General features: G+C 41.5%; 5 protein-coding genes across 29 annotated transcripts; 4 read left to right on the forward strand and 1 right to left on the reverse strand.

Moving 5' to 3' along the window:
• Window positions 1-7,723: 7,723 nt before the first annotated feature.
• Window positions 7,724-80,276, forward strand: SCYL3 (SCY1 like pseudokinase 3). Of its 8 annotated transcripts, none has more exons than XM_064282957.1 (14): window positions 7,725-7,961; window positions 14,453-14,667; window positions 52,138-52,323; window positions 55,104-55,217; window positions 57,052-57,108; window positions 59,134-59,236; window positions 60,394-60,505; window positions 62,368-62,445; window positions 64,490-64,629; window positions 66,589-66,776; window positions 67,623-67,794; window positions 69,939-70,100; window positions 71,410-72,098; window positions 72,285-80,276. In XM_064282957.1, the coding sequence occupies exons 2-14, from the start codon at window positions 14,503-14,505 to the stop codon at window positions 72,354-72,356; spliced, it is 2,238 nt and encodes a 745-aa protein (XP_064139027.1). In that variant the 5' UTR covers window positions 7,725-7,961; window positions 14,453-14,502; the 3' UTR covers window positions 72,357-80,276. The 8 variants fall into 8 exon arrangements, with proteins under 8 accessions (XP_064139032.1, XP_064139031.1, XP_064139027.1 ...); XM_064282956.1 differs by having other exon boundaries at window positions 7,725-7,931; XM_064282959.1 differs by having other exon boundaries at window positions 7,725-7,931; window positions 66,592-66,776.
• On the reverse strand, window positions 72,381-131,291 carry FIRRM (FIGNL1 interacting regulator of recombination and mitosis). 13 transcript variants are annotated; one of them, XM_064282945.1, is made up of 24 exons: window positions 130,868-131,291; window positions 128,019-128,058; window positions 126,955-127,043; window positions 125,135-125,239; window positions 124,492-124,632; window positions 123,558-123,723; window positions 121,616-121,700; window positions 118,857-118,995; window positions 112,373-112,453; window positions 111,735-111,799; window positions 98,907-99,055; window positions 98,501-98,630; window positions 97,133-97,319; window positions 96,193-96,275; window positions 95,787-95,838; window positions 94,363-94,452; window positions 87,895-88,080; window positions 86,480-86,602; window positions 83,438-83,533; window positions 81,138-81,251; window positions 76,649-76,753; window positions 75,805-75,885; window positions 74,699-74,782; window positions 72,381-73,769 (listed from the first exon to the last, which is right to left on the reverse strand). In XM_064282945.1, the coding sequence occupies exons 1-24, from the start codon at window positions 130,961-130,963 to the stop codon at window positions 73,581-73,583; spliced, it is 2,676 nt and encodes an 891-aa protein (XP_064139015.1). In that variant the 5' UTR covers window positions 130,964-131,291; the 3' UTR covers window positions 72,381-73,580. The 13 variants fall into 13 exon arrangements, with proteins under 13 accessions (XP_064139015.1, XP_064139014.1, XP_064139013.1 ...); XM_064282944.1 differs by having other exon boundaries at window positions 74,663-74,782; XM_064282943.1 differs by having other exon boundaries at window positions 72,381-73,814; window positions 74,663-74,782.
• A 10-nt stretch (window positions 131,292-131,301) lies between these two features.
• Window positions 131,302-136,432, forward strand: METTL18 (methyltransferase 18, RPL3 N3(tau)-histidine). Of its 3 annotated transcripts, none has more exons than XM_003415056.4 (2): window positions 131,302-131,408; window positions 132,577-136,432. In XM_003415056.4, exon 2 carries the CDS (start codon window positions 132,780-132,782, stop codon window positions 133,896-133,898), a length of 1,119 nt encoding a protein of 372 aa, XP_003415104.1. In that variant the 5' UTR covers window positions 131,302-131,408; window positions 132,577-132,779; the 3' UTR covers window positions 133,899-136,432. The 3 variants fall into 3 exon arrangements, with proteins under 3 accessions (XP_003415104.1, XP_010593278.1, XP_010593276.1); XM_010594976.3 differs by having other exon boundaries at window positions 131,312-131,404; XM_010594974.3 differs by having other exon boundaries at window positions 131,314-131,426.
• Window positions 136,433-211,648: 75,216 nt separating this feature from the next.
• On the forward strand, window positions 211,649-223,804 carry SELE (selectin E). The gene is made up of 14 exons (XM_064282964.1): window positions 211,649-211,736; window positions 212,076-212,159; window positions 212,938-213,321; window positions 214,050-214,157; window positions 214,541-214,726; window positions 215,505-215,690; window positions 215,780-215,968; window positions 216,903-217,091; window positions 217,214-217,402; window positions 217,624-217,800; window positions 218,376-218,486; window positions 219,389-219,410; window positions 219,515-219,581; window positions 221,772-223,804. Exons 2-13 carry the CDS (start codon window positions 212,123-212,125, stop codon window positions 219,564-219,566), a joined length of 1,830 nt encoding a protein of 609 aa, XP_064139034.1. The 5' UTR covers window positions 211,649-211,736; window positions 212,076-212,122; the 3' UTR covers window positions 219,567-219,581; window positions 221,772-223,804.
• A 4,523-nt stretch (window positions 223,805-228,327) lies between these two features.
• Window positions 228,328-250,358, forward strand: SELL (selectin L). 4 transcript variants are annotated; one of them, XM_010594977.3, is made up of 9 exons: window positions 228,330-228,463; window positions 229,299-229,380; window positions 231,300-231,686; window positions 232,746-232,853; window positions 237,138-237,323; window positions 238,490-238,675; window positions 240,898-241,026; window positions 245,442-245,460; window positions 250,048-250,358. In XM_010594977.3, exons 1-9 carry the CDS (start codon window positions 228,461-228,463, stop codon window positions 250,064-250,066), a joined length of 1,119 nt encoding a protein of 372 aa, XP_010593279.3. In that variant the 5' UTR covers window positions 228,330-228,460; the 3' UTR covers window positions 250,067-250,358. The 4 variants fall into 4 exon arrangements, with proteins under 4 accessions (XP_023410036.2, XP_064139036.1, XP_064139035.1 ...); XM_023554268.2 differs by lacking the exon at window positions 240,898-241,026 and having other exon boundaries at window positions 228,328-228,463; XM_064282965.1 differs by lacking the exon at window positions 245,442-245,460 and having other exon boundaries at window positions 228,329-228,463.
• The last annotated feature ends 29,629 nt before the right edge of the window (window positions 250,359-279,987 follow it).

Below are 279,987 nucleotides of genomic sequence, written 5' to 3' on the forward strand. Positions count from 1 at the left end.
CCTCCTGACTGTTGTTAATGAAACCTGTAAACCCCAGTGCCATTGAGTTGATTCCGACTCATAGCGAATGAAAACTGTACCAACGATTATTAAGAAAGAGATTCAAAATGCAGAATCAGGGAGATTTGGCAGTTTTTAGCCAATCTGTGAAAAGGTGAAACTTTCAATGATTTTGCCGGTTTGTAATAATACATACTAATGATTCTGTAATGTTCGTTGGACTCGGACAGACATGGCTGTGGCAGCATGCCTATCCGTTTTCCCACTTTTGTCTGTTCTGTAATATTACCTGGGACTCGGGCAAACATGGCTCTGGCAGCAGTCTTGTCCGTTTCTCACTTTTGTCTTTTTGAATATATGTCAAATAAAACTTTTCTGATTGATCAGTGGGGCCAAGCAGTTCAGCTAATCATTTATGAGGCAAAGACAGGGAATGTGGAGGCTAAGACAGGGAATGTGGAGGCTTTGTCTGGCCTTGTCCTAGGTAAACATGGTGCATCTGTGAGCCTTACCTAAATCCTATGGGAAGGCAGTTATTTGCAGGAAGCTGTTTTGGGAAACAAAAGGGGTGGGTGTTTCTTTAACCATTGCTGTTTTCCAGGATCACAGAGTTCAGGTAGAATTCAACGTTGCCAATCCATTTGTTTAATACTTACTGAGTACCGACCTGTTCTAGGCCTTTTGTTATGTGCTGGGAATATGGAAGGAAGGGAGGGAGGTAGGGTAGGAAAGGGAAAAGGAGGAAAGGAAGGAAGAAAAGAAATTCCTGTTCTTAGGAAGTTGACATTCTAGTTGTAGGGCAGATGCTATGCTGAACAAGCAAATAGATAAATATGTGAATTGATGATAATTGTTAAGAAGCAAAATAAGGCAGAGTCACCAGAGAGTGACAAGATACTGTCATCAGAGAAGCTGTCTCTACTAAATTGTGTTGATGCAGAATTTTCATAAAATAATCATGACTCTCAGGCAAATATGAAATTAATACAGTATTTAATGATAAAACAAAAAATGTGTTAAGCTGGTTCAAAGAACATTTGAGAAACTAGGTATTCATAGGCACTTTATTAAAGGAATATTAGGATATTATTACTGGATGAGACTTCTTTAAATGAGTAATGTCCTATAGTGTGATAATGATAACCTTTGGGATTATCTTTCCTACTGGACAGAATTGTTTGCATCCCTCTCAGACAAAAATCTACAAATTAGTTTGTGACTTTAATATGTCTGTATTCTTTAATCGACAGTCTCAGCCGTTGACCCCTGTTCGGAGACCTGAACGGGGGGAGGAACAAATAAGTGAACACAGGAATAGCAGGGAGGGTGTGTGCTAAGTGTGTAACTCCCTCCCAGTCCTCTCCCCCTGAATCAGCAGCTAGCTCTTCTTCGCTCTTCAGCATCTGGAGGAGTGGGCTTCTCGTGAGGTGATGAAAAGAACCGCAAGTCCTGGTTATGGGGTCTTTCTTCTACTCCCAGGAAAAGAAACACAGAAAGCGTGATTATGAACTCTGCAGGGACCGTGTGAAATACATTCGGAGTATCCCAGCCCGTTTGTCTTTCAGCTCCACAGCCTCAGCAGCTGGCTGGTCCTCTAAGGGTGGCGATAGGGCTGCTGCTGTTTCAGACAACACTCATTTCTTTTGTCGGGAACGCAAAAGCTTTCCTTAATGCAGTGCCCATCCCATCCTCAGCTTCGTTGGCCAGAGCCAGGCATGTGACTGCCCTGGCAGGCCCTTTAGCTTCTATGGTGAAGGTGAGCGAGGAAGAGGGGAGAGGAGTGGCAATGGGCGTTGGAGCCAGTAAAGCTATGGTGTATGCCATTGGTGTGAACAAATGCCCATATATTTTTGTAGGCGATGGGAGAAAGTTGAGGCAGTTTGTGTCTAAATGTGTTCACTTTCCTCACAAAATAGGAAAACATCAGTAGCCGGAAGCTATGAGAGATAATGGGGTCTGGTATTAGCTGACTGCCCACAGTGAGCTCAGTGGGAAACGAGGACAGGGACCGTGTGCTGGCAGGGTGCGGCCCACGTGGCTGGAGACAGGGTCTGTGGCCATGCCAGTGTGGGGCTGCAGGACTTCCTTCACTAATGGCAGAAAGAGCAGGTGATGGCTTGATCCAGGCTTCGGACGCCTGATGCAGTGGGAGGCCAAGGGTCAGGAGTGAAAGGGGTGAGTCCCTGATGAAAGGAACTGTGTGCCCTGGGACCTGACTGGACAGCAATAGCAGCACATACCATGCACTGGGTGCCTGATCTTACTAACACTCACAAAACCCCAGGAGGCAGGTATTACTGTAATCCCCATTTTGCAGCTGAGAAAACAGAGGTTGAGCAAAGTGAATTTACACAAGGATCCAAAAACCCTACTGCCATCGAGTCAATTAAACCCACAGTGACCCTATAGGACAGAGTAGAACTGCCCCATAGGGTTTCCAAGAAGCAGCAGGTGGATTCAAATTGCCAACCTTTTGGTTAGCAGGCAAACGTTTAACTACTGCACCACCAGGTCTCCTGTCCAAGGATAGTGAGCAGCAAAAGTGGGCTCTAAACCCAGGTCTGCTGACATCAGAGCCCACCTTATTGGAAGAAGATAGGCGAAGAGGTTGAAGACAGTTTTACTGGTGGTAAAGGAGGGAATTAGTCCCTGAGTGGCACAAACAGTTAAGTGCTCAACTACTGACTGAAAGGTTGGTGGTTCGAACCCACCCAGAGGTGCCTTGGAAGACAGACTTGGCCATTTGCTTCTGAAAGGCCTCAGCCTTGAAAACCCTACAGAGTAGTTCTAGCTGTGAGTCGGAATCAACTCCATGGGTACTGTAAACAACAAAGTCAGGAAAGAGCTGGAGGGGCTCTCACCAGAGTGGTGCTGTGGTTTTGAAGAAGTTGCATAATTAAGACTGTAGGGTTTCATCTGAGGAATGCTGGTATACCCCCCAGGCAAGTCTCTAAAGGCTGGCCCAAAGAGCTGCGTGTACTATATTCCAGTCCTCAGCTTTGCTGGATTAGAATTGAGGGTGTGGACACCAGCTATGATCAAGATCTAGGAGAAACAAATACACAAACAAACAAACTTGAAAAAGCAAAGTATAACAGTTTATTGATTCTAGGAGTGAATGAGGGAGGCCTGAGGAGAGTCAAGGTAATGTAGAATCATCTAGTTCATACCCAGCACCACAAACAGTCGCTTGAAACTTCTGTGTTGGTGGCTGGGCATGGTCATTTCAAAACTAAAATAAAATTCCTAGTACTAAGATACTCACACACCCTTAATCACTTAAAAAAATTTAAAGCCACATTTGAGCCCCTCAAAGAATCCAGTATTCTGCATTGATTATGTCTTCTTTCTCCTTCTGTTCTTGGTGGGCAGCACAGTGCCTGGCATAAAACGTGTGCATTAAATACCTGTGGAATAAACACTGTCTCCAACACGAGACTGTAAGTTAGTTAGCATTTCTATAGCGTTTCGAAGCTTATAAAGCAGGCCAGTATTTCTTACGACAACGTGGGGGTCATGATATCTGTGACTGTCTTTAAATTACTTCTGCAATAGAGCGTGACTTCCTGTGTGCATTAATTGGCTAAAATTTATGTCCTGGGAACAGGTGGCATTCTAGTAATGAGAAAGTCAGCTAGCTTCACACCAGAAAGCCTGTTTCTGAGATGGATCTATAAATACTCAGCCAACCTGAGTTCTGATTATACCAGATGTGTTGCTAATTATCATGGCGAGTGACAGAAATGGATTTTTACTGGCAGAAGTAACAGCTTATTATCATGACAAAAGTTAGAAATGGGTGCTCAAGTAAAAGAATTCATAATAGGTATATTGGCTAGAACATTTTAGAGAATGCTGTCTACTCTTGAATAAACAGAGTCTAAGAATTCAAAAGAGGCCTCGGTCTTTCCTTGCAGCTGTCACCCGAACCGAGGTCTGCAAGTGGTCTGAGGATTTGGGTTGCCTTATGTTGACGTGGACTATGATAGGAACAGAATCGTCACCCTGCAGCACTGTGAGCTCTGCTTCTGAACCTCCTGATGCAAGGAGGTGGGCAGGCCACCTAGAACTGCACTTTCCAATACGGTACTCACTAGGCACATGTGGCTATGAGCATTCTAATGTGGCTAGTCCAAACTATAAAAAATATATACTGAATTTTGAAGACAGTGCAAAAAAAAAAAAAAAACGCTGTGTGTGTGTAAAACATTTCATTAATAACTTTTTATCTTGATTGCTTGTTCAAAGGATAATCTTTTGGGTAAAATATAAATTAACATCAACTTCGTCTGTTTTTAAAGTGGCTACCAAAGGATCTGTAGTTGGAAAATATGGCCTTGGCGATGGAAACAATGCCAGAGAGCGAATGATAGAATTTTGCAAGACCAACAACTTCTTCATTGCAAATACCTTCTTTCACCAACATAAATGGTGACTATAAACATGGACCTCGCCAGATGGAACACACAGAAATCAAATTGACTGTATCTGTGGAAAGAGATGATGAAAAAGCTCAATATCATCAGTCAGAACAAGGCCAGGGGCCGACTGTGTAACAGACTATCAATTGCTCATATGCAAGTTCACGCTGAAACTGAAGAAAATCAGAGGAAGTCCATGAGAGTCAAAATATGACCTTGAGTATAAACCCACCTGAATTTAGACACCATCTCAAGAATAGATTTGACGCACTGAACTTTAGTGACTGAAGACCAGATGAGTTGTGCAAGGACATCATATATGAAAAAAGCAAGAGGTCATTGAAAAGACAGGAAAGAAAGAAAAGACCAAGATGGATGTCAGAGAAGAATCTGAAACTTGCTCATGAACGTCGAGCAGCTGAAGCAAAAGGAAGAAATGATGAAGTAAAAGAACTGAACAGCAGATATCAAAGGGCAGCTTGGGAAGACAAATTAAAGAATTATAGTGACCTGTGCAAAGACCTGGAGATAGAAAACCAAAAGGGAAGAATACACTCAGCGTTTCTCAAGCTGAAAGAACTGAAGAAAAAATTCAAACCTTGAGTTGCAATAGTGAAGGATTCTATGCGGAAAATATTAAACAACGCAGAAGCATCAAAAGAAGATGGAAGGAATACACAGAGTCATTACACCAAAAAGAATTAGTCAATGTTCAACCATTTCAAGAGGTATCATATGATCAGGAATTGATGGTACTGAAGGAAGAAGTACAAGCTGCTCTGAAGGCATTGGGGAAAAACACGGCTCCAGGAATTGATGGAATATCAATTGAGATGTTTCAAGAAATGGGTGCAACGCTTAAGGTGCTAACTCATCTATGCCAAGAAATATGGAAGACAGCTTCCTGGCCAACTGGCTGGAAGAGATCACTATTTATGCCTATTCCCAAGAGAGGTGATCCAACCGAATGCGGAAATTATTGAGAAACATCAATATCACATGCAAGCAAAATTTTGCTGAAGATCATTCAAAAACGGCTGCAGCAGTATATCGACAGGGAACTGCCAGAAATTCAGGCCAGTTTCAGAAGAGGACGTGGAACCAGGGATATCATTGCTGATGTCAGATGGATCCTGGTTGAAAGCAGAGAATACCAGAAGGATGTTTACCTGTGTTTTATTGACTATGCAAAGGCATTCAACTGTGTGAATCATAACAAATTATGGATAACATCGCAAAGAATGGGAATTCCAGAACACTTAATTGTGCTCATGAGGAACCTTTACATAGATCAAGAGGCAGTTGTTCGGACAGATCAAGGGGATGCTGATTGGTTTAAAGTCAGGGAAGGTGTGTGCCAGGGTTCTATCCTTTCACCATACTTATTCAATCTGTATGCTGAGAAAATAATCTGAGAAGCTGGACTATACAAAGAAGAATGGGCATCAGGATTGGAGGAAGACTCATGAACAACCTGTGTTACGCAGATGACACAACCTTGCTTGCTGAAAGTGAAGATGGCTTGAACCACTTACTGATGAAGATCAAAGACCACAGCCTTCAGTATGGATTACACCTCAACATAAAGAAAACAAAAATCCTCACAACTGGACCAACAATGAGCAACATCATGATAAACGGAGAAAAGATTGAAGTTGTCAAGGATTTCATTTTACTTGGATGCACAATCAACAGCCACGGAAGCAGCAGTCAGGTAATCAAATGACACATTGCATTGGGCAAATCTGTTCAAAGGACCTCCTTAAAGCATTGAAGAGCAAAGATGTCATCTTGAAGACTAACGTGTGCCTGACCCAAGCCAATCGCATCATATGCATATGAAAGCTGGACAATGAATAAGGAAGACCAAAGAATTTATGCCTTTGAATTGTGGTTTTGGCAAAGAATATTGAACATACCATGGACTGCTAAAAGAATGAACAAATCTGCCTTGAAGAAGTACAACCAGGATGCTCCTTAGAAGCAAGGATGGCGAGACTTTGGACATGTCAGGAGGGATCAGTCCCTGGAGAAAGACATCATGCTTGGCAAAGTACAGGGTCAGTGGAAAGGAGGAAGACCCTCAAACAAGGTGGATTGACACAGTGGCTCCAACAATGAGCTGAAGCATAACAACGATTGTAAGGATGGCTCAGGACAGTGTTTTGTTCGGTTGCACATAGGGTCGCTATGAGTCGGAAGCGACTCAATGGCACCTAACAACAATAATTAGAAAACTTAAAATGACATATGTGGCTCCCCTTCTATTTCAATAGGACCGTGCTGAGGTAGGACAGAAGCTGACTTCATCAAGTTTATAGGACCGGTAAAATTAATCACTGTGCCTGTCTCCTAATCAATATTTGTTTAGTACATTCCTGAATAAGGGGGAAAATTTGGCCCGATTCTTGCTTCCATTTATCCTGGTGACAAAATTGTGGAGTCCTCTCTCTCTTGAACTTTTTCTGCTACTGTCACAGACTGGAAAGGACCAAAAAGTTGCACATGGCCAAACGATTTATGTCAGTTTTCAACGGTAAGGGAGCAGTAAAAAAAAGATTACTACTAAGATCATGACCATGACAATAAACATACATAGAGTTCTTACGTGCCATGGAGCCCTGGTTGCACAGTGGTTAAGCGCTTGGCTGCTAAGCCAAAATCCGCAGTTGGAATACACCGGGCACTCCTTGGAAATGCTATGGGGCAGTTCTAATCTGTCCTTTAGGATCGTTGTGACTCGAAATTAACTCCAGGGCAACGGATTTGGTTTTTATGTGCCATATATAGTATAGTTTTAGACCCATTACGTATTTCTCACCCAGTGAAACAGTCACTATTAATATTAGCAACAGGTACTATTAATATTCTCAATTTTACTTCTTTGCTGAATTAAGTGTAATTTTCAGACTCTCCGCCCCAAACGCTTAAGCGGGACTCAGCCAGTTTCAGCCGTCTTTCCCAGGACTTTGACCGACGCTGCGGAGCCAATCAGGGCTGCGGGACTGCACAACGCCGCCAGTTTTCAGATTGGACTCCTTTTTGCGTCTCGGCCCCTATTTGCTAGGGCGATGGTTGGCCATTTTCGATTCGGGCGGAAATAAAATTAAAGCTGAGAGGCTAAAGACCTAAAAAGCAAAATCAACACAAAACTTATGTCTTCAACTGGAATGCTTAGGGAAGGAACACCTGCGCAGGCCAACTCGGCTGCTAGGAGCAGTGAATAAAATGGGCTCGAGGCCGGTGCCCACACTCAAGATGGCACCCTCCTGAGAATCACCTGTGTGGCCGCTCTAGCCAGAATCTGGGCTCATTTGCCTCAGTGTTGGTGTCGGAAAGGCGAAGGCTAGCACTCTGTCCCATTTCCGGCCCAACTCTATGGTGTCGGAGAGCCGAGAATCCGGAAGACTGTGTGTGTAGGAGACCTACCTCACGGGGGAGGCGAGGTGTTCGGTGTTAACTGGGGGCGAAGAGGGGACCGGAGCAGCTGCCCTCCGCCGCCCCCCGCAGGTAACGGGGCTTCCGCTGCGGCCTCCGACGGTGAGGCCTGGGCCGGGGCTGGGGGCCGGGGCGGGAGAGGAGGCGGGGGCGCGCCCGACTCGCGGGCCCCCGCCGGTTGAGCTCGGCAGTCCGTTCCCCGCACCCTCTCCTCAGTGCGGGCCCCGCCAGTTGAGCTCGGCGGTCTGTCCTCCGCACCGTCCCCTCAGTGCGGCCCCCGCCGGTTGAGCTGGGCTGCGGTCCCCGGCACTCTCCCCTCAGTGCGGCTCCGGCTTCGGTCCCCGGCACCCTCCCCTTAGTGCGGCCGCGACAGGTTGAGCTCCGGCTTCGGCCCCCGGAGGTTGAGCTCGGCCGTCGGTCCCCGGCACCCTCGCCTCAGAGTGGCTCCGGCTTATGCCCCCGGCACCCTCCCCTCGGTGCGGTCCCCGCAGGTTGAGCTCGGCGGTCGTCCCTGGCACACTCCCCTCAGAGCGGCCCCCGCAGGTTGAGCTCGGCCGTCGGTCGCCGGCACCCTCCCCTCAGAGTGGCTCCGGCTTCGGTCCCCGGCACCCTCCCCTCAGAGTGGCTCCGGCTTCGGTCCCCGGCACCCTCCCCTCAGTGTGGCTCCAGCTTCGGTCCCCGGCACCCTCCCGTCGGCGCGGCCCCCGCAGGTTGAGCTCGGCCGTCGGTCCCCGGCACCCTCCCCTCAGTGTGGCTCCAGCTTAGGTCCCCGGCACCCTCCCCTCAGAGCGGCCCCCGCAGGTTGAGCTCGGCAGTCGGTCCCCGGCACCCTCCCCTCAGAGTGGCTCCGGCTTCGGTCCCCGGCACCCTCCCCTCAGTGTGGCTCCAGCTTAGGTCCCCGGCACCCTCCCCTCAGAGCGGCCCCCGCAGGTTGAGCTCGGCCGTCGGTCCCCGGCACCATCCCCTCAGAGTGGCTCCGGCTTCGGTCCCCGGCACCCTCCCCTCAGTGTGGCTCCAGCTTCGGTCCCCGGCACCCTCCCGTCGGCGCGGCCCCCGCAGGTGGAGCTCGGCCGTCGGTCCCCGGCACCCTCCCCTCAGTGTGGCTCCCGCAGGTTGAGCTCGGCAATTGGTCCCTGGCACCCTCCCCTCAGAGTGGCTCCGGCTTCGGTCCCCGGCACCCTCCCCTCAGAGCGGCCCCGGCAGGTTGAGCTCGGCCGTCGGTCCCCGGCACCCTCCCCTCAGAGTGGCTCCGGCTTCGGTCCCCGGCACCCTCCCCTGGTCCCCGGCACCCTCCCCTCAGTGTGGCTCCAGCTTCAGTCCCCGGCACCCTCCCGTCGGCGCGGCCCCCGCAGGTTGAGCTCGGCCGTCGGTCCCCGGCACCCTCCCCTCAGAGTGGCTCCGGCTTCGGTCCCCGGCACCCTCCCCTCAGTGTGGCTCCAGCTTCGGTCCCCGGCACCCTCCCGTCGGCGCGGCCCCCGCAGGTTGAGCTCGGCCGTCGGTCCCCGGCACCCTCCCCTCAGTGTGGCTCCCGCAGGTTGAGCTCGGCAATTGGTCCCTGGCACCCTCCCCTCAGAGTGGCTCCGGCTTCGGTCCCCGGCACCATCCCCTCAGAGCGGCCCCGGCAGGTTGAGCTCGGCCGTCGGTCCCCGGCACCCTCACCTCAGTGTGGCTCCAGTTTCGGTCCCCAGCACCCTCCCCTCGGTGCGGCCCCCGCAGGTTGAGCTCAGCCGTCGGTCCCCGGCACCCTCCCCTCAGAGTGGCTCCGGCTTCGGTCCCTGGCACCCTCCCCTCAGTGTGGCTCCAGCTTATGCCCCCGGCACCCTCCCCTCGGTGCGGTCCCCGCAGGTTGAGCTCGGCCGTCCTCCCGGCACTCAGTGCGGGGCTTCTCCTCATCAGGGCTTCGTGGGCCCCCGCCGAGCGGCACTGGTGGCTGGAGCTGGCGGCCAAGCCGCGGGATCGGGCCTCGCGGGGAGGTGTGGAAGGTGAGGGGCCAGCCAAGCGAGTGCGCCCCCCACCCCCAAAGGCCTCGGGGTCGCGGCTGGACCCTCGGGCTCCGCTCCGGGCGGGCGGGCGGTCCGGGAGTTTGCTCGGTGGGCTGGACACTCCCCGGAAGGGGCATCGCAGGAGGAGCCTTGGGGGCTTGGGCCGCTTCATTCTTGGTCCAAGACCAGGGCCAGGTCCCTAGAGGCCCAGCTGGTTCTTGACTGCTTTAAGCTTTCTATTTGGAATAAAGATGAAATACATTTCTCGGAAGAGGAAATCACGTGAATACTCACAGTCCCGTCCTGAGCGATTTTGGAATCGTTATTACTGTTGCCGGTGTGCATATCCACGTAAAATCCTGTCTCTTAGCTAGCACACTTGTTTTGATCCTTAAAGGCTTCGTTATGTATTGTTTGCACCTAGCAAGGCTGCACTGAGTTAAATACAGGGAGTATGAAACGGATGAAACCAGAGGGCTCACTGGCTAACAAAGCATCACTCAGTGCAGGGTGATCTTAGAGTCTGGAATGCAAGCCAGTATTTTTGGAGTTCCCTGGCTATGCCAGCTAGGATCGAGATAATCACAGTTAACTGCTGGGAAAAGAGCAGAGATACCCAGAGGTTTCTTAGTTGAACATAGGAGTTGCACTGCGACCTAGACGTGGGCTTTCCAAATGCACAGGTGGTCTGGAAACTGTGCTGCCCAAGGAAGGATGGAGGAAACTAGGTGAACACATTTCATAGAGAAGACTGATGCATATTCAAGTCAGAGACTGCCGACTAAGCATTTTATATATCTGTTTACCTATCTCTATCTATCTGTGCATGCCCTGGCATTGGAATATATTTTTCTACTTTCCTGTGAATTTTATTCCAAAGCTACCAAGCAAGATTTTGTATTTTTTCCCTTACTCCTCCAAGCAACAAGAGAGCATTTTGCAAGTCCAAGTGCTAATTTATTAGTTTTATGTTTCAGTAATTCATTTTAGCTGAATTACCATTTTTGAAGCAGTGTTTATGTCAACAGTATTTGTGCCTCTTTAGATACAGAGTGTGTGAAATACAGAATTAGGAATTAATGCTTTTAAGATGTTCTCAAATTTTAATCATCAACAATCTTTTTATTTGTTCCTAATAAAAGGCAGAGTTTACGCTGGACATAGAATATAAGCCTATAGTGTCTTTGGGGCCCCGCTGGCGTAGTGATTAAGAACTGTATCTGCTAACTAAAAGGTCAGTGGTTCAAATCTACGTGCCGCTCCTTGGAAACCCTACAGGGCAGCTCTATTCTGTCCTATAGGGTCTCTATGAGTCGGAACGGACTTGACGGCCACGGGTTTTTGGTTTTGGTACTCTACTGTAGACATCTGTCAACATTAACCATACTTCCAGAACAATAAGATTCCACCTTTCCTTTTGATTTTTTTAAAGAAACTGAGTCATCCCTTTTTAATTTTTAAGTGGTATTCTTCAGGGTCTTAGACCAAAAAAAAAAAAAAAAAATCAATATACATCCCTGGGTGGCCCACATGGTTAAGTGCTGGGCTGCTAACCGAAAGGCTGGATGGTGCCTTGGAAGAAAGGCTTGGTGATCTATTTCTGAAAAATCAGCCATTGAAAACCCTTTGGAGCACAGTTCTCCTCTGACACACGTGGGGTCACTGTGAGCTGGAATTGACTGGGTAGAGCAAAAATACACTGGTAAGAAAAATTACCAGTTTTAATGTCTCCCAGAAGCTTTCATACGCTGTTAATTAACATGTTGCGATATTTATAATATTAAATCCAAGGTTAACACATGTAAGGCATAATGTTCCCACAAGGAAGTATTTTGCTATTTAGAAATGGTGAAGTAAGTTAAATGCCTGTGGTTGTCACCTCTCCTGACTGCCAGCCATCTAGCCAGAGCATTGCTCCTGAATCCTGGTCACCACTTTATCTCCTTTGGGGATTAATACGGATTATAACTAAATAAACAGTGCCGTTTTCTGCCAAGATTTTCGTTTATTTGCAGTTCCTTGTTCTCAGTTTTTCCCTTGGCTAAGAGAAAGAAGGAAGTTAGACTTAGTTTCAGGTGTACATTTTTTATAGTAGCAGTGCTGTAACTGATTCCTCCAGCCTGACAGGTTTTTCAGGCAAGAGGAGCTAAAGAGTGATTTTTCTGTTAATGAAATGGCAGTTGGTTTCAAAGAGCATAGACCCATTCAAGCTACCTCAGGTAAAGGGAGCTGATTGTAAAGGTGTCAGTGAGGCAGTGAGGAAGTGGTTTTGAAGCTGGGCTTCCTATAGCCTCCAGATGGAGCATGGTAATGTGCCCCTGTAAATGTGACTGAATGGTTTGCAGTCCACTACTAACCCAGAGGTTACTGATTTGAACCCCTTCAGTGGTGCTGTGGAAGAAAGACCACGCAATCTGCTTCTGTAAAGATTACAGCCAAGAAAACTCTGTGGATCAGTTCTACTCTGTAAAACATGGTGTCACCATGAGTTGTAATCAACTCCACGACAAGTGATTTGGCTTTTGCTTTAAGCTGTGGCCTTAGGCTGGATTCTTTAGAGGAGCAAAACCGGTGAAGAATATATATATAAATATATAGAGAGATTTATTTCAAAGAAATGGCTCACACAGTTGTGGAGGCTGCAAGTCCGAAATCCATGGGTCAGATGTCAGGCTGGAGGCTTCTCCTGACTCGTGGTAGCAGGGGCTAACGAACCCAAAATGGCAGGTCAGGTGGCAAGTTGGAGCTGGCGATTCCAAAATCTGCAGTTTAGGTGGCAAGCTGTTGGCTCACATCCCAAGAACTGGAGGTCAGATGATGATGAGTCAGATGCAGGATCGGGAGAGAGAAAAAGCTGTGGATGCAGGCCATACCCTCAAGGTAACTCCACTTAGGTCAGATCACAAAACGGAGGATAACTGCATAATACTGAGAATCATGGCCTAGCCAAGTTAACTCATAACGTTAACCATCACAGTCTATCCTTTGTTGACTTGGTGCCTGTACACATCCCCTTAAACCATACGTAATCTCTAAATAAAGACATATTTGCACCTAACGTGATGTAACTAACATGAACAACCGAAAACGCACTAGCCCCGGTTATATCTTATATTTTAGAATTATTGGGATAAGGGAGGGAAGAAAACAAAAATATTTGCTATTCACACACAGACACATACACGTACATATAAGAGAAGGAAGAAATACTCATAAAAATTACAGTCCTTGTTTCTGCAACTGGTCACATGGCCGAAGCGTATTTAGAACTACATTCTTCCACCACCCATTCTGTATTCCTTTTGCCCTCAGTAAGCACCTTAGCTGTTGTAATTCTTTGCCTGATGGGGTCACCCAGACTTTCACTCCTGAGGGGTCTGGGCCACTAGTAGTCACCTCAGAATTGGGTTTCTGTAGTTTTCCATTGTCTTTAATCACAGGGCATGGTAGTACCAAGAAACATCATAAGGGATCTTCTGCATTCCAGACATAGTCTTCTTTACCTCCATTATGTAATATCAATCCAATTTCCTCTTGGTAATCAGGATCAATCACACCAGCCAGCATGGTAGCTCCGTTCTTTGCCTGTTGATCCGGAGGCGTAAGGAGCCCAAAGTGGCCCGGTGGCATTCTTAGCTTCCAGTTCAATGGAATCAGTGATGTGTCTCCAGGTGGGGGCATTCCTCCCTCTGGAACTAAGACCTATAGACCTGAAGAGCATAGGGTCATGGAGACAGGAAGCAAAAAAAAAAAAATTTTTTTTAAGTCACTTTAGAGGTAATAGTGGAACCCTGGTGGCGCAGTGGTTAAGAGCTTGGCTGCTAACCAAAAAGTTGGCAGATTGAATCCACCAGCCGCTCCTTGGAAACCCTCTGGGGCAGTTCTACTTTGTCCTGTGGGGGTAATAGTGAAGCCACTCCTATTTACATTCCTTAATTCCTGAACCCGTACCAAATTCCATCTTAGTTATCTCGTGCTGCCGTAACAGAAATGCTGCAAGTGGATGGCTTTAACAAACAGATTTATTTTCTTACAGTTTAGAAGGCTAGAAGTCAGAATTCAGAGTGCCAGCTGTAGAGGAAGGCTTTCTTTGCCAGCACTGAAGAAAGGTCCTTGTTTCTTCAGCTTCTGCTTCCTGTTTCCTTGGAGATCTCCATGTGTCTTGGCATATATGTTACCCACTCGGTACTAAATGCCTTAGGCTGGGTTCTCTAGGGGAGCAAAACCAGTGAAGCATGTATATATATATATGTAAATATATATAGAGAGAGATTTGTTTCAAGGAAGTGGCTCACACAGTTGTGGAGGCTGCAAGTCCCAAATCCCTGGGGCTTCTCCTGACTCATCTGGTTGCAGGGGCTGATGAACTCAAAATCTGCAGGTCAGACTGCAGGCTGCTATGTCAGGTTCCAAGAACCAGAAGTCAGATGATGACGAGTCGGATACAGGATTGAGAGACAGCTTTGCCAGAATATCCCCATATATTGGATGCAGGCCACACCCGCAAGGAAACTCCCCTTACATCTGGTTATGCCTGGCTGCATCTTGGCTATCTCTTGTTCTTGTTGAAGGTAGATTTAATGTTTACACATTATTTATATTTTCTTTTAGATCTTCTTGGCTTTGAGGAAGAGCTGCAGTACAGCCACACTGCATAAGGGATGGGATCAGAGAACAGTGCTTTAAAAAGCTATACACTGAAAGAGCCACGATTCACCTTACCTTCTGGACTTGCTATTTATCCAGCTGTACTGCAAGATGGCAAATTTGCTTCAGTGTTTGTGTATAAGAGAGAAAACGAAGACAAGGTTAATAAAGCTGCCAAGGTACAGTAATAGCTGACTACTGGATAGTTAGTACCTTTCCCTATCTTCTTTTCTATTAAAAAAAGTGCAGTCAGTAAAGATCTAAGTAGGTGAGGCTGTAAGGAATGCTGTTCTTACCCATTACTTTAAAAACACAGGTGTCTTTCATGGGACTGTCTCCAACTTGCATGACGTGGTCAATTACCAAAGCTGTAGCCAAAATGTGTCATAAAACTCAGTGTGATGGCTTTTATCATCATTCTGTATTTAAAAAATTTTTTAAAAATTATGTTATTGTCGTTGAGAATATACGCAGCAAAGCAAACCAATTGAACTGTTTCTGCATGTACAATTCAGTGACATTGATTACATTCCTTGAGTTGTGCAACCATTCTCACCTTTCTTTTCTGAGTTGTTCCTCCCCATTAACATAAACTCATTGTCCCTAAGGTTTCTATCTAATCTTTCAAGTTGGTATCATCACTTTGATCAAACATAAAAACCAAAAAAAGCTGTTGCCATCGAGTCGATTCTGACTCTTAGCGATCCGATAGGACAGAGTAGAACTGCCCCATAGAGTTTCCAAGGAGCTCCTGGTAGATTCAAACTGCCAACTTTTTGGTTAACAGCCATAGCACTTAACCACTACGCCCCCGGGGATCAAATGTAGATAGTTCTTAAAAGAGCATAATGCTCAGGACAGAGGTTCTTTACTAGTTAAGCTAATCTATAGTTTGGTTTTAAGAAGACTTGAGGGGATATTTTTCGTTTAAGGCTTAAAGATTCTCTCAGGGCAATAATCGTTTCAGGGATTCGTACAGTCTCCATGGCTCCAGAAAGTCCGGAGTCAGTGAGAATTTGCAATTCTGTGTTTTTTGCCTTTAAATTTTTATTTTTTAGTGAGGAAGTTAGGAAGACTGATTTTACATGGCGGGTAGCACAGTGGTTAAAGCGATTGGCTGCTAACACAAAGGTCAGTTATTAGAACCCACCAGCTGCTACGCAAGAGAAAGATGTGGGTATCTGCTTCCGTAAAGATTTACAGCCTTAGAAACCCTAGGGGCAGTTCTCTGTCCTATAGGGTCCTTTTGAGTCAGAATCAAGTCGGCAGAAGGTTTGGTTTTTTTGGTAAGATAAGATAAAGGGTTGATATAGCATAACAAAAGTGATTTAAGTATTGACAGCCTTCTAAGTAGTATGTTGATGAGGGGCATGGAATAAAAATAATATACCTTAGGAAATTCAACTACTATTTTTTCCTTTCCTGAGACATTATTTTGCCCTAGAAAGAACACTGGACTGGGAACCAAGGGATCTGAGCTGTAGTTCTTGTTGAAGAACCTGTGCTCTGGTTCCTTTGAAGGACCTGTACTCTAGTTTCTATTGAGGGAAATGGGCTCTGATTCTTGTTGAGGGACCTGTACTTTAGTTCTTGTTGTAGGAACTGGGTTCTAGTTCATGTTGAGAGACACGAGCTCTGGTACTTGTTGAGGGACCATACTCTAGTTCTTGTTGAAGGAACTGGGCTCTGGCTCTTGTTGAAGGACCTATACCCTAGTTCTTGTTGAAGGAACTGGACTCTAGTTTTTGTTGAGGGACGTGGGGTCTGGTTCTTGTTGAAGGACCCAGGCTCTGGTTCTTGTTGAGGGACCTGTACTCTAGTTCTTGTTGTAGGACCCAAAAGAACGGGGTTCTAGTTCTTGTTGAGGGAAAGGGGCTCTGGTTCTTGACGAGGGACCTGTACTCTAGTTCTTGTTGCAGAACCCATACTCTGGTTCTCGTTGAAGGAACTGGGTTCTAGTTCTTGTTGAGGGAAATGGGCTCTGGTTCTTATTGGGGGACCTGTACTCTAGTTCTTGTTGAAGGAACTGGGTTCTAGTTCATGTTGAGGGACACGGGCTCTGGTTTTTGTTGAGGGAACTGTGCTCTAGTTTTTGTTGAGGGACCTGTGCTCTAGTTCTTGTTGAAGGACCCGTACTCCAATTCTTGTTGAAGGAACTGGGCTCTGGTTATTGTTGAAGAACCTGGGCTGTAGTTCCTGTCAAGGGACCTGGACTCTGGTTTTTATTGAAGGACCTGGACTTTAGTTCTTGTTGAACGTCCTGGGTTTTGATTCTTGTTGAAGAATCTGGATTTTGGTTCTTGTTGAAGGACCTGGGTTTTGGTTCTTGTTGAAGGACCTGTACTGTAGTTCTTGTTGAAGGACCTGGGCTGTGGATCTTGTTGAGGGACTTGGACTCTGGTTCTTATTCAGGACCCAGGTTCTAGTTCTTGTGAGGAACCTGGGCTCTGGTTCTTTTTTTTTTTTAACGTTGTGCTTTAGTCGAAAGTTTACAGAGCATATTAGTTTCTCATTAAACAATACACAAATGGTTTTGTGACACTGGTTGCCAACCCTGTGTGTGTCAGTATTCTCCCCTTCTTCACCCTGCATTTCTTGTTTCCATTTGTCCAGTTTTCCTGACCATTCTTGCCATCTTTGCGTTTGTGCTGGTGTTCCTATTTGGTCTCATATACGTGATCGAACTACGAAGCCGGTTCTGCACGTATGCTATTGTTTGTTTTATGGACCTGTTAAATCTTTAGCTGAAAAGTGAACTTCAGGAGTGACTTCAGTACTGAGTTAAAAGGGTGTCCAGAAGCCATGCTCTCAGGGTTTCTACAGTTTTCATCAGACCAGTAAGTCTGATTTTTATCTTGTGAATTTGAATTTTGTTCTAAATTTTCTTCTGCTCTGTCTGGGCCTCTATTGTGATCCCTGTCAGAGCAGTTGGTGGTGGTAGCCAGGCAGCATTTAGTTGTTCTGGGCTCAGTCTGGTGGAGGCTGTGGTTTTTGTGGTCCATTATTCCTTTGGCCTAATCTTTCTCTTCTGTCTTTGGTTTTCTAAATTCTCCTTTGCTCCAGACAGGATGGGTTCACTAGGTGTATCTTAGATGGTTGCTTGCAGGCTTTTAAGACCCCAGACGCTGCTCATTACAGTGGGATGTAGAATATATTCTTTGTGAACTATGTTATGCCAGCTGAGCTAGATATCCCCTGAAGGCATGGTCCCCAAGCCTCAGCCCAGTAATCTGGTCCCTCAGAGAGTTTGGATGTATCTGTGAAGCTTCTGTGACTGCCTTGGTCAAGTTGTGCCGACTTCTCCAGTATTGTGTACTGTCTTACCCTTTGCTAAAGTTACCGCTTATCTACTACTTAGTTAGTGTTTTTCCCTCCCACTCCTCCCCTCCCTTGTAATGATCAAAGATTTTTTTCTTTCTTTGTTGTCTTAGTCATCTAGTGCTACTATAACAGAAATATCACAAGTGGATGGCTTTAACAAACAAGTTTATTCTCTCACAGTCTCATAAGGAGACTAGAAGTCTGGATTCAGTACGCCAGCTCCAGGGGAAGACTTTCTCTCTTTTGGTTCTGGGGGAAGGGCCTTGTCATCACTCTTCTCTGATCAAGGAAATTCTCAGTGCAGGACCCTGGGCCCAAAGAACGTTCTGTTCTCCTGGCTCTTGTTTCTTGGTGGCATGAGGTCCCCCTGTCTCTCTGCTTTCTTCTCTCGTATATATCTCAAAAGAGATTGACTTAATCTCTTGAAGTTGTAAATTGAGTCCTGCCTCATCAACATTACTGCCTGTAATCCCACTTCATTAACATCATAGATGTAGGATTTACAACACACAGGCAAATCACATCAGATGGCAGAAATGGTGGACAGTCACACAATACTGGGAATCATGGACTAGCCAAGTTGACACACATTTTGAGGGACACAGTTCAATCCATAACATGTATGTAAACCTTTTCTTGAATTTTTAGTGATCTCATACAGTATTTGGCCTTTTGTGATTGACTTATTTCACTCAGCGTAATGCTCTCCAGATCCGTCCATGTTGTGAGATGCTTTCCAGATTCGTCATTGTTTTTTATTGTTGCATAGTTTTCCATTGTGTGTGTGTACCATAGTTCATTTATATTTTCATCTGTTGATGGGGACTTAGGTTGTTTCGATCTTTTTGCTATTGTGAATAATGTTGCAGTGAACGTGGGTGGGTGTATGTCTCTTGGTGTCACATCTCTTATTTCTCTAGGATATATCCTAGGAGTGGGATTGCTGGATCATGAGGTATTTCTGTTTCTAGCTTTTTAAGGAAGTACCGTGTTGTGGTTGTACCATTTTACCTTCCCGCCATCAGTGCATAAGAGTTCAAATCTCCCTGCAGCCTTTCCAATATTTATTTGTTTTTTTGATTAGTGCCAGTAATGTTGGGGTGAGATGGTATCTTATTGTAGTTTCGATTTGCATTTCTCTCTTGGCTAGTGTAACCTATCTCTTTGGCCCATACAGGGATCGGACCACGACTTTGGCGTTATTAGCACCATGCCCTAACCAGCTGAGCCAACCGGTGACATGGTGGTTAAGAGCTACAGCTGCTAACCAAAAGGTCAGCAGTTTGAATCCACCAGGCGCTCTTTGGAGAACATATGGGGCAGTTCTGCTGTGTCCTGTAGGGTCTCCACGGGTCGGAATCAACTTGATGGCAACGGGTTTGGTTTTTCTTTTTATTGGCTAGTGATCGAGAGCGTTTCCTCGTGTGTCTGTTAGCTGCTTGAATGTCTTTGGTGAAGTGTCTGTTCGTTCCTTTGTCCATTTTTTAATTGGATTATATGTCTTTTTGTTCTAGAGGTGTTGGATTTTCTTAGAGATTTTAGAAATTAGACCTTTGTCAGATATGTCATTGGCCAAAATTTTCTCCCAGTCTGTATGTTCTGTTTTTACTCTTTTGGTGAAGTCTTTTGATGAGCATAAGTGTTTAATTTTTAGTTACCTAGTTATTTAGTTTATCTTCTGGTGTTTGTATGTTGTTAGTTTTGATTTGTATCCTATTTATGCCATATATTAGGGCCCCTAGCGTTGACCCCATTTTTTCTTCGCTAATCTTCATAGTTTTTGGTTTTATATTTAGATAATTTGATCCATTTTGAATTAGTTTTGTGTATGGTATGAGATATGGATTCTGTTTCTTTTTTTGTAGATGGACGTCGAGTTTTGCCAGAAATATTTGTTAAAAGACTTTTTTCCCCATTTAATGGACTTTGCGCCTTTGTCAAAGATACATCTGGTATCTCACTTCTGTTCCCTTGTCAGTGTATCTGTCATGGTACTAGTACCAGGCTGATTTGACTATGGTAGCTGTATAGTAGGTTGGGCTCTAGTTCTTGTTGCTGACCTGGGGTCTGGTTCTTGTTGATGGACCTGGGTTCTAGTTCTTGTTGATGGACCTGGGCTCTGGTTCTTGTTGCTGGACCTGGGCTCTGGTTCTTGTTGCTGGACCTGGGCTCTGGTTCTTGTTGCTGGACCTGGGCTCTGGTTCTTGTTGCTGGACCTGGGCTCTGGTTCTTGTTGAGGGACCTGGGCACTGGTTCTTGCTGAGGGACCTGAGCACTGGTTCTTGTTGAGGGACCTGGGCACTGGTTCTTGTTGAGGTTCCTGGGCTCTTTTTTGTTGAGCCATCTGGGCTCTGATTCTTACTGAGGGACCTGGGTGCTGGTTTTTGTTGAAGGTCCTGGGCTCTGGTTCTTGTTAAAGGACCTGGGCTCTGGTTCTTCTTGAAGGACCTGGGCTCTGGTTCTTTTTGAAGGACCTGGGCTCTGTTTATTGTTGAAGGACCTGTACTCAAGTTCTTGTTGAAGGGCCTGGCCTCTAGTTCTTGTTAAAGGACCTGGGGCCTAGTTCTTGTTGAAGGACCTGGGCTCTGGTTGTTGTTGAGGGCCCTGTACTCTAGTTCTTGTTGAAGGAGCTGGCCTCTGGTTTTGTTCAGGGACCTGGGCCTGTAGTTCTTGTTGAAGGACCTGGGCTCTGGCTCTTGTTATGGTTTTTTTGAGGGATCTGGGCTCTAGTTTTTTTTTTCAAATCGAGAAGAAAGATTTTATTCCAGTAGGCAGAAGTGGGAAATGGACAAACATGCTGTTGGAGCCGTGTCTGCCTGAGTCCAAGGAATGTTACAGAATAGAGTAAAAAGGTGGACAGACAACATGCTGCCAGAGACCAAGGGATGTTACAGAATAGGCAAAAGTGGGTAATGGACAAGCATGCTGCCATAGCTGTGTGTGCCCGAATCAGAGAAATGTTAAAGAATCATCTGCATATATTGACATTACAAGTGGGGAAAATCATTTAAAGTCTCAATGTTTTGCACATTGGCTGAAAACTACTAAAACATTGCTATTGCATGCTTTGAATCGTCATTCTTAATAATTACTGGTACAGGTTTCAGTAAGGACAGTCAGGAGGGTCTTCATTGGTCCAACAAATCTTACTATTTACTAAATGTTAATAGGAAAAGATAAGAGTGGAAAATATATGAGTCTTTTGTGTCTGTCCAAGTATTGTTTATGTGAAAGGTTCCCTAAAAGATGTCTTCCAGGATTGTCCTAGCTATCGTTTTTATACTTTAGGGCCCAGTTCATGTGTCTTTGTGAGTCCAGCTCCAGCTGGGTCACATTCTTTATACTCAAGGACAGGGAATAGTGGCTCCAATTTTAAACTCCTAAGTCACTCCTTCCTTTTGATTGGTGAATGGAGATAACACATCTACGATCAGAACCTCTACTTAATCGGGCTTCAAGCTGTTGGCCATGGTGGGGCCTTTAAACTCACGCTGCTGGTTTTCCATTGGATACATCTGATTCTTCACCAGGATCTTAAGTAAGAGTGACATTCTCATCAGTCGGATTGCAGAAATGAGCAGAGTCAGTGTACATCAACATTTTAGCCAAAGCCTTTGTTTTGCCTTTTAAGTGTATAAGACAATAGAAGATAAGTTGTATTATGCTTAGTACTGTGAGGATACAGACTAAGAATATTACTGTTTCTTGCAGTAGTGATCTAGCTCATGTACTTTTTCCTGATGGTAACCAACCAAATAAATCTGGTGTAATAGGCTGTTATAGTGTGTGAACAAATAGCTTGCTATCCAATTTTGTGTATATTTTGTTCTACTTCTCCTGTGTTATTTATCCAACTGGCAGTAAGAAGCATTTACTGCAGCACAGACTCCACCTTCTTGGGCTAGTAAAAAATCTAAGGCTATTCTGTTATTTAATGCCGCTGTGGCAAATGAGGTCAGAGATTGCGGTTGTGTTTCTGTACCATTAGCGACTTTGTCTGCTGTTTGTCCCATAGTGATTGATAAATTTTTTTAACCTCAAAACCCTCTGCCAACGAGTTGATTCTGACTTAGCGACCCCGTAGGGTTTCGAAGGCTGTAAAACTCTGTGGAAGCAGATTTCCACGTCTTTCTCCCGTGGAACTGCTGGTAGTTTAAAACCGCCGATCTTTCAGTTAACAATCGCTTTAACCACTGTGCCACCGGGGCTCCTTCAATTTCTTAAAGGTTCTCCAGTTCAACTATACCATAGTAGGAATTTAACCTCTTAGAAATGACCAATTCTACCCTGAGTGTTTGACCAGTGGGTTTTCTTCTGACTCATTTTACAATGTAACAATTTACTGTGTAACAATTTACAGTATTTACTATGAATATCTGAAGGTAATCCTAAAGTTGCCGAGGTGCATTTCTCACGCGTTCACCAGGAACCTAAGCAAGAGATTGCCTAAGTAAATTCAGTGTCAGAGGAAAAAGGATCATCTAAATGAGTACAGTTAGATTCAGCACACAAAAACATTTTTCCACAAGGAGCATACAAAGTTTGTCTAGAGGAAACAGAAAGTATAGAAGAATTTACATGTGTACATGATTAGTAAGATAATACATGATGGACCTCTCTGTTGAAGGCCTCTGGTTAATCTGTTTAAAACATAACTAAGCTGCCCCTCCCTGGTTTGCCTACCAACAGTCATGGGTCACTTTCTCGGAAGCAGAAGTGGAGCCCAAGACTGAATGGAGTCTAAGCCATGAGGTTGATCTCTTCTGAGAACCTGGTTTCTTTATGATACGTAGTTTTCTGCATAGCAAGGGGGTGACAGTTTGATTACAAGCATTAGACAGGCATTTCATACATTACCTTGATGACTAATTAAAATAATTACTGCTTTACTATAAACATAGCTCCCGGTCTGATTTTAGAGTCAGTTGAAAACCCTGGTAGCATAATGGTTAGGAGCTACAGCTGCTAACCAAAAGGTCAGCAGTTAGAATCCATCAGGCGCTCCTTGGAAACCGTATGGGGCAGTTCTACTCTGTCTTATAGGGTCGATATGAGTCAGAATCAACTCGACGGCAACGGGTTTGGTTTTTTTTCCCCCCAAAACAGATTGAATTCTTAAAAAAAGAAACAAACAAACAAAAACCTTGCAACACCCGAAGGCAATGGCTCGTGTAGGTTGCTCCAGCCTCCCTGAAAGCCAGAAACCTGATATTCAGGAGAATTACAACTCTTTCATCAATCCCTCCTTTGGTTTATGATCCTGCTATAGAATCTTTGATCAGAAATGTTCACTAATGGTAGTTGGACACTGTCTAGTTTTTAAGATCCCAGGTACCATGTGGTGAACTAGGAGGTAGAACAGAAACACTAACAATAATATTAGGCCAATTGTCTGAAATAACCAATGAGACCGTGACCCTAAGGTCTTTGAACTGAGGAAACAATCTCACGAGGTGTTTGTGTGTACATGAGCAACATCAGTAGTTGCTTTCCATGTGCCTCAGCAGCATCTCCGTACTGTAAAACCTCCAATCGCATGTTAATATAGACACAGCCACGTTGATCTGTTAGGCGCAAACTGTGCCTTGGGAGGCCAGCAGGCAATCTAATGCCATGCTGTGTTGTAAAATCATAGCTCAAACTTCGGGCACTTCTCTGGTTATGATATTTACAGCTTTGGTAAGTTTACCAACAGGAACTTCTAATTCAAGAGTTAAAATATCTAAACCAATTAGATAATTTAGGAGAAAGGAGGAAAATGATTTCTTATATCCACAAAGTAGGACCCTAAAACATCAGCAGTATTCCCACATAAAACCCGTAGTAATCCTTTAGTTAAAAAAAAAAAAAATACTCAGTCTTAATTTCTGTTCCACGTGATCCTGGATCAGCCACAGTCTGTGAACCTATCAGCTTCTACATAAAAGTCCTGGGAATCTTGATGCAGTCTAGTCACAGTCCTTTTCACAAGTCCATCTTTTTGTTGAGATATTTTGGTCAAACGTTGTCATCAAGTCAGCAAAGTAAAAACTTACGTGCAGATGACAAAATTTGTCTGTGTTGAAGGGACGTGGAGTGTGAATGCACGGCGTCCAGAACATAGGACCCGTTTGCCAGCTTCTGCTCTGCCAGAGTTCAGGTCTCCTCGAGGTTGACTGGATTCATTGCTACACAAAACCCTGCTGGCTATGCCATTCATTGTCCTAGGATGAGATCACCAAAAAATTATAGTAAAGCAAGAAGGTAGATTTTATTCAGCATATTTCCAAGAGGAAAAAGTGGGAAACGGACAAGCATGCTGCCAGAGCCATGTCTGCCCAAGTCAAAGGAACGTTACAGAATAGACAAAAGTGGGAAATGAGCAAGCATGCTCCAGAGCTGTGGCTGCGTGAGTCCCTTTGAATTAGAAAGGAGTTGTTGGTTGATGCTTTGCGTCTTGGATATTTGGCTGCTTGAGTCATCTTCAGAAGGTTTTTAAAAAGGCTGGTATAATTGTATTAGTTCTGCAGTGTGTTACAATGTCAAGCACACTAGTACTAGGTTGAATTTGATATCTTTAGTTTGTTAAAGTTAGGATCTATGTTACCCTGAGTCCCTCTGTATTGTCAACAAGTATGAAATACGATAATTGATATTGTTTTCATAGGTTTCTTTAATTTTTACTCTTTTACAAATGATATAAAGTTTACACTAGTAATATAGTTCAGTCACACCAATTCATTATTTGATGTGTCTTTGGTCAGGCATGAAATTAACAGTCATATGATGGTTCCTAAGCGGGGGGGAAAGTCTGTAACAATCCGTTCAGAATGTGTTTTCTGGTAATGCATTGTGGTAAAAACTGTAGTTGCCTGTTTTATTGTTTTTTCAGGTCTCACAAGTTTTCTGCCTTTGACAGGATGCAGTTTTAGCAGTTTTCTGTTGCTCATTTTAGTGAAAAATATTTGAGTTTTCCTTCTCTGACAGGTTTCCACCTTACACAGGTTCCAGCTTTCAAAGGTTTTACTGTACTTTTTATTGTGATTTTGCGGAAGTTATAATGCCTTCCTTCACTGTCTTGTCTTTATGTGCAGTTAATGTCTGGCATACTTCGTGTTGTTTTCATTAATGAAGATTGCATGTATTTTTTGTAATAATTTAGAGTGAATATTACTAATGGGGTACTAGAAAATTATAATCTTTCTTAGTCTTAAGACTATAAGACTTTTTAAAAATTTGTATTGCTCTTTATGATATATATACCAAGAAAGTTGAACAACCCAGATCATAAAGCCTTTAAAGAAAATAAAGATCCACGCACAATGTTTGAGGACTTCTTGTGCTGTAGGAATTACAAACCTTGAGGGGGAAGAGTTTCCCCTCAGGTACCTATAGATACCCTTGTACCTTTGCAAAAAGTTTAAACTGGTCTCTTTATGTCCTTCAGGCCATCCTGTGGCTTTGAAAGCCTCAGGACATGTGTCTGGGAAATCCGAAATGATAATAAGATGATAGGGAGTTTAGATTATCAGAATGTTTCAGAGCTAGCTCTCACAGTACTTGAGAACTGTCTGGCATTTGGTGCATCAGGTTTTAGGGACCTGATCTCCTGCGTGTCTGAAATACTGAGGTGGCTGTAGTTAGCTCCTGCGGCTCTCTTCCTCTGGAGTTTGGGTTCCTGGTCCTACTTTCGATTAGTTTTAAATGACCATTCCAAGCAGACATATGGTGTTTTGCTTGTCAGATATCGCTGGGTAGCAGTCACACTTGTTCCCTACTGCTCTAAATTTAAAAATAAGTAAAAACCATCCTAGTGCACTGTTAATATAAAACCCAGGGCCCTTGAGTCGATTCCGACTCATAGCGACCCTATAGGACGGAGTAGAACTGCCCCATAGAGTTTCCAAGGAGCACCTGGCGGATTCGAACTGCCGACCCTTTGGTTAGCAGCCACAGCACTTAACCACTACACCACCAGGGTAATGCAGGTATGAGGTCTGACCACAACGCAGTATCAGAAATACTTCAGATCCACCAGACCTTCTCATTGTACCTGAAATCTGCCAACTGTAATTATTAGTATAATTTGTGTAGTGGTTATGATGACTCATTTCTAACCAGTAATTTATTAGGAATGATAAATCCTAAGTTAGGATTTGGTTGCTGTGGTTTACTGTAATCCAAGTGCTCAGGTAGGGTTTCGTGGTAAGTAGAAACCTGTAAAAACAATTCCTTAGTGTCTTTATACCAGGCAGCTGCCTATGACTCTAGGAACAGATATGTCGATGCTACGTAGCTGCCCTGCTAATGTCCTGAGAGACATTGTGCTCTTCTCCATTAGGATTCAGGCTGCTGTGTAGAAGAGTTGATCAGCATGTTTGGGAGCCTACATTGTGTGGGCATGCCAAAAAAATAGAAGAAGTGCTTGCTGTGCTCAAAGGGGTTTGCCTTCTAGTTGTATGGTTGTTCCTCGTGTTGACATTTTCTTTTTGCACTTCTCCCTCTCAACAATGGCTCAAGCATAACAATGGTTGTGAGGATGGCAGAGGACCAGGTAGAGTTTTGTTCCATTGTACATAGGGTCGCTATGAGTCGGAACCAACTGGGTGGCACCTAACAACAACAACATACTATTTACAACACTTACTCTGTTGTAAATCAACTTTCTTAAACATTCTCAGCTTTTTTAGGAATTATTTTTTTCATCTAATGATCAAAATCAAGTGTTTTTACAAAGTTCCGAGTGTTATCCACTCAGGAGAACTTCAGAATATCCCCCACCCCTCAGGTATGATGGGGCCACCAGATAGAACTGGCCATCTCCCAGCTCCCCGATATAGTGTTCAGACTTCACTGTTCCACCCTTTCTCCTTTAATGCTCTCAAACGTCCAGCCATGTCACCTCCTACCCAAATGAAATACCTGTGGAAGCCTGTTTTTGGAGCTCCAGGTCTATATTTCCACCTGTCTATTGAATACTGCTGCCTGGATTTTCCACCAGCAGCTTAAGGCCAGGCTCTCCAAAATGGAATTTTTTTTTTTTTAATTGTTGTGAAAACATACACACCAAAACATGTGCCAGCACAACTTCCATGTGTACAACTCAGTGACACTGATGACATTATTCACTTTGTGCCACCATTATCACAAACCTCGTCCAAAACATTCCACCCCAATTAACATCAACTCAGTGCCTCGGAAACAGAAACTTGCCCTTTCCCCCTCCCATCCCTGGTAACCATTGGTAATCTTTGGTTTCTATGTATTTGCCTATTTCATGTAAGTGAGATCAAACACTAATTGTTCCTTTGCAAGTGGCTTTCTTCTGCTCAGCATGATGTTTCCAAGGTTCATCCATGTTGTGGCATCCATCTGAACTTCATTTCTTTTTATGGCTGCGTAATACTCCAATGTATATGTGTGTACTATGTTTTGGGTATTCATTCTGTTGATGAACATTTTGGTTGTTTCCACCTTTTGCCTATTGTAAAAAATGCTGCAGTGAACATGGTGTGCAGGATTCTGTTTGCGTTCCTGCCTTCACTTCTCCTGGGTATATACCTAGGATCAGGATTCCAGGATCATATGTTAATTCTGTGTTCAACCTTTTCAGAAATCACCAAACTGTTTTCCACAGTGGCCATACCATTTTACACTCCCATCAGAAATGGATGAGGATTCCGGTTTCTCCACAATCTCGTCAACACTTGTTTTTCATTTTTGTTTTTTTGATGATTGCCATTCTGATGGAGGTGAGGTGATGCCTCATTGTGGTTTTGATTTGTGTATCCCTAATGGCTAATGATGTTGAGCATCTTTTCCTGATTTGTTGGCCATTTTAATATCCTCTTTGGTGAACTGTCTGTTCAAATCCTTTGCCCATTTTTTGATGTGGTTTTTTGTCTTTTTGTTGTTAAATTGTCAGTTTTATATGTATTTTAGGTATTAGGCCTTTATCTAATACATGATTCCGAAAAAAATGTCTCCCAGTCTGTAGGTTGTCTTTTCACTTTATTGCTAACAAAATGGAATTCTTCACCCCTTCTTCATTTTGTCTTTTGTTCTTAGTTTATGATCCAACATCCTATTGTACTTTTATCTGTGTCTCGATTTGCATTTTAGGGGAAGAAGGAAGAATATTTCTGCCTGATCTCTTGTTCTCTAGCTGAGGTGCTTTGGTTATTTTGTTATATTGATTTAACAGAGTGAAATTTATGACTTTCTTCGTTGTTGTCTAAAAGCTCGTAAGTGGATTTGAGCTGTAGATAAGAATACTGAGCCAGTTCCCTTTGTGTAATTCTCAAATCCAAGTAGTAAATCATGTAGAACAACAATGAAAAGTTAAGCTTTTAAGGCTTGAACTAATTCTGTAGATAGCTGAGTCGTAACTGATTCCTGAAAAGTGGGAATAGTTTATAATCAGGGCTAAAATCTCACACTTAGGATCTCTGTGTGGGCATAGGTAAGTATAAATATTGACGTATTATATAGTACTGTTCCTTTTTAACAGTAATTGCCCTTACTCAGAATCCTCTTTCAAAGACCAGCACCTAATCCAGTGAATGGTATGTAATAGGTATGAGGAACTTTGGGGCCAACAGCTTCAAGGCATTCCCATTCAGCAGCAGTCACCTTTCTCCATCAGAACGAGAGATACTTATTTGTTCACCTGATGCTCATTGGGAAAATATCCTAGTGACTCTCAGCACGTGCATTTTGCTACGTAGCGGAAGCCTGAATCAAGAAATGTTTCTACTTGATTCTTAACTGCTAGCTTTTCTGGTGACTCTATACATAATTTATATATAATATTGATTGTGCCAAAGGGGAGTGACAAATAAGATTCTTGCCAAGTGCCTTGTTCAGAATCATCCAATGAGGCATTCCTTCTTCCCTTTCTTCATTTAACAAATAAGAATTGAGCCTGTAGGTTAAAAAAATGAGCAGAATAAAAAAATAAGTTTAATATTTAAATTTAAATGAACATTTTTAATTCTGTATTTCCATGCACTAAATGAGATTGCTTTCCTTCTGATTTACTAGTCTGTCCTGGTACTAGAAGGAGAATGAAAGAAGATACGTAAATCAAAGGCAAATAATATGAACTCAAAGATGTAAATGCTGAATGAAGACTTTTTCCTGAGCAGGCCAAAGTGAAATCTTTTCAAGCTTGGTTTGAAAATAATCTTTTTTTTTTTTTTAATTGTGCTTTCGGTGAAGGTTTACAGAGCAAATTAGTTTGCCATTCAATAGTTGACACACAGATCATTCCATGACATAGGTTGTACTCCCTGCAGTGTGTCAGCACTCTCCCCATTACCACCGAGTTCCCCATTTCCATTCATCTGGTTTTCCTGCCACTTCTTGCCTTCTTGTCTTTGCCCTAGGGCGTATGTTGTCCTTTTGGTCTCATGTAGATGATTGTTCACAGGAGTAAATTCTTCACAAGTGTTATTATTTATTTATAGGCCTGTCTGTCATTTGGCAGAAAGGTGATCTCTGGAAAGTGGCTTCAGTTTCAAGTTAGAAGGATGTCTAAGGGCTTTAGTCTTGGAGGTTCCTGTGGCCTCTCTCAGACCAGTAAATCTGGTCTTTTTTATGAATTTGTATTTTGTTCTACTTTTGTTTTTCCCCCCACTCTAACCAGGACCTTCTCTTATGATCCTGTTCAGATCTGTCAGTTGTGGTAGCCAGACACCATCTAATTCTTCTGGTCTCAGGCTGGTGGAGGCTGTGGTTCCTGTGGACCATCAGTCCTTTGGACTAATTGTTTCCTTGAGTCTTTGGTTTTTTCCACTCTCCTTTGCTCCTGATGGAAAGAGACCAATGGTTGTGTCTTGGATGGCCACTCGCAAGCTTTTAAGACCTCAGATGCTACTCACTGGAGTAGGATGTGAAACGTTTTCTTTATGAACTGTATTAGCCAATTGACCTAGACATCCTCCAGGACTCTATGGTCCTTAGCCTTCAAGCCCAGTAACTCAGTCCCATGGAGGTGTTTGGTTATGTCAAGGTTCTTTCTATGACTCTGCCCCCTGTGTGCTCTATTATGTATATGAATATACATACAACACATATGAATATGTAGAAGTATGCACGTGGGTGTACTCCCATATATGCCCTCCCACACCTAGTCAGTATACATATCTACCTGTGTATCCACTCATAAATTATTGTTTGTTATTACTGTTGCAGAATTGTGTATGTTAAAGTACTTACCACACCCAAAAAATCCAGTGCCGTCAACTTACCATAGCTGCCTTTTATTCTTGTGTACCTCTCAGTGTCTTCCCTTGGCTTGGTTATGTTGTGCTGATTTCCTCCATATTGTGTACTGCCTTTTCCTTCACCAAAGTTAACACGTCTATTCTCTAGTTAGTGATTTTCCCTCCCTCCCCTTCCCATCCCTGGTTAACATCAAAATGTTTCTTTCTGTGTGTAAATCTTTTCTTGACTATTTATAATAGTGGTCTCATACAATATTTGTCCTTTTGTGATTGACTTACTTCACTTAGCATACTGCCCTCCAAATTCATCCATGTTGTGAGATGTTTCTCAGATTCATCATTGTTCTTTGTTGTTGCATGGTGTTCCATTGTGTATATGTACCACATTTTGCTTATCCATTCATCTGTTGATGGGCACTTAGGTTGTTTCAACCTTTTTGCTATTGCGAATAATGCTGCAGTGAACATGGGTATGCATATGCCCATTCTTGTCACAGCTCTTAAAATTTCTCTAGGATATATTCCTATAAGTGGGATTGCTTGGATTGTATGGTATTTCTATTTCTAGATTTTAAGGAAGTGAAGTACATTTTCCATAGTGATTGTACCATTTTACATTCCAACCAGCAATGTATAAGAGTTCCAGTCTTCCCACAACCTTGCCAGCATTTGTTGTTTTCTGTTTTTTTGCCATTATTGGCGGTGTGAGATGGCACCTCATTATAGTTTTGATTGGCATTTCTCTAACGGCTAATGATTGCAAGCATCTCTTCATGTGTTTGTTAGCCACCTGGACTTCTTCTTTGGTAAAGTGTCTGTTCATGTTCTTTGCCCGTTTTTTAACTGGATTGTCTTTTTGTTGTGGAGGTGTTGAAGTTTTCTATAAATTTTAAGAGATTAGACCCTTGTTAGGTATGTCATAGCCAAAATTTTTTTCCCGGTCTGTAGGTTCTTCTTTTACTCTCTTAGTGAAATCTTTTGATAAATATAAGTGTTTAATTTTTAGGAGTTCTCAGTTATGTAGTTTATCTTCTGCTCTTACATTCTTAGTTATTTTAGTATTTTATTTATGCCATATATTAGGGCCCTTGTTAAAAAGTAAAGATGTTACTTTGAAGACTAAGGTGTGCCTGACCCAAGCCATGGTGTTTTCAGTTGCCTCATATGCACGCAAAAGCTGGACAGTGAATAAGGAATACTGAAGAAGAATTGATGCCTTTGAATTGTGGTGTTCATGACGAATATTGAATATACCATGGACTGCCAGAAGAACGAACAAATCTGTCTTGGAAGAAGCACAGCCAGAATGTTCCTTAGAAGCAAGGATGGTGAGACTTTGTCTCACATACTTTGGACGTGTTATCAGCAGGGACCGACCAGTCCCTGGAGAAGGATATCATACTTGGTAAAGTAGAGGGTCTGTGAATAAGAGGAAGACCCTCAATGAAATGGATTGACACAGTGGCTACAACAATGGGCTCAAGCATAACAACGATTGTGAGAGTGGTGCAGGACTGGGCAACGTTTTGTTCTGTTGTTGCCATGAGTCGGAATTGACTTGATGGCACCTAACAACAACAACAACAGTTTTGTTCCTGTTTTTTCTTCCATTACCATTATAGTTTTAGGTTTTACATTTAGGTCTTTGATCCATTTTGAGTTAGTTTTTGTGTATGGTGTGAGGTAAGGATCTTGTTTCCTTTTTCTGCAAAAGGATACTCGGTTTTGCTAGCACCGTTTGTTGAAGAGACTATCTCTTCCCCATTTAATGGACTTTGATCCTTTTTCGAAGATTAGTTGTCCTAAGTGGATGGATTTACTTCTGGGTTCTCAGTTCTGTTCCATTGATCTATATGTCTGTTAGTGTACCAGTATCAGGCTGTTTTGACTACTGTGGTTGTAAGATAAGTTTTGAGGTTGAGGAATGTGACGTCGTCTACTTTGTTGTTGTTCCTAATAATGCTTTGCTTATCCAGGGCCTCTTTTCTTTCCATATAAAATTTTTCTATCTTATTAAAAAATAATGTTGGAATTTGGATTGGGATTGCATTATATTTGTAGTTTGCTTTGGGTAGTCTTGACATTTTCACAACGTTAAGTCTTCCTGTCCGTGAGCATGTTATGTTTTTCCATTTACATAGGTCTCTTTTGGTTTCTTGGAGTAGCGTTCTGTAGTTTTCTTTGAATAAGTCTCTTATGTCTCTAGTTAGATTTGTTCCTATTTATTTTATCTTTTTGAGAGCTATCTATTGTAAGTGGTATATTTTCCTGATTTCCTTTTCAGAGTTCTTTTTGTTGATGTAGAGGGATCCAGCTGATTTTTATATGTTAATCTTGTATACAGCCACTTTGCTGAAGTATTCTATTAGTTTCAGCAGCTTTCCTGTAGAATTTTTGGGATTTTCCATGTATGTGATCATATTATCTGCGAATAGGGATAGTTTTACTTCTTCCTTACCAATTTGGATGTGCTTTATTTCCCTTTCTTATTGCTCTAGCTAGGACTTCCAGTACAGTATCGGTAAAAGTGGTGGTAAAAAGGCATTCTGTTTGGTTCCTCTTCTCTAGGGGAATGCTTTCAGTCTGTGTCCATTGAGAATAATATTAGCTGTTGGTTTTGTATATGTGCCCTTCATTATGTTGAAGAAGTTCTCTTCCATTCCTATTTTGCTGAGTGTTTTTATCAAGAATTGGTATTACACTTGATCCAATGCCTTTTCTGCATTGAGATGATCATGTGATTTTTGTTTTATTTATGTGGTGCGTTACATTGATTGATATTTTAGTGTTGAACCATCCTTGTATACCTGGTATAAATCCCACTTGGTCATGACGTAATGTTTTTCTGATATGCTGTTGTATTTTTTTGGCTGGAATTTTGTTGATAATCTTTGTGTCTATATTCACGGAGGAGTTTCCTTTTCTAGTGGTGTCTTTGCCTGGTTTTGGTATCAGGGTTATGCTGGCTTCATAGAATGAATTTGGGAGTATTCCTTCCTTTTTTATGTGCTGGTATAGTTTGAATAGTATCGGAGTCATCTCTTCTCTGAGTGTTTAGCAGAATTCTCCAGTGAAGCTGTCTGGGCCAGGGTTTTTTTTGTTGTTGTTGTTGGGAGATTTTTTATGACCTGTTCAGTTTCTTCTGTTGTTATGAGTCTGTTCAGATTTTCTACCTCAGTTTGTGTTAGTTGGGATAGGTAGCGTGTTTCTACAAACTTGTCCATTTCTTTTAGGTTTTCAAATTTGCTAAAGAGTATAATTTTTCATAATATTCTATTATAATCCTTTTCATTTCAGTTGGTTCTGTTGTAATGTCACCCATCTCCTTTCTTATTTGGGTTATTTGCATCTTCTTTTCATTTGTCAATGTGGCCAGTGCTTCATCGATTTTATTAATCTTTTTCAAGAACCAACTTCCAGTCTTGTTGATAGTTTCTGTTGTCTGATTCATTTATTTCTACTCTAATCTTTATTGTTTCCTTCTTTTGGTACCTGAGGACTTCCTTTGCTGTTCTTTTTCTATTTATTTGAGTTACAGGGTTAAGGTATTGATTTTGGCCCTTCTATTTTGATGCGTGTGTTTATTGCTATAAATTGACCTCTGAGCATTGCTTTTGCTGTGTCTCAAAGATTTGGGTATTTTTTTCATTCTCATTTGAGTGTAAGAATTTTTTAAATTTCATTTTCAATTTCTTCTCTTACTTAGTTGTTTTTAAGCAGGGTGTTAATTCAGTTTCCATGTACTTGTTTTTTTTTTCCCTTTATTCTTCCTGTTACTGATTTCTAATTTTATAGCATTTTGATCTGAGGAGATACTTTGTATTATTTCGATGTTTTGGATTTTGTGGCTTCCAGGCTTGCTTTGTGGCCTAAAATGTGGTCTATTCTGGAGAATGAACCATGTGCTTTGGGGAAGAATGTGTACCGTGCTGCTGCTGGGTAGAGTGTTCTGTATATGTCTATCAGGTCAAGTTGCTTGATTGTGATGTGTAAATGTTCTGTATCTTTGTTGAGCTTCTTTCTAGTTCTGTCCTTCCTTGAAAGTGTGTGTTAAAGTCTCCTACTATTATTTTGGAATTGTCTGTTTCTCTTTTCAATATTGTTAGAGTTTGTTTTATGCATTTTGGTATTCTCTTGTTGGGCACGTAAATACCATGGTCATGTCTTCTTGGTGGCTTGATCTTTTAATCGTTGTACAGTGCCCTTCCTTGTCTCTTATGTTAGATTTTGCTTTAAAATCTATTTTTATCTGAAATTGATATTGCCGCTCCTATTCTTTTTTGGTTACTGTTTGCTTGTACTTTTTTTTTTTCAAACCATTGATTTTTAGTGTATTTTTGTCTTTGTGTCTAAGTTGTGTCTCTTGTAGGCAACATATTGATGGGTCATATTTTTTTTAATCCATTCTGCCACTCTCTGTCTCTTGACTGGTACATTTAACCCATTTATATTCAGTGTGATTATTGATAGGCATGAATTTGCTGCTGTCATTTTGTTGTGCTTTTTTTTTTTTGTGGTAGTGACGGTGTCTTCATTCCGTTTACTTTTCTGTACTGAGTTCTTTTTGTTTATGGATTTTCTTTTCATTTCTTTTGTTGCTGATTTTGTGTTCATTTGAAAATAATTTGAAATGATTTTTAAAATGAAAAACTGAAGGAGATTGCCTAATTTTACACAGAAACTGTATCTCAATATGTACTTGTAAGAAGTACTTCTCAATTAACCAAACTCATTTAACCAACCTGCCAGTACAGTTCTTGCTTCATCTGGGTCTGTGCTGTATTTATATGCACTTACATACATATGTACATATGTGTACTTGTTAGTTGCCATCATGTTGGCTCTGATTCGTGGCAGCCTTATGAATAATAGAATGAAATGTTGCTTGGTTTTGTGCTGTCTTCCAGCCCTGTATTGGACAATATGCTGTTGTGATCTATAACATTTTTATTTGCTAATTTTTGGAATTAGATTGTCAGGCCTTTCTTCCTAATCTCTGTTAGTCTGGAAGCTCTGGTGATACCTGTCCATCATGGGTGACCTTGCTGGTATTTGAAATACCAGTGGCATAGCTTCCAGTGTCACAGTAACATGCCAGTCACCACAGTATGACAGACTGCCAGATAGGTGGTGGATGTGTGTGTGTGTGTGTACCTATATACTTTTTTTCTTTGGAGCACTGGTGGTGCAGTGGTGAAGAGCTCAGGCTGCTAACCAAAAGGTCAGGAATTTGAATCCACCAGCCGCTCCTTAGAAACCCTGTGGGGCAGTTCTACTCTGTCCTGTAGGGTTGCTGTGAGTTGGAATCGACTTGACAGCAATAGGTTTGGCTGGTTTTGGTTTTCATATATATTTCTTAAATATGCAGATTCATAGTTCATAAATTTTTATTCAACCTCCTAACATTTTCTTAATTATTATTTATTGGAGTAATCCACTGCAGGGGAACAGTTTCCACTCTTAAGAATAACAAAGTACTATATCGCAGCTATTCCCAGAGTTAGCAAAATTTGTGATTAATGTAAGAAAACCAGAGAAGTTGGAGAAACCAATGCACTCAGAAGACCTACCTATTTGCCTGCCTGGCAGGAATTAGTAGACTAGTGTGAGGTGGACTGATACAAAAACTGCACCAAGTGTGGGTTATGAACACTGACACTCTCCCACACTCTTCAGGCAGGTGCGTTGGAAGGTTCAGCAGTGACTGCCTGCTTGTGGAAGCGAAACCTAGTGTTATACTCAGGCTTGTTCCCTGAATGAACCCTTCATCAGCCTCCTCCCAGTCTGATGATCAGCTCACTAGACTTGTCCAGTGTCCAGTGGACTGTGCAGGGATTTATGGCCCTGTAATTTCTTTCAGAAAGCCTGGCTGATTTAGGAAAAATACCGTTCTAGTCGTTTAAGTTTTTCTGTAAATAAATGATGAAATATCACTATCTGTGGTAGGAATTTTGAACCGCAGATCTTTTTATTTTATTTATTTTATTGTGCTTTAAGTGAAAGTTTACAAATCAAGTCAGTCTCTCATGCAGAAATTGTATACACATTGCTCTGTACTCTTAGTTCCTCTTCCCTTGATGAGACAGCACACTCCTCCTCTCCACCCTGTATTCCCCATGTCCATTCAGCCAGCTCCTGTCCCCATCTGCCTCCTCATCTCCCCTCCAGACAGGAGCTGTGCAATAGTCTCACGTGTCTACTTGAGCCAAGAAACTCCTCACCAGTATCATTTTCTGTCTTATAATCCAGTCCAATCCCTGTCGGAAGTGTTGGCTTTGGAAATGGTTCCAGTCTTGGGCTAACAGAAGGTCCCGGGACCATGACCTCCGGGGTCTCTCCAGTCTCAGTCAGACCATTAAGTCTGGGCTTTTTATGAGAATTTGAGGTCTGTATCCCACTGTTCCCCTGCTCCATCAGGGATTCTCTTGTTGTGTTCCCTGTCAGGGCAGTCGTCAGTTGTAGCTGGGCACCATCTAGTTCTTCTGGTCTCAGGCTGATGTAGCCTCTGGTTTATGTGTCCGTTTTCGTCTCTTGGGCTCATAATTACCTTGTGTCTTTGGTGTTCTTCATTCTCCTTTGCTCCAGGTGGGTTGAGATCAATTGATGCATCTTAGATGGTTACTTCATAGCACTTAAGACCACAGATGCCACTCACTAAAGTGGGATGCATTATGTTTTCTTAATGAGATGTTTCACGGATTCATCGTTGTTCTTTATTTTTGTGTAGTATTCTGTTGTGTGAATATACCATAATTTGTTTATCCATTCATCTGTTGATGGCACCTTGGTTGTTCCCATCTTTTTGCTGTTGTAAACTGTGCTGCAGTGAACTTGGGTGTGCATATATCTATTCGTGTGAGGACTCATTTCTCTACGATATATTTCAGGAGTGGGATTGCTGAATCGTATGGTACTTCTATTTCTAAGGAGGTGCCAAATCAATTTCCAAAGTGGTTTTACCATTTTATATTCCCACCAGCAGTGTATAAGTGTTCCAGTCTCCACACCTCTCTTATTATTTGGTGTTTTTTGGATTAATGCCAGCCTTGTTGGAGTGAAATGGTATCCCATTGTAGTTTTGATTTGCATTTCTCTACTGGCTAATGATCGAGAATATTTCCTCACGTATCTGTTAGCTGCCTGAATGTCTTTGCAGAAGTGTCTGTTCATACCTTTGCCCATTTTTTAATTGGGTTATTTGTCTTTTTGTTGTTGAGTTTTTGCAGTATCATATAGATTTTTTGGAAATCAGACGCTGAATAGAATTGTAGCTAAAAATTTTTTCCCAGTCTGTACGTAGTCTTTTTACTCTTTCGGTAATGTCTTCGTGTTTGATTTTTAGGAGCTCCCAGTTATCTAGTTTATCTTCTGGTGTTTGTGCATTGTTAGTAATGTTTTATACACTGTTTATGCCATGTATTAGGGCTCCTAGTGTTGTCCCTATTTTTTCTTCCATGATCTTTATTATTTTAGATTTTATATTTAGGTCTTTGATCCATTTTCGGTTAGTTTTTGTGCATGATGTGAGGTATGGCTCTTGTTTCAGTTTTTTTGCAGATGGATATCCAGTTATGCCAGGACCGTTTGTTAAAGAGACTGTCTTTTCTCCATTTAATAGACTTCGGGCCTTTGTCAAGTGTCAGCTGCTCATATGTGGATGAATTTGTGTTTGGATTCTCAATGCTGTTCCATTGGTCCATGTATCTGTTATTGTACCAGTACCAGGCTTTTGTGACTATGGTGGTGGTATAATATGTTCTAAAATCAGGTAGTGAGAGACCTCCCATTTTGTTGTTCTTTTTCAGTAATGCTTTACTTATCCAGGGCCTCTTTCCCTTCTATATGAAGTTGGTGATTTGTTTCTCCATCTTATTAAAAAATGTCATTGGAATTTGGATCGGAATTGCATTATATCTGTAGATTGTTTTGAGTAGAATAGACATTTTTACAATGTTGAGTCTTCCTATCCATGAGCAAGGTATGTTCTTCCACTTATGTAGATCTTTTTTGGTTTCTTGCAATAGCGTCTTGTAGTTTTCTTTGTATAGGTCTTCTACGTCTCTGGTTAGATTTATTCCTAAGTATTTATCTTCTTGGGGGCTATAGGAAATGGTATTGATTTGGTGATTTCCTCTTCAATGTTCTCTTTGTTGGTGTAGAGAAATCCAACTGATTTTCGTGTGCTTATCTTGTATCCTGATACTCTGCTGAACCCTTCTATTAGTTTCAGTAGTTTTCTTTGGGGTTTTGAGGATTCTTAGGGTTTTCTGTGTATACGATCATGTCATCTGCAAATAGAGATACTTTTACTTCTTCCTTACCAATTTGGATGCCCTTTATTCCTTTATTTAGCCTAATTGCTCTGGCCAGGACCTCCATCACAATGTTGAATAACAACGGTGATAAAGGGCATCCTTGTCTGGTTCATGTTCTCAAGGGAAATTCTTTCAGACTCTCTCTTTTAGGAGGATGTTGGCTGTTGGCTTTGTATAAATGCCCTTTATTATGTTGAGGAATATTGCTTCTATTTCTATTTTGCTGAGAGTTTTTATCATGAATGGGTGTTGGACTTTGTCACATGTGTTTTCTGTATCAATTGACAAGATCATGTGGTTCTTGTCTTTTATTTGTATGATGGATTACATTGATTGTTTTTCTAATGTTGAGCCATCCCTGCATAAAACCAAAACCCAAACCCACTGCCGTCCAGTTGATTCCGACTCATAGTGACCCTAGAGGACAGAGTAGAACTGCCCCATAGGGTTTCCAAGTAGCGCCTGGCGGATTTGAACTGCTGACCTCTTGGTAAGCAGCCGTAGTACTTAACCACTACGCCACCAGGGTTTCCCATCCTTGCATACCTGGTATGAATCTCACTTGGTCAGGGTGAATTATTTTTTTTTTTGATATGTTGTTGAATTCTACTGGCTAGAATTTTCTTGAGGATTTTTGTGTCTAATTTCATGAGGGATATAGGTCTGTAATTTTCTTTGTTTATGGTGTCTTTACCTGGTTTTGGTATCAGGGATTTGCTGGCTTCATAGAATGAGTTTGGGAGTATTTTCTAAGCTCTGAAATACCTTTAGTAGTAGCGGTGTTAACTCTTCTCTGAAAGTTTGGTAGAATTCTCCAGTGAAGCTGTCAGAGCTGGGGCTTTTTTTGATTGGGAATTTTTAAAATACCTTTTCAATCTCTTCTTTTGTTACAGGCTTATTTAGTTGTTCTATCTCTGTTCATGTCAGTTTATGTAGGTAGTGTGTTTCTAGAAATTCATCCATTTCATCTAGCTTTTCAAATTTTTTAGAGTGCAGTTTTTTGCAGTAATATGATACGATTCTTTTAATTTCAGTTGGGTCTGTTGTGATAATTGTCTATCTCATTTCTTGTCTGGGTTATTTGCTTCCTTTCCTGTTTTTCTTTTGTCAGTTTGGCCTATGGTTTATTGATAATTTTTTCAAAGTACCAGCTTTTGGTGTTGTTAACTCTTTCAGTTGTTTTTTTTTAGTAACTTCTATTGTGCTTTTAGTGAAAGTTTACAAATCAAGTCAGTCTCTCACATATAAGCTTATATACACCTTACTCCCACTTACTCGCCCCCTAATGAGTCACCCCGCTCCCTCCTTCCAGTCTCTCCTTTCGTGATGATTTTGCCAGTTTCTAACCCTCTCTACCCTCCTATCTCCCCTCCAGACAGGAGATGCCAACACAGTCTCAAGTGTCCACCTGATACAAGTAGCTCGCTCTTCGTCAGCATCTCTCTCCAACCCATTGTCCAGTCCTTTCCATGTCTGATGAGTTGTCTTTGGGAATGGTTCCTGTCCTGGGCCAACAGAAGGTTTGGGGACCATGACCACCAGGATTCTTCTAGTCTCAGTCAGACCATTAAGTCTGGTCTTTTTATGAGAATTTGGGGTCTGCATCCCACTGATCTCCCGCTCCCTCAGGGGTTCTCTGTTGTGCTCCCTGTCAGGGCAGTCATCGGTTGTGGCTGGGCACCAACTAGTTCTTCTGGTCTCAGGATGATGTAAGTCTCTGGTTCATGTGGCCCTTTCTGTCTCCTGGGCTCATAGTTATCGTGTGACCTTGGTGTTCTTCATTCTCCTTTGATCCAGGTGGGTTGAGACCAATTGATGGATCTTAGATGGCTGCTTGTTAGCATTTAAGACCCCAGGTGCCACATTTCAAAGTGGGATGTAGAATGTTTTCATAATAGAATTATTTTGCCGGTTGACTTAGAAGTCCTCTTAAGCCATAGAGCCCAAACCCCCGCCCTTGCTCCGCTGAAGCATTCACTTTATCGGGGAAACTTTTGCTTTTGGTCCAGTCCAGTTGAGCTGACCTTCCGTGTATTGAGTATTGTCCTTCCCTTCACCTAAAGTAGTTCTTATCTACTAACTAATCAGTAAATAACCCTCTCCTACCCTCCCCCCCTCGTAACCACAAAAGTATGTGTTCTTCTCAGTTTATACTGTTTCTCAAGATCTTATAATAGTGGTCATATTACAATATTTGTCCTTTTGCCTCTGACAAATTTCGCTCAGCGTAATGACTTCCAGGTTCCTCCATGTTATGAAATGTTTCACAGATTCGTCACTGTTCTTTTATTGATACGTAGTATTCCATTGTGTGAATATACCATAATTTATTTAACCATTCATCTGTTGATGGACACCTTGGTTGCTTCCAGCCTTTTGCTGTTGTAAACAGAGCTGCAGTAAACATGGGTGTGCATATATCTGTTCGTGTAAAGGCTCTTATTTCTCTAGGGTATATTCCGAGGAGTGGGATTCCTGGGTTGTATGGTAGTTCTATTTCTAACTTTTTAAGAAAAGACCAGATAGATTTCCAAAGTGGTTGTACCATTTTACATTCCCACCAGCAGTGTATAAGAGTTCCATTCTCTCCGCAGCCTCTCCAGCATTTATTATTTTGTGTTTTTTTGGATTAATGCCAGCCTTGTTGGAGTGAGATGGAATCTCATTGTAGTTTTGATTTGCGTGTCTCTAATGGCTAATGATCGAGAGCATTTCCTCATGTATCTGTTAGCTGCCTGAATATCTTCTTTAGTGAAGCGCGTGTTCATATCCTTTGCCCACTTTTTGATTGGGTTGTTTGTCTTTTTGTGGTCAAGTTTTAACAGAATCATGTAGATTTTAGAGATCAGGCGCTGGTCAGAGATGTCATAGCTGAAAATTTTCTCCCAATGTGTAGGTGGTCTTTTTACTCTTTTGGTGGAGTCTTTAGATGAGCATAGGTGTTTGATTTTCAGGAGATCCCAGTTATCTGGTTTCTCTTCGTCATTTTTGGTAATGTTTTGTGTTCTGTTTATGCCTTGTATTAGGGCTCCTAACGTTGTCCCTATTTTTTCTTCCATGATCTTTATCGTTTTAGTCTTTATGTTTAGGTCTTTGATCCACTTGGAGTTAGTTTTTGTGCATGGTGTGAGGTATGGGTCCTGTTTCATTTTTTTTGCAAATGGATATCCAGTTATGCCGGCACCATTTGTTAAAAAGACTGTCTTTTCCCCAGTTAACTGACACTGGGCCTTTGTCAAATATCAGCTGCTCATATGTGGATGGATTTCTATCTGGGTTCTCAATTCTGTTCCATTGGTCTGTGTGCCTGTTGTTGTACCAGTACCAGGCTGTTTTGACTACTGCGGTTGTATAATATGTTCTAAAATCAGGTAGAGTGAGGCCTCCCACTTTGTTCTTCTTTTCCAGTAATGCTTTACTTGTCCGGGGCTTCTTTACCTTCTGTATGAAGTTGGTGATTTGTTTCTCCATCACATTAAAAAATGTCATTGGAATTTTTGGATCGGAAGTGCATTGTACGTATAGATGGCTTTTGGTAGAATAGACATTTTTCCTATGTTAAGTCTTCCTATCCATGAGCAAGGTATGTTTTTCCACTTATGTAGGTCCTTTTTAGTTTCTTGCACTAGTACTTTGTAGTTTTCTTTGTATAGGTCTTTTACATCTTTGGTAAGATTTATTCCTAAGTATTTTATCTTCTTGGGGGCTACTGTGAATGGTATTGATTTGGTGATTTCCTCTTCGGTGTTCTTTTTGTTGATGTAGAGGAATCCAAGTGATCTTTGTATGTTTATCTTATAACCTGAGACTCTGCCAAACTCCTCTATTAGTTTCAGTAGTTTTCTGGAGGATTCCTTAGGGTTTTCTGTGTATAAGATCATGTCATCTGCAAATAGAGGTAATTTTAATTCCTCCTTGCCAATCCGGATGCCCTTTATTTCTTTGTCTAGCCTAATTGCTCTGGCTAGGACCTCTAGCACAATGTTGAATAAGAGCGGTGATAAAGGGCATCCTTGTCTGGTTCCCGTTCTCAAGGGAAATGCTTTCAGGCTGTCTCCATTTAGAGTGATGTTGGCTGTTGGCTTTGTATAGATGCCCTTTATTATGTTGAGGAATTTTCCTTCAATTCCTATTTTGCTGAGAGTTTTTATCAGGAATGGGTGTTGGACTTTGTCAAATGCCTTTTCTGCATCAATTGATAAGATCATGTGGTTTTTGTCTTTTGTTTTATTTATATGGTGGATTACATTAATGGTTTTTCTAACATTAAACCAGCCTTGCATACCTGGTATAAATCCCACTTGGTTGTGGTGGATTATTTTTTTGATATGGTGTTGAATTCTATTGGCTAGAATTTCGTTGAGGATTTTTGCATCTATGTTCCTGAGGGATATAGGTCTGTAATTTTCTTTTTTTGTGGTGTCTTTACCTGGTTTTGGTATCAGGGATATGGTGGCTTCATAGAATGAGTTAGGTAGTATGCCATCATTTTCTATGCTTTGAAATACCTTTAGGAGTAGTGGTGTAACTCTTCTCTGAAAATTTGGTAGAACTCTGCAGTGAAGCTGTCTGGGCCAGGGCTTTTTTTTGTTGGGATTTTTTTGATTACCATTTCAATCTCTTTTTTTGTTATGGGTCTATTTAGTTATTCTACTTCTGATTGTGTTAGTTTGGGTAGGTAGTGTTTTTCTAGGAATTCATCCATTTCTTCTAGGTTTGCAAATTTGTTAGAGTACAGTTTTTCATACTAATCTGATATGATTCTTTTAATTTCAAGTTGGGTCTGTGGTGGCTCATCTCGTTTCTTATTCGGGTTGTTTGTTTCCTTTCCTGTATTTCTTTAGTCGGTCTGGCCAATGGTTTATCAATTTTGTTAATTTTTTCAAAGAACCAGCTTTTGGCTTTGTTAATTCTTTCAATTGTTTTTCTGTTCTCTAATTCATTTAGTTCAGCTCTAATTTTTATTATTTGTTTTCTTCTGGTGCCTGATGGATTCTTTTGTTGCTCACTTTCTATTTGTTCAAGTTGTCGGGACAGTTCTCTGATTTTGGCTCTTTCTTCTTTATGTATGTGTGCATTTATGGATATAAATTGACCTCAGAGCAGTGCTTTTGCTGTGTCCCAGAGGTTTTGATAGGAAATGTTTTCATTCTTGCTGCATTCTATGAATTTTCTTTATTCCCTCCTTAATGTCTTCTATAACCCAGTCTTTTTTTCAGGAGAGTATTGTTCAGTTTCCAAGTATTTGATTTCTTTTCCCTAATTTTTCCATTATTGATTTCTACTTTTATGGCCTTATGGTTTGAGAAGATGCTTTGTAATATTTCGATGTTTTGGATTCTGCAAAGGTTTGTTTTATGACCTAATATGTGGTCTATTCTAGAGAATGTTCCATGTGGGCTAGAAAAAAAAAGTATACTTTGCAGCCGTTGGGTAGAGTGTTCTGTATAAGTCTATGAGGTCAAGTTGGTTGATTGTAGCAATTAGGTCTTCTGTGTCTCTGTTGAGCTTCTTTCTGGAAGTCCTGTCTTTCTCCGAAAGTGGTGTGTTGAAGTCTCCTAGTATAATTGTGGAGGTGTCTATCTCACTTTTCAGTTCTGTTAAAGTTTGTTTTATGTATCTTGCAGCCCTGTCATTGGGTGCATAAATATTTAATATGGTTATATCTTCCTGGTCTCTTGTCCCTTTAATCATTATATAGTGTCCTTCTTTATCCTTTGTGGTGGATTTAACTTTAAAGTCTATTTTGTCAGAAATTAATATTGCCACTCCTGCTCTTTTTTGCTTGTTTGCTTGATATATTTTTTTCCATCCTTTGAGTTTTAGTTTGTTTGTGTCTCTAAGTCTAAGGTGTGTCTCTTGTAGGCAGCAAATAGACGGATCGTGTTTCTTTATCCAGCCTGAGACTCTCTGTCTCTTTATTGATGCATTTAGTCCGTTTCAATTCAGCGTAATTATAGATAAGTATGTGTTTAGTGCTGTCATTTTGATGCCTTTTTGTGTGTGTGTTGTTGACAATTTCATTTTTCTAGTTACTTTTTTGTGCTGAAATGTTTTTCATTGTAAATGTGTGTTCCTCATTTTCATAGTAGTTGAATTTATGTTTGCTGAGTCATTATGTTTTTCTTGGTTTTTATTTTGAGTTATGGAGTTGTTATACCTCTATGTGGTTACCTTAATAGTTACTCCTATTTTTCTAAGTAAAAACCTAACTTGCATTGTCCTATATCGCCTTGTTTTCCTCTCCATATGGCAGTTCTATGCCTCCTGTATTTAGTCCCTCTTTTTGATTATTGTGAACTTTTACATATTGACTTCAGTGATTGCCTGTTTTGAGCATTTTTTTCTTTTTAAAATTAATCTTAATTTGTTTTTGTGATTTCCCTATTTGAGTTCATATCAGGATGTTCTCTTCTGTGACCTTGTGTTGTGCTGGTATCTGATATTATTGATTTTCTGACCAAACAATTTCCTTTAGTATTTCTTGTAGCTTTGGTTTGGTTTTTGCAAATTCTCTAAGTTTGTGTTTATCTGTAAATGTTTTAATTTCACCCATATTTGAGAGAGAGTTTTGCTGGATATATGATCCTTGGTGGCAGTTTTTCTCCTTCAGTGCTTTATATATGTCATCCCATTGCCTTCTTGACTGCATGGTTTCTGCTGCGTAGTCTGAACTTACTCTAATTGATTCTCCTTTGTAGGAGACCTTTCTTTTATCCCTGGCTGCTTTTAAAATTTTCTCTTTGTCTTTGGTTTTGGCAAGTTTGATGATAATATGTCTTGGTGATTTTCTTTTTGGATCAATCTTATATGGGGTTCGATGAGCATCTAGGTTAGATATCCTCTCGTCTTTCATGATGTCAGGGAAGTTTTCTGCCAACAGATCTTCAACTATTCTCTCTGTGTTTTCTGTTATCCCTCCCTGTTGTGGAGCTCCAATTACATGCAAGTTATTCTTCTTGATAGAGTCCCACATGATTCTTAGGGTTTCTTCATTTTTTTTAATTCTTTTATCTGATTTTTCTTTAACTATATTGATGTAAATTGTCTTATCCTCCATCTCCCTCAGTCTGCAATTCCAGTTCCTCAATTCTGCTCCTCTGACTTCCTATTGAGTTGTCTAATCCTGTAATTTTACTGTTAATCTTTTGGATTTCTGAATGCTGTCTCTCTATGGATTCTTGCAGCTTATTAATTTTTCTACTATGTTCTTGAATAACCTTTTTGATTTCTTCCACTGCTTTATCAGTGTGTTCCTTGGCTTTTTCTGTAGATTGCCTTATTTCATTTTTGAGGTCATCCCTGATGTCTTGAAGCATTCTGTAAATTAGTTTTTTATATTCTGCATCTGGCAATTCCAGGATTGTATCTTCATTTGGGAAAGATTTTGATCCTTTAGTTTGGGGAGTTGTAGAAGCAATCCTGGTCTGCATCTTTATGTGGTTTGATATTGACTGCTGTCTCCGAGCCATCTATAAGATATTTAGTGATTTATTTTATATTTGCTCACTGAGTCTTATCTTTTTTTTTTTTTCAATATACGTAGATGGGCTACTAGATTGCACTGCCTTGATTGTTGTAGCCCTTGACTCACTTATGTCCTATTAGTACCTGGTTTGGGCTGTTACCAGATATATAAGCCTAAGAGTCCATTCACTATTCTTGAGTAATGTCTGATTTTGGGTCATCAAGTGTGTGGTGTGGACTGTCACCTATCCACCTAGAGGAGTAGTGGTGATAGTTGTGTGCACCAGATTGTAGTAGCAGCAGGGGGTCACACTCCGGGGGGGGGCAGGATGCTGACAGGCTTCCCCCAAGTGCCAGTGAGGTAGGTGTGTCTCTATTGCTAAAGCACTTTGGTGGGTGGGCTCTGCAGCTGTACCTTAGGCACCCAATGCAAGTACCTCTACAGATTGGTAGGTGTCACCATCCTTAGGCCCCTAAGGCAGGAGGAGACTAGGTGGTCTGGGGTGAGCCTTAGCCCTCAGTTCTCTCTTGTGGGTCGGTGAGGACTCTGTTGAATAGGCAGAGATATCAGACCTGGGAAACTTGTCTTTCCAGTAATCTGCTAAAACGATTACAGTCAGAGCTCTATAAGAATTGCTTTTGCATTATAATAGCCACCTTGTTCCCTGTAGGGATGAAAGCCCAAGAGTGTGGATCTCATATGCTTGGCTGGAGCTGGTTCTGTATTTTTAGTCCAATTAGGGAAGGATTTTTGGTCCCTGGGTTTTTTGTAGCTGATCCTCTCAGGCCAGGAGAATGGGTTAGGAAAAGACCAAAAAAGAAAGAAAAACCACAGAGCACTTCACTCTCTGGCTCAGGAAATTCCAATGTTAATGAAGCTGCCTGGGAAGGGGAGGAGAGGAATCAGATAAATAGGAGAGAGTAGCACCCCAGAATATAGACAAAGTTGCTTATCTTGTTTGGTGATGACTGTTTTATCTGAGATTCCCGAGGGGTGTGTAGCCTGTGTGCGTTGGCTGGGTCAAGATTGCCCCCAAGAGTCAGGCTCACGTCCTGTGCTTGTGCTGTCTCAGAAGCCATGGTGAGTTCCTCTGCTCTCAGTCCAATGCCCAGCACCAAGGTTCCCTGGCTGGGATGCCGCACTCCGGGCTCCACAATCAGTCGCTGCCTCCTGGTGATTTCTCCTCCTGTCAGCCGCGTTGCCGCGCTGCCTGCGTGCACTGGATGGGCTTCCCCCGAGGTTACTTCTGGGGGCTAGGGCTGCCTCCCGTGTTTGCGCCGTCTTAGTATGCCATGCTCAGCTCCCCTGCACCCAGTCCAAAGCCTGGTGCCAAGGTTTTCTGACTGGGACGCTGTCTCCAGGCTCTGAAAGCAGTCCTTTCTTCCCCGTGGTTGTTCGTTCTCAGTCTCTGTCACTCAGATCAACTCTTTAGATCTGCGTTTGATGGTCAGGGTTCGTAGATTGTCATGTATGTGATTGATTCACTTGTTTTTCCGAGTCTTTGTTGCAAGAGGGATCCAAGGTAGCTTCTGCCTAGTCAGCCATCTTGGCCCTGCCTCCTCTCAATTGTTTTTCTATTCTCTATTTCTTTTAATTCTGCTCTAATGTTTATTTTTTATTTTCTTCTGGTACCTGATGGCATCTTTTGTTGTTATCTTTCTATTGGTTTAAGTTGTAAGGATAATTTTTTGATTTTGGCCCTTCTTTTTGGATGTGTGCATTTATTGCTATAAATTGACCTCTGAGCACTGCTTTAGCTGTGTCCCAAAGGTTCTGATAGGAAGTGTTTTCATTCTCACTGGAGTCTATGAATTTCTTTGTCCTGTCCTTAATTTCTTCTATAATCCAGTCATTTTTGAGTAAGGTGTTGTTCAGTTTCCAAGTGTTTGATTTCTTTTCCCTGCTTTTTCTGTTATTGATTTCTGCCTTTATGGCTTTATGGTCAGAGAAGATGCTTTGTAATATTTTGATATTTTGGATCCTGTTAAGACTTTGGACTGCGGATCTTTTAAATTACTCAGGTCAATGTTATCTGAATATCAGTATGGGTGGGAATTGGAAAATTGGGATCTGATATGGCTGTTATGGAACCAACCTGAGAAGAAAGGAAAACCCACCGATTTAACCTCCTGTGTTCAGATACAAAACTGTTTTGTATTTGTTATCCACCTGAGTATACTGTTTGCTAAGAAAACAGAATAAAGAAAAAGAAGGGGAGGAATGCTTCATATATTATTGTTTTTGTTGTTAGTTGCCATCAAGTTGATTTTGATTTCGAGAGTCCCTCAGTGGCTCCGATAGGTAAGCTCTCGACTGCTAACTAAAAAGTTGGTGGTTTGAACCCACCAACCTTCCAGAAGGTCACACCATTAAAAAGTATGTGGAGCACTGTTCTACTCTGACATATCTCGGGCCTCCGTGATACTCCATTAGGGGTTTCTAAAGTGGGGTGTTCATGCCCTAAGGATTAAACAACATGATTCATTGCAGTTTTGGAAAAAAATATTGGGAATGCATGTTTAACGTTACTTTTAATCTCATCTTTTGGTACTTCCTATTTTGTGGGTGTTTTATAATATATAATGCGTACTTTCATACATTATATAATATTTGCATATATTATATATAAGCTACTTGTTAAACTTTACTGGTGAAATGTGTGAATAGAAAGTTTGGCAATCAGATCTAGATAATAAAAAGATAAAGGTTAAAAAGATGGCTTTAAGCTATTTGTAAGGGGATTAAATGCTTGATAAGTGAAAGGTAAAAAGTGAGAAAAGATAAACATAAAGTTAAAATGATTTCTTAAAGTGATTATTACACATTTATTATGCCGATAGGATTAGGAGAACTTTGGCTTGTGATGAACGAGGGATGGTTTTCCATTTTTAAAGGGCTCTTAGAAAAAAAAAAAAGAGAGAATATGCTACAGAGACTGTACGGCCTGCAGAGCCTAAAGCGTTTTACTGGCTGGCCCTAGAAAACATTTACCACCCCCCCTGGTTTATGTTGTGCCTGTGTTGGGGTAGGCCTGGGATCCTCAGATGCCCTGTCAGTGTCCACCCAGGGACATCAACACCAGTGGCTGTTGCGTCAGCTCTGATTCACGCCGGCCCTGTGTATGTCTGAGTAGAACTGTACCCCACAGGGTTTTCAGTGTCTGATTTTTCAGAAGTAGATTGCCAGTCCTTCTTTTCAAGGTGCTTCTGAATGGACTTGAACCTCCAACCTCTTGGTTAGCAGCCGAGGGTGTTTACCACTTGTATGACCTGGGAATTCCCACTGGGTTTAGGGTCTACCTTAATCTAATTTGGAGCTCTGGTGGTGCAGTGGTTAAGAGCTTGGCTGCTAACCAAAAGGGTGGTAGTTTGAATCCACCAGCTGTTCCTCGGAAACCCTACGGGGGAGTTCTGCTTTGTCTTATAGGGTTGCTGTGAGTCAGAATCCACTTGCCGGCAACGGGTTTGGTTTGGGGGTTTTTTTTAGGTGGTGCAAATGATTTGCATTTGACTACTAACCTAAAGGTTGGTGGTTCAAACTCATCCATTGGTGCTATGGAAGAAACGTCTGGCAGTCTACTCCTGTAGAGATTACAGCCACGAAAACCTTATAGATCACTTCTACACTGTAACACTTGAGATTGCTGTGAGTCAGAATTGACTTGATGGCAATGGGTATGGTTTGGTTTAAACCTTGTTTTAGCTGCATTCTGCATATTTTTGATATGCTATATTTTCATTATTATTCTGTTCAAGTTATTTTCTACTTCCCATTTTGATTTATTCTTTCACCCACGAATTTTTTATAAGTTTCTTGTATAATTTCCAGATATTTGTGGTTTCTGTAGACATTTTGTTATTAACTGATTTCTAGTTTAGTTCATCATGGTTAGAAAACACACCTTGCATGACATGGATCCTCTTGAATTATCTGAAATTGCCTTATCGTCCACCATATAGTCTGTTTTAATGGCTGTTCCATGTGCACTTGTAAAGAACGTGTATCCCACAGTTGCAGGGTGTAGTGTCTTCTAACTTTTTTAGTATTCCATCTTAATGTATCAGTTGACTTTGGGGCTCTGTTTTCCTTGTTTTAAAATGGTTGCTCTAGGGATTTTGTATGCATAGCTAGCCTTTCATAGTCTAATTGCAGGTAATATCGTACCACTTCACGTAAAATGTAGAAGGCTTGTAATCACATAGGCGTCTCCTACACCTGCTGTCCTTTTGTTATAGTTGGTGTGTATTTACATATGAACGACACACACACACACACACATATACACATACTTGTCACACATATTGAAAACCTTACTAGGCAGTGGGACGATATTTGCCTTACACAGTCAAATGTATTTTAAATAACTTAAAAGGAGAAAAAAAACTAGTCTTCATGTTTCCTGATACTCACCACTTCTGATGCTCTTCGTTCCTGAAAACCCAGGTATATTTTGGTGTCATTTTTCTTCAGCCTGAAGAACTTCCCTTAGCATTTGTTTTTTTTTCATAGAGTAGCTGGCAACAATTTTTTTTTAGTTTTCCTTTATTTCAGTTCCTTTGTTTTATCTTCATCCCTGAAGGATATTTTTTCTAGATATAGAATTCATGATGGATAATTTTTTCTTTCAGCATTTTAAAGATGTTCTTCCATTGTCTTTTGGCCTCTATGTTTTCTGATGAGAAATACGCAGTTCCCCTCCATAAAGTGTGTGCTTTTTCTCTAGCTGCTTCCAAGGTTTTCTTTATCTTTGGTTTTCATCAGGTTGATGATGATGTGTTTTGGTGTAGTTTTTTTTTAATTTATCCTATTTAGCCAAATTTGAGACTTTTCAGGCACACTATTTTTTATACCCCAGTCTTTTTTTGTGACTCCAATTATATGCATTAGACCTTTTGTTATTGCCCCACAGATTTTGGAGGTATGTTCATTTTTTTTTGGTGTTTTTTTTTCCCCCTCTTTGTTCTTTAGATTGGATAATTTCTGTAGATCTGTTTAGCTTAACTGGCACTTTCCTCAGTCATCTTTATTCTGTTATTGAGCCCATCCATTGATTTTTTTTTCTTTCCAGTATTTTTCATTTTTGAAATTTCCCTTTATTTTTTATAATTTCCAGTTTTCTGATGAAAACTTCATTTGTTTCACAGCTGTTATCATTTACCTCTAGGGGAATGGTTATACTACCAAAACCAAAAACCAAACCCTGTGCTGTCGAGTCGATTCTGACTTATAGCGACCCTATAGGACAGAGTAGAACTGCCCCGTAGAGTTTCCAAGAAGCGCCTGGCAGATTGAACTGCCAACCCTTTGGTTAGCAGTTGTAGTGCTTAACCACTATGCCACCAGGGTTTCCATGGTTATACTAGCTGCTTTAAATTCTCTCTGATAATTCTAACATCTGGGTGGCTCATCTCAGGGTTGGCATTTGTTGGTTTTCTTTTCCATGAAAATCTGGTCCATTTTCCTGGTTCTTTATATGTTCAGTAATTTTGGATTGCATACTGGATATTTCAAGCATCATGTTGTGTTACCTCTTGGTTCTTTTATAATTCTCTCGAGATTATTGATGTTTTTTATTTTAGCAGGCAATTAACCCTGTTAGGTTCAGGCCTCAAGTTTTTTTTTTTTTTTTTAAATATCTCACCCTGCTCCTGTGGATAGTAGATCAAATCTGAAAACTTTCTATGCTGGTTTGTGTCTTTTCTATGTGCTTGGCTCAGGGGTTTGACTGAGAATTGTGTGGGTATGCATAGAATTAGGGCATCTCCTTGTCCAGCTTTCTTCCCTCTGGGATATCCCCTTTATACTCCATCTTGCTGGGTTCCTGTCTGTGATTTTTCTAGCTGGAAAGATGACAGTGTTTGTATTGTATCTCACCTGTGCTGAACTCCTCCACACTGGGGCCTGCCTTCAGTGCATAGCCATGGACGGGGAGAAAATCCCCCAATCAGAACCTCACTCCCGTGGATGTCAGTTCTCCAGGTTTTGATCCCTGCCTCTGTAATTTGCATGCTTTTGTTTGCTTTCCAGAGTTCTCAGGTATTGTTTAGGATACTTGATACAGTTTATAGCTGTAATTGTTGGGTGATCTGGGCTCTAGGGGGCTTACGCTGCCATAATGGACCTGGAAGTCTCTGTAGAGTTACTTAAATGCTGGTAAATTAAGTAATGTCAGGATAAGTCATAGATTCCTTTCTCCTTGTTTGAAATTTGGAGGGTCGAGGAGGAAGTAGGGGGGTGGTAGAGGACCTGGAATGCAAGTATTCATTTTCTGACTTTTACTGAGATGTGTATGACTTACAGTCCTTAATTTCATCGGCACTTCTGTTTGTATTTTTAAAGCACTTGAAGACACTGCGTCACCCTTGCTTGCTGAGATTTTTGTCTTGTACCGTGGAAGCAGATGGCATTCATCTTGTCACTGAGCGAGTGCAGCCTCTGGAAGTGGCTTTGGAAGCACTGTCTTCTGCAGAGGTCTGTGCTGGGATATATGACATATTGCTGGCTCTCATCTTCCTTCATGACAGAGTGAGTAACCTGGGCACAGCCTGCCTCACAGGCTTTGATGTAGACCACACAGGTTAATATGTGTGGTATGCTAATCAGTTACATTGTGTGTGGACATTGTAAGTTTCTATTAGAAAGCTTCCTCAGGAAAAACAGCACATCGGAAACCACAACGGCTGCTACAGACGTGGTTTTTGGAATGGGCGACTAGTTCTCCATTCCTGGGCAGTTATTTATAGAACTTCATTTCAGTTTAGTAAAGTCTACCTCTGGTATTGGGTGGGGCTTCAAATCAGTTCTTTCTGGTTCAGTCATGGCCCAGGAAGCAATACTGGGATAGACCTGAATTTTTAAAAATTTGGGTGAACTGGCACCATAACTGGAACGGGCAAAATTACAGGTCGAAGCCCTGCTAGAAATTTAAATCTCCCTCTTAGAAAATAAGGGCAACATACACATTGCATAACAACCAAATCTCTCATCCGTTGGATTTTGTGCAGAGTCAGAAACAGCAGTGCCCCACTCAGAGATGGTGGCTGACTGTGCTGCTTTGAATTTGTGTCAGTTCCTCAGTCCTGGCAGTGATCCAGTCTCACACAGCAGGCTCCTGGAAGGGCTCAGTATGCCTCTTTGCAGTCTCCCATCCCAGGGCTTTGACATGTAGTTTTGCCTGTTCCAGTTATGGTTCTGGATCACCTGAATGTTTAAAATTCGGGTCTGTTCCGGTTTCACTTTTTCAGCCATGGCTTTATCGGTTGGAAGCCCTGGTGTGGGGTAGGTCTTTACCTAAAATGAGCTGCAGCTGGGATTTGTTACTAAGACAAAGGTCTAACATCAGGGCTGCTGTAGACCAAAGCACCTGTTTGTTTTCAGGAGTTTTTGTCCCATTTTAGATTTTGAGAGAGAAACGACCATTTCTTAGGAAGAGGCAGAGCTCATACACCTCCCCGTTTGAGTAGGTGAAGCCAGATGAGGGAGAGCCCCCTGACACTCTATGTGTAGCCAGTATACTTTGCTCTCTGGTGATGCTTGCAATTAAGGGGATAATGTGGTAGTTCCTAAGTTTACTTCTGGTCTATTTTTGACAATATTATTGAGCTGCTATTTCTTAATGATATTTGCATTCAAGTCATTAAGGTCATTATATTTGCATTGAATGATATTTGCATTCAGGTCATTAAGGACCTTGGCAGTTCCCCAGGATTAACACACGCCAGTCCTAGGGAACTGCCAAGGACCTTACCTTCCTGAATCATCTTAACATGTTTGTGTTCCTATTCACGGGAGACAGACTCTCCAATATCAGGCTGGATTTACGGTCTCCTAAAAGTACAGTCAGTTCTCGTTATTTGCAGTAGGTGTGCTCTGTGAAGTCCTGTGCACACTGTGTGCACACTGAGTTAGTGAACACCAAAGCAGCCTGTTCAGCTGCAGCTGGGAGCGTGTGCATGAGAGAACTCAAAACGTCTGCAGTGACTGCAAGAGTACCGTGGTTATTGGCTTTGGGGTTACAAGTACATGGTTTTGAGCAGGTGAATTTGCAAATATGGAATCCATGAATAATGAGGATACCTGTTTGTTTAAGAGTTCTCGTAATAGCAAGAATTATTAAAGCTTCATTGGATGCGACTGTTTTCTGTGTTGGAGAAAGCACATGCCTGTGGGGAAACATTGAAACAGTACAGAAGTGCACACACGGAAAGGGAAGTCCCTCTCCTACCCGAGGCCAGCGCCCTCACCGTCTGCAGAAGCAACCATAGTTATCATTGTGTTATTGCAGACATGTACTTTGTGCATATTAAGCAAATATTCGTGTATCTATTCCCCTTTATTTTTCCTCAAATGGAAACATACTATACATTCTGTTCTAAAACTTCCTTTATATATATTATATATATAGGTTTTATATAAAAACGTGTGCATATTTGATCTAAAAACCCCAGTGACATTGAGTAAATCCTGTCTCACAGCGACCCTATAGGGTAGAGTAGAACTGTCCCATAGGGTTTCCAAGGAGCAGCTGGTAGATTTGAACTGTCAACGTTTTGGTTAGCAGCTGAGCTCTTAACCACTGCGCCACGAGGACTCCATTACATATTTGATCTAGTGGGTAGAATATTAATATTTGTCTGCTGGGATGATTTCTGGTTTGAAAAAGACTTAACATACTTGAATCCTGTTTTCATTTTCTCCCCCCCTTTTACTTATCTGTATTATTTTTATAGTTTTAAAATTGGTTCTTCTATGGGATATTTCTGGTAGTCCTTACCATCCCGTTTTCCTCTTCTTCAGGCAGAATTTTTTTTACGCCTAGTGGTAAGATTTCAGGTGAAGTGGATCTGGGTTCATGATAGAATGTAGGTGAGAAAGCATTTAGAGGAGAAAATTAATAAAATGACATATGGGAGCAAAGATAAATTTTATTTTTAAAGGCACTGGATAGCAAACAATATAGGCTGTAAAGACTTGTAAGTTTATGTTTGAGGACACTTGTAGCCCCTGACCCCTTTAGAAATGGGGGCATAACTTTATCTGTTGAATGGTTTTAATGTCTTCACTACCCACCTCACCACGTGGGGGAGATAGTGAGCAGAAGCTTGTCCACTGCATTTTTCTTTTTTTTCTAACCTCAATGTTTAAGTAGGCTCATGTGATTTGTCATTTCTTGAAACTGTAGTTGCATTTATTATGCCACAAGTGAGAAAGCTAGTCATTATCTTTTTTCATGATTACTATTAATTTTTTAAAACTTCTAGTTAAGAAACTGGAGTGGCCGTCCTCTTCCTGTTCTTTTTTCCCAGGGAAACCTAACACACAACAACGTCTGCCTGTCATCTGTGTTTGTGAGTGAAGACGGGCATTGGAAGTTAGGCGGCATGGAGACCGTCTGCAGAGTTCCTGAGGCCACACCAGAGGTGAGTGGGCAGGAGGTGTCTTGTTACTCAGGATGGATCACCTTCCTCATAGGATGTGCCTCTTGCCTGGAGGCCTTCCTTCGGTCCGTCTTATCTTTGGACACTTGACTTTTATTCCAGTGCCTATACTTAGAGCATTGTAGGATTTTATTTCTCGTAGCAGTATTAGAGGTTATTTATTCCTTTCTCTTCAATTTAGAGATGAGGAGCCTGAGACTGAAAGAGATAAAATGGTTTGTTCCAGTGTCGTAGTGCGAGGCCCCTTCTCGCTATCCCCACAGTGCCCTCCGCTGAATTCTGTTGCACCACTTCATGCTTTATGTTGACGTTACCTTCATGTACATGACAAGAATTGAGGGCAGAATGGTCTCAGATTCATCTCTACTTGCCACCTAGAAGAGTGGTACTCAGGAAGTGTTCCCCAGGGTCACAGTATGTCCTAACAGCTGGAAATAGGACCCGTGCATCTGAACTCCTCTGAGTGGGCTGTGTGTTGATGCCTGTGGTACTTCTTCCAGTTTTATGTGACAGAGATCTACATGTTTCCCTCCTGGTTAATCAACCTTTCTATCCCTGTTTTGTTTCTTTTCATCATTTTGCACATTGGCCGCTCGACTTATTCTCTCTAAAAACAATGACAACAACAACCCCCAAACTCCCATCATAACCCCTACTGAAGCAATGGCTTATCGTGAGACTTATTGGCCCAGCCTTAATTTTCCCTATTATCTAGCCTGTGGCTTCCACCCTTAACTTGGACTTTGTCTAGTTTGCGCTGTTACGGCCTCTTGCTCAGTTCAGATGATCCTTCCACCATGAAGATGACTGATTGTTTCTGCCCCTGTTAATCACTTTCTTCTCTGAATTCACTTTAACATAGCTTGACATGTAATTGTTTCTGTGGGGGTGTATTCCAGTATGCCTTACTATGGTGTATCAGGCCCTTCAGATCCCTTCCCCACTGCACCTTCTGCTGCCTCTACTACCCGCAGCTCTTAAGCTGTACTCCGGGCACATCCTGTTCTCCAAAGCCCAGGACGTCCCGAATGCGCTAAACTCCTTCACTCTCTTCTTGGGTCATTCTGCTGCTGCAGTGTTCCTTCCTCGGCTCCCCGGAAAATGTAAACTTAACTGAGATCTAGCTTTGCTACCTGTCTGTGAAGCCCTCCCCTGGTACCCCCTGCCCGGGAACATGACCACTCCTCTGTGCTTTGTGGCACTTAGCACATATTATTGAAGCTCTTAGTTTACATTCTAGGTTAGGAACACCTGCCTGGGGCAGAAAACTGACTGTACTCATTTCGTATCTCTAATGCCCTAAGTGGTGTTATGGACATGTAAGAGCCTGAGAAATACCCTGTGAAAGAGTAAGTGAAAGTGCTTTTCTGTGGATGTGCGTTCTGTCTCCCTACCTCATACCTCATGTGGCAGCAAGCCTTATATGACTGACTGAATTCAGTGAGAAAATTCACGACAGATGGGATATTTGCCAGAAGAGCCTCCTACTTGTTAACGTGTGTGTAGGATGAGAAGATGGTACTCCTAATTGCCAGATAAGGAAATCCAGTGAGATGCCCGTGAGCAGCAGGGGGTGTCTGTTAAACCGGCCGAAGGGGAGAGGAAACTTAACATTTTCTGCCAAGCTTTGTGCTGCACCAGAAACTGCATTTCCGTTAATTAGGAAAATTTTAAATTTGTGTGTTTCATGTATGGCATTGGTTTGAAGGTCTCATAGGTGCTGTTTCCATTGCATTATTTTTGTGACTTGTTTGTAAGACATTGGTTCACCAGACATGTATGTGAATTACTTTCCTTAATTTATTTTTCTGTCCAGTTTCTGAGGAGTATTCACTCAGTAAGAGACCCAGCATCTATTCCTCCTGAAGAGACGGTAAGAGGATACATCTCACATGAATGAAGCCTTAATTGTGTAACTAAGCATGAGCCGTAAAACAGCTTTCCCCACCTGCTCCTTTCCTTACCGAGTTACAGGTGCGCCATCATTCTCCTGGCCCTGGTGGTGTCTGAGGTTAATCTTGTGACCACAGCTGGGGAGCCTTTTTTCAGACACTAAGCATACATCTTTGGTCATACGGACACTTACGATGTTTGAAGTGAGAGAGGCCTCAGGGTACACAGGATAAGTGATTCCTGCCTGTGTTAGGATAAGTCTTTGTCCTTGCCTTGCTGGAAGCCGTAATAGTTGGAGAAGCAGCATCCTGGTCTTTTACTGTGCTTTACCCAAGCCATTCATCTGCCTACCTGGCCCTTAGTTAGGATCCCAGGATGCATAGGAGAATGGCGATTAACATTATGGTACTGGTAAAGAAGATTGTATTTACCAATAAACTCAAAAGCAGATACTCCCTCTAACCCAAACCTACCCACTGCTGTCTAGTCGATTCTGACTCATAGCGCCCCTGTGGGACAGAGGAGAACTGCCACATAGGGTTTCCAAGGCTGAAACCTTTATGGAAGCAGATTGCCACATCCTTCTCCCCGGAGTAGCTGGTAGATTCAAACCACTGGCATTTTGGTTAGTAGCCAAGCACTTTAACCACTGCACCAACAGGGCTCCTTACTCCCTCTAAACCTGTTCTTATTTAACCAGTATAAATACGCATTGAATCCCAAAAACACATTTAGTGTGCTTTACAGACTATACACAACTTCACAGCTATGAACGTCAGTGTGGACCTAACACTTCAAGTAAAAAAGGTTTATCCAAATCAGTATCGTGTATGTATACCAAGGGGTCCTGATCAGCATTCTGAAAAAATAAAATGGAATAAAACAGGAACTACCATTGGACATCTTAGTATTATTTTGTGAAAGTTTTGATTCCATTATGTATGTATTTATACATATGTGTCTATACTGGATCATGATGTAAAATGAGTATTTTATTCTGGGTTGCAGTGAAAATATTTTTGAAAGCCAGAGGCATATATCACACTCTGACCTTTTTTCCTTTCTGCACCTGTTTTGATATTTTACAATCTCTGGTGAATTTCACTCACTAATACTTTAAGAGCCTGTAGCTGAGCATGTGGTGCCGCGTAGTTAGATTTGAGCACATGGCGCCCTGTCATTAGCTGTGAGCGCGTGGTGCCGCGTAGAGTGTGTGGCGCCGCGTCCTTAGCTGTGAGCCTGTGGTGCCACGTAGTTAGATTTCAGCACATGGTGCTGTGTTGTTAGCTGTGAGCACGTGGTGCCACGTAGTTAGTTGTGAGCACCTGGTGCGGCGTAGTTAGAGTGTGTGGCACTGCGTCATTAGCTGTGAGCGTGTGGTGCCGCGTAGTTAGATTTGAGTACATGGAGCCGTGTCGTTAGCTGTGAGTCCATGGTGCCACGTAGTTAGCTGTGAGCGTGTGGTGCCGCGTAGTTGTGAGTGCGTGGCGCTACGTAGTTGGATTTGAGTGTGTGGCGCGGTGTCGTTAGCTGTGACCTTGTGGCGCTGCGTAGTTAGCTGCGAGTGCATGGTGCTGTGTAGTTAGATTTGAGCACGTGGTGCCGGGTAGTTAGCTGTGAGTGTAGTTCGCTGTGAGTACATGGCACCACGTAGTTCGCTGTGAGCGCGTGTAGTTAGCTCTGCGCGTGTGGTTCCGTGTAGTTAGATTTGAGTGTGTGGTGCCGCGTAGTTAGCTGTGAGTGATAAATGCAGACGCTGGAGAACGGCAGGGTGTGGGAGGGGAATGAGCACCTAAGTTTGTAGGGTTGTGGGGGTGGGGCCTTGTCGAGCAGGCATGGTGGTGATTCAATGACTGGCCTGGTCTGATGCCCTCTTGCACTTGGGCCTGCGGGTAACTACTCCTGTAGTCCCCACTTGCTGTGTTTCTGGAGAAAGTGCTTCAGAGCAGATTGGATATGACTTGAAGGCAGATCCCCTAGTTTTAATGGTCTTTACTGCTTTTAGTCTCCAGAATTTGCAGTTCTGCCAGAGTCCCATGGACATGCCCGGGACGCCTATTCCTTTGGAACGTTGGTGGGAAGTTTGCTCACAGCCGTAAGTGAACAGGGTGAGTTGGAGTTACACTACCACATCCCCAGAGTGAGGAGGAGAATGGCCACGGTCTGTGCCGAGTGGAAGGCAAGGACTGCAGCCTCTGGTCCTGGGAAGGAGCCTGTCGGTGTCCACGGTTAGGGCAGACATTAACAGCAAGGAAGGAAGCTTGAGTTCCATTAGTTTGCATAGTTAAAAGGATTTTACCCAACAAACATAACTGTGGCTGTCAGTATCTTGTGTGATTGTCTTGTTAATCTGTACTAGTATTCATGGTACAGAGATTCTGCCTTGCTTATTGAACCAGCCAGTAAGTAAATGCAGTTATTGATTTGTATGTAATAATCTAAAAAACAGAGTAAGATTCAAATTATTAATTTCTAATTAAGGCTTAACAATCCTTTCTCTCTACTCCTTCAAAGACCTTTTTATTTTTTGCTTGATGTAATTTGCCTGTTTACTTTTTCTTTCATTGCCTCTTAAAGCCTAGACTACTTAAAGACATTGCTTTCCTCTCTTTCATGGTCTCTGCGTGCTTTACAGCCTGCTTACTCCCCTCCAGCACTCCAGCTGCACCCATCAAGTTTACTGCAGCACCTAACTGCCTTGACTTCACATTGCTTAAAGCCGCCTACAGACTGGAGCTTCCAGCGCAGTTTCTCCTCCCAGGCGTGTGCAGGGTTCTGATGCCACAAGCACCATTCGGCTGCTGGCTCTTAAGTTATCACTGTCTGAATAGCCAGAATGAAACCTTAGGCCCTAGGGCCCCTCATAGGCAGCCCGAACAGTGCAGTTATGCGCCCTCCTTGGGGAACTGAAACAGCAGTCCCTCAGCTAACTCTGTCTGGTGGTTCAGATGAGGAGCCTGGTTGAGAAAGGCCTTGACACCTGCCACTTGTTCCTCCTCTTTGGGTCTGAGCTGAGTTAAACTGACAACCAGGAAACTGAGGGGATGGAAGAGGGAGGCTCCTGGAGAGGGGGGCATGGTGGAAGGACAGCTTTCAGCACCTGCCAAGGAGCTTGGCTCAGGCAAGCAGGAAGCTGCTTAGCAACAGCCAGGGCTTTCTTTGTTTGGGTTTTTGCAGGTTGGTTTTTGCTCTCGTCAGCCTCCAGCTGTAGAGGTCTGAAAGGAGGGAGAAGGCATTGGAAACTAACTGTAGGTCTGGATTTCAGTTTCAGCGGACGTTCTCTCCAGCTTTCAACAGACCTTGCACTCAACTTTGCTGAATCCCATTCCAGACCGCCGGCCAGCGCTCTGCACTTTACTGTCCCATGACTTCTTCAGGTGAGGGTCTGTGTGCCATGCCAGCTACTGCCTCTCCTGAACATCGTGTCCCGTGGTGGGCTTTGCAGGACCAAATGATGCTGTCTCATTGTTATTATTAGGAGAGAATCAGTCAGGTTCATAGGAGAAAACAGGGAGGAATTAAGATACTTCTCCGATTCCTGTTATAGAGAGCGAGTTTAGAAACCCTTAACTATCATGGAGGTTAGGTTTAGAAACGACAGTTGGATTCATGAGGGCTTCTGATTCTGAAGCAGTGAGGCTGTGTCCAGGGGTTTATAGCTGTAAGTTAATTGAGAAAGCTAATAAATATTGCCTCCCCTTTCTCTTGCCATCGTATTATTGCCATGAGTTTCTTATTGTTGAATTTGCTCCTTTTGGGGGGAAATGAGCTTATTTTTCTTCACGCAGAGGACGGTTTTTGTTTAGTAATACATGATGAAAGAGCAAAGAACTGGCTTTAGAGGGAGGGCTCAGCGTAACCGTTCATGCTTTTGCTAGATTCAGAGATGTTTTTGAATCTAGCAAAACTAGCCTCCTCGAGGTTAGTACTAGTTCTGTGTCCTTCCTGTTTTCTCTCCATGACTGCAGAGTCCCCACAGGCCGGTCCCGTGTCCTGGACTTGTATGTCAGTTGTGAAACTACAGATCCTCACGTGTTTGCAGTAGGAGAGCCTGGGAGAAGCCAGAGTGAAGGGAAGCTAGTCTCATGCCTGAAGTGGGGGGAATCACCTCTGCGACAGGGTTGGGGGTGTGTTATCAAACAGCAAAGGAGGGATTTCAGTATAATTATTGGGGTTATATTTGTCATCTGTATCCCATTATAAGGGTATTGAACCAAGATATTTTCGTGTCCTTTTGGATAATTCATAGAAATATTTTATTTACCTTGATACAAAGTCCGTACAAAGACTAATCCTTTACCGTACCGTAAACAGATTCTCTCACTGTGCGTAGTAAGAGTTCTTTTTAAATAGAAAGGGGAGAGGAAAACTAAGCACACCCCACTCTCGATAATACTTGAGACTGATTGCCCTGACAGAAACACGTGAGGAGACCCGCCAGCATCCCCCGCTGGGCAGCTGAGCCGGCCGGCGTGACTAGACTTTAAGACGTTCGCACTTTGTGTAAATGAGCCGTTTCTGGGTTGCTGAGCCGGGGGAGTTAGGTGGAGACATAAGAGGCAGAGACCCAAGTGGTGAGCTGTGCTTGCCCAGGCTGTGGTGGGAGGCTGTGCTGGTTGTGTGCTGAGCTGCCTGGGGGCAGCAGTCCCCTACGGTGTGGTGCGAGGGGAGCGGGCTCCCTCGAGCTGAGCAGCACACTGCCTTCGTGGCTCTGGGGGCCCTGCCTGGTCATGCCTCTCAGACTCATCCCTGCCTCGCTGCAAAAAGTACTCAGCAACTTGGACAGCAGAAGAAAGGAGACTTCTGTGACTTGTACAAGAAATTCCTCTTTCCCCAACCTTCTTTAATACATTTTATGTCACTCCAGAAGACTCAGGAATGGGCTGTTTTGTTCCATAATGGCAACCATGGCATGCCTCCCTGGATATTCCATGTAACCACATCTATTGCAATAAAAAATCTGGGTGATTATGATGGTTATTAAAGCCATGAAGCATGTTAGGATATGTATTTTTAAACTTGTGTCATCTTCACAGATTTCCTTTTTGATATTGTTAAATAGATTCCCTGTGGGCTTGCTCCACAGCATTTGTTTCATAAGCTACTTGGTTACAGTGGAATCTTTTAAATGGCGTAGGAGAGTGTTACTACACTGTGGTCTGTGGTTATGGTTTCAGTATTTAACACGCCTTTTCTAATCTGCTGTCCTGCGTTTTTTTTTTTTCTTTTTGACATTTAGAAATGATTTTCTAGAAATTGTGAATTTCTTGAAAAGTTTAACATTGAAGAGTGAAGAGGAAAAAACTGAATTTTTCAAGTAAGTTTAGAAAATTAAGACCTTATATTTTATTACTTGGATTGAGTCCATTTAACCATGTAAGGTATTCTAGAGAAGGTGTGTCCTCTGTGTCAGGCTTCCTGCTAGCCTCGGGTGGCTGTCTCTGATGAGGGGAACAGATGCACAGCCCAGTGGTCATTGAACAGTGGGTGGGCACAGAGGGCATCCTGTGAACAGGACGGGGACGAGGTGGCAGAGGGGCAGCAGGAATGGAGGACAAAGTTGAGATTGTGTGTGAGGGGAAGGGCAAACAGGGGAGAGGTGAGGCTTAAGAGATGAGTGGCCAGACCGTGAGTGTCCTAGGTGTGCTGAGAATTACTGGCCCTGTGGACAGTGGGCTCAGGCGCTGAAGCTGTCGAAGGGGAGGACGCTGCTGTGACATGGTCGGATGCTCCCTTTAGACAGATGGCTGTGCTGTTGGTAGAGGGCTTGGGCTTGACTCATACAGGACTTGGATTGTTAGTATACTGTGGTAAAACCCCCCAAAAAATCAGGCAGTAAATGTGAGGCCTCATCATTGATGGTAGAAATGAAGCTGCAGCCACCGACATAAGGTAAGATTGGCAAGTGTTCATGATTATCATGAACTGAAATAAAGACTACTGGAGGGGAGGACCTGACCTGCCGGCAGGATAATGACCTCTGTGTTGAGCATGTTTTGTTGGCAGTGCCTCTGGGACTTCAGATAGAGATGGACTTCAGCATTTGGTCAGGTGTGCCTGAAGCTCACTAGAGGCCTTATGCTGAAGAGCTAGAGGTGAATATTACAATGTCATCAGCCTGTAGATGGGGACATTTTCTCAGAGGATGTGGGTACTGTGAAAGGGACAGCGGGCCCAAGGTGGAGCTCTGGGGCACCCAACCTTGTAAGGGCACGGGTGGGGAAGGTGCAGTGTGAATGAGACAAAGAAGTGGTCCTAGGAGATTGAGAGAAAGGCAGGAAGGCTGTGATGTTCTCAGAGGAATAGAGAATTCAGAAAGATGGGAGCAGTCAGGAAAACCACGGAAGCACAAGAGCGGTTTCAGCAGAGTGAGCTGGCTTGCAGCTGGTGGAGAAGGAAATGGAAGGTGAGAGACTAGAGACAGGGTAAAACCTTCTCTTGAAAACTAGAGAGAAGACAAGTTAGTACCACAGGAGAAAATGGAGCCAAGGGAAGACTTCTAAGGCTGTGAGAGACCTGAGCATGTTTGTAGACTGAGGGGATGGCGCTATGGAGGAGTGGAGGGAGCAGCTGGAGCTGCAGTCCTGTTGGGGTGCCTGCTGGGTCCCGGCACAGGAGGAGTGTTGAGGCAGTGTCCAGGTGGGGCCTTGGTGACTGGAAGGAGAGCATGTGCCATGTGAAGGAGGGGCAAGATGGTCTGCTAAGCGTGATTATAGTAACACTGTTGATACCAGGGAGCCCTGGTGGCGTAGTGGTTAAGAGCTCAGCTGCCAACCAAAAGGTCAGCAGTTCTGATCTACCAGCCGCTCCCTGGAAACCCTATGGGGCAGTTCTATTCTGTCATGCAGGGGGGTCGCTATGAGTCAGAATCTGCTTAATGGTAATGGGTTTGGTTTTGGTGTTGGTGTTTATTAGTACTAGTATCTGTGTAGTTCTTAACGAAGCTTCATATATGTGATACATATTTTACGTTTAATGAGGTTAGTGACAAAAGCCTGTATCTTGTTTATTATGGAAACTTTCTAATCTAATGTCCTACATCTTTTGTATCTGAGAAGGTAACTTATTGATTAGAAAGCCTCTTAGGAGAGGAAAAAGGAGGATCCTTCATTATGAATAAAGGGAGGCTTGTTGGTTTAAAACATTTTCTAGCTTGGCCTGGAGGGTGTATGTGTGGTGACTAAGCTGCTCGTGCCTCCTGCCTTTTTCTTGACTACCTGAGGAGACGGACCTGTTCACCTCCTTAGCTACATTTCAAAGTGCATCACTTTGATAGAAGTGGAGGAAGCCGTGTGTAAACTGTCCAAGTAAACTGATGGAATGTCGCGTGCAGTCTCCCCAGCTTTCCTCCTTTCCCTCAGGTTTCTGCTGGACAGAGTTAGCTGCCTGTCAGAGGAATTAATAGCCTCCAGGTTGGTGCCTCTTCTGCTCAATCAGCTGGTGTTTGCAGAACCGGTAGCTGTTAAGAGTTTTCTTCCTCATCTGCTTGGCCCCAAAAAAGGTGAGTTTTTTTCCAAAGTATTATTGTAATTAAGGAGTTTGTCAGTTATTAGTCTGTATTCAAGCAGGGTGAGATCACTGCATGGTATGTATGGTTAGTAATGTCTGGTCTTAAAAATGGAGAATGACTGTTGGCTCCTGATGTGATACCTTTGACTTAAACCTGGGTATCAAAGCCACAGGGTAAAGATGGAGCACCTGCCCGGATAATCAGATTTACTGTAGTAAGCAGTTCTGTATTTAAAAAAGTCTACATTGTGGGCTAGAATATGAAATGCGTGTGAAATTTAAGAAAAGGCACACATCCTCAAAGAGCTGCCACACATCTGGGGTCTTAAACACTAGCAAGCAACCATCTAAGATGCATCAATGGGTCTTAACCTACCTGGAGCAAAGGAGAATGAAGAACACCAAAGACACAAGGTAATTATGAGCCCAAGACACAGAAAGGGCCATATAAACTGGAGGCTGCATCAGCCTGAGACCACAAGAACTAGATGGTGCCCGGCTACAACCGATGACTGCCCTGATAGGGAATACAACAGAGAATCCCTGATGGAGCAGGAGAGCAGTGGGATGCAGACCCCAAATTCTCGTAAAAAGATCAGACTTAATGGTCTGAGACTAGAAGAACCCGAGTGGTCATGATCCCCAGACCTTCTGTTAGCCCAAGACAGGAACTATCCCCAAAGCCAACTCTTCAGACAGGGATTGGACTGGACTATAAGATAGAAAATGATACCGGTAAGGAGTGAGCTTCTTGGCTCAATTAGACACATGATGCTAAGTGGGCAGCTCGTGTCTGGAGGGGAGATGAGAAGGCAGAGGGGGCCAGAAGCTGGCTGAATGGACGTGGGGAATACAGGGTGGAGAGGAATGTGTTGTCTCATTAGGGGGAGAGCAACTAGGAGTACATAACATGGTGTATTTAAATTTTTGTATGAGAGACTGACTTGATTTGTAAACTTTCACTTAAAGCACAATTAAAAAAAAAAAATAAAGCTGCCACATTTGCAGCGAATAATTTAGGCCGCGGGCCTCCTGACTTCCCAGTAGCAGTCAGCCTATTTTCTGGTTTCAGTGCAAAGACTGAAAAGCACTGAAATCATTTTGCTTGTCCGGCTGTCAGTTTTTTCTGAATGTGCAATGGTTATTAACTTTGAAACTTATAACTTTATAGCACTAGATGATAACACATCAGGTTAGAAGATATGGCATGAATATACTTTATAGAATTTTGAGTTAGGTACAATCCTGCTTTCAGAAATTATTTTCTTCAAAGATTTCAATCCAGCCATCCAGGGTTGCAGGTAGGGGTTTTGTGACCTAGAACTTTCTCATGCCTTTACTTTGATGCTGTCCCTTAGCAGTGCGTTTTCTCACCTCTGTAGCTCCTTCCTCCTGCTTAGTAGGTCTGACACCAAGGTGTGCCTGAGTCACCTCAGGAGCCTTTGAAAGACCTGCCCATAAACCTGCTTTGGGGACAGAGCCAGGGCATGGGTATATTTTTTATGGAAGGTCCCAAATGTGATGTGTATTACCAGAGAGGACCAGCCAGCACAAGGGCCTGTTGTAGATTGAGTACCTCCTGGTTTTACAAAAACTGTGTATAACAGGATCAGCATCACTGATCTGATGTTTGATGTAGTCTGTGAAATTTCTACTTGATTGAACATAAGAAGCTTACAAAGGTGACTGACTCAGAGTTCTGTTAAGGTATAAGCTTTGTAGTACATTAAATTTGATACATAGTATTTCAAGATCATTTCCACAAGGTAGAGTGTACTTGTTAATAATTAAGCCTTGAGTAATTCTAGGTCAACAAAAGAACTGTCCTTGGTTTGAGGAATAAGACTGTATAATACTTCGCGTGTGTCAAGTCCTGGGCTGAGTTATGACTTACACTCAGTGCTCCTTTCACTGAAATGAGTGTTTTTTCATGTGTGACCCTGGTTCCTAGTAGACCGCGTGCAGGGGGAAACCCCTTGCTTGCTCTCACCAGCCCTATTCCAGTCCCGGGTGATCCCCACGCTCCTGCGGCTGTTTGAGGTTCACGAGGAGCATGTGCGGATGGTGCTGCTGGCTCACATCGAGGCTTACGTGGAGCACTTTACTCAGGAGCAGCTGAAGAAGGTCATCTTGCCGCAGGTCAGGGACAGAGCCGTTCGCAGAGGCTGTGCTGGTGATTTGGGGCCGGATGGGAAGAGGGTCTCCAAGTATTTGGATAGCTTAGGCGGCGTTGAGGCAGCAGTTGTTGAGAAGCCTGCTGGGACACTCAGGGCTGAAATCTGAACTGCATTTCCATCCCATTCATGCAGGCAAGTCAGTTATTTATATTTGGTCTTAACTGGGAGAAACTAATTGTGTTTGCTGATCTTTGGAGGGACAGGAACAAGAGTCATTGTGGAATGCCTTGTGAACATAAACTGTAAGAGTGTCTAGTTGGTAATGGCATAACATAACTGAAGCTGGACTGAGGAGCATGAAGCTGTCCACATCAGTGCTTGCCTTCCTGTTCACCAGCCATTCTTACTCAGGTTTTAAGGTTTTGTCAGTCACATGGGATCTTTCAGATGATTTGTTTTTCCTATGAGACTAATTTATTTAGAAATAATTTGTAAGACCAAGTTTTATGCCAGGTTTTGTGCTTACCTGCTGGGGCTGTAGAGGTACGTAACACTCTTCCTGTTTTCAAGAGCTTACAGTCTAATGAGTGGGAAAGGTGGATGCTTCAGTTATCTGCTGCTGGGTAGCAAACCACCCAGAACTTACGGACTTAAAACAAGAATTGTTTTATTAATTCTCGCATTCTTTGGGTCAACTGGGCTCAGCTTGGAGGTTCTCTTGCTCTGCATGATGGCAGCTGAGGCGTGTAGCTAAAAAATGAAGTTCATCTGAGCAAGCACAGTGTGATACAGCCCATTGCTTTGTTTACAGAGGGAGAAAAAGATAGGCGAGGTGGTTGTCTGTACTTGTGACCTGATTCCCTTCTAGGTGTTACTGGGCCTGCGCGACACCAGCGATTCCATTGTGGCGATTACTCTCCATAGCCTGGCAGTGCTGGTCTCTCTTCTGGGACCAGAGGTGGTTGTGGGAGGAGAAAGAACAAAGATCTTCAAACGTACTGCCCCAAGTTTTACTAAAACCACTGACCTTTCCCCAGAAGGTAAGAATGATTAAAAGCTCTGGCTTTTATCCTAAGTGTTGTTGTTTTAACTTTAGATTTTTAAAATTATACAAGTCATGCAGGTGGGTTGTGTTCAGTCAAATGAAAAGTATAAGGAAAAAGTTGTTAATTTCCCTCTTAACTCCTCTGGGCAGCATTTCCTTCTGTTGTATGTAGGGTCGCTATGAGTCAGAACCAACTTGATGGTACCTAACAACAACTCTTCGTAGAGGGTAACCAATTTTAACAGTGTCATGGGAGTTCCTTCATACCCTTAAGACCAGAAGACACAGATGTATGCTTATACATATACAGAGGATTTTTTTTTTTTTAAATGATTAGAAAATGTTATATACAATTTGCTTTTTTCATGAGGAAACCCTGGTGGCGTAGCGGTTAAGTGCTATGGCTGCTAACCAAGAGGTTGGCAGTTCAAATCCGCCAGGCACTCTTTGGAAACTCTATGGGGCAGTTCTACTCTGTCCTGTGGGGTCGCTGTAAGTCGGAATCGACTCGACAGCAGTGGGGTTTTTTTCATGAGGTGGTGTAGCAGGGCCCTGTCTGCAGGCCAGTACCTAGAAATCTAGCTCACTCTTCTTCATAGCTGCCTAATAATTCACTGAATATAATTCATTTGATGATTTCCCTTTCTGATGGATATTGGTTCCATTTCTCAATTTTTAACCACTATAAACAATGCTGCGATAAATATTCTTACACAGGCATCTTTATGTACTTTGGGTTTTACTGCTGTAGGATAGAGTCCCAGAAGTAGACTTGCTGGGTCAAAGAATATGTACATTTTAAATTTTAATAGATAATTGTCAGTCTCCAAAAAGACTGGAGCCATTCTCATTAACAGTAGATACTAAAGTTCTTTGGGTTTTGTTAGCCTGTTGGGTAAAAAGCTGTTAATTTTTAGGTACTTCAAGAACTCTCTATTTCTGATACCTACCATTGGATGTTACCCGGGAGGTAGCAGTAATTTCTGGTCTTCACAGGCTATAAAAGTCAAGCATAAGAATTCTGCATCAGCAGTCTCATTGCTGCTTTATTGCGTTGTATAACCTCGAATAGGACTAGGACAAAGGTCTGGCTCTCTGATTCAGTTCTCATGGATATAGTATAGATAGCATAGAAACAATTATCAGTAGAAAAGAGCTGTCAGATAGGTTTCCCCCTAATTTTGATGCCAAAAGAATTTCTTAAAGTAACACTGGCTTCTTGAAGTCTTGAAAAAAGTTCAGCTCTTCCTTGGTGCTAATGAAACAAGTGTTGATGTGACTTCAAGGAGTTTGAAAAGGGTGGAGGCTGGCATCTCATCTTCTGTCATGAAGCAGCCTGTTACCAGTTCTTCTCTTAACAGGTTACTCCAGACAGAAAATGAGCTATTTAAATATACCAGAATTTGGGGGTGGGTGGGGGTATAGTTTTAAGATAAGGCTTAGGGCTTAGTCTGGGCAGCCACTCCTAACATCTGTTTTGTGTTTTGGATGGCGTTTTCTAGTTGTAGGCATTCTGTATACTGAAGATACTCATTTGTTCACATCCACCTGGATTACCGTACAATCTTAATAAGAAACCAAAAAAGGCACCACATACCACAGCAGCAGCAGCAGCTAAATTTTTCTTAAGCTAGAGTTTTCTGAAAAGACTTTCTGAGAGATAGATCATAGATGTTTGGCTCATCATAGAAGAGACTGGTGAGCCCTGGCTGCAGCTCACAGGTCAAGTTTATCATTACACGCAGCTTTGGCTGAAGGGCGCGGGGTGCAGCTGCGGAGGGTCATAAGTCTCAGACAAATTTTATTCTTAAATGAAAGTATAATCACTTATGCTTTTAAATCACCACCAAAATGGCGGTAGCTTTTATGACCAGGGACCCTGTAAGTTACCTGTCTCATCCAACCCCTCACCTAATGCTTAAGTCCTTTCTGTTCCGTCACCACGTGGACATTCAGCCTGCGCGTAAACACTTCCAGGGACAGGCAGTCCATCCATGACAGGTGTGTTTCTTCAAATAGGGAGAGGTGCAGTCTCTCTGTGCAGCTTGTCTTTTGTCAGTCATTTCCCACTGAGCATGTAATAGATGAAGCAGCAGTGTACTGTCCCCTTCACTCTCTGGGTTTTTTCTTTGCCTGCAGATTCTCCCACGCACGTGGCCTGCAGCCAGGACCGTCAGAGCTTCGCAGGCTTGGAGCACCCCTCTTCTAGTGTATTCCCTCAGCATCTCTTTGCTGGCAGCATGCCCATCAGCAGCAAGCAGCACATACGGGGCGGTGACTCCATGACTCTTGTACAGAAAGGTAGAAATAATTACATTTGTAAAGCTTTTCTAGTGCTTTGGATGGTTTCTTGGGAATGAAAAATTTAAATTCTGAACATTAAGGGCATTTTGGGAATTTTGATACTGATTTATTATACAGTGAGACCTGTGAGAGCTGATCTCGAGGGGACTGCCTCGTTTTCTTGGGTCTCGCAAGTGTTCTGCCTTGATGGGGTGCAATCTTACCACTTTCCTATTGCTTTTAGTGGGAAATAGTTTTCCTTCTCTGACAGGTTTCCACCTTACACAGGTTCTGGGTTTTGCAGGTTTTACTGTATATAATTGTACAGTCAGCACTGGGCTCATCTGTTGCCCTGGACTATTGCATGTCCAGGCAGTCCCCGGATTATGAATGAGTTCTGTTCCTCAGTTTGTCTTTAAGTTGAAATTGTAAGTTGGAACAGTTAGGTATGGCTTGTATCTAATGTCAAGAGTTTGTCTTAGTACATTGTGTACCTTTCTGTGCATAGAAAACATTAAATATTTCCAGCTACACTAAAACATCTTTAACATGCTAATCTAGTGATAAGGTTTTGATAGGCCTGTGCCTGTTATTATGAACCGTTGTATGTACCTCAAATTTTTAACATAATAGGCTTTATGAGGCTGGTTCATAACTAATTCGTGACCCAGGCGGGGACTGCCTGTATAGCTACTCTTCCCCATAACTGGCGAGAAGAGCCATTTGACACCACTTGAATTCTTTTTACACCAGATAGTTTACTTTGGGACTTCTGATGCCTAGTGCAGCATTTTCCAGATCATACCCAGGACAGTAGATGTGGAAGATGTTCACAGGCGTGTGAGGAGTGCCGTGGTTAAGTCAGCCAGGGGAGGTGTGGGCAGCGGGCCTTCACAACACGTTGCACAAAGTTTCTCAGTGCCGCGGTTACACTCGAGGAAGTCTCTCTAAAACTAGGGTATGTTAGGGAAGCCACGCTTCTTCAGTGTGCACAGAATTAACACCTTGAGGGAAATAGAGCATTTCTGTTTACAGACGGTAAACACTGAGTGTGAATGTTTAGTGAAGGATTGGGTGCTGTGGTTGGTTAGGACTTGGTGTGCTTCTGTCGGGTTACAGTTGAAGTATCTGGCTAACTTTACCTGACACCTGTGATGTTGATCATACTTTGCCGAGGTGTCTTTCTTGCAGTTACTTGTGGTTGGCTGTTTCCAGGTCATTAGCTCCGTATGTGTCTTCAGCTTGGCTAAGTGCTAACCTTCCTCTAAGTGTACTGCTTGCTCGTAGCCAGCATTTTACAAGAATAATTCCTGTATATATTCCATAGGTGACCAGTTTTCTCAGCATGTTAAATTTGCCATGAATGGAATCTCAGATGTGAAAAATACTTCAGAGGAAAGTGAAAACTTCCCATCAGATTCCAAAAAGTCTGAAGAGTGGCCTGATTGGGGTGAGCCTGAGGAGCCTGACGACAAAACGGTCAACATACACGTTTGGCCTAGAGAGCCACGTGATGCTTCCAAGTCCCTGTCCACTGTGAAGGAGGAGTCTTGGGATGACTGTGAGCCCAGCAATCTAGATCCTGATGGAAACCTCGGAGGCAGAATCCGTGCTTTCAGACCTGTCACCTCAGGGGAGCAGAAGCCCATCCCTGCTCTGCTGCCGCTCACTGAAGAGTCTGGGCCTTTGAAATCAAGCTCCTCTCCAGAGACCAGGCTTGTACAGAGCGGGGATGACCCAGACCACATCAAGCCGCCAAAAGTGTCGTCACAAGCAAGGTCACTCAAGGTTCCGTCGGAACTTGGTCTAGGAGAGGAGTTTACCATTCAAGTAAAAAAGAAGCCAGTTCAAGATCCTGAGTTGGACTGGTTTGCTGATATGATCCCAGAAATTAAACCTTCAGCTGGTTTTCTTATTTTACCTGAACTGAGGACAGAAATGATGGCTCCCAGCAAGGACGATATCTCACCAGTGATGCAGTTTTCCTCAAAATTTGCTGCAGCAGAAGTTACTGAGGTGAGGATTAGTGAATTGTGGTACTAGTTAAGGATGTCCCTCCTGGTCTCAGTCGCACTGTCCTGCCCTTAATAAACATGTTGTTTACCCAGTGAGGGGAAAGACCAGTGTAGGCAATTGGTTAAAATGGTCGAGTCAAACATAAAATGAAATCAGCTCCTATAAATGGTATCTTCCCTTCCCTAGAAAACTGTACTGATGGCCTCAGCTAAGTGTTTAATGGTCCACTTGTTAGCACGAATAACCTTATTTGGATGAAAAGAGATGAAGCCAAGAATATGGTGTTATCAAACTGATTTTATTGGGTTATATGATCCTTGAGAATTCACTGTCCTACCATCTGGCTTTGTAATATTGGAACCAAGGTAATCTTTCCTTTTGTATTTTACTTAATATGAGAAATGAATTCTGGCATCAAAAGACAAGTGATGGCTCCTTTTATACTCTTTACTTTCCTGCAAGTGATAGGCCTCTTTTACTTTTTTTAATTGTGCTTTAGCTAAGAGTTTACAGCCCTAGTTTCTTGTTCAAAAAGTTACACACATAGTTTTGTGACACCAGTTGGAGTCCCCACGATGTGACAGCACACTCCTCCTTTCCACCCCAGACTCCCTGTGTCCACTTGTCCAGTTCCTGTCCCTTCCGGTTCTTGGACAGGAGCTGCCCATTTGGTCTTGTATCTGACGGAACTAAGCACGTTCCTCACGTGTGCTATTTCTTGCCCTTTTACTCCATAGTGCCCGATACATGCATGGTTTTTAGCGGGTTGCTCCTGGTGTGTTTTCTTTTGCAGGAAGAGGCTGGCGGCTGGGGAGAAGAAGGGGAGCTGAACTGGGAAGATAACAACTGGTGACCACGGGTATGAATTAAACTTTAGGAAAAAGGATTCCTTTTGTTGTCTTTAATCAAATTAATACCTCAAAAGTAGGCTCTGAGGACAAGAAGACCCAAGGCAGCCTGTTTTTCCCATACCAGGAGCTCTTTTCTTGTCTGTGCCAACTGCAGTGTGAGACCCCAAGAGGTGGCTGGAAGCCCAAGGAGGGGGAGGGCCCAAGTGCACCCGACTGAGGCCGGTCTCTGTGAGAGTAAGCTGTATTATGGACTATGATGTACTGGAGAAAATTAGCTGTAAAAAGTATATAAATGATTTTAAATGACTAAGGCTTCCTTAGGCAGCTTATTTATTTGTTTACAGTCATACTATCTGAGTGAATGAATGGTCCTGTGTGGACTGACCCTTCCACTTGTATCACATTGTACCAAAGTTCTCAATGAGAAATATCCCCAACTATACTGTTCTCTAAATGTCCAATAAAGACTATTTTCACTAGATTCAACTTTACAGAAGCTGTTTTATGTGTTAGAAAAGGTAAACACGCTCATTACATCAGTTTGCTTTACACAGTACACTGTAGGCTGACAAAGCAGCATGTACCCAGTTACGTCTAGTGATAATCAGGGCCGGTCCTCTGAGTCTCTACCCTAGAGCAAACAGCGTCGTAGCTTCTCAATCCTCCCCTGGAGCGCCTCCATTTTCATCAGCAGCCAGTCTGGAGCGGGAGACTTCTGGAGCAATGACTCAACTGCCTCCAAGGCCCCAGCTGCTGTCTCTACTGCCGACCTGTACTCCTCTTCCAAGGGGGGCTCCTGACGGGCTCTTTTTGCACACGGCTGCGAAATGAGGGAAGTGGGGCAGGTAATACCGTAATAGCCACTCTGAAAATGATAAAGAACTTTGCTTCTGGACTGTGGTGAAGCTTACTAGAGCAACTTCTGAAACTGTACAAAAGTTAATTCCAATCCATTGCTTCTCCACGAGGGCAAGCCCCCCACCCCCGCCCCAGGTCATCTGGAAAACTAAGTGAAGGCGTTTTTGGTTTGTCGGTGACTGGGGTGCTACTACCGTTCATTGCCCAGGGCCAAGGAAACTATCTACCATACAACAAAGGCATCTGGCCCTCCCGTGATGTATTTAACCTCAAAGATTTCAGGTATAAACGCTACATGTCTCAGACAACTTATTGATATACATTTAAAGTTGTGTTCTTTTTGTAAGAATTGTGACTAAAACTTCCCAAAACATTGCTCTTTTATGGATTACTATTTCAAATATACTGTTAGTGTTCAGAACAGTGTTTTGATTATCCTTAGTGTCAGATTTCTGCCTTTTCACAGGCAGACAATGCACGAGGCAAGGCATCCAATTAAACAATTTAGAAGGTAAGTCAGTGGGTTTTCTTCTGTGATTCGGATACTAGTCATTGGTACAATGTAGCTTCCCCAAAGGCTACTACAGATGAAAGTTGTCTTCTGGTTATAGTTGGTATGATGTTCAAAACTTTTTTTTTAAATAGTTCCACCTCTATGGATTTGATAACCTTTAAGTAAGAAGAAATGTGATTTTAAAAGAGCAACTACCATGATAGAATTTTACATGTCTAGTTGTATTTGGTTTCTTAGAAGTTCAGTATGAGTTCAAAACCAAATTTTAATTAATCACTAAGTAAGAAGGGCAGAATTACCCCCTTGCTAAAGCTTGACCCATCCTGAAAAGAATCTCCTACCTGTAAAGACAACCACCTTGCTTCTTCCCTAGTCACCTTAACAAAGGGCTCCCAGAAGACCTCTCTCTCCTGTTTCACACGTTCCACTCTGGCGGCTTCAGTTTCATCGAAAAGCCCAGTCTGCCACAGATCACGAAAAACCAAGAAAATGGTGTGTGATGTTCAGAAAATGGAAAAACCAAGTAATTCGCTGTGTGTGTGCGCTTATAAGTTCTGAGTGTTAAGCCATTCTCTTAGCTTGTGAAGCAAGCAGTCGCTGGAGGTTAGCTGGACTCCCTGGTGACTTTGGAGGTTCATTACTGTTAACTGGTGTAACTTGGATAAAACCACTCTGCAGTGCTCTCCTCCCCTAGGGAACCACTGTAGAGGCCTCTTACCAGCGAAAAATGATAGTCTGCTCATCTCTAAGGTACGGCTAAGAAACCGGCCACACACACACTTAAATCTAGTTTGTATTTGTACATATACACTTACATAACATACAGTATGTATTTACTGTAGTATGTATTGAGTTCAATTTGATCAGTTCATTGTTAATACAGCCCTGTTTAATGATGGGGATATAGTGTTAAAGAAATGAAGTATTTTTAACCATCGTGCATTTTCTCCTGGGGATCCAACTTTGTGGTATAATGGTTCTGCCGGTAATTTTAAGTTAACCTTTAACTTACCTAACACTATAACCCAGAAATCTCAAAATATGTACAAATGTGGGAGCTAAGTTATTCAATAGTTTGTTTCAAATTGTAAAAATGGCTTTAAAAAAAAATGTCATGATCTTGGGAAAAAAAGATTTTGGTCTCCATCAGTGTAGAAAAGCCATGCCTAAATGATATCTGCAACAGTGGAAATAGGTGTTCCTCTTGCTTCCTGTTCTACGTGTGGTGACGACATCCTCAGGTACAGCGAGTGCTCTTCCAGATGAGCCACCTTGGGGCCTGCGTTATCAGCGCTACCAGACCTCGGGCTGAGCGTTTCCTGTCTGCAACTTACAACATGGTCTCAACTGCTTAATAATGTTCCGTGTCACCACTGAAAAGTTTAGGATATCTAAGTAAGTTGGTTTACATTATGCAATTTTGAAAAAAAATACAAAGAACAAAACGGGACATTACTATCTTGATTCTGAATAAACGAGATACCTTTTCCAGAAAGGATACAACTTTGTTCTTAGTTTCTTCAGAACTGAGGCACCATGGAACTACCTCCTCATGATTTGTTCCCTGTTAAAAGATCAGTAAGACCAATTTTGATACATTTCAACAATTTGCCAAGACAAATACATGAGTTTAAAAACTACCTTAAAAACGCACTTTAAAAGAGCGAGCCAGAGGAGTGAGAGAGGACAAGCTCATGGCTTTCCAGGGTACCTTGGGAGAGCACAGCATTGACTTGTGTACACAGGTACCGTGTGAGCTGTAATTACTCCAGGTCAGTCACACTGATTCCTCTATACCCCTCACGACCAACCACATGACTGCACACCCATGAAAGAGTGAAGGAGCACCCGTGCTGAATTAACAGGCTCAGGTTCATCGACCTAAATGGTAGGTTCAAGATGCAACGTATTGTCACTCAACCTCGAAATGCCGTCTGGATGACAAAGCTGAGTTAGTAGACCTGGTCTGAATGTCTTGCTAACCAGAGGACCTTAAGAAAGTCATCCCATTTACTTCCTGTAAAACAGATGATTAGTAGCGTTCCTTCCAGGGAGCCCAGGTGGCACACAAACGGTTAAGCTCTTGGTGGCTAACATAAAGGTTGGTTCGAACCCACCCCGCACCCGCATTTTATGAGCGTGATCTGCTTTCATAAAGATTACAGTCTAGAAAACCCTATCGGGCAGTTCTACTGTCACATGGGGTCACCATGAATCAAAAATTGATGTCACCCAACAACAACAACAGCTAAAAAATTCTACAGATAAATAGAAAAGCAGCTCAGTAAATGTTTTTGGAATCCTGAAGGACTGGTGCTAACACTTACCTCGGCAAACCGGGTAAAGGCCTCCAAGGTGTGCTGTTCTAGCAGCCAGTTCCTGTCAGCTAGCAGTAAGGCAAAAATACAGGAGAGGTTGGGCAGGACCTCGTCCTAAAAAGAGAACCAATGCTAAGTAAATACAGAAAAAGAAATCTCACTAATATACATTGAATATGCCGAATGTTGTAGAGTTCTGTGATTCTGTCCCAGTGAACACATGGCAAAGAAATTTGCTGAGATAGGCCATGTGCCTTTGTATTTCTTCCAAGAATTGTGGCCCAATCTCTTCTAAGGGGCTACCAGCTCTTAAGTGTACCCGGAGTAAAGGGATATGAATGAAAAACGAGAGGAAAAAAGCAGAACCATTAAATTCTCGTCATGCACGACACTCCCCTTCTCTGTCCCCTGATTCACACTTTCCAGTTCTTACTCTGTTCTCTCTAGCCACAGCAGGCTTCTTTTGTTCAAAATTATTTTGTTGTGCTTGTTTAAGATAATAGATCAATTTTACATTCAAAAGACACTCAGCCTTTTATGCCTACTGTTGGTATTTTTCACCCAAACTCCACCACTCAGTTTGTTGTTGTTAGATGGCATCGAGTTGATTCTGACTCATAGCGACCCTGTGTACAACAGAAGGAAACACTGCCTGGTCCTGTGCCATCCTCACAGTTGTTGCTGTGTTTGAGCCCACTGTTGGAGCCATTGAGTCAATCCATCTTGTTGACGGGCTTCCTCTTTTTTTGCTGACCTTCTCCTTTATCAAGCATGGTGTCCTTCTCCAGGTAATGATCCCTCCTGATAACATGTTCAAAGTACATGAGACGAAGTCTTGCCATCCTTGCTTCTAAGGAGCATTCTGACCTGTATGTCTTGCAAAACAGATATGTTCATTTTTCTGGTAGTCCACAATATATTCAGTATTCTTTGCCAACACTGTAATTCAAAGGCATCAATTCTTCTTTGGTATTCCTTATTCATTGTCCGGCTTTTGCATGCATATAAGGTGATTGAAAACAGCATGGTTTGGGTCAGGTGCACCTCAGTCCTTAAAGTGACATATATGCTTTTTAACACTTGAAAAGAGGTCTTTCGCAGCATATTTGTCTGATGGCATGCATCGTTTGATTTCCTGACTGCTGCTTCCACGGGCGTTGGTTGTGGATCAAGTAAAAGGAAATCCTTGACAATGTCAGTGTATCACCATTTATCATGATGTTGCTTAATGGTCCAGTTGTGAGGATTTTTGTTTTATGTTAAGGTGCAATCCATACTGAAGGCTGTGGTCTTTGATCTTCATCAGCAAGTGCTTCAAGTCCTCTTCACTTTCAGCAAGCAAGGTCGTGTCATCTGCGTATCAGAGGTTAATGAGTCTTCCTCCAATCCTGATGCCACGTTCTTCTTCATACAGTCCAGCTTCTTGGATTATTTGCTCAGCATACAGATTGAATAAGTATGGTGAAAGGATACAAACCTGATGCACACCTTTCCTGACTTTAAACCATGCAGTGTCTCCCTGTTCTGTCTGAACGACTGCCTCTTGGTCTAGTGTTCTGGAATACCCATTCTTCATAATGTTATCCATAATTTGTTATGATCCACACGGTTGAATGCCTTTGCATAGCATAGTCAATAAAACGGAGATAAACATCATTCTCGTTATTCTCTGCTTTCAGCCAAGGTCCATCTGACATCAGCTATGATATCCCTGGTTCCACATCCTCTTCTGAATTCACATTGAATTTCTGGCAGTTCCCTGTCGATGTACTGCTGCATCTGCTTTAGAACGATCTTCAGCAAAATTTTACTTGAGTGTGATGTTAATGATATTGTTCGATAATTTCCTCATTCTGTTGGATCACTTTTCTTTGGAATGGGCACAAATACGAATCTCTTCCAGTTGGTTGGCCAAGTAGCTGTCCTCCAATTTCTTAGCAGAGACCACCTCTGCTGGCTTATCCTTTTCCATCCATCCTCTTAATGTTGAGCCATCTCAGGGAAGGATCTGGGTTCTCCTCTCCCATCCTCCCTATTCTCTGGGTCCTCTCACGCAGTGATCATCACCACATTACTAGTTCCAGGGGTAGAGTCTCAATCTACTTCTGGACTCCTCAAGTATATCTGAGAAGGTCCATTACTCCCCTTCCTTGAAAAACTTTCAGTTGTCACCAGAAAATGACTTTTCTTGTTTTCCTCGATTGGCCACGACTTCACAGGCTCTGCCCATTGTTAACTGTTCAGCCTCTCAGTGCTGGTGTGCCCTGGGGTTCAGGCCTTGGACCTCTTGTCTAAAAATAGTGCCCTGGCCATCTCATCTAGTCTCATGGCTTTAAAAAACATCTCTACACTGATGACTCCCCTAATTTATATCCAGCCTGGGCCTCTTCTCCTGAATTCCAGATTTGTATAACCAAATGCCTACTTGACATCACCACTTGAATCACAAAAAGGTATCTCAAATTGTGTGTCTAAAACTGGACTGCTGACCCCTCATCCCAATCAGTAATAATTCCCTCAGTCTTCTCCATCCTTCCAGTTGAGACTCCTTATCCAATCCATCAGCAAGTCCTGCTGGTTCTACCTAGACACGCTGACCCTTCTCATCACCTTCACTGCCGCACCCTGGCCCAAACCTCCGCCATCTCTAGCCTGGATTATTACAGTGGCTTTCAAATGTTCTTTATGGCTTCTCTCTTTCCCCATCAATCTGTTCTCCGTATTGCAGTCAGAATGTTCTTATTAAACCACATGTGAGGCCACATTACTCAGATTCTTCCAGTAGCTTCTCCTGTACCTCAGAGTAGAAGCCAAGTCCTGTCAATGACCTAAAAAGCCCCAATCCTTCCGTGTTAGCCACACTGTCTTCCCTGAACAAATCAGGACTGCTGCCATTTCTGAGGCTCTGTACTTGCTGTTTCCCCGGTTCAAAAGACTTTCCCCAGATACCCAAATGGCTTGCACCCTTTCCTTCAGGTTCGTACTCACTTGTCACCTCAGCGAGGACTCTGCTGACAAGATTCCATTTAGAATTGTACCCTCACATGTACATTCGCTCTCCTCTTCCCCGCTTACCGCCGTTTCATACACTACTGACATCGCTTTATGGCCTGTTGCCCCTCAGTGGGCTGGGGGTGGGCGTTTATTGGTTTTATTCATTATTGAATCCTCAGTGATGAAAACAGTGCCTGACACATAGCAGGAGCTCAGTAAAATTTTCTAGAATGCATAAATGAATCTCATTTTACGGCTTTAAATGCATCCTATATGCTGATGATTCCCAAATTCTTCTTCAGCTCTGGCCTCACCCCGGGAATACATAAGGCTAAGCATAGTAACTTCTGCTAATAAAACATCTGTTCTACAACTTCTGGGGTCATTCAGGGCCTGTTAAAAACCAAAACCAAACCTGTTGCCATCGAGTTGATTCTGCCTCATAGTGACCCTAACAGGACAAAGGAGAACTGCCCCATAGGGTTTCCAAGGAGCGCCGGGTGGATTCGAACTGCTGACCTTTTGTTTAGCAGCCGTGGCTCTTAACCACCACACCACCAGGGTTTCCCAGGGCCTGTTAGCTACGTACAAATGAAGCAGCATTTTGGAATTATATTATGCAAAAAAAAAAAAAAAGCCCAAATGCAGTATTTTCAAACACTTTGGTCAAGCAAGCTGAAATGCAGCTGTCAAATCTACACTTATCTAATGAAGCAGTCTTACATGGATGGAGACAGGCTGTGTGGTTTTGTTGAGTTGTGAACAAATGCACTCACAAGAGAGCCCTTCAGAAACAAACTGGTTTCTAAGGAAAATTTTTGGTTTTAAAGATCTTAATCGCATGGACTGAGATACCCATCATGTGTTTGTTCCATTACATAAAAGGGCTTTCGTCAGTCTGCTCTTCCCATGAAGTTTTAAAAAAAAAAAAAGCTATCTAGAATTGCTGGATTTGACCATAGTAAAGGCAGAACTCTCAGTTTAGGAGAATGGACTTCAGCTGAAATTCAGAAGTGTATTACCTCTTCCTCCCTCACAGGAACCAGGTCTTTACAGAAAACCTTTATATATAAATATCCATTTTCACTCAGACATACTTTGCAGCATTTTCTGAAATACTGTCTTAAAAAAAATAGACTCACTTTTGTGGATACAAAACCAAGAAAATAACTTCAATGAATGACCAAATCTCCAATTTTCTATACTGTTCCCTAGAAGACATACGTATGCTTTCCTCATCTGTGTGCTAGAGCCCATCTGGAGTCTCACATACCAGACTGCAGCCAACCTCATAAATCATTTGTATGTCACCATATATTTTTCTAAAAGAAAATAAAATTCCTGTTTTGACAAAGTCTTCACCCTCTCTTCAGAAACTAATTTCTTTTTCCTAATTTTCATCATCAGCAATCCACAGAAAGTCACAGATTTAAAGCCTAAAAATTCCTTAATCACTAACTCTTGCAGGTTTTATGTACGAACAACAGGGTTAAGAGGGTATTACCTGGATGGCTTGAGGTATAAAAAGCTTCCCCAGGGAAGACAAAAAATCCAGCACTGCCAGGCGGGTATGGTCAGGAGGCTGTAACTGAAGCAGTGAGGGCTGCAGGGCCACCACCTGAAGAAGCGCAGAGCAAAAACACAGTTACAAATAAAAATAGTAGTTGGTATAGACACAGTGAGTAAGATTTGGAAGCGTATGTGGAAAGGGAAAACAAAATAGAAACCAGAACCAAAGGCTCCACAAAGCCTAAACTTCAAAGGTGGAATCTGAACAAGACAAGAGACTGAGGCAATTATGACAGCATTCTTCCTTCCACACCTTCCTGCCTCCAACCACTATAAAAAATGCACATTTTCCTGAAAAACTTTATATACCAAACCTTTAGAAGTAATTCTGTATTTTAAATGTCACGAGTTCATTATTTGAAGCAGGGACTGACAAACTTTTTCTGTAAAAGGCCAGACACTAAATACTGTAGGCTTTGCAGGCATGTGTGGTCTGCTGCATTTTTTTTTTTTAATAGCCCTTTACAAATATAAAAAACATCCTTAATTCTTGAGCTGAAAACTGAAGAGCCAAATTTAACCAAAAGGCCACAGTTTGCCGATTTCTCATTTAAAGGAACACTGAGGTGAACTCTTCTATAAAGGAAGCAATACCCTATGAAATGATCATTTTCTCTCTGAAAAATTTATTTATGTTGAAATTCCAGAATTTTAGTTATTTGGGTAGGTACATGTCTTAATTTTCTAGTGCTGCTGTGACAGAAATACCACAAGTAGATGGCTTTAACAGATAGAAATTTATTCTCTCACAGTCTAGGAGACTAGAAGGCTGAATTCAGAGTGCCAGCCCCTCGGGAAGGCTCTCTCTCTGTTGGCTCTGGGGAAAGGTCCTGGTCATCAGTCTTTCCCTGGTCTAGGAGCTTCTCAGCACAAGGGTCCCAGGTCCAAAGAACACGCACGCTCCTGGTGGTTCATTCTTGGTGGCACGAGGTCCCTCTCCTTGCTTCTTTTGTATCTCAAAAGCAACTGACTCAAGACGGGACCTAATCCTGTAGATGGAGTTCTGCCCCATTAACATAACTACCTCTAATCCCGCCTCATTAACATCATAGAGGTAGGATTTACAACACACAGGACAATCACATCAGATGACAACATGGTGGGCAGTCACACAATACTGGGAATCATGGCCCAGCTGAGTTGACACACATTTTTGGGGGACACAATTCAATCTATAACAGTACATTATATCAAAATTATCAGTATTTAAAAACAAAAAAGCTTTTAGAACCAGCACATTCAAATTACTGCATTCAGTACAATTTAAAAGTCAATTATATACTGTATTTTTATTCTTTATAAATTAGTAATCCATGCCACACATTAGTAATAACTAAAGAATATATCTAACTAATAAATATTTATTAATGCTGACTTCTTCATGTACACAACCATTAACCAGAGCTGACTAAACACAAAGCTGTTCTTAGTTTTCCTTTCTCAGTGCTACTGAGATGTACTGTGATGGAATCTCACCTCTTCCATCATTTCCTAAACAGGAAGGGCTAGTTTTTCTTTGGAAGTTTTTCTTTCCTTTATCCTACCGGACCCTGAGTTTAAGCCAACGCTTGATCTGGGGGATCAGTTCTGTCCAGTGTGGACTCGTTCCCAAGCCTCTCGATCACTTCTGATAAGATGAAAGCCTTTCTCTGTCTCTCTCCATCGGCTTAAAGCCTCCAAAGGAGGTGCATTACCAAGGCACCACCATGAGCCCCCCAGACATGACCCAAGCTGACTGTGCTAGCCGTGCAAACCAGGGGCCAGAGGGGAAATTCAGTAGTGCTCTTCTTTCAAAATGATTTTTTTCTCAAGGAAACCGGGTTATCCTTAAGCCATATTTGTCCTACTCCACATTTCCACTGCTGCTTAAGGGCCTCTGAAAATGCTGCGAATGCAAGGTTTAGCACATAAGCTGTCCGTGACTCCTAAGCACAGGGATTTTCATGGGCAGCCAACAGCAACAAAAGTTATAACTGCTCAGTATCAGAGTGACAGGGAAGAAAATACAAAGGCTGAATTAGCAGCCCAGTATAGTACAATACTAGAAAGAAGAAATGAGGAGACATCCTTGAGGAAGACAAAGATCTTAATGCTTACGCTCAGTCCAGTGAGAAATGGATAATAAGCACTGAAAATAAATCATTAAAAAGGATTGTTTCTAGAAAGTTGTTCTAAGTCACTCCAGTTTAAGAACTTCCTTAGTAAACAAAGTATCAGCTTGCTCTCTGTTCTTACCTGACTTATCAGCTGAGGATCTAGAGTTTGAATGAAAAATCCCAATAATGGAAGTAAAAGGCTGAATGTTTGTTGAACATAAGGTTGACCCGTTACCTTAAAAAAAAAAGCACAAAAGAATTTTGGTGAAAAATTTCAATTACACAAAAGTATACATAATATTAGCTTTTACTGAGCATTCATTATGCACCAGGAAATATGGTAAGCATTTTATATTTATGACCTCATTTATGCCTTACAACTACATGAGGTAGATATTCTTGCCCCCACTTTGACAACAAAAACAACCCACTGCCATCCAGTCGATTGTGACGCATAGTGACCCTAATGAGAAAACAGGGTCAGAAAGGTAAGTTTGCTCAAAATCACACGGCTAGGAAAAAGCAGTCACAATTCAAATCCAGATTTAACTCTAAAGGGGATCTAGTTACTTTTTTTTGCCACTGGAAAACCTTACATCCCTTAGTCTTTTTAAATTTCTCTTCCTCATAATTATTGTTCATATCATATCAGCACGGAGATACTCAATGAACATCTGCTGAATGATCTGCGAGCATCATTCAACGCTGTGGTCCTCCAGTCACTCGTAGGTTGTTTCTCCTGATACAGTCAGGATCCTTAAGGTGTCTTCATTTTTTTTAATTCCTTTATCTGATTTTTCTTCATATATAGTGGTGCTAAGTGCTTTATCTTCGAGTTCACCCATCCTGCCTTCCACTTGCTCAATTCTGCTCCTCTTTCTGTCGAGTTGTCTGATTATGTAATTTCATTGCTAATCTTCTGAATTTCTGATTTGCCGTCTATGGATTTTCCCAGCTTATTAAATTTTTCCTTGTGTTCCCGAATAACCTTTTTAATTTCTTCAATTGCTTTATCTGTGTGTTCCTTGGCTTGTTCTGTGTATTGCCTGATCTCCTTCCTGATGTCTTGAAGGGTCCTGTATATTAATCTTTTGTATTCTGCCTCTGGTAATTCCAGGAATGCACTTTCATCTAGAAGATCCCTGGATTCTTTGAGAGCTTGTTGAGGCAATCATGGTCTGTTTCTTTTTGTGACTTGATATTGACTGTTGTCTCCAAGCCATCTATAAGTTACTGTATTAGTTTATTTTATGTTTGTTTACTGTATAGTAGCTACTTGCTTTGTTTTGTTTTGATATGCCCAAATGGGTTGCTTGAGGGAGCTAGCTTGATTATTTTCACCTTTGGAGCTCTGACGACCCGTCCCCAGATGGCTTGAGCTGTTATCAGTTATATCAGCCTAGGAGTCCATTCACTTTTATTGTATGAATTCAGCTCAGGTGTCCAGGTAGCTGATCATCAAGTATGTGGTACAGGCTCTGTCCTACAGTCTTAGAGGGGCAGGGGTAATTGCTGTAGGTACTGGTATCTGGTTGCGGCAGGGTCACACTCTGAACAAGGCAGGGGGCTAGGAATCGTCCCCCAAGTGTCTCTGAGGAAAGTGTGTCTCTCTTCCCTACAGTGTACAGATGGGTGGGTTCTGAAGATGGACCATAAGCACCCAAAGTTTTTGGTTGTAAGGACTGGGAGGTACCAGTTATCCTTGGACCCATCATGGGTGCCTGGGTGACCTGAGTAGAGCCACTAGTCCTTAGGCTCCTCATGTGGGTAGGTGAGGACCCTGTTTAATACGCAAAGCGGTATCAAACATCAAACAACCCACCTCTCCACCACACAGCTAAAACAGTTATAGTCTGCCAACAAGGGCCTATTCTCCTGAAATAGGCCCACACAGGTCCATGCATGGGGGAAAGGTATTCAAAGTCCATGGACCGTTTATGCCTGGACAAGAGCCACTTCTGTCCTGAGCTCCCCTGGTTAGTGGAGCTGGCAAATTATCTTTTACCCCAATTGCGAATTTATTCCTTCTCCAAGGCCTGGAAGATGGCTCTAAGCGCTCAACAGGGCCTATCTCAGGCCCAGGGAAATCAACAGCTACTGAAACCGGGTTGAGGGCAGGGGCGTGGTAAAATATACACAAGTACTTAGCTTTTGCAGAGAGCGCCATTCTTCTCAGGTTCTGGAGGTGTGAGTGGGCTGTGCGGCTGGCTGCCTCTCCCTGAGGAAACTGCTGCTAAACGCTAGTACCAGCCCACCACAGCCGCTCCCAGGAATGGTGCCTGAGGGCTCCCAGCAAATCAGGTCAGGTAACTCCTCTCCGCTTCTGAACTGTCTCTTCCTCCCCCTGCCACTCAGTTCATTTTCTAACTTTGCCTTTGATGTTCAGGGCTCCTAGCTTGTCATAAATATACTCGTTTCACTTGTTTTTTCGGCTCTTTGTTATAAGAGGGTTTGCTGGAAGCGTCTGCCTACTCTGCCATCTTGGCCCCACCCCCTCATTCAACATTGTGGAAAGAACTTGTTGAAGTCGAAATATGATAGCAGGGAATCTAACCCTATATAAACATTAATGATAAAACACCTGCAAAATCTATTATTCCCCCAAATATGGATGTTGCCTTCGACCAGAGGTCATACATTTACTTCTACTTAGTCAAAATAAACAAACGTCCTATTTAGGTTTGTAACCTAAGAAACTTGGTGAAGGTGTTTACAATCCTGCGGTAGACAGAGATCTCTCTATGTCTTCACTTGGCTTCTTGGCTTTGTTAGGAAAGACCGCTACAAATTAGCCGTATCTCTTCACTTGCCCCTTCCACCTTTCCGCCACACCATTCTCCATTGCCCCAAAGATTTTAGAAAAGACATTAAAATCACAAAAACAGGCTACATTAATCCAAGAGAGAAGAGAAACAATTACTAGCGGAAGCTGTGAAAAGTAGTTAGAAGGGCTGTCACCGTCACTTTACTGAGTTCTAGTTTTGCTAATGTAGTTCTATCACACTGAAAACGAGACCTGCCTGCAAGAGTGCAAATAGGAAATTTTAAATTCTAATCCCAAGTTCTACAAAACATTTAGGGAACGGAGATAAACTTTTCTTTACAAGAAAATTTTAATACCATATTTTTTCCAATATTCTTTAATTTAGTCTTCAAGGAAATAATAAGTTGTTTTCCTTACCTGTTTAAGGTTTAAAAAAGCCCAAAGCTGACTCCCAACTTCAATAATTGCAGTTTGTTGTCCAATATCCAAAGCTTCCCCAGCAGAATTACACACAGTAAGCAAAGCAGAGAGTGCTGTGTTCTAGAGGGGTCAGAGGAAAAGGCCCTGAGTTTCCACACCAGTCTTCAGAGAATCCCAGGAGCCCAATTACCCAGAGTTTATCTGTTACTTAAAACTCTTAATAAAAATCCATTTGGAATAATACTCTAAAGAGTCAGCCATTTTTTAAAGCTATTTCTTTAATTATATTTTATTAAAATTTTCTTTATAAATAAAAACATATGCTTCATTTTTCTAAATAAATAAACTTTCCTTTTAGGATAAAAATTTAAGAACAAAATGAAAAAACAGCATTTTTAATAAATAGGTTTGATACAAATGGTCAGTATGGTCAGGCTCATTTATAATATTCATTAACTAAAACTTCCATTTTTTCACATTATGCATCCAGCAATCTATTCAGTTTAGCAGATTTTTATTGTTGCTGTTGTTTTATAATTAATCTTTAATTCCTCAGCAATGCTGCATTCAATAAGCAAATAAAATATTTATTTTTCTGTACACTGCCAAACTAGAATGCAAGTCCGTAAGACTAGAATTTTCATTTGTTTTGTTTCCGATGTATCTACAATGCCTAGAACAGAACCTGGCGCATACGAACACTCGAAAAGTATGCATTAAATGAATGAATAAACAAACATTAAACTGGAAAATTTAACCACATGTACTATGTTCATTCAGCTGTGAAAAATCATACATTGCCTACTATTGCCTACTTTTTATACGACATGAATCTTTTTTATTCCATTATTTTGTGAGATGGCGTTCTAAGTAGAAAGGTACATAAAGGCTAAGAATAGGTTTGCATAAAATGGGGGTAGTATTTTGTCAAACAGAAGAGTCATGTCTGTATAATTCAGAGAGGCATCAACAAAATACTATAAATAACGTATTTTATAACGTGTTTAATTTTACTCCAGTGTGTCTTAAGTGATGAGGGGACTACTCCCCCCACAATACACACACATAATACAATTTGCCTCAATCCAGATAAGTTTCTCATAGACCCTTTTACAATTCAGAAATTTGAAAACCCTGTTCCAGTCTAACCTGAGGGCAAGGACTAACTTGTTGCTGTCGAGTCAATTCTGACTCATATTGACCCTGGATGACAGAGTAGAGCTGCCCCATAGGGTTTCCAAGGAGCAGCTGGTAGATCTGAACTGCCGACCTCCTGGCTAGCAGTTGAGCTCTTAGCCACTGGGCCACCAGGACGCCGAGGGCAAGGACTGCATCTGTCTTACAACCTATCCCCATACTTAAAACACTGTTCAATAAATAGCCATTGAATAAATCAGTCAAAATTATCATACCAGAGACTCCAGTTCTCCCAATGTGTGACCACTGCTCAGCCACTCCCTACACTGGGTGGTGCCTGCTCTGGTGACCTCAACTGCAGTTTGCTTCCTCAGGTCAGCAGATAAAGCCTGGAAGGAAATATATTGCCACAGACACAAGTTTTCTGCTTCTTTGGGGGAAAATTTCTGGATAAACTCCACCTGAAATAAATTGTTAAGGAAACAAATGTGACATGAGACACTCTGATGAATGGATGCACAAAACCTAAGAGTTAGCCCCCATATTCAGTATTTTAGAAACCTCCAATTGCATGGTACTATCACATTTTATCACAAGGCACCAGCCCAAGGTGGCTTGAATGAACATACATTATTATTTTTGTTGTTGCTGCCTTTTTATTTCCAAGATGATAAGCACAGTTTAAGTGTGGCACGGCAGAAACACACTAAAAAAAAAAAAAAAAAGAAAAGCTAAATAACGTGCTTCATTATTAGGTCAGATAGTCTACTATGCCCCACCTTTACTGGGGTCTGCTGTTTTCCTAAGTATCTGTGTACTCACTGCCTTGTACAGTTAGGTCAAAAGCGACATTCCAGACAGGTCACCAAGACTGACTTAGCTAGCCTTTGTGGCTTCCTGTGCTCTCAGATGGCTATGGCAGAACACTTAGGATCACAGGTTCAGCTTTCCACATGGGCGACCTGGCTCTGCTCTCCTTGAGTATTTCATAGTTACGGACATGTTAGTTTCACAGTGCAAGTGGATCAACTCATCAGTCAAAGAGTGTGGCTGGCAAATCCATTGTAGCACTTTAATACCAATTCAGAGTGTTTGCTGAGTTAATGGAGAAGCAGTACCGTTTTGTTAAAATGCAGGTGTCATCGGGAGCTACTGAGGCTGGATGAACCCCTAACCTGCTGCCCTGCAATCATCTTTACACCTTGAACAAAACTATCCCCTGAAGTCTTCTTTAAACCAAACAGTTTAGCTTACTTAGAAAAGAATATCTGCCTTGAGCATTGTGCTCTGTTACAGAATTATAAATGATCAAATTGATCAAACTGACGACAGCAACTCGAAAGGTTAGGCGAGAAACTTAAGGGCAGGGATTTTATGTTAATGGTGAAGGAATAATTTGAAAAGGATAGTGAGAATGATTGTACAACTTGAAAAATGTAATCAATGTTACTGAATTGTACATGTAGAAATTGCTGAATTGGTTGTATATTTTCACCAGAATAAATAATTTTAAATAAAATGCAGACATCAACAGACTAGATAAAAATAGAAAGCAAAAGTTCTGAAAAAGTTAAAATGTGAAATTAGTTTTTGGTGGAAAATGAGCAAAAACAATGGTGTACTTAACTACCAAATTAACCATAATCTATCTATGAAGTATATTAGCGTATTTTTAAAGAAGCAGTATAATTCAAATTACAATATATAAAATCTTCTTGATGACTTAACACGTCCTACCTCCAAAACTTAAAAAAAAAGCTGATTTAAGCCTAGGACAATACTATATATTAAATTTGACAAAGAAATGTACTATGTCATGTACTACATTTCTTTTGCAGACAATATTTAACTGTCAAAACAAGGTAGCACTCATGTGACTACCTGCTGTGACAGGTATTAAAAAAAGAGATAGACAGGTATTACAGCCAGGAAAATGGGTCCCTTGGTGAACTCCATGTCTATTTTAGTAAACAGCTTTATTCATGAAACCAGACTACATCAGGAAAGCCAAGAAAATTGTGCCAACTAATGAATAAATATCACCTTTCTTTACAATAAACTACGGTAAGTGAAAGAGCTAGTTCCCCTACCAAAACAGGAGCTAAAAATGATGCCCTGGACAACATAAACGGGTAGGTGGTTCCATTTTTACACAGAGTTAAAGATCCTATTCTGAGGTCAGAAACCGTGGCCTTAATAACAATTTTAAAGATTTAAAACTGCTAAAGCTGACAGCCCCCACGTGTCTGTCAGTTTGTCGTACTGTGGGGGCTTGTGTGTTGTTGTAATTGAAATGCTGGAAGCTATGCTACCAGCATTCAAATACCAGCAGGGTCACCCACGGCAGACAGGTTTCACCTGAGCTTCCAGACTAAGAACAGACTAGGAAAAAGGACCTGGCTGTCCAATTCTGAAAAGAATTAGCCAGTAGAAACCTTATGAATAGTGGCAGAACGTTGTCTGATATAGTGCCAGAACATGAGCCCCTCAAGGTGGAGGGCACTCAAAATATGACTGGGGAAGAGCTGCCTCCTCAAAGTAGAGTCAATCTTAATGACGTGGATGGAATCAAGCTTTCAGAACCTTCATCTGCTGATGTGGCATGACTCAAAATGAGAAGAAACAGCTGTAAACATCCATTAATAACTGGAGCACAGAATGTACAAAGTATGAACCTAGGTAAATTGGAAATCATCTAAAATGCAATGGAAGGCATGAACATCGATACCCAAGGCGTCAGTGAGTTGAAATGGACTTGTACTGGCCGTTTTGACTCGGACAATCCTGTAGTCTATGATGCAGAGAATGACAACTAGAAAAGGCATAGTGTTGCCTTCATCGTCAAACAGAATTTTTCAAATTCTATCCTGAAGTACAACGCTGTCAGAGATAGAATAATATCCATACCCCTACAAGTAAGACCAATTAATAAGGTTATTATTCAAATTTACATACCAAACACTAAGGGCAAAGATGAAGAAATTGAAGATTTTTGCCAACTTCTGCAGTCTGAAATTAATCAAACATGCAATCAGGATGCACTAATAACTACTGGTGACTGGAATGCAAAAGGTGGAAACAAAGAAGGATTGGTAGTTAGAAAATATGGCCTTGGTGATAGAAGCAATGCTGGAGATCATAGGATAAGAATTTTTTAAGACTAATGACTTCTTCATTGCCAATACCTTTTTTCAAAAACAAGTGGTGACTATACACATGGACCTCTCCAGATGGAATACACAAGCATCAAATTGGCCACATCTGTGGAAAGAGATGATGCACAACCTCATTATCATCAGTCAGAACAAAGCCAGGGGCTGAATGGAACAGACCATCAATTGCTCATAAGCAAGTTCAAGCTGAAGCTGAAGAAAATTAGAGGACGTCCGCAAGAGCCGAAGTACGGCCTGAGCCAAAGTACAACCTGAAGTATATCCCACCTGAATTTAGAGACCATCAAAAGAATAGATTTGACGTACTGAACACTAATGACCAAAGACCAGACGAGTTGTGGAATGACATCAAGGACATCATTCATGAAGCAAGAGATCATAAAAAGACAGGAAAGAAAAGACCAAAATGGATGTCAGAAGAGACTTTGAACCTTGCTCTTGAACATCGAGTAGCTAGATCAAAAGGAGGAAATGATAAAGTAAAAGAGCTGAACAGAAGATCTCAAAGGGCAGCTTGAGAAAACAAAGTACTATAATGACATGTGCAAAGACCTGGAGATAGAACACCAAAAGGGAAGAACACATTCAGCATTTCTCAAGCTAAAGAACTGAAGAAAGAAATCCAAGCCTCAAGTTGTATACTGCAAGATTCTATGGGGAAAATATTAAATGACACAGGAAGCATCAAAAGAAGATGGAAAGAATATACAGAGTCACTAAACCAAAAAGAACCAGTGGACAGTCAACCATTTCAGGAAGCACCATATGATCAGGAACTGATGGTATGGAAGGAAGAAATACAAGCTGCACTGAAGGCACTGGTGAAAAACAAGGCTCCAGGAACTGACGGAATACCAACTGACATGTTTCAATGAACAGATGCAGCACTGGAGGTGATCACTCATCTATGCCAAGAAATTTGGAAGACAGCTACTTGGACAACCAACTGGAAGAGATCCATATTTATGCCTATTCCCAAGAAAGGTGATCCAATCAAATGAGGAAATTATTGAACAATATCATTAACATCACAGCCAAGTAAAATTTTGCTGAAGATCAATCATTCAAAAGTGGCTACAGCAGTACATCGACAGGGAACTGCCAGAAATTCAAGCCAGATTTAGAAGCAGATGTGGAACCAGGGATATTACAATTGATGTCAGATGGATCCTGGCTGAAAGCAGAGAATATGTTTATCTGTGTTTTATTGACTATGCTAAGGCATTTGGCTGTGTGGATCATAACAAATTATGGATAACACTGCAAAGCATGGGAATTCCAGAACACCTAATTGTGCTCATGGGGAACCTGTACCTAGATCAAGAGGCAGTTATTTGGACAGAACAAGGGGATACTGTGTGGCTTAAAGTTAGTAAAGGCATGAGTCAGGGTTGTATCCTTTCACTATACCTATTTAATCAGTATGCTGAGAAAATAATCCCAGAAGCTGGACTGTATGAAGAATGGGCATCAGGACTGGAGGAAGACTCATTAACAACCTGCGTTATGCAGATGACACAACCTGCATGCTGAAAGTGAAGAGGACTAGAAGCATATATTAATGAAAATCAAAGACCACAGCCTTTAGTATGGATTGTATCTGAACGTTAAAAATCTGAACATAAAGAAAACAAAAATCCTCACAACTGGACCAATGAGCAACATCATGATAAACAGAAAAGACTGAAGTTGAGGATTTCAGTTTACACAGATTCGCAATCAACATCCATGGAAGCAACAGTCAAGAAATCAATGGACGCATTGCACCAGGCAAATCTGATGCAAAAGACCTCTTTACGGTGTTCGTAAGCAAAGATGACGCTTTAAGGACTAAGATGTCCCTGACCCAAGCCATGGTGTTTTCAATCACCTTATATGCATGGGAAAGCTGGACACTGAATAAGGAAGACCAAAGAAGAATTGATGCCTTTGAATCATGGTGATGGCGAAGAATATTGAATACACCATGGACTGCCAAAAGAATGAACAAATGTGTCTTGGAAGAAGTACAGCCAGAATGCTCCTTAGAAGTGAGGATGGTGAGACTTCATCTCAGGTACTTTGGATTGTTACCAGGAGGGACCAGTCCCCGGAGGAGGACATCATGCTTGGTAGAGGGTCAGCGAAAAAAAGGAAGACCCTCAAGGAGATGGATCGACACAGTAGCTGCAACAAGCATAATGACTGTGAGAATGGTGCAGGACTGGGCAGTGTTTTGTTTTGTTGTACAAAGCATTGCTATGATTCTGAACCAATGTGACAGTACCTAACAACAATAACAATAAAAGTTAAAATTTCACAACAACCCTGGGAAGAGGGTAATTTTCTAAATTACTCAGTCTGATTTTATAAACGAGAAAATTGACACTAAAAGGAAAGTGACTTGCATAAAGTCACACAGCTAGTGACTGCTGGGCTACCTCATACCCACCCACCTTTCCCTCCCAATCTCACCTCTTCAGGAAGGACCTCCCAGTTAACAGGACCTCTGTGAAGAAAAATGTACCAGGAACCAAAGGCAATGACTTTGATAGGTGAGTAAAAGGGAATAAAATTCTAAGAGACCTGGAGTAGATAACTCTTATTGTAGTTCTGGTGGACCCTTCCATGCTTTCTGGAGGGCTAGTAGGTGGGACTGGTGGGCTCTCTATCTTGGAGACATGTGTGAGGAGAAGGGCTAAGGAGGTCAGTGTGGTTCCTCTGGGGCCTAGCCAATCTCTCCAAGGCAGGAAAGCAGACATAACTCAGGGCAAAAAACCCTAGTCAGAAATAACCCCTGGAATTTACTAAGCACTTCTCTTGAGATTGGCACTATGCTAAGTATTTTGCATACATTATCTCTAAGTCCTTGCAAAATATTTCAAAGTAAATACAGGTATCTCCTACTTTGTAGACAGAGGAACAAGTTCAGAAAGGATGACCTGTCCACAGTCACAATAAACCAAGTGCCACAGGACCCCAGAAGTCTAATTCCTCCACATTAGAATCACACAGGAACTTAACGACAATAGCAAAATCATCGAGCCCTGCTCCACACCTGCCCCCACATTCACAGGTTACGATCCAGAAACCTGTGTTTTTAAAAAGTGCCTGGAGGAGTTGTGATGTGAGCAGCCCATGGGCCTACACCGCACTACACCAGCTCACATAGCCACAAAATTCCTTCTCTCATGGCAGAGCTCATTATACTTTCAATTTTCTCCTAAAAGTCCAACTTACTGTTAAAAATAAGAGACATCATTAAGGGAATAAATTATAGCTCTTCAAAACAGGTTGAAAGGCCCAGAGGATATACAACAATTTCAGGCATTCTAAATGTATAAAAAACAAGATTTAAGATACATTTCAGGAGGACAGAATGAGAATGGTTACCTATAACTTAGGGCAAAGACATCGAATTCTAGGCCCAGCTAAAAGCAATAAGCAAAGCAACCAATATGTTAAAAATGTATGCTGAGATCATGTCAACGTTTAAATTTAGAATAAATGGGGGAAATAAAGGCCTTCAAAGGAGTCCGAATCCAACTGTCCTCAGTTGCTCAAAGACAGTGACAACGATGACGTCCTTACCTGATGGGGTGGGGCCATGAAGAAGAAGAGGCGCCTCAACAGTACTGACAGGTTGGTGAGCTGGTAACATTCTCCTGGGCAAGATTTTATCTGGGAAAAGACAGACACAGAGGGACAGAGAGAGGAGGATGAGAGAAGAAAGTAGAGAGAGAAGACAGGCTGATTTAAAATCATAGCTTTTACAAGAAAGGTATATGCCTAAATACTAACCAGCGGCTCTTTCTGAGATGAGATCACAGGTAGTTTTAATTTGGACTTTTAAAAAAAATTTTTTCTTCAATAAACCTAGATTACTTTCCTAATGAGAAGAAAAAATTGACATATTTAAAAATTACACTTTGTAATCTCTATTTCTAATTAGCATCTGATGGCAATTTGATGTGTTACTAATCTGACTTATAATTCATGGGACTTTTTATGATCTAAGCACAAGTAAACAGTTCAGAGGTGGATGTAACTCTACAAGATGGGAGCTTTATTTAAAGATTTTATTAACTCTATTTTCTGGAAACCAATTCCTGCCATAATGCAGTAGGAAAGCTTTTATTTAAATGAAACCTGTAGCATAAAACACACAACATAAAAATAAATCTCTGTTTTGTGACTTTGGGTTTGTGTGAGATGGGTTAAGGATTTAGTAATGCAGGTAAGTAGTGATCAAAACCATTATCTGTGAAGATATACGTATCAGCTGCTCAAGTTGTTCTACAATGACCTGGGTTAGTTCACAAAATCCTTAAAAGGTAAACCAAGAAATTCATCAACAGTAACTCTACTAAGAAATAGCACAAACATGGACCCACATAGTAAGATCTGTATCAAAGGCCAATGATAAAAGACAACAATCATGACCACTTTAAATGGAACATACTCAACATCTCAGAATTTAAAAGCAAAACAAGTCAATATTGCAAAGGTTAAAAGAAATCATTGTTAAATCATTTTATTCTTTGCACCCATGTACAAAGCACTGCTTCTATTCCCAAAGGCCTAAATCACTATGAAATTTAGTCCCTTCTGAATCATCCTAATTAAATGAGATGCGACAAAATCAAGGGTCAGCTTGTCCAAGCATTATTTATTTACAGAGAGATGAATGAGCTCTTAGCCTTCAATATTACAACCAACTCTTTTCTTATTCTCTACTTTGCATACAATTTTAAATTTATTCTGAATTAACAACCTAGTCTTTCCTTCCCAAAACAATTACTGGAACTCTATAAAATTTTGAAACTATGAAACAATTTCTCCAGCTTTACGCTTGTTGTTTCTCAATCGCATCAGCATGAATGCAGAGCAAAGGAACTGTCAAAGCAATTTAGCAACCATGCTGTTTCTCCTTTTGATCTTCTCATTCTTTAAGATTATATCCTCAGAGGAACTGCACGGGAAGAGCACGTTTTAGGCCTTGTAACTCTACTCACCAAATGGGCCACTATGGTGACGTGGTGTGCACAGAGTTCAGCAGTACCGTATCTGAGATGTAAAGAAAAGACAATCAGGTTTATACGACTATTCAGAAAAACGATAAGATGGATTTTCATAAAGCACTAAATGTTCCGATGGAGGCATACAAACTGCAGTTATTTCCATGGCGAGGAGTTTTGCGGTGCATAAAATTACACAGTACCCATCTACTGGCCTGAGCCAAGGAAAGGAAAGAGGAAATCATTTCTTAATTTAGTGCTGTGGTATGAAATCAAACCTTTCTGGAAGACTATTCAAGGATTATTAAAACAGATTTTTTCTGTAAGCTTACAAGTATAAAATCATTTACTGCCAGTCACTACTATAAATCAACGTAAAACCAAAAACATAGCTACGTCATACCGAGCAAGGAAGCACCAGGCATCCATAGCTAACAAAGAGGTGATCATCTTGGCACCCAGCACAGCATTCAACAGTGCAGCATCCTAAAAAAAACCAAAAGGTTATACTGATTTATTCATGTGCTTAAGTTCACAAAAAACTATCATTAATATGACACTTCTCAAAATGAAACAGCAAAGCACTATGAGAATCCAGGTAACAGACCCTCACTGGGGAGTCTCCCTTTCCTGGTATCCGACAGCACCTGTGCTGCCCCTTCCTCAACGTTTCCTGGGCACCCGCTGGTGCTGGCGCGTGGGGACCCACGAGTGGCTTTACATGTGGTCAACTAACCACTAGTGTCCTAAGGGTACTCTAAGTAGCCTGAAATCAGTAAAACACTGTATGTAACAAGTATCCCTATGCTTTTTATTTCTGCCTTTTAACATTCAGATACTCGCAATATTTAATATTTGCTGGATACTTATTACCTATTTGTATAGTATCTTAAATGACTGATATTTACCTATCTTCTAAGAATTTTTTTCCCATAATTTTCTCAGCATCTTTTCTAATCCAACACCATAAAAGACAAACAAAACCACCTACATTATGCCCAAGACTATAGATGATCTGGGTCTACATACTGTCATTTATTTCTCATTTTCTTTATGAAACTGAATTAGGTAAAATCCTACCCATTTTTCTTCTTCTCACAGTCTTTCCATACCTCCTCACCCAAAATGTTTTCCCAAGTATTTTAACTAAATACTAGTATCTGAACACTAAAGAAATCTAGGATTACCATTTCCTAGGATATAACTGAATTAAAAGGTAAAATGTATAAATTGAGAGTATGACGTTCAAAAAGAATATATATTAACTTTCCCACACTTTGTTTCTGAATCGTAGTATCAATGCAGAGAAAGCAGGAGTGTAGCCAGGCAAGTAACAAGCTTACCAGTTCAGGAAAGAGTGATGGATGGCAGGAAGCAATAAATGTACACAGGTGAACACAAACATACTGATACAAGGTGACAGCAACTTGGGCCTGCCCTTTACTCTTTACTTCCTGTAAATGAACAGGTAGAGAGAGTTCACCAGAACACTGCTCAAAACTGTAGAAAATGGCTTTCAGCAGAGATATCCTGCAGGGAAATTGAGAACATTGAACCGAATATTAACATTTAATAACTTGCATGCATGATAATAACAATCTAACATTTGGAAGTTATTTTAGCAAAGCTTATGTCTCAAGAGGTAAATATCAACAATACTTCCCAATATGTATGAACAGCCATACATAAAAGTAAAATACATTCACTGATAAAGAAATCCCTTAAAGGAGAAGAATTTTCCTGGACTTTTTTTTTCATCATTTACCACATGTGAACTAGGAGCTAAGTACGGAGCTATACACAGTCAAAGAAACTTCCCTAAGGAACTTAAAATTTAAATGGTTACATCAGTATATATATGACAGAAAAGTGTTATAGTTCAGACAGGGAGGAGTCATTTAAGATTGAAATGGTTGAAGAAACCATCAAAAAGGATTTAAACAACAAATTAAAAAATAGGCAAGATATAAATAGGCAAAGAAGACAAAGGATGAGTAAAAGGCAGACAGGAACAACCAGTCTGATGGAATCAAGGTGCATAGAAAATGAGCCAAGGGACGAGAAGCAACAGGAGATGGCAACAAATGGAAACGGGCTTTCAGTGCAAAGCTGAGGAATCCTGACATCATGCTGTAGTTACTGAGCAGAAGAGGACGTGCAGACCCGGTGTTAGGGAGACTAACCTGGTAGTGGTTTAGAATATCTGAAGAAAGGGGTGAGAAGCTGAGCAGAGCAATAACGCAGGCAGTAAGAAACCAGAGCCAGACTATGGTGTTGACTAGGCGGATGATACAAGTGAAATCTTCCAGAAAATACCTTACAGTATACAGCATTCTCTTGGTCAGAATTCATTTCTGTAACTTATTTACTACATCTACTCTATTACAGTCAATGTTCATGACACTGACCACCACGGAAAGCCTTCTAAGACACTGAACAAAATTAAAATATTTTTAGCATTACATGCTTATATACTGTATATTAATCTAACCATATATTTTATATATGATATATACATACACAATAAAATAAATATACTTTATATTACAGACACAGTATATACTACAAACCTCTCACATACAGCAACTACAAACTTGAATATCTGCTGTAATAATGAACTTCACTTCTAGACCGTCCTGAGCAACAGGACATTCATTATAATAAACCACCTGTAATATAACTGGATGTAAAGTTAAACAACATGGCACTACCTGGCTGCAGCTTCTGAGCACGGGCTGTCTGCACACCACAGCCACTGCGGCCCCTCGGGCTGAGAAGGCAGCTTGTCCATGATGGCAACCAGGAGGAGACACTGTGGGAACTGGAGTTCACACGGCAGATCTTGGGTATTAAAACACATCAAATTACAACAAGTAGGTAAAAACAGTCCCTGAATCTTTTCAGCATAAATTTATTGTAATATGTAAAAAAAATTGAGACAATTTTTTAAAAAAGAAAACATCAACTGAAAGCAGAAGGATTTAAAAAAAAAATTTCTTTAATTAAAAAAAAATGACTGTAAGAAAAAGAACCTGTCTCTGATATGTCATAAAAAAAAAAAAAATATGTCATAGTTAACAGAAAATGATTGTACATTCAATCTGTTTTGAAGCTTACCTAGTTTAGTGTCCAAAACCACCTGCATAAAAGGCTGGAATGTGAGAAGCTGAGTGATGAGTGGATCCAGTGTCACTAGGAAAGCACCTGCTATCTCCTCCTGTTGTGCCTTAGAAATCGTGGTAGCGTACAGGCTCGGAGGCAACTTGCTAGAAGGCGGGTAAAAAAATCTCGCATATTAGTAGTTATCTTCTAACTTTAGATTGTGGTGCTGCAAAGTGATGTTCTTCTAGTAGTGAAAATATATAAAAAGTAAGTAGCATACATTTTATAAAACAAGATTCAAAGTGCTGAATTGATGCCAGAATTGTTACCCAGACTTCTTAGCTAAATAAAGTGGCTATAATCGTACAAAACTAAAAGTGTATAATTTTACAGAAACCCTTGGAATAGTTTTGTTGCATTTTAATACCACATTTTGACAATGGTATCCTTAGAAATACTGTAAGATTGGAGGCAAGGCCAAGATGGTAGAGTAGTCAGACAATTCCTGTGGTCCCTCTTACAACAAAGACTCAAAAAAAAACAAGTGAATCAATTATATATGACAATCTAGGAGCCCTGAACATCAAAGACAAAGTTGAGGAATCGGACTGAGTGGCTGGGATAGGGAGAGACAGTTCAGAAGCAGAGAGGAGTGGCCAGACATGACCCGGCAGGAACAGGCACCTGCAGCCCACGCCAGTGGTGAGGCAAGCATTGGCCTTCAGGATGTGTTTTCTACATCGGAAGAGACCAAGAGACGGAGAGTCTACTCACACCTCCAGAATCAGCAAAACGTGGTGCTCAGTCGGCAAAAGGTAAGTACATGCATCTAACCTACTGCATGGATTAAAAAAAAACCCCTTTGGGAAAAACCTCTCTCCCACTTACCTGCCCCCTTCCTGCTCTGCACTGGGTCTGACCTGGCTTCAGAGAGTGCCGCATCCCCTGGGCCGGAAGAAGGACCCATCATGCGTTCTGAGCCATTCTCCCAGCCTTGGAAAGGGAACAAATTAATAAACAGGAAAAAATAACCTGCCAGCTCCCCTAAGCAGGGACCTCAGCCCCTTTGCCTAGGCACAGGCATAAGCGGTCCACGGACTTTGAATGCCTTTCACCCCTGCATAGACCTGTGTGGACCCATTTCAACAGCGTAGGCCCTCGTTAGCACAGTACAACAGGGTATATATCTGAAATCTAACTTCAGCTGTTTCAGTTATATGGTGGAGAGGCAGGTTAGTGACGTTCGATACCACTCTGCATGTTAAGAGGGGTCCTCACCTACCCACATCAGGGGGCTGAGGACTGGTGGTTCCATCTACACCAACTAGCTACCCGCAACGGGTCTGAGGATAAGTGGTGCCTCCTAGTCCTTACAGCCAACAGCATTGGGTGCCCATAGTCCAGCTGTAAAACCTGCCCTCCTATGCACTTCTAGGGAACAGGGACATGCTTTCCTCACAGGCACTCAGGGGCAGCTGTCAGCCCCCTGGATTGCTCAGCGCTTGACTGCTTAATGCAGCCAGATACCTGTGCCTACACCAATCTCTCCTGCTCATCTAGGACTGTAGGTGAGAACCTGCACCACACAGTTGGTGACTGACTACCTGGACACCTGAGCTGAATCCATACAAGTAAGTGGACTCCTCGGCTCATATACCTGATAACAGCTCTAACCACCTGGTGACAGGACATTAGAGCTTCAAAGGTGCTGAAAATCAAACTATCTCACTAAAGCAGCCTATTTGGGCATAAAACAAAACAAAACAAGAAACTAGGATACAGTAAGCAAACATAAAATAGATAAATACAATAACTTATTGATGGCTCAGAGACAACAGTTAATATCAGACCATGATGGCCTCAGCAAGCTCTGAAAACAAAGAATCCAGAAATCTTCTGGATGAAGAAAACTTCCTGGAACTACCAGAGGTAGAACACAAAAGATTACTATACAGAATTCTTCAAGAGATCAGGAAAGATATCAGACAAACACAGAACAAGCCAACCAGCACACAGACAAAGCAAAAGAGGAACTTAAGAAGATTAGAGAAGAGCATAATGACAAATTTAATAGGCTGCAAGAATCCATAGAGAGAAAGCAAACAGAAATCCAGAAGACTAACAATAAAATGTCAGAATTACACAACTGAATAGAAAGTTATAGGACCAGAATTGAGGAAATGGAAGCCAGAATGAGTGAGATGGAAGATAAAGCACTTGACACCAACATATTTGAGGAAAAATCAGATAAATGAATTTAAAACAATGAAAAAATCCTAAGAATTATGTGAGACTCTATCAAGAGGAATAACCTATGAGTGACTGGACTAGCAGAATGGGGGCCTGAGGGATAACAGAAAATACAGGGAGAATTGTTGGCAGAAAAATTCCCTGGTATCATAAAAGATGAGAAGATACCTATCTATCCAAGACGCTCATTGAACCCCACGCAAGGTAGATCCCAAAAGAAAGTCACCAAGGCATATTACACTCAAACTTGACTAAACCAAAGATAAAGAGAAAATTTTAAGAGCAGCTAGGGATAAATGAAAGGTCACCTACAAAGGAGAGTCAGTAAGACTAAACTCAGACTACTCAGCAGAAACCATGCAGGCAAGAAGGCAATGGCATGACATATATAGAGCACTGAAGGAGAAAAACTGCCAGCCAAGAATTATATACCCAGCAAAGCTGTCTCTTAAATATGATGGTGAAATTAGCACATTTCCAGATGAACAGAAGTTTAGGGAATCTGCAAAAAACAAACCAAAATTACAAGAAATACTAAAGGAGTCCTCCAGTTAGAAAATCGGTAACATCAGATAACAAGCCAAGACTAGAATACAGGACACATCAACCAGGTATCAACCCAGATGGCAAAATCACAAAAATAAATCAAAGCTAAAGCACTCAGAACAGGGAAACAGATGTCATTATGTAAAAGATGACAACATTAAAACAAAAAAGAGGGACTAAAAAATGTAGTTATAGATCCTTTCCTATGGGACGGAAGTCAAAGTGATATAATAAAAGATTGGTTTAAATTTTGAAAAACAGGGGTAAATATTAAGGTAACCACAAAGGAAACTAACAATCCTACACATCAAAGTAAAAAACAAGAAAAACATAAAGACTCAGCAAATACAAAAGCACCAACGAATGAGAGGAATAGACAAAATATAAACAACTCACCACAGAAAATTAAGTGGAAAAAAGAAACTCTCAACAACACACACACAAAAAAACATCAAAATGTCAGCACTAAACTCATACCTATCCATAATTACGCTGAATGTAAGTGGACTAAATTCACCAATAAAGACAGACTGGCAGAATGGATTAAAAAACACGATCTGTCTATATGCTGTCTAAAAGAGACACACCTTAAACTTAAAGACACAAAAAAACTAAAACTCAAATGATGGAAAAAAATATATCAAGCAAATGACAATCAAAAAAGAGCACAAGTGGCAATATTAATTTCTGACAAAATATAGACTTTAAAATCCGCCACAAAGGATAAGGAAGGGTGCCATGTAACAATTAAAGGGTCAATACACCAAGAGGACATAACCATAATAAATATTTATACACCCAATGAGAGGGCTTCAAGTTACATAAAACAAACTCCATCAGCATTGAAAAGTTAGATAGACAGCTCCACAATAATAGTAGGAGACTTTAACACACCACTTTCTATGAAGTCCAGGACATCCAGAAAGAAGCTCAATAAAGATACAGAAGATCTAAATGCCACAATCAACCAACCTGACCTCACAGACATATAAAGAACATTCCACCCAACAGCAGCCAAGTATACTTTCTTTTCCAACACGCGTGGAACAGTCTCCAGAATAGACCACATTTTAGGCCATAAAGCAAGTCTTAACAGAATCCAAAAGATCGAAATATTACAAAACATCTTTTCTGACCATAAAGCCATAAAAGTAGAAATCAACAACACAAAAAGCAAAGAAAAAATATCAAACACATGGAAACTGAACAACGCCTTGCTCAAAAACGACTGGGTTACAGAAGAAATTAAGGATGGAACAGAGAAATTCATAGAATCAAATTAGAATGAAAACACATCCTACCAGAATCTTTAGGATACAGTAAAAACAGTGCTCAGAGGTCAATTTATAGCAATAAATGCACACATTCAAAAAGAAAAAAGGACCAAAATCAAAGAATTAAACCTACAATTCAAACAAACAGAAAACAGTAAAAGATGCCCTTGGACACCAGAAGAAAGGAAATAATAAAAATTAGAGCAGAATTAAATGAAATAGAGAATAGAAAAACAACTGAAAGAGTAAACAAGGCCAAAAGCTGGTTCTTTGAAAAGGTCAACAAAATAAAATAAAAACCACTGGTGAAACTGACAAAAGAAAAACAGGAGAGGAAGCAAATAACCCAAATAAGAAACGAGATGGGTGATATCACAACACACCCAACTGAAATTAGATGAATCACAACAGAATACTATGAAAAATTGTACTCTAACAAATTTGAAAATGTAGAGGAAATGGACAAATTTCTAGAAACACGCTACCTACCTAAAGTAACACAAACAGAGGTAGGATTAAAGAAACCTGTAACAAAAGAGGAAATTGAAAAGGTAATTAAAAACTCCCAACAAAAAAAGCCCTGGCCCATGACAGCTTCACTGGAGAATTCTACCAAACTTTTAGAGAAGAGTTAACATCACTACTACTAAAAGTATTTCAGAGCACAGAAAAGGATGGATACTCCCAAGCTCACTCTATGAAGCCAGCATAACTCTGATACTAAAATCAGGTAAAGGTACCGCTAATAAAGAAAATTACAGACCAATATCCCTCATGAACTGAGACGTAAAACTCCTCAACAAAATTCTAGCCAATAGAATTCAACAACACATCAAAAAAATAATTCACCATGACCGGGTGGGACTCGTATCAAGTATGCAGGTATGGTTCATCATTTCAACATTAGAAAAACAATCAATGTAATCCATCACATAAATAAAACAAAAGACAAGAACCACATAATCTTTTCAACTGATGCAGAAAAGGCACTTGACGAAGCTCAACATCCATTCATGATAAAGACTCTCAGCAAAATAGGAATAGAACGGATATTCCTCAACATAATAAAAGGCATTTATACAAAGCCAACAATCAACATCATCCTAAACAGAGAGAGAGTGAAACCATTCCCGTTGAGAACAGCAACCAGACAAGGGTGTCCTTTATCACCACCCTTATTCAAGACTGTGCTGGAGGTCCCAGCCAGAGCAATTAGACTAGAAAGAGAAATAAAGGGCATCCAAATTGGTAAGGAAGAAGTAAACGTACCTCTATTTGCAGATGACATGATCTTATAAACAGAAAACCCTAAAGAATCCACAAAAAAACTACTGGAACTAATAGAAGTGTTCAGCAAAAGGTCAGGATAAAAGGTAAACATACAAAAATCAGTTGGATTCCTCTGCAGCAACAAAGAGAATGTCGAAGAGGAAATTGCCAAATCAATACCATTTACAATAGCCCCCAAGAGGATAAAACACTTAGGACTAAATCTAACCAGAGACCTAAAAGACCTATACAAAGAAAGCTATACGACACTACTGCAAGAAACCAAAAGAGACCTACATAAGCAGAAAAACATACCTTGCTCATGGATAGGAAGACTCAACATTGTAAAAATGTCAATTTCTACCCAAAGCGATCTACAGATACCGTGCAATCCCAATCCAAATTCCAAAGCATTTTTTAATGAGGAGAAACAAATCATCAACTTCATATGGAAAGGGAAGAGGACCCAGATAAGTAAAGCATTACTGAAAAAGAAGAACAAAGTCGGAGGCCTCACACTACCTGATTTTAGAACCTATTACACTGCCACAGTAGTCAAAACAACCCGGTACTGGTACAACAACAGATACATAGACCAATGGAACACAATTGAGAATCCAGACGTAAATTCATCCACTTATGAGCAGCTGATATTTGACAAAGGCCCAAAGTTCATTAATTGGGGAAAAGACAGTCTCTAACAAATGGTGCTGACATAACTGGATATCCACCTGCAAAAAAATGAAACAAGACCCGTACCTCACACCATGCACAAAAACTAATTCAAAATGGATCAAAGACCCAAATATAAAATCTAAAACAATAAAGATCATGGAAAAGAAAATAAGGACAATGCCAGAAGCCCTAATACATTGCACAAACAGTATAAAAACATTATTAACAATGCGCGAACACCAGATGAGAAACTAGATAAATGGGAGCTCCTAAAAATCAAACATTTGTGTTCATCCAAAGACTTCACCAAAAAACTAAAAAGACAACCTACAGACTGGGAAGAAAATTTTGGCTACGACAAATTTAATCAGCATCTAATCTCTAAAATCTACAAGATACCGCAAAACCTCAACAAGAAAAAGACAAGTAATTCAATTAAAAAATGGGCAAAGGATATGAACAGGTACTTCACTAAAGAAGACATTCAGGTGGCTAACAGATACATGAGGAAATGCTCAGGATCATTAGCTTTCAGAGAAATGGAAATCAAAACTACAATGAGATACCATCTCATCCAAACAAGGCTAGCATTAATCCAAAAACCACAAAATAATAAATGTTGGAGAGGTTGTGTAGAGACTGGGACACTTATACACTGCTGGCAGGAAAGTAAAATGGTACAACCACTTTGGAAATCGATTTGGCGCTTCCTTAAAAAGCTAGAAATGGAACTACCACACAATCCAGCAATCTCACTCCTTGGAATATATCCCAAAGAAATAAGAACCCTCACACGAATAGATACATGCACACCCATATTCACCGCAGCACTGTTTACAACAGCAAAAAGATGGACACAACCTAGGTGCCCATCAATGGATGAATGGATAAATAAATTATGGTATACTCAACACAGTGGAATACTACACAATGATTAAGAACACTGATGAAACCGTGAAACATCTCATAACACGGATGAATCTGGAAGGCATTATGCTGAGCGAAATTAGTCAGTTGCAACTCAAGAAAAGGTTTAGACACAGAAGAAAACACTAATTGATGGTTAGGAGTGTGGGGAGGGAGAGAGGGGGTATTCACTAACTAGACCGCAGACAAGAATTATTTCAGGTGAAGGCAAGGACAACACGCAATACAGGGGAAGTCAGCAGAACTGGATTAAACCAAAAGCTAAGAAGTTTCCTGAATACAACCAAACACTTTGAGGGACAGTGTAGCAGGGATGGGGGTCTGGGGGCCACAGTTTCAGGCGACATCTAGGTGAACAACGTTTATTATGAAAATGTTCTGCATCCCACTTTGATGAGTGGCATCTGGGGTCTTAAAAGCTAGCAAGCAGCCATCCATCTAGTATGTATCAATTGGTTCCAACCCACCGGGAGCAAAGGCGAATGAAGAACACCAAAGACACAAGGAAAATATGAGCCCAAGAGACAGAAAGGGCCACCTAAACCAGAGACTCCATCAGCCTGAGACCGGAAGAACTAGGTGGTGCCTGGCTATCACCAATGACTGTCCTGAAAAGGAACCCAACAGAGAGTCCCTGATGGAGCAGGGGAAAAGAAGGGTACAGAACTCAAATTCTAGTAAAAAGACCAGACTTAATGGTCTGACTGAGACTGGAGGGATCCCAGAGGACCTGGTCCCCAGACTCTCTGTAAGCCCCAAATGAAAACCATTCCAGAAGCCAATTCTTCAGACAAAAATTAGACTGGACTATATGATATTTAATGATACTGCTGAGGGTTGTTCTTCTTAGTTCAAGCAGACACATGAGACTGACTGGGCAGCTCCTGTCCGGAGGCAAGATGAGAAGGCAGAGGGGCGGCAGCAGCTCGTTGAACAGACACAGAAAACAGAGGGTGGAGAGGAAGAGTGTGCTGTCACATTATAAGGAGAGCAACTAGGGTCACATATCAATGTGTGTATAATTTTTTGTATGAGAAACTGACTTGAATTGTAACTTTCACTTAAAGCATAATAAAAAAAACTGTAAAATCATGAATCTTCAATCAACTAATAAACATTATTTAAATGAAGACATTTATGAAAAATTCTGGCCTAATTAATTTTATTAGAAGTTGTTTTAAAATAGGTAGAATGCTGAATTTACTATCAATTAACACTGTTTCTCAAAGCAGTTGTTGTTTAGGAAGTAAACTGCATACTAGCATTGAAGGAGGATCCAAAGGTTTTTCATGAAAAGTGACTCAGTAACTGGCGTTTAAACTAAATTTCAATCAAAACCTACGTGAAATAAGGTATTCACTCAGTATTTTGTCATGCTATTTTAATATGCGTTCTATGTGGGGCAGCACATGAGAAAAACCTGTCTACAGGGGATGACAGCATTTAAGAGAATCCACTTAAAATATTAACACTGGTGACCTTTTTAGTGTGATGGAAACAGCACCAGCTCTGTCATTTACTAGTTGCATGGCTTTGGGTCATTCACGTGACTTCCCTGAGCCCCAGATTCTTCACCTGTGACACTGACTGAAATCATGGTAGCATATAGGCTGGGAGGATCAAATTATCAGTAAGGTGAAAGCCGTATGTAAGAGAATAAACACTCCATAGACTTGAACTATAGCTACAGAATATCATAGAAACTATTTGAGTTTTTCAATCAAATGATGTATTTTTAAACTGATTTCTTTGACAAATGTTTAGTAAGTGCCTATTACATGCCAACACTGTTCTAGGAATAGGTGATATAGCAGCAAACAGAATATACAAAGTGACTGCCTTTTCTGAGTTTATATTCTAGTGAAGGAGACAGTTAAAAAACCAAGTAAGTAATTATATAATACAGTAGATGTTAATAGGTACTATGAAGAAAAAAATAAAATTAGGGAAAGTGGAGAGGCTGTTCTAGAAGACCGCTGTTTTATACAGATGAGAGCCAGTGGCGTGTTGGAGCACAGAAGTGACATGATATGAGTTATGTCTCTATCGCTCCTTTTGGCCACTGTATGGAGCACAGACTAAAGGGAGGCAAGAGTGGAAGCAGAAAAAGCAGTTTAAGATGCTCTTTTGCAAAAATCCAGGCAAGAAAATAATAGTGGATGCGATGGAACAGCAGCAATAAGAACTGGCTGAATTCCGTATGTAAACATATGTACGTGTATGTACACACACACAAACACACACATGCACACTGAAGATAACAATGACAGAATTTGTTAGGCGTCTGTATGTGGGTTATGCAAGCAAGAGAAAAATGTCAAAGATAATGGCAAGGCTTTTTGGTCTGATACTTTGAAAAATAAAGTTGCCATTGACACTGGGATAAGGAAGGCTACGAGAGATGGAGATTCGGTGAGGAGTAGCAATGGATGGGATGGGAAGAGGGAAATCAAGAATTCAGTTTGTGACAACTTAAAGGGAGATGTACTGATTAGCAGTTAGATATTCAAACCTGGCATTCAGGGGAAGAGATAATAAAATGTAAAGTCTTGAGACTAAGTACTGAGAGAGAGAAGAAGCCTAAGTACTGAGCTCTGAGGCACACTCAACTTAAAGAAGCAGGGAAAGAACCTGTTAAGAATGTAGAGAAAGCAGCCAGTAAGACTAGAAGAAACCACGAGGGCGAGGTACCCAGAAGCCAACGGAAGCAACTGTTCAAAAGGAAGGGTCAAATGCTGCTGCCTGGCTGCACAAGATGAGGCCTAAGAATTGCCCACGTGACGTAGTAATGTGGGGTTCACGGATGACCTTGACAACAGCTGTTCCGTAAGTGGTGGAGCAGAAAGCCTGACTGGAAGAGCTTCGAGAAAGAAAGTAGTGGCAGTGGTATAGACAACTCTTTCTAGGAGCTGGGCTGTAAAAAGCAGCAGAGAAATGGAAGACAGCAGCTGGTAGAGGATGTAGAGTCAAGAGATCTTGTTCATTTGTTTTGCTTTATTCTTAAGATGGGAGAAATAGGAGCATGTTTGTATATGTCTGAGATTGATCCAGTAAGGAGTGAAAACTCATGATGCAAGGAAGAAAGGGAATCCATGCTAGGGTGAGGTCCCAGAGCGTGCGAGAGAGGATGGGACCCAATGCACAAATGAAGAGGCTGGCCTTAGACGCAGACTGTTCACTCATGGCAACGAAGGAATATGGGCTGAGATACGGGTAGAATAGTCAATATGTTGGGGGTGCTACGTGGAAACTCTGTTGCAACTGTTCCCATTTTTCACAGTGACATAGCAAGTGGGGTCATTAATTGAGAATGAGGAACAGTAAGGAAGTGATGGAGACATAAGAAGTTTGAAGAGAGCGAGGTGTGAAAAGCTCTCTAAAGACCAAACGGGTTAAGCAGAACTACTGGATAAATGAGCTAACAAATTATTTTAGCATAAAATTTAGGACTCTTCTCAGGTAACACTCAATTTCAGATGTCCCTTATTCTCTATCTATCATACTTTTCTGTGATTCTGTTTTTTGTAAGCTGGAATTCACTACTTGACTTATATTTCATAGAAAAAAATATGCTTATGTTACATATATGCATATACATACACAGACATACACATACGCACGTAAGTATGTGTATATATGTATATATACACGAGGGTAAGTCAAAAAGTATTGCTACTAGGGTTCATACATGCACAGGTTAATTTCAAACAAAACATGTTCAAACATGTCTCTGTGATCAGTGCATAGCTGCAGACAAGTTCTCTCAGCAATACACTTGTCTTAGTCTTGTTAGGGTATGTAATGGATTGAATTGTGTCCCCCCAAAATATGTGTCAACTTGGTTAGGCCGTGTGTGGTTGTCCTCCATTTTATGATTGTAATTTTATGTTGAGAGGATTAGGGTGGGATTGTAACACCACCCTTACTCAGGTCACCTCCCTGATCCAAGGTAAAGAGGGTTTCCCTGGGGTGTGGCCTGCACCACCTTTTACCTCTCAAGAGATAAAAGTAAAAGCAAAGGGAAGCAAGCAGAGAGTTGGGGACCTCATACCACCCAGAAAGCAGCACCAGAAGCAAAGCACACCTTCTGGACCCGGGGTCCCTGCGCCTGAGAAGCTCTTCAGCCAGGGCAAGATGGAGGACAAGGACCTTCCACCAGAGCTGACAGAGGGAGAAAGCCTTCCCCTGGAGGTGACACCCTGAATTTGGACTTGTAACCTACTAGACTGTGAGAGAATATATTTCTCTTTGTTAAAGCCACCCACTTTGGTATTTCTGGTATAGCAGTACTAGATGACTAAGATAGGGTTCTACCAAAAAAAAGGATACTTTTCATGCCCTGGAAAAAAAACGATTTTGAGGTCAGGGCTGCTATAAAATTTTTAACAAAACTCAAGTGCACATCTTCCCAAATCACTGAAGCTTTGCAACAAGTTTATGGGAATGCTGCCCCACACAGAGCAACAGTTTTCAGATGACCTCGAAGATGAGCCAAGAGAGAAGACCGCTCAGAAGGTTATGCTGACTGTTTTTTGGGATTACAAAAGGGTAATCTTGATAGATTTTCTCGAAGGACACAGGATGATCAAAAGGGCTTATAAAGAAGTTTTAAGAAAACCGAAAACTGCACTGGTGAGAAAAAGGCCAGGAAAGCTGTGCCGAGGAATTTTTTTCCATCACGACAATGCACCTGCTCATTCTTTGAGAATTTCGTTGGGAAGCTTTACCTTATATACCCTACAGCCCTGATCTTGCCCCTTCAGACTTCTTTTTGTTCCCAAAACTCAAAGAACATTTAAAAGGAACACGATTTGAATCCCTCGAGGATGCCAAAACTGCCGTTCTGACGTGGTGTAAATCAAAGAGCACAGAATTCTTCCAGGAAGGGTTAGAAAGATGGAAACACCACCTTCAGAAGTGTATAGGCCTAGATGGAGGATATGTCGAGAAACAATAGCTTAACATTTTGAGATTTTTGTTTAATAAGGGTTTCTAAAATTTTGTAGCAATACTTTTTGACTTACCTTTGTGTATGTGCATGTATGTGTGTATAAATCAAAAAACCTGCCGTTGAGTCGATTTTGACTCATAGTGACCCTACAGGACAGAGTAGAACTGCCCCATAGGGTTTCCAAGGAATGGGTGGTGGACTCGAACTGCTGACCTTTTGCTTAGCAGCCGAGCTCTTAACCACTGCACCATCAGGGTGTGTGTGGGGGGGGGGGTGTGTGGGTGTGTGTGTGTAAATTCATTGCCATCAAGTTGATTCCAATTCATAGCAACCCTATAGGACAGAGCAAAACTGCCCTACAGGGTTTCCAAGGAGCAGGCTGGTGGATTCAAATTGCACCAGCTTTATCTGGTCACCGGGCCTCCAGTTAAGACTACAAACAATAAATAAAACTCAAGAGAAACTCACCTGCAAATTTCTACTTTTATGTGTATCTCTCTGTGTGTGTATGCGTGTAAAGTCTTCTTTTTTTTTGTTGGCCTATGATTTATTGCTTGTGACTAAGGGACTAGTTAAGACTACAAACAATAAATAAAACAAAATAAAATTTTGTTAAAAATTTTATAGCAGCCCTGACCTCAAAATTGTTTTTTTTCCATGGCATGAAAAGTATCCTTTTTTTTGGTAGAACCCTATCTTAGTCATCTAGTACTGCTATACCAGAAAAACCAAAGTGGGTGGCTTTAACAAAGAGAAATTTATTCTCTCACAGTCTAGTAGGTTACAAGTCCAGCAAAAGTGTCCATCTTCAATTATTTTAAGCAAGCAGATAAGAATTTACTAAAACATTAAGAAAAATTACTGATGCTTTATTTTAAAATGATATACACTTAATCTTTGCATGGTAAAAATGGCATTGTTGCATTTTAATAATCATATGGCCATTCTTACCTGTGTATCTGAAGATAAAGCTGGTGCAATGTAGAGCAAGAGTCAGAGAGGAAAGTAAGAAATTCCTAAAATAAAACAACTCTATTCATTCTTTGTATACGATACATATCCTCTCACAAAGGCATGCACAATAAAATAGAACCCTGTATGTGTCACATTAAAATAAATTTTTTTACATGAGACTAAAAAAGGATAAGGCTAAATACTGAAAATTCTTTAATGTTATAGCTACCAAAACTATAACTAACAGATAATATTTACTGAGAATCTATTACATACCAGACATGTACCAAGTGGCTTTATATGTGTTACTTTATTTAATTTTAGTCCTCTCAAAAATCTTATAATGAATTATTATCCTCAATCCACAAATTAGAAAGCTGAGGCTTAGATATCAAGTAACCTGAGCTCGTCACAGAGCTGAAACCCAGCAAGGCTGAGGCTAAAGTATAGGTAGCATCTTAAATGACAAACAGATGCTCAATATTTAACAATGAACATTAAGCCATTTTTTAAAAACCCACAAAATATATTCGACAAAATAACTTCAAAAGACTGTTTTGGAAAGAATGAATGAAAACATGGTAACTTATAATTCATGGAGGTTATACTCATGCAATATAAAATACAGTCCTTACCTTAGTGTAGTGCAAAAGGGAGTTGGCAAAGAAACGACACAATTTGAGTGTTTTATGAAATAATCTGTAGTCAGCATTATCCTATTCCAAAAAAGGAAATAAGAAACTATAATAAGGAAAGAGTATGAAATTAGCTAAACTTGTAAACAAGAAGTTAATTTTTAAAAAGACCTCTTAATAACACAGAGCTTAAAATTTTCCAAGAAAATCTGGCTCCCTGCATTGTTCCTGGAAGCAATATAAATAAAAAAATACCAAAAGACTGCAGAGGTATTTCATGAAAATTAAACCTTATATAAGGTCCCTGGGGGTGCAAACAGTTAACATGCTCAGCTGCTAATCCAAAGGTTGGTGGTTTGAGTCCACCTAGAGATGCCTCAAAGAAAGACCTGGTGACCTACTTCTGAAAAAATAAGCCATTGAAAATCCTATGAACTCAGGGGACATCTAACTCAATTGGTGTAATACAGTTCATAAAGATAATGTTCTGTATTCTACTTTAGTGAGTAGGGTCTGTGGTTGTAAAAGCTTGTGAGCGGCCATCCATACAACTATGCGTCTCTTACCACCTGGAGCAAAGGCGAGTGAAGAAAACAAAGACCAAAGGGAGCAATTAGTCTAAACGACTAATGGACCACATGAACCACAGCCTACATGACCCAGAGACCAGAAGAACTAGATGGTGCCCAGCTACCACTACTGACTGCTCTGACCTGGATCACAACAGAGAGCCCTGGGCAGAGCAGGAGAGAAATGTAGAACAAAAATCAAATCCATAAAAAAAAAACCAGACTTGCTGGTCTGATACAGGCTGGAGGAACCCCTAAGACTATGGTCCTAAGACACTTTTCTAACACAAAACTGAAGCCATTCCCAAGAGACCACCTTTCAGCCAAACAACAGACTGACCTACAAAATAAACAATAACACCTGAGAGGAATAAGCTCCTTAGAACAGTTAATTATATAAGACCAATAGGGCAAAGTCTGCCCAAAAGTGAAGGAAAGAAGGGGTAGGAAAGCCAAATGAAAGGTAACGGGGAAGCCAGGGCAGAAATGGGGAGAGTGCTGCTGACACATGGTGGGGACTGTGACCCATGTCCTGGAACATTATGTGTCCAAGCTATTGAACAGGAAACGACTCTGCTCTGTAAGCCTTCCCTCTAAAGCACAAGGGTATATACACATTTTTAAAAGACTAAAAAAAAATTGGAACACACATGGGGCTGCCATGAGTCTGAATCACCTTGACAGTAACTAGTTTTTTCAAAACTTTATATAACGAAATTTTATATAATGAAATTTTAACAGCAAAGAGGTAGTACTTCTATGATTTGAAAGAGAAAGAAATTTAAATACCTTATTGTTCTTTGCTATGAGGGATGAAGTTAACAATAATTTTTTAAGACAGTCAAAAGACCCTCTTTTTTTTAAGACTTACAAATCAATAAAAGAATTATATACGTAAAAGAAAACAGGTAAAGGACATGAAAGGCAGTTCAAAGAAAAGGAAATACAAACTGCTAATAAACTAACATCGAAAAATCCAGATGACATCTTTTTGGGGGGAGGGGACTATTTGATTTAAAAAAAAAAAAATTGATTAGCAAAGGTTAAAACGGCTGATAACATCCCCAGGTTAGGAAGGAAGCAGGATAACAAGCTTTTACCACTGACGAGAATATAATACACTCTTTTTGTTCTTATTAAAAGCTTAAAGTGTTCAAGCTCCTTGACTCAGTAGCAATTTGACCTCTGGAAATACATCTTATAGAAGAAATACTAGCCCAGGTATGTAATGCAACATTTTTTTACGTGGGAAAAACTGGAAATGAACCAAGTGCCCATCAATTGGAGAATGGCTAAATAAATTTAAGGTCCATTTCATCAGCTGGAAACCACACAGCTATTAAAGAGAACTGGGTGGATACACCTTTACGGATATAAAAGATCCTAACATGAACTGTTATGTAAAAGGGCAAGCTGTAAAACAATACATACAGTATTACCATTATTTTAAAATGTGTTACGTGTAATATTTGCTCTCGTCCCTCAAAAAAGTATATCAAATCCTTACTTGCGGTTGCCTCTAGCAGATGAAAGGCTTTCATTTTCCACACTCAGTATTTGTGTAATATGTGAGGACTTTGAAAATATATTATGTTTGTAAATTGATAAAACAGTGGATTAATGCCAACATAAGTTACCTATACGCAGGAAGTGTAGAGGAATACGCAGGCATCCTGCCAAGGTGTAGATTCTGGCCCTTACCACAACTCCTGCGTGATCCTAAGAAGGTCATTTAACCAGCTATGTCACGGTGGCCAGTGTCCTCAAATGAGGCTAATACCAGGGTTAGTGTGAGGTTTAAACAGTGTCTGACACTTAGTCAACTTAGTTCAATAACTATTGGTTCTTATGGAATCCAAAGAGCTTTTAATTAGTGCTGTGAAATTAAGTCAAATATATACATCATTGTCTTTAATTTTGAGAATAATTTCATACGAAAATAACATAACTTCAATATCGGTTGACTGTTCAATTTCTTTTCCAACAATACAGCAAAACTTTAATTAAACCCAATCAAAAGGGAACCGAATAATCTATTAATTGAATATGAGCTTTCATTTTGATCTTAATTAAAAATATTTGAAATTAGTCAATTTTCTGCAACAGAAACAGGTTAGATGAAGTCTCCTTTCTTTGATAATTATGAACATGAACTCTTTTACATAGTGCTATACAAGTTTCAAAGTACAAAAACTAAAGATGAATCCACACTGACCTTATAATATACTCATTAAGAAATTTTATTCAGATTAGAAGTCAAATCACCAGAAAAAACTGTCCCTAACTTCAAAGATAGAAACTCTGATGGCGTAGTGGTTAAGAGCTACAGCTGCTAACCAAAAGGTTGGCAGTTTGAATCCACCAGGCTTTCCTTGGAAACTCTATGGGGCAGTTCTGCTCTGTCCTATAGGGTTGCTATGAGTCAGAACTGACTTCATGGCAATGGGTAGCGGGTAACTTCAAGATTGGGTACATAACCTGTACTGCCATGAGCCGATCCCTAGTTCTCCAAATATTACACTATTCTATAATTACTTGTTTATTTGTCTCCCCAGCTAGACACTAAGCTGTTGAGGACAGAGAATATGACTAACTCAGAACCTAGGACATTTTGTGGCACAGAATAAGGCTTCTAGAAATACCCGTTAAATGAATGAAGTCACACAATTTATTATCAGTTTGTTTACTTTTTTCTTTTTCATTAAAGAGGATGTTGTGTGAGATTTGATTGAAGGCTTCAGTTCTACTTCATTACTAAATAACACACTACTAATTAAATCTACAGCTTTTATTTTGACATTTTCAAAAAGCAGGGTAAACAATACAAATACATTAAGAGTCCTGTCTCGATTTACTCAACTGTTTTAAAATAGAAAGCTTCCATCCCAGTGCCAACAAGGAAGGGCATGGGGAGTATAAACAAAAAAGAGGACTGGGTCTGAGCATTTTTCAATGTTTCAAGATGCCAATATCCATTCTTCCCTCCTTTAAATGGAAACCCTGGTGGCATAGTGGTTAAGATTTCAGCTGCTAACCAAAGAGTCACCAGTTCGAATCTACCAGGCACTCGGTGGAAACCCTATGGGGCACTTCTACTCTGCTCTGTAGAGTTGCTGTGAGTCAGAATGGACTCGATGGCAATGGGTTAGGTTTGGTTTCGTTTCTTTAAATAAAAAAAGGAAAAAACTTATAAAATCTAAAAGTAAAATCTAAAAGTAGCAGGCAATATATCTAAAGGTCGGCCACAGACATAACAACCAGTTGCTGTACAGTCCGTCCCGACTCGTGGTGACCCCGCGTGTGCCAGTACAGTCCGTCCCGACTCGTGGTGACCCCGCGTGTGCCAGTACAGTCCGTCCCGACTCGTGGTGACCCCGCGTGTGCCAGTACAGTCCGTCCCGACTCGTGGTGACCCCGCGTGTGCCAGTACAGTCCGTCCCGACTCGTGGTGACCCCGCGTGTGCCAGTACAGTCCGTCCCGACTCGTGGTGACCCCGCGTGTGCCAGTACAGTCCACCCTGACTTGTGGTGACCCCGCGTGTGCCAGAGCAGAACTGTGCTCCATGCAGCTTTCAGGGATTGACTTTTCAGAAGCAGGTCACCAGGACTTTCTTCCAAGGTGCCTCTGGATGGACTTGAACCTCTAACCTTTCAGTTAGCAACCTTTTGGTTCACAGCCGAGTACGTTAACCACTTGCACTACCCATGGCCTCAATATACGTAATAGTATATGCTTACTTTCCAAACGATACAAATTTCTATACGTATAACATAAACAAAATTAGGAATTACAGTGGAAATTAAATTATATCTCAAGGTCTTACAAATAAATTTCCTCATTTTTATAAGAAAAGTAAATTGTTGGTAACTAAATAACTATGTTAAAAAGGCTACTATAATGTTCTTTTTTGAAACCAAGTTCAGGACTTATTAGAAAATAAATTCCTTATCAAATCTGGGGACTGACACATCCATAAGCTTCAATAAAACTACTTGGAAAATTTTTAACATAAAAAAAGCCTTGATTTCTAGATAAATCCCACTAGTGACCAGCAGAGGGTGCTGCAGACCAGAATTCAGAGTTAAGGATGGCGAGACTGCAACACACCTGAAAGCTCCGTCTGAGACGATGACAGCAAGTAGTGCTGGTCAGTTTTTTCAGTCTCAAATTGGCACAAGTAGGGAAAAACATGAAAACTTGCTTGGAGAGTTAGAAGAATCCATATTTTGAACTTCCTTATTTTCATATATAAGCAGTTTACGTCAGATGAGCTTACACACTTCAGTTTTCTCAGCCAGGTACCCTCAGCATCTCTTGCCACGCTAGACTATATTGTTGCATGGGCTTCCCCCATCTCACTCCTGTCCAGGAATCTGTCTGATCTTACTCTCCATGTACTAGCTGGGGGTCTCTGGTGCCAAGATAAGCAAGAAGAAAACTGGGAAAGGACGAGGTTGATGCTGGGGATAAGGGAAGGGGGACAACTTTCCTGCTATTGTCAACAGGACACCGAACCAAATAACTCCTTCTTTCAGCAAGGTGAGGAGAATCAGGGGGTACATAAAGGAAGTGGAAACAAAAAAGAAAAGGGAAAAACAAAGAATGGACCTAAGAGGAGGATATCAAAAAACCAAACCCATTGCTATCCAGTCGATTCTGACTCATAGTGATCCTATAGGACAGAGTAGAACTGCCCCATAGGGCTTCCAAGGAGCAGCTGGTGGATTTGAGCTGCTGACCTTTTGGTTAGCAGCCAAACTCTTAACCACTGCACCACCAAGGCTCAAGGGGAGGAGACTGGGAGAAAAAGAAGAGAAGAAAGAAGGAAAAGGTTAACCTGGTTTTAAAGCAACTCCTCACTTTCTTCTGACTACTTTAAACAAAGCTCCACCTTCCCGCAGTGTCTGTCTACAGCTTCCCAGGTGCCTGCTACCAGCATGAATTCTTACATTTCCACCCCAAGTGCCTGGCAGGGAAGAGGGTGGGTGCCAAGGAGCTGCCCGTGCAGGTCTGCAACAGGAGGGGATGGCTTACTGTCATTCTCATAAGGGATGCTTAACTCATTTTCTCAGGAAAACCATTATACGTGATTGTTAGGTCCGAGCAAGATTAGGAAACCCTGGTGGCGCAGTGGTTAAGTGCTACAGCTGCTGACCCAAGGGTGGGCAGTTCAAATCTGCCAGGCGCTCCTTGGAAACTCTACGGGGCAGTTCCACCCTGTCCTATAGGGTTGCCATGAGTCAGAATCGACTCGACGGCACTGGGCTCGGTTTTGGCTTGGTTGAGCCAGATTAATTTGGGGCTATTATGAGTTATGAGTTAAACAGAATTTGGAAGGTTAGTCTGAGAACAAAGCCTTGTATTTAACACTGTTTTAGGAAAATGAACTATAATTCCCAATAATCATATTACAAATAAATTTTTAGAACACAATCTGTTTCATAAGTGAGATGAAAATTTAACACTGAATTTTTCAAGTGAAAATGGAAGGTAAGCACACCCATTTTAGAAGACTGATACATGTATACATCATGTACACACTTACACACAGGGTCACTCTAGGCTGTAGTGGACTGGTAAAGACAAGACAGAAAGGTCAAGTTGACTAGGTCAAAAATAAACAGAGGTGTAAGGAGTTAGGTTTTTATTCTGGGGCAGAAAAGAAAGGACTCTGAGGAGAATGCCCTGGCCAATCAGTTAGCACGCAAAGGCTCGGGGTGTCAGGGCACGCCAGAGGCCGTGAGAGCAGTCAGGAGAGTCTAATGCTCTGGGTGAAATGTTAACTACAGGCTGTAAATGATTCCACAGATTAAAACCTTTTAAAATAAACTGATCCACAGGTTCAGACAAGATGTAGTAGCTGCCAACAGAAACAGGAGATCCTATTTTAAATGCTGTTAAGACCATATTTTACCTGTGTGTCTGACTGAGTCATCTGCTCAGCTAGCTGTAAGCAAGAATGGAAGGAGACGAGAATGTCTTCACATAAGCTAGTAATTATATCTTTGTGTTTCAACTGGTTTTTTATAACCGACTGGTGCTTAAGGCTCTGCCTAAATGAGTGAAAAAAAAAGAATACAGTCACTATAAACGACATACCAAGTAACTTAGGCCAATGGAAATACTTTACAGTACATTTGAAAAAAATCACGATGCATCAAATAAATTAGACATGGTATAATTAAGGTGCCTAACGTTACCTCTGAAAACAGTTCTGTTTGAGTAAGTGGCTAATTTTTTTCGCCTTGTAAAACATGAACTGAACTCTTACTACGTGCTAGGCAGTCTGTTAGGCCTTGAGGACAGAGGTGAGTCAGACAGACACAAACTGCCCTGTCTGCATGGAGCTTCTGGTCTAGCACAAAAGAGAACACTACATAATTAAAAGAATTCATTAATCAATTACAGTTGTGATGAATGTGAAGCTGGAACCATCTCGGGTGCTACGGGAACATGCAACAGGAAGACCTGGTCTAACTGAGGGTGAGGATGGCAAAGAATGCTACCATGAAGATGTGGTATTTAAGGACAGAGCTGAAAGATGAACAGGAATCAGCAAGTGCAGGGCAGGCGAGAGGAGCACCCGAAGCTCAGGGAGGCTGTGAAAAGGCTCTGGGACAGGAGAGCTGGGTATTTTTAAGGAACTGAGAGCAGGTTGGTATGCTGACGCCTGGTGAAGTAGGGCAGACAGCAGCAGGAGATGGGCTGCAGAGGGAGGCAGGGGCCAGGAGTTAGGTTGCCATGCTCAGGAAAATGGGATAGATTTTAGCAAAGTAACAATCTGATGTATGTTTTGAAAAGATCACTCTGAATGCTGAGTAGAAAATGAGTTGGAAGGGAGAGGAAATGGAAGACATTAGATGGTAATAATGGTAATGTAATATGCCAGGCATCATTCTAAACATTTCACACTGATCCTCAATTCTCACAATGACTCTATCAAGAACGCGCTATTACTATTATTCCCATTTGTAGATGAGAAAACAAAGATCCTGAGAGTTAACCAACTTGCCCAAGGGCACAGGACAAGTAATTGATTTCAGAATGGATTCAAACACATGCAGTATGGCTCTGAGTTCATGTTTTTTAACCGCTGCATTGTTACCTGTAAGAGCTGAAAGTGGAAGACTGACCTGGAATGTTTCATACATACGTATAAAGATTCTTAGTCATTTTTACTTATTCAATTATACCTCCCCCCAACCCCTAAGAATCTGATAAAAAACTATGAGCATGTTCCTTAGTAAGCCTCATCAAGCTCCAGTTTCACGAAATTAAAATTACTTTATACACTTACTCCTCACTTATCGACTATCTCATTATCCAGTGTTTCACGTTTACAACAATCGTAAAAAACCTACTACCCAAGGTGGCAGGCATGGCAGCAGAGCATGCCCTCCCTCAAGGAGGGTCTCTGGCGGCCACCAGAAAGCTGGACCACGCTGCCCTGAACCCTCTGTTCCCTCTTGTTGTAGGGGTGCCATGTCCAGCTGCCATGCAGGACTGGCCTCTTCCAGGGCCAGGGCCTCCGGGCAGCCTCCAGGCAGACTCCCAGGCAGCATCGAGCCAGTGGGTGTCTGTTCTGGGTTTCTAGCTCCTATGCAGCCTAAGGCCCTAAAAATTACAGCTCAAAATCGCTATGGGGTGGGAAGGGAGGAAAGAAAGAGGCATCGGAGAGGGTGTTTGGAAGAAATGCATGCGTGTTTAACAACATCCCAAAGTGAGCCGAACTGCACTGAAGCCTCTGCCTTGGGGAGATACGAGCCAGGTACCCAGCACCCAGAGGGCAGAGTGGGCTCCCAAATCCTGAACGCAGGGCTTGCATGGGTAGGAGTAGAGCCCTGGGGGTGACTCTGCAAGGGAAACTCTGACCCAGCACGGGAAGAAAGTGAAGTGGTTAAGCCATGAGCCCTCTAGTCACACAGCCTGGCCTTACCCAGCTTTGTCACCTCCAAACCTCCTCCTCCGCAGAGGAGTAATCCATAACTGGGCTCCTCACAGTGACGAGCATGTCAGTAAAGCTTCTTGTTGGTGTTGTTAGGTGCTGTCAAGTCAGTTCCAACTGATGGTCACCCTACAGGACAGAGTAGAACTGCCCCATAGGGTTTCCAAGGAGCGCCTGGTAAATCTGAACTGCTGACATTTGGGTTAGCAGCCAAGTTCTTAAACACCACATCACTAGGGTTCCTGCTGTTATTTCTACAATATTTTCTAAATTAAAAAAATTGGACAAATGGATGGTCTGAAAACAAAACAAAACCAAATCCTCCATTTTTACGTAACAACTTGGATTTGGGAACCTAACCATGTCTATAAGGGAGGAGTGGGTGTAACTGGAATTAAACTTGAACACCTCAAAAGCATATAATGACTGGATTATATTCAGCTCTAATTCTAACTACTAATTCATCCAAGCCTGGAAATAAGATACTTGATAGTTAAACAAAAGCAGATAGTTATGGTCTAGTCTGGCCTGCAATTTCAGAAACACTAGCTAACTAGGTAGAATTTATTCTATTTTATAGCGGAATAAAGAAGTCCAATTAGCAGTGTCAATAAATATTACACATGCCCACATAAAATGTTTCAAAAGAAATCTAAAAAAACTTATAAATAAGTAGAAATACAGGATATGGAAAACATGCTACAAAAAGTTTAAAAAAAAAAGCTTACTTAATTATAAACTTCCAAGTGTTGGCATGAAATGCACTGTCTATACTGGAAATAACCAAGCAGATGTCCAATAATGAATGAATAACTGCAAAGAAAGATAACAGAACTCTTAGGACATATGTACATTTGGGGTGAGTTTCTTCTTTATTTAAAAACACTGAACAAATTTGACACACAATTAAATTAAAAATAGGTAACACTATTTGAAAATATTTATGTCACACTTTTGACTTCAGGTCTTCATAAACTGTAACTTAATTTTTGAAGTTCATACCTACCATATGATCTAAGTAAATTATAAAACTGTGCCTTACTATTATTGCAATATTCTACAGATACTAGTCTAATCCAAAAATTACAAGTTGCTAGGGAAAGAAAACCAAACAAGGGGAAATTAACACTAATTAGCACAATGTTCCTGTCAGGCTTCTCCTCTGCCTCTGGCAGACTGTAAAAATGGCCACAGTGACTCCCCTTCCTGGATCCACACTCTTGGTAGTCATCTCCCACACTGACCCTGGGATTAGCCACATGACTGCTTTGGTCAATGGGACAATAATAAACGTGAGGCAAGCAGAGGCTTGAAAAGTGCCTGCACACTGGAGTCTGCCCTCTCTACCTGTTCTTGGAGACCCTCAGACCACCACCAGGTAATGAGGAATGCACTACGCCCAGCTGGCTCAGTACTTCTGCCACCACCAGCCAACAGCCAGACCCTGAGTGAGATTACTGACCACAAACACGCGAGAGAGCCAGCTTAACCATGAGGAGCACAGAAGCTGTTCCAGCTGGGCCCAGTTTAAACTACTGACCCAAAGAATCATGGATAAATTAAACTAGTTATTTTAAGCCAACAAATTTTGGGCTGGTTTGCTACAGAGCAAAAGGTACCTGATACACTGCACAAAACCAACTTAATTCTGTTTAAACCCTAGTTATGAATACAATCTTTCCTCTTATACCTTGAAGTACAGTTTTCCAAACTCTGGGTCGCAACCCCTTAGTGAGTGATGAAATCAATGCAGTAGATTGCAACCAGCAATTTTTTATAAAAAATGAAATACAGTAAGACCGCATCACATGTAAAAAGAGTATTAATTCATGTATAATAAGTAAATGCTTACATGGGTATATAAACACACTCACAACACACACACATGTATGAGCCAAACCAAACCCACTGCTGTCAAGTTGATTCCAATGCACAGCAGCCCTATAGGACAGAGAAGAACTGCCCCACAGAGTTTCCAAGAAGTAGGTGGTGGATTCAAACTGCCAACCTTCTGGTTAGTAGCTGAACTCTTAACCGCTACGTCACCAAGGTTTTTACATCTATATATATTAAAGGAAAAAAAGAAAAGAAAAAAAAAAAAAAACCCAAACCCATTGCTGTCAAGTAAATTCCAACTGATCGCAAGCCTACAGGACAGAGCAGAACTGCCCCATAGCGTTTCCAAGGAGAGCCTGGTGCATGTGAACTGCCCACCTTTTAGTCAGTAGCCATAGCTGTTAACCACTACGGCACCAGGGTTTCCACGCACATATACACTTATAAGTGTTCTAAGTAGCAATATAAAATGTATTTCTTACTATGGGTTACAGTTTAAAAAAAAAAAGCTAAAGCTACTGCCTCAAAATATGGACTACTCAGAGAATATAAAGTTGCATATCTTTGTTAGTTATTGTGGGGATATTACCTATATGAATATTAATGGCATATGCAAATCTATGTTAAGATATCAAAACTGAATTTAACAAATTCCAAAACTTAAAAGACTATTATTGATTAGGATTTAAATTATTTTTGTACTCGTAATGAGTGACTAAGTCATCATGAACCATTAGAAAGAGTGTAGGCTTCAGTAATTTAACTGTCAGGAAGGTTTTCTAAGTTTACAGACAATGGACATCACACACTGAGCAGGTTGTTTTCGTCACTCACCTATTACCATATTCAAAACACCATCACTCTCATCTACCAAAGGGTCCACGCAAACCATATCCAGTAGTTCCATTAGCTGCTTTTGAAGAGAATAGGCCTCCTTGAAAAGAGCCTGGAGAAGGTCTGAAACTAGGTGTAAACGCCCAGAATATACAGATTCACTATTCTGATCACAAACAAATAAAAGAGAGAAAAAGCAAATCACAAAAAGCTCAAGAGCCAAATTTATACTATCAAAGATGTTAAATTACATATTGCTTTTTATTGGATCACATATCCATTCATTTAACAAGCGTTTAGTGAGTATCTATTATGTATAGCGTACTTCAAGAGATGCAAGCGTGTATAAAATATAGTTTCTGGCATCCATGATCTTACAAAGGGAGCTAAATAACATTAGGTCAGTTGTATGACCTAATTTTAGCACGCTCTCACCAAAGAGAAGCCTTAATTAACTGATGATTTGCACTCATCCAACAAATACTATCAAAGCTGTGTTTGCCCCACAAATCCCAGGCCAGATTTTGTGCCTTATAGCTGCCTCAGTAATGCAGAGATGGGCTAAGGGCTAATGTCCTTTCACAGGCACCAAATCATCAAAGAACTCATCTGATCCACCAATGCCACATGATAAAACTATGTCACGATTCCCGTGGCTCAACACAAATCCATATCATCTTTCTTTAGACAGGAAAAATAAGATTGTCACAAAAACAAAATACCCTCCCCTCAAAAAAAGGCCCCACTTGTTACGACTTCCCTATCACCACTTATTCTAAAATAAGTATTTGCATACATGCTCTTTGTTCTATGGAAGTTATATTGCAAGAACATAAGCTAAAGTGTAAAACGTTATGTACCCACACTATTTTACTTGGTTCCTTTTACTCATGGATTCCGTGCTATTTAAAGTGTCCTCTGACCCATTACTCACCTTACAATGTACAAATGTAGTTTTGATTACATGAAGGACTGAGGAGGGGAGACTACGGATATTGTCTAGAACGATGGACTCCTGCGTGGCACAGACATGCTGAACACACCCTGTAAGGGCTCCTAAGACCTGCACCATTGTCTGGAAATAAGGAAAGAAGTTTTTTTCAGAATATGTTTTTTGTGTATCTGAAAGGTGTCAGGTATTACACAGGATGCTGGGATACAGCAATAAACAAGACAGGCACTCTGTGTCTTCTTTCATACAGCTTCAGTCTACCAAAACTACAAATGCGGGGACAACCAGCTAGCCAGTTAGTAAGAAAAAAAAAAAAGTTGGAATCTGAAGTCACACATCAAAGCACATGGCAGGTGTTCGCACACGTGCTATGAAATTACAGGTGAGGCGTGCTATCTCAGTTACTTGTCTTCTTCTGAAAGTTTAGATGTTGTGTAGACTTCACAGCAAGAAACTGTATAAAAAAACCAGAATTTGTGTATCTACAGTCATATCTTTAATTCTATAAATTTAATTCAAGCATTAGAACATATTACATAAAGATTACATGGTTAATTACTATTAGTATAAAAACTCTCACACTCTTTTAAGCTCTCTCTCTGCCTTTTTAATACGTTTGACTTACTTGTAAAATATTCCTTAAGGTGCTCTGGATTTCTAAATTTTGGCTTGAGAGTTCTCTTGCTTGACTGGTTAATTCATACATCATGTCATCAAATAATTTCATAGTCTGTGAAAACCAAGCAAGTTATATATAGAATAGAAATCATGAAAAAGAAAGATATTTTTAAGGAAACAAAAAACCACAGAATAATATGATTTCATTTTGCATTAGTAACACCCATAGGATATCATCTATTTTAACAGTGGTACCAAATAAAGTATTCCTACAAGGCAATCTCTCAAAAATATAAAGTCTCAGAGAGAAACTGATTTGTTTTGCATTTCTGTGATTTGAATCTATTTAATAACATCAATAAAAAAAATCAAAGTTCATTTTTTTAGATGCAAAAAATGAAAATGCTGCTCTTTGCGCAATAAAAGATGATCTTCTTGACCAGACAACCTTCATGTGGAAATAAATTTGTGCTAAATCACCTATGGACTTATATTCTAACCAGTTCCCCTTTTTAAGGAATTCCAAATACCCTTCTTGGGTTATTTGACCTCACAACTAAGTTTTTGTCTGTGAAAAGTTAGGCTAAAATCTTAATATTCTGATTTTTCTAAACAAATTAAGTAGTCTAAACACTGTAAGAATAACAACACAGTCAACAACAGAAAGTAAGTAAAGAGGGTCTGTTAATGCTCAGTATTTCTGTTTTCACCTATGTATTATCTAGACCTTTTTCCAGTGGTCAAAAAAAAAAAAAAAACTAATTCTAAGAAACTTTTCAGACACAGAATAATCAAGTGAATATGAGTAAAAGGAACTCTGATGATTACTTGCTTAAAAGCTAAACTTAGAAATCCACTCCAACAAGAGATAAGTTATCACAAATGGATCTGCTTCATTTTGGCATCGAAGTAACTTTCCCATACCCACTGCTGTCGCATCAATTCTGACCCATAGCAGCCCTATAAGGCAGAGTAGAACTGCCCCATAGGGTTTCCAAGGAGTGGCTGCATGGCTTGAACTGCCCACCTTGTGGTTGGCAGCTGACCACTGCCCCACTAGGGCTCCAAAGTACCTTTAGCTCTCTCAATTAAAAAAAAGTATGACTGTGCTTGTCAAAGTATTATATATATTCATACATTATATATATGAATAACATGAATATAATCTGTGAATTTAGTATTTTCTCTTGATTATTTGATTTTACCAATATTCCAGCCTTTTTTACTCTAAAATTTCGTAAATTTTATTTATTTAAATAAACGTATTTCCTTAATAAATTTTAATTCCATTTTCCCAAACAATGAAATTTAACAATTATTAACAAACTTTATAATGAGAAAGGAAACAGTGGTGCTGTAGTGGTTAAGAGCTATGTCTGCTAACCAAAAGGTTCGCAGTTCGAATCCACCAGGGGTTTCTTGGAAATTCTATGGGGCAGTTCTACTCTGTCCTATAGGGTTGCTGAGTCAGAATCTACTCGATGTCAACAGGTTTGGTTTTCTGGTTTAATAAAGAGAAAATAAAACGGACTTAGCTAACATTACCAACAATTCCAATTTTTCATTTAATAGCTTTAAAAGGCAAGACTATTGAAAATTAGCTATAAATAATTTAAATTCAATTACTAAAGGGGATACAATGTGAAAACAGCCTAACGATCACCCTGAAACCAGCCTATTTTCATGTGAGCTCTTTTACTACTTTATTTGTATTTAAAATATATTTGATACATTAGAAAAACAGTCACAACTAAAAATAACCTAAAACTGAGTCAGATTTTTAAAACTTTAATGACATGTAAATTGATTAAAACAATAATAACATACCTGTGGTAACACTTGAGAAAACAAAGTCTTTTCCAATGTCAGGTGGTTCATGTGAGGTAGAAACATTTCCACAATAATTTTCAGAAGTTCTATAAAGCAAAATATTAATATATTTTATAAAAATATTAAGTCACAGAGCCAACAAAGATCATTGCTCTTTACCAAATTCAAGAATAAGTAAGTATGACCAATCTAAACTGTAGTTTCAAAGGTCACATTCTTCGTAGAGAAACTATTAAGTACCTCAAATAATACCACCCCCCAAAAAAGGAAACAACTTGTATGTCCAACAACTGGGGACCAGCTAAACAGACAGTTACTGAATTGGATATTCTGCTATCATTAAAATGATACTTGATACATTAGAAAAACAGGTATTAGAGATTACTTAAAGAGATGAAAAAATGTCCACAATACTTTAAGGTTAAACAAAAAGGGTTCCAAAATAGAGTGCAATTTTAATATATGAAAACATGGATATACGAAGATTGATAGATAGGCTGGCTGGTACATATAGAAATGAGAATTTTCCATATCCAAATGTTAACAACCATTTCTGATTAGTGGACTTTTTACTGTCTTTTGTGTTTTTCTGCATGTCTCTAATTTTCTTAAATGAATATGTATAACTTACAGTCAGGATAAAACATAATCCTGTTACTTACAAGAATTTATACCCCAACATGCAACACAGATCAAAATTATAAATAAATATTTCATAACCAAATTAAATATAAACAGAACAAAACAAAAAACCAAACCCATTGCTGGCAACCCTATAGAACAGAGGAGAACCACCCCATAGGGTTTCCAAGCCTGCAATCTTTACAGAAGGAGACTGCCACACCTTCTGCTGCCAAGTGGCTGGTGGGTTCAAACTGCTGACCTTCTGGTTAGCAGCCGAGCGTTTATTCACTGTGCCTCCAAGGCTCCTCAACACTACAACAGGGAATAACTAAATTTGAAAGGAACACAGAAATGTAAAGTCACCCTGACTGAAATATGTGAGACTCAGATCTCAGTGACATCAAAGTAAATCATACAATTAAGACAATTCTACTTACGGATATGCTCGATCCAACTGTCAGAATGGTGATACATAGAGTAAAATAATTAAGGAAGACACTAGCATTGTAGTAATAAGATATTTGCTAATGACAGTAAATTAAAAAAAAAAACTTTCTTTGGAATTTAAGCAATGATCCATAAAACAATGAAATCAGACTCAAATTACTGGCTTAACATGACAACAAAAATACAAGCAGCAAAAGACAAAATAGATAAATGGGACCTCATAAAAATTAAATACTTTTGTTCATCAAAGGACTTCATCAAAAAAAGTGAAAAGATAACCTACACATCAGGAAAAACGTGGGGGAACCATTTATCTCATAATGGTCTAATATTTAAAACGTACATATAAAAAAACCTTCTTCAACAACAAAAACACAACCCAACCAAAAAACGGGCAAGGACTTGAACAGACATTTCGCCAAAGAGGATATTCAAATGAACAAACACATGGAAAAATACTCAATATTTTTAGACATTAAAAAATAATAAGAATAAAGAAACCCATTGCCATTGAGTTGATTCCGGCTCATAGCAAGGCTGTAACCTTTACAGAAGCAGGCTGCCACATCTTTCTCCCACATCTTTCTCTCACAGAGCAGCTGGTGGGTTCAAACCACCAACCTTTTGCTTAGCAGCCGGGCACTTTTCCACTGCACCACCAACCAAAACCAAACCCACTGCTCTCTAGTTGATTCCAATTCATAGTGACTCTGTAGGACAGAGTAGAACTGCCCCATAGAGTTTCCAAGGAGCACCTGGTGGATCCAAACTGCCAACCTTTTGGTTCGCAGCCTTAGGACTTAACCACTAAGTCACCAGGATTTCCTTTTTCAGGAAGATGCAAATCAAAACCACAATGAGATACCACCTTCAGCCCCAGTTTAAGGATCAAATAAACAGAAAACAACAGGTATTGAGGAGGTTGTGGAGAAACTAGAATCCTCATCCACTGCCGGGACGAATGTAAAATGCTTACAGCCACTTTTAGAAAACAGCTTGGTGGCTCCTCAAAAACTTAAACATAGCACTCCTAATCCTAGGTGTATACCCAGAAGTGGAGGCAAGAACGCAAACAGAAACCTGACCGTCAATGTTCATTGCAGCACTTTCCACTACAGTCAAAATGTGAAAACCAAAATGTCCATCAAAAAATGGATAAACAAAATGTGGTACATACATGCCATGGAATAGCAGCCAGCCATAAGGAGAAATGAAGATCGGACACATGCCTGGACATGAACTTTGAAAACATTATGCTGAGTGAAGTAAGCCAGTTTGCAAAAGGACAAATACTATAGGATCTCACTTACACAAAATAAGCAAATACAGAGAAATCAAAGATTACTAGTGGTTACCAGAGGTGAGAGGGAGGGGCAAAGGGGAAGTTTTTGCTTTGGGGGCATTGAGTTTATGTTAATTGTGCTGAAACAATTTGGGAAGGGATGGCCTGAGTAGTTGTACAACTTGAAGAATGTTATCAATGTCACTGAATTATACATGTAGAAACAGTTGAATTGAGGGATGTTTTGTTGTGGATATTTTTACAATTAAAAAAAAATACTGGCTTAGTATCATTTTTAAAAACCTAATGTTTACTAAAAAAAAAAAAAAATGAAAGTACTAAGAGGGACATTTTCGAGATTGCTCAGGGATAAAATTGCCTTTTCAAACCATGTATACCCATGAAATCTTTTTGACAGATAAGAAACAGTGCTATAATAACCCATGGATTTCCGGTTTCTAATACAGGAAAGAAATTTCTCCCTCCTCAGCACTTCTATAGTATTTTACGTATACCCAGTGTATCTTAAATCACTTATCACTTTTTCTCTTCTTTTCATATTATTTGTATGCATGTCTCACCAACATTGTCAGACTGAAATTCTGCACGTAGCAGGAGCTAGAAGGCTGAGTGATCAGCAAGCACAAAGATTCTGAGGTAGGGACAAGAGAAAGGCAAGAGTTACTTCCATACGATGGTAGAAGTTCAGTTACGGTGAATTCAGTTGTAAAAAATGATTTGCGCAGCGTTGAGAATCTCTCCCGAAGGTCATTTTTTCTTTCGAGTGAAGTTTAATGTTGAAAGTGAATTCAAGGAAGGCGCAAAAAAGTTACATTTCAGTGTGAAGGGAAAAGACTCCAGGCACATTTACCACCACAAAGGCGTGAAACTAGTGAATGGTCTGCACCTGGACAACTCAAAGCCAGAGCTGATGAAAGCCAAAAACCAAAAGAATCAACTTCTTCTAACCCACAATAACGGAGAAGAGGTCCAAGAGAGAGGGAGACAGAACATTTGTGTTCATCGAACAGCTTTTATAGATTTGGCACTATGCTAGGACTACGTCCTTCATTTAATTCTCACAAGACCGACGAAGGAAATATTCGCACTTACCACCGGTGCTACCGGGGTTAAAAAAAAAAAAAAATCGGGGTTAGGGAGTATTAAAAGGTGAGTTGTCGCTCTTGCTCTGCCTCATCCAGCTATTAAGAGCCAGAGTTGGTCTTACAGCTCAGGTCTCAATCCTTGCCTCCCCTGGCCCCCCAAAGCAAAGGTATTTACACTTATTGCACATGACGTCTACGGAACTCATAAACACAGAGGAACGGACGAAAACGCCACGGCCACTTGGCAAAACCGTCGTAAGGACGCCTCAGCGGGCCTCCCGCAGCGCCGAAGTCAGGCCAGGCCCCGGAGCTCAGCACCTCGGGCTCTCGCTCACCGTCCCTTCCCCCGCTAGTCCACCCGCTCCTCCACAGGGACGCGGACGGCCTCCCGGGCTTCTGAGGGGAGACGAAGGACCGGGGACGCCGCTCCAGACACCTCAAGATGGGATATGAGGAGCCGGGGCAGGACGGACGGCAGCTCCTGGCGGCATAGCTCCTCCGGCCAGCTACTTAACTCCTCCAGGGAAAGCGCGCGGTCCTGAGACATAGTCCGGCCTGGAACACGGCTTCAAACCAGGCCCGCGAGCTAAGACCGGAAACTCTCACCGTCCCGGCAGGCCGTGCGGCCTCTCCGTCGGCACCAGGACCATAGAGAGGAGGCCGGCAGGGTTCTTCGGTGAGCCCGGGCCTCTCCAAAAAAGATAAAAGAAAACCAAACCCGTTGCCATGGAGTCAGTTCTTACTAAGTGCGACCCTATAGAACAGAGTAGAACTGCCCCAACAGTTTCCGCAAGGCTGTAATTTTCGAGAGCCGACTCCCATATCGTTCTCCCTGACAAGCCCCGGATGACACAGGGGCTTGTCTAGCCCGCGGAGGACTCCGCGCACTGGTGCGCGCTCTCAGTCTTAGGAGGCGGCGTGACGCCGCGGTTCTCAGCGCGGCCAGGGAGCGTCCCCAGGTCTGCGTCCCTGTGAACGAACGTCTCATGTAGGTAGGACGCTTTGTGGAGGTGAGGTCTGGAGCCACAGATTTGCTGCCCTCAGTTCCATGGGGTTTTGAGATTGTCTACTTGGGATGGGGTTTAACTGGGATCTGCAACCGGATATGACTCCAGCCCCGCAGTGCAGTGGGCTAGAGAAACATGGCGCTCCTGCCAGGTCACCGTGTCATGGGTCTACATAGTTCCGTAATGGGAATAAGCATCCCATCTGCTGGCACTGTGAACACTGAAGTAGGTATTGTTTAGCATAGTGCAGGTACAGAGATTCTCAAGGCCCCTCCAAATTAAGTTGTTGTTGGGTGGTGCAAACGGTGTGCCCTAGACTACTAATTGAAGGTAGGAGTTCGAACCCCCAAGCAGTGCCATGGAGGAAAGGCCTGGCAATCTCCTTTCTTAAAGATTATGGCCAAGAAAACCCTGTGGAGCTGAGTTCTACTCGGTAACACATGGAGTCACTACGAGTTGGAGTCGGCTGGAGAGCAACAGGTTTTTTACCACCCAATTAATCTTTAAATAGCCCTGGTGGTATAGTGGTTAAGAGCTCAGCTGCTGATCAAAAGGCTAGCAGTTCGAATCCACCAGGCCTTCATTGGAAACCCCGTGGGGCAGTTCCCTTGTGTCCTCTAGGGTTGCTATCCACTCGACAACGGGTCAGGTTAATTGCCCCCAAATTTTCCCACTCCCATGGCTTAGGACTAAGTCATTTGGGTGAATGTACACACACCAGAGCATACCTGTGTATGTTTTGAAAGAGATGTTAACAAAATGAAGACTCAATTTTTGTTATGTGAGGCAGTAACTGACTGAAGTGAAGAAATTCTGGCAGTTTAAGGGATGACTGTTTAGGGTGCTATGAGTCAAAATTGACCATAGGATAATAGATTTTGTTTTGTTTTGGGGTTTTTTGGTATGTTTAGGGGTGGTCAAGACAGTTGAAAGACACCAAGTAGCTAGGTTTGCCATTTCCTGTCCAAAAATCTTGGACTTTATGTAATTTGGCGAAATTGTGGTTGCTGCTGCTGTTTTGTTTGTTTGTTTTTTTAATCTCCGTCTCTCTCTCCACCCTCAGCTTCTGTAGAAAAGGCAGCTGTTTAATATTACATTCTAGAGAAATGTGACATTTTGCTTTAATAATCATTTCATTTCTTTTTTCCTCCAGAACCTAAGTGAAAGAACAAAGATCTCTAAAAGTGCATTTGAAAACATCTCTAAATATTTGTGTCTGTGTAGAAGTATCTAATGAGAAATTGACCCCAACAAAACCAGTTGAATAGTTAAGGTAGGTTTGTGTGTATCATCAGATTCTCCAGAAGTTGAAGGATCCTCCACTGAATTTAAGGCGTGTGTGTAGTGAATGAGAGGATGACCTTTCAGTTTAATTTCACTGTAGAAGACCATTTGGGAAATGAATTAACACCTTTTGGAGATGAAGATTTGACCCTGGGTTCCTCAAAAGAGTCATCAGTCTCAGAGAGTCAAAAAGGACAATGGGGGTACAGAAAATGTTCTACAGAACAATTCAACTTGCCTCAGGATGACTTCTGGGAACACAAGTCAGTGGGAAATGCAGCTCCCTCTGAAGACAGAGACAACCCGCTCAGAGCAGCTAACAGTGCAGATACCTTGGAGCCACACAAAAAACAGCCTGGCTTGAGAGTTGCCAAAGAGCATGCTATGCCTCAAGATTTAAAGAAAGTACTCGAAAATAAAGTTGTGGGAACTTTACCAGGTCTCCAGCATATTAGTGTATCAATAGTGAAAACCACCTTGTTGGAAAAAAACTTCCCTGGAGAAAACATAGTTTCGAAAAGCTTTTCTTCTCACTCTGATCTGATTACAGGTGTTTATGAAGGAGGCTTAAAAATCTGGGAATGTACCTTCGATCTGCTGGCTTATTTCACGAAGGCCAGAGTGGACTTTGCTGGGAAAAAAGTCTTGGATCTCGGCTGTGGTTCAGGGTTGTTGGGTATAATTGCATTTAAAGGAGGGGCCAAAGAAATTCATTTTCAGGATTACAACAGCTTGGTGATTGATGAAGTAACCTTACCTAATGTAGTGGCTAACTCCACTTTGGTAGAAGAAAATGGTATAAATGAACCAGCTGTGAAAAGAGTCAGGACATCAAAACAAGCACAACAACCATTTAAATACCGGTTCTTTTCTGGGGAGTGGTCTGAATTTTGTGAACTTGTACTACGCAGTGAAAAATTCTTTGTAAAGTATGATCTTATTCTCACTTCAGAAACCATTTACAATCCAGATTATTACAGCACTTTGCACGAAACATTCCTTAGACTACTGGATAGAAATGGACGAGTGCTTTTGGCCAGCAAAGCACATTATTTTGGTGTAGGTGGAGGTGTTCATCTCTTTCAGAAGTTTATAGAAGAAAGGAATGTATTTGAGACTAGAACGCTTGAAATAATTGATGAAGGACTGAAGAGGGTCCTAATTGAGCTGACTTTTAAGCACTCCAGTTGATGTCCATTGAATGTGCTAAGTGAAGTAAACTGAGTCACCAAAACTTTTGAGTGTTCAATTTCTGCTTTGTGATTATTTTCTGAAATTATGTTTGTTTAGTTTATCCAAAAAACAGAACAGCTATATTAGCAGGCTCGTATCTGCTTGGTGAGGATGAGGAAAAGTACCCCTGAACATTTTGGTGAGATCACCTGGGGAATGGTTTTGTGGGACAGTTGTCTGTTCTCCAGCCTTCATTCTCTTTGACCTTTCTACCACCTTTGACATTATATGAGATTTTTCCCAGAAAAATCTGCCATTTCTTATTTTGAGTTTATGAATTTTTTCCCAGACGTTTTTAGTCCCTTAGCTTAGAAGGGAGACTTCATCTTGCTTACTTTGGACACATTGTTAGGAAAGACCAGTTGCTACAAAAGGACATCATTTTTGATAAAGTAGAGAGCGAAAACGAGGGAAACCCTCAGTGGGATGGATTGACATGAGCCACAGCAATGGACTCCAACATATCAATGATCATGACGGTAGAGTAGGACCAGGCAGTGGTTTGTTCTGCTATATGTAAGGTTGCCATGAGTCGGAGCTGACTCGAAGGCAATGGCAACAGCTATTGACCAGGAGATGCCTAGTCAGACCACAATGCCATGAATTCTAAGGGAATATCATGCAGCAGTAAATGGTACTGACCCTAAGTACTAGGTTGAAGGCCTTATGTAACTAGGAAGTTTTTGTTTTTACTATTTACGTACCTTCTGTAATAAGAATAGGATGCTGAGCAGTTGAATTCATGCAGTGATGGAAGAACTAAAGGAGAGTCAGTGATAGAGTATAAAAGTTGTACATGAAGCAGTTCTTAAGGTTAACCCATTGTAGCCAAGTAGGAGACTCTAGGATCTTGATATGAGGTAAAAGAACAGGAAGGGAGAATTCCAGGTTCTGGTCAGTATGAACTCGTTACCCATTGCTGTTGAATCTGTTCCAACTCAATGGTCCTATAGGTCAGTAGAACTACGCCATAGAGTTACCATGGTGGTAATCTTTAGGAAAGCAGACTTCCACATCTTTCTCCCACGGAACAGCTGGTGGGTTTAAAGCTGACCTTTCGGTTAGCACCCCAGCACTTAACCACTGCACCACCAGAGCTCCTTATAAACTCACCGGTTTTCAAGTTGTAAAATAGTGGGAAAGAGAAAGGGAGAAATTATTTTTTTTGATTCTAGCATGGAATGTTTCACATTTTAACACCTCTGAAATTGGTATCTGCTTTTGTATGGATACCAATAGTATAAGTGGCAGCATTTTTCTTTCTTGGGGATAACTTGTTCCTAAAAATAATGGTACATTTTGTATTCAGTGAAATGTTACACTTATTAGATATCTACTGTTAGCCAGTTTATGTATAGTATCTTCCTTAATACAACCTTATGAGATCGATATCCCCTTAATAATGGTCATAAAAACTAGCAGTTTTTGCATTTATAATGTGCGGAGAAGAAACACTTTGCATGCACTAACATTTAACGTTCACAACAACTTGGATTAGGTTCTAGTCACTATCCCCATTTTGTAGATAAAGAACTTGAGGATCAGGAAGTTGAGTAACTTGCTCCCTTTCCTTAATACAACCTTATGAGATCTATATTCCCTTAATAATGGTCATAAAAACTAGCAGTTTTTGCATTTATTGTGTGCGGAGAAGAAACACTTTGCATGCACTAACATTTAACGTTCACAACAACTGTGGATTAGGTTCTAATCACTATCCCCATTTTGTAGATAAAGAACTTGAGGATCAGGAAGTTGAGTAACTTGCTCCCAAACACAAATTCTTCACCTTGAACCAGAACCTGAACTGAGACCTTTGTAAAGCCTTTGCTCTTTTCACCACACCAGTGGACTCAACTGTAAGAACCAATGCCTGTTTTTCATCACAGATATTTCTTAGCACTCTTATTCTGAAATGAAATTCATAGTTAAATTCATGTACTGTTGAAGAGGCTGTGGAGAGATTGGAACACATACACTGCTGGTGGGAATGTCAAATGATACAACCACTTTGGAAATTGATTTGGTGCTTCCTAAGCTAGAAATAGAACTACCACACGATCCAGCAGTCCTACTCCTTGGAATATATCCTAGAGAAATAAGAGCCTTTATACGAAAAGATATATGCACACGCATGTTCATTGCAGCATTGTTTACAATAGCAAAAAGATGGAAGCAACCAAGGTGCCCATCAATGGATGAATGGATAAATTATGCTACAATTAGTTTTTTTTTTTATTCACACAGTGAAATACTATACACGTAGATAAAGAACAGTGATGAGTCCTTGAAGCATTTCATAACACGGAGGAATCTGGAAGGCATCATGCTGAGTGAAATTAGTTGCAAAAGGATAAATATTGTATGAGCTAAGGCTCAGGCTGCTAACTAAAAGGTCAGCAGTTCAAATCTGCCAGCAGCTTCTTGGAAACCCTATGGGGCAGTTCTACCTCTGTCCTATAGGGTCACTATGAGTCAGGATTGACTCGATGGCAACAGGTTTTTTTTTTTTTTTTCTTACTATTATAAGAACTTGAGAAATAGTTTAAATAGAGAAGAAAATATTTGATGGTTACGAGAGTGGGGAGAGAGGGAGGGATTCACTGATTAGATAGCAGACAAGAACTGTTCTAGTTGAAAGGAAAGACAACACACAATACAGGAGAGGTCAGCACAACTGGACTAAACCAAAAGCAAAGAAGTTTCCTGAATAAACTGGATGCTTTGAAGGACAGCATAGCAGGGGCAGGGGCTTGGGGACCAGGATTTCAGGGAACATCTAGGTCAATTTGCATAATAAAATTATTAAGAAAACATTCTGCATCCCATTTTGGAGAATGGCGTCTGGGGTCTTAAACGCTAGCAAGTGGCCACCTAAGATGCATCAATAGGTCTCAACCCACCTGGAGCAAAGGAGAATGAAGAACACCAAAGACAGAAGGTAATTATGAGCCCAAGACACAGAAAGGGCCACATAAACCAGAGACTACATCAGCCTGAGACCAGAAGAACTAGATGGTGCTTGGCTACAACCGATAACTGCCCTGACAGGGTACACAACAGAGAACCCCCGAGGGAGCAAGAGAGCAGTGGGATGCAGACCTCAAATTCTCATAAAGACACGAAACTTAGTGGTCTGACTGAGACTAGAAGGATCTGGAAGGTCATGGTCCCCAGACCTTCTGTTAGCCCCAAACAGGAATCATTGCCAAAGCCAACTCTTCAGACAGATTTTACTGGAGTAGAAAATGATACCGGTGAGGAGTGAACTTCTTGGATCAAGTAGACATGAGGCTATGTACGCAGCCCCTGTCTGCTGGAGAGATAAGAAGGCAGACGGGGTCAGAAGCTCCCTGAATGGACACAAAAATAGAGGGTGGAGAGAAGGAGTGTGTTCTCTCGTTAGGGGGAGAGGAACTAGGAATATATAGCAAGGTGTATATAAATTTTTGTATTAGAGACTGATGTGATGTGTAAACTTTCACTTCAAGCAAAAAAAAATTCATTTACACACATTATTAAAAATTATGTATGCATGTGAGTATATATCTCTAACTATATCTGGTGAAGTAAGTTATTTAATATGGCCTTTTCTAGCCATTGTCTTCGTAACTCGTACCAAATGACTGGGCGGAACTATGCAAATAAAGTGCTTGTGGCCCCCCAAGGGGATTGGATAGCTTGCTAAGAATGTAAATAAGGTGCCTGCCAACCTTGTGGGGATGGGACCATGCAAATAAGGTGTATGGAACCCTAATGAAAGGATTAGTCAGTTTTGCCACCCCACTAGGCTTAAATGAGCCATCCCAGAGGTAGGAAGGGAGGATCTCCCCACCACCAAGAAAGAAGATGCAGGGTGGTGCGCATCCTTTGGACTTGGAATGCCTGTGCTGAGAAGCTCCTAGAACCAGGAGGCCTAGAGAGAGTGAGAGCTGTAACACTGGAGACAGCAAGAAGTGGCAGCATAGAAACAGAAGTAGCAGAACCCAGAGACCACACGGTGGCCCACGGAAAAAGAAAGCTGAGTACCTTTGGGCAGGAGGCTTGCTGGTGTAGTAGAGCACCTCTGGGCACATGGTGGAACTAGGTTTACTGACCCACAACCCACAGAGTTAGAGCTGAGTGCCTTTGGCCCGAGGCTTACCGGTGGAGTGGGGGTGCCTCTGCGTACTTATCGGCTGAGCTAAAAGAGCTGTGTAACACTTGCCTGAGTAGGGCAGAGGCCAAGCTGAGGGGCCGAGGGGCCAGAAAGAGACCTGCCTGCAGCACGGCTGAGAAGAGGCTGTTCTGATGGAAGAACTCTACCCTGAATTATAACCTGTTCCTTGCCTAATAAGCCCCTTAACTGGGAGTTCTGCATAGCCATTGCAACAAATTATCAAATCAGCAGAGAAGGAGAGTGTGCCATGGGAGGGAAGGTTGGTGTCAGAATTGTTAAAAACTTAATAGAAGAGGTATGTCTGACCTTCTCCCCTTAGGAATCAGACTTGGGCTGTTGATCTTGATTTTCCTTCCTCCTTGTAAAGTCAGACGAGGAGGTCAGACGCCCCCGGCACGCCATTTTTATAGTATGATGTGAACAATGTCATTTACAATAAATTCATATTTCATTCAGTAGATGTGCAGGTGTGGCCACAGAAGACATGAAGTAGCCAGATGCTAGTACTTGGAGTACCATTACTACATATACAACAGCTACAATTCCAGATCCATGTACTTGATGAGGTAGAAGAGGCCCTGACAGCTGGGTTGGCTGACACAGAAAGCACAGAGCATTGGACAGAGCTCCACAACACAATAGTCAGTATCTGATTTTGAGACAAATAGGTATCTCTTAGTTCTTTACGGTGATGTGGATTCCTGGTGGGGTGTCAGGTCCTCACACAGGAGGCCTGTCCATAAGTAGCAGAGCCACAATCCCTAACAGGGGCTCAGGGCACAGTTTTAGCCCCAGGGAGGGGGTACACAAAAAGCAAAAGAAGTTAAAGCATCCAGTCTGGGAACTAGATAATTCAGACATCAGACATAATTCTGGGGTAAGAGGCAGCCTGATAGGGATACTAACTACCCAAGATAGCTGGCAGCAGGAGAGACTTTAGCTACAAATTAAGGCTCTACATCCAGGAGAAGGCTGCTTTCTCAAGTAAATAGTTTAATGTAATCATTTAAGAAGGCATATATGTTAAGTCAATGGTTTTTGGAGTCCAATTGTTGAGTACTGTCAAATCAATTCAACTCATAGCAACCCTATAGGACAGAGTAGAACTGCGCTATAGGGTTTCCTAAGCTGTAACCTTTACGGGAACAGATTGCCAGGTCTTTTCTCCAGCAGAGTGGCTGGTGAGTTCAACCCGCCAACCTTTCAGTTAGCAGCTAAGCAGTTTAACCATTGCGCCACTAGAGTTCCTTTTAGAGTCTATTACTGTCATGGATTGAATTGTGTCCCCCCAAAATATCTGTCGACTTGGTTAGGTCAAGATTCCCAGTATTGTATGACTGTCTACCATTTTATCACCTGACGTGATTTCCCTATGTGTTGTAAATCCTATCATTATGATGTAATAATATGGATTAGCGACATTTATATCGATGATATCTACAAGATTAGATAGTGTCTTGAGCCAATCTCTTTTGAGACATAAAAGAGAGAAATGCGCAGTGAGACATGGGGACGTCATACCACCAAGAAAGCAGTGCCAGGAACAGAGTGCGCCCTTTGGGCCTGAGGTTCCTGTGCTGAGATGCTCTCAGGCCAAGGGAAGACTGATGACAAGGACCTTCCTCTAGAGCCCACAAAGAGAGAAAGCCTTCCCATGGAGCTGGCGCTCTGAATTTGGACTTCTAGCCTACTGTACTGTGAGAGAATAAACTCTCTTTTTTTAAGCCATCCACTTGTGGTATTTCTGTTATGGCAGCAGTAGACAGCTATCTTGGGTTAAAATTCCATTTCAGTCTCTCACTAGCTGTGTGACCTTGGCACACAGATTACCTCTCTATGCCTGTTTTCCCGTCTTCAAAACAGAAATAGCATCTCTCTGACAGTTTTTGTGAAGAATAAGAGTTAATGCTGAATACTTATCATGGCTTCTGCCACGTGGTTCCTATGTATAAATGTGAGCTATTATTCTTTCTAAGAATCCTTATAACATTTAGTCACCCTGTTTTACCAGTCAGGTAGGAAGCCCTGCCCACTTTTGTTACAAATGTGCCTTGAAAATTTACAAATCTCAGTTCAGAACTCAGAGAAACAAGTCAGCTCCAGGCTTGAGCTGACCAGTGCCAATCTCCATTTTCAAAGCTGTGCTGTGCAGAAGCTTTGGTGTTGCAGATTATTGAGAATGGAGAGGATCACATCTTGTTAATTTGTTTCTAAAAACTCAGTCACAGACATGCTCTGTTCTACCTTTACACTTCCCATTTCCCAACTATGCCCTTAGCCTTCCATCCAGCTCCACAGATGCGTTCTCCTCACAGTTCAGAAGCAGATGGGATGGGAAATGTCTCAGCAATGACCAGGAGCTATGGTTCCCAGTGCCAAATGCAGTTGCCAGTCACAGATGTTTACTGTGGTGTTCTGGGGTACACATGTCACCTGCTCAGCTAGAGAATAACCTTTTTAATGGGAGGAAATAAGTCTTCACTTCTCTGTACCCTCTGTAGGGTTTCCCCCATGTGTCTGTCAGCTTGTCGTACTGCGGGGGCTTGTGTGTTGTGATGCTGGAAGCTATGCCACTGGTATTCAGATGCCAGCAGGGTCACCCATGGAGGACAGGTTTCAGCTGAGCGTTCAGACTAAGACAGACTAGGAAGAAGGACCCGGCAGTCTACTTCTGAAAAGCATTAGCCAGTGAAAACCTTATGAACAGCAGCGGAACATTGTCTGATATAGTGCTGGAAGATGAGCCCCCGAGGTTGTAAGGCACTCAAAAGATGACTGGGGAAGAGCTGCCTCCTCAAAGTAGAGTCGACGTTAATGATGTGGATGGAATAAAGCTTTCGAGACCTTCATTTGCTGATGTCGCATGACTCAAAATGAGAAGAAACAGCCGCAAACATCCATTAATAATCGGAACCTGGAATGTATAAAGTATGAATCTAGGAAAATTGGAAATCATCAAAAATGAAATGGAACACATAAACATCGATATCCTAGGCATTAATGAGCTGAAATGGACTGGTATTGGCCATTTTGAATAGGACAATCATATAGTCTACTATGCTGGGAATGACAACTTGAAGAGGAATGGTGTTGCAGTCATCGTCAAAAAGAATGCTTCAAGATCTATCCTGAAGTCCAACGCTGTCAGTGATAGGATAATATCCATACGCCTACAAGGAAGACCAGTTAATACGACTATTATTCAAATTTATGCACCAACCATTAGGGCCAAAGGTGAAGAAATAGAAGATTTTTATCAGCTGCTACAGTCTGAAATTGATTGAACATGCAATCAAGGTGCATTGATAATTACTGGCAATTGGAATGTGAAAGTTGGAAACAAAGATGAAGGAATCAGTAGTTGGAAAATACGGCCTTGGTGATAGAAACAATGCTGGAGATCGAATGATAGAATTTCGCAAGACCAATGACTTCTTCATTGCAAATACCTTCTTTCACCAACATAAACGGCGACTATACACATGGACTTCGCCAGATGGAACACACAGAAATCAAATTGACTACATCTGTGGAAAGAGATGATGGAAAAGCTCAATATCGTCAGTCAGAACAAGGCCAGGGGCCAACTGTGGAACAGACCATCAATTGCTCATATGCAAGTTCAAGCTGAAACTGAAGAAAATCAGAGCAAGTCCACGAGAGCCAAAATATGACCTTGAGTATATCCCACCTGAATTTAGAGACAATCTCAAGAATAGATCTGACTCATGGAACACTAGTGACGGAAGACCAGACGAGTTGTGAAATGACATCAAGGACATCATCCATGAGGAAAGCAGGAGGTCACTGAAAAGACAGGAAAGAAAGAAAAGACCAAGGTGGATGTCAGAGGAGACTCTGAAACTTGCTCTTGAGTGTGGAGCAGCTAAAGCAAAAGGAAGAATTCATGAAGTAAAAGAACTGAACAGAAGATTTCAAAGGGCCTCTCGAGAAGACAAAGTAAAGTATTATAATGACATGTGCAAAGAGCTGGAGATGGAAAACCAAAAAGGAAGAACACGCTTGGCGTTTCTCAAGCTGAAAGAACTGAAGAAAAAATTCAAGCCTCGAGTTGCAATAGTGAAGGATTCCATGGGGAAAATATTAAATGATGCAGGAAGTATCAAAAGAAGATGGAAGGAATACACAGAGTCATTATACCAAAAAGAATTAGTTGATATTCAACCATTTCAAGAGGTGGCATATAATCAGGAACTGATAGTACTGAAGGAAGAAGTCCAAGCTGCTCTGAAGGCATTGGCAAAAAACAAGGCTCCAGGAATTGATGGAATATCAATTGAGATGTTTCAACAAACAGATGCAGTGCTGGAGGTGCTCACTCATCTGTGCCAAGAAATATGGAAGAGAGGTCCCTGGCCAAGTGATTGGAAGAGATCCATATTTATGCCTATTCCCAAGAAAGGTGATTCAACCAAATGTGGAAATTATAGAACGATATCATTAATATCACACACAAGCAAAATTCTGCTGAAGATCATTCAGACACGGCTGTAGCAGTATATGGGCAGGAAACTGCCAGAAATTCAGGCAGAAGAGGACATGGAACCAGGGATATCATTGCTGATGTCAGATGGATCCTGGCTGGAAGCAGAGAATACCAGAAGGATGTTTACATGTGTTTTATTGATTATGCAAAGGTATTTGACTGTGCGGATCATAACAAACTATGGATAACACTGCAAAGAATGAGAATTCCAGAACACTTAATTGTGCTCATGAGGAACCTTTACATAGATCAAGAGGCAGTTGTTCGGACAGAACAAGGGGATACTGATTGGTTTAAAGTCAGGAAAGGTGTGCATCAGGGTTGTATCATTTCACCATACCTCTTCAATCTGTATGCTGAGCAAATAATCCAAGAAGCTGGACTATATGAAGAAGAACAGGGCATCAAGATTGGAGGAAGACTCATTAACAACCTGCGTTATGCAGATGACACAACCTTGCTTCCTGAAAGTGAAGAGGACTTGAAGCACTTACTAATGAAGATCAAAGACCACAGCCTTCAGTATGGATTACACCTCAACATAAAGAAAACAAAAATCCTTACAACTGGACCAATGAGCAACATCATGATAAACGGAGAAAAGATTGAAGTTGTCAAGGATTTCATTCTACTTGGATCCACAATCAACAGCCGGGGAAGCAGCAGTCAAGAAATCAAAAGACCCATTGCATTAGATAAATCTGCTGCAAAGGACCTCTTCAAAGTGCTGAAGAGCAAAGATGTCACCTTGAAGACTAAGGTGCGCCTGACCCAAGCCATGGTATTTTCAATCGCATCATATGCATGTGAAAGCTGGACAATGAATAAGGAAGACTGAAGAAGAGTTGACGCTTTTGAATTGTGGTGTTGGTGAAGAATATTGAATATACTATGGACTGCCAAAAGAATGAACAAATCTGTCTTAGAAGAAGTACAGCTAGAATGCTCCTTAGAGGCAAGGATGGCGAGACTGCGTCTTACATACTTTGGACATGTCGTCAGGAGGGATCAGTCCCTGTAGAAGGACATCATGCTTGGCAGAGTACAGGGTCAGCGGAAAAGACGAAGACCCTCAACGAGGTGGATTGACACAGTGGCTGCAACAATGAGCTCAAGCATAACAACGATTGTAAGGATGGCGCAGGACGGGGCAGTGTTTCGTTCTGTTGTGCATAGGGTTGCTATGAGTCGGAACTGACTCGATGGCACCTAACAACAACAACTGTAGGATTTTATTCAGTTGCTTAGTAAATACCAGCTTGACAAAGAGGAAGAACTAGATTCTTCGCCTCCGCTTCAGGGGGGATTTCCTGAACTTCCCGTGCAAAGCTAAAGGTAGCATCGTGGTTGCTGATATTAAGGCTTTTCTTTGGGTAAAAGTGCACATTCAAAATTACCACCATAGACAGAAACAAACTAAAACTCAAAGTGTGGGAAAAAAGTATATCAAGCGAACAACAATCTAAAAACAGCAGGAGTGGAAATATGAATTTCTGTCAAAATAGACTGGAAAGTAAAATCCACCACAAAGGATAAGGAAGGACACTATATAATGATTAAAGGGTAAATACACCAGAAGGACATAACCATAATAAATATTTACCCACCTGACAGGGCTCCAAAATATGTAAAACAAACTCTAACAGCATTGAAAAGAGACATAGGTCCACAATAATAGTAGGAGACTTCAATATACCACTTTCATTGAAGGACAGGACATCCAGGAAGATGCTCAATAAAGACACAGAAGATCTAAATGCCACGATCAACCAATTTCCTCATAAACAAATACAGAACACTCCACCCAACAGCAGCCAAGTACACTTTCTTTTCCAACATGCATGGAACAGTCTCCAGAATAGACCACATATTAGGCCAGAAAGCAAGCCTAAAGAGAATCCAGGAAACCCTGGTGGCGTAGTGGTTGAGTGCTATGGCTGGTAACCAAAGGGTTGACAGTTTGAATCCTCCAGGTGCTCCTTGGAAACTCTATGGGGCAGTTTTACTCTGTCCTATAGAGTTGCTATGAGTTGGAATTGACTCGATGGCACTGGGTTTGGGTTTTTTTTTAAACAGAATACAAAACATTGACATGTTACAAAGCATCTTTTCTGACTATAAAGATGTAAGAGTAGAAATGAATAACAGAAAAAGCAAGGAAAAACATCAAACACATGGAAACTGAACAACACCTTTCTCAAAAACAACTGGGTTATAGAAGAAATTAAGGGTACAATAAAGAAATTTGCAGAATCAAATGAGAATGAAAACACATCCTACCAAAATTACCACTATAACCTGAGTAGAGCCCAGCAGACCCATTGCCCCATCCTGTAAAAAATCTTTTATTGCAGCCCAGGGTTGCAGCTTCTGTTCAACAGGATGGTTGGGGGAGGTCACAGGACATTTATCACCACTAGGTTTTCTCTAACAATTCCAATTTCTTTAAGTGAACTCAGATAACCCTGAAAAGTAGGTTCATCATCGCCAGGGGAAGTTGTCTAAGGGGAGTGCTTTTTATGGTCAGGATTAATGTTCTGTTTGCAAGAAACTGTGTAAAAATTCCAGTAATATTAATAGCTTGGTAACTTAAGAATTTTTAAAAGAATCAGGGTACTTTACCGCACACAGAACAGGATAAGTAGCGAATGGAGGTATGATCTGCAAACACGTGATGAAGAGGATGGTGCAGTCATCCTTTCCCATGGCGTATACTGATGAGATGGGAAAAGAGGATGGGAAGGCTTGTTTTGGGCAGTCTATACCTTAACTTTGCTGTAGAATCAGATGTGCTCAGTCTCATGAAACCCCAAATACCTCTGTGCCTTAGCAATGCTGCTGCTGGGCCCCGTGGTGTCTTTGTGTAAAGAAAAACACTCCCACCACCATGTTAGAGAGCACATTTGGGCAGGCAGGACTGGGCTGTATTTCAGCCCCGATTGCCCCTTCAGCTCTTCTTGGTGGTTTAATCTTAGAAACTTCCTCAGTTTTCTGACTGATAAGATGTAGGAGAAAGGCCAATAAGCTGATGAATATCAAGAGAACCATTTGAGACCCACCCTCCTACAGGAGCTGAAGGAGATGGTTTTCTCTTCTCATGATGATTTGGAGCTCACAAAAGCCTTTCAGGGCATCCAGCATGGGCAAATGGAATAGGGCTTCAGTCAACTAAGTGTGCAGCAGGTGAACTCAGACTGTTACCGACTGAAATGTGTTACCCCAATATACGTGCTGGAATCCTAACTCCTGAACGTGCAGATGCAATCTAATCTTATCTAATGTAATTACCTTCCATAATGCAATCTAATGTAATATACTCAATCAGTTGAGGTCATACCAGTACAAAGTGAATCCTGGATGTAATCACTTCTGAGTTATATAAAGAGCAGCATGGACGGACACACACACACACACACACACACACACCTCCACCACACACGGGAAGATAGGTGCCATGTGAAGATCAACAAGGAACCAAGGAATGCCTAGGGCTATGACAAAGGAGGAAGCAACATCGCTGAGGCCTTGATTTGGACTTTTAGCTTCCTGAACTGTGAGGAAAAAAAGTTTCCGTTCTTTAAAGCCACTGAATTATCGTATTTCAGTTACAACAGCACTAGGTAACTAAGACAGAACAACTTGAACTGGGGGATCAGAGCTACCGAGGCAGATATTCCCACATAAGCAATCTTGTGCAGAGGAGGCGCTGCCGTGAAGTCATCAGTGAGCACTGAAGTCAGAAGGCTACTGAAACCAGTCCCTACGGCTCTCCTGGCCACACGGCAACAGCAGGATCAAGGAGCCATTGAGTTGTGTGTGTGGTAGTATCAGCAGCAACAGCAGTACAATTCTGGAAACTCTCCAGTTAGCCATATAGCATTTTTTCTCAGCCTACTCTGAAATCTCCATCAGGCCTCTGCTAGAGAGGTTGCACTCCTGGTCCCAATATAATCTCACGGGTCATCTAACCAGCCCAGTCACCTCTCAGGTTCTTCTGAGGCTACAGAGAGGAAGTCAGCATGCCCAGAATACACTGAAAGCAAGCTTGCCCTTTTCACACTTTCATACTGAGAGACAATGAAAAAGAAATGTATTTCGTCAAAGAAATAAAGCAAAAGAAAAAAATGTTATCCTCATTCTGTTAAGAGAAATCAGAGGTGGGAAAGGTCAAAGCTTATCCTGTTTCTTCGGGTGTTTCTAAAATGCCTTAGAACTCAAAATTCTTTTCGATCTCTGCTACCCTAGTCTAAATAACTTCTGGAAAATTACTATAAACTCGATTCTGAGCTTGTTTTAAGTAGCAAGAAAATGAATGTTCATGCGAGGCAACTTTTTAGGGGAGAACTTATGTGAAAAGGTGGAATAAAGCCTAGAAACTCAAAACACACCCAGTCAGTTCAGTGACACACTACATTCTCAGTAATCAATCTCTATGCCAGCTTTTTTTATTTTCATTGCTCCCACACCCCCCTCTTTGTGTTTTAAGAATCTTCAGAGGGAACCACATTTCACTCATATGCCTTTTCTTGTCTGAACTTTCCACAGACCGAACTCTGTTTCCTGTTTATCCAATTCTCTTTGCAGTTTTCAAGCTTCTCCAGGATTTTTATGATGAGAGCCAACAAAGTTCTCTCTTCTAAGGAAATACCTCAGAGAAGCATTTTCTAGGAAGAGCGTCACAGATATTTCTGATGTTCTGAATTCTAGTTCCCTTAAAAGGAAACACATATAAGCCCATATTTTAAACATTAAAACACAACTCTCTTAACTTTGTGATTGGAGATAAGATCTTATTATGTAACTTTCCCCCAAATATTTCAAATATTCTTCTGTCCTATCTCCTAACATGTTGTTTTTGTTAGTTTCTGTCGAGTTGGTTCCTGTGTATAACAGAACATAACAATGCCTGGTCCTGTGTCATCTTCACGGTTGTTATGTTTGAGTCCATTGTTGCAGATGTTGTGTTGATCCACCTCATTAAGAGTTTTCTTCCTTTTTGCTGACCCTTTACTTCACCAAACATGATGTCCTTTTCTAGTAATTGGTCTTTCCCAATGATGTGTCCGAAGTGAGCCACAGTGTCACCATCCTTGCTACTGAAGAGGGTTCCGGTTTTATTTCTTAGTCTCGTAATATAGTTCACATAAAGAGAAACAGCCTTAGTTAGAGTCAAAATCATGAGATTGTTAGAAGTCGCTGGTAATTTTAATTCATTTGTTATCATCTATTACTATCATATAGGCATTTTCAACATAATTCACCACATAAATAAAACAAAGGAAAAGAACCACATGATCAGACCAATCAATGCAGAAAAGGCATTTGATAAAATCCAACACCCATTCTTGATAAAAACTCTCAGCAAAATAGGAGTAGAAGGGAAATAACTCAAGAGAATAAAGGGAATTTGTATAAAACCAGTAGTCAACTTTATCCTCAACAGAGAGAATCTAAAAAAGAATTTCCCTCGAACAAAAACCAGACAAGGATGCCCTTTTTCATCACTCTTATTGTATTGGAAGTTCTAGCGAGAGCAATAAGGCAAGAAAAAGGACATAAAGGGCATCCGCATTGGTAAGGAAGATGATATGATTCTATACATAGAAAACCCCAAAAGACTCTATGAGAAAGCTATTGAAAGTAATAGAAGCATTCAGCAAAGTGGCAGGATACAAGATCAACATACAAAAATCAGTTGGATTCCTCTACATCAACAAAGAGAACTATGAAAAGGAAATCAGGAAAACAATACCATTTATGATAGCCCCCCAAAAGATAAAATACTTAGAAATAAATCTAACCAGGGATGTAAAAGACATACAATGAAAACTACAAAACGCTATTGTGAGAAACCAAAAGACATCTATGTAAATGGAAAAACATACCATGCTCTTGAGTAGGAAGACTTAACATTGTAAAAATGTCAATACTACCCAAAGTGATATGTCCCAGTAATAATATTCTCCACCAAGATGAAAAGCCTAATCACTAACTTTGTATGGAAGGGAAAGAGGCCCCAGGTAAGTAAAGCTTTATTAAAAAAGAAGAACAAAGTAGGAGGCCTCACACTACGTGATCTCAGAACCTACTATACAGCCATGGTAGCCAAAATAGCCTGGTACTGATACATCAACACACAGAGACAAATGGAACAGAATTCAGAACCCAGCTGTAAATTTATCCCCTTATGGAGAGCTGATCTTTGACAAAGGACCAAAGTTTACTGAATGAAGAAGAGATAGTCTCTTCAACAAACAGAGCTGGCAAAATTGAATATCTGTAGAAAAATGAAACAGGATCCATACCTCACACCATAAAAAAAAGCTAACTCAAAATGGATCAAAAACCTAAAATTATAAAGATCATGGAGGAAAAACTAAGGACAAAGCTGGGGTTCTAATATATGACATAAATAGAATACCAGAGATAAATAAAAATGCACACACGCATGAAGATGAAATAGATAAACAGGACCCTTTGGCTACGACATAACCAACAAGGGTCTAATCTCTAAAATTTATAGAAAACTTCACTACCTCAATAAAAAAAAAAAAGCAGACAAATAATCCAATTAAAAGATGGACAAAGTACTGTGAGTCGCCATCTAGGATACTACACTAGTCTCACCCCTTCAGGAGCACGGAGGAATGAAGAACTAAAGAAACAAGGGAAAGATCAGTCCAAAGGACTAATGGACCATGCCTACTTTAGTCTCCACCAGACTAAGCTCAGTACAACTAGATGGTGCCCGGCTACCACCACTGACTGCTCTGACGGGGATCACAATAGAGGGTCCCAGACAGAGCTGGAGAAAAATGTAGAATAAAATTCTAATTCAAAAAGAAAGACCAGACTTGCTGGCGTGACAGGGTCTGGGGAAACCCTGAGAGTATGGCCCGGACACCCTTTCAGCTCAGTAATGAAGTCAGCACTGACATTCACCCTTCAGTCAAAAAGAGGACAGACCCATAAAACAAAAAGGGACTAAAGGGGCATGCCGGCCCTAGGGCAAGGACTAGAAGGCAGGAGGGGAGGAAAGCTGGTAATAGGGAACCCAAGGTTGAGAAGGGAGAGTGTTGACATGTCATACGGTTGTTAACCAATGTCATAAAACAATATGTGTACTAACTGTTTAATGAGAAACTAGTTTGATCTCTAAACCTTCATCTAAAGTACAATAAAAAAGAAGAAAAAAAAACGGGCAAAATATATGAACAGATACTTCACCAAACAAGACATTCAGGCTGCTAACAAATACATGAATAAATGTTCACAATCATTAGCAATTAGAGAGAAGCAAGTTAAAACTACAGTGAGATACTATTACTGGCACTAATTAAAATAAACAGAAATGACAAATGTTGGTGAGGATATTGGGAGACTGGAACTCTTACACACTGCTGGTGGGAATGTAAAATGGAACAACCACTATAGAAAATGGTATGGCGCTACCTCAAAAAGCTCGAAGCAGAAATACCATATGATCCAACAATCCCACTACTAGGTATACACCCTAAAGAAATAAGAGCCATGACACGAATAGACATAGGCACACCCGTGTTCGCTGCAGCACTGTTCGTGATGGCAAAAAGGTGGAAGCAACCTAAGTGCCCATCAGCAGATGAATAGATTAACAAACTCTGGTACGTACACACAATCGGATACTACGCAATGATAAAGAATAACGACAAATCTGTGAAACATCTCACAACATGGATGAATCTGGAAAGCATTATGCTGAATGAAATAAGTCAATCGCAAAAAGACAAATAATTGTATGAGACCGCTGTTATAAAGTAACAATAAAGAGTTTATACACAGGAAAAAAACAACAACTCTTTGAGGTTACCAGAGATGTGAGGGGGAGAGAAGGAAAATTACGAAAGAGATAGTAGCACCTGTTAACACTGGTGAAGGGAGAGGCAATATGGGAGAAGTCAGTATTACATGACCAAGGCAAGAAAGGATACTGAGAGGAACACAGGAAAAAAAAAATTTTTTTTTTAACTACGGTAACTACTGGGGCCCTAGTGGCGCAGTAGTTAGGAGCTCGGCTGCTAACCAAAATGTCGGCAGTTGAGATCCATCAGCCGCTCCTTGGAAACCCTCTGGGGGCAGTTCTGCTCTGTCCTATAGGGTCTCTAGGAGTTGGAATTGACTCGACGGCAATGGGTTTGGTTTTTTTTCTTAATTTTTTTTTTTATGGTAACTAAAGCCCTGGTAGTGCAGTGGTTAAGAACTCAGCTGCTAACCAAAAGATTGGCAGTTTGAATCTACCAGCCACTCCCTACAAACCCTATAGGGCAGTTTTACTCTCTACTATAGAGTTGCTATGAGTCGGAATCGACTCAGCAGCAACAGGTTTGGTATTTTTTGGTTTATGGTAACTACTGTAGCCTTAACAATCCTGCTACAATAGAAGCAATAAACAATAATCTATGAATGGACACATAGATAGATACATAGACATGCCAAAAGGCGAGGGAGGGGATAAGGGAGCACACTCACTGGCTGATACAGGTTTGGTGGTAGAAATTTATAAATACACAACCATAGGTGCACCTCATATATTAATACAGACGATGGAGCACACAAGTGGCCCAGTTAGGGAAACCTCTTAGACATAGCTAAACGCCTCATGGGATGAATTCCTAGGCTCAAAGGCAAAGCTGTCCCTTAGGGGGCATCTATGTCAACTGGCACACCATAGTTCTTAAAGACTGTTCTACGTCCTACTTTGGTGAGTAGCGTCTGGAGTCTTAAAAGCTTTCCTGTAGCCATCTAAGATACAACTATTGGTCTCTTCCAATCCAGAGCAAAGGAGAGTGAAAAAAAACTATAGACCCAGAGGAACAATTAGTCCAAAGGGATAATGGACCACACGAACCACAGCCTACACAACCCCAAGATCAGAAGAACAAGATGGTGTCTGGCTACCACTACCAACTGCTCTGAATGGAATTACAGCAGAGGGTCTTGGACAGAACAAGAGAAAAACATGGAGCAAATGATCAAATTCACAAAAAAGACCAGACTCACTGGTCTGACACAGACTGGAGGAACTCTCGAGACTATGGTTCTGGACACTCTTGTAACTCATAATTGAAGCCGCTCCCAAAGTTCACCTTTCAGCCAAAGATTAGGCAGACCCAAACAACAAACAATAACACACGTGAGGAACATGCTTCTTGGATCAATTATGTATATCAGATCAAATGGCAACACTTGCCCTATACAGAAGAGGAGAAGGCAGGAAGGGACAGGAAAACTGGACAATCAGAACTGGGGAACCAACGGTGGAAAGGGAAAGGGGGAGAGTGGTGACACACTGTAGGATTGCAACCAATGTCACGCACACACAAATTGTGTATAAATTTTTGAATGAGAAACTAATTTTCTTTGTAAACTTTCACCTAAAGCACAATTTAAAAAAAAAAAAAAAAGACAAAACCAAATATGAGAACCCAGATGTAAATTATTTGGTCTGCTATTTGATCGTACATAAACATGCACACTATGTTTTCTATCTTTCTGTTGTTGGGTGTGGTTGAGTTGATTTTGACTCATAGCAACCCCGTGTGACAGAGTAGGACTACTCCATAGGGTTTCCCTGGCTGGGTGGATTTGAACCACCAACCTTTCTGTTAGCAACTGAGTGCTTAACTGTTACGCCACCAGGGCTCCTTTTTCTCTCTCTGGAGTAGTTAATAATAGGAAGAATTGAGCACTTCCTAGCTGCCATTTAGGTGGCCAGCCCCTTCATGTTTAATTTTCTCTGATATCTGGAAATCAAGCAGAGTTCCGTCCTACTCTAAAGCCCAAACACATTCTCATTCCAACAAGAATTTAGAGAATACTTACTGTGTTAAAAACCAAAACCAAACCCCTTGCCATTGAGTCACTTCCGACTCATAGTGACCCTATAGGACAAAGTAGAACTGCCCTATACAGTTTCCAAGGAGTGCCTGGTGGATTCGAACCGCTGACCTTTTGGTTAGGAGCTGTAGCTCTTAACCACTACACCACCACGGTTTCCACTTACCATGTCAGAGGGGACAATGTCTCTCTTCAGTAATTTCTGCAAAAAAAAAAAAAAGTAACACTTGTAAGAAAAGTTTACTCTTGTATGGTAACTCAATTGACTTCTACTCACACCCCATTTCCCCTGGCTCTTTATAAAAGCGGAGTGATGGATTCACAAGTTCCCAAGTATATTTGTGTTCTTTGTGCCCCCTTTACTGTAAGCTGTGTATTTCCTTCGTTAATCAAGGGGCTTTGTCAAATTTAATTTATGAAGGTTCAGAGATTAACTGACAGGAAATAGGACAAACGATAGTTGACAGGTTTGGGCTCAATCCTCTGCAGAGGAAGAGAGATGTGATTTGGAATCAACTCGATGACAACTGGTTTGGATGTAAGCAAAGAGGGGAAGAAAAGCAGGAGGAGAGGGTTGAAGGGTGATAGAGAGACAAGAGTGGAATTACATTAATCAAGATTTAGAGCAACAGAAAGAGTGCTGGGAAAGGCATATGGTGGAGCCCAAGGAAATAGACCAGGCAGAGAGTCAACTATTGAATTCACACAATTGTTGATCATTTTTTAAACAAGTGACTGAAGTGGGGTTGTGATGACTCAGTGTGGATATGACAATAAAGGGGCACGGTTATGTGACTAAGGTAAGTGCCCAAGGAGAAACACTTGATGGCAGCCCAAGTGGCCTTGCTGCACTCCTGGCATTTCACCCCACTTGGCGTTCTGGATTGTGGGACAACATTGCTGAGCTCTATTTTTAGAATGACCATATATCCGTTTGCTCACGACCACTCGTGGTGTGTCCAGTGTTCTGTGTCCCATCTGGCTTAACATTCTTGAACTTTCAAAAGTTTACTGGTTTGAATGGTAAGTATATGGTCAGCCTGTTTATACCAGGAGGTCCCGATGGTGTAGTGGTTAAGAGCTATGTCTGCTAACCAAAAGGTCAGCAGTTCGAATTCGCCAGTCGCTCCTTGGAAGCCCTATGGGGCAGTTCTACTCTGTCCTATAGGGTTGCTATGAGTTGGAATCAGCTCAGCGGCAATGGGTTTGGTTGGTTTTATTCATACCAATTTAGCAGCATTATCCCTAACCTTGTAATTTTTGTAATTTCTGTGAAATGAGTCATTATTGAAAAAAAATTACTCAATACAAAAATTAACTTCCAATTACATGCCAGACACAGAGCTTGGAATATAAATGGTATATAAAGATGAAATTATACATTCTGTGTTTTTAGAGAGCTTCTAATCTACAGTAGAAATAATAACTAGCTTCTGTTTTTGTCCATGTGAGCCTTTGGTGAGGACTGGTACACATATGGGAAAGGTTTCTGACAGCATTGTCCTTTTAAAGCTATAGAGTAAGCCTATATCCTTGTCATGACATTTGGTGGGGGGGCAGGTGAAGGGGAAGAGGATGGGCGAGTATTTTCCAGTATCAACCATCTGGTGTCACCTGAATAGTTTTTTTAGGCATGAAAGCAGAACTTGTAAGGTTGGCCACTGAGCTGGGGAATTCTGCCTCTCTTCTGTTGACTCTGGACTTCAAGACTGGAGACGGTACCTCAGAATTTCAAATTCTCATGGAATTCCATTGCAGCTGCATAAACCCCCAGAACTATCGCCCTCAGATAATCTTTAAAACTTGCACAAAAATATCTCCTGAAGTCGTCTTTAAACCAAGCAATAATTTAGATTAATTAGTAAAGAATGTCTGCCTTCAGCATCGTGTTCTTGTAAAGAACTATATCTATATGGGATCAAACTGACAAAAGGAATTCGAAAGATTAGATAGGAAGCTTAAGGCCAGTGAGTTTATGTCAATGGAGGAGGAACAACTCAGAAAAGGAGGATGAGAATGGTTGCGTAACTTGAAGACTGTGATCAGTGTCACTAAACTGTACAGGTAGAAATTGTTGAATTGGTGTACGTTCTGCTATCTATATTTTTAACAACGTTAAGCAAATTATTTTTTTAAAAATAAAGAGTTGAGACAGTTCCTGATGGTAAGGGGGGCAGATGGCCTCTGCTAAGTGGAGGCGGAAGCTCAGTCACCTGTATCTTGTAAGGGAAATGTTACGGGAACACTCTACCCTTCCCAATTAGAGTCTCCCTACATTGCCAGGGATTTTACTTTATTAGGGGAAATGACTAGTTTCCTTATATAAATATACAAGCAAACAATTAATATGCAACAGGAGAATAGCAATAATAGCAGTCAGCGTGGGAACAGTGCTGACAGTGGAGGAACTCCCTTCGGCCAATGAAGGAGGACTTCTCAGAAGAGTTGACACTTGACATCACTCTCTGAAATGTGAGTAGATTTTCCTCAGACTGATAGGAGGAAGTGGCTGGAGGGGTGGAGAGCTGAGTGCCTAACAGGCAGAAGGACCAGTCTATGAGAAAGCGCCGAACTGTGAGGGCACGTTAATTCACCGAACGTTTACCGAGTACCTACTCTGAGCCAAGCATGTTCTGGGTGCTGCTGTGGAGGAGGAGATTCGGCATTTCTAACAAGCCCCCAGGTGATGCTGATGTTGCTAGACTGCAGATAGCACCCTGCGTAGCAAGGCGCCACATCACTGAGCTACACAACCTCAGCTGAATGAGAAGCTGGCTTAGAAATTGATAAAAGCCTTCAAACTCATTATTTTTCTTGATGAAAACTGCCACCAATTAAATTTCTTTGAAACTTCATTTTCCTAATGTAAATTACATGTTCTATTGGTACTTTTTAGAACTGGCATTATTTTAAAACATCTAACACAGGTAGTTTTAAATTTTATTATCGAGAAAGAATTTTCTAAAGAGTATGTACACTTCAAAAAAAAAAAAAAAAAACCTGTGGCCAAGACTCAAGGAAAATTACCCTTCCTATCTGTGAGGCAAATCACCGACCTCAGGAGTATGAATTCTGGGATTTTACTTACTGCACAGAATGATCAGCCTGAGAAGTGCGTTTGTTTCTTGTAAGGAAGTAACTGTGATACATTTGAAGTAGAATTTAGGCTCAGGCAGCATTCTTATTTTAGCCTGGGAGACTGAGGGGTCAGTAAGTCTACAAAACTCTCAGGGAAAGTTCTGGAGCCTTACAGGCCTGAATATTCCTGATGGGCATTTTCCAGTCATACCCTTTGCTGACTTTACCCTAAAGTGTTGTGATTTACTGTTACTTCTTAATCACCAAGCATGTCTCAGAACCAGCAGTACGGAGCAAAGATAAGCATCCAAGAAAGGGCGGGTAGTGCAGTGGTGTGAAGGGCACTGGAATAGAAGTCAGGCCAGCCCAGGCCTGCTGCCTTACTCTTGCTTTTTTAGTAACCGTGAGTACGCCCTTCATCAAGTGGCCAGGATATCTTTAACGGTTTCCTCTTCAATAAAACATGATGTAATGATATTTGTCATGTCTAACCTACTGAGTTGCTTTTGGTAGCCGCGAGCACTATAAGTTTCAGACATTGTACATTAAAGTGTCATATAAATCTGGAGTATTAGTATTATCTAAAAAACACATTTCTTGATTTATGCTTCCTTTTTGTTCCCACATTTGACTAAAGCAAACAGATTTTTCCTAGTGTTGCCACTGCCAATATGTAGTTAATTGCATCCCCCAATTCCCCTTATTCACTGCCAATCCATTCGACCCGTACCACCAGATAATAGTTTTCATAACACATCGATTTCCTCTAAGCTCTTCCCTGATTGAAACCTTTAACTGCTCCCCATTTTCAAAGGCTGTGGTCTCCAATATGAATGTACAAGGTGCTTCACTGCAGTTCAGGAAGAAAATGTTAGACCATGCATTGGTATCAGTTTTTAAAACTCTAAAACATAATAAAGACATTAATTCTTGACTCATCTCCAATGGTATAGGCTATACAAAGCGGTTAAAACGACCCCCCAGTACCCTGCCACCGTAACTGACTGTCTTGCACACCTTGGGACTGGAGGACCCGTGTCTATAGGGAAGAGGGTTCATGTAGTCTCCATAAAGAAGAGATGAAGGCAGGGTCATCATGGAAGACTTTCTGGGGGAAATTTTAAGGATTTATTCTGGCCCTCCTGATTTGACGGACTTCTGGAAAAGACCCCAAAATCATCTGCCCGAGAAAAGAATCAGTGTTTCATCCCATCACTCCTTTGCTCAAAAACTTCAATGGCTCTCTATTATACGATCTCAGGGGTAAAGTTCAAATCCCTAAGTCTACACTCAAGGCCATCCCAACCTGTCTCAAGAACACTGCCCCCACCGTTCCTCCTTAAAGAACCTCTACCTTTCATCATCAAAGGTAATTCACACCGTTATGCCCACCTGAACTTTCTCCCTTTTTTAATTTGATTTGAAAGTTTCTACCACTTGTTCAACCTCAAGCCTTACGTCTGTGAAACCCACCTTACTCTTTTGGTCCACTGTTAGGGCTCTATTCTCTGAACTTCTCTGGAATGTGTCTGTAGTACCGATTAAAAAAAAAAACACAAAAAACTTTATAGTTAGCATGATCATATAATTTATCGTTCAAACCAGAAGCTTAACATCAGTTAAGAGTGAAGATAGAGGAGGAGATATTGGAGGCTTATGAAGAGAAGACAAGGTTTGGAGCAGTCATCTAGGGGAGTGGGCCACTGGGTGGAACTTGGACACTATAGTGTGGTTGCTAGGCAGAAATGAAGGGCCTGCTTGAAGTTAGGAAGTATGATTTTAAAGGGAGGCTAATTAAGCAAGGTTTTGTGTTTTTTTTTTTTTTTTTTTCCACCCATGATCAGCTGCAGAGTGGGATTTAAATAGATGTATTAGTTTCCTGAGCCCTGGTGGCTCACTGGTTAAAGTATTTGGCTGCCAACCAAAAGGTTGGCAGTTCGAGCTCACCAGCTGCTCTGCTGGAGAAAGACGTGGCAGTCTGCTTCCTAAAGATTACAGCCTTGGAAACTGATAGGGCAGTTCGACTTTGGCCTATAGGGTCTATATGAATCAGAATTGACTCAATGGCAGTGGGATTTATTAGATTCCTAGGGCTGCCGTACGCTGTATGCCGAGCAAATATTCTGAGAAGCTGGACTATATGAAGAATGGCACATTAGGATTGCACTGGGCAAATCTGCTGCAAAAGATCTCTTTAAAGTGTGAAAAGTGAAGATGCCACCTTAAAGAGCTAAACCATGGTGATTTCAATTGCCCCCATGCATGTGAAAGCTGGATGACGAATACAGAAGACTGAAGAAGAATTGATGCCTTTGAATTGTGATGTTAGAGAAGAATATTGAATATACCATGGGCTGCCAAAAGAACGAACAAATCTGTCTTGGAAAAAGTACAACCAGAATGCTCCTTTGAAGCAAGGATGGCAAGACTACATCTCGCATACTTTGGGTATGTTGACAGGAGGGATCAGTCCCTGGAGAAGTATATCAAACACCCGCCAAGAAAAAAAAAAATCCGTTGCTGTCGTGTCGATTCCGATTCATAGTGGCCTTGTAGAAGGACATCATGCTTGGTACGGTAGAGGGTCAGCAAAAACGAGGAAGACTCTCAATGAGGTGGATTGACACAGTGGCTGCAACAATGGGCTTCAGAATAGCGATGATTGTGAGAATGGCACAGGACGGGGCAGTGTTTCGTTCTGTTGTACATAGGGTCGTTGTGAGTCAGAAACAACTCCATGGCACCTAACAACAACAACAGAGCTGCTGTAACAAATTACCACAGACTGGGGGGCCTGAAATAACAGAAGTTTATTCTCTCACAGTTCTGGAGGCCAGAAGTCAGAAATCAAGGTGTTGTCAGGGCCACAGTCCTCTAAAGTTTCTAGGGCCAAATCCTTCCTTGCCTCTTCCAGCGTCTGGTGGCTCTAGCATTCCCTGTTTGGGGCTGCACATCTCCAGTCTCTGCCTTTGTCGTCACATGGCTTTCTCCTCTGTGTCTTCTCGTCTTTCTGTGTGAACATCTGTCATTGGACTTTGGGCACACCCAGATAATCCAGGGTGGTCTCATCTCGAGATCCCTAACTTAGTTACATCTGCAGAGACCTTTTTTCCAAATAAGGTCACATTCACATGTTCCAGGTGAACATACGTTTTGGGGGCCACCATCCAGCCACTACAACAGGCTTGGGGTTTAGCCAAGAAGAGAGTGGTGACACAGGAGTTGAGAGTCTTGTCTCACCGTAAGGTAACAATGAAAAGCATGTATACCTGGACACATCTCCCCCCAGCGCAAGGGCACAACACGAGCTGCCCTGAGATCCTTGATGGTAACACTTGGTAGAATCCTTGTGTGTTGTCTGAGGTAAAGAATGAGGGCTAACACACACAGAGGGTGCTCTACACCAAAACAAAACCCGTTGCCATAGAGTCGATTCTGACTCAGAGCTAAAAAACCACGATCTGGCTAAGATAGCCCCTGGTAAGAAAACCTTCTACTCAGATTTCCACTTACTTATTAGTGCTTCCCATCTTCTTGCATTTTGTTAACATGGATCAAGATGAGCAAGTAAGCTGACTCCTACTGGGGGAATTTTTCTACGACACAATCCAAAGTTTTGTGTCTTCCTGTATTAGGGAATTGCTGTTCCCTTAACTTTGATTGTTGATGAGGCTAGAAATAATATCTAGTCTCTGGCGGCTCTGAATATTTCCACACATTGGTCAACCCATCAAGCACATTTATCAAACTCCTACTAATCACGATTCATACCTATTTTTTCCAGATAAACTTTATAATCATTCTGACAATTTGTAAATAATTCCTTTGGTTTTTTTTTTTTTTTTTTTGACATTATATTAAATGCATAGTTCAATTTGGTGAGAATTAGACCCTTTAGAATATTAAATAATCTAATCCAGTAGTATGGCATAACTTCCCATTTATCCAAGTCTTCTTTTTTTTAGTCCCTTATCAACATTTTTTCAGTTTCTTCACATGTACTGCACATTTCTTAAGTTTATTCCATCTTCTCTTTTTTTTAAATTGCTAATGTGGGTGGAATTTTTTCTCTTTATATTTTAAATCTAGTATTGCCTAGTAAATAGGAAAGCTGTTTATTTTGGACATCTCCCTTTACTTTGGAGCTTGTTTTCCCTTGCCTTTGTGACACTCCTCTTTCCTCGGATCTCTCATATTTCGTCCAGGGGTGCAGGACAGAGTATTAAGTAGAAAAAGCGTTTGGTTGGAAGCTGTGCGTTTGACCCCTGGTTGTGTACCTTAGTAACTGTGTAACCTTGAGCCAGTTAATTAAAGTTTTTTACCATTGGTTTCTTTATCTGTAAAATGGGGATATAAAATTAACCTCAGGGGTTTATTGTGAGGATGAAACTAAATGATATTTTCAAAACATTTACTAAAGTTTCAGTCCCCAGCATGATGCATGTAATAGGTATTCAATAAATGTTTGTAGGATAAATATTGTCAACAGACTGCTATCCCCTCACCAATTGCCATTGAGTCGACTCTAACTTATAGTGACCCTGGAGGACAGGGCAGAACTGCCCCGTAGGTTTTCCAAGGCTGTAATCTTTATGGGAAAGGACAACCACATCTTTCTCCTGCTGAGCTGCTGGTGGGTTCCAATCACTGACCTTTCAGTTACCAGCTGAGCACTTAATGACTGCACCACCAGGGCTCCTTACAGAGAGCCATAGTCCCCTAAAAGTCAACCATGAGTGTTTCCTTTGCATTTTTTTAATTTAAATAATTTTTATTGTGCTTCAAGTGAAAGTTTACAAATCAAGTCAGTCTCTCACATATAAGCTTATATACACCTTTCTACATACTCCCACTTTCTCTCCCCCTATGAAGCAGCACGCTCCCTCCTTCCAGTCTCTCCTTTTGTGATGATTTTGCCAGTTTCTAACCCCCTCTACCCTCCCATCTCCCCTCCAGACAGGAGATGCCAACACAGTCTCAAGCGTCCACCTGATGCAAGTAGCTCACTCCTCATCAGCATCTCTCTCCAACCCATTGTCCAGTCCAATCCATGTCTGATGAGTTGGCTTGGGGAATGGTTCCTGTCCTGGCCCAACAGAAGGTTTGGGGACCATGACCGCCGGAATTCTTCTAGCCTTAGTCAGACCATTAAGTCTGGTCTTTTTATGAGAATTTGGGGTCTGCTTCCCACTGTTCTTCTGCTCCCTCGGGGGTTCTCTGTTGTGCTGGCTGTAAGGGCTTTCATCGGTTATGACCGGGCACCATCTAATTCTTCTGGTCTCAGGATGATGTAAGTCTCTAGTTCATGTGGCCCTTTCTGTCTCTTGGGCTCATAATTACCTTGTGACCTTGGTGTTCTTCATTCTCCTTTGATCCAGGTGGGTTGAGACCAATTGATGCATCCTAGATGGCCGCTTGTTAGCGTTTAAGACCCCAGATGCCACACTTCAAAGTGGGATGCAGAATGTCTTCTTAATAGAATTATTTTGCCTATTGACTTAGATGTCCCCTGAAGACATAGTCCCCAAACCCCCACCCTTATCCACTCACCTTTGAAGCATTCGGTTTATTCAGGAAACTGCTTTGCTTTTGGTCCAGTCCAGTTGTGCTGACCTCCCCTGTATTGAGTGTTGTCCTTCCCTTCACCTAAAGTAGTTCTTATCTACTATCTAATCAGTAAATAATCCTCTCTCACCCTCCCTCCCTCCCCCCTCTCATAACCACAAAAGAATGTGTTCTTCTCAGTTTATACTATTTCTCAGGATCTTATAATAGTGGCCTTATACAATATTTGTCCTTTTGCCTCTGACTAATTTCGCTCAGCATAATGCCTTCCAGGTTCCTCCATGTTATGAAATGTTTCACAGATTCATCTTTGTTCTTTATTGATGCATAGTATTCCATTGTGTGAATATACCATAATTTATTTATTCATTCATCCGTTGATGGATACCCAGTTGCTTCCATCTTTTTCTATTGTAAACAGTGCTGCAATAAACATGGGCGTGCATATATCTGTTCGTGTAAAGGCTCTTAATTCTCTAGGATATATTCCGAGGAGTGGGATTTCTGGGTCATATGGTAGTTCCATTTCTAGCTTTTTAAGGAAACGCCAGATAGATTTCCAAAGTGGTTGTACCATTTTACATTCCCACCAGCAGTGTATAAGTGTTCGAAACTCTCCACAGCCTCTCCAACATTTATTATGTTGTGTTTTTTGGATTAATGCCAGCCTTGTTGGAGTGAGATGGAATCTCATTGCAGTTTATTTTTTTTAATTAACTTTTATTAAGCTTCAAGTGAATGTTTACAAATCCAATCAGTCTGTCACATATAAGTTTACATACATCTCACTCCCTACTCCCACTTACTCTCCCCCTCTTGAGTCAGCCCTTTCAGTCTCTCCTTTCTTGACAATTTTGCCGGCTTCCCTCTCTCTCTATCCTCCCATCCCCCCTCCAGACAAGAGTTGCCAACACAATCTCAAGTATCCACCTGATATAATTAGCTCACTCTTCATCAGCATCTCTCTCCCACCCGCTGACCAGTCCCTTTCATGTCTGATGAGTTTCTTCGGGGATGGTTCCTGTCCTGTGCCAACAGAAGGTCTGGGGACCATGGCCGCCGGGATTCCTCTAGTCTCAGTCAGACCATTAAGTTTGGTCTTTTTATGAGAATTTGGGGTCTGCGTCCCACTGATCTCCTGCTCCCTCAGGGGTCCTCTGCTGTGCTCCCTGTCAGGGCAGTCATCTATTGTGGCCGGGCACCAATTAGTTCTTCTGGTCTCAGGATGATGTAGGTCTCTGGTTCATGTGGCCCTTTCTGTCTCTTGGGCTCTTAGTTGTCGTGTGGCCTTGGTGTTCTTCATTTTCCTTTGCTCCAGGTGGGTTGAGACCAATCGATGCATCTTAGATGGCCGCTTGTTAGCATTTAAGACCCCAGACGCCACATTTCAGAGTGGGATGCAGAATGATTTCATAATAGAATTATTTTGCCAATTGACTTAGAAGTCCCCGCAAACCATGTTCCCCAGACGCCCGCCCTTGCTCCGCTGACCTTTGAAGCATTCATTTTATCCCGGAAACTTCTTTGCTTTTGGTCCAGTCCAATTGAGCTGACCTTCCAAGTATTGAGCGTTGTCTTTCTGTTCACCTAAAGCAGTTCTTATCTACTGATTAATCAATAAAAAACCCTCTCCCACCCTCCCTCCCTCCCCCCTCCTCGTAAGCACAAAAGTATGTGTTCTTCTCAAGGTTTACTATTTCTCAAGATCTTATAATAGTGGTCTTATACAATATTTGTCCTTTTGCCTCTGACTAATTTTGCTCAGCATAATGCCTTCCAGGTTCCTCCATGTTATGAAATGTTTCACAGATTCGTCACTGTTCTTTATCGATGCGTAGTATTTCATTGTGTGAATATACAACAATTTATTTAACCATTCATCCGTTGATGGACACCTTGGTTGCTTCCAACTTTTTGCTATTGTAAACAGAGCTGCAATAAACATAGGTGTGCATATATCTGTTTGTGTGAAGGCTCTTGTATCTCTAGGGTATATTCCGAGGAGTGGGATTTCTGGGTTGTATGGTAGTTCTATTTCTAACTGTTTAAGATAACGCCAGATAGATTTCCAAAGTGGTTGTACCATTTTACATTCCCACCAGCAGTGTATAAGAGTTCCAATCTCTCCGCAGCCTCTCCAACATTTATTATGTTGTGTTTTTTGGATTAATGCCAGCCTTGCTGGTGTGAGATGGAATCTCATCGTAGTTTTAATTTGCATTTCTCTAATGGCTAATGATCGAGAGCATTTTCTCATGTATCTGTTGGCTGTCTGAATATCTTCTTTAGTGAAATGTGTGTTCATATCCTTTGCCCACTTTTTGATTGGGTTGTTTGTCTTTTTGTGGTTGAGTTTTGACAGAATCATGTAGATTTTAGAGATCAGGCGCTGGTCGGAGATGTCATAGCTGAAAATTCTTTCCCAGTCTGTAGGTGGTCTTTTTACTCTTTTGGTGAAGTCTTTAGATGAGCATAGGTGTTTGATTTTTAGGAGCTCCCAGTTATCGGGTTTCTCTTCATCATTTTTGGTAATGTTTTGTATTCTGTTTATGCCTTGTATTAGGGCTGCTAGGGTTGTCCCAATTTTTTCTTCCATGATCTTTATCGTTTTAGTCTTTATGTTTAGGTCTTTGATCCACTTGGAGTTAGTTTTTGTGCATGGTGTAAGGTATGGGTCCTGTTTCATTTTTTTGGAAATGGATATCCAATTATGCCAGCACCATTTGTTAAAAAGACTATCTTTTCCCCAATTAATTGACACTGGTCCTTTGTCAAATATCAGCTGCTCATACGTGGATGGATCTATGTCTGGGTTCTCAATTCTGTTCCATTGGTCTATGTGCCTGTTGTCGTACCAGTACCAGGCTGTTTTGACTACTGTGGCTGTATAATAGGTTCTGAAATCAGGTAGAGTGAGGCCTCCCACTTTCTTCTTCTTTTTCAGTAGTGCTTTGCTTATCCGGGGCTTCTTTCCCTTCCATATGAAATTGGTGATTTGTTTCTCTATCCCCTTAAAATATGACATTGAAATTTGGATCAAAAGTGCGTTAAATGTATAGATGGCTTTTGGTAGAATAGACATTTTTACTATGTTAAGTCTTCCTATCCATGAGCAAGGTATGTTTTTCCACTTAAGTATGTCCTTTTGAATTTCTTGTAGTAGAGCTTTGTAGTTTTCTTTGTATAGGTCTTTTACATCCTTGGTAAGATTTATTCCTAAGTATCTTATCTTCTTGGGGGCTACTGTGAATGGTATTGATTTGGTTATTTCCTCTTCGGTGTTCTTTTTGTTGATGTAGAGGAATCCAAGTGATTTTTGTATATTTATTTTATAACTTGAGACTCTGCCAAACTCTTCTGTTAGTTTCAGTAGTTTTCTGGAGGATTCCTTAGGGTTTTCTGTGTATATAATCATGTCATCTGCAAATAGTGATAACTTTACTTCCTCCTTGCCAATCCGGATACCTTTTATTTCTTTGTCTAGCCTAATTGCCCTGGCTAGGACTTCCAGCACGATATTGAATAAGAGCGGTGATAAAGGGCATCCTTGTCTGGTTCCCATTCTCAAGGGAAATGCTTTCAGGTTCTCTCCATTTAGAGAGATATTGGCTGTTGGCTTTGCATAGATGCCCTTTATTATGTTGAGGAATTTTCCTTCAATTCCTATTTTGGTAAGAGTTTTTATCATAAATGGGTGTTGGACTTTGTCAAATGCCTTTTCTGTATCAATTGATAAGATCATGTGGTTTTTGTCTTTTGTTTTATTTATGTGATGGATTACATTAATGGTTTTTCTGATATTAAACCAGCCTTGCATACCTGGTATAAATCCCACTTGATCAGGGTGAATTATTTTTTTGATGTGTTGTTGGATTCTATTGGCTAGAATTTTGTTGAGGATTTTTGCATCTATGTTCATGAGGGATATAGGACTATAATTTTCTTTTTTTGTAATGTCTTTACCTGGTTTTGGTATCAGGGAGATGGTGGCTTCATAGAATGAGTTGGGTATTATTCCGTCATTTTCTATGCTTTGGAATACCTTCAGAAGTAGTAGTGTTAACTCTTCTCTGAAAGTTTGGTAGAACTCTGCAGTGAAGCCATCAGGGCCAGGGCTTTTTTTTGTTGGGAGTTTTTTGATTACCGTTTCAATCTCTTTTTTTGTTATGGGTCTATTTAGTTGTTCTACTTCTGAATGTGTTAGTTTAGGTAGGTAGTGTTTTTCCAGGAATTCATCCATTTCTTCTAGGTTTTCAAATTTGTTAGGGTACAATTTTTCATAATAATCTGAAATGATTCTTTTAATTTCATTTGGTTCTGTTGTGATGTGGTCCTTCTCGTTTCTTATTTGGGTTATTTGTTTCCTTTCCTGTATTTCTTTAGTCAGTCTAGCCAATGGTTTATCAATTTTGTTAATTTTTTCAAAGAACCAGCTTTTGGCTTTGTTAATTCTTTCAATTGTTTTTCTTTTCTCTAATTCATTTAGTTCAGCTCTAATTTTTAGTATTTGTTTTCTTCTGGTGCCTGATGGATTCTTTTGTTGCTCACTTTCTATTTGTTCAAGTTGTAGGGACAGTTCTCTGATTTTGGCTCTTTCTTCTTTTTGTATGTGTGCATTTATCGATATAAATTGACCTCTGAGCACTGCTTTTGCTGTGTCCCATAGGTTTTGATAGGAAGTACTTTCATTCTCGTTGCTTTCTATGAATTTCCTTATTCCCTCCTTGATGTCTTCTATAACCCAGTCTTTTTTCAGAAGGGTATTGTTCATTTTCCAAGTATTTGATTTCTTTTCCCTAGTTTTTCTGTTATTGATCTCTAGTTTTATTGCCTTGTGGTCTGAGAAGATGCTTTGTAATATTTCGATGTTTTGGACTCTGCAAAGGTTTGTTTTATGACCTAATATGTGGTCTATTCTAGAGAATGTTCCATGTGCACTTGAAAAAAAAGTATATTTTGCAGCAGTTGGGTGGAGAGTTCTGTATAAGTCAATGAGGTCAAGTTGGTTGATGGTTGTAATTAGATCTTCCGTGTCTCTATTGAGCTTCTTACTGGATGTCCTGTCCTTCTCCGAAAGTGGTGTGTTGAAGTCTCCTACTGTAATTGTGGAGGTATCTATCTCACTTTTCAATTCTGTTAAAATTTGATTTATGTATCTTGCAGCCCTGTCATTGGGTGCATAAATATTTAATATGGTTATGTCTTCCTGATCAATTGTCCCTTTTATCATTATATAGTGTCCTTCTTTATCCTTTGTGGTGGATTTAAGTCTAAAGTCTATTTTGTCAGAAATTAATATTGCTACTCCTCTTCTTTTTTGCTTATTGTTTGCTTGATATATTTTTTCCATCCTTTGAGTTTTAGTTTGTTTGTGTCTCTAAGTCTAAGGTGTGTCTCTTGTAGGCAGCATATAGATGGATCGTGTTTCTTTATCCAGTCCGTGACTCTCTGTCTCTTTATTGGTGCATTTAGTCCATTTACATTCAGGGTAATTATAGATAAATAAGTTTTTAGTGCTGTCATTTTGATGCCTTTTTATGTGTGTTGTTGACAATTTCATTTTTCCACATACTTTTTTGTGTTGAGGCGTTTTTCTTAGTAAATTGTGAGATCCTCATTTTCATAGTGTTTGACTTTATGTTAGTTGAGTCATTACGTTTTTCTTGGCTTTTATCTTGAGTTATAGAGTTGTTATACCTTTTTGTGGTTACCTTATTATTTACCCCTATTTTTCTAAGTAAAAACCTAACTTGTATTGTTCTATATCGCCTTGTATCACTCTCCATATGGCAGTTCAATGCCTCCTGTATTTAGTCCCTCTTTTTGATTATTGTGATCTTTTACCTATTGACTTCCATGATTCCCTGTTATGTGTATTTTTTTTTAATTAATTTTAATTTGTTTGTTTTTGTGATTTCCCTATTTGAGTTGATATCAGGACGTTCTGTTTTGTGACCTTGTGTTGTGCTGATATCTGATATTATTGGTTCTCTGACCAAACAATATCCTTTAGTATTTCTTGTAGCTTTGGTTTGGTTTTTGCAAATTCTCTAAACTTGTGTTTATCTGAAAATATCTTAATTTCACCTTCATATTTCAGAGAGAGTTTGCTGGATATATAATCCTTGGCTGGCAGTTTTTCTCCTTCAGTGCTCTGTATATGTCGTCCCATTCCCTTCTTGCCTGCATGGTTTCTGCTGAGTAGTCTGAACTTATTCTTATTGATTCTCCCTTGAAGGAAACCTTTCTTTTCTCCCTGGCTGCTTTTAAAATTTTCTGTTTATCTTTGGTTTTGGTGAGTTTGATGATAATATGTCTTGGAGTTTTTCTTTTTGGATCAATCTTAAATGGGGTTCGATGAGCATCTTGGATAGATATCCTTTCGTCTTTCATGATGTCAGGGAAGTTTTGTGTCAGGAGTTCTTCAACTATTTTCTCTGTGTTTTCTGTCCTCCCTCCCTGCTCTGGGACTCCAATCACCCGCAAGTTATCCTTCTTGATAGAGTCCCACATGATTCTTAGGGTTTCTTCATTTTTTTTAATTCTTTTATCTCATTTTTTTTCAGCTATGTTGGTGTTGATTCCCTGGTCCTCCAGATGTCCCAGTCTGCATTCTAATTGCTCGAGTCTGCTCCTCTGACTTCCTATTGCGTTGTCTAATTCTGTAATTTTATTGTTAATCTTTTGGATTTCTACATGCTGTCTCTCTATGGATTCTTGTAACTCATTAATTTTTCCACTATGTTCTTGAATAATCTTTCTGAGTTCTTCAACAGTTTTATCAGTGTGTTCCTTGGCTTTTTCTGCAGTTTGCCTTATTTCATTTGTGATGTCTTAAAGCATTCTGTAAATTAGTTTTTTATATTCTGTATCTGATAATTCCAGGATTGTATCTTCATTTGGGAAAGATTTTGATTCTTTTGTTTGGGGGGTTGGAGAAGCTGTCATGGTCTGCTTCTTTAAGTGGTTTGATATGGATTGCTGTCTCCGAGCCATCACTGGGAAACTAGTTTTTCCAGAAAATCCGCTAAAAAAAAAAAAATGCAGTCAGATCACTATCAGAGTTCTCCCTCTGGCTTAGGCTATTCGGATGTTAATGAAGCCGCCTGGGGAGGGTGGGGGAGGGAACAGAGAGATAGGAGAGTAGCACCTCAGAATATAGCCAGAGTTGCTTATCTTGCTTGGAATGACTATTATATCTGAGATTCCAGCGGGGTGCGTCACCTATGTGTGCTGGCTGTGTGGAGATTGCCCCCGGGGGGTCTGGCCCGCTGGAGTCACGGTCAGATCCTGCACTTCCAGCCCCACGCCCAGCGTCAAGGCTCCCCTGCTGGGATGGTGCACTCTCGACCCCAAAATCAGTCGCTGCCTCCCGGGGACTTCTCGTCCCTCCAGCCGCGTTGCCATGCCGCCCTCGAGAACCGGTTGGGCCCCCTCCCGGGGTTAATTCAGGTGGGTGGAGCAGCTCCCTGTGCTTGTGCCGTGACCGAGTATCCCGGCTGGGACGCTGTTCTCCCCGCTCCAATACCAGTCGCTGCCTCCCGGGGACTTTTCCTACTGGCTGCGTCCCACGCCACCCGCCCGAACCAGCTGGGCCCCCTCCCGGGGTTAGTTTAGGGGGGTGGAGCAGCTCTCTGTGTTTATGCCGTACCTGCGTCCATTCCAAATCCCGGCGGGACGGTTCCCCGGCTGGGACGCTGCTCTCCCCGTTCCAAGGCCAGTCACTGCCTCCGGGGGACTTCTCCTACCGGCTGCGTCCCACGCCGCCCGCAGAACCGGCTGGTCCCCCTCCCGGGGTTAGTTCAGGGGGGGTGGAGCAGCTCTCTGTGCTTGTGCGGTACCTGACTGGTACGCTGGCTTCAGGCTCTGAAAACAATCGCTGCTTCCCCGTATTAGTTCGTTCTCCTTCTCTAAATCTGTGTTTGTTGTTCAGGGTTCGTAGATTGTTATGTATGTGATCGATTCACTTGTTTTTCCGTGTCTTTGTTGTAAGAGGGATCCGAGGTAGCGTCTGCCTAGTCCGCCATCTTGGCTCCGCCTCCCTCATTGCAGTTTTGATTTGCATTTCTCTAATGGCTAATGATCGAGAGCATTTCCTCATGTATCTGTTTGCCGCTTGAATATCTTCTTTAGTGAAGTGTGTGTTCATATCCTTTGCCTACTTCTTGATTGGGTTGTTTGTCTTTTTGTGGTTCAGTTTTAACAGAATCATGTAGATTTTAGAGATCAGGTGCTGGTCGGAGATGTCATAGCTGAAAATTTTTTCCCCAATCTGTAGGTGGTCTTTTTACTCTTCTGGTGAAGTCTTTAGATGAGCATAGGTGTTTGATTTTTAAGAGCTCCCAGTTATCTGGTTTCTCTTTGTCATTTTTAGCAACAATTTTTATTCTGTTTATGCCTTGTATCAGGGCTCCTAACGTTGTCCCTATTTTTTCTTCCACGATCTTTATCGTTTTAGATTTTATATTTAGGTCTTTGATCCATTTTGAGTTAGTTTTTGTGCATGGAGTGAGGTATGGGTCTTGTTTCATTTTTTTGCAGATGGATATCCGGTTATGCCAGTGCCATTTGTTAAAAAGAGTGTCTTTTCCCCATTTAACTGTTTTGGGGCCTTTGTCAAATATCAACTGCTCATATGTGGATGGATTTATGTCTGGATTCTCAATTCTGTTCCATTGGTCCATATGTCTGTTATTGTACCCGTACCAGGCTGTTTTGACTACTGTGGTGGTATAATAGGTTCTAAAATCAGGTCAAGTAAGGCCTCCCACTTTGTTCTTCTTTTTCACTAATGCCTTATTTATCTGGGGCCTCTTTCCCTTCCATATGAAATTGGTGATTTGTTTCTCCATCTCATAAAAGAATGTCGTTGGGGTTTGGATCGGAATTGCATTAAATGTATAGATTGCTTTTGGTAGAATAGACATTTTTATAATGTTAAGTCTTCCTATCCATGAGCAAGGTATGTTCTCTTGGTTTCTTGCAGAAGTGTACTGTAGTTTTCTTTGTATAAGTCTTTTACTTCTCTGGTAAGATTTATTCCTAAGTATTTTATCTTCTTGGGGGCTACTGTAAATGGCATTGATTTGGTGATTTCCTCTTCGATGTTCTTTTTGTTGGTGTAGAGGAATCCAACTGATTTTCTATGTTTATCTTGTATTCCGATACTCTGCTGAACTCTTCTATTAGTTTCAGTAGTTTTCTGGAGGATTCCTTAGGGTTTTCTGTGTATAAGATCATGTCATCTACATATAGAGATACTTTTACTTCTTCCTTGCCAATCTGGATGCCCTTTATTTCTTTATCTAACCTAATTGCTCTGGCTAGGACATCCAGCACAATGTTGAATAAGAGTGGTGATAAAGGGCATCCTTGTCTGGTTCCCGATCTCAGTGGGAATGTTTTCAGGCTCTCTCCTTTTAGGGTGATGTTGCCCGTTGGCTTTGTACAAATGCCCCTTGTTATGTTGAAAAATTTTCCTTCTATTCCTATTTTGCTGAGAGTTTTTATCATGAATGAGTGTTGACCTTTGTCAAATGCTTTTGCATCAATTGATAAAATCATGTGATTCTTGTCTTTTGTTTTATTTTATGTGGTAGGTTACATTAATTGTTTTTCTAATGTTGAACCATCCCTGCATACCTGATATGAATCCCACTTGGTCATGGTGAATTATTTTTTTGATATGTTGTTGAATTCTATTGGCTAGAATTTTGTTGAGAACTTTTGCATCTACATTCATGAAGGATATAGGTCTATAACTTTCTCTTCTTGTGGTGTCTTTACCTGGTTTTGGTATCAGGGATATGGTGGCCTCATAGAATGAATTTGGTAGTATTCCATCCTTTTCTATGCTCTGAAATACCTTTAGTAGTAGTGGTGTTAGCTCTTCTCTGAAAGTTTGGTAGAACTCTGCAGTGAAGCCGTCCGGACCAGGGCTTTTTTTGGGGGGGGGAGTTTTTGGATTACCTTTTTAATCTCTTCTTTTGTTATGGGTCTATTTAGTTGTTCTACCTCTGTTTGTGTTAGTTTAGGTAGGTAATGTGTTTCTAGGAATTCATCCATTTCTTCTAGGTTTTCAAATTTGCTTGAGTGTAGTTTTTCATAGTAATCTGATATGATTCTTTTAGTTTCAGTTGGGTCTGTGGTAATATCACCCATCTCATTTCTTATTCGGGTTATTTGCTTCCTCTCCTGTTTTCCTTTTGCCAGTTTGACCAGTGGTTTATCAATTTTGTTGAGTTTTTCAAAAAACCAGCTTTTGGTCTTGTTAATTTTTTCAATTGTTTTTCTGTTTTCTATTTCATTTAGTTCAGCTCTAATTTTTGTTATTCGTTTTCTTCTGGTGCCTGTGGGTTTCTTTTGCTGCACTTTTTCTATTTGTTCAAGTTGTAGGGATAGTTCTTTGATTTTGGCCCTTTCTTCTTTTTGGATGTGTGCATTTATTGATATAAATTGGCCTCTGAGCACCACTTTTGCTGTGTCCCAAAGGTTCTGATAGGAAGTGCTTTCATTCTCATTGGATTCTATGAATTTCTTTATTCCAATCTTAATGTCTCCTATAGTCCAGTCTTTTTTGAGCAGGGTATTGTTCAGTTTCCAAGTGTTTGATTTCTTTTCCCTGTTTTTCCTGTTATTGATTTCTACTTTTATGGCCTTATGGTCAGAGAAGATGCTTTGTCATGTTTCAGTGTTTCGGATTCTGCTAAGGCTTGCTTTATGACCTAATATGTGGTCTATTCTAGAGAATGTTCCATGTGCACTAGAAAAGAAAGTATAGTTGGTTGCTGTTGGGTGGAGTGTTCTGTATATGTCTACAAGGTCAAGTTGGTTGATTGTGTCATTTAGATCTTCCGTGTCCTTATTGAGCTTCTTTCTGGATGTCCTGTCCTTCACTGAAAGTGGTGTGTTGAAGTCTCCTACTATTATTGTGGAGCTGTCTATTTCACTTTTCAGTGCTGATAGAGTTTATTTTATGTATCTTGCAGCCCTGTCATTGGGTGCATAAATATTTAATATGGTTATATCTTCCTGGTAAATTGTCCCTTTAATCATTATGTAGTGTCCTTCCTTATCCTTTCTGATGGATTTACCTTTAAAGTCTATTTTGTCAGAAATTCATATTGCCACTCCTGCTCTTTTTTGATTGTTGTTTGCTTGATATATTTTTTTCCATCCTTTGAGTTTTAGTTTGTTTGTGTCTCTAAGTCTACGGTGTGTCTCTTGTAGGCAGCATATAGACGGATATTGTTTTTTAATCCATTCTGCCACTCCCTTTCTCTTTATTCGTGCATTTAGTCCATTTACATTCAGGGTAATTATGGATAGGTATGAATTTAGTGCTATCATTTTGATGTCTTTTTTTGTGTGTTGACAGCTTCTTTTTCCCGCTTTATGTGCTGAGTGTATTTTCTTTATATATTGTCCTTTCCTTATATTTGTTGTTGTTGATTTTGTTTCTACTGAGTCTGTATTTGTCCCTTGTATTTTATTTTGGTTAGTAGGACAGTTTGTCTCCTTTGTGGTTACCTTATTTTTTACCCTTATTTTTCTAAATTTATAACTTTTATTTCTTTGTATCACCGTATCTTCCTCTCCATATGGAAGGTGTATGATTACATTTCTTAGTTCCTCTTTATTATTTTAATATTGTCTGCTTTTATATAATAACATTGCCGTTACCCTGTGTTGCTGGGCTTTTTTTTTTTTTTGCTTTTTTTTTTTTTTTTTTTATTTCCCTGTCGGGTTAACTTCTGGTTGCTCTGCCCAGTGTTCTAGTCTTGGGTCAATACCTGATATTATTGCTTTTCTAACCAAAGAACTCCCTTTAGTATTTCTTATAGTTTTTGGTTCAGTTTTTATGAATTCCCTCAACTCGTGTTTATCTGGAAATGTCTTAATTTTGCCTTCATATTTGAGAGACAGTTTTGATGGATATATTATTCTTGGCAGGCAATTTTCTTCCTTCAATTTTTTAAATATGTCATCCCATTGCCTTCTTGCCTGCATGGTTTCTGCCGAGTAGTCCGAGCTTATTCTTACTGGCTCTCCCTTGTACGTTACTTTTCTTTTATCCCTTGCTGCTCTTATAATTGTCTCTTTGTCTTTGATTTTGGCAAGCTTGATTATAATATGTCTTGACTTTCTTTTAAGATCTATCTTATGTGGAGTTCGATGAGCATCTTGGATAGATATCTTCTCATCTTTCACAATATCAAGGAAGTTTTCTGCCAACAAATCCTCAACAATTTTCTTTGTATTTTCTGTTATCCCTCCCTGTTCTGGTACTCCAATCACTTGTAGGTTATTTCTCTTGATAGAGTTCCACATGATTCTTAAGGTTTCTTCATTTTTTTTAATTCTTTTATCTGATTTTTCTTCAAATATATTAGTGCCAAGTGATTTATCTTTTAATTCAGAAATTCTAGCTTCTACTTGCTCAATTCTGCTCCTCTGACTTTCTATTGAGTTATCTAATTCTGTAATTTTATTGTTAACCTTCTGAATTTCTGATTGCTGTCTGTCTATGGATTTTTCCAGCTTATTAAACTTTTCATTATGTTCCTGAATAATCTTTCTGAATTCTTCAGTTGCTTTATTTGTGTGTTCCTTGGCTTGTTCTGTGTATTGCCTCATTTCCTTCCTGATGTCTTGAAGGGTTCTGTATATTAAACTTTTGTATTCTGCATCTGGTAATTCCAGGAATGCACTTTCATCTAAAAGATCCCTGGATACTTTGTTTTGAGAGCCTGGTGAGGTGATCATGGTCTGTTTCTTTACGTGACTTGACATTGACTGTTGTCTCCGAGCTATCTGTAAGTTATTGTATTAGTTTATGCTTGCTTACTGTGTCGTAGCTGCTTGCTTTGTTTTGTTTTGGTATACCCCTATGGGTTGCTTGAGTGAGCTAGCTTGATTATTTCTGCCTTTGGAGCTCTGGTGTCCTGTCCCCAGCTGGCTAGAGCTGTTATCAGGTATATCAGTCTAGGAGTCCATTCAGTTTCCTTGCATGAATTCAGTTCAGGTTTCCAGGTAGCTGATATCAAGTGTGTGGTACAGGCTCTGCTGTACAATCTTAGAGGGGCAGGGGTGATTGGCGTATATACCGGTATCTGATTGCAGCAGGGGGGTCACATTCTGAACAAGGCAGGGGGCTGAGAACTGACTCCCAAGTGTCTCTGAGGAAAACGCATCTCTGTTCCCTAGAGCGGGCTGGTGGGTGGGCTCTGCAGAGGGACCAAGGGTACCCAAAGATTTGTTGTAAGGACTGGGAGGTACCAGTTATCTTTGGACCCCTGTCGTGGCTGGCTGGTCTACCCAAGTGGAGCCACCAATCCTTAGGTCCCTGTTGTGGGTAGGTGAGGACCTTGTTTAATAGGAAAAGGAAAGTCAAATGTCAAACACCCACCTCTCCACCACACCGCTGAAATGGTTGGAGTTTGCCAGTAAGGAACTATTCTCCCAAAATAGGCCCGCACAGGTCCCTGCAGAAGAAAAGGTGCTCAAGGTCCATGGACGGTTTGTGCCTGGACAGGAGCCACTTCTGTCCTGAGCTCCCCCAGTTAATAAAAAAAAATAGAGCTAGCAAATTATCTTTTCCCCCCAGTTGGAAATTTTTTCCTTCCCCAAGGCCAGGAGGACGGCTCCACGTGCTCACCAGTGTCTATCTACAGCCTAGGTATTCAGCTGCTGAAGCTTGGGTGGGGGTGGGGGGGTGCAGTAAAATATACACAAGTACTTAGCTTTTGCCAAGAGCGCCCTTCTCCTCAGGTTCCGGAGTTGTGAATGGGGTGTATGGCTGTCTGCTTCTCCCTGAGGAAACTACAGCCGAACGCTAGTGCCAGCCCTCCACCACTGCCGCAGCTCCAGGAATGGTGCCTGAAGGCTCCCCGCGATTCAGGTCCAGTAACTCCTCTCTGCTTCTGCGTGCCAGCCCTCCACCACTGCCGCAGCTCCAGGAATGGTGCCTGAAGGCTCCCCGCGATTCAGGTCCAGTAACTCCTCTCTGCTTCTGAACGGTCTCTTCTTTCCCCTGCCCCTCAGTTTGTTGTCTAAGCTTGCCTTTGATGCTCAGGGCTCCCAGCTTGTCACAAATATACTCGTTTCACTTGTTTTTTTGGGCCTTTGTTGTAAAGAGGGCTAGACGGAAGCGTCTGTCTATTCTGCCATCTTGGCTCCACCTCCTCCCTTTCTTTTTTGATTATTGTTTGCTTGATATATTTTTTTCCCATCCTTTGAGTTTTAGTTTGTTTGTGTCTCTAAGTCTAAGGTGTGTCTCTTGTAGGTGGCATATAGACAGATTATGTTTTTTTATCCAGTCTGAGACTTTCTGTCTCTTTATTGGTGCATTTAGTCCATTTACATTCAGCCTAATTATAGGTAAGTATGAGTTCAGTGCTGTCATTTTGATGTCTTTTTGTGTGTTTCATTGACAATCTCATTTTTCCACTTTTTTGTGCCGAGGAGTTTTTCTTTGTAAATTGTGTGTTCCTCATTTTCATAGTTGTTGAATTTATTTTTGCTGAGTTGTTATGCTTTTCTTGGTTTTTATTTTGAAGTATGGAATTGTTAGAACTCTTTGTGGTTACCTTAACATTACCCCTATTTTTCTAAGTAAAAACCTAATTTGTATCATCCTATGTCACCTTGTTTTCCTCTGCATATGGAAGATCTATGCCCACTGCATTTAGTCCCTCTCTTTGATTATTTTTAAACTTTTACATAATGACTTCAATGATTCTGTGTTTTGAGCATTTTTTTCTTTTTAAAATTTATCCTATTTTGTTTTTGTGATTTACCTATTTGAGTTGATACCAGGATGCTCTGTTCTGTGACCTTGTGTTGGGTTGGTATCTGGTATTACTGATTTTCTGACCAAAGGATTTCCTTATGTAATTCTTGTAACTTTGGTTTGGTTCTTGTAAATTCTCTAAGCTTGTGTTTATCTGTAAATGTTTTAATTTCACCTTCATATTTGAGAGTTTTGCTGGTTATATGATTCTTGACTGGCAGTTTTTCTCCTTCAGGGCTCTATATATGTTATCCCGTTGCCTTCTTGTCTGCATGTTTTTTGCTGAGTAGTCTGAACTTATTCTTACTGATTCTCCTTTGTAGGTGACTTTTCTTTTATCCCTGGCTGCTGTTTAAATTTTCTCTTTATCTTTGGTTTTGGCAAGTCTGATGATAATATGCCTTGGTGATTTTCTTTTTGGACCAATCTTGTATGGGGTTCAATGAGCATCTAGGATAGATATCCTTTCGTCTTTCATGATGTCAGGGAAGTTTTCTGCCAACAGATCTTCAACTATTCTCTCTGTATTTTCTATTATCCTCCCTGTTGTGGAGCTCCAATCACATGCAATTTATTCTACTTGACAGAGTCCCACATGATTCTTAGGGTTTCTTCATTTTTTAAAATTCTTTTATCTGATTTTTCAACTGTATTGATGTCAATTGTCTTATCCTCCAACTCTCCCACTCTGCATTCCAATTCCTCAATTCTGCTCCTCTGACTTCTTATTGAGTTGTCTAATTCTGTAATTTTACTGTTAATCTTTTGGATTTCTGAATGCTGTCTTTCTATGGATTCTTGCAGCTTATTAATTTTTCCACTATGTTCTTGAATAACCTTTTTGATTTCTTCCACTGCTTTATCAGTGTGTTCCTTGGCTTTTTTGTTTAAAAAAAAAATTTTTTTTTTGATTGCCTTATTTCATTTCTGAGGTCACCCCTAATGTCTTGAAGCATTCTGTGTATTAGTTTTTTATATTTTGCATCTGACAATTCTAGGATTGTATCTTCATTTGGGAAAGATTTTGAGTCTTTAATTTGGGGATTTGTAGAAGCAATCATGGTCTGCTTCTTTATGTGATTTGATATTGACTGCTGTCTCCGAGCCATCTATAAGATATTGTAATGATTTATTTTATATTTGCTCACTGAGTCTTATCTTCTTGTTTTGTTTCAATATACCTAGATGGGCTACTAGATTGCACTGTCTTGATTGTTGTAACCTTTGAATCACTATGTCCTATAACCAGCTGGTTTGAGCTGTTACCAGATATATGACCCTAAGAGTCCATTCACTATTGTTGAATAGAATCAGCTTAGGTGTTCTGATTTTGGGTCACCAAGTGTGTAGTGTAGACTGTCACCTATTAACTTAGAGGAGTAGTGGTGATAGTTGTGTGCACCAGATTCTAGTAGCGGCAGGGGGTCACATTTCAAGGAGGGCAGGATGCTGACAGCCTTCCCCCATGTGCCAGTGAGGTAGGAGTGTCTCTATTCCTAGAGCACTTTGGTGGGTGGGCTCTGCAGCTGTACCTTAGGCACCCAATGCTTGTACCTCTAAAGATTGGTAGGTGTCATTATCCTCAGACCCCTTTAGCAGGTGGCTAGGTGGTTTGGGTGGAGCTTCAGCCCTCAGTTCCCCACTGTGGATCAGTGAGGGCTCTATTTAATAGGTAGAGAGGTATCAGACCTCAAAAACTTGTCTTTCCACTGCTCTGCTAAAACAATTACAGTCAGATCTCTATCAGAATTGCCTTTGCATTATAATAGCCACCTTGTTCCCTGTACGGATGAAAGCCAAAGACTATGGATCTCATATGCCTGGCTGGAGCTTGTGCTGTATTTTTATTACAGTTTAGGGAAGTCAGGGAAGGATTTTTCCCCCCTGGGTTGTTAGTTGCTGCTTCTCTCAGGCCAGGAGAATGGGTTAGGAAAAAAAAAAAAAAAAACCCGCAGAGCACTTCACTTCCTGGCCCAGGAAATTCCAATGTTAATGAAGCCACCTGGGGCAGGGATCAGATAGACAGGAGAGAGGAGTACCCAGCAATATAGACAAAGTTACTTATCTTGCTTGGTGATGACTATTTTATCTGAGATTCCTGAGGGGCGCGTAGTCTCTGTGAGCTGCCTGGGTCGAGATTGCCCCCGAGGGTCAGGCCTGCGTCCTGTGCTTGTGCCATCTCAGGAAGCTGTGATCAGCTCCTCCGCTCCTGGTCCAAAGCCCAGCACCAAGGTTTTCTGGCTGGGATGCTGCACTCCAGACTCCAAAACCAGTTGCTGCTTCCTGGTGATTTCTCCTCCTGTCAGCCACATCATTGTGCAGCCTGAATGCGCTGGCTGGGTTTCCCCTGAGGTTACTTCAGGGGGCTAGGGCTGCGTCCAGTGCTTGCGCCGTCTCAGGAAGCCATGCTCAGCTCCTCTGCACTTAGTCCAAAGCCCGGCGCCAAGGTTTTCTGACTGGGACACTGGCTCCAGGCTCCGAAAACAGTCGCTGCTTCCCTGTGGTTGCTCGTTCTTTTGCAGCCGTGTCAGTGTGCAGCCTGCTTGTGCTAGCTGAGTCTCTACCAAGGTCACTCCAGGGGGTTAGGGGTTAGGGCTGCATCCCGTGCTTGCCCCATCTCAGTAAGCCACAATCAGCCCCACCTCTCTGGCACCAGGGAACCGTGAGGGCTCAAGGCTGCAGCGTGGGACGCCGGTTCCAGAAGTGGTCACTGCTTCAGGGCGTGGCTTTTCACCCCCCTGTCACTCAAGTCAACTCTTTAGTTCTGTGTTTAATGGTCAGGGTCCATAGATTGTCATGTATGTGATTGATTCACTTGTTTTTCCAAGTCTCTGTTGCAAGAGGGATCCGTGGTAGGTTCCACCTAGTCAGCCATCTTGGCCCCGCCTACCTTTTGCATTTTTTAAGGGGGAAAGTAATCCAAAATTAGATGAACAATTACAAAGCAAATTTCAATCTGAGATCTAGCACTATGAGGGAGCAAATTCAGGAGTAAGGGCAAGGAGACTTAACACATAGATGGTAGAGGTGGTTGTATAGATGGTGTGACTGGAGGGGACCCAGGGAGCCCCTACTCATACATATCTCCTGGCCTTTGGCAGACAGCATTTGAAATGAAGTAGGACCGATGTTCTAACCTTGGGTTTCCTTTAAAAATACTACTACATTTAGATACTAATGCTTTCACATAAATGAGTTTATCAAATCTCTTTTTTTCTGGAGAGGGGAGACTCAGGGACCATGAAACTCCTGGTGCATATGGAAAGAGAAGACACAAAAAATGGGGGAGAGGCTCCAAAGATTAATTTTTCTTTCATGACACTTTCTCCAGTATTTACTCTGAGAAAGTGAAGCCATTTGCAAATGGCCAGTTCTCATTTGCAGTTCAGGATATTTCCTATGAATCAGCTACTGTCATGGCTTATAAATCTGCCCATTGTAAATTTGCTGAGTGTACAGCAATTCCCCAGAGGCTGGTAGGCCCTTGGTAAATTCATGAATTTGACATTTTCAGGAACAAAGGGCCAAGAGGTAAGATGTAAAGCTGGGGGGAAACAGCTAATTCCCTTGTGTTATCATGTTAGTCACTGAAGACTACTGTCTGGTTGCTATGGAAAGTATCTTCTCAAAACAAATCTTGTTTGAGAATCAACTTTCCATTGTCTAGACCAGTAAGTATAAGAAAGATTTTCCTGTTATCGACAGAACAGTTAATTCTGAGAACCCCAGCAGACCTTGAACTTTCTAAATGTGGCTCCATGTTTTCTGTATTGAACAGGAAGCAACTTCTCCAGATTGTTAGCCAAAACCAGCGAAACACAAAAAGTATTCCACTAGAAACACTTGCATATCAACAATCACATTTAAAATTCTAAACAAACATTTGCATCCGATTTTCCAGTGACTCTTCTATACTTTTTCTTTTATGTCTCACTGACATCAATGTTAGAATAAAAAGCTAAAGTTTCCTATCTCCAATGTTGTTTTATTTCTGCTACCAGTGTCTCGTCTTGACAAATCACATGTGATCCATCCATCCATCTACGCATCCATCCAACCGTCTAGTCATTTATCCATTAATAAATGAGAATATACTTAATAAGTGTCTTAGTTATCTAATGCTGCTGTAATAAAAATGCCACAAGTGGTGGCTTCAACAAACAGAAATTATTCTTTCACAGTTTAGGAGGCTAAAGGTCCGAATTTAGGGTGCCAACTCCAGGTAAGTCTTTCTCTGTCAGCTCTGGGCCAAGTCCTTGTGACAAATCTTCCCCTGGTCTAGGAGTTTCTCAGTGCAGGGAGACTGGGTCCAAAGGACATGCTCTGCTCCTGGCTTTTCTTTCTTGATGGCATGAGGTCCCTCTCCACTCTGCTTGCTTGTCTCTTTTATATCTCAAAAGAGATTGACTCAAGATACAACCTAAGCCTGTAGATTGTGTCCTGCCTTATAACTGCCTCTAATCTTGCTTCATTAGCATCACAGAGGTTACGATGTACAGCACATGGGATAATTACAACAGAACACAAAATGGAGGACAACTACACAATACTGGGAATCATGGCCTAGCCAAGTTGACACACATTTTGGGGAACACAATTCAATCCGTAACAATGAGCATAGCTGTGTGCCAGGTAGTGTAGGGGTATACAAAACCAAAACCAAACTCATTGCCATCAAGCTGATTCTGACTCTTAGAGATCCTATAGGACAGAGTAGAGCTGTGCCATACAGTTTCCAAGGAGTGGCTGGTGGATTCGAACTGCTGACCTTCTGGTTAGTAGCCAAACTCTTAACCACTCTCCCACCAGGGCACTAGGGGTATAGAAAGAAAAATAAAATACTATCCGTAGTCTCAAACTGTTTACATTTCCTACAGAAAGACAATGGAGTCCTGGTGTCCCAGTGGTTAAGAGCTCAGGCTGCTAACCAAAAGGCTGGCAGTTTGAATCCAGCAGCCACTCCTTGGAAATCCTATGGGGCAGTTCTACTCTGTCCTATAGGGTTGCTATGGGTCAGAATCAATTCAATGGCTGTCTTGGTTATCTACTGCTGTTATAGCAGAAATACCACAAGTGGATGGTTTTAACAAAGAGAAATTTATTCCCTCACAGCCTAGAAGGCTAGAACCTGAATTCAGGGTGACAGCTCCAGGGGAAGGCTTTCTCAATTTTTGGTTCTGGGGAAGTGTCCTTGTCATCAATCTTCCCCTGGTCTAGGAGCTTCTCAGAACAGGAACCCTGGGTCCAAAGGAAGTGCTCTGCTCCCAGTGCTGCTGTCTGGGTGGTATGATGTCCCCCTGCTGGGTTGTCTCTCTGCTGGGTTCTCACTTTTATATCTCAAAAGAGATTGACTCAACACACAACCTAATCTTGTAGATTGAGTTCTGCCTCATTAACATAACTGCCTCTAATCCTGCCTCATTAACACCATAGAGGTGGGTTTACAACACACAGGAAAATCACATCAGATAACAAAATCACACAATAACTGGGCATCATGGCCTAGCCAAGTTAACACATATTTTGGGGTGACACAATTCAATCCAGAACAATGGCAATTTTTTTTTTTTAATGGAAAGACCCTGTGTCTCTGTTCCCTTTATAGAAAAAATGTATTTAAAGAATCATCTCTACTTGTAGGCTACTTTTCCTCAGGTTGCATTCTCTCCTCAACCCACTTTAATTGGCCTTCTGTGTCACCACTCCACCCAAAGTGCTTTTCAAGAAAACCTTCATGTTTCCCAATCCCGTGATCACTTTTCTGCCCTTATATTATTTGACTTCCCAGCGGTTGATGACTGCCTCTCTTATCTTGCTTCCTAGGATGCTACACCTTTCTGGTTTTTCTCCCACTGCATTGGCTGCTCCATCTTGCTCTCCTTTGCTGGCACCTATTCCTTTCAGGGAGTTCCCGGTTGGCGCAAATGCTTAAGCACGGTACTCCTAGCAAAAGGTTGGCGATTCAAAGCCATCCAGAGGCACCTTGGAAGACAGGCCATGCAACCTGCTTCTGAAAGGTCTTAGTCTTGAAACCCTATGGAGCACAGCTCTACTCTGACACAAATGGGGCTTCGATGAGTCAGAATCGACTCTACAGCAGCTAGCAAAAACAATTCCTTTGCTAGGTCCCTGGGGAAAGCAAACCTAAAAAGGCTGGTAGTTTGAACCCACCCAGCAGCACTGCAAAAGAAAGGCCTGGTGATCTGCTTCTATAAAAATTACAGCCAAGAAAACCCTATGGAGCAGTTCTACTCTGTAACACATAAGGCTGCTGTGAGTTGAAATCAATTTGATGGCAACTTTTTTGTTGTTGTTGTTAATTCCTTTGATAACTGCCTAAATGCATTCCAGAATTCTAGATCTTTGTTGTTTATGTATCACCACCTACCCTGAGTATTTCATCTATTTCCATGGCTTTAAATACCATATACATGCTAGGGACTCTCAACTTATTTTCTTTGTTTCTTAAATTTCTCTGAGTCTCATTCACATAACCCATCTGCTCGAAATCTCTGCTTGGGTGTTTAATCAGCCTTTCAAAATTAATATTGACCATACAAAGCTTCTGATTCTTATTCTCCCTTCCAACCTTCTTCATATCAATAAACGTTGTTGTTGTTAGATGCTGTCGAGTCAGTTCTGACTAGTAGTGACCCTATGTACAACAGAATGAAACACTGTCCTGTCCTGCCCCATCCTCACAATTATTGCTGTGCTCGAGCCCACTGTTGCAGTCACTGTGTCAGTCCATCATGTTGAGGGTCTTCCTCTCTTTTGAGGACCCTCTACTATACCAAGCATGATGTCCTTCTCCAGGCTGGTCCCTCCTAATAACATGTCCAAAACTCTTGAGACAAAGCCTTACCATCCTTGCTTCTGAGGAACATTCTGGCTGTACTTCTTCCAAGGCAGATTTGTTTGTTCTTCTGGCAGTCCACAGTATATTCAATACTCTTCACCAACACCATAATTTGAAGGCATCAATTCTTTTTTGGTCTTCCTTATTCATTGTCCAGCTTTCCCATGAATACGAGGTGATTGAAAATACCATGGTTTGGGTCAGGTGCGCCTTAGCCCTCAAAGTGATATCTTTACTTATTAACACTTTAAAGAGGTCTTTTTGCAGCAGACTTGCCAGATGCAATGAGTCTTTGGATTTCTTGACTGCTGCTTCCATGGGCATTGATTGTGGATCCAAGTAAAATGAAATCCTTGACAACTTCAATCTTTTCTCCATTTATCATGATGTTGCTTATTGGTTCAGTTGTGAGGATTTTTCTTTTCTTTATGTTGAGGTAACCCATATTGAAGGCTGTGGTCTTTGATCTTCATCAGTGAGTGCTTCAAGTCCTCTTCACTTTCAGGAAGCAAGGTTGTGTCATCTGCATATCGTAGGTTGTTAATAAGTCTTCCTCCAATTCTGATGCCACATTTTTCTTCAGATAGTCCAGCTTCTCGGATTATTTGCTTAGCATACAGTTTGAATAGGTATGGTGAAAGGATACAACCCAGAAGCACAGCCTTCCTGACTTTAAACCACTCAATGTCCTCTTGCTGTGTTTGAATGACTGCTTCTGGATCTATGTACAGATTCCTCATGAGCACAATTAAGTGTTCTGGAATTCCCATTCTTCACAATGTTATTCATAATTTGTTATGATCCACACAGTCGAATGTCTTTGCATAGTCAATAAAACACAGGTAAACATCTTCCTGGTATTCTCTGCTTTCAGCCAAGATCCATCTAATAACATCGGCAGTGATATCCCTTGTTCCACACTCTCTTCTGAGTCCAGCTTGAATTTCTGGCAGTTTCTTATCAATGTACTGTTGCAATCGCTTTTGAATGATCTTCAGCAAAATTTTACTTGTGTGTAATATTAATGGCATTGTTCAATAATTTCCACATCCTGTTGGATCACCTTTCTTTAGAATGGACACAAATATGAATCTCTTCCAGTCAGTTGGCCAGGTAACTGTCTTCCAAATTTCTTGACTTAGATAAGTGAGCACCTTCAGCCCTGCATCCATGTGTTGAAATATCTCAATTGGTATTCCAACAATTCCTGGAGGCTTGTTTTTGGCCAATGCCTCCAGTGCAGCTTGGACTTCTTCCTTCGATACTGTTGGTTCTTGATCATGTGTTCCCTTCTGAAATTGTTGAATGTCAATCACTTCTTTTTGGTACATCTTCTCCTTCCATTTTCTTTTGAAGCTTCCTATGTCGTTCAATATTCTACCCATGTTGTTGTCATTAGGTGCTGCTGAGTCAGTTCTGACTCACAGTGACCCTATCTACAACAGAACGAAACATTGCCCAGGTCTGTGCCATTCTCATGATTGTTGTTATGCTTGAGCTCATCGTTGCAGCCTCTGTGTCAATCCATCTTGTTGAGGGTCTTCCTCTTTTTTGAAGACCCTTTACTCTACCAAGCATGATATCCTTCTCAAGGGACTGGTCCCTCCTGATAACATGTCCAAAGTTTGTGAGACAAAAATCTCAGCATCCTGGCTTCTAATAAGCGTTCTGGCTGTACTTCTTCCAAGACATTCTTCTGGCAGTCCATGGCATATTTAATATTCTTCCCCAACACCATAATTGAAAGGCATCAATTCTTCTTTGGTATTCTTTAATCATTGTCCACCTTGCACGTGTATATGAGGCAATTGAAAACACCACGGCTTGAGTCTGGCTCATCTTAGTCCTTAAGGTGACATCTTTGCTTTTCAACACTTTAAAGAGGTCTTTTGCAGCAGACTTGCCCAATGCAACGCGTCTTTTGATTTCTTGACTGCTGCTTCCGTGGACGTTGATTGTGGGTCCAAGTAAAATGAAATCTTCGACAACTTCAATCTTTTCTCTGTTTTTCATGATGTTGCTTATTGGTCCAGTTGTGAGAATTTTTGTTTTCTTTATGTTGAGGTGTAATCCATACTGAAGTCTGTGGTCTTTGATCTTCATCAGTAAATGCTTCGAGTCCTCTTCACTTTCAGCAAGCAATGTTGTGTTATCTGTATATCACAGGTTATCAAATAGTCTTCTCCAATCCTGATGCCAAGTTCTTCTTCTGCCCATAGAGTCTTTCAATATTTCACCTTGAGGCTTGGATTTTTTCTTCAGTTCTCTCAACTTGAGAAATGCTAATCAATAAACAGAACTTATGATTTAGTTGATCAAGTAAAACCCAGGAATCATGAATTTCTCTCTTTTCTTTACTCCCAAATATGATTCATAAACAAATTCTATTAGTTAAACCTCCAAAATAGAACTCAAATATGTTCCACTTTTATTTATTTCCATTGCTACCATCCCAGTCCAAGCTATCATTATCTCTTGTCTGGGCCACTGAGAGAACTTTTAATCTATTTCACTCTTGCCTCTGCGTAATTAATTCTCCAGATTCTCTTTCAAAATTCTAATTCCTTGTTTAAAACTTCTAACGGTTTTCAAATGCTTTGAGAATAATATCTGATTTCCTTATCATGACCTCTAAGGGATTTTTTTTTTTCCCAAGGGATTATGTTAACTGAACCTGCTTCAAATTCCAACCTTAGCATGCACCACTGTTCCTCCTTGCTCACTAATAAGGGAGGCACGCTCACTTTCTTTTGGTCCCTTGAACCAACCAAGTTTGTCCCACCTGAGGACATTTGTACTTGCAATTTACTCTGAAAATTCTGGCCTCAGATCTTGCACGTCTAGCTTCTTGGTATCCTTCAGGTCTCAGCTCAGTGCAGTCACCTTCTCAAACAGATCTTTTCTAAGCATCCAAAGTTCCAGTAGTCCTCCATCCCTCACTTGGTTATTATTCATCATGTTGTTTTATTCTCTTCCCCATATGGACCACTGTCTGAAATCCCCTTGATCAATGATATGTTTACTTATTTGTTGTCATCTACCTTTCCCTCTCTGGAATTAGTTTCTGTGAGAGCTTTGTCCTATTCTATGCTATATCCTCAGTATTTAGAATGGTGCTGTGTACATAAAAGTCTCACCCAATATTTGTGGAATGAATAAATACATGAAAGATCCTTCAACTGCTCCCCATTGCATTTAGTGTTAGGTCCAAAGTCCTTTACAAGGCTTACAAGCTGATTTCCGCTTCCTTCTCTAGCCTCATCTCTTGCCAGCCTGATTCCCCTTCTTGGCTTTCAGTTTTTTGAATTCAGGTACTATCATTATTTATGACTTCTGGACTTGCACATTGTTGCTCTCTTTCCCTCTTTCCCTGAATGCTTTTCTTCTGTATCCATCTTTGCCTAGATGCCTTCTACATATCCTTTAAGTATTAGCTAGGACTCCACTTCTTCCGGGGTGGTGGTTGGTAATCTTGCAAGCTGCTTCCTGTTCAGACCAGAAAGCTTGGAGACTTCATTTAGAAAGTTCAGAGGTCTCCTTGACTTCTCAGAATGGGATGTTTCCATAAATTTCAATAACACGAAAAATGTTACTGGTTTTTTTTTATGGTGAGGTGATTCTTCATGAAGACTTGTTTTAGATAGCGTATTACCATACCAATCAGAAAATAGTTATAGTGACTAATATAGTAATAAAAATTCAAAAGTTTAGGTTAGACAAGGTGTTTCCTACACAAACAGATGGCTTTCAGTTTCTTGCTCCTTTGTCCTTGAGGCTCTTAAATTTTTACTGCATACATTTTCTAAGAAGTGATCATGTTTGGGAATTGGTCTCTAAGCACCAAGTCCTATGAGCATATTTCTAAACCAAATTCAAATTCCCAATTAATTTAAGCTGGGCAATACCCTTGAACTTGAGAATGAGAGTCTGTCACCTGCAAACAACTGAAGCAGAAAACATAAGCAAGTATCTTATTTTCAAGATTGCCCAGATCTTTAAGTGTTTTTCCTAAACTCCCAGGCTGGAATAAGTTCTTCCTGCTATGTGCACTAATAATTCTCCTATCACAAAATTTATCATTTTAAAATGATCTTTTTACTTGCTGGCAAGCAAATAAAATGTCAGACATGACTAGTCTATTTAAAGACAATGATCTTATTCTAGCTTGCCATTCAACAAGTATTTGTCGAAGTAGTTGAATGAATAGGATATTAAATGGAAAGTAAAAGTAAACAAGTCCACAGGAAGTATCTCAAGATTATATGTGAATAAACGTGAATTACGGAGTCAGTAAAATGCCCTAAAATTCAGAGCAGGTAAAATCACTGTGGGCTGAAATCGTCAGGGGAGGCTTTGTAGAAGGTAGGACGAGAAGGTGGCCTTGATGTTTGGACACAGTTGAGCAACCGAGATCAGCCCAGCTCTTGATGAAGAACTGACAGGGAACCTCCTTACAGACTCCTGGGCTCTTCAGAGTCCAGCTGCTTCGGCACGCCAGAACACTGGTGTCTGTGCTGAGCTCCATCCCTTCTTGCTTGGCTGGTGCTCCAGCTTCCTGTGGCATGGTTGGGAAGCTGTCCCCAGGCAGAAATCTGGGTGATTAAGGTGTTCACCTAATGAATTTCCTTCCTCTTAGGGATGGCAGTCTTGTAGTGCCTGTGTTCGATGCCTAAAAAGTTTACCTTTTATATATTGTCTAGTTTTCTCGTTGTCCAGTATCAATTGCTTGGTCATGGGCAGAAGGAGAACTCATTTATGTGATTTTACAAGGTTGTACTATTTTGGTTTTCTGCCAAATCGGTTCTACTCCTTTCAGTTTCTAGTCATTTGTACTTCTATATTTTCTTTCCTTACCTCTGCCACCCCTCTTGTTATCTTAATTCAGTCGTCAGCTCAGCTTTGGTCCCTTATTTCATAAAATTTATGTTCATTTTCTTTGTTTTGAAGATGCAAAGCATTTGTTCCCTAAAAATTTCTTTAGTTTCCTGGGATAATTTTCTCATAATATGTATATGTTAGTCTAGCTTTTGCTTATTATGTTCTGCCTTTTCTTCTTCATTTTTTTCTGGTGTGGTATTTTCATGGATTGCATAAGGTACTTCTACCTGGTTCTCTAACATGTTTCAAAATAGGACCACTGGACTCTCCAGGATACTGGTCCCTGTTTTATCCTCCCTCAAAAGATAAGCTTGAGAGAAAGATGTTGATGGTCTCTCTTGTTTGTTTGGCTTATTCTATGTTCTGCTCTCTAGCCCTTCGGGAGTGAGAAAAAGGGGGGTTAGAACACTGTGCAGCTGGACTTTACAGGTTTTGTCTTTATTCTCTTTGACTACAACTTTGCTGAAAGTCATACATTAGAGTCTGCTGCCTGGATTGGGATGTGTCTGGCTTCACGGGGGATCTCCTTAGACTTGGGTTTATCCCCTCCCATTGTCCTGCCTTTACAGTCAGCACTCCACTGGGAGTGTTCATAGTTACACTTTGTCTTGCTTCTTTCAGTTCTTTTACCTGTCTTTACAGTAAAAAACAGTCCTTAAAACACATCAGTGACTTCCTATTTCTTGAGGACAAGAACCAGGCTCTAGCGTGGACTTTGAAGTCCATGGACTTTGAAGGCTCTAGCATGGACCTTGAGAGCCATGCATGGCCTGAGCCTGTCTCACTCTCAAGCTTTATTTCGCATCTCTGCTCTCCAGTCAAACTGGCTTCCTTTCAGTCCCCGCAGATCTCCATCTAATTTCTGAACATGCTTTCTCCTATCCAGGTACATTTTCCCCACTTCCATTTTACTAACTACTCATTCTTTAAATCTTAGCTCCAGCATCACTTCCACATGGTAGACCTCCTGCCCCAGGTTCCTTTGTTCAATGCTTTCCTGGGAACATATTCGTTCTCTTCAGATAACATAACTCAGCTATTTCTCTAATATCTGCTTCCCCTCCCCCCCCCCCACATTATACTATAAGCTGTATGAGAACAGGGACAATGTCTGTATTCTGCTCACAATTGTATCCTCAGGGCTTAGCATTGTGCACAGAGTAGGCACTTCTTGTATGCTTGAGAAAACAGCAATTGTCTATGTCAAAGAATGAGGAGACAGTTGAGGGAGATTTTTATTTTGGGGGGAAGGTGCTAAAGCCCACTCTAGCTCCCTTGATGATTTTATATATATATATATATATATGTTTTGTTTTGTCCTTTTAAATTTTGGTCTGAGTTCCAAGAGACTGGCTTTGGTATAACACAATGTCATCCAACTCTTACCACACCTTAGTTTACATGCTTATTGTAGGTTTGAACTAGGATAGTTTTCTCCGTACTTCAAACCATTCTGCTGGCTGGAGGAAAAACATGATGACTTTTGTAATCTTCTGACTCGGGCAAAGCAATGTTTATCCGCAGTGTCAGCTCCAGCATCTGAAGGGGATTTATGACCAGGTATTGCCGAAATTGTGAACTCAAATCCCTCTATAGAGTAGCAGAGAGGAAAACACGGGCCTACTTTGGGTATAGTCCGGCTTTGGGTCTGGGTAGAGAGTGCAAATGGATTCTAATGTATTTGTGAAACAACTTATTTTAGCAGTGCAGACACCATTAATCAATCGCATATAGCATGCTCTGATACCCTAGATCAGCTGTCCGTTAACAATAATTTGTGGAATAGTCCCTGGAAGTCACCCCAGAGTCCAGTTAATAATAACTGTGTCTTAAGGGCTGAGCTACTAAGTGCCTGCATTTAAGATTTTGAAGAAATTTTTCCTGGTCAACACTTAGGGCGTTCAATAGACTGAAAATCAGCATTCACCATTGTTAGAGTCCCTGGGGCACCCAAATGGTTAAGTGCTCAACTACTAGCTGAAAGGTTGGCAGTTCGAATCCACCCAGAGGCATCTTGGAAGACAAGCCTGACAATCTGCTTCTGAAAGGTCACAGCCTTGAAAACCCAACGGATCAGTTCTACTCAGAACTCGGAATCGACTCAATGGCAACTAATGACAACAACAACAACAACGTTCACTATTGTTATTAACACACTTAGGTAGACCAATCTCCAAACTCCAGACCTTGAACTAGATCCTCCCTGTCTGAGGAACAAATTGCCCTTGAATCGAATTCTGAGAAACGTGTTTGATAGTCATAAAGTTGATATTCTGAAGTAAAGGTTCCACCAGTGCTGAGAAGTAAAACTAGGAAATGTGCAACCTGGAATCAGGTGTGAATCCACTTAGTGACTTCCTGCAGATCACCTTCTTCCTGTCTTCCCTCCTGGCTGGGTAGCTGATGCCACTTTTGGTGGAATATAAGCTACTGACCCTTTTGCTCTTAGTATAAATGTCTATTGAAAAGTTGCTTTCATTGAAAAATTCACTAATATCATGTCCCTGGAGATTGTGTAGTATGACTGTTTGGCATAATTATAAGTGAGGAAGCCAACTCAGCTTCCTAACAATAGGGAATATGTTCAGGAAATTCCCCATTTAAGCTCATTTCCAACTAGCTTTGTTCAACTAGTGCTATGGGACCCTGGACTCCTTGGAAGTCAGGGCCATTGACACTGTTATTTCCTTCATTATGATCCAGGTTCCATCAGGCTATTGTGACTGTCAGTGACAGTCTCAAAGGGGAAAACTCACGAGACTGCAGCCTGAGTAATAGAGACTGGGAGCCCAGTCCCCTATACTTGTCTGCTCTTGTGGACCACACCTCTCCAAGCCCTCTTTTCTTCCCAGCTACTCAGGGTCCAGCATTGACTTTCCTATCCATACAGTGACAGGGGGGATTATCCAATAGGCAAAGTAAGCACGGTGCTTACCTTGCTTACCAGATCATCTGTAATGAACAATTTCACACTTCTTCACCACTTCAAAGATTCTGCTTCTAGCTATGGCTGGCCTCTGTCACTCTTTCAACCCCACAGCACTTTCCTACAGAATCAAAGCCACTTTTCAAATTTATGATCCCTGACAGGAGCGGATGACCCAGTAAGCAACGGCTTACTTGTGCTGACTTAGGAATCTGTAGTGAACAATTTCATATCAAAGATGTGGTGAAACCCATCACTACAGATTAGTAAGTTAGCACAAGCAAGCCCATGCTTACCTTGCTTGTTGGATAATCTTCCCTGAGACAGACCACTGTATGCCTAAAGAAACCTAAAAAATTGTGGCTGGGAGAAGAGATAATAGTTTGCTAGAGAAACCAACTAATCTGTAAAGCTTTTCCAACATAGGCCCAAATAGCTGCAAAATATCAGGAAAGAACTCAACCAATTCTATCTGCAATTGTATTCCACTGCTATAGTAACAAATTACCACAAATTTAGCTGCTGTCTCAGTTATCTAGTGCTGCTATAACAGACATATCACAAGTAAGTGGCTTTAAGAAACAGAAATTTACTCTCTCGTACTCTAGCAGGCTACAAGTCTGAATTCAGGGTGTCAGCTCCAGGGAAAGGCTTTAGCTTCTCTGTCAGCTCTGGAGGAAGGTCCTTGTCATCAATCTTCCCCTGGTTTAGGAGCTTCTTCACACAGGAACCCCAGATCCAAAGGACATGCTCTGCTCCCGGTGCTGTTTTCTTGGTGGCATGAGGTCCACCTGTCTCTCTGCTAGCTTCTCTCTTTTATATCTTGAAAGAGATTGGCTTAAAATCTTGTAGATGGAGTCCTGCCTCATTAACATAGCTGCCACTAATTCCATCTCATTAACATCATAGAGAAAGGATTTACGACTCAAAGGAAAATCACAGAATGGAGGACAATCACACAACACTGGGAATCATTGCCTAGCCAAATTGACTCACGTATTTTTAGGGGGACACAATTCAATCCATGACAGCCACTTATGATACACTTATTATCTTACGGTTTTGTAGATCAGAAGTATGACACAGGTCACACCAGACTCAAATCAAGGTGTAGGCAGGCCTGTGTCCCTTCTGGTGGATCCCTTTCCTTGCTCATTGGGGTTATTGGCAGAACTCAGTTTCTTGTGGTTGTAGGACTGAAGTCCCCGTTTTCTTACTGGCTGTTAGCTGAAGGCTGTTCCCAGTTTCTCAAGGCCACTCTATTCCTTCGCTCGTGGCCCTCTCCCTCCATCTTCAAATCTCGTCTCCTTCTGTCTCAACTCTCTCTAGCCGAGTCAGAAAAGGTTCTCTGCTTTTAAGGCCTTGTGATCAGATTTGACTCTCCTGGACAATCCAGGATAATCTAACCCTCTCAAGGTCCGTATCTTTAATCACATAGGCAAAGTCCTTCTGCCATGTAATACAACATATTCACAGGTTCTGGGGATTAGGACGTGGGGCATCTTTGGGAAAGCGTTGCCCTGGTTCCCATAATCCGTTCACTGATTTCTTCATTCATTCAACAAACATGTATTTAGTGCCTACTCTGTCCTATAGGGTCACTATGAGTCGGAATCGACTCAATGACAACACATTTGGTTTTGGGTTTTGTTTTAAGCCCTGGTGGCACAGTGGTTAAGCACTCAACTGTTAACTGAAAGGTCAGCGGTTGGACCCCACCAGGAACACCATAGGAGAAAAGAGCTGGTGGTCTGCTTCTGTAAAGATTTGCAGCCTAGGAAACTCTCTGGGGCTGTTCTACTCTGTCACATGGGGTCGCGATGAGTCGGAGCTGACTAACAGCACACAATGAAAACATGTACCGGATACTTTGTGAAGCATTGGACACCATGTTACTGCCAGGAGAGCTGTGAGAGGCTGTAAAGAGGTCACTCGTTGGGCAAATTGTTATAGACTGAATTTTCTCTTCAGCTGCAAGTTGTCTGTGGAAGAAGAGGCATAGGAAAAAGCTGATGATTTAGGAGAATCGCAGATGGTCAATGTGTTGTGCCTGGTCAACCATCAGTAACTCCTATGCAGAGCCGCTTCACTTTTCACAGATTAGTGGCTGGGTGTGAATAAGGAATTAATGCTGTGTAAGTCCATGGTAAAGTGTTGTCACAAAAGAATCTAGTCATGGAAATACTTACAGGCTTATCCAGGCACTAAAAAAGAAAAAGAAAAACAAAAAGCCAGTGCTGTTGCCATCGTGTCTGTTCTGGCTGATGGCGACCCTCAGAACAGAGCAGAACTGGCTCTTAGGGTTACTGAGGCTGTAAATCTTCAAGGAAGCGGGCTGCCACATCTTTTGCAGAGCGGCTCTTGGGTTCAAACTGCCAACATTTTGGTTAGCAGCCAAGCGCTTAACCACTGTGCCATCAGGGCTCCCTAGCAGGCACTAACATATATAAATAGAGTTTTTGCGTAACAGGAGTTTACAATTTAGTTCAGGAGATGTGGCACTTCAAGCAGCTGGATAACAATGCAGAGCAAAATTTCATTCCATTAAAGCAAAAGTCAACCCTCAGATCAGAGGTGGGCAGAGATAAACGCTTCCTGTCCTCCTGGTGCATGCTGGGAGCAGAGGTGGTGGGGGGGAGGGGATCCAAGGGAAAAACACTAAGTGTGCCCCGCCTCCACATCATTAAAACATGGACTAGGAATTAAAGACTGCCCTGTCATTATACATCCTTTCTCTGCTATCTGTTGTCTTGCTTCCTTGACAAAGAAAATCTGGGGAAAATTAGATCGAAATGCTGTTATTTCTATATTTTGAGTACCTGTTTTGTGCCAGACACCATGCCAGGCTGAATATGTTAGTTTTCTTGTTCTCACAGCAATCCCATAAGCTAGGTGTTATTATCTTTGTTCTACAAGTGAAAGGTCTACTATTTGTGGAGATTAAGTGACTTCTTCAAGGCCATCCAGATATTGAGTAAGACCCTGACGTTCTAACTGATATCTGGGTCCAAACCCAGCAGTTTCTTTACTATATTGTACCATTATTTACTAACAAAGAACAGTATACTTTCTTTTTATAAATACAACAAGGGGCACTGTCTTTAACAAAATGGAGGACACTTGATAATGGTCACTGAATCTTAGAGTTGGCAAACTGACTTAGGAAGTAAGGAAATAAAGAGAATACAGATAAGAAAAACAGGAAATATGGAAGTACACAGGAAATGGCTTGTCTTAGTCATAGAATGCTGCTATAACAGAAATACAACAAGTGGGTGGCTTTAACAAACAGAAATTTATCCTCTCATAGTCTGGGATGCTAGAAGTCTGAATTCAGAGCACCAGATGCAGGGGAAGGCTTTCTGTCTCTGTCAGCTCTGGAGGAAGGTCCTTGTCTCTTCAGCTTCTGCTTCCTGGTTCTTTGCAGATCTCCCTGTTTCTTGGCATCTATCTTACCCCATCTCCACTTGTTTTGCTTGCTTGTTTAATCTCTTTTATGTCTCAAAAGAGATTGACTCAAAACAAGTCCTACACTAATTCTGTCTCGCTAACGTAACAGTCGACAGATTCCCAAATGGAATTCTAGCCACAGGCATAGAGGTTAGGATTTACAACACATTTCTGGAGTACACAACTTAATCTATAACATAGCTAAAGCCTCTTCCAAAGGAGAATGCTGCTCAAGGGCCAGTTATACTTGGAGGCTTCCAGCTATGGAGGAGTAGTCTCCACCAGATCCACTCTCCATGGATAAAAAACATCAACTTTGGACTGGACTCCCCCACCTCCCAAAAAGGAAAAATCACCTGAAGGCTTTGGAGAACAGGTAGTCATTGGAGGGCTGCCCTTACTTGGGAAGGAATGGCACCAAGGTGAATTTGCCTTTTTTTTTTTTTTTTTCCCTAAGAGCAGAGTACACTCAGTTAGAAGATCCTCACTCTCACTGGCTTGAAGAACCATAGGACAGCGTTCAGGGCAACCATACCAGCCAGAAGGTGAGGGTAGAAATGCAGAAGAGGAAAAATCCGGAGAATGGAGCCCCAAATTCTTTGTGTAAGTTGCCCAAATCTCTAGCTGATCTGTGAACTACACATGTGCACAGCTGGTTTCAAGCTGCCACTCACAGAAGAGATAGAGTTTGGAGTATGAGTGCAGTCAAATTACCTGCCCGCTGGAAAAGACTGTCAATATTCTTCACTGAATCTACAGACTCTACAGTGTATAATTCAAAATGTCCAGGATGCAACCAACAATTATTAGCATATGAGAAAACAAGAAAATGAAACTCATACTTTGAAAAAAAATGTAACAGAGAGTAGCCCCCAAAACTCAGATGGGAATTTTCAAACAAGGATTTTAGAACAGCTAGTTAGTACAACCATGCTCAGTAATGCAGAGGAAAATACGCTCATAATGAATGAACAAATAGGAAATTGCAGCAGAGAAATAGAAACTTTTAAAAATCCAGAAATTCTAGAATTAAAAAACACAGTATCTAATAATTTGCTGGATGGGCTAAGTGGCAGACTGGAGGTGACAAAATAAAAAGTCAGTGAATTTGCACCCAATCCAAGGAACTGTTACACCAAACAGTTCTGCTAACATATCTCAAAATAACTTTACCACCATAACGATAATAGCAATTTGCATATGTTTAGGTTATCAAGCTTACGAAACACTTTTGTTAAATCTATACAGCAACTTTGTGAGGCAAGTGGCACATGGATTATTATTCCCATTTTATAACGGCGAAACCAAGGTTTAGGGAACACAAGTGTCTTGCCCAGGGCCACGCTGCAAGGGGCAGAACAGGGATTTACACTGGGGTCTACATTTTAGCTTGAGCTGTTAAGAAAGACTGGGGCAGATGAACAGTATGGAGAATGGCTGAGAGCAAGCTTGGTTCCCTGTGCTCCGCCTCCATTGACATAAACAAAGTACAGCTGAAAGGGAAACCTTGGGTGAGGAGTTAGCAAACAGCCATTTCTTAAGTAGGTAAGCTCCTGAATTCTCACCTCACTTCTGCTCAGGAACCACCTGCCCTTCCCAAATGATTCTCTACCAGAAATTCGTGCTGCCACCTCCACACTGGATCTCTAGTGGCACTGACCCCGTCCCTTCCCCTCCCCCTATAATGGCCTGTTGTTGTTGTTAGTTACCCCAGAGTTGACCCCAACTTATGGTGACCCCATGTGGGCGTGAGATAAAAAGTTGGTAACAACCATTTATTAACTACCTTCTACTTTTTTTTTTTTTTTTTTACATGCCAGTCACTGGACTCCTTTACTTAATATTATCCTTTTGAGTAGGAAGTACTTCACACAGGAGAAAACTGTCAAAACTCCAAAAAGAACAGAATAATTGAACAAATCTCTTTTCCCCTTAAAGTGGCAAAGACGAGCAGCAATTTCTTTTAGCATTTTAAAATCAAAATAATGTCTCAAAAAAGTTAAAGAAAAAAAATCAAACAGAAAATCAACCACAATTCCACCAGTCTAACTCAACCATTTTTTGTGTATCGCCTCAGGCTTATGTGCACATAGTTTTTTGGACATTGCAATTGGAGAGTATGCGTTCTGCTTATCAAATTTAGTACCACAGCCATCTTCCATGTTACTGCAATCTCCATTACGAGCATTTTAATGTTTTCATAGTAAATGGCTGCCCAAATCAAAGTGCTATGTTTTCTGCTAATAGTTTTTTGTTACTATTTAGTTATTTCCTTAGAATTCCCAAGAGTCATATTACCCAATAAAAGGGTATAAACATTTTTATAGCTCTTGCCACATGGTATCACGTAACTAGGCAAAAGAGCTATACAAAGGTAAATGACACACACAAGTAAGCTCAGAGTTAGAAATTTTCACAATAAACCATAATGCTGTGTTCCGTTTCTGGCAATATGATGAGTTAGAAACCTTGAAAGACCTTCCAAGCTAAAACCACCAAAATCTTGAATAAAATAATCTTAAATATATTACTGACCTGACAAGAAAATGAGAAATCTAAGATCTCCAAAAGAAATTAAAACCAGGAACCCTGAAAAATAAGTCACAAAGCTGGCCTTTAACTTGGGTGTTCTATTGAACCCTGGAAACCCTAGCTTTTACTTTGAAGACCGTGTAGCGTGCGAGAGATAAGGCTCGGGGACTATTCAAGATAAGACATTAAACAGGAAACCCTTTATAAAGACAGGGAGCAGAGAGGGATATACTCACCTTATTAAGGAAAATGAAATATAAACCTGTCTTAGTTATCTAGTGCTGCTATAACAGAAATACCAGAAATGGGTTACTTCAACAAACAAATTTATTTTCTCACAGTTTAGGAGGCTAGAAGTCAGAATTCAGGGTCCCAGCTCTAGGGGGAGGATTTTTTTCTCTGTCGGCTCTGGAGGAAGGTCCTAGTCTCTTCAGCTTCTGCTTGCTGCTTCCTTGGAGATCTCCTCATGGCATGGCATTTATTTCACCCATCTCTGCTCTGCTTGCTTGTTTAATCTCTTTTGTATCTCAAAAGAGATTGACTCAAGATACACCCTACACTAATCCTGCCTCATTAACAAAACAAAGACAACCCATTCCCAACCACAGGCATATTTTGGGAGGACAGAATTCAACCCGTAACAAAACGCTTTGCTACAGAAGGTGACAGGAAGAGAAGTTGTCTGTCTTGACTCCGACACCAAGTGGAGAGGAAGAGAAAGTCACCGTGAGGATGTGGAGTCACAACTCTACCTTCGTGTCAGTTTAGAATCCAAATTCATGCTACCTGTGCTGCCCAACATCTTCAGGTGGATCATTTAATAGACGGCTGACGTGCCCTCAGGCACTGGGGAAAGCAGACACAAATCCCCTCTACAGCAGCGCTGTCTGGTAGAAACAAAAGACAAGCTGCAAGTGTAAGTTTACTGTTCCTGGTGGCCACATTAAAAAACTGACAGGTAGACTAATTTTAATAGGTTTTATTGGTGAGACATAATCACTTCAACATGCAACCAACATAAACAAATATTAATGAGATCTTTACTTTTTTATTCTATGTTTTAGAAATGTGTGTGTATTTTATACGTACAATACCTCTCAATTTGCACTGGCCACATTTCAAGTGCAAAATAACCAAATGTGGCTACAGGTTATCATCTCGGGCAGCACAGCTCTGGACAACCACTAGACCTCAAAGAAATTCGACAAGCAAGGTTTCAAGAAATTGAGCTGCTCACGGTGAAAACACACAAGACCGCAAGTGAGAACCAACAGAACAGCAGAACAGCAGCCCAGACGGATGACTGAAGACTTCAGCTACTGGATAACTATATTTAAGATTTTTTTTTTAAAAGAAGCTTAAAATATGAGGGCATAAAATATTTGCAAAAAAACAGAATTATAAAAATGGAAAATAAAATAATTGAAATTTAACACTCATTTTTTTTTTAGATTAACCAGAATTTTAGACACAAATGAAGAGAAATTAGTGAACTAGAAGATTCCAAATAAATGATCCAAAATGCAATCTTGAAAAAAGAGACAGATATATAAATATGAGAACTACTAAAGAAATGAGAATATATAAAACATCAAGTTTCTCCAAATTGATTCAAGGTAATGCCAATTAAAAAAACTCCGTCATTGATTCATTCACTCATTTATATATGTATATTTTGGTGAAGCTACGTAATATGATTCTAAGATTTATTGCCAAAGCAAGAACCAAGAAGGGCCAAGATACCCCTGCATAAGGAGGCAAGGTGGATGACTTACCCTTTCAGGTATAAAAATTTATGATAAAGCTAAATCAATTAAGATAGTGAATATTAGGACATAGATAAGGAAACGGAAAATGGACTAGAATAGGGCCGACAAATTAGCTCACGCATATGTAGAAATTTTATTTACAACTCAGCAGGTATTTTAGATCAGTGGGGAAAGGATGGACTATTAAATATACTATGTGGGGACAATTGGTTAGCTAATAAATTAGTACCCAGAATAAATAAAGAGCCTTACAAATAAATAAGAAAAAGACCAACTAATCAATAGAAAAATGGGCATAAGACCTAAACAGGAATTTCACAAAAGAAGAAACACAAATGGCCCATAAACGTACAAAGAGGTGCTCAACTTCATTACCAATCTTGGAAATGCAGATTTAAAAGCCACAGTGAAATGCCATTTCCATCTACCACTTTGGGAAAAATTAGAAAGTTGGAAAATAAGTACTGATGGGAATGTGGAGCAGTGGATACACTCAGCCATTGCTTACGAGAGGAGCGACTGGTATCACCACTTTAGAAAACATGCAGGAGACCTGGGTTTGAATCTCTTGGGCAGCTACCACCCGTCTGTCAGTGGGGGCTTGCATGTTGCTATGATGCCGAGCAGGTGTCAGTGGAGCGTCCAGACTAAGGCGGCCTAGGAAGAAAGGCCTGGTGGGCTACTTTAGAAAACCAGCTACGGAAAACCCTGATCTGAAATCAGATGTGGGGACGGGTAGGGCCGGGCAGGGTTTCGGTTCGTCGTGCATGGAGTTGCCACAAGTTGGGGACGACTAGATGCCAGCTGGCAACAACAACAGCAGGGTGATAACTTGAGACTGCGAGTACCCTATTCCCTAGCAATCTTTTATTCAGTGGTAATGTAGCCATTAATAATCCTTGCCTGAATTGATTCTGACAATGGTGGTTTGCAAAATGATTTTTCTCCGGGTTTTTCATTTCTTCCATATTTATTGTCTGACATGCCCCTTCTTTCCCCCTCTGTGGGCTCTTGGATTCTTTTTTATTCAGTGTTATTATCCATTACTATCAATATTCTTTTTGATGCTCAAATTATCCCATATTTGGTCAGTGAGAATTACTTCAAGCTGCCTGGTGTGTCCTTTTAATATGTTCTCTTAAGTCTCCGAGCACTTGCTCACTTCTGGTAAAGGAAGAAATTCCACGCTCACCCTGTACTGTGCGTGCCCCAGACGCGGAGCCCTTGTTCTTTTAGGGAGGAATGGTATTTAAAAACCAAGTTCTGGGGAATTGGTGTGCTCATGGCTACTGAGGCATCACTGAATGTAAGCCCCTTCAGTGGACAGCCTAGGAAGTACATTTTGCAAAATGAGTTTATACAGACACCTTACATGGGGTTTCCACTCATCTATCAAGTCTGTTTGCTTTTCTCTCAGTGACAATCTTACTTCCCATTAACATCAATACAGTTATGCATTTACTTCACCCTATAGTGGGCAAAATAGTTCTACAATTAGTACATCAAAGCACTACCAATAAAATTCTACAATCTAAAGTCTAAGATATTTTTGGCCTAGGATATATCCCATTGAGTGTGTACAGTGTGCAATATTTTCCACTGGTATTTGGATTGATTCTGTTTTTTCTTCTCAGTGTTATCACTCTGATATGCTATTGGGTTTATTTCTGTTTGTATTCAATTTTAGTTTTTTCTTTCTGGTAAATTTATTTTTACTTTTGACCTTGTAAACATGAACGTGGTTCAAAAGTCAAAACTATATAAATATTTACTCAAAGAAGCCTTATTATCTTCACCCTATTCCCACTCACAGCTGAAGGGAAGTCAAAGGAATTTCAGTAGTGTCTGATTTTCCTTGTGCTTCTCTTTGCCAAAGTAAGGAGAGTCATGCGTATTTATCTTATTTCCCTTTTCCTGTACGAAAAGTGGCATATCACAAACCCTTTGGCACCCTGACTTTTTTAAATTAACAACAGAACTAAATAATACTCCACTGTATGGGTGTACCATTGTTTATTCAATAAGTCTCCTATTTTGGCCATTTAGATTCTTCCCAATATTTTGCTGTTCAAATAATACCATAATGAATAAACTTGTGCATGTACTTGTACTGTTCGGGGGTGTGTCTTCACCACAAATTCCTAGAAGTGGGATTGCCAGGTCAAAGAGTAAATGCATGTACAGTTTTGCTAGATATCCCTCATAATTTATATATATATATATATATCCATATATTGCTTTCTGAGGACTTTCTTTGGCTGTGTTAAGTGTCCAGAAATAATGCAGACTAGGAGTCTACAATCTTTACCTTGGAAATTTTACATTTGCAACCTTTTAAGAGAAGCTGCTTATTTGTAAGTAGTCTGTTCTAAGACAGGAAGGCAGTGCTTCATATTCTCACCTAAATAAATAAAAACACTTCTAAAAGTGATAATTCACACAGTATCATGCTGAACTTTGCAAAAACAAAGCCAGCTTTTTTTAAGGGAAATATCCCTCAGCAAAACAAATCTCAAAATGAGTTTTTCTTACCTTGAACTTTGGCATGGCCATACGTAAAAGGGAAAATGGATGTCAAGCCAGCATCAAAGGTTGGAAGACAGATGGAAGACAAAATGATAGGAAACCATCTTACGTTTCTGCTTATGGAGGTAGGAAGCTGATAGCATCTTATTCCAGAAAAAAGTTTTCCATATTTTTATCATCAGGGCTATTTTCTTTGGGGGAGAATCAATGCTTATAGAAACACTTGTCTATACCGTGGGCCTTTGGCTTACAAAGACTTAATATATGAGCTTTGGGTAGAGGAGGGACACAACATTTGGTAATTTATAGTTTTGCTGAGCCTGAAATCTGAATTGTGTACACAGCACCCAGAAAGGAAGCGTATGTTGGTTGGAATGTCCCTTAGCTAGTGAGTGAGCTGTCCTCTCTGGAGCGCTGTTAGTCTTAATAATACAAACATGGTCTACGGGGACAAGATGAATGCCCTCCATTTACACTGTTCCCTAGGTGTTGCTGTTAAGAATTATACCACAATGAATAAATTGTGCGTATATTTTCATATATTGTTGGAGAGGTTTTAGATAATGATATTGTGGGGGAAAAGCATCTATGATCAAATAGATTTGAGCAATATCAACTTAGAATTAAAGCGCATTTCTACTTGGCAGGACTTCTTGAAGCCTTTAACATGCTAACATGCATTAAGACTTTTCAAGAAGGGAGCTCCATTATCCGTGTTTCCAAAACTTATTTGAACGTGGTATTCTCTTTTCACTGAGCATCTCTGCAAAGCAGTATTCAAAGCAGTTGTAAAGCACTGCTCTAGTGGCACTTATACAATTGCGAGCCCATGGCAACAACAGAAAACTAATATACTTACGTTGCCCCAACACGGCATACAGACCAGCCAGCCTTTTAAAACCTGAGTTAGATCATGTCTTTTCCATCCACAAGTACCTGCAACTGTTTGTGAGGGACTTTCTCTGGCCACAGGGATCACTTGGAAGTGCCAGGGAATTAACCACATCTTTCCAGGATCAGCCCTTAACCAAGGATGGGCTGGAGTTGTGGATTAATACCCCAGCTCCCTTACCACTCCGTGCAGATACATGAGGTGTGCTCTGTACTGCGTCTCAGAATTCTCTAATGGGACTGGGCCCAGTTTCCCAGTGGTAACCTGGTAGTTAACACACCATCTGTTGACTTGTTTCTCTTCCCTGTCTCACTTCCTCACTCCTCCACCAGTGCCTCCTGGGATTCCCTCCCCCATAAAGAACTTGTACCTGCATTCCTGTCTTAGAGTCTGCTCCTGAAGGAACTCAACTTAAGACACTAAGCTTAAGCTTAAGGGAGGGAGGGCAGGACAGGAAGTCAAGAAGGCTGGTATAAGCTTTTCCCATGGAAGAAGTAGGGTTTAGTTCCCTGCTGAGGTTTAAATCTGAGCAGCCACTGAGTTAAGAACATAGGCTTCAGAGTAGCACAGATGTGAAACTGAGTCTCAACTCTACCATTCATTACGTAAAAATCAGGGGCAGGTTATCTAACCTCTCTAGGTCTCCATTTTATCTGCTGTAAAATGGAACTAATAATGCCTACCTTCATTTTGTAAAATTTGTGTAAAATAACGTACGGGAAGTGCTTGGCACACAGCAGGCGCTCTATACGTGGTTTACTGTCATTATTATTGTTACTAAGTAGTAGCTGAAAACTTCACGGCAAGGAAAAACAAGTATTTTCCTTTAAGTTAGTGCCTTTCCCGTACTTATACATTATATCATCACATTTCACAGTTGGAAGTGACTGTAATCAAGGAACTTTGGTTCCCAGGTGGGAAATCCAAGACAAAGAGGCAAAGAAGCCTGCTCCAAGCTAAGAATTAATTACTATAAAACAGAAATCCTTTGTGTTAAATCACTGTATTTCCATCCTTTATGGTTATCAGGCTAACCCAGACAATTCCAAATATAAACGCTCACTTAATTAACCTCATCAGTTAGTGAGCTACAAAGAGACCCAGAAAGTTTATGTTGCTCCCCTATTTCTTTTCTCCGAAATCACCTATTTTTAATTTTTGGAAAGAAAAAGTAGTGACTCTTTTGCTGCATCATTTGATGTCCTCGCAGAGCTGTCTGTAATTGTTACATTTCCTTTCTGCTATAATAAAATCAAAGTTATGTTTAAAAAGTGGACCGGCAGGGATTTTCCAATGTGAGACATTGAGAACAAAGCTAATCATAATCTTTTAGGAATCTTCTGACTTACAAAATAAGCAGTATCATCAGTGGCCAAAGAAAACAAGCAACAGGGCTAAAACCAGAGATAATTTCTCCTTTAGTTAAGAACTAGGAAACCCTGGCTGCTAACCAAAGTGTCGGCAGTTCGAATCCGCCAGGCGCCCCTTGGAAACTCTATGGGGCAGTTGTGCTCTGTCCTATAGGGTCACTATGAGTCGGAATCGACTTGACAGCACTGGGTTTTTGGGTTGGTTAACAACTATTAGCAAACAGGCTGCTTAATTCAAGAAAGCTCCGTGAGGACGGTGGCCTTTCTAAAACCCGGAGGCTATTTTTCCCTCTGTTATTGGCAAGCTGGCTGACTACATTCGGAAAAGCTCTACAAGGGAGGGTGCTTTTCTAAAATTCCAAGATAATTTTTTCCTCTGTTAACAACTGTCGGCAAACAGGCTGGCCACCCTCAGGAAAAGCTCTACAAGGGAGGGGGCTTTTCTAAACCCAGAGGTACATTTTCCCCTCTGTTAATAACTGTCGGCAAACAGTCTGGCTGCATTCAGGAAAAGCTCTGCCTATTCGCCAGCTCACACACTTGGGCCTTCCAGTTTGGGATTTCACCAGAGTTGGCCCCGTTTTGGAGATACTCCCATTAGTTAGTTCTAAGATTCCAGCACAGAAAGAGGAAGCTTCAAGATAAGGCTCTGCCAAACCGGAAGCAAGGAAAGACATTAAAATTATAAGTCTCAGAATTATCTAGGGAGCTCAGAAAGAGGAATTAGTGCAGTTACAGAGTCCTCTTGAATCAGAATGTGGAAATTATTGGACGATATCATTATTATCACACGCAAGTAAATTTTGACAGGGAACTGCCAGAAATTCAAGCTGGATTTAGAAGAGTACATGGAACCAGGGATATCATTGCTGATGTTGGATCCTGGCTGAAAGCAGAGAATACCAGATTGCTGTTTACCTGTGTTTATTTAACTATGCAAAGGTATTCAACTGTGTGGATCATAACAAATGAATAACATTGAGAAGAAAGGGAATTCCAGAACACTTAATTGTGCTCTTGAGGAACCTGGATAGACCAAGAGGCAACCATTCCAACAGAACAAGGGGATGCTGAATGGTTTAAAATCAGGAAAAGTGTGGTCAGGGTTGTATCCTTTTGTAATACTCAATCTGTACGCTGAGCAAATAATCTGAGAAGCTGGACCACATGAAGGAGAAGCAGCGTTATGAATTGAATTGTGTCCCCCCAAAATGTATGTCAACTTGTCTAGGTCATGATTCCCAGTATTGTGTGATTGTCTACCATTTTGTCATCTGATGTGATTTCTCTATGTGTTGTAAATCCTATCACTATGATGTAATAAAATGGATCAGTGGCAGTTATATTGATGAGATCTACAAGATTCGATAGTGTCTGAAGCCAATCTCTCTTGAGATGTAAAACAGAGAAGCAAGCAGAGAGACGGGGGACCTCATACCACCAAGAAAGCAGTGCCAGGAGCAGAGTGTGCCCTTTGGACCTGAGATTCCTGTGTGGAGAATCTCCTAGAAAAAGGGAAGACTGATGACACAGACCTTCCTCCAGAGCTGACAGAGAAAGCCTTCTCCTGGAGCTGATACTCCGCATTTGGATTTGTAGCCTACTAGACTGCGAGAGAATAAACTTCTCTTTGTTAAAGCCATGCACTTGTGGTATTTCTGTTATAGCAGCACTAGATGACTAAGACAAGTGGCATCAGGATTGGAGGAAAACTCATTAACAACCTTCTATATGCAGATGACACAAGCCTGCCTGCTGAAAGCGAAGAGGACTTGAAGAACTTACTCATAAAGATCACACTGATGAAGATTATACCTCAGCATAAAACAAACAAAAATAGTCACAACTGGACGGATGCAACATCATGATCAATGGAGAAAATATTGAAGTTGTCAAGGATTTCATTTTACTTAGATCCAAAATCAACACCCATTGAAGCAGTAGTCGAGAAATCAAACAACACATTGCATTGGGCAAATATGCTGCAAAAGGCCTCTTTAAAGTGTTCAAAAGTAAAGCTGTCATTTTGAGGACTAAGGTATGCCTGACCCAAGCCATGGTATTTTCAATTGCTTCATATGCATGTGAAAGCTGGACAATGAATAAGGAAGACCCAAGAAGAATTGATGCCTTTGAATTATGGTGTTGGTGAAAAGCATTGAATATGCCATGGACTGCGAGAAGAATGAATGAATCTGTCTTAGAAGAAGTAAAACCAAAACACTTCTTAGAAGCAAGGACGGTGAGATTTTGTCTCATGAAATTTGGACATGTTATTAGGAGGGACCGGTCCCTGGAGAAGGACATCGTGCTTGGTAAAGTAGAGGATCAGAGAAAAAGAGGAAGACCCTCAACAAGATAGATTGACACAGTGGGTGCAACAATGTGCTTAAGCATAACAATGATTGTGAGGATGGCACAGGACCAGGCAGCGTTTTGCTCTGTTGTACATAGGGTTGCTATCAAATTGGAACCCCATCAAAGGCACCTAAAAACAACCTGAACCAGAGAAGAAAAAAGAATATCATAGAAGTCTGCCACCTACAGTTGCCATCGAGTCAACACTGACTATTACAGCCCCGTGAGTGTCAGAGTCGAACTATGCTCCATAGGGTTTGCAATGGCTGATTTTTCCAAAGCAGATGTCCAGGCCTTTCTTCCCAGGTGCCTCTGGGTGAACTTGAACCACCCAGCCTTTCAGCTAGCAGCCAAGCACGTTAACTGTTTGCATCACCCAGGGAGTCCAGTTCTTTAGGTGACAGCAGGGTGGAATTTTGCAGGAGGGCCTAGGCTTTCAAAAACCAGCACCCAGCAGTACAGACCAGAGGTAAGGGAACTGAGGACCTTGGGAGAGCGGAGAAGCCCATTGTCCATGCCTCCCAAGTACATTCAGAAGTAAAAAACCAAGCATACATTCACACCTCAGTCCGTGATCTTGCCATGTTCGTCATAGCCAGTACTGTTTTTCATCAAACCCAATAATCTCCTAGTGGTACAAACAGTTAAGTGCTAGGCTGCTAACCAAAAAGTTGGTGGTTCCAACTCACTCAGCAGCTCTTCAGGAGAAAGACCTGGCCATCTGCTCCCATAAAGATTACAGCCAAGAAAATCCTATGGAGCAGTTCTGCTATGTCACCTGGGGTCTCTATGAGTTGGAATTGCCTTGATGGCACAGGATGACAACATTGAAGGTGAACAAGGTGGGCTTAGTTAAAGCAATATTTGTCTTGGGAACCACAACATACACTTTCTGGCTCTCTCTCATTCTCTAGTGTGACCCTAATACTTCCCAGCATGTTTTCTCCTTTTCAAATTGGGTGCCTGAGAGCTTGACATAACTAATGCCATGATTACCTATATAGGTTTTCCTCCTTCCTCTGCCTGCTTTCTCCTTCCCACATACTTTTGCTAATGACTTTATTTTGATCTGATGCAAATAATTTTGTTTTGTTCTGTCCCATCACCTGTGACTTACAACGCCCACAGGGAAATCAGAGCTCAGATGTCTGACATAGATACCTTTAGCCTGATAAGGAGATGTTGCATGTATCTCTTCAGTCTGATAAAGGGTCCCTTGTCACTATCTTGTAATGAATAACTCCTCCGGCCATGCCATCTGTGGGCTACAAAGACACTTCTAACGCCTGTAAAAATTCTATATAAGCTCTAATATAAAATTGCTTTTTGGAATTTCACAGAGACAGCCTGCATTGCTGTCGGGTACCGGTGGAATACATCTCCTAAATAAACTTTCTCACTCATTCTGAATTGGAGCATGTTTCATTGGCTCGACTGGTCCAGGGCATGAACCCTAATTAGGCAACAAATTTTTGGCCCTTTTGAAACTTGGGTGGCCGTATACACCTATCCCAAGTCTCACTAGGGATGTCCCTTTGCCGTAAAGGTGAGAAAGGGCACAGAAGCTGAAGTCTTTAATGCCCCGTTAAAGGGTGTGGAGGAGACAGCAAGGAAGTTCCAGGAAAGGGATGATGAAGCCAGGAAGTGTGGCGCCTCAGAGACAAACCACCCTGGTGGTGGAGCCTGGGGTGTGTCTGTGTTAGCACTGTCCTCTTTCCTTTTCTTGGCCTAATCTATTTAGAGAATGCCTCTCCAGAGACGGGCTTTATAAAGAGGGTCCCCTCAAGGCCCAGGGGTGAGAACCAAACATTTTAGGGGCACCCAACTGCATTTTCAAAGCTTGGGAGACTCAGTAGAGCTTTGAGGCACCTCTAGTCAGTCTGTCACGCGGGGGAAGCTTAGTTTTTTTAGGGGAATTGTATTCACTCCCTCTCCCCTCCCCCCTTACTCTATACTCTCCCAACTCCTTATACAACCTGTTCACCCCAACAAGTGGGAGCCCCTCATCAGATGCTGACAGGAAGAGCCAAGGAAAGAAGCTACAGTCGGGCTATAATCCCATTTTTGCCCCTCACTGTCAGGTGCCTCAACGTGAGGCAAGCCTGGTCTGTCTGCCTGCGTCCTGTCCAGCAACCCGGAGTCTGAAGAAAGCCCCCCAGCTCCCAGTTACCTGATTTTCAGTCCCAGGCTCAGGGGTAGTGGTGTAGAAAATATTCTGGGAGAAAGGAAGGTAACTGCAAGAGGGAGTGGGTTTGGAATATCACACCTCTGGTTAAAAAACAAAGGCCTTCACTGCCTGCCACCCCTTCTTCCAGCCCTAGTTTCTCTTGCCCCTCTCTCTAGCACTTGGTGCTCTCCCAGAAGCTCTCCTAATGTACATTTGAAAGGATTACTTTGCCTTTCAGCCACAGAGAGGATTTGCTTTTGAATTAGAAGCTTCAGGGAAGTGTCATGTTGGGGTCCACACCCTTTTTAGGCACAGTTCTGCCTGTGTCGCTAGTTTCTCCCTTTGCTCCCCTCCCTCCATGTGCTGAGAACTCAGAGTTTGTCCTGGCTATGCCTCTCCCTACTTGTCCCCACCCCGAGGTCCCTTCCTGCATTCATGGTGCCACGTGTGTCAGAAGCCAGGACACAGTGCTCTTGGTGGACAGCTGGGATGGTCTAGGAGCTCTCGGGAAGGGAGCAGAGGAGAGCTGGAGGCATGGGCGGCACAGGGAGGCTTAGTTTGTGTGCGGAGTAGCAACTATGGGGACCAACAGCCTGAGTTTCAACCTCTTAGCGCTATGATCTTGAATGAGATAAATAAAATCCTCGTTTCCTCGATTTCCTCACCTGTAAAATGGGGATAATAAGAGTACCTATTTCAGAGGGTCCACCATGCATCTGTCAGTTTGTCGTACTGTGGTGGTTTTGTGTTGCTATGATGCTGGAAACTATGCAACTGGCATTTCAAACACCAGCAGGGTCACCCATGGTGGGCGGGTTTCAGAGGAGCTTACAGGCCAGGAAGCAGGGCTTGGGGATCTACTTACAAAAAATTGCCAGTGAAAACTTTTGGACTGGTGCTATAGCTGTAATGATAGGTTCGAACATGCGTGCGATTGTGAACACGACCCAGGACCAGGCAACGTTTTAATTCTGTTGTGCATATGGCCGCCATGAGTTGGAGTCGACTGCAGCTGTCTGTCTGTCTGTCTGTCTATCTCTCATCTATCTATCCATCTCATAGGACTGCCGTAAGGATTATAGACAAACGTGCGCAGTACTTCAGGACGGGGCCTGGCACATAGTACATGCTCAGTAAACGTTAGAAATTATAACTGGGGGTCCAGGACACTTATTTGTCAATGAAACAGGGGCTGTACCAACATTGGGACTATTTTTGATCTCTCTGAACAAAAAAAAAAAATTTTTTTTTTCTGAACTAAGAAGAAAGGAAAGAGAAAAACTATAACCTTAGATTTATGAAAAAATTCATAATAATACTTACCTAGGGACATTTATAACTAATTTCTACTTACCAAGTAATTATTCTGTCAGAAATATTGTTTTAAGGTTTGGTTCTAATACACATCTGGCCACGCATTTACGAGGACAGATCATGTGCTTCAAATACAAAATAAAACACAGACAGATTTTGTAACAACCCAGCTTCACACCTTTCCCTGAAAGCTAAATAAACACCGACTTCTTCCTTTACCAGTCCACAAAACCACATCCAGTGACGTAAAACGGGATGAAGAATTGAGGTGACGTCAGTGTAAGGATCATGTCGGAGACGGGATGGTGGGGATGTACGCCATCTTTAAAAGTTGGGTTTCTTGAAAGGGGCTGAATTAAATATGCTAATTTTTTTTTTTTAATCGGGTATATTCATTGGGATTTTTCTTATCTTTTCTTGTTTGGTTTAGGCCTTGACTACTTTTGTGTACAAGGAAAGAGCCAGTACTGACAAGTCAAGAGAAAAAAACAAGCCTGTTGCCCACCCTGCCACTGTTCTATGTCTGCTGAGAGAACATTTTTAGACTTCCTATTTTCAGAAGCTGTAATCAAAGGATATTAGCTTGACTTGAGCTCTGAAAACCTACAAAATATGGAAATGAAAATTATCCCCATTTATTGTCTCTGTCATTTAAATTAGAGAAGATGCAGAGATAGGGAATGGACATAGTCACCAAAAGAAATGTTGATATCATGAAGATCAGGAATATAGAACATTTTATAAACACACACACACACATGCAGAAACATATATGTGTAAGGAATATGTACATGGTCCCTGCATGGCACAAGCAGTTTGCAAATGGCTGCTAAGCTAAGGGTTGGTGGTTCGAACCCACGCAGCAGCTCTGCAAAAGAAAGGCCCAGCTATCTGCTTCTGTAAAAATTAAAGCCAAGAAAACCCTATGGAGCAGTTCTACTGTGTAATACATGGCATCGCCGTGAATAGATATCAACTTGACAGCCATTTTTTTTTTTAAGTACGTATACATACGTATGTGTGTATATTCCCTTCAGTTGCATTTGGACATGTGACTTTTTAAAATGCATAATTTATGTTATAAAACTAAATTAAAGAGGACCATCGCAATCATTGGAAAATGCTGAAAACAATAAGGAAGGCTCTAACAAAAATCTAAAATGCTGCCATCTAGAGATAAAAAAAATTTTGGTACATTTTCTTTCAGTTTATATTCTTTGCACATCCATATTTCTAAATGTTTAAATAAAATTTTGTCAATTACCATGGTCTCGGGGGACATCCAGCTCAATTGGCATAACATAATTTACCCAGAAAATGTTCTACATCCTACTTCAGTGGGTAGCGTCCGGGGTCTTAAAAGTTTGTGAATGGCCATCTAAGATACTCCACTCGTCCCACCCCATCTGGAGCAAGGGAGGGTGAAGAAAACCAAAGGTACAAGGAAAAGATTAGTCCAAAGGACTAATGGGCCACAACTACCGCAGCCTGCACCAGACTGAGTCCAGCTCAACTACGTGGTGCCTGGCTACCACCACCAACTGCTCTGACAAGGATCATAACAGAGGGTCCTGGGACAGAGCTGGAGAAAGACGTAGAACAAAATTCTAACTCACAAAAAAAGACCAGATTTACTGGTCTGACAGAGACTGGAGAAACCCTGAGCATATGGCCCCCAGACACCCTTTTAGCTCAGTAAAGAAGTCATTCTCGAGGTTTACCCTTCAGTCAAAGATTAGACAGGCTCATAAAACAAAACGAGACAAAATGGGCACACCAGCCCAGGGGCAAGGATGAGAGGGCAGGAGGGGACAGGAAAGCTGCTAATGGGGAACTCAAGGTCAAGAAGGGGAGAGTGTTAACATGTTGTGGGGTTGGCAACCGATGTCGCAAAACAATATGTGCATTATTTGTTTAACGAGAAGATAGTTTGCTCTGAAAACCTTTATCTAAAGTACAATAAAAAAAAGTTTGTGTCAATTAAATATGAGTATATACAGTTTTTCTTATTTCTTTCTTCACTGAACAAATCAGGGCCATTTTCCAGACAAGAACATCTAAGACTCTTTCCCATTAAAAAAAAATTTTAAGGCAGCATTATGTCAAGCGTTGAAGTGGAAGATACAATTTTTAGTAATTTAGCCACAGCAGGTGCACAGAACCTGAGGACCAGTGCACAGCTGGTGATGCGTATCTCTGGGGCACCGCACAGTAAAATGAGTTGAGTTGGCATGTGAGAATGAAAAAGTGAGTGGAGATGTGTTATTGACAGCTACTGATAAAAAAATTGAGGGTAGCATTCCACGGACAACAAAACTATTCTTAGTTTGCTTACGTTTCAAAATTCTTATTACTACCATGATAACATGAGAGATACTGCCAATAATCAATGGTTTAAACTTTTAAAAAACCCACATTTTATGTTATCAGAATGAAAAATCGTAATTCATGTCATAGTAATAGAATTGCATGTAAAATATAAAGGAACGGACAAAGGAGAATTAGTTTGAGCGGCACAGTTTCTGACATCATTGTAATTTTTAGCCTTATGGATATTCCCGGGAAACTTTTTGGATGCTGTTGGGGAATTCCTCCTTGCTCAGTTTGGACATATCCTCCTATTATGCACAGGAAGCCAGCACTCCTATAAAGCAACGCCAGCAGGGGCAGGGTTCAGCTGTTCTCGCTGCCTTCACATCAGGAGTGCCGGTGTGACACAGCACAGAGCCAGGAGCCTCAGGCTTGAGGATTCGACACCTGTACAACTGCTTCGGAAAGCGTAAGTGCAGAAGTCTTCACAGGGGCAGACTTGGGCCGTGAAACAGGTTAGCAATGTGATCAGGCATGTAAAGGCATTCCAATAAAAGGTCTTCTGCAAGCTCTTATTCTACTGACTAGTTACAAACCTGGCCTTTCTCTTTCACCTAAATGACGAAAAATCAGAAATGTTATTTGTTCATTTGAGTAAACGTCCTTGATGTGCACAAAGATTGTGGCACTGGAATTCTTGACTTAAAATCTGATAATGCTGCCATAAAGCCATAATTGTAAAATGACATGAGTAACTGGCTACCCAGAGTTTCATTCCATAATTAATTCTGTACTTTTTCCTCTCCAGAAAAGTATTTTTCGTCTAACCCCTTGAGAAAAACAACTCTTGAGGTCATGATTGCTGGACACTTCCTATCTGCTCTCTCTTTTGGTAAGTCAGTGTTGTCAGTTAGGCTAGAGTTTCTCAACCTTGACATACTTTGTTATGGAATGCTATCTTGTGAGTTGTGGGATGTTTGGCACCATCCCTGACCTTTAGGTCCAATGTATTATGCCCTAGGCTAGGAGCAATTGGAGTCCCTGTGTGGTGGAAACACTTAAGCGCTAGACTACTAGCTGAAACGTTGGTGGCTCCAAGCCATCCAAAAGTGCCTCGGAAGACAGGACTGGTGATCTGTTTCTGAAAGGTCACAGCCTTGAAAACCCTACGGAGCAGCTCAGCTCTGCACACATGGGGTCGCCATGATTCTGAATCACCTCTATGGCAACTAACAGGGGCAATTTACCTCTCATTGTCTTACCTTCCCCAGGTGCAAAGTGTTGATCATAAATTGCCCATTTTCCTGAGGCACCGTGAGGATTCAGTAGGTGGCCGAGTACAGTGCTTCAGGCAGTGTTCGGCGGTACATATTACACACTCAGCCAAGCCTCGTTATTCTATTAGTCTACTGTAAAGTGGGTAGGCTAGTAGGTTATGGCGGAGGAGTTCAGGAGGGACTATCACAGAGGAGGCTCACAATAAATGCCGTTTTTCCACACACACACTTTCTTAATTCTGAAAAGCGAACGAAGGCCACTGTGCTCAAGCATATATGCCATTGGTTCCTGGGGAGAAAAACGCACCACAATTAAGAAAACAAAGAGCTCAGTTGATGGAGTCGAATCGCAGCAAGACTAACCTCTAGCATTTCTTTTGTGTCTCCCCCTAGCGTTCCTCCTGGTTCGAGACAGCGGGGCCTGGACCTACCATACCTCGGTGCAAACCATGACGTACGATGAGGCAAGGGAGTACTGTCAGCAATACACAGATCTAGTGGCGATTCAAAACAAAGAAGAGATCAAGTACTTGAACTCCATATTAAGCCACTCACCAAGTTACTACTGGATTGGAATCAGAAAGGTCAATGGTGTGTGGACTTGGGTAGGGACCCAGAAGCCCCTGACCCCAGAAGCTGAGAACTGGGCTCCCGGAGAACCGAACAATAAGCAAAACGACGAGGACTGCGTGGAGATCTACATCAAAAGAGGGAAGGATGAGGGCATGTGGAACGATGAGAGCTGTAACAAAAAGAAGCTGGCCCTGTGCTACACAGGTAGGGAGTTTGGGGCTGCAGAGAGACTAGTTTCCAGGGTGAATGTCTTGACAAATCCTTTACAACAGGCAAAAACCAATCTCTATTGTGGCTACTTTATGTTCTAAAATATACAGCTTTAAAAAGTTCTGTTTAATGAGTAAAGTATCTCTTTTTGCTCCTTTGTATAAATTTAGCCAAGACTGTGTGTGTGTGTGTGTGTGTGTGTGTGTGTGTGTACTTGGGCAGTGCGCACGGTTAACTCATTCTGCTAAGCCAAATGTTCAGTCCTCCCAGAGACTCTCCAAAGAAAGGGTTGGTGAGTGACTTCCCAAAATCAACCATTGAAAACCCTATGGAGCACAGTTCTACTCTGACGCACATGGGGATCCCATGAGCCGGAATCCACCCATCAAGTGGCTTTTACATACGCAGAGAGTGTGTACACACATGATACATATCTTAGTAACTTCTTCACCTGCCGGAGTGGAACTGTACCCAATATCTGTCAGAATGTGAATTTCGTATGCTAGGTGTTAGCTGCAGCTAACTCTGGAGTGCCACATATTAACATTCGGGTTTAAAACAGATGAACCTAAGACTCAGATGTGGCGTTTTGTTAAGCACTTTAAATGAAAATCGTTGGCACTGTCTCATCGAGGTCATCTGTACTGCACATTGCTGATGCTAAGCTCACATGCACCTCCTGTCGGCATAAGCCTGGCCCTCATCAGAACTGTTTCCCACAGCTGCCTGCTCCAACATGTCCTGCAGTGGTCACGGAGAATGTGTGGAGACCATCAATAACTACACTTGCGAGTGTGACCCCGGCTTCAGTGGACTCAACTGTGAGCAAGGTAAATCATGGTCTCACCTCTCACCTCTCCCTTCACGTCTCAGCTGGCTTTGGAGTCAGATCGACATGTCTTCCCTTCCCTGGGGCAGTGTAAAATGGTGGTGAAAAGCAGAGGCTATGGAGTCGCAATTCCTGGGTTCAAATCCCAGGTTCACCACTTAGTACCTTGACAAGGCCCTAAAAGTCCCTGGGCCCCCGCTTTCTCGGTTTTAAAATAAAGATGATGATCAGACCAACTTCATAGGCTTGCAGATAGGATTATGTGAACAAATGCAGATGAAATATTTATATAGTGCCTGGCCCATAGCAAGTTACGGTTTCCAGTGTTTGTTCTGCTTATACCAGGGGAAGGGTGAGCAGAAGTGATCGGGTTTCCTTTTTCAGTTGTGACCTGTGAAGCACAGAAAGCCCCTGAGCACGGGAGCCTGGTCTGCACCCATCCCTGGGGGAACTTCAGCTACAATTCTTCCTGCTCTGTCACCTGTGAAAAGGGTCACCTCCCCAGCAGCACGGAGGCCACACGGTGTACGTCCTCTGGAGAATGGAGTGCTCCTACCGCCGCCTGCAGTGGTAAGTCTCTCTTGAATGCACAGAGCATTCTCTAACTCCTCCCTGATCTCCTTAGTTTTTCATCCCACTTATTTTCAAAATACTAAGGAAAGTTCTTTTTGTTGTTGTTTTTAATAAAACTTGCTCTCTCGGTCAATCAATACAGCCAATCCAGCACCTGCCTGGTTTGAGAGAGGTTTTTATTCTGAGCTTGAAATGGGTGTTCCTGAAGCTCTGGTAGTTCATGAAGGAACACATAAAACAGAGGAACTATTTTCTAGAAATCCGAGTGACCTCCTCAGCTTCTTTGCCTGTTTAACTCTTTCCAAACAACACCCTAGCTTAAGGCCACGTGAGTCAAACAGTCTCGGTGTCTTCTCTCAGCTTCATCTTTTGGAGCCAGAGACAAACAAACAAACAAACACACCTTTCCTCCAGCCTGCTGGGCTAAAATACACAGATATCCTGTGTATGTCAGAAAGAATATGGTTTTATCATACCTAGTCATAAATCATGAATTCAAATCTATTCTTTTTACTTGTTTTTACCTTACATAAATAATAAAAATCTCAGAGATCAGTCAGCATGGTCAAAGTAAAAACTAATCAGAGAAGATGAAAATATCAGTAAAAACAAACAAACAAAAAAAGCTTTCCTGTGGATGTTCCCAAGAATTTATGTAGTGTTTTGGGACTTACCTTCTGAAGGCATCTTCCTCATTCCATTAAAAATTCCAATTCAATAGGAAATGAAAATATTACTCTTTGGTAAAGTTTATGGTGCTCTTTCAAATCCGCAGTGGTTGAGTGTGATGCTTTGACAAGTCCTGCCGATGGAACCATGAAATGTTCCCAAAGCTCTGGAAGCTTCCCGTGGAACACGACCTGTGCATTCGACTGTGAAGAAGGATTTGAACTGATGGGAGTCCCGAGCCTCCAGTGTACCTCATCTGGGAACTGGGACAACGAGATGCCAACATGTAAAGGTAAAGTTGCTTTGTAAATACTTACTGTAAAATACCTGAACTGGGCAAACCAGACCTGCTAATATAAATGGGTGCCGTGCACGTTACAGCTGTGAAATGTGGCGCCATCAGCGGGCCTCAGAATGGCTCTATGACCTGTAGCCACTCCCCTGCTGGAGAGTTTACCTTCCGGTCATCCTGCCACTTCACCTGCGAGCAAGACTTCAAGCTGCAGGGACCAGCCCACGTTGAGTGCTCCGCACAAGGGCAGTGGAGTCAACAAACCCCAATCTGTGAGGGTAAGCCCAAGGGTCTCTCCTTTACACTTTCCCATTCTGAAAGAGCATCGCTCTTCCAACTTGTGCTGTGAAAATGAAACCAGCTGCCTTCTTTAACTAGAGAAATTAGATTTGATGGGCAACATTCAGCTTGCATATTCCAGGTACATATAAAAGAGCCAATGTTGACCAAGGAAAGGGCTGTGTGTGTCAAGCAGCTGACGCTTTGCCGGCCTCTTAACTGTGCTGTGCTAACGTACCTTTATAAACATTGGCATGGAGTAAGCAGAATTCTTAACCTAGGGGCAAATCACATTAGAAAAACTTTAAAGTAAGGTCATGAGAACTTGATTTGAATCTAAAACTCTTGTCATAACTCTCTTCTGAAATCACTTATAACTAGCGGTGATCAGAATGCTTCGAATGAGGAGTGATACACAGACACTGTTCATACATATTTAAGCCCTAAAATTTAATTCACTTTGAAAGAAGAGCAGAGATACTGAAAACAAGCCCTGGGCTCCTTGTAGCCAAATACAACACAGAAAGGATGTCAGTGGCAAAGAGCCACACCATCATAGCCAAACTGCAAAGCAGACAAATTTTATGTGGGTGCCTTCTTATTTTTCTTTCTCTTTGGCCCCATTCAGTAAGCATCCAGGACCCATAAGTTGCACTTTGGCTGCATAAAATCCTTCTCTTGACCCTAACTTCTCTTGAATGTCAGAAGGACAGTGTCAGAAACCACTGTTCTGTTAACGTCTCTCCTTTAGGGCCATTATTAATGAGGATATTAGAATTCAATAAAACACAGCCATCTTCCCAGGTGTCCAGGAAGTGCGGAAGAGTCTAAGTTTTCTGAGTGTTGTTCTGTCCAAAATGAGCTGGGTTCACTCATCAAATGCCCAGTACCCTCCAGTTATACTCAAAATTTTATGTCATTTTGATGTCTCAGCTTTACAGTGCAAAGCCTTGTCCAACCCAGAGAGGGGCTACGTGAATTGTCTTCCTGGTCCTTCTGGAAGTTTCCAAAGTGGGTCCAGCTGTGAGTTCTCCTGTGAGCAGGGATTTGTGCTGAAGGGACCCAAGAGGCTCCAGTGTGGCCGTACAGGAGAGTGGGATGGTGACAAGCCCACATGTGAAGGTAGAGTTCTGTTTTATTTGTTCAAGATGAACGCTATTGAAGAGTAGCGACATGGCTGCCTTGAGAAACCTGTTGTTACTACATGCAAACAAACCTCTCATGTGCTCTCTGGTGTCTTCCAGCTGTGAAATGTGGTGCTGTCAGCCAGCCCCAGCATGGCTCAGTGAGGTGTACCCATTCGCCTACTGGGGAACTCACCTACAAGTCCTCCTGTGCCTTCAGCTGTGAGGAAGGCTTTGAATTACGTGGATCAGCTCAGCTTGAGTGCACATCTCAGGGAGAGTGGACACAGGAGGTCCCCTCCTGCCAAGGTGGGACTGAGTTCAGACTTTAAGGGCTACAGATCAAGGACCTCAGGAGTTTCTGGTCCTAGATTGCCCAATCGGTTTAATCATAATTTCCTGCATGCTGAAAATGAAGTAGTGCTTATAAGTTACATTTACTGTAACTTTTAACTGTAACGTTTAAACCAGTTCTAGAACTTTTCCAGTAGAGTTTTCTTTACCTCTATCTCTGTGCCTATTCTTTGCAGTGGTACAGTGTTCCAGCCTGGCAATCCCCGGGAAGGTCAACATGAGCTGCAGTGGTGAGGCTGTGTTCGGCACCGTGTGTAGGTTTGCATGTCCTGAAGGCTGGACACTCAACGGCTCTGCTGCTCTGACGTGTGGTGCCACTGGACACTGGTCTGGGATGCTGCCCAGCTGTGAAGGTGATGCATTGACTGACGGTGGTCTTCTGGGGACTAGAGAGGAAGGGGAGTCATCAAGCCACAATAATTAACTGTCCATTATGTCCAACCAGTAAGGTTGCCCAGGTTAGAAAGCTGGGGAATATTTATGCAGATAGAGAAAAACAGGAGAGGTGATAAGTTGACTGGAAGGGTAGAATCCTGACAACTAGAAAAAGGAGAGCTAGAGGGAAGAGGAGGAAGGGGGAAAAGGGAAATGAGAAAGAGAGAGAGAGCTAGTGGGCACTATTGACCAGGGTGAAGTGTTGTGAAAGAGCTCGGCCAGTTCCAGTTTTGCCAGGGCAGCGGTGGGCGGGCAGCAGTGGGTGGGCAGCGGTGGGTGGGCAGTGGTGGGCAGACAGCGGTAGGCAGTCAGCCTGCAAAAATGGTTTGGAGAAGATCTAAAAGGTCTTTAATGCCATGTCTTTGCCTCATGCATTGGCCTAGATGGTTTTTCTGTTTTATCAACTTATGGAGGAGAAGGTCAAATGGAAAGGACAGAAAGACTTTAAAGTCAATTCTTCCTGGTGACAGTTCTCCCCTTCTTGTTTCCTCAGCCCCCACTGAGTCCAGTGTTCCCTTGGGAGTTGGACTTTCTGTAGCTGGAACCTCCCTTCTGACGTTGGGATCATTTCTCTTCTGGCTTCTGAAGCGCCTTCGAAAGAAAGGTGAGGCCATTCAGGAATGTACTCCAAATATGTTCTTGAAAATATTTTTTTCTCAGAAGATGAGTCATTGACATCATGACCTCCTTTTGCAAATTTAAACAGTGATTAGAATCTAATTATTAGATAACCACTAATCAGCTGCAGTGTAATGAAATGGAAGTCTTAAGAAAAGAGCTTATAGAACAACTCAAAGTGGGGAGAGTTTTAGGAAATACATTAGTCGTGCAACCATTTTACCGCTCAGGCTGCTATTCACTTTGAGTTCTGTGGTGCCCACTGGCGTCGTGTAATGGGGCTGCCATGATTGGTGCTCTGAGGAAAATGCACAAAATGCTTCCTAAAATGACTTCTCTGAGATCTAGGCTTAAATTCTGGAGGATCTCAGAGGGAATATGCAGACATGTTCAGCCACTCTGATGGTTTGTTTGGCCTACGGAATCTTTAAAAATTTTTGAATTAAGTTCTGATATTTATAAAATAGGAAAGTTCCCCCCAAAATCCAGATTGCTGACTTGTTATGAAAATTGGAAGCGTTCACTGGCAAGCTGAGCCTACAGCTATTTGCTGGCAGGGGTGGATTAACCAGCAAGCAGGGTGCGCACTGGCTTACAAGAAGCAAGGTAGGCACGGGCTGGGTTTACTTACTCAATTAAGCTCGTGCATGCCTTGGTTATTGGGTAATCCGTCCCAGTTTGCTGGAGTCAGGTAGCTGTGTGACCTCTGGGTGGGGTGGGCATTGTGCACTTTACCCCTGTTTCTACTGTGTCTGCACTCTGGTTATTACAAGGGCTCCGAAGGCACTGAGTTTGTAACCCCTGGATGAATCAAGCCATATTGTTTCTGGCTTTGATGTGTTCATAAAAATTATTTAGTCCAAATTAATGGTTTTCTTTCTCTTGCAGCAAGGAAATTTGTGCCTGCCAGGTATGTTGCATCCTTTTACAAAGCATGCTATTGCACATTCTACATGTTTTCCCTTTTTGTATTGGAAAACAGTGCTTGACTCACTGTCCTCATGCCTTCCACAGCAGCTGCCAGAGCCTGGAGTCAGATGGAACCTACCAAACTGAGTTAATTTAAGTCCAAAGGAATCAGGTAAGACTGGATAATCTCATGCTACTGTGGTTACATGCCCTGTTGCTCCTTGAACCCTCCAAACCTGCCCATTTCTGGAGGAAAATCACTACTTTCAAAGTATTTTCTGCAAAGTTGCTTCATTTCTTTGTATAAGGAGAGGCAAAGAACAAGGGACCTGGCCCTTATTGAGTCATTCCATTTATGAATGATAAGAATCACAATGATCACTAACCCTCATATAGGGTTACTATGTGCTAGGCACTGTTCTAAGTGACTTATAGAGAGAAAAGGGCTTATAAGTGCAATATAGATGGGAGCTATTTTATATTTCTCACTCTGCAGATAAAGAAAATGAAGCACCAGGAAGTTAATTACCTGTCTAAAGTCTCAAAGCTAGACGGTGGTATAGCCAGTATTCAAACCTAGGCAGTCTGTTCTAGAATCTCTGTTCTTGAGCACTCTGCTATGCTTGTGAGAATTTGGAGGGTCCAGTCCCTCTGCATAGAATTTTGATGTTCATATTTGGGCTACCCCATGAAAGCGTGCTAAAAACTGCATTTTTGTATTCCCTATATTTCGAGGGAAAGTAAGGAAGAGCGGTGTGTTTCCACTGGTGGCCTAGTTTTGGGGGGGGATTTTCCCAGTGTGCTTTGTGGTTATCCATCCCTGCTTATCCGATTAGTTGCAGACAAAATCCAACTGATGAGAAGCCCTGTTTTATTCTCCTGACAGTTGCCTATCTCTAGAGTTGTAGTTATACCTTTGTAATTAAAGTTCAAACTCCTAGAGAACTCTGAAGTGCCTGGGTGTGTAGCAAAGGCTACAATAATAGCACAGCCAGCCTTGATACATGGACACACGATGGAGCTAAATGTTAAAGTATAATCCTTTAAATAACAATGATTTAAGGGTAATGCACCTCATTAGATCGAAATAGTATAGAAAGATGGTCCTTGGACAAAAAAAAAAAAAAAGGTACAGTTTATTCCTATATCATCATTCTTATCATGTTTATAAAAAGAGGGTTTGCTATTTTTAAAAAATATTTTATCTTAACTTTCAATTAGCAAATTCCAAGGCACAGATTTAATTTCCAGGATAAGCTTGGTAACATACTAAGTAGTACTAGCAAATTGGAGTGGAGTAAGAAATCCACTATATTTTCATAGCCCATGTGGCTATAAAAATACGATCAGCAATTCATAGACGTAGCGTTCTGCTCACTCACAAGCAGATATACTCAGACATGTTCCACTGGGAAAGGAAAGGACAGAAAAGGAATGTCTTTGGATGTTACGGTTCTTGTGTGATGTTATCCCGTGTAGCTAGGGCAGTAGCTAAGAACTTAGGCACTCTGGAAATGGACGTGAACTTCTAGACTTTGCATCCTGACTCTGCCACTTAATAATAGTTCTATAACCCCATGGAATAAATAATTTTTGTTCAGTTTTTTAAAAATTGTGGCATATACATATACACACATATACATATATACATACACACGCGTGCACGCACAGGCACATACCTGTTGCCATCAAGTCAATTCCGACTCATAGTGACCCTACAGGACAGAGAACTGCCCCATAGAGTTTCTAAGAAGCACTTGGTGGATTCGAACTGCCGATCCTTTGGTTAGGAGCTGTGGCACTTAACTACTACGCCACCAAGGCTTCCATATATATATATATTATACCACATATACAACAAACATCTGCCACTGATATGTGTTGTTATATATAAGAAAACGTCTGCCATTTCAGCATTTTTTACGTGTACAATCCCGCAGTATTGATGACGTTCATCACACTGCATTTCCAAATTTTCCCACCACCCTTACCAGAGGAACAGTACCCCCTAAGCAATGACTCAGTATTATTGCCCATCTCAGCACAGTAAGTGCTTAGAAATTTGCCAGACATTTAACAAGACTCATATTTGACAACCCCTGTGAGAATGTTGGTGGCGTAGTGGTTAAGTGCTAAGGCTGCCGACCAAAAGGCAGGCAGTTCAAATCCACCAGGTGCTCCTTGGAAACTCTATGGGGCAGTTCTACTCTGTTGTGTAGGATCGCTATGAGTCAGACTGGACTCAACAGCAACGGGTTTGGTTTTGTGAGAATGTTTACAGGAGCCTGTGTTAGAAGCTGGATTTTTCTTTTAGTAGGCAGAAATGCTAAGTGTCCTGACGCGTGCACTCCTGTTTTTGCAGGAACACACTGGGGAACTGAAGCAATTCACTGAAGACAGCAGACAGACAGCTCTCCTTAGATCTCTGACCTTCTCGCCTCCCCTGCTGAACCTGCTGCCTTAGCAGGGGCTGGGGCACTCACAAGGACGTCAACAGTCCAAAATCCAGTGGGCAAGGCCAGACTTACGCCGAAAAGACTCAGGTTTCTCTTTCCTATTCTCAGAATCAGGAAAGTGTTGGGTACTGAAGGGAAAGGAGTCCGAGGCTCTGGAAGCCCAGAATTCCTTTTCTAACTCTCGCTTCTTACCTTGAAACCTCAGTGAAGAAGTGCAGTGTTTTGTGGCTTTGTGTCTTTCTTTTGTCCCTCATAGTGCTTCAACTGCTGTCAAGGGGATAAATAATAATTCTGAAGAGCTTAGAGGAAACGGATTGGCCAAAAATATTCTGGTACTAACTTGAAAAAATGGCAGATTTTAATGCTTATAGGAGACTGCATGAGAAGGGTTGTTAAAGGTGGAAACCCTGCTCCATGCAAGGGTTGTGAAGTCAGTCTTCTTCTTTTATCCCTGTGGAATTCCGTGCTTTTTAAAGTGTTCTTAGAGACTGTGTTCTTTTTACTTGTATTGAATATGGGCTAATGTTCCACAGTTTTTATTCAGTAAAAGTGTTGTAGTGACTTCAAAAATATATAACTATTAGAGACAATGATAAGGAAACAGTTACCTTTCCTAGATCACCATTTCTTTGTTTTTAACAATTTCTAATGGTATTTCTGTGGTAAATTTATTTTTAAAAAGGGAAGATATTGTTAAAGGTTTGACTATTTTAGTAGTGTTTAAACATGAGTAGTATCAGGAGAATAGAAACTGAATGGAAGGTTTATAAATCTCAGGTATTTTTAAAGAAATGTGTGGTTCCCGTGATGAAAAGCTCCCATGCTGACCTAATGTTCTGACTTTGTAAAAGCAGAAGTGAAAACAAATGAAGGTACAACTTCATGAATGTCTTTGTTAAGAATAAACAGGACTATGTACGTGCTTTGCTCTCCTACGAAGGCGAAGTGTGTAGAGTTCAAGTTTATTATGTAAGGTTGTAAATGCAGGACTGGAGTTTACCACGTGATGGATTTACCCACCGGATTTTGGAAAAGTGAAGGTGTTGAATATTTATTGCCTTCTTGTTTTATTCTGTGTGTAGGGTGTTCTTGTTTTTTTGAGGGTGTTCTTGAAGAAGGGAAAGCCTAGATGAGCAACTATTTATGTTTATTTGTAAGCAGAGTTGAACACTCCCAGCCAATATCCAGTTATCAGTGGATCACTAGCAATGGGAAATTCTCAGCCAGTAATTGTCAAAGCTGCTGCAGCACGGAGGGCGTGGGAATCGAAAGGCTGCCACAGCGCCACCAGCTCAGCATGTGTTCAAAAGGAAGGCTCAGAGACTCCTGCAACGTACCAGCAATGGCAGAGCCAAGAGAAACAGGGTGTGTGATAAGGATCAGGGCAGCAGAGGTTTTTTTAAAGAGGCAGAAAGACTCTGGAAAAAGAGAGAGAGAAAGTGGGGAGGGGAACAAAACGAAACCACTATTGTGCTCAGGCTACATAGGAAATGAATTATTATTTTGTATAAAATTGTTCAAATGTTGTAAATATATATTACTTCATTGTAAATAATTGTATGAAATGTAAACGTGGTATGTGTTCAGTTTTATAAAGTATTTTAAATTATTATTTAACATACCTTGAAGTTTTAAATATGTATTTATTGAAGCTTACATCAGGTCCATTGTATTGTCATGGCACTAGAAGCTCAATAAAAAACGTGTTTGTATTTAATCTCTGTGTATAGGCTCTTTCCTAAAATTTTATTTTATTCATTTATTTATTTTATTGTGCTTTAGGTTAAAGTTTACAGAGCAAATTAATTTCTCATTAAACAGTTAATACACATATTGTTTTGTGACATTGGTTGCCAACCCTGAGACATGTCAACACTCTCCCCTTCTCGACCTCAGTTTCCCCATTTCCATTTGTCCAGTTTTCCTGTCCCTTCTTGCCTCCTTGTCCTTGCCCCCCCCCCCCCAGGCTGTCATGCCCATTTAGTGTCATATACATGGTTGAACTACATGTGTTATTGTTTGGTTCATGTGCCTGTCTAATCTTTGGCTGAAGGGTGAACCTCAGAAGTAACTTCAGTACTCAGTTAAAAGGGTGTCCAGGGACCATACTGCTGGAGTTTCTCCAGTCTCTGTCAGACCAGTAAGTCTGTTCTTTTTTTGTGTGTGTGTGTGTGTGAGTTGGAATTTTGTTCTACATTTTTCTCCAGCCTTTACTGTGATCCCTGTCAGAGCAGTCGGTGGTGGTAGCCAGGCGCCATCTAGTTGTGCTGGGCTCAGTCTGGTGGAGGCTGTGGTAGTTGTGGCCCATTAGTCCGTTGGACTAATCTTTGCCTCGTGTCTTTGGTTTTCTTCATTTTCCCTTGCTCCAGGTGGGGTGCGACCAGTAGGCATATCTTAGATGGTCATTCGCAAGCTTTTAGGACCCCAGACGTTTCTCACCAAAGTAGGATGTAGAACATTTTCTTTATAAACTATATTATGCCAATTGAGCTAGATGTCCCCTGAGACTGTGGTCTCCAGCCCTCAGCCCAGCAACTTGGTCCTTCAGGGAGTTTGGGTGTGTCTATGAAGCTTCTATGAAGCTTGCCTTGGGCAAGTTGTACTGACTTCCCCAGTATTGAGTACTGTCTTACCCTTCACCAAAGTTAAAAAAAAATTACCACTTATCAATTGTCTAGTTAGAGTTTTTCCCTCCTCACAACTCCTCTCCCTCGTAACCATCAAAGATGGTTTCTTTCTATGTGTAAACCTTTTCAACTCAAGTTTTTATAATAGTGGTCTCATACAATGTTTGTTATTTTGTGACTGACTTATCTCACTCAGCATAATGCCTTCCAGACTCGTCCATGTTGTGAGATGTTTCAAAGATTCATTGCTCTTCTTTATCCGTGCTTAGTATTCCATCGTGTGTATGTATCATAGTTTGTTTATTCGTTCATCTGTTGATGGGCACCTAGGTTGTTTCCATCTTTTTGCTATTGTGAACAATGCTGCAATGAACATGGGTGTGCATATGTGTGTTTGTGTGATGATTCTTATTCTCTAGTATATATTCCTAGGAGTGGGATTGCTGAATTGTATAGTATTTCTATCTCTAGCTTTTTAAGGAAGTGCCATATCGTTTTCCAAAATTGTTGTACCATTTTGCATTCCCACCCGCAGTTCCAATCTCCCCACAGCCTTGCCAACATTTGTTATTTTCTGGTTTTTTTTTTATTAGTGCCGGTAACATTGGGGCGAGATGGTATCTCACTGTAGTTTTGATTTGCATTTCTCTAACGGCTAGTGATCACTAGCATTTCCTCAGGTGTCAGCCTCTTGAATGTCTTCTTGGCTAAGTGTCTTGTTAATATCTTTTGCTCATTTTTAATTGGATTATTTGTCTTTTTATCATGAGGTGTTGGATTTTCCTACAGATTTTAGAGATTAGAACCTTGACAGATACATCGTAGCCAGAAGTTTTTTCCCAGTCTGTAGGTTCTCTTTTCACTCTTTTGGTGCAATCTTTTGATGAGCATAAGTGTTTAATTTTTAGAATATCCCAGTTGCCTAGCTTATCTTCTGGTGTCTCAGTATTGTTAGTTATGGTTTGTATCCTATTTATACCATATATTAACACTCTTAGTGTTGATCCTATTTTTCTTCCATTGTCTTTATAATTTTTGGTTTTATAATTACGTCTGTGATCCATTTTGAATTAGTTTGTGGAAAATTTTATTTTATTTAGACAAAATTCATCGTTTTTAAGTGTACAGTGTTGTTTTGTCTTTTTGTATGGTCACAAGATTGTGCAACCATCACCCACTATCTAATTCCAGAAGACTCCAACACCTCCAAAAGAAACCACATACCCACTAGCAGTTGCTCTCTATTTCTCTCTCAGTCCCTGGCAACCACTGATTTGCTTTCTGTTTCTACAGATTTGCCTATTTTGGATCTTTCAGTGAACGTGACCTTGTTTGGAAATAGGGTCTTGAAGATGTTACCAGTTAGGTTAACATGATGGTGGGTCCTAATCCTATATGAGTGGTATCTTTATAAAAGACGAGACATACACAGAGACAGGGAGACCTTGCGATTCCACAGCTGCAGGTCCAGAAACTGACACCTGGAGCTACTAGAAGCCAGGAGAGAGGCATGGGACAGATTCTTCCTCAAAGCCTCAGGAGGCATAAACGCAGCCAACACCCTAATCTTGAATTCCTAGCCTCCAGAACCTTCAGAAAATAAATTTCTGTTCTTGCAAGCACTCACAGTTAAGACATTGGATCGGATAGCCAAGACAGTGAGAGCGGGTAGAAAAGAGCAAAGCACTGAGCACCGGAGCATTTCAAAAGTTTGGAGGTTGGAGAGATGACGGAGAATCAACAGTTGAAACAGTGAAGGAAGAGCCAGGGAGACAGCAGGACAATCAGGAGTGTGCGGTATCCTGGAAGCCAAGGGAAGAAGGCTTCAGCCATGCTGCTAACTAGTTAAATAGCATAGAATTGGTTGTTGGCTTTAGCAAAGTGGAAGACCTCAGCAAGAGAAGTCTCTGTGAAATTGGGTGATTGGAAGCCTGATTGGACAACGTTCAAGATGGATTTGGCAGAGAGGATTTAGAGGCTAGATATTTCCTTTGGGGGTAAACACATTAGAGGAGCCCTGGTGGCACAGTGGGTAAGCAATCGGCTCCTAACAGTGGTTCAAACCTACCAGCTGCTCCAGGAGAGAAAGATGTAGCAGTCAGCTTCCACGAAGATTACAGCCTTGGAAACCCTATGATGCAGTTCTACTCTGTCCTGTAGGGTCACTAAGAGTCGGAATCGACTTGACGGCAACGGACCAGAAAACACGTTAGCATTCGCTGGTCTCCCTGGCTCTAGTTTTGTCTTCACTTCAGCATCTCATCCAAGGTCCTGCCAAAAGTGCAGCTTGATAATCAAGAGCACAGGCTTTAGAAAAGACTGTCCTGGGTTCAAAACCCGAAGTGTTTCTTCCCATGTGTGTGACTAAGGCAACTTTCTTAACTTCAGTAAGATTCTTTAAGACGTTGATAATAATAGTATCTACTTTGAAATGATACTGTAAAGACTGGACAATGTAATAAATACGGAGTGCTCAGCCACGTATGTCAGTTGTTATTGCTGTTGTTAGGTGCCATGGAGTGGGTTCCAACTCATAGCAACTCTGTGTGCAACAGAAGGAAATGCTGCCTGGTCCTGAGCCACCTCACAATCTTTGTTACGTTTGAGCCTGTTGTCGCAGCCACTGTGTCAGTCTATCTTGCTGAGATCTTCCTCTTTTTCTCTGACCTCCTACTTTACTAAGCATGGTGTCCTTCTCCAGCGACCGATCCCTCCTGATTTCATGTCCAAAGTAGGTGAGACGTAGTCTCTCCGTCTTCGCTTCTAAGGATCATTCTGACTGTAGTTCTTTCAAAACAGACTTGTTTTGTTCTTTTGGCAGTTCACATGTCAGTTATGCTTCCCCAAAGTCCTCAATTCCTTTCCATTGCCCTTCCTCATATGTGTCTTAATTTCATACGCAGTTTTATTCCCTCACACTTTATACCCCAGCAATATAAAAGACCTTGTAAATCCCCAAGCTCCCTACAGGGCAGAAAGCTAGTTGGCTCTCTTCAGGGCTTTACCTCAGGAAGTGAAGTGCCATTAACAAGAATCACCACCAGGTGGTGAGCAAGGAAAGAGGGAGGAGAAGGAAGGGAATTCAATCAAGTCCCATGGTGAGCTTTACTGAAGTTTGGCACGCATTGTACATTTGTCTGAGACACAGTTGATGGTGTGATGTTTGCAGTTATCAGGACCCTTGCCATGGATAGCTAAGAGTTAGTCCAGTGATTATCGAAATAAAAGGAAAGTGAGACAGAGAGAGAGAAAGGGTGAGAGAGAAGGGAAAAAAACGGGGGGGGGGGCGTGGAGAGGAAGGGAAGAAAAAAAGAAGAAAGGAAAGGATGGTAGGAGAGAAAGAAGGGAAAACTCAACAACAGCGAACACCCTCCAGGTCAGCTCAGAGACTCATTTCTCTCAGAGTACGTGATAGAGGCCAGGCTAAGAAAACCAGTTGCCACTGAGGGGATTCTCTTGTCCTGTAGGGTCACTATGAGTCGGAATTGTCTTGACGGCAAAGGGAATGGGAAGCACGTTAGCATTCGCTGGTCTCCCCAGCTCTAATTTTGTCTTCACCTCAGCATGTCATCCAAGGTCCTGCCAGAAGTGCAGCTTAATGATCAAGAGTACAGGCTTTAGAAATGATGTCCTGGGTTCAAAACCATAGGGTTTCCAAGGAGCGGGTGGTGGACTTGAACTGCTGGCCTTTTGGTTGGCAGCAAGCTCTTAACCACTGCACCATCAGGCTAAGAAAGGGGTGGAGAAAAAGAAGAGAGAAGAGGAGGAGGAAGGGGAGGGGAAGGAGAGGAGGAGGAGGGTGTGAGGCTTGGATAGAGAGATAAAAGAAAGCAACCCTTCCTGGTGACACTCGGCACAGCCTGTAGTCTGCGTGTAGTGCAGGCAGCTCCCTTCGGTCAAGGACCAGAGACCCCTGCTGCTGAGCGGAGAGTCTCAGCTGAAGAACTGGGGAGGCGCCCGGCAAAGCCATGGTGAGCCTGTCAGCCTAAAAGAGTTCCAGCTGCTCAGACTGAACTCTTCCTTGGAATTGCAGAGGCAGGTGGCAAAGGGCAAGAAGTAACACATTTCATTTTTGCTAAAAACAAAATAACTTGAGAATGTGGTTAGAGTCTCACGGTGGTCCTAGAATCTCTGCTCTCGGATAAGCTCAGTTCCTCTCCTTGGCTTTGCCTCTGAAGCGATTCTTGCTTGAAGAGGTGTTATCTTGTTGAAATTAGCACTTTTGCAACTAGACGCTGTGGTTACCTGAGAAATGATAACACTTCAGAAACTATGGTTTTTAAGGTGTGCAAAACATTAGTGGTCTTGATATTTGAGTTGCTCAGGATATGTTTCTTTTTATTGGAAAAAAAAAATTGAAGAACCTCTTTTCTTTCCTGGTGTCTGGCTATCTAATTCTTTTAGGTACTTGAGGCAGTGACCCAGCATAATTGTGTGAGGTTATAACATTAAATCTAGACATTATTAGGTTGTTATGCACCAAAGAGCACTTTAAAGAGATACATATTATATATCAGTTTGATCTAACAGCTCAGCAGAAAAGTAGGTACCAAAAAATTACTGAAAGTAGGGGGAAAAATGATCAGCAACTTGAGACTAAAACATGAAAAAAGTGGATCGGTTTTGAGGCGGATTTTCAACGCTACTTTTTCCCATTGTGTCTGAGAAATCTTTTACCTCAGATGTGCTTAGCTGGCATATGTGTTTTATTTTGATCTTTAAGACACTTGTAGGCACCTCCTTGAGGTGCTGGAAACTTGTGGTTTAAGAGTATAAATTTCAATACAACGTGTACTTTATTGGCAGGTGTTTCGGTGGGAATGTGAGAGCCCTCGGAGGGGCTTGTGGAATGTCTTCAAGCTGTGGGTCTGGATGGTGCTGTCTTGCGGTATGTTATGACACTTGGAATTGCTAAACCTTTTTCACTTGTGCCCATTTTTCTTAAATAGCACTGGGTGTACATAGTCTCAGGAAAATCACTAGGTAGACAGCTGTTAATTCTACCCTTTCCGTGAATGTCCGTTTTCTCCCCCTTACCTTCAGTACTTTCCCAGAATCCTAACCTTATCTTAGGAGTCCTGGCAGGTGCAAACGGTTAAGCGCCTGATTGCAAGCCAAAAGGTTGGTGGTTTGAACCCACCCAGAGGTGCCTCAGAAAACAGGCCTGGTGATCTGCTTCCAAAAGGTCACAGCCTTGAAAACCCGGTGGACCAGTTCTGTTCTGCACACATGTGGTCAGTATGAGTCGGGATCGACTGATGGCCCCTAACAACCATCCCCTATCTTTACTTGCCACACGCCTTGCTGCAGAGGCCAAATCCTGATAATCCCTCAAAAATCTCCAATTATGAAGGAATAAAGTCTATTAAAAAATATCTAATAAGGCACTTACAATCTGTACCAAGCATTTAGCACTCTGCCTTCTATTTTTTAATGGTTTATTGTATACCGATGTCATTTCTACAACTGAACTGTGAGCTTCTTGAGAGCAGGGGCCATAGCCTATAGGGTTTTTTTTTTTTTTTTGTCCTTTTCCCGTTGATGTGACAAGTTTCTTGTCTGATTCTTGAAGACTCTCCAGCAATTCCTTTGAATCTTCTTTCAAATGTCCTAAGTAAGCTAATGTCTTCTTACTCCGTAGCTCGGATTTTCAGCTCTGACTAAACACAACTACTCTGCCCCTCACGCATTCCTTATACCATGTCCGCCTGTGGCACCCAGCATTCTTTTTATCCAACATGTATTGACTGAGTCTCTGTGAAGTGCCAAGGACTGTTCTGGGCACCGAAGACAATGGCCGTGAACAGAGCAATTACTTCCCTTTTGGAGCTTACACTCTAGCGGAATGTTCCTTTAAAATATCTGTTTGAAACATTTGTTTTATGATGTTCTTTATCCATGAAGCGTTCCTGTTTACCAGCTCTCTGTTCATATCTGATATATTTAATTTGATCATGATTATATTTTCTTTGTCTTTGTTATTCCTTGCTCGTAAATGTTAGGAGACTATAAGAATTGGATCTGATTTCTTTGGTACTTTCCCTACACATCGTGAAAACTCAACAAATGTTGATGGCTTTGAACTCTTTTACTGTATACTAGCGTTTCACATGAATCATACCACGCTGAGAGTGGTATATGTTACTGTGGGGTCATTGTGTCATTGCGTTGGTTAGTTTTCTTCTAAGCCCTCATGTTTGAAGCACACGTATGATCACTAAACATCATCGGTTGAGTCTTTGTGTGCTGCGCATGATCTAATCAATTTCAGAATCCTACGTCATTTGCTTTTGTAAATTGTTCTTTTTTTTTAATTACACAATTAGATACATAAGGCTTGGCTCTGTACTGAGGCTTTATCAGAATCAGAGCTTCCTGTGGTAAATAGTATCTTTTTGGTCAGAAAGAGACTACTTAAAGATATGTCGTTGTTATTCCTGTCCTCATTTTGCTACTTAAATTAGTTTTAAATGATCGGCAACCTCGAGGCAAAAGAAATGCAAGCTTCTAAAACTGGTTGGTTAAATGTTGCTTGAATTTTGAGAAAAAAATATTTTATGAAAATAAATCTGAGGAAGCTGCCAAATTTATCTAAAATAGAGTTATGAGTAAGAGCGATATAAAACCAGACGGTCTTTAAGTTCTACTTCAAATCTGCAACCAAAGGTTCTGAGGCCCCGAGCAGCTCCCGTGTGCTCTCTGGATCTGTTTCCTCATCTCTAAGTTGGAGGTCCGCTTGGATGAGCCCTTGGTTCTTTCGGCTGTAACATTATGTGAGTCTATATGGTTCAAGTTGTTGTCTTTCAGATTTCATGCAGCGTCTTGGGACCCACTGCTGGACTTACCATTATTCTGAAACGACCATGAACTGGGCAAATGCTAGAGTGTTCTGCCAGAAATATTACACAGATTTAATTGCCATACAAAACAAGCAGGAAATTGAGTACCTGGGGGATACGCTTCCCTTCAGACCTACTTACTACTGGATAGGAATACGGAAGATACACGGGGTATGGACTTGGGTGGGAACCAACAAGTCTCTCACTGAAGAAGCAGAGAACTGGGGAGATGGGGAGCCCAACAACAAGAAATCCAAGGAGGACTGTGTGGAGATCTATATCAAGAGGTCCAAAGACAAAGGGAAGTGGAATGATGATGCCTGCCACAAGGCAAAGACAGCCCTCTGTTATACAGGTAGGGAGTGACCATACTGCTATGCTACTGGGACTCAGGGATGCAGGGGAGTAGAACCAGTTGTTAACGCATTCTAAAATACTTCTCATCCTCTAAGAAAGCTTGAATCATGTCATTTCTGAGCATTTTTGGTGTTTGAGGCTAATCTCTATACCCCCAAATGATTTCCCTAATTGAAGATACATCAAAATGATAAGCACATGTGGAAAGTAAGGAGGAAGGGTGAGATACCTGGTGCCCCTGATACCAAGGAAGGGGAGCAGAAGTAGAGAGAAGAGGGAATTGATGTCTTGGACTCACATTGCCTGTTTCCTCACTGTAATATAGAGGGCTAGGTGCCACATGAGGAGCCCTGGTAGCACAGTAGTTAAAGTGCTTGGCTGCTAACCGAAAGCTCAGCAGTTCCAACCCATCAGCTGCTCTGTGGGAGAAAGATGTGGTAACCTGCTTCTGTAAAGATCACATGACTCGATGGCAATGGGTTAGGTGCCACGTGTTTCCTTCCTTATATAATTCTGTATATATTCTTTATAATCCTATCTAATTCTATATGATGAGACATCGCACTCTGTGGTATGTGAAAACTGTAAAAAACCATTATAACTGTTCCAAAACAGAATTTTCCAATTCATATTTTAACAAGGAAGGACAGGTAATTTGGTCTTCTGTAAATTGGACTCTGTTAATTTTAGCAAGTTCAGACTTTTTTTTTTTTTTTTAATCCTACTACTTTCTAAAAAGAAAGAGACTGCCAAGCATACTGCAGAAATGATTGGGATCAAGGCCTCATTTAACCTAGTTATTACAATAAAAAGCAATTTCAAGAGTTTCAATGAAACTATTGCTATTTGTAAGCTCATTCTAATTGCAAACTAATGACTATGGTTATATGCTACATAAAGAAAAAATCTTAGCATGATTTTTATGCAAAAATGCTATGAATATAAAAAAGAACCTTGCTTATTTGTTTAAGACAAAAAGTTATCTATGTCTAAAGAAATAAGTAGGAGTGCTAAAAGTAATCTCGTTAAAATAAATGTTTTTCTGACTTCCTTAAAGCTTCTTGCCAGCCCTGGTCATGCAGCGGCCACGGAGAATGTGTGGAAATCATCAATAATTACACCTGCAACTGTGATGTGGGGTACTATGGGCCCCAGTGTCAGTTTGGTAAGCCCCTTTCCTTTTTTGTTACTTCCTGTGTAGAGTCACAAGGGTTATAATAGTTTATGGAAGTTGGTTGGGATGAAATGATACTAGCCATTCGGAGAAATGGGAAGTTTTCAGTCAGAACACTGTACTTTCACAATATTTTTACCTTTCCGTAAAGGTTTTGTAATTCAATGCCTTAGTTACCTAGTGCTGACTTAACAGAAGTACAACAAGTGGATAGCTTTAACAGTTTATTCTCCCACAGTTCAGGAGGCTAGAAGTCCAAATTCAGGGCACCAGCTCCAGAGGAAGGCTTTCTCTCTCTGTCAGCTTTTGGGGAAGGTCCTTGTCATCAATCTTACCCTGGTCCAGGAGGTTTTCAGTGCAGAGACCCCAGATCCAAAGGATGAGCTCTGCTCCTGGTGATTCTTTCTTGATGGCATCAGGTCCCTCTTCACTCTGCTCACTTCTCTCTTTTATATCTCAAAAGAGATTGACTCAAGATACAACCGAATTCTGGAGATTGTGTCCTGCCTCATTAACATAACTACCTCTAATCCTGCCTCATTGACATCATAGAGGTTAGGATTTATGACACATAGGATAATTACATCAGATCACAAAATGGCGGATAACCACACAATACTGGGAATCACGGCCTAGACAAGTTAACATACACAATTCAATCCATAAAATTTAGCATGAAGTATCAATTCACTTTTTAACAAGTCTTTCTGAGCACCCAAAAAGAATATGGTGTTGGAATAAATGCAATAAGGGTTATAATAATGAATCAGAGTTGGTAGTTTCCTGCTCTTGAGGAGCTCACAATCTCACAAGCTTGTTGGATTAATTAGAACTCTAGAGTCTGAAGTAAACCATACTATTTGTCATTAGGAGAGTGTCTTATTTATCTAGTGCTGCTGTAACAGAATTACCACAAATTGGGTAGCTTATAAGAACAGAAATTTATTTTCTCAGTTCTGGAAGCTAAAAGTTCAAATCGGGGTCTCAGTTGTGTAGATTCCATTTGTGAGCTTCTCCCCTAGTTTGTGGTGTCTACTAGTGATCCTTGGTATTCTTTGGTGTCTGTCTTCCCCCTGTGTGTGTCTCTGTGTCTATTCTGGTCTTTTTATAATTCAGAAGTGATTAGGATTAGGATTTGCCCTATGCTGATATGGCCTCGTTAACATAACAAAAGAAAAACCTATTTCCAAACAGGATCACATGCACAGACACAAGGGCCAGGAATTCAGCATGTATTTTAGAGGGACACAATTCAATCTATAACAAAGTGTAAATTACCCAGAAGATAATCTTGCTTTTTTTTTCTTCTGTATAGCCTTCAAAGTCATTACAGGTACATTACATATACCATTATGTGAACATTTCATCAAAAAGAAAATTTCACATAATGGTACATGGTATATGTTAGAGATATATAATAGTAAATTCAACAAACTTACTTTGGGATGGGTATTTCAGGAGATACAAAGACAAATCTAATATAGATTCTGCCCTTAAAGGGTTTACAGTTAGCTAGCGGGCATTATATATGCTCATAATTGAGTTAGATGGAAAGTAAGATAAGCTGGAATAAGCTTGGGGAGACTGGAGACTTCTTAATGAAGAAATCTGGCCTGTATTTGACAATGCGAGGCTCCTCCATGTCTTAACACCTGCTTTTAGGGCAACTTTCCTAGAAGTGCATAAGGCGCATTGGAAAGCAGAGAGGGGGAAGATGGAGAATCATTAGGACTCGATTGTTATGATTGAGAGTTGTCTTGGTGGAAACGTAAAGGAGAAAATACACAGTTTCAAAGTCATGGAGTCTTTGACCCAGTCAACTCACTACTGAAAGAAACATCAATTACTTTGATTGATACTAGTCAGGTTTCAAAACTACATGTGAAGTATCTGATGCACAAAACAGAAAATTATAAAAAGAAAAAAGCAATGTTTTTAAAGAATAGATAAAGAAAGTCAATATGAATTTAAATGTCAACTACTGGAATAGCTCTAACTCAATTCACTCCATCCCTGAACCATGACTCCTAGCCATACTTTACCTTCACCCCAGTTGTGGACTTTTTTTTTTTTTAATCTCTGTTTCGTTGGCGTACCCATTTCACTTCTTTTTTGAACATTTCCTTCTTTTTTTGTCTTAACTTCTGTCATATTACCCCTCCCCCGCCCCCCGGTGGTTTTTCTACTTGTTTTCTACGGTTTCTTTGTGGGTACTTACCCAACCCTATTAACTATTGTTATTTCTCAGCTTCTGTGTGTTGTCTATTGCTCTTCTGACTCCACATGCCCCATTTAGTCAAACTTACCAATTCTAGTGAACTCACAAATCTATGTGAGTTTAAGACTAACAAGCCTGTGTCTCTAGATCTGAACTCCAAATATGCTAAAAATATCCTTCAGGATGCCTGAAAGACTTTGTAAAATAAATTGTCTCCAACCATCTTTGCTTGTTGTATTCCTTACCTCAGTATTTGGTACCACCGTTTACACGGACACCCTGGTGTGAGACTTACTTACGTTTATGTGAGGCACCATACTACTAATTTTACAGCTTATTCTAAATTTTCTGCTACTTGCCAGCTCTGCTACTCTTGCCCTCATTATCTTTCTCCTGGACTATTGCAGTAGTTTTCTAGCTGTTCCACAACTTTAAATTTGTTTCCTCAAACACATTATTCATACTGCAGGAAGACTGATCAATGAACAACAAACACCACCATACAAATGTGACCTTCCATCTTTTAATTTCTAACAGTCATTTGTCCTATAAGATGAAATCTAAGCTCCTCAAGGCCAAGAGTAATGCCTGACATATAGTAGGTACTCAATAAATCAATGAAAACATATAAGAGCATTTTGTCTTGTCTTCTTTCTCCCTAAACTTGTATCACATCATTCCCTAACTCCTTTCTCTCTAGCAACATCAAACTGCTTATAGTTCTCTACATTTATTATATGCTGCATTGCATCTCATTGACTTTGCTTTTGGCCTTCTCTCTCATTTTTCACATGGCTAACATACTTGTTCATCTTTAAGCCATACTTCAGGGACCATTTCTTCTGGAAAGTTTTCATTGGACCCCAAGTCAGGCTAAGTGTCCCTATTCTGTTTTCCCATAGTTTCATGTATTTCTTTCTTATTCATCCCACTTTGGTTGAAGCCACCTGTCTGTCTGCCCTGGTAGACTGATGGTTCCTTGAAGTCAGTAAGTGTCCTGTTTATCATTGCATCTGTAGGACTCAGCATTATGCCTGGAATGTATCAGGCGTATATATGTGTGGGCCTGAATTGAGTTGGACAATGTAATCTACATTAATTTGGACTTGTACCGTAGGTGGAAAATATCAAAATTCTTCTAATTCCTAGAGTTCCTTCTTCACTGAAACCTGAAGAGCAAGATCAGAACAATGGCTAAAATTCGGTAGATAAAAAATAAAACACAATTGTTAGAATATTTGCCCAAATAGCATGGCAAGCTCTAACACTCAAAGACTAATTTCCAAGTCTTAATTTGATCTACTGCACCACAAATTAAAGAAAGACAATTAATATAGTTTCTGGAGAGAGTTGTCCAAATCGGAAGAGCCAAATTTCCAAAACTGACTTAAAAAAAAAAAAAACCCACTGCCGTCAAGTCAATTCCGACTCATAGTGACCCTATAGGACAGAGTAGAACTGCCCCATAGAGTTTCCAAGGAGCACCTGGCAGATCCAAACTGCCAACCTCTTGGTTAACAGCCATAGCACTTAACCACTACGGCACCAGGGTTTCAGGGTTTCCTTAGAGAGGGTGAAATAGAATCGAGGCCAAGATGCTTGCTGAGGCTGTGTCTTATTCCCTTGTAAAGAAGACTGATTAAAGAGCCACTCTTTCTCCATACTCTCCATATTCTAGCATACTTAAGAGTTCCACTATGATAGTTATTTCCAGGGCCGAGCTGGTCATTCCCATGCAAACCTACCTGAGTTTAAGAATTCTTTCCTCAGAAAAAACCAAAGATAAGAATAAGACTAGCTCAGGTTTCATTAGGATTCCTATGAGCTAGGCTGTGTTCTAAGCCCTTGACTTGCATTAAATCCTTCCACTGCCACACCAATGATATGAAGCTGATACCATTATCATTATCTTTCTTTTATAGATGAAGAAATTGAAGCTGGAGAGGTTAAGTAGCCTTGCCTACAGACACATGGTTATCAAGTGGCAGAGCTAGGATTCAAACCCAGGTATCAGGTCCTCTTAGCACCACCTGAGACTATTTTTTTTCTCATTGAAGTGGTTCAGTGTAAGCCGTTGGAGGCTCCAGAGCTGGGTATCATGGCCTGTACTCACCCTTTAGGAGACTTCAGCTTCAGCTCACAGTGTATCTTCAATTGCTCTGAGGGAACAAACTTAATTGGGATTGAAGAAACTACTTGTGGAGCATTTGGAAACTGGTCATCTCTGGAACCATCCTGTCAAGGTGAGTAACTGTTCAGACTAGAGGCTTTGTAATGGAGGTCCTGGGTTTATAGGCTGAGAAAACACGGCAGAGTCTGGCTAAGAAGTCTGTCTACTCTTCTGGACCATAATTTAACCTAAATTAGATTATAATCTGATGCTTCCCAAAGGGGTTATTGTTATCAAAATTAGAAAGAAAACCCCAAACAAAAAATAGCCAGCAAATATGCTGTTACCTCTGAAGCTATCTCGCAGTGTACACAGTTACAGCAGTGCAGCAAGGTCAAGCTGTATTTTTTCTTTTCTTGTTTTATTGCCATGGCATACATAATCAGTCTTGCTGAATTTGTTTAACTTTGGCTTCCTTCTCCTCTCAATAATACCTACTTTATGTGGTGTCCTACTTAACACCAACCAGTTTCCTCCTCAGGGAACAGAGAACTTCTTTGATTGTTTTATTTGTTTGATTCTTGAAACCATCTTTTACTTTCCCCCTCTGCAAACTCTCTGCAGAATAACAACTGCTTTGAGAAACAAAAATGCATCCTTTAATCTTTTTTTTTTTTTTTCATTTGAAATATGTGTGTTTGTTTTTTTCCTTCTTAAAAAAAAGTTTACTCCTGTATGGGAGAAAACTGCACTTTTGAAGATTTGATTACACCTTCTACACTCAAACTCTTGACTCACCAGTTTAAATGGTTTGATTTTCAAAAGAACTATCAAAATCCTTTATTTAACTCATAGAACTAATTCAACCTGCTGAATTTTATAGAAGTTGAGTGACATGTTTTAGACAGTTGGGGTGTTTTTCAAACCTACGTTGGTAGATTTCAAGAATGTGTGAAAGGGTGCAGATTCTCCATGTTCTCTGAGAATGTTGCCTAAGAGATCTGGAGCAGAGGCCCAGTGACCTGACATGCCCTTAGAGACCCACCACGGCTGAAATAGCAGCCTGGAGCGGCCCCTCCCTCCACCCCTCAGGCTTTGATGCTCTCTCGGCTTCAACTCCATCTCACCATCCCCCATCATTCTCAAGAAAATAAGGTCTGGAAGCATTAGCAGAAGGAATTACTGGAAGGTTCATGTGAATGGTTCCACAGATGAATTAGGCATTTTGGCAAAAAACGTTTGGTCAAGGAGGGTGTCTACTCAGAAATACTGATTTTTTGTTTTTGTCTCTCACTGAAGTGATTCAGTGTGAGCCGCTAGCAGCACCTGACTTGGGGACCATGAACTGTAGTCACACCCTGGCCACCTTCAGCTTTACCTCCACATGCACCTTCAGCTGCTCAGAGGGAACTGAGTTGATCGGGGAGAAAGAAACTATTTGTGGATCATCTGGAATCTGGTCCAGCCCTAGTCCAATATGTCAGAGTGAGTAAGTTTGGTCAGAAACACTGTAGACATAAAGGTGGAAGTGATGGATGAGTGATGGTCTGGAAGGATCTATTTAACATTTGAATTTTGTTTTGCTAAATGTATGTGGCTTAAATATGAATTTATACTCATTAACTTACTGTCAAGACTGTTCATGCTGCTCCTTCAGTGATGGCCATTCCTTTCTCTTTTTTTGGCCAATTCTCAACTCTTCACATCTTATCTCTTAAAATCTAAACCCACTGTCTTTACCACTTCACTTCTTATTTTTTCTTCTATTCTGCTACAACCTGACTTCTCTGTTATCCCATTGAAATGACCACTAATTCCCCAAATAGTGTATATTTCTCAATTATGTTAAGCTAATGCCTCCCAGGAAACCCTGGTGGTGTAGTGGTTAAGTGCTACAGCTGCTAACCAAAGGGTTGGCCGTTCAAATCCACCAGGTGCTCCTTGGGAACTCTGTGGGCAGTTCTACTCTGTCCTATAGGGTCGCTATGAGTCGGAATCGACTCTACGGCACTGGGTTTGGTTTGGTTTTTGTTAATGCTTCCCAACTCTGTCTTTGCAAGAGAAGGACTGTGTCTTCCTCATCCTTGTACACTGTCTTCCTGTCAGTGTGCATATTGAAATGGAAAACGATTCATTGCATATGTATTTACTACAAAAAAATTCGCATATGAAAAAAAAGCTACTTGAGCCCTCTCTTGAGACTTCTGCAGCCAAGGCAAAAGCCTTTAAATGGTAAGATCTTTAGAGACTATCAGAGAAGCTGATCTCTTTTTGATCCTGGGCCAGGGAGTAGATTGTGGGAGCAGAGAGGTGGCATCAGTGTTGTTAGAAGAGGGTTTTATATCAGTGTTATCAAGGATATTTCCTTTTAAAACTGGTTAATATCTATTTGACATGGTGACCCCATGTGTTAAAGAGTAGAACTGCTCCATAGGGTTTCTTTGGCAGCAATCTTTATGGAAGCAGATTGCTAGGCCTTTATTCTGTAATACCACTGGTAAAAAAAAAAAAAAAAAAAAAAATTTTTTTTTTTTTTTTTTTTACCACTGGGTGGGTTCAAACCACCAACCTTTAGGTTAGTGGTTGAGTGCAAACCATTTGTGCCACGAATAGTCACAATTGACTAAACAGCAACGGGCTTAGTTTGGAATATCCATTTCCTCATCCAGCCAGTAAGTGCCTTTGGACTGAAACCTCTGGGATCTTGAGCCTCTCCTGCATTACATGTTTGCGTGCAGGGATAGAAGCAACTTAAAAGGACCACCAAGGTAACGTGAAGAATAAGGAACATAGGCCCCGTGCCAACATGCAAAAGTAGGTTCCTTCAATTGAATGGGGTCAGAAGACAGATTTTGTGGGTTTTTCATATTGACTTTTTTTTTCAATAAAGTCCGTCAAATGCACTTAGTCTATACTTTCAAGAGATATGTAAATTTATTGTTTTACTTATTTATGGAGCCCTGGCAACCCAGTGGTTAAGAGCCAGCAGCTAACCAGAAGGCTGGCAGCTCAAATCCACCAGTTGCTCCTTGGAAACACTATGGGGCAGTTCTACTCTGCCCTGTAGGGTTGCTATGAGTCAGAACTTACTCGACTGTGACGTGTTTTTTTTACTTATTTGTCAAATAAAAAATTTTTGTATTTTATATTTGACAAATAAGTTTTTTTTTATCTGTCAAAGAAGAGGAGGGAAGTAGTAGGGCTACATCATTTGAGAGACTGATTCTTGTAGGTCCTTGGGTTGTAAACAACAACTGCATGTTATTTGCACAGCTGCTTTAAAATAAAACATTCATATTTTCCTTTGACTGACAAGTTACGTGGTTCAGGTTACTGACTCTTATTTTTCCTGAAGTTGTATCAGGCCTTTTAGCTCTTTGCTGTATTTTAGAGTCCCAACCATTGCACAAGGCCAGGGAACTACATGCAGCGAGGACCACTTCTTGCCAAGAATTGTAGGTACATCTTCCAAAAATTCCATCAATCACAAACCTTGGGATCCATGTTGTATAGGTATTCGGCTAGAGAGACTGGCTCAGTCTTTGTCCTTGGCACAGGCTCATCAGGGGCCTTCCCAGGCCAATTTTCTCATCTGTCAAATGGCGCCAAATGAGCAATGCTTGGGAGATCTAAGGAGGAGAAAAGTCGAATATCATGAGATGGCACTTAAGAAATAATGCTATGTGTCCTGCTGATCTCTCTTTCAGAATTAGATAGGAGTATCTCCAAGATCAAGGAGGGTGATTATAACCCTCTCTTCATTCCGGTGGCAGTCATGGTTACTGCATTCTCTGGGCTGGCATTTATCATTTGGCTGGCAAGAAGACTAAAAAAAGGTATGTGAGTTTAACTTCATATGAAAAGAATACACCTTTAAAGTGAAAAAAATGTAGAAACCCGCAGGAAATTCAGTGTGATAGATTCAGCTGAAGCAGGAGGCCAAGCTTTATGTTCTGTAGACATCAGTCCCTGGAGACATGTGTAGCAGCTCAGCACACGCCTTGATTAAAATACACACACACAAAATTTACTGTCAAGTCGATTCTGACTCATAGCCACCCTACAGGACAGAGTAGAGCTGTCCCATAGGGCTTCCAAGGAGCAGCTAGTGGATTCAAACTACTGACCTTTTGGTTAGCAGCTGAGCTCTTAACCACGACTTCTCATTCAAAGATCATTTAAAAATATCTACTATGTTCGAGGCACCTGGCTAAGGTGATAACTGCAATAAATCAGATGTTCTAATTGTTCTTTACCTCTTCATTAATTCTGAAAAAGGAATGCACAGCCCCTGTCCTCTAAAAGCCCGCATGCCTTTGATTTCACTACTACAATTCCACTAGGGAGTGAATCTAAAGTCCACTATGGTTATCAAGGCACTGGTTCCAAATACCTGACCTCTTCAAGAGCCATGTATGTGTCTGGCTCCTGACATGTGGGATTTGCATTGGTACGGAAAGAAATCCCATGTGTTTTCACCGTGCCTATTCACCAAGGCCGTGAGCTCTCATCAGTGTACCAGATACTCACCTTTCCTTCCACCCTGGGCCATAGAAGAAAAGGGAAGGAGGGGGGCTGCCTTGAGAGGCTAATGTCTGCTTCCCAGGATAGTCACCAGAGAAGAACAGCAGCATCCCTTCCCTTGCCTGGCTCCTGAGTGTATCTGAGTCCTGAAGTGGGACCAACCTGCCCACTGGGAGGACCCGTGGTTTCTGGCAGGGGTTGGGTGTGCACTGTCGCATCTGGCAGCACACATCCAGCAGAAACATTCAATAGGGTGAAATCCATGTACATTAGGCAGTTTTAAGACATTAATGCCTCAAGTTCAGGGTCCATGGATGACCTCAAAACAACTCCTAATCAACTGCCCTGTCCTGCCTTTTACGGGATCGGTTGATGAGGATTTTCATTTCACTTCCACCAAATTAGTGTGGGTCCAATCACTGAAGATGGTATTAAGGCTGCTCCCCACCCGCACTGGCAATTGTAGTAACATTACCTAGCAATCCTCAATGGTCTTCCACTATGATCGGATCTTTCACCTTAAATTTAAGAATGGGGTGGCCGGTTAGCTTTCTAGCCAACCCAGAAAAAACAACAAGAGAAGTACTGTTGTGCGGGAGGGCTTTAACTGTGCCCTGGGAGCGCTGAGCAGTTAGAGTGCCTCTGCTGTTAGAAGCTTGCCAAGATTGAATCCTTCTATCTTATAATAATGTGCTAAGTACTGAAGGAGGAGCTCTGGTGGTACAAAGGTTAAGCACTCCACCAACTGAAAGGTTGGCAGTTCAAACCTACCCAGCAGCTCTGAGGAAGAAAGACCTAGTGATCTGCTTCCATAAAGATTACAGCCAAGAAAACCCTATGGAGCATGAGGTCTGTCACATGACGCTATAAGTCAGAATTGACTCACAGCACCCAACAACAGTTCTTAAGCACTGTACCTGAGAAAAGAAAATTGACATTTTTCTCTCACTGTTGATTAGCCTTTCCTCTGTCTCTACAGCCAGACCCCTGTCAGGCTTTCTTTCCTCCTACTTTGGGTGAAGGTGGCAGAGCTAAGAGGGTAGAAAATAGAGTGGGCAATTATATGCTGCACTCTGGATAAGGTGGCTATTAGCTAAATAATCATCAAGGACTTTGGGACTGTGAGTTACCTTCATAAGGGGGATATTTATCTCCAAATTCCAAAGTTTAGTAATTTTTTGTAGAAGAGGAAGAATAGAATCGAAGCCATGTGGATTTGGTAAAGGAGTTAGCTGACTAACCCTGATTTCTGAGCAGCAGTGAAAAAGCAGCAAGCTTGTTTTTTAATTTTTTACCTTAGAGTCATTTCTGTACAAGATCTCAAACTGATAACTTGAAAACATGCATGCCCTGCTGTGGGAATCGGTGTGGGGCAAACAGGAAACAGATAACGGGCAGTTAGGCAAGTCACGGTTATGCCAACAGAGAACAGAAGCCCCACAAGTCAGGGCATCTTATCGTAACATTTAAATAGTTTTTCTTGTGCAATATCTTCCATCATGATCTTCTCCAACTCATAAATGACTTTGTGGTCCAAAAATTTTAGTTTTTAAGTGGGTTCTTTGAAACGTGAAGACTATTTTTCCTGTGGAGGCAATGTTGGAAAAGGTGATTAGTTCCCAGGCTAACTCCCCATAACTTCTCTAATGCAAAATGTGGTGGGTTCATTCGCAGTGATAAAAGTCAAAAACAGCAAGGCTGCATATATGCAGTATTCCCGTACTCTGAGAATTCTATCAGCTTTTAGGGTTTAGAAAGCAGGAGAGAGGAGACAGTTGAATTCAGTATTTAGAGCATAGCAGTCAAAATAATGACCAGAATGTTGACCTGTCCCTTCTGTCCTTCGATGGACCTTCTGAATTGGTACCTGGACCCCTGCCGTGGAGGGGCTCCAGAAACATGTCCCCTGGGGTAGGGGCTTGTCTGTAAACACTCTGTGTTCCCAGCACCATCATTCTCTAACTAGCCACTATTACTGGCCCTGCTTTGTAAATGAGGAAACCATAGCAATGAAGCTATGGGCCAAAAAACCCCCACAAAAAACAAAAAACCCCACTGCTGCCCAGTCAATTCCGACTCATGGTAACCCCATGTGTTACAGAGTAGAACTGTTCCATACAGATTCCTTGATGCATTTTTTTTATGGAAGAAACCTTTAGGCTGGTGGTTGAACGAAAATCGTTTGCATCTCCCAGGGACCTTCTTGCTAGAGACCAAAATCGCTAAAACGCCATATGAAGAGGGGCCAGAGTCAGAGCTCAGAGCCCCATCCAGATGTATCCCTAAAATCACTGGCCTTCAAAGTAATGAGGCTGTTTTTTCCTCAGTTGGGAGAATTTTTCACCCGAGCCGACACACAGGGTTAGAACAGGGCATGAAACGGAACACATGCCTCCCTAGTTCCTTTTTTTTCAAAAATAGACCCTCTCAGTAGGAACAGAGTGTTGCTCATTTATTACTACATGTTTCATTGCTCCTAAAAGAAAATATATCTATAGGAAGACAAAGGGAACCTGAGATCAATTCGGATTTGGTTCTCCCCGCTCAAACGCATTTGGTCCATGTCATCAGTAGGCTAAATTTTGGAAGAAAGATTTAAAGCAGTAATTGCTAACACTTTAAAGGTTTGAAGCAGTAATTGAGCACTAAGTGCTAGACCCTGGCCTAAACACGCAGAAGATATTTTCTTATTTAAGAGTTTTATCGACCCATGGAGGAAGGTACAATTATACTTTTTTACAGATGAAGAAATTGTGGTTCACAGAGAGTAAGTAGCTGCTCAAAGACACACTGCAGGTGGCAAATAGGACTTGCACCTGGTTGGATGAGTCTGGAGCTCCGACTTACAGCCACTGAGTATATTGCCTCCAAATCACTCTTTCTCCTCGAAGATCTTTTTTTTTTTTTGCTTTTATTTCCTTTGGATCCAAACTCTGTAATTCATTAATTATTTACCTCCTCATACTTTTTTTTTTTTTTTTTTAAAGAATCTAAGTTTAGAAAATGTATTCAGCATAGCAAATGAAAATTAGTTTAAAAATATGCAAGAAAAAGAAGATAAAAATTTAGGGTACATGAAAATAAGTTTGACCCAGCAGTGAAGTTAGGCTACAAAAATGTGTGTCACCAAGCCCAGCATACTCGGTAGGAAAGGGCCTCAGGTCTGGCTCGGAGTTTCCTTGCAGCCAGTGAAAATGGGAAGCATAAGTAGTGAGGGCCTTCACTGTGTTTGCAAGATAAAATCCCACCAGGTACTAGTTCCCACCCCCGAGGCCAGAGATAAATTCTGGTGGATTCCTGCAGAGAAGATGTGGTGGGATATGATGACATGTGTCCTACAGCTTTAACAGCTAAGTCTTTCAGGAAGGAATGGGCAGGCAGGAGCAGATGGCAGGGCAGGAAGGTTCAGCAAGTGAGTGGGCGTATTGGCCCTGCCCACCCGGCCATTCAGCCTCAACTTCTGTCTTAACGAGCAACACACAGAATGGACTGAACCCTGAGAGGTGTGTGCATCATGGGTCTGTTCTGAGTATCTTATGTTTGAATTAGAACCTCTTTACCCCCACAGACATAGATAGGACCTACGTAACAAATGCAAGTTAAACTACAAAAGATGATTTTGAGGGTGGCAATCTCCTGTCTCTCTTACTTTAAAAAATTGAAATTGTCTTTTTTGCTAATGCCATTTAATTTTCTTCTCTTTCTTTTCCTTTTTTTTTTTTTCCAGGCAAGAAGTCTCGACAAAGGTAAATTTTATCAGAGGATTTTCCGCATCTGTTGATCCCTTCTCTGCCTTCCTTAACATACTTCCTTTTATAGCTACACACGTTCACCATGTTCATTTCAAAATGCTTGTACAAACGAAGTTTCCAGATAAAGTGATAAATCTACTAGCTTCCTTTAAAAACTGTGTTTTTTAATGCTAGTGGAGCTGAATAAAGATGTGAACAAGTAATACCTAGCAGGAAAGGGCAGTGTTTGCAGGGAGAGCTGTTCTAATTGTCTCTGGGGTTTCTTTGATGCCCGGAAGCACTGTGGTGTATTTCTCCTTGTCCTGGCTGAACATAAGGACCTGAACACAGTATTAATGAACCACTGAATTCAACAAGGATTTATTGAGAAACTAGCATATTCCAGCCCCTAAGAAGAAGGTACAGTTCCAGACTCCAGACCCTCCATGCCTAGAACATGAGCATAAACACCTACTGCCCTGAGGAACATTGACCTTCAGAAGTGTAGACAAGGTTGTTGTTGTTAGTTGCCCCCAGTGGATTTCAACTCACGGCAAACCCATGTGTGCCAGAGTAGAGCTGTACTCCATGGGATTTTCAAGGCTGTGACCTTTCGGAAGCAGATCACCGACCTTTCTTCTAAGGCGTCTCTGGGTGGGTTTGAACTGCCAACCTTTTGACTAGTAATTAACCATTTGTGCCACTCAAGGAGCCCAAGGGCTTCCTCAAAGAGGCAATATTTTGGTTTGATCTTGAAGCTCAGATTCCTTCAGTTAGGGAAATCACACGCTGAGAAGAGGTGTAGACATAGGAAACTGTAGGAAAGTGAATGTCTCATCTGGCAGGAAGGAAGATGGCAAAATGGGGGGTTAGGGACTTGCTTTTAAGTTTTAAGAATGATAGTGTAGCAAAAAGAGATGGTCCCTGAGGAGGCTGGGTGCTTGACAACCAACCAACCAGATACTTCTTACTGAGCAGCTCTTAGTAGTCCAGTGGGCTGCCGCATAGCCTACAGAAGAGAAACAGAAACATTAAGGCAGCAGAGGCCAGATCATGCAGTGATTTATAAGCCATATTAAGTAGCACAGGCTTATCTTGAAATCTTGGGGGGCATCACTAAAGGGGTTTAAGCAGGTGAATGTCATACTGAAATTTACATTTTATGAGAATGACTCTGCATGGCATATGTGGGAGGCGGGTGAGACTGGAGGTGAGAAGAACTGTTTTGGAGGCATTTGACGTTATTTAAGTTAAAGCTGATGGTGCCTGTGTAGAGAAAGAGCAGTGAGGATGGGTTCATGAGGTAAAAGCAGGCAGAATCAACAGAATGTAGTGATTCAGTGGCTAAGAGAGAGAGAACAGTCGAGAAGTTGCCACATTTCTGATCTGGGCTCTGGGGAGCCATTTACTGGGATGGGATCGCAAAAGAACGAGAAGTTTTAGAGGTGAGGATCATGGGTTCGGTTTGTACACTTTCAGCTTCGCACATTTATGGCTCATCCACAGTCCCTGGGTCCATCCACAGTATAGGGGATACTTTGGGACAGGGAAAGGATGTGTGAGGGCCCTCACATTACAGGATGTAGCTGCTGCCAAAGGAGTAGGTATGATCGTCCAGGGAGAGTGTCCATTGTGAGGATGGAAGAGGACCTGGGAGAGAGGGTGGGACATGAGGAATGTCAGCGCGTGACAAGCGGGCTAAGGAAAAGGAGAATGAGGATAGGCTGCCAGAGAGGCAGAAGGCCAATGAGGAGAGTGTGAGTTCCTGAGTGCTAAGGAAAGAAGGGAATGCTTATAACAAATGTATCAGAGGGGAGGCTATCTTCAGCGGACAGGAGCTAGGTGGCAAAGGCTAGTGGGGATGAAGAAAGCAGAGGTAGAACACGTAATCACCTTTTTCAAAAAGCTTGGCTCTGAAGGAAAGGAGAGAGGGGGTGATTGAATGGGGCACAGGACCGAAGGAGATTTTTTTTTTAATTCTATTTTATTACACTATCATCTCTTTAATAGTGTGTAGTTGGGGTCTTAGACCCTTCTCTGGGCTAGCTTTCCTTTTTCTATGGAAAGGAAACCCACAAAATAAAAAGATTTCTTTCATGCTCACATCCATTGAGTAGAAGTCTTTTCTGGCACCATCTACTCAGAGCTGTTATCTGATTCCCTAGCAGGAACCACCTGTGTTTTAATTGCCACTAGATGGAAGCAGATCAATTCAAATGTTATTAGATGTCCTTGGGGAACATGAAGAGATGCTGACAGGAAAAGGCTCAAGTTAACAGTAGGTTAATTATCACATTAAGCTAATTGCCATGTTAAGTTTAATGGTTCACTGATTTTTACAATGAATCAATCAACAGTTGGTTATTAAACACCTTTGTGTTGGAACGATGCTAAGTTTGACTGGGACACCAAGAGGAGTAAGTCCTTGCTCCTGACCTCAGAAGATTATTTTTTAGTTGGGGAGTAAAGACAGAAAGACGGGAAAAAAATTTAGAGCAATACAAGGCGGAGTATGGTAATGGCTGATGCCTTCCGTACTAGAGAAAAGCAGAGATCATTTTGGCTTGATGATCCGGAAGACCTTTTATAGCAGGTGGAGCCTGGGTTGGTGTTTGAAGGGTGGATAGGACTGAGGCATGTGGGGAGAAGCAGGGAAGGCAGCCTAGAGGAGGGAAATGATGTAACAAAGATACGGTGGTGGCACTATGAGAGGGATGTTCAGGGGCCAGTGGTCCAACTGTCTAGAGACCACACAAAATAACCTAGCTAGAGTTGAAACCACCAATGCCCAAGGAGTCAGTCATTCCCCAAACAAAAGCTTACACAAGCAAGCACAGGTGTATGGAGGAGCTGTGAAAGAGAGGTTGGAAGGGAGGGGTGGCCCCATCAACATGGGCCTTGAAATTCTTCACCATAAGATCTAGAAGGAACCAGCAAAGAAGAGCTACGTGCCTAGCTGCCTTTGGACATGTCTCAGTTACTGACCAAGGCAACATTAATTCATAAAATCATAGAATTTTAGGTCTGCAGAGGGTCTTGGTAGATACTGCATTCAAATTCTTTTTATAGTTGAGCTAACTAATTTTCTTAGAGGCCCTGAGCTAATGACAGAGCTAGTTGATAATAAGAAATAGTTATTGAACATTTATTCCATGCTGTGCACTGTTCTGTCTGACATGTTGTAAATCCTTAACTATTGCCTACAAGCTGGTGGGATAGGTTCTATTAATATCCCCACTTTACAGGTAAAGAAACAGAGGCACGGAGAAATGGAATAGCTAGCCCTAGATCATTGAATAAATGGTAAAACTGAGATTTGAGCCCATCTGGATCCAGAAATCATGCTCTTAAGCCATACACTCAAGACTCTTGACTCCCAGGTTAGCGTTATATGTCCTGGATACCCTCTTCCCACATAATGTGATTTTTTTTTTTTTTTTTTCCAAATTGAAACCATTGTGTGATAGTACTGAGAAGGGTGGGATGGAAGAAATAGGGCATATTTCTAGAACAAGCCAAAGGTTAAAAAACACTATCACACTAAATAACGTGTGTCAGTTTTTTTTTTTTTTTTTTAATTGAACTAATTCCCATAGTCCTGTGTGCTTGCTTGTGTAAGCTTTTGTTTGGTGAATGACTGACTCCTTGGGCATTTGTGGTTTCAACTCTAGCTAGGTTATTTTGACTCTTCTGCAAACTGGTTCTGTTTATCATCTCATTTGGTTTCTAGTGTCTAAATTCTGCTAGGGTAAAAGCTACACCCAAGATACACAGGAAGATATGATGCCAACCTCAGAGGAGGGTATAGATGAAATTTGGTCTTCTGAAACAGGTTTTTTTTCTCTATATTGGCAAACACTTCTGCAGCTGCTGAACTGTGGTTTACCCTGGCAGTTCATCATGAGAGTCAAGTCTCAGAATTTGGTTCTCCTTTTGAAAGGTGCTATTAAAATATACCATAGTTGGTTCTACCCTATCATTTCCAAGAATATGAGACAATGGCCACAGAAAGTGTCATTTATTTCATGATCCTAAATCTGTCACCATCTCCTGAAATCCTCTCTTATCAAAATCAGGCCTTTAGAATTACCATTGCTCGTGAGTTTTGATTTTCACTAATTTCTCTTCCCATTTGAGCATGTTTTTGTTTATATTTCTGGCTTTCCACTGGTCAAAATCTACCTAAAATGTCCTTCAAAGCCATTAGATCTGGAGGCAAATCCTGTACTTGAAAGATTTCTCAAAGTGAAGTCTGTGGACTAGCAACATAAACATAAAGATCACGGGGGAGCTTGTTAGAAATGCAGAATCTCAGCCCTGTCCCCAAGCCCAAACCCACTGAATCAGAGTCTGCATTTTCATGCGATCCCTGGGTGGTTTGCACCTGAGAGTGTGAGCAGCCTTATTCTAGGGTTCTCTTCCCATTCCTTTGCCTTAGCACATGCCCCATATCTTGTCCAACCCAACGGAAAAACAATTCCTTCACTCCTCACCTTTAGTGAATATTTATCTTTACTATTAACACTTTAATTTTTAAACTCCTTAATTTAATTTAATTTAATTTAATTTAATTTAATTTATAATCTCTCATTTTTCATTCAGCATGAATGATGCATATTAAACTACCATCTGTGAAAGAAAATTCCTGGGATACTAGAGAGCCATTGGATCCTTCAAATCCCCCATGAAAAGTTTCCCATGACAGCGTCTCCTACGTGAAGATGAGCTACATTTCCTTCAGTGCATCTAGAAAGATTTCTACTTGACCAGCAGCTCTTTCTGCTCCATTTTACCCTCATCACCCCTCCCTCCAGCCCACAGGTGTGGTTGTATATTGCTTAGTCTTTTATTTTCTTTCCCGGGGAGAAACAAATAAAGCCACAGGGGAAAAGATGACTGTGAAGTATGAAGAGGTCCAGTTGTGCTCTCTTTCTTGACTCCCGTCTTCTGTTTCAGTTCAAGCCTGTACCTGCTGACATACACTTCTGAATACAGTGAAAATTAGTTCCATATAGAACTACAGACTCAGTTTTGTGGCAGATCAAATTTAATCTCCCATCCATGGTACAAGGTCCTTTGGTGGTGCAAGCAGATTGCAATCGAATCCTAACCTAAAGGCTGGTGGTTCAAACCCACCCAGCAGCTCTGTGAAAGAAAGGGCCTGGCGATCTAGTTCCATAAAAATCATGGGGGAAAAGAATCTACCAGCAGTTCTGCTCTGTAACACATGGGGTGACTCAACAGCAGTGAGTTGGTTTTTTGGTTTTGTCTGTGGTACACTGTGGGGATATAGTATACTACACTCCTACGGAAGGTTTAGAAAATTGGTATCATCCTTGCTTTCCCAATTCAGTGTAATATAATACTGAGGTTCTGCAAAGTTGGACGCTGGGCAATAAAGGTCCATCTGCACTTAGCTTCACCTTGTGTAAATACAGGCCATGGCGTTTCACCATTGCCAACTCCCTGCCTTCTGCAGCCACCTACCTCCCCTTCTCAGTCGGCTGACTTCCACACAGACGCAGCATCTGATGAGCACCAAACAAAAGGGCAGAGGAGAAAAATGGACTGTATTTGTTTTTTAGTTTTCGATTTTATTGTCTTTTTATGTTAGACCTATCCAGATGGCTGTCTTCAATGCTTCTTTTATGGCCACTATGTTGTTAATTGAAGCCCTGGTGACACGGTAGTTAAAAGCTCAGCTGCTAACTAAAAGGTCGGCAGTTTGAATCCACCAGCTGCTCCTTGTGGGGCCGTCCTACTCTGTGCTACTGGGTCGCTCTGAGCTAGAATCAACTCAGCAGCAACAAGTTATGTTGTTAACCGGAGCCGTGGATGGTGCAAACAGTTAATGCATTCGGCCTTGAGCTGAGAGGTTGGAGGTTTGAGTCTACCTACAGGTGGGTGTCTCAGAAAAAGGTCTGGCCATCTACCTCCACAAAATCAGCCAAAGTCTACTCTGACACACGTTGAGTTAAAATGGACTCAACTGCAACTGCTGTTTAAAAATATTAACCTAGAAACACCGTCATCCTCAGAGCTCCAGCTGCAGGTGACGTCTCCGTGATGTTACAGAGAAGAGTTATATCAAGTAGAAAGGTTCTTTAGCTTGTGCTGAAATGCTCTCCCCCCCACCCCCAAACGTCTTATTCGCTCACCTAGATCAGATCTATTCTTTAAGGTTCGTCTCCACCCTCTCCACTTCCTTCATAAACCCGTCCTTAACTAGTCCAGGCCACGACAGTCTCTTTCTGGCCTCTCACAGCTAATTCAGTCTGTAGCACACAGTTCCGCACTTAAATGCCACCTATTTTTTCATGTTGCTTAGCTTGTTATTTTTAAAATTGTCGTGTGTGTGTGTGTTCTCCCCAGTGAGACTGTACACTCTGTATGGGCACAGATTGTGTCACATCCCTGGAGTGTCTACTCGTCACTTGACACTCCAGAAAACACACGCTCAAATACACCAGAAAGAACGTGCGGCACCCTCGCAGCAGCAGACTTTCCAGGCCATGTGATGACCTCAGCAAATCCTCCTGATGTTAAGGGATGAGCGAATAGGGGCCTCGAATAGAAACGAGTTGGAAATTGCCCTGTGGCCTATTCAGCTTTCATACAAAGTTCATAGACATTATGGAAATCAGAATTAGGGTGAGCTTGAAAATTAAGTTATCCGGGAATTGTGAACACTTAGGGTTTTGTGCTTACGCAGTTCATGGAGTCAATATTTTGAATTCATTGCATCTAGATTTTAAGGCTCAGAGAGACCCTAGCTGACATCTGAGTTACACTTCTCATAGCATTTAATCCTTGGCCACCATGCCGTTATCTTCATTTTAAATGTTAGGAAACCGAGGCTCAGAGCTATTAAATAACTTGTCTAAGTCCATATAGCTAATCAATGCCTGCTTAATAGATAAGGAAAGGTGGCATAAAAAGAGCTGTGGGTCTAATGCCGAAGAGCAACCAAAGCAAACCCACTGCTGTCGAGTTGACTCTGACTCATAGTGACCCTGTAGGGTACAGTAGAATTGCCCACAGGGTTTCCAAGGAGTGCCTGGGGGATTCCAACTGCTGACCTTTTGGTTAGCAGCTGTAGCTCTTAACCACTAGCCACCAGGATTTCTGCTGAAGAGAAAAGGCAATGGAAAATTACTCAAAATAGATTTGATTTCAAACACTAATGCTGACGTGGCCAGCCCAAATGAGTGTGGAGTCAGTTCACACCAAAATCATCCTTGAAGTTGATCTTGATCACCACCAGTATCCACTGCCAATTGGTGATGGTTGCACAAAATGATTGATCTAACTGGTGTCACTGAATTGTATGTGTGAAAAATGTTGAATGGGCACATGTTGTGTTATATACATTTTTACAATAATAATATTAAAAAGAAAGTGATCTTGAGAGAACAGGCTATGTCTCTGAGTGTGTGTGTGTGTGTGTGTGTGTATGTCTTGATCTCAGTATCCTCAGAACTGACTCCTATAAATAGTTGAATGGTAAAGGACGTGGGTGTGTTTAGCAAGAAGAGAGACCTAAGGCGTGTGATGGTGGCTTTCAATTACCCAATTAAACTTTTGCTAAAAACTTAGAATTGTAAGAAATGTTAGCAGGGGCTGTGGACACACAAGGACCCAGTGTTGGGAGGGGGCAGGAACAAGCACCCCAACAGTAAGGGGAGAAAGCACCATGGCTATGCAGAGTGGGCAAGCTCAGAGATTCCGTGATTTAGACGAGGAGAGGACTACTTGCAAGGGACAGCAGGATTCGGAGATGAAACTAGATCCAGGATGGAGCATAATTAGGGACCAGAGGGAATTCCTTTGTCTTTTTATCTAAGACAAAGGTACTGAAGTCAGCAGTGTCAGCCAGGGTTTATTGGCTTGGCAGAGAACCAGGGATGGAAAAGTAGAGTAGCTTTAATCCCCAGGCTGAAGCTGGTGAAGTTTTCCTGTAGCTTCTGGGAAAACCTGAGCAAGCAAGGGACATGACCATAGTAGTATTCTGGGAAGATTAGGCTCGTCTGAGAGTTTAGGAGTGGAGAGAAAATGGAAGCAGGGAGAATAATTAGTCAGTAAGTGTAACTATTCAGATGATTAGGGCCGTGCCAGGAAGGTTCCAAGGTGAAAGATCGTGCAGGCTTTGGTTTCTGACTCTTTGGGGTCTGGGGACAGGGAGGAGGGCTGCAAGGGGAGGAACAAAGCACTCACAAAGGAAAAACATAAAACAAATATTCTGGTTAAATATGGTTTATGCAAAAGTTCCTTTTTCAAAGACCTTGAAGGAAAGTCCCCCCTTTGTTATATTTCCTGTACATGAGCATGTCTCCTTTATCTTAATATAGGATTGAGTCAAGGACGCTGTCAAAACAGCTACGGAGTCAAGAATGCAAGTGGAGGAGACCGGGGATGGGAAAAGCCCAGAACCAAGAGCTCTTAAATCAGTTTTAACCCTTTAAATGAAAGCAATCTGAGCTTAGTTTCAGAAATGCAGTTTTGACAGAGACCCTGAGGCAGACTAACTAATCCTGACTCAATGAGCCAGGAAGCCTTGATGATGTCTGTCCATTTAGGGTCACTTCTGACTGTGTGGTCAGTTTCCTGCAGATTTAAAGGGCAGAATGCAGGCTGGATGGTCCACGTGACTTGCACAATGGTGCAATTACTTCTGGAGAACTGTATGAACATTCTAGGGACGTCAGTATCCCTTTAGAAAACAAAGGTCCCTGGATGGTACAAATGGTTTGCACTTGATTACTCACCTAAAGGTTGTTGGTTTGAACCCACCCACTTGTGCTGTGGAAGAAAGACCTTGTAGTCTACTATGGAGTCGTTCTACTTTGCAACACAGAGAGCTGCCATGAGTCAGAATCGACTTCATGGCAATGGGTTTGGTATTTTTCCTTTAGAAAGCATATACCCAGAGCAATGGTTCCCAAACTTTTCTATTATGAGAAACACTCATTAAAGTTTTAAAAAAATGCAGTATTTTGATTTTATTATATACTAAGGAAAATTGAGATGTGAATATTGATTAATGAAATAATGATTTTAGAAAAGACCCTCATCCCATGAGAATTTAAAGCCCAGAGATTAGAAACCACTGCTTGTTCCTACCAGTGCAATATCCTTACAGAGCCCAAGTTTAACGCTATCAGTCGACTGTGTGCTCATCAAAAGTTCACATGCAAGAACATCCATAGACAATTCAGAGCCTCGGTCTCTCACGCTGTAACGGGAGGGAGAAGCCTCGATAATATCTAAGATTTCTTCTAGCTCTAAATTTTGATAACTCCGACTTCCAGTGTCCTCTCATGCCCGCGAAGTTTAAGAGCAAATCGAAAAATGTTCTGGCTTCCCCATTTAGCAGCTGAATGATTTGGCAATGTTACTCAGCTCTCATGACGGTTTCCTCACCTGTAAAATGATGGCAGCCATAGTACCTCCCTCAGATGGTAGTTGTGCATATTAAACAGGTTAATTCATGTAAAGTCCCCAGAACAGTCACTGGCCAATAGTAAGCACTCTGCAAATGATAGCTATTGGTGAAAACCCTGGTGGCATGGTGGTTAAGAGCTACAGCTGCTAGCCAAAAGTCACTAGTTCAAATCCACCAGGCACTCCTTGGAAATTCAATGGGGCAGTTCTACTCTCAGTGGCAATGGGTTTTTTTTGTTTGTTTGTTTATTGGTGGTTATTGTTATTAATCCTTTAATTATGATCACTCATTAATGTTATTAACAAGTGCTTTGCTGTTGAGTCAATTCTGACCTATAGCAACCCTATGGGACAGAGTAAAACGGCCCCATAGGGTTCCCAAGGCTGTAAATCTTTTCAGAAGCAGACTGCCGCATCTTTCTCCCAAGGAGCAGCTGGTAGATTTGAACTGCCAATCTTTCGGCTAGCAGCCAAGCACTTAGCTTTGGCAACACCAGGAGTCTTTAACATTATTACCAGAAGACCTGTTATTATCAGAAGAGCCGTGCTTTGCATCTGGGTTCTGGCACCTATTAGCGTTGTGATCTTATGTGGGTTACTTGGTTTCTCTGACTAATACCTTTCTTAGACTTGGGCAAGGTCAGCCCCTGCTCAGCACCCTATGCTTTAGAGGGTCCTACTCTGACTCTCCTCCAGCTGGGGACTTCTTCACAGGGTGAGGAGTTCACAGGGTTACAGGAACATGCCTTCTGGAGCCTGGGTTCTCCCGCTAGACCACATAACCCAGGCTTGCTTCTGTATGGACCGCTTTTCCAGGTCCTCCTGAGGAAGGGGGGCCCTGTGCTTCCACCCAAGGCCTGAGGGTCTGGTTAGAGCTTGGACTTGCAGGCTGGGGTGTTCATGTGTGTGTGTGCAAGGGAGATACATTCCATCTCTTAACTTGACAGATGTATGTTCATAATGACATGCTCACCCCAGGCCTCTGCGTTTTACTATGAGACTCTGAAGCCCCAGAGATTTCAAAACTTGAGCCTGGCACCCCAGGTCATTGTGAACATACATCTGTCAAGTTAGGAGATAGAATGTATTTTATTCAGTATTATTTAAAGCTTGAATTATAGTTTTTATATGATAGTTGTGTGAACTCAAGGATATGTGGGCCTCCGTCTGTATCTTTGCTCTATTCTCTGCAAGTGGCAGGGCCATGCTGGTCCTTCACCCTGGGCTTCCTCATCTGAAAGATGAGGTTCATCACACCTGTCTCATACTATCACGGTGAGGATTAAACGTGAACAGTATATTCAGAAAATCCCAAGTTCCTTTCTTGGACACATAGAGAGCACTTCACTCAGCAATCAGCCACTTGTAGTATACTCGGAGCATGTACAAGAATAAATCATATAGTTGGTCAGAAAGCAAGCGTCAAGAAATTTCAAAAAAACAGAATCATATAGACCAAATTATCTTCTATTTGTTATAAGTTAATAAAAAAGATAATTTTTGAAAAATTCCAATATTCTTAATAATTATAAAACATTTAAATAACTCATAAGTCAAAAAAATCACAAAGAAAATTTTGAATTAGTATAATTCAATGATAATAAAATTCTTTTATTGTTGTTTGTCGTCAATTTTCAACTCAGAGTGGCTGCATGTGACAGAGTAGAACTGGTTTTCTTGGCTGTAATCTTTATGGAAGCAGATTGCTCCTGGGAAGCCATTGGCTGGATTCAAACCACCAGCCTTTAGTTTGGCAGCCAAGTGCCTAACTGTTGCGCCACCAGGGCTCCTTATAAAAATACTATATATTAGCAATTATGGTATGCAGCAAAAAAAAAAAAAAAAAAAAACAAGGAGAATTTACTGTTTTTATGTATGTATTAGAAAAAGAGGGCTTAAAATTAAATACCCAGCTTGAGAAGTTAGAAAAAGAATGATAGCGTACATCATAAGAAAGTAAAAAGTAAGAAATAATAAACATAACAGTAGAAATTAATAAGAAACGATACATTAAAAAAAGGATCAAAGAAGATCAGAAAATACACAAATCTCTGCAAGACTGATCAAGATAAAAAGAAAATGGTATAAATATACAAAATTGGGAGTACAAAAAGGGTATATCTAAAGATATAGAAGATACTTTTTTTTTTTTTTTATTAAGAAAACATTAAGAAAAACCTAGTGGAAGTAAATTTGGTAGTAGTTACCATAAACAAAGTTGCAGAAAATATTTATTTGCCAAATTTATGCCTGAAGAACTAGAAAGCTTGAATGGTCTCACATAACATTAAAGAATTTGGATGTAGAATTTCTCATAAAGACACCAGGCTCAGACGGTGTTACAGGTGAGTCTACCAAAATTTAAAAAAAAAAAAAAAAAGAATTTTTCCAAACATATTCAAAATTTCCTAGAGATTAGAAAATGAAGGACTAGCCCCCCAGACATTTCATAATCCTTGATTCAAAAACCAGATAAACTTTGCAATGAAGAAAAATTAGTCCACTCTCACTGGTTATTTTTTGTGAAAAAATCCTAAATATAATATTAGCAAACCAAATACAGCAGTAAATTAAAAAGATAACCTCATGCCCAGTTTTGGTTTATTTCTGGAATGCAACAGTGAAATTTATATTAGAAAAGCTGTAACCCATTGCCCTTGATCCTGACTCACAGCCAACCTACAGGACAGAGTAGCACTGCTCACACGGTTTCCAAGGCTGTAATTTTTAATTTTATCTTATTGTGTTTTAGGTGAAAGTTTACAGCACAAATTAGTTTTTCTTAAAAAAAAATTACACACAGTTTTGTGACATTGGTTGCAATTGCCACAGCATGCCAGCACTCTCCCCCTTTTGCTGTTTCCAGCCTGGGTTCCCTGTGTCCATTCAAGCAGGTTTCCTGTCCCTTCCTGCCCTCTGGAAACCCTGGCAGCATAGTGGTTGAGAGCTACAGCTGCTAACCCAAAGTTTGGCGGTCTGAATCCACCAGGCGCTCCTTGGAAACTCTATGGGGCAGTTCTACTCTGTCTTGTACAGTCACTATGAGTCAGAATTGACTCGACGGCAATGTTTTTTTTTTCTTGACTTCGCACCGGGGGCAGGTGTTGCTCATTTGGTCTTGTATACTTGATTGAACTAAGAAGCATGTTCCTCATGTATGTTATTGTTCATCTATAGGCCTGTCTAATCTTTGACTGAAAGGTGAGCTTTGGGAGTGGCCTCAGTTCTGAGTTAGCGGGGTGTCCAGTGGCCATAGTCTCGGGGGTTCCTCTAGTCTCTGTCAGACCAGTAAGCCTTTTTTTGTGAATTTGAATTTTGTTTACATTTTTCTCCTGTCCTGTTTGGGACCCTCTATTGTGATACCTGTCAGAGTGATCGGTGGTGGTAAACTCCCTTCACATTGGATCAGGGATGTGACCTTAGTAAGGGTGGTACTGCCCCACCCTAATCCCCTTTAACATAAAATTACAATAATAAAATGGAGGACAACCACACAAAACTGGAAATCATGGCCTAACCAAGTTGATACATTTTCAGTCCCTGACAGCGACCCCAAATGATGGAGTATAACTGCCCTATAGGGTTTCCAAGCCTGCAAATCTTTACGGAAGCAGGCTGCCACATCTTTCTCCCATGGAGCTGCTGGGTGGGTTTGGCCACAGACCTTTTGATGAGCAGCTGAGTGCTTAACTGTTGTGCCACCAGAGCTGAGAACCACATAATCTTTTCAATTTTGCAGAAAAAGAATTCATGATTTCTAAAAAGAAAAACTTTAGCAATCCAGGAGAAAAGGGAATTTTCTTAACCAAACAAAGGAGTCCTGGGTGGTGCAAAGGATTAACACACTGCTAATCAAAGGGTAGGAGTTTTGTGCTCACCCAGCAGTGCCTCAGAAGAAAGGCCTGCCAATTTACTTCCAAAAAAATCAGCCATTGAAAAACCCTGTGGGGCACAGTTCTACTTTGACACACATGGGGTCACCATGAGTCAGAATCAACTCAATTGCAACTAGTTTTTTGTTTTTTATCAATCTCTGTAACTAACTTCATCCTTAATGGCGAATTGTTGGGAGCTGGGTCTCTATAATCAGGAGTAATTCAATGCTGCTGAACATGGTGGCCACGAAAACACACCACTCAGATCTCCTGCTGTGGGGAGCAGGGTTGACTGACAGCCCCAGCTGCTGCCCATTCGGACCCACCACCACCTTCATGCTGTGGCTATACATCCCTCAGGGGCTCCCAGCCAATGACTGCGCACTGGTGTCGGCCCAAAACTCGGGGCCAGGACTCCTCTAATGGACTGTGTTGACTGGAGAATTTCTATCAGCCTGGCTGAAACTGTCCCCTCCCACCTCCTCTCCCCTCTCCTTTTGCAGGTGCCACGGCTTCACCCCATGTTAATGTTCCAGGGCTGCTGTGACAAAACACCACAATCTGGGGCAGCTGATAAGGATGGGACTGTACTGCTTGCACAGCTCTGGAGGCCAGAGTCTAAATTCAGGGTGTCAGAGGGCCATGCTGTCTCCAAACGCTCTAGGGAAGGGTCCTTCCTTATCTCTCCCAGCTGCTGGCAGCCCCATGTTCCTTGTCCTGTAGCTGCGTTGTCACATGGCTGTCCTTCCTGTCTGCCTTGCTGTGCTTGTTCTCTTTATAAAGACAATGCTTAGATGGGAATAGACCCACCTACTCCAGCATGACCTCGTGTTAATTTAACTCATCACATCTTCGAAGACCCTATTTCCAAACAAGGTCATGTTCACAGGTGTCAGCAGTTAGGACTTCAACAAAACTTTCCGAGTACCTGATTCAACCCAAACAATCCCCGTTCTGAAGGTTCTCCGTCTCTACTCCTGATTTGTTCCCTTATCCTTCACAGACGTTTCTCCCAATACACGTCTTGAATGTCTGCTCGTCTTAGCATCTGCCCTTTGGAGACCCTGGACTAACATACTAACAGCACAGCTTCCATTCAGCACAGCTCTGCGTACTGGAGGTCCTGGCCAGCGCATTGCCCCTCATTCTCTGAGCCGTGAACCCTAGGTTTAACCCATGCAGGACTAGGTGCCTTCCCCTGAGCTTTTCTGTTTCCAAATCTCTCCTTAGTCTGTCCCCTCTGCTTTCCTCAGTCACCACTTATTTAAGTCCAACTCATCCTACAAGCCCCCACGTGTCTGTCAGTTTGTCGTACTGTGGGGGCTTGTGTGTTGCTGTGATGCTGGAAGCTATGCCACCGGTATTCAGATACCAGCAGGGTCACCCATGGTGGACAGGTTTCAGTTGAGCTTCCAGGCTAAGACAGACTAGGAAGAAGGATCCAGCAGTCTACTTCTGAAAAGCATTAGCCAGTGAAAACCTTATGAATAGCAGCAGAACATTGTCTGATATAGTGCTGGAAGATGAGCCCCCCAGGTTAGAAGGCACTCAAAAGATGACTGGGGAAGAGCAGCCTCCTCAAAGTAGAGTCGACCTTAATGACATGGATGGAGTAAAGCTTTTGGGACCTTCATTTGCTGATGTGGCATGACTCATAATGAGAAGAAACAGCTGCAAACATCCATTAATAATCAGAATGTAGAATGTACAAAGTATGAATCTAGGAAAATTGGAAATCATCAAAAATGAAATGGAATGTGTAAACCGATATCCTAAGCATTAGTGAGCTGAAATGGACTGGTATTGGCCATTTTGAATCAGGCAATCATATGGTCTACGATGTCAAGAATTACAACTTAAAGAGGAATGGCATTGCATTCATCGTCAAAAAGAACATTTCAAGATCTATCCTGAAGTAGGATAATATCTATACGCCTACAAGGAAGACCAGTTAATATGACTATTATTCAAATTTATGCATGAACCACTAAGGCCAAAGATGAAGAAATTGAAGATTTTTACCAGCTTCTGTAGTCTGGAATTGACTGAACATTCAATCAGGGTGCATTAATAATTACTGGTGATTGGAATACGAAAGTTGGAAACAAAGAAGAAGGACCGGTCGTTGGAAAATATGGCCTTGGTGATAGAAATGATGCCAAGATTGCATGATAGAATTTTGCAAGATCAACGACTTCTTCATTGCAAATACCTTTTTTCAACAACATAAATGGCAACTATACACATGGACCTCACCAGATGGAATACACAGGAATCAAATAGACTACATCTGTGGAAAGAAACGATGGAGAAACTCAGTATCATCAGTCAGAACAAGGCCACAGGCCAACTGTGGAACAGACCATCAATTGCTCACATACAAGTTCAAGTTGAAACCGAAGAAAGTTAGAACAAATTCCCGAGAGCCAAAGTACGACCTTGAGTGTATCACACCTGAATTTAGAGACCATCTCAAAAATAGATTTGATGTGTTGAGCACTAATGACCAAAGACCAGACAAGTTGTGGAATGACATGAAAGACATCATACATGAAGAAAGCAAGAGGTCATTAAGAAGGTATGAAAGAAAGATAAGAACAAAATGGGTATCAGAAGAGACTCTGAAACTTGCTCTTGAACATCATGTTGCTAAAGCAAAAGGGAAAAATGATGAAGTAAAAGAGCTGAACAGAAGATTTCAAAGGGCAGCTCATGGAGACAAAGTAAGGTATTACAATTAAATGTGCGAAGACCTGGAGATAGAAAACCAAAAGGGCTCAGCATTTCTCAAGCTGAAAGAACTGAAGAAAAAATTCAAACCTCAAGTTGCAATACTGAAGGATTCCATGGGGAAAATATTAAACGACACAGGAAGCATCAAAAGAAAATGAAAGGATTACACAGAGTCATTATACCAAAAAGAATTGATTGACATTCAACCATTTCAAGAGGTAGCGTATGATCAGGAACCAATGATACAGAAGGAAAAAGTCCAAGCTGCACTGAAGGCATTGGCGAAAAACAAGGCTCCAAGGAATTGACAGAATATCAACTGAGATGTTTCAACAAATGGATGCAGTGCTGGAAGTGCCCATTCGTCTCTGCCAAGAAATTTGGAAGACAGCTACCTGGCCAACCAACTTAAAGAGATCCATATTTATGCCTATTCCCAAGAAAGGTGATCCAACCGAATGCGGAAATTATCAAACGATATCATTAATATCACATGCAAGCAAAATTTTGCTGAATATCATTCAAAAGCAGCTGCAGCAGTATATCGACAGGGAACTGCTAGAATTTCAGGCCAGATTGAGAAGAGGACGTGGAATGAGGGATATCACTGCGGGTGTCAGATGGATCCTGGCTGAAAGCAGAGAATACCAGAAGGATGTTTACCTGTGTTTTATTGACTGTGCAAAGGCGTTCGACTGCATGGATCATAACAAATTATGGATAACACTGCAAAGAATGGGAACTCTAGAACACTTAATTGTGCTCATGAGGAACCTGTACATAGATCAAGAGGCAGTTGTTGGGACAGAACAAGGGGATACTGCATGGTTTAAGTCAGGAAAGGTGTGTGTCAGGGTTGTATCCTTTCACCATACCTATTCTTCCACCAGATACTTACCTCCTAGAGAGTGCTAGTGGCCTGTCTTCAATAAATGTTAGAATTGAATCAAGATTAAAACCTAATCCATCTATTTATGTCTTGTAAACAAGAATAATAGCTGAGCAAATAATCCCAGAAGCTGGACTGTGTGAAGAAGAACTGGGCATCAGGACTGGAGGAAGACTCATTAACAACCTCGGTTATGCAGAGGAGACAACTTTTCTTGCTGAAAGTGCAGAGGACTTGAAGCACTTACTGATGAAGATCAAAGCTCACAGCCTTCAGTATGAATTGCACCTCAACATAAAGAAAACAAAAATCCTCACAACTGGACCAATGAGCAACATCATGATAAATGGAGAAAAGACTGAAGTTGTCAAGGATTTCATTTGACTTGGATCTACAGTCCATGCCCATGGAAGCAGCGGTCAAGAAATCAAATGACACATTGCATTGGGTAAATCTGCTACAAAGGACCTCTTTGAAGTGTTGAAGAGCAAAGATGTCACCTTGAAAACTAAGGTGCACCTGACCCAAGCCATGGTATTTTCAATCACATAATATGCATGTGAAAGCTGGAAAATGAATAAGGAAGACCGAAGAATTCATGCCTTTAAATTGTGGTGTTGGTAAAGAATATTGAATATACCATGGGCTGCCAAAAGAACGAACAAATCTGTCTTGGAAGAAGTACAACCGGAATGCTCCTTAGAAGCAAGGATGAAGAGACTGCATCTAACATACCTTGGGCATGTTGTCAGGAGAGATCAGTCTCTAGAGAAGGTCTTCATGCTTGATAAAGTACAGGGTCAGTGAAGAAGAGGAACACCCTCAGTGCGATGGATTGGCACAATGGCTGCAACAATGGGCTTAAGCATAACAGTGACTGTGGGCATGATGCAGGATAGGGCAGTGTTTCCTCTGTGGTACATAGGGTCACTCTGAGTCGGAACTGACTCGATAGCACCTAACAACAACATCCTACAAGACTCAGCTTAGTTCTCGCTTTCTTCGTGAAATTCTCCTAAGTCCCCCAGTTGGGGTAGTCACTTCCTCTACTAAATTTCTCCAGAAGTCTGATCACAACCTGTCGTCACATAGAGTTTTTTTTTTTTTTTTCTGGCAGGATTCTTCCACCAGATGCTTATCTCCTAGAGAGTGCTAGTGGCCTGTCTTCAATAAATGTTAGAATTGAATCAAGATCAAAACCTAATCTATCTATTTATGTCTTGTAAATAAGAATAATAGCATACTAACACAAAACATTCCCTTATCCCATCACCCTTCATTACTAGGATAATAGAATAATTATCTACAGAGTTCTGGTTAGCTGTAAGATCATTTTAGCTTTCTACCTTCTTCAGGAAAGATACTTCACAATCCTTCCATGAATAAGAAGCTCCAACATGTAATGAATCAGACATTAAGGAAGTTCTTCATATCTAGCTTAAATTCTTCTTGCTGCAACATCAGTGTATCTTTTTTTTGTGTGGAGGGGAGCTAGTACAGACATATGTTATTGGCTGACTTGCTACAATATGACAAACGGAAGGACAGTATCTTGCTTACATTTGATTCAAGATTATTTATTTCTGTAAACATTTGTATACCTTTTAAAAATTTTAACGTAACGTGGTGGTGGTCCTGAACAATTATCCCTGGCCAAGGGCCTGTCTCTCTCGCTTAGCATTTGCATTTCTCCTACGTGTTGTGCTATTCCAGGCTGGACCACTTCCTCAGACAGGAGAGAGATTGGGGTGGGAGCCTGGCAAAATTTCCTGAGGTTATAGGCCACCACTTCCCCTTCCTGCTGTATTGAAATGCAAAGCCCAGGCTATGCCAAAGTCTCCCTGGCAAAGCTCTAAGCACTCCTCAGATGTGCCCTCCTGTGTGCTAACCAAGACTGCTCACCAGCGCGCTTTCAGATGAAGCCCATATAAAAGTGTTCTGGGGAAGCTTCTGGGTGGGAGGCCCGATTCACGCAGCAGGTGCAACCAGGCAACAAATTTGTGCAAGAGAGTGTGCTGGTGTGAGCAGAGTTTAGCTTTTCGCTTAGTAATGATGACGGGGAACATGCCAAGGACATGCGCAGCAAGCCTAGAAACTTGTTCTTCCTCAGAGGTAACTCGTTATTGCCAAATATCCTGTCCTTCTGATTAGAGAGGAGGCCCTGTCTGTTTTCCGTAATTCCATCCTGCTGTGGATATGGACTGCGGGACAGAACTCACCCCAATAAACAGGAGAGACATGGGGTCCAAGATAGAGTCAGGGCTCCCCGAGCACCTGCTTGATGCTGACTGAATGGTGAATGAGCACACAGTGCAAACATGACACTAACCAAACCTTTTATTAAGGGAGCTTATTTTATCCTTCTCCCTCTCTTACTGTATCTTTGGGTTTTAAAGAATAGTGAACTCATAATTAAAAAAACTTGAAGCTAAACCCAGGTCCCAGTTTATAGCTACATGTCTCAATTTCCATCGTCTAAAGTGAGATTATCACTTGCCAGCTAACCTTAACCCTAAATTACTCTTAAAAAAACCCAGTGCTGTCGAGTTGATTCTGACTCATAGCGACCGTATATAGGACACAGAAGACCCACCCCATAGAGTTTCCAAGGAGCGCCTGGTGGATTCAAACTGCTGACCTTTGGTTAGCAGCCATAGCACTTAACCTTACAGACCCCAAATATATCCAGCCCTAACAGACTCTGATAAAAGGCTACTCCATATATTTATGAACTGCCAAGTATACCATGGCACCCTTAGGGCTCCTACCTGAGCTGCTCCAGTGACACCATTTACATTGTATTCCGTATGTGTAGACATTTCAGAGAAAGAGTGAGAGAGAGAATCTTTCAATATATCCTGTTTTATTAGCCTGTTTTTTTTGTTTTTTGCATTTAGCATTTTATTTGTAAGATTAATCCATGTAGTTGTGTGTAGCTGTAGACTGTTCACCAGTATTGCTGTATAGTAGTCTATTGGATGTGTAAATTTTTTTTTTATCAGATATATATTTTCAACCTTTAACCTTAAAAAATAGTTACGTGTTGATGTTAGGTTTTCTTTTCCAAGTTCCTAACCAAAAAAAGTCAAGTTCCTAAAAGACTTAGGCAAAGAAACATCTTTCCTATCGAAAGGAAGATGTTGGATTCCCGTAAAATTCTGGTTTGTTGAGATTTTTCCACAATGGGAGGTGTTAGCAGAAGTAGAATGCTTCTCCAGAAAGGCATCCCGTGTTTGTCATCCAAACCTGCCAGGGCAGTGTAATTGAGTTCCTGTGTAATTTCCTAAGTGTCTGAAGACGGGAAAAGACGCTGCAGTCTTGCTGCTCTTTCCTGGTGCCTACACTGCAGCTCAGGCTGGGCCCAATTATGAAGCCTTTTAAACTGGTCTCTGGTGCTGCTCCATCCTCCTTTCTCTATCACCAGCTGCCTTCTCCAGTTGCTCATTAAAGGGCCTGTCATTATGTCCCCCTTCTTCATCAGTATGTACACACCATCTAAAAGTAATTTAATTTGCTCTATTACTAATCACCTCTTCTGGGATCTTAGAGATGATATGAATAGGATGACTTTCCTAGGCCATGCTACAACCCTTTGGGTATAATTGTGTCTTTCTATCAGAGATACTAGGAGATTAAGCATCTTCAAGTACTATCCTCAGTCTTCTGGAATAGTGAGGAATTTGACCTCCAAAGAGAAGTCTGGCTTTTGCCCAGGCTCCTGGGGGGTGGGGGTGGGGGCGGGGGGGTGGGGGGTAACTTCTAAACCTTTGGAATTTCCCAAGTGACAGGAGTGTCTTTTCTATTCATGGTGGCCCCCTTAGACCATACCTGATCGTTTACGCTAATGAATGACTCAAGGTAGGACCCACCACATGGATAGTCTTAGGGTGGGAGCTGGCCACACCAGAAAGGACACCCATTAGAGGGCTGGGACCCTGAGCCATGTGATGTCAGCCTGACTTCAGGCAAAGGAAGGAGACTGGAAACTGAGTTCAACCACATGGCCAATAATTCAATCATGCCTACATAGTGAAGTCTCAATAAAGACTGAATACCAAAGCTCCAGTGAGCTCCCTGGATTGGCAATGCTCCAGGCATAGGCAATGCTCCATGCATATTGCTATACATTGGTACTGTAGAGTAACTTGTCCCTGTGGACACAGAAGCTTCAGATTTGGAACTCTTCCTGTTCTGTCCTATGTGTCTCTTCCTTTGGCTGGCTCTGATTTGTACCCTTTTGCTATAATAAAGACGGAGCCCTGGTGGTGTAGTGGTTAGAGTGCTCAGTTGCTAGCCAAAATGTTGGCAATTCGAACCCACCAGCTGCTCCACGGGAGAAAGATGTAGCAGTCTCTTTCTGTAAAGGACTTACAGCCTTGGGAACCCTAGGGTGCAGTTCTACTTTGTCCTGTAGGGTCACTATGAGTCAGAATCAACTTGACAGCAGTGGCTTTTGCTATAATAAAATTGTAATCATAAGCATGGCTCCTTTTTGAGTTCTGTGAATCATTCCAGTGAATTATCAAATATGAGGGAGTCCATAGGAACCCCCAAACATAGAGCCAGTTGGTCTGAAGTGAGAGAGGCCTTGGGACCCTGAACTTGTGGTTGGTGTCAGAAGTCTTGAGCCACATTGGCAGTCTGAAGGACTGTGCCCTTAACCTACAGTTTGGCTACCTCCACGCATGAGGTCAGTTGCATGCCTAGGAGCCATCAGAGAACCAAAAACCACGTGCTTCAGTCTGTCTGTGTCTATCTAGAGCTGATGTTTCCATGGTCAGATTGGGGAAACTCAGTTTACCTCACTCTTCAATATATCGATGTTCTCTTTCCTTATCCTAGTTTCTTGGTATCTGCTTCATGAGATGTTAGGTAGTTGTATAATAGAACTGCTTTATACAAAGCAGATACTGACAATAATGATAATATCATAATCCCTACCTCTCTGGCATAACAAGTTATGGGTAATATTGTGAAGTATGGGAATTCCAGAACACTTAATTTTGTTCATGCGGAACCTGACATAGACCAAGAAGCAGTCGTTCAAACAGAACAAGGGAATACTGCATGGTTTAAAAATCAGGAAAAGTGTGCATCTGGATCATATCATTTCATCATATTTATTCAATCTGTATACTGAGCACACAATCTGAGAAACGGAGTATGTGAAGAACATGGCATCAGGATTGGAGGGAGACTCATTAACAATCTGCAATATGCAAATGATACAACCTTGCTTGTTGAAAGTGATGAGGACTTGAAACACTGATGAAAATCAAAGACCACAGCCTTCAATATGGATTACGCCTCAACATAAAGAAAATAAAAATCCTCACAACTGGACCGATAAGCAGCATCATGATAAATGGAGAAAAGATTGAAGTTGTAAAAGATTACTTTTTGCTTGGATCCTCAACCAACACCTATGGAAGCAGCAGTCAAGAAATTAAACTACTCACTGTATTGGGTAAATCTGCTGCAAAAGACCTCTTTAAAGTGTTAAAAAGCAAAGATGTCGCCTTGAGGACTAAGATGTGCCTGACCCAAGCCATGGTGTTTTCAATCGCCTCATATGCATGCGAAATCTGTACAATGAATAAGGAAGGCCAAAGAAGAATTGACGCCTTTGAATTATGGTGTTGGAGAAGAATGTTGGATATACCATGGACTGCCAGAAGGACGAACAAGTCTGTCTTAGAAAAAGTAGAGCTGGAGTGCTCCTTGGAAGCGATGATGGTGAGACTTCATCTCATGTACTTTGGACAAGTTATCAGGAGGGACCAGTCCCTGGAGAAGGACATCATGCTTGGTAAGGTAGAGGGTCAGAGAAAAAGAGGAAGACCTTCAAGCAGATGGTTTGACACAATGGCTGCAACAATGGGCTCAGACATAGCAACAATTGTGAGGGTGGCAGTGTTTCAGTCTGTTGTAAATAGGGTTGTTATGAGTCGATGGCATCTACCAACAACAATCTCTCCCAAGAACGTTGGCATTTTAACAGAGACTCCCGAGTGCCTAACTCAATTAAAAAATAACACTAGGCATTATTTTATAGAGCATTTACTATGTCTAGCACTATAAATGCATTATCTTGTTTAATCCTCCTCTTATCCTCATTTTATGGATGAAGCTTAGAGGTGTTGCTCTAGTAACTTGCTCAAGGTCATACAACTAGTAAGTAGCAGAATTGTCTTCAATTAGAGTCAACCTGTCTGACTCCAGAGCCCAAGTTCTTAATCGTTACCAACAGAGTTTCTCTTTCACATGGTGTATTTGCTTTTCTGCAGTAACAGATGTGCTTTGTACTGCTTACAGTCATTGTTTTCTTTGCTCTACCTCAGTTTTCATCTCATTGAACTTGCTTCTTTTCATGTCCTGATGATCCTCTTTAATCTTGCCGAGCACAGCAAATAGCCCGTTGTCTAAAACATCCTTCTGATTTACGAAAACCTTGTTAGGAACATGGCTTTTTTCAGCTCATGGATTTGTTCTTCTTTATCATGAAGGCTTTGTTTTCTTTACTGTTTAAACCAAACCAAAAACCAGTTGCCGTTGAATTGATTCCAATTTGTGGAAATCCCATATGTGTCAAAGTAGAACTGGGCTCCATAGTGTTTTCAAGGACTGACTTTACAGAAGTAGATTATCAAGCTTTTCTTCCAAGATGCTCTGGATGGACTCGGACTTTCGGTTAACAGCCAAGTGTGCTAACCATTTGTACCATCCAGGGACTCCATCTTTACTAGTTAGCCGCCATGACTTTGACTCATTGATCCTACAGTTATTCCCAAATCTGAAAAGATCGTTTTAAATATTTGTATTAAGTTACTTGTTTGACATTTCCTAGGACAAGGCCAAAGGAGCAGGCTGTATGAAGTTGCAGCCCTGGACTCCACCCAGGTAGGTTACCAGGATTCATTAGCTAGGGTGGGGGTAAAATCTCAGATCACATTTCTGGGGCAAGGTTGTGCATGCATGCTCACTCTACAATGCATCTGAGTACTGAGGCCAGGCAAGTTAGAGGAGAGAGCCAGGCTGTGGCCAAGTCTTATCCAGCTGTGGGCCAGGCTACAGTCTTTGTGTCATTACAGTTATAAAAAAAAAAAACTTTTTAAATAGTTACCAAAAAATATTTACAGTAAAGTGACGGAGACAAAGAGGTGGTTGAGACTGATAACTTGTTTCGTGAGCTTCCCAGAAATTCTGCAGCCTGAATCTCCAATTGTGGACTTTCTTAGGAAACTGTGACAGCCCAGGGAGGGCGATCTTTCAGAGGAAAGCATCCCCTGAAATCACCTCTCACAGCTGCCAACTTTGTCTGAACAGAGTGCAGGGTGCTGGCATACATGAACACCTGACACACACTTCACTGCTGCTTCAGCTCCCAGCCTTTATAGCCTTGTGCCCAGGTCACATACACTTTGTAGCATTTCAGATGCATTTGTGGCTCCATGAGGAAGACAGAGGAATACACAGAGGCTGAGCTTTGGCCAGATGGAGTCTTGGAAACATATATGGTGATACGGAAAGAACCTGAGCTTTGAAGTCAGATTTACTGCCCTTTGATTAAAAACTTGGCTCTAGTATATACTAGCTCTGTGGTCCTGGAGAAAGCAACCAACTTGTTTAAGTTTCAATTTTATCGTCTATAAAATGTCAACCACACAGCCTACAACCATTGCATTGCACTAGTAATGACCTGTTTTAAGTCAGTTTTTCCTGCTAAAGTCCATGGGGATTGGGGCTTCACGTCTGTCTTGTTCTTTGCTAATCCTTTCCCACCTAGAATGGTGTCAGGCAAGGACTGGATGCTCAATAAACCTTTATTAAGTCAATATGAAAAAGCTCTCTATTAAAAAGTATTGGGCTTTTTGAGGCAGAGCCAAGATGGTGGAATAGACGGATGTTTCTGTCGAGCCCTCTTTACAACAAAGACCTGAAAAAACAAGTGAAACGAGTATATTTGTGACAAGCTGGGAGCCCTGAGCATCAAAGGCAAGCTTAGACAATGAACTGAGGGGCAGGGGGAGGAAGAAGCCGTTGAGAAGTGGAGAGGAGTTACTGGACCTGAATCGCAGGGAACCCTCAGGCACCATTCCCGGAGTGGCTGCGGTGGCAGGCTGGTCCTAGTGTTCGGCAGCAGTTTCCTCAGGGAGAAGCAGACAGCCACACAGCCCACTCACACCCCTGGAACCTGAGGAGAACTGTGCTCTCGGCAAAAACTAAGTACTTGCGTACATTTTACTGCGCCCCACCCCCCCACCCCCAAGCTGGCTTCAGCGGCTGAATCCCTGGGCCTGAGATAGACCCTGGTGAGCACCTAGAGCCATCCTCCCAGCCTTGGGGAAGGAAAAAATTTCCAAATGGGGGAAAAAGATAATTTGCTAGCTTCATTAACTGGGGGATCTCAGGACAGAAGCAGCTCCTGTCCAGGCATAAACCGTCCGTGGACCTTGAGCACTTTTCCCTTCTACATGGACCTGTGTGGGACTATTTTGGGAGAATAGGCGCTTGTTGGCAAACTCCAACCATTTCAGCTGTGTAGTGGAGAGGTGGGTGTTTGACGTTTGACGTTGCTTTGCCTATTAAACAAGGTCCTCACCAACCCACATCAGGGACCTAAGGACTGGTAGCTCCACTCAGGCCACCCAGCCATCCATGACAGGGGTCCAAAGATAGCTGGTACCTCCCAGTCCTTACAACCAAAAACTTTGGGTGCCCATGGTCCATCTGCAGAACCCACACACGAGCACACTCTAGGGAACAGAGATGCATTTTCCTCAGAGACACTTGAGGGTTGGTTCTCAGCCCCCTGCCTTGTTCAGAGCGTGATCCCCTGCTGCAATCAGATACCGGTATATATGCCTATCACTCCTGCCCCTCTAAGACTGTACGACAGAGCCTTTACCACACACTTGATATCAGCTACCTGGAAACCTGAGCTGAATTCACACAAGAAAACTGAATGGACTCCTAGACTGATATACCTGATAACAGCTCTAGCCAGATGGGGAAAGGACACCAGAGCTCCAAAGGTGAAAATAATCAAGCTAGCTCACTCAAGCAACCCATAGGGGTACACCAAAACATAACAAAGCAAGCAGCTATGACACAGTAAGCAAGCATAAACTAAATACGATAACTTATAGATGGCTCGGAGACAACAGTCAATACCAAGTCACATAAAGAAACAGACCATGATCACCTCAACAGGCTCTCAAAACAAAGAATCCAGGGATCTTCTAGATGAAAGTGGATTCCTGGAATTACCAGATGCAGAATACAAAAGTTTAATACACAGAATCCTTCAAGACATCAGGGAGGAAATGAGGCAATACACAGAACAAGCTAAGGAACACACAAATAAAGCAACTGAAGAACTCAGAAAGATTATTCAGGAACATAATGAAAAGTTTAATAAGCTGGAAAAATCCATAGACAGACAGCAATCAGAAATTCAGAAGGTTAACAATAAAATTACAGAATTAGATAACTCCATAGAAAGTCAGAGGAGCAGAATTGAGCAAGTAGAAGCTAGAATTTCTGAACTTGAAGATAAATCACTTGGCACTAATATACTTGAAGCAAAACCAGGTAAAAGAATTAAAAAAAATGAAGAAACCTTAAGAATCATGTGGGACTCCCAAGAGAAATAACCTACAAGTGATTGGAGTACCAGAACAGGGAGGGATAACAGAAAATACAGAGAAAATTGTTGAAGATTTATTGGCAGAAAACTTCCCTGATTTTGTGAAAGATGAGAAGATATCTATCCAAGATGCTCATCGAACTCCATATAAGGTAGATCTTAAAAGAAAGTCACCAAGACATATTACAATCAAGCTTGCCAAAATCAAAGATAAAGAGACAATTACAAGAGCAGCAAGGGATAAACGAAAAGTCACCTACAAAGTAGAGCCAATAAGAATAAGCTCGGACTACTCGGCAGAAACCATGCAGGCAAGAAGGCAATGGGATGACATATTTAAAAAATTGAAGGAAGAAAATTGCCTGCCAAGAATCATATATCCATCAAAACTGTCTCTAAATATGAAGGTGAAATTAAGACATTTCCAGATAAACACAAGTTGAGGGAATTCGTAATAACCAAACCGAAACTACAAGAAATACTAAAGGGAGTCCTTTGGTTAGAAAATCAATAATATCAGGTATCAACCCAAGACGAGAACACTGGGCAGAAAAAAAGCAACCAGAAATCAACCCAGACAGGGAAATCCAAAAAAACAAAGCAGGGTTATTAAAAAAAAAAAAAGCCCAAAACAGGGTAACAGAGATGTTATTATACAAAAGAAGACAACATTAAAATAATAAAGAGGGACTAAGAAATGTAATCATACACCTTCCATATGGAGAGGAAGATACGGCGATACAAAGAAATAAAAGTTAGTTTTAAATTTAGAAAAATGGGGTAAATAATAAGGTAACCACAAAGGAGACAAGCTATCCTACTCAGCAAAATAAAATACGAGGGAAAAATACAGACTCAGCAGAAACAAAATCAACAACAACAAATATGAAGAAAGGACAATATATAAAGAAAATCTACTCAGTGCATAAAATCAAGTGGGAAAAAGAAACTGTCAACACACAAAATAAGACATGAAAATGATAGCACTAAATTCATACCTATGCATAATTAACATGGAGGAATCTGGAAGGCATTATGCTGAGTGAAATTACTCAGTTGCAAAAGGACAAATACTGTATAAAACCACTATTATGAGAACTTGAGAAATAGTTTAAACTGAGAAGAAAACATTCTTTTGTGGTTACAAGGGAGGGGAGGGATGGAGGGTGGGAGAGGGACATTCACTAATTAGATAGTAGATAAGAACTACTTTAGGTGAAGGGAAAGACAGCACACAATACAGGGGAGGTCAGCACAATTGGACTAAACAAAAAGCAAAGAAGTTTCCTGAATAAACTGAATGCTTTGAAGGCCAGCGTAGCAGGGGCAGGGGCATGGGGACCATGGTTTCAGGGGACATCTAAGTCAATTGGCATAATAAAATCTATTAAGAAAACATTCTGCATACCACTTTGAAGAGTGGCGTCTGGGGTCTTAAACGCTAGCATGCAGCCATCTAAGATGCATCAATTGGTCTCAACCCACCTGGATCAAAGGAAAATGAAGAACACCAAGGACACAAGGCAATCACCAGCCCAAGAGACAGAAAGGGCCACATGAACCAGAGACTACATCATCCTGAGACCAGAAGAACTAGATGGTGTCCGGCTACAACCGATGACTGCCCTGACAGGGAACACAACAGAGAACCCCTAAGGGAGCAGGAGAGCAGTGGGATGCAGACCCCAAATTCCCATAAGACCAGACTTAATGGTCTGACTGAGACTAGAAGCACCCCAGTGGTCATGGCCCCCAGACCTTCTCTTGGCCCAGGCAGGAACCATTCCCAAAGCCAACTCTTCAGACATGGATTGGACTGGACAATGGGTTGGAGAGGGATGCTGGTGAGGAGTGAGCTTCTTGGATCAGGTGGATACTTGAGACTATGTTGGCATCTCCTGTCTGGAGGGGAGATGAGAGGGTGGAGGGGTTAGTTGCTGGCGAAATGGACACGAAAAGAGAGTGGAGGGAGAGAGTGGGCTGTCTCAATAGGGGGAGAGTAATTGGGCATGTGTAGCAAGGTGTATATGGGTTTTTGTGTGAGAGACTGACCTGATTTGTAAACTTTCACTTAAAGCGCAATAAAAATTATAAAAAAAAAAATTGGGGATTTTTATTGGAATTGCATTAAATTTATAGATCCATGTTAGGAAAATTTACATCTTTATGAAATTCAGTCTTACGATTCATGAACATGGTATATGTTTATATTTAGTTTTCTGGAATTCTATCAATAAAGTTTATATATATATATAAAACATTGCTCATCTTTTGTTAGATTCATTCCTAGGTGTCTGGAATTTTTATAATATTGTAAATGCCTTGTCACAAAAACATAGGTTTTCTAAAGCTTTGGATTGGTGCTAAGAATTGTAATTAACACTGTATATTTTCCTATTTTAAAATTTTCTAACTAGTTGTGCTAATTTATGAATTCATTGAGGTTTTCTAATCAGAAAATCATATCATCTGCAAATAAAGACCTTTTTTTTATTACTTTCAGATCCTTATATCTTTTATTTCTCTGTTTTTCCTTACTGCTTTGGCTAGGACAGCTAGTACAATATTGAATAGAAGCGGAAATAGTGTTATCCTCGTCTTGTTACTGATCTTAAAGGGAATGTTCACAGCATTTCACCAGTGTGTTGCTTAACGTAGGGTTTCTTTGTAGATACCATTTATTACATTAAGGAAGCAACGTACTATTCTAATTTAAAAAAAATGAATAGACGTTGAATTTTATTGCACATTTTTTGTGTATTGAGGGAGATCACAATTTTTTCTTCTTTGTTAATGGGTGGAGTTATATAACTGACTTTCTAATGTTAAGGCAGTTTTGCATTCCTGCGATAAATGCAAATTGGTCATGTTGTATTACGTTTTTGTTTTTGTTTCTTAATACAGGCAGTCCCCAGATTACAAAGGAGTCCCATTCCTAAGTCTGTCTTTAAGTTGAATTTGTATGAAAGTCAAAGTTAGGTATGGTTCGTATATAACACCAGTTAGTCAAATGTTTGTCTTAGCATATAGTATATAGTGTACCTTTCTATGCATAAAAAACATCAAAGAAACACATCCAGATACACTTAAACATTTTTAAAGTAATAATTCAATAATAATAATGATGATGTTTTGATGCACATTGCAAAATAGCACCTTTTTGTTGTGAGCCATTGTATGTACCTCGAATTTTTAATATAATGGGCTTTATGGGGGCTGGTTTGTAACTACAGGTGGTACTTAAGTTGGACATTTGTAACCCTGGGACTGCTTGTAAAACAAAAACATTACAATCGCTTCATTGTTTATATAAACCAAAACCAAACCAAACGTGTTGCTGTCGAGTTGATTCCAACTCATATCGACCCTCCTGGACAGAGTAGAGCTGCCCCATAGGGTTTCCAAGGAGCACCTGGTGGATTCAAACCGCTGACCTTTTGATTAGCAGCCAAGGTTTAACCACTGTGCCAGCAGGGCTCCCACCGTTTACACAGGGAAATGAAAATCACAGATTAGCCACTTTGCCAAGGCGATACTGTCCCAAGTATTTATACAAAGCCAGTGATTAAAATCTTGAAGTTCTGAGTAACATAGGCTGGAAGAAATGGCTTTAACCTGAAAGTTGTTTAGATATGACCAACAGACCACCTTATTCCTAAGAACCACTCTTTCTTTCCCCTGGGTAATGTATCCAGAACTCATCTTCCTTGCAGCACTGCCATCTGGTGCCCTAAGGTTCCATTTAGGGTCTTGCAGCATCCCCATTGCCTCCAAAGCAAAGCCCCAGGAGCCTATTACCTCTAGGTAAGACAATCCCCTCTGATCAGGATCTAGAATCAGGGAATTATTTCAGTACTAAAAATGGGACTTCGTTTGATTACTTCCAGGTAAGTGACTTTATACAGCTGCTGTCTTTCCATTTCTTTTGTATATTATAATCTATATTGTTTATTTCTGCAGTTGAAGTTTGTACGCATTTCAACGAAGAGCTCATTTCCTAACCAAGATATCTGGTTCCGTGTTGCTTCAAATTACATAAAGATTTCTTTCTTTAATTCAACCTCACAAGTTTACCAGAATTGCAGTTGTTGCTTTTAACAGGTTTCTAGCCACGAAGTCTCCGGCCACAAAACCCAGGGAGGAGTCGAGGTTTGTGCTTCAGACACCTATCTTTTTGTTTATTTTTCACTTTTATTGAATCTGCCACCGTCCCCGCCTCGTTGCAGAGTGGGAGGAGGTGACATCCAGGGACATCTTTATGCAATGTCCTCATTTTAGGGGTTGCTTCTCAAAACATTATGTATTGGGTAAGCTCCATGGTACTCTCAAGAAAATTAGAAAAATTAGATCTTCATTGTTGTTGTCTACCAGCCTGGCAAAGATTCCTTAAAATTGACAAAGCTGAGTGCTCGAGCAGGGGTGGGGGGATGGGCACTCTCCTACACGGCTGGTGTGGGTTTGAATTTGTGCTTGTACCTGGAGGATAATTAAGGACTATCTAACTCTGGTGGTGGAGTGGTTAAGTGCTACGGCTGCTAACCAAAAAGGCTGGCAGTTTGAATCCACCAAGCGCTCCTTGGAAACTCTATGGGGCAGTTCTACTCTGTCCTACGGGGTTACTATGAGTTGGAATTGACTAGTCGGCATTGGGGTTTTTTTTTTTTGGTTTCTCAACATTTTAAGTGCAAATACACTTTTTGGCCTGGTAAATCCACTACTAGTAATTTTCCTAGATTAATTATGGGGCAGGTATATGCAAAAATAAGGAGTCCTGGTGGTGCAGTGGTTAAGCTCTCTGCTGCAAATTGGAAGGTGGACGATGCGAACTTACCAGCTGCTCCACTGGAGAAAGATGAGGCAGTCTGCTTCCATAAAGATGACAGCCGTGGAAGCTCTGCGGGGCTATGAGTCGGAATCAACTCAATGGCAATGGGCTTTATATGCAAAAATATACACCCTAGAATGCGTTTTACAATGTTTTTTTTTTTTAATGATAGTGAGAAATTATGAATAGAAAGATATCATCAGTATGGAATATTTTAAGTAAATCATGGTATATTACACTTCAAAATATTATGCAGCCATTACAAAGGACGGTGTAGAACTATATTTAAACATGAAAAGATGTCCTTAATATATGATTTAGTTCTAAAAATTACAAAATGAAAAACAACTCTGAATCTATTAGTGTTGAAAATTTATCTGTGAATGTATAAATTTAAAAAATAATTGGAAGTTTATCAACATGTTAACAGTAGTTGTCTTTGGGGTTGACGTGGTGATGATTTTTACCTCTTTACCCCTTTCTGAGTGGGATGAATCTTTTGAAAGAGAATGACTACTTTTTGGTGGAAATTTGCTTCTCTTAATTACATCAATGAGCCACAAAATTAAAAAGTTTTTTTTTTTTTTTTAAATAACAAAGAGTCCAACAGCAAACTCTAGTTATAGGAAGAGCGGAACATTTAGTCAGCAGCTTAAGAACAAACAACTCACCCAAATAAAAAATCTCAAAGGACCACCTTTTCCTAGCTTTTCATTGCTGAAAGGAAAGCCAGTCCCCAGGGGGCTATTATCCCTCTGGCGAGACAATTCTCTTTTATCAGGAGCCAGGCTCATAAAATTACTTGAGGATTAAAAAATTGGATTTGATTACTTCCAGAAGTGACTTTATATGGTTGCTGTTTTCTGTTTATTTTATTATGCTATTTAATATCACAGTTGAAGCTTATATGTTTCAATAAATGACTCATTTTGATAACCAGGATGTTTATAAGAAACGGAAGCAATTTTTAAAGCAGCTACATCAGTTTTGAAACATAATTCAAACGTACCTGTTCACCTCTAGGGCTCATTCAGGGGGTCCGAGACCAGTGGGCGGCACAATTAAAGTTGGTCGTGTGCTCTTCACCCCTGGGGTGTCTGCGTAAGAACCCCAAATTGGTTACACTGGATAATAAAGTGCTTCTTAGTCCCAGTCGTGTCCAAAAATACATCTCCAAATATACTTGACAAAATCTAGTGTTTTTTCAATTTTATTATATTAGGTTCAGATGAAAAGTTGTATAATGGACAGCATGCGTGCCTAGCGTGTGATGGGAAGAGGACATGTGTTCACGGCTCCTGGACTTGAGGACGTTCTATGAGCTCTGGGCTAACAGGGGCTGTGGAGAGGGTGGCAGTCTGGCTAGGGCTGTGGAGAGGGTGGTAGTCTGAGTAGGGCTGTGGAGAAGCAATGGAGTTGACCTTCTGTACGCCAGAATGAAACATTGCCCAGTCCTGTGCCATCCTCACAATCTTTGGTATGTTTCAGCCCATTTTGTTAAACCAATCTTGGGTATGTTTCAGCCACTGTGTCAAACCATCTGACGTAAGGTTTCCCTTGTTTTTGCTGATCCTTTGCTTTACCAAACATGATGCTCTTTTCTAGCGTTTGGTCTTTCCTGATGACGAGTCCAAGGCAAGTGAGCTGAAGTCTTGCCATCCTTCCTTCCAGGGAGGATTCTGGCTGTACTTCCTCCAAGAAGGATTTGTTCATTCTTCTGGCAGTTCATGGTATATTCAACACTCTTCACCAACACCACAATTTGAATGTGTCAATTCTTGTTTTTCATTGTCCAGCTTTCTCATGCATATGAGGCAATTGAAAAGATCATGACTTGGGTAAGATGCACCTTTGTCATCAAAGTGACATCTTTGCTTTTTCAAAAAACACTTTAAAAAGGTCTTTTGCAGCAGTTTTTTCCCAATGCAATGGTTGTTGCCCAGAAAATATCACACACTGCTGTCGAGTCAATTCCAACTCATAGCGACCGTATAAAGGACAGAGTAAAACTGCACCATAGGGTTTCCAAAGCACAGCTAGTGGATTAGAACTGCCGACCTTTTGGTTAGCAGCTAAATGCTAAACTACTGTGCCACCAGGGTTCCAGATGGTTTATTAGGAGAGAGCATATCTAAGATGCAGTGAGTCTGATGTAACTTGAGTTGAGTTTTTAAGTGAGTATACTAAAAGCCAAAGGATATAAAAACAAATAAGACATGGTCCCTTGCACTCGAGAAATATACAGTATAGTGAGGAGATCAGTGGTTAAGTCCAAGGCAGCAGAGGCGATAGTTGTGGGGTGCAAGGGGTACTAGGCAGCCAGAGGTGAGACCATGGCCCAGCTGTCCTTACAGGACCTCCTCCAGCTACTCCACCTGCCTCACCCACCTGCCTCACCCACCTGCCTCACCCACCTGCCTCACCCACCTGCCTCACCCACCTGCCTCACCCACCTGCCTCACCCACCTGCCTCACCCACGTGCCTCACCCACGTGCCTCACCCACGTGCCTCACCCATGTGCCTGTCCCACGTCTGCCATTTTGAGCTCGGAGGAAAGTACAGTTCCTCCTCTACAGAGTAGTCTTTCTGAGTAACAGAGAGCTGCTGCTGATGCCACACAAGCATCATTTCCCCTCTCTTTTTGCTAAGTTTTTCTTTTACGATGCGATAGATGGTGTTTGCTTTTTCTGACATACATCCTGACCCTTTACCTTAAGCCAGGCTGACCAAGAAAGATGGTGTAATCCTCTCTTGCATTCCAGCCCACCCACACTCTGAACCTCAGCCTTCTCTCCCTTTCAAGGCTTTTCTCCTACCCTTTGGCCCTGATGTTGTTATGTGGTCTCCTGGCTTTGACTCTCAGAGCTCCTTAAGGATTTGGGCCTGGACGTGGGCCTTTCCTCCTAGGAAAGACCCTCATTCAACTCCCAAGAACTCAACCCTAAACTCCAGCCCAGTACCTGTTAATAGGGGTTCCAACCCTTGCTACTTTATTATTACTGCTAGGACAAGGTAAGAGTCCTGAAGTGGATCACACATTTTTGTGTTTCAATGTAGTAACCTTTAATAAGGGCAAATATTAAAGAAAAACGAAAAATTGTCTACATTCACCAGATTCATATGAAATTC

Source organism: Loxodonta africana, chromosome 3 (genome assembly GCF_030014295.1).
Source record: "Loxodonta africana isolate mLoxAfr1 chromosome 3, mLoxAfr1.hap2, whole genome shotgun sequence".
NCBI classification, from domain to species: domain Eukaryota; kingdom Metazoa; phylum Chordata; class Mammalia; order Proboscidea; family Elephantidae; genus Loxodonta; species Loxodonta africana.

Coding starts and splice junctions, on each gene's coding strand:
- SCYL3 (XM_064282957.1), top strand. CDS start 14,503: ATGGGATCAGAGAACAGTGCTTTAAAAAGCTATACACTGAAAGAGCCA. Junction 66,777..67,622: donor AGAAGGTCATCTTGCCGCAG/GTCAGGGACAGA, acceptor ATTCCCTTCTAG/GTGTTACTGGGCCTGCGCGA. Junction 70,101..71,409: donor CATGACTCTTGTACAGAAAG/GTAGAAATAATT, acceptor TATATTCCATAG/GTGACCAGTTTTCTCAGCAT.
- FIRRM (XM_064282943.1), bottom strand. CDS start 130,963: ATGTCTCAGGACCGCGCGCTTTCCCTGGAGGAGTTAAGTAGCTGGCCG. Junction 83,534..86,479: donor CTTTTTTAAACCTTAAACAG/GTAAGGAAAACA, acceptor TTTTTTTTTAAG/GTAACGGGTCAACCTTATGT. Junction 75,886..76,648: donor CCTTTACCCGGTTTGCCGAG/GTAAGTGTTAGC, acceptor ATCTTTTAACAG/GGAACAAATCATGAGGAGGT.
- METTL18 (XM_003415056.4), top strand. CDS start 132,780: ATGACCTTTCAGTTTAATTTCACTGTAGAAGACCATTTGGGAAATGAA.
- SELL (XM_010594977.3), top strand. Junction 229,381..231,299: donor CTGGATGGTGCTGTCTTGCG/GTATGTTATGAC, acceptor GTTGTCTTTCAG/ATTTCATGCAGCGTCTTGGG. Junction 238,676..240,897: donor CCCTAGTCCAATATGTCAGA/GTGAGTAAGTTT, acceptor TCTCTCTTTCAG/AATTAGATAGGAGTATCTCC.
- SELE (XM_064282964.1), top strand. CDS start 212,123: ATGATTGCTGGACACTTCCTATCTGCTCTCTCTTTTG. Junction 213,322..214,049: donor GCTGGCCCTGTGCTACACAG/GTAGGGAGTTTG, acceptor TGTTTCCCACAG/CTGCCTGCTCCAACATGTCC. Junction 217,403..217,623: donor GGAGGTCCCCTCCTGCCAAG/GTGGGACTGAGT, acceptor TATTCTTTGCAG/TGGTACAGTGTTCCAGCCTG.